The following is a 254,181-nucleotide window of genomic DNA, read 5'->3' on the forward strand; positions in this document are numbered from 1 at the left end:
CAGGCAGATCAATGGCATAATTTGGTTCAGCCCAAGCCCTTTCTATAGAAAACTAATTGTGCTTTGAGCTAAAAACTCCATGGAGATTAATCTGATCTTAAACTTCATTTATAAAAGGTCAGAAACAGCTCAACTTTCTATCCTCACTCTTAAGTAAAATTGTGTAGTGCTTCCTAAAATAAACCATTAATTCACTGTCACCAGAGCATTAAGGTTCACAACATTCTGCAAAACTAGATTTCTCAGGAAAACTTTGGCCTAAGTTCTTCAGCTTCCAAGAGATGGTCTCTTATGACCCAAAAGTTTACTTATCGTCTGCAAGTCCACAGTAAGGAAATCTCTTCCTTCACTTGGTATCCTGCACAGACCCTACAATGCCTTCCTGTTGCCCTTAGCAGGAAAGCGAGACTCCCTAAGAGGACATAGATGGTCCTTCGTGATGTGAACCGTCACTAGAACCACATCCATCTTATTCCATGGTATCACCTGCACCCAGCACAATGCCAGAAGCTTCATAAAGGCAAGAAGACATGGAACCTCTGCACCTCCCAACCCCACTCTCCCTCCAGCTTCTTCGGCTTCCACTGCATATGGGAATTTAAAATATTTGGAAATCCTCAGGAAAAAGTGTGCTTGCTCTAGACAGGAGAAACAGATTTCACTCTGATCTACAGCAGGCTGGGGAAAGTCAGCAAGGCTGATGAGATGTAAAGCATGGAATAAGATGCAGCCACCCCTGGGACTGGCTTCCTCTATGGAAAGGCAGGATGTACAGGGAGCCAGAGAATGGGGCCGGCTTGGGATAAGTTCTAGAGGCCTGGCCCTTCCTTCTGCCTCATATTAAGCCCCTCACCCCTTTACCCCCTGCCCCATCAGCTGGGGCCCCACTCAAACAAACGGTATCAGCCCTAGTGATTTGGTGCCTTCCACCAAACTAGGAAGTGTTTCCAATACCCCAATTTGGGTGCACTTGAGAGAAAAACAATATTGAGGGGGCCCTTACTTTGTGCCAGATAATCTATCACATACATCTCAACCAATCCTCACAGTAACTCTATGTGACAGGTACTGTCACTGGGTTGAACTGGTTTAACCATAACTATTCACCGAATAACCAGAAAGATCTTTATAAAATATAAATAAATGAAATCATAACCACTCCCTAAAACTTTCTAATGGTTTTCCATTACGCTCCAAATAACATGCAAGTTCCCTGAGGTGATGTCCAAGGCCTGTGTGTTCTGGCCCTGCCCACCTGTGTCCTCAGCTCATGCCACCCTCCCCCTTACTCATTGTGCTCCAGTTCACTAGCATTTTATTTGTCAAACTCCCTTCCTAGAGGAAGCTGGAAAGGTAGATCACTGCCATAGCCTTCAGTGTGTACTTTACTCTACAGGGATCAGCAACAGCTGCAACACAAGAGAGTAAGACCTAGAAACAGTAGGTGGTTTGAATATCCCATAAAAATGTACTCATATATTACTTATAAAATTTTTAAAAATGAATTTCCAAAGTTTCATCCTGCTCTTATGGTCAGCTACTGACATTGGCCTACAGGGCCTTAGATGGCATCTGCATGCTGACATCTCCCAATTCTGTTCTAATCCAGGTGACTCTAACAAGCTGCAGACCTAAATACCCAGCAGCAACCCGGAAGCCCTCTCCCCCTGGATCCTCCACACACACTTCACCTCCCCAGTACTCCCTCCCAAGCAGGCACAAATCAAATGCCTGAGACATCCTAGACACTTCCTTAAACCCTACACCTAGTCAGTCATGCTGACTCAATGCTTGAATCGTCACTCCTCTTAATCCCCAAAGCCACATCTTTCATCCAGGCCCTCATTTCTCACTCAAGTTAGGACAAAAACCTAATTGGTCTCCCTGGGCGTTATCTTCCTTCCCCTCCAATTTATCCCCCAAACTATAACCAAAAAAACTTACTAAAATACAAATTGAAATATATCAGCCTTCCAACTAACTCCTCTACCCAAATCCCTAATCACCATATTAAAACCTGCAACTGGTCATCACAGCACTGAAAATAAAATTCCAACAGATTTCAAAGCTATGATCTTCCTCCACTCTAAGCTCCCATATTCTAGTCATGCTAAATGCCTTAAAGTACGCCTCAGAATGTATCCCATTTTCACTCATTTGTCAAAGGTCATCTTTGCTAAATAGCTCCTTCTTCATGAAGACTGAACATGAAAGTCCTCTGTCTTCTATGACACCTACCTAATCATGGCACTTTGATGATTACAGGTGACTAAAAGTCAACTTTTCAGTTAACTACAAGATTCTAAAGGCAAAATGTCTCATTTCTGTATTTCTACTGCCTGACACTAGGGGGACTGAATAAATATTCATACACTTTGTCTTGGAAGGTACTTCAGAATTAATTCTGGTTCTTTCCCCATCCTTTCACTGAATGTCTGTTATGCTCTGTAATCGACGTACTGAGCGGAAGTCCAGCTTCTTGAATACCTCCTGTGATGGGGAAGTCACTTATTAAACATCGACACCAACAAGGCCTCATGCTGGATATTATACACAGAACTCCACTAGAAGGAGCTCACAGCTGAGTCTGTTCCCTGACACCTGACAAGAAGATCAAGCCCCTGCTGTGACTGCAGCTGGAAGCTGCTGACTTCCAGATTGTCACAGGTCTCAGAAACACTTGGCAGAAGGAACACTGGTGAAATGACTGCTAGAATTGGGCACAGGAAGAACAGTCCTATACTCAGCAGAGAGGAGACACACTGGCCTAAGGTTAATGTCCAGGAGTTAACTGGCACCTCGAGTGGACACATTCAACCAAATGGGAAAGCAAAGTCTGCTAAGACTCAATTCCTAACCAGATGAAATTTTATCAATGTTAAGTGTAAATATTTAATCTTTTAGTCTGGGCACAGTGGCTCACGCTTGTAATCCCAACACTTTGGGAGGGTGAAGTGGGCGGATCACCTAAGCTCAGGAATTTGAGATCAGCCTGGCCAACATGGCAAAACTGTCTCTACCAAAAATACAAAAACCAGCCAGGCATGGTAGCCTGCGCCTGTAGCCCCAGCTACTAGAGAGGCTGAGGCTGGAGAATCACTTGAATCCGGGAGGTGGAGGTTACAGTAAGCTGAGATCGCACCACTGCACTCCAGCCTGGGCGGCAAAGTAACACTATGTCTCAAAAAAAAAATTTTTTTTTAATCATTTACAAAATCACTCTTTAAAAACAATAAAGTTGGAACATTTTCAAATAGTTAACACTGCTGGGATTTCCCCAGAATTCTTCAACATCATGTTGTCAAAAAGAAAAAGCCTAATGGCAACATTTTCCTCTAATGCCAGAAGAATCTAAGAGAAAGGAGAAAAAACTTATTTAAATTATTTTATTGAAGGAGATAAGTTACTCAGATATTAACTGGTTGTAGGCAAAGGGAATAAACATGGTGAACTCAGGTTTGCTGGTGAAGGGGAGACAGTACTAAACGCCCTGCCCAACAAATACTCAGAATCCAGGGTTTTCATATTTCTCCATGGTTCCATCTCCCACAGGTCACTTTCCATTCAAAGGATTATGGAGACCAAAGAAGACAGGATTCTTTCAGGTATCAACCCAGAGTCTTTAGGTCTTCTCTCAGCCAAGGCATCGAGTGAAAATACAATTTATTTTTCGGATTCCTCTGGAGGATTAAAAAGTTTCTTTCGCATCGCAATGCCATGCTCCCTGCTCTTGGTCCTGTTTTCTATGTACTGAAAAATAAAAGAACGGGGGGGAGAAAAGAAACAGCAGATTATGTCACTATTTATAGCAGTTTACTATTTAGAAATATTTGCAAAATATAAATGTTCTTTGAGGTTAACAGGGTTTAAATTTTTTAAAGATGTTCTTACTGACAAAATTCTTATCTTTTATTTAACCAAATCTGAGATTGGAAATAGTTACCTTACAGAATATCTCATATCTAACACAATTTCATTCAATACAGTACAGCATCTACATGCTAATAGATGCACAAATGTTTGCTCAATCAATTTCCTCCCCAAATTTGAATTAAATAAGTACTGAAGATGGGCAAATTCTGTCCATGTTCTCCAGGGGCTCACAGTCTAACTAGTCCTCTAACTTCTGCTGAGTACCTCTAGTGGAGAGGCTCACTTCCTTGAGAGGTAGCCTGTCTAACTGTTGGACAATTCTACTCATTCCCAAGTTTTTCATTTTAAACCAAAAGTGCTTCCCTGTAAACTCCTTGAGAGGTAGCCTGTCTAACTGTTGGACAATTCTACTCGTTCCAAAGTTTTTCATTTTAAACCAAAAGTGCTGCCTTGTCAACTACCACCTTTTATTTCTTCTTGTCTGCTATAATTTTCAAACATTTAATTACAGATAACCCACTTACTACCTTTTGCGCTGAACATTGCTAGTTTCCACAACTGCTGCACAGAACACAGCCTCCATCTTTTAATATCTAACCTATAAAATGACTTTTATTTCATAAAGCACTTTAACATTAATGCCCCTTACCAAAAAAAAAAATCACAACCAAAATTGAATACAGTGCTCCAGTCACAATGACAGACATAGACTACAGTGGGCCTACATCTTAGACCAGCTCACATTGTATTTCTTTAGACATTATCAAGAGTAACTAGCTCTTAGCAACCATATTATCCTATTGACTCATATGGAAATACATAGCTCAACTTCCCAAGGTTTCTTCATCACGAACAGTTATCAAACCTGATACTCCTCAAATCCTATGTTTCTTAATCAGCTACATATAAACACAGTTTTCACCTCAAGAGGTTTTCAGCCTAGTATTCTGATCTGGCCAGCAGGTTACAAGTAACAGGAGACACAAAGCCTGGCACTTAGATTTTCTTAAATAGTTAACCTACATTTAAAGCAGAGGACCTTAAAAGTGTTTTTATATGTATATATGTACATGCTTATAATACATACACCAATCCAACACACTTTAAAGGTGAATGAGTGTGTTTTCCCCTGGGCAGAAGGGGAAAAGGGTAAAAGTAAATTCAAACAGAAAAAACTGAAAACATGTGAACAGTTAACATCAGAATCTTTTAGGAGCCAAAGATCTGGAGAGCGAGGCCACAGAAATTAAAGATTAGTGATACCGAGCTCATCAGGGACAAACCCCGCCACCCAAGAGAGAGTAATGAGGGGATTCATGACTTTGAGTTACTTCACTCTTCTGGACCAGTAACTTCAAATATAAGGAGGTGGGCTAGATAATCTTTAAGAAGTTTTCTAGGTCAAAAGTTTTGATTGAAGGATTCTAACATATCTTCTGGAATGGTAGTTTTCAAACTTTTTATTACTTCCTTGTCAAAAGGCTACTTCAGGCCGGGTGCGGTGACTCATGCCTATAATCCCAGCACTTTGGGAGGCCGAGGCGAGCAGATCACCTGAGGTCAGGAGTTAGGGACCAGCCTGGCCAACATGGTGAAACCCCGTCTCTACTGAAAATACAAAAATTAGCACGGCATGGTGGCATGCACCTGTAATTCCAGCTATTCAGGAGGCTGAGGCAGGAGAATCACTTGAATCCAGAAGGAGGAGGTTGCAGTGAGCCGAGATCGCACCACAGCACTCCAGCCTGGGTGACAAGAGTGAGACTTCGTCTCAAAAAAAAAAAAAGGCTACTTTAAATTACACATGAAGCACCAGGTCCCTTCAAAGTCATTCATTTTATCTATCATACATTAAATTTACTCATAAAATTGTTGGGGAAAAAATCAAAAAACGCTATTCTAGAACAAGGAAGGATACCTGCTCTGAGAAAAAGTTTTCATATCTACCTTTAATCACGTCTACTGGATTGCCCCCAGCAATCAGGTTGAGAAGGGTCTTAAGGGAAACTCTTCAGAAGGTAATACTTTGTAGCAGGCCAATAAAATAAGTTACAGAGCAAATTAAAATATAGTCTACATTAAAATATGCTAAGACATCTCCAAAGGAAGTCAAGATGGTCCCTGAATAAAAGGGGAGAAAAGGATGAATATGAAGTTACTCACAAAACTCAATCAAACAATACAGACAGAATGAAAGGCCAATTAACCCCAAACCAAACAAAACAATTAAGAGGGACAAAAGAGAATGCCACAAAAGTACTTAGTGTTTCTTTTCAAGAAGAAGAACAAAAGGCCAGGTGCAGTGGCTCACACTTGTAATCCAAAACTTTGGGAGGCCAAGATGGGAGAACTCCTTGAGCCCAGGAGTCTGAGACCACCCTGGGCAACACAACAAGACTCCATCTCTCTAAAAAAAAAAAAAAAAAAAAAAAAAAAAAAAAAGAATAAAAGGAGTGACACAGCGGAGTCCCAACAAGAAATGGCCATACCCTTTTTCTACTTAAAAGCTTCATGGAGGCTGGGCGCAGTGGCTCACGCCTGTAACCCCAGCACTATGGGAGGCCAAGGCGGGTGGATAACAAGCTCAGAAGATCAAGACCATCCTAGCTAACACGGTGAAGCCCCGTCTCTACTAAAAATACAAAAAATTAGCTGGGCGTGGTGGTGGGCACCTGTAGTCCCAGTTACTCAGGAGGCTGAGGCAGGAGAATGGCGGGAACCCAGGAGGAGGAGCTTGCAGTGGGCTGAGATCGCGCCACTGCACTCCAGCCTGGGTGACAGTGAGACTCTGGCAAAAAAAAAAAAAAAAAAAAGCTTCATGGAATGAAGTAATCAGATGACACATGAAGCAAACAGTAGCAGGAAAGCATCTGAAGCAAGCATTAAGAGTAGAGAAGAAATACATGAGTGCAGACTCAGAGATTAGTGATGGGCAAGCAGACAGGAAAACATCTACAAATTAGAGAATAAACATCTACAAATTAGAGAATAAAGTAACATAACTACACAGAGGACTTAGAAAAGAATTCAAAGAGAAAACATGAGATGTATAGGAAAACAAACTCAGACAAAATAAGAAAAATATCTCCAACGGTCTACCAAAAAGTCACTGACAGATCTCAGGCCAGCTGAGAAGACAATTTCATATGAAGATCTAATTGACAAAGCAGTGGCAAAATTTCTGAACTATACGGGAAAAAAATTTAAAAACATGAAAAAAACCTATGTTATACAGCTGAAAGTATGTAAAAAACAAATAGCCATACTGAATAAAATAATATGAGCTATATTTTTCCATAAGCTATTTATTTATTTATTATTTTATTTTTTTTAAATTTATTTAGAGACAGAGTCTCTCACTCTGTCACCCAGGCTAGAATGCAGTAATGTGATCTGGGCTCACCGCAACCTCCCTCTCCCGGGCTCAAGTTATTCTCCTGCCTCAGCCTCCCGAGTAGCTGGAACTACAGGCGCCTGCCACCATGCCTGGCTAATTTTTTTGTACTTTCAGTACAGCTGGGTTTCACCATGTTGGCTAGGCTGGTCTCAAACTCCTGACCTCAGGTGATCCGCCTGTCTTGGCCTCCCAGAATGCTGGGATTATAGGCGTGGGCCACCACACCCGACCAATATTATTTTTTAGAGATAGGGTCTCACTCTGTCACCCAGACTGAAGCACTGTGGCGACCTAGATAGCTCACTGCAGCCATGAACTCCTGGGCTCAAGTGATCCTCCCGCCTCAGCCTCCCAAGTAGCTGGGATCACAGGTGTGTGCCACCACACTTGGCTAAATTTTAACAGATTTCTTTGAGACAGGGTCTCACTATGTTGCCCAAGGTGGCCTCAAACCTTTCACCTCAAAGGATCCTCCTGCCTCAGTCTCCCGAATAGCTGGGATTACAGATGCCAGCTCACAAGTTTACTATTAAAGAAACATCACCCTAGGTGTATTTTTCATGTAAACTGGCTTTTTCATATAAAGGACAAAAATTTTTAGTAAATCATTTAAAAACACTAATAAGGCTGGGAATGGTGACTCATGTCTGTAGTCCCAGCACTTTGGGAGGCCAAGGTGGGAGGACTGCTTGAGGTTAGCAGTTTGAGACCAGCCTGGCCAAAACAGTGAGACTCTCATCTCTACAAAAAATGTGTAAAACCTTAACCAGGCATGGTGGTACGCACCTGTAGTCCTAGCTACTCAGGAGGCTGAGGTGGGAGGATCACTTGAGTTTGAGGCTTCCGTGAGTTACGATCACCCTACTGCACTCCAGCTTAGGTGACAGAGTGAGACCCTGTCTCAAAAGAAAAAAGAAAAAAAGAAACAAACTATTACTCTTCACTGAGTACTCCAAAAAGTTCTTCCAACAGTAAAGGTGAATGTCACACTTTAAAGGGAATCCAGGAAGGGAAAAACAGCCTAAGCAGAAAACAAAATCAAAAGAAAGATGTTGGACAACTTCAAATATTATATTTAAATCTTTCAATATGATGCAAAAAAAAAAAAGTTCAAAAATAACAAAAATGGTATCTGAAAGGCAAAATTTTAGCCATCATATACTTTTAAAAGTTCTGGACACAAAAAATCTGATGTATGAAACAGAAATTGAATCAAATTTCTTTTCAAAGGTTTAAAATGCACTCTGCTTATTTGGCAGTGCCTGGAAAAAGACAATGAACTGTGTACTGTGGCTATTTGCCCAAGTCCAAGTCGTGCCCTAAAATCAAGTTCAGGAGATGACAGTGTTCCAAAACAAGTCAAATTAGATCCCTGTGGCTTACACAAACCATAACTACAAAGAAATTCAAAATGTTAAAGCTGAAAACAGCCTAATTCTAGCCTCCTCAATTTATATATAGAAATTGAGGCCCTGAGAGTTTTAGTTACCTACCAATCAGCTAATAGGTGACTGATATAAGTCTTTCTGCCGGCCAGAGATACAACTTCCTAAACCATTAAATTCATCCAGATGACCTACAGTAATCATCATAAGGAAGTTGTTTTCCTCATTTGTGTTCATGGCTAAAAAGCTATGTTCTAAAACTGTCCCCAGAAAAGCTTTCATTTCTTCCCCTAAACAGAGGAAGTTCATACATGTAAAGTCAATTTTCTGTTACACTAAAATTTGGGGAAAATTCAATAATGGCAGTAATACACAATATTCAAAAATGTTCTGTTCTATTGTTCAACCATATCCATCCTTTGACACTTTTCTTACCTCATTCTTCAGGCATTTTCTCAACTCCCGATCAACATCATTACAATAACCAAAAAATTTCAGAATGTTGTGCTAAAAGGAAGAAAAGGAGTAAAATATTTCATCCCATAATATGCCAAGGTTTGGGGCACATATAATTTAAATACTGCTACAGAAATGAGTTTACAGTGTCACTTTGTTAATAAACAAGTAATAGTTAAATCACATGTATAAAACACAGTTGGCCCTTGAACAACATGGATTTGAACTGCATGAGTCCACTTATACCTGGATTTTCTTTCAATAAATATATTGAAAACATTTTTGAACATTTGGAACAATTAAAAAAAACCTCACAGATGAACTACCATAGCCTAGAAATATCAAAAAAATTTAACAGAAAGATACGGCATAAATGTGTAAAACATGTAAATACTGGCCGGGCACGGTAGCTCACAACTGTAAATTCCAGCACTTTGGGAGGCCAAGACGGGTGGGTGGATCACGAGGTCAGGCGTCAAGATCAGCCTGGCCAAAATGGTGAAACCTCGTCTCTACTAAAAGTACACAAAAAATTAGCCAGGCGTGGTGGTGGGCGCCTGTAATCTCAGCTACTTGGGAGGCTGAGGCAGGAGAACTGCTTAAACCCAGGAGGCGGAGGATGTAGTGAGTCGAGATCGCGCCCCTGCACTACTCCAGCCTGGGCGACGGAGTGAAACTCTGTCTCAGGAAAAAAAAAAAAAAAAAAAGTGAATACTAGTCTACTTTGTCATTTACTACCATAAAACATATGCAAATTTTAAAAAGATAAAATTTATCAAAACTAACACACACACAGAACATAAATAGCATCATTCAAATTTGAGAGAATTGTAAGCAAACATAAAGATATATCAAATCACAACTACATAAAATTAACTGCGGTATATACTGTACTGCCGTAATAATTCTGAAGTCACCTCCTATTGCTATTACACTGGGCTCAGACACTACAATTATCCACTTATAACACCCTGTGATACCAATAACATACACAGTAAGCAAGTCATGTTTACTGCAATAACCATAAACCTTGAATAACACCATGGGACCCATATGAAGTGCCACTAGTAATGCTGGAAGTGCTCCCAAGAAGCAGAGAAAAGTAATGACATTACAGGAAAAAGTTGAGCTACTTGAAATGTACTGTAGATTGAGGTCTGCAGCTGTGGTTACCTACCATTTCGGACTGACATACATCATCTTGTAAACAGATGATGTAAACTTACAATATCAATAAATACAATACCATACCATAAATGTATTTTCTCTTCCTTATTTTTTCTCTAGCCTACTTTATTGCATGAATACAATATATAATACATATAACATACAAAACATGTGTTAATCAACTATTTATGCTATCAGTAAGGCTTTCAGACAACAGGGAACTCTCAGACAAGTTTTTGGGGAGTCAAAAAGTTATATGTGGACTTTCAACTGCATGGGGGTCAGTGCCCCGAACTTCCAAGCTGTTCAAGGATCAACTATACAAATGAACAAATTATCCTGGTTCTTCTTACAAAGAAGGAATAAATGTTCTGCAAGTAGAAACAAAGATTTAAAGACTTTTTCTTAATGAAAGGGAAGCCTACTTACTAACTCACCAAAACCTCACAAAGACAGTATGAAAGTTTTATCATAACCTAACACCCTTTTCTTAAGGGAAATGTTAAAATCACAGCACAATCCATTCTCTATTACAGGGAGTGGTGTCAAGCTGCAGCATGGCCACACTGCCATGGGCAGAGTAACTTCACTACCAAACACCGTCCTGTAAAAGAGTTATCTAATAAATGCTTAGTGCCAGAGCCCTTTTCTCATTTGCCCCCATTCAAAATGTCACCAAAATACATCAAATAAGTAACATAGCTGCGCGCAGTGGCTCACGCCTATAATCTCAGCACTTTGGGAGGCCAAGGTGGGCGGATCACCTCAGGTCAGGAACTTGAGACCAGCCTGACCGACATGGAGAAATCCCATCTCTACTAAAAATACAAAATTAGCCAGGCATGGTGGCACATGCCTGTAATCCCAACTACTCTGGAGGCTGAGGCAGGAGAACTGCTTGAACCTGGGCGGTGGAGGTTGCGGTGAGCTGAGATCGCACCATTGCACTCCAGCCTGGGCAACAAGAGCGAAACTCCATCTCAAAAAAAAAAAAAGAAAAAGAAAAAAAACCCCACTATCATTAGATGCCCTATAAAGGTCATATAAATAAGCCACTAATTTACAATATAAGGAAATCTGCCTGAAGTTCAGTCTGATTTAAAAAATAAAATAATATCTCCTAGTTGTTTCTAGTCCTATGAGTATTATCGTGGCAAAAAGTATGTGTGCTCTAAAGCAGGTTAAGCTGAAGCCTGAAGTTAAGAACCTGAATTTCAGTAGGAACATAATTAGTGTGTTTGCACTTCACGATTTTCAAGGGTGGGTCAGACAGCATGGTGATCTGTTTTATAACGACAGGTCATAAATGCTGAACTTGGTAGTTGTAATAATAAGCACATCTTTTCCTTTTCGTTCTAATTAAGGCTTTCATGGAAACCAGACAACACATAATTAATAAGCTATGCCTCATGCTATTTCTTTTTTTCCTGCTTCGCCACCATTTTAAACGTACGTTTCAATTCCACACTGAATAAGTGGTCAGTTTTTCCAGAAAGCATTTAACATAGACTAAAGTCTCCTATTTGTTACCTAATGACCTTTCCAGAATAAATTTTTTAATTTAAAAAACTTTTTGTACTTAATTTTTATTTTACTTTTTTCTTTCCTCTATCATTCCCAAAGAATAAATATTTCCTGTGTATTTTCCTGTACTACTACTTCCTTGACAACAAATAAACATGACAATGCATTTTCATGCCTTCAAGTCAAGTAGACTTTTCAAATGTAAGGCAATATTACATAGTTGACATTTATTCATATCATTCCACATATGTACATCTTAATTCAAAAATCCATGACAAAAACTAATTTATATGCTTCCTTTTACCTCAATATTAACTAAGGTAAAATGAGAATTATACTCTTGTGATGTTATATGAAAAATATTAGACCCAAATGCCCCAGAGAAATTGGTAGAAGAAATGCCCACAGGCTACAATTTTCTTATACTTACATGGACTGAGTCTCTAGTGCCTGGTGTCAATTTCTTGAGAACCAAACCAACCGAGTAATTGATTGAATAAGTGAATCAACAGATATCTGCGAACCTTTTACATAAAGAACAATGTCCCAGGTACCAGGGACACAGAAGTGAGCAAGGTGGATCTGCGTCCTACTCTCACACTACATAGTCAGAGGGAAAAAGGCAAATAAGAAGTGATTGCCATAAAGCAGTGGTTCTCAAAGTGCAGTCCAGAGACACCGAGGGGTTCCTGGGACCTTTTCAGGGAAGGTACGAGGTCAAAACTATCTTCTCAATAATACAAAAACATTTGTTTTGTTCATTTTCATCCTCTCACAAGGGTATAGCGGAGTTTTCCCGGGGCTACATGAAGTCTAACATCACAACAGATTGAATGTAGAGGCAGACATGAGAATTCAGGTATATTTTATTAATTCAGACATTTAAAAAATGAAAAGCAATGCAATTCTTTTTGCTTTTTTCTGGTTTGAAAAATAAGATTTTCGTGAAAAATAACTAGGCTAACATGTCATCTTAACATGTAAAATTATAATTTATCATTGTAACTTTAAAATAATTTTTTCTTCATTTCTCAGCCTTCATTTCTAATCCAATAAATATTGTAGATATCACCCACATAAACAATAGCTCCCTAGAATCCTAAATAATGTTAAAAGAGTGCAAAAGAGTCCTGAGACCAAAAAGTGTGAGAACTGCCACGAAGGAGAAAAGCTGTTATGTATGATGCTACTCAAACAGAGTGACTGCACCAGGAGAATCTAGGCCAGGAAAGGGAAAAGGAAACGACCAACTAAGCTGAAGAAAACCTGAAGGATGATAAAACCTGGTTTAGCAAACAGTAAGTGGAGCCAGGAGGAACGCACTAAGCTCAGCAAAGGAAAAATCAAGGCTTGGAAGACAGAAATATCATTCTCCCATATACCTGCAAAAAAAACAAAACAAAACAAAAAAAAAAAAACACAGGAATGAAGGGGAAGGAGCTGTGGGAGAGTGGTGAAGACTAACAGCTACTCAAGGATGAGTTTCATTAAGGACTTGAAACACAAGGCAAGACATTTACAATGCATTGTATAGGCAAAAGGATCTATTAAAAAGGTGACAATGAGCCAGGTGCAGTGGCTCATGCCGGTAATTCCAGCACTTTGGGAGGCCCAGGCGGGCGGATCACCTGAGGTCAGGAGTTTGAGGCCAGCCTGGGCTAACATGGTGAAACCCCATCTCTACTAAAAATACAAAAATTAGCCAGGCATAATGGCCTGGTACCTGTAATCCCAGCTACTCGTGAGGCTGAGGCAGGAGAATCGCTTGAACCGGGGAGACGGAAGTTGTAGTGAGCCACGATCATGCCACTACACTCCAGCCTGGGTGACAGAGAGAAACTCTGCCTCAAAACTAACTAACTAAATAAATAAAATGCAGATTCCTAACAGCTGCAGTGAGCTGAGATTGTACCACTGCACTCCAGCCTGGGCGACAGAGTGAGACTCTGTCTCAAAAGAAAAAAAAAAAGGTAACAATGATTGAACTTATTTTTGAAAGATCACTCTAAATCCAGGGTGGAAAATTGATTTAAACAAAAAAGAAAACAAAACCGCCAGGAGACCAGATAGAAGTCCTTTACAGGTGGCCCCAATAAAAGTGTTGCCATGGACTATGGCAGTGGCACTGGCAAAGGAGAACAATTGTTCAAGAGAGATTCGGCAGAGAACAAACAGCCCTGGTAAGGACTCACAGGAAGAGGTAAGGCAGATGGAGGAATTAAAGATGACACTGGCTTTCAGCCAAGAATGACAGTGGAATTAAAAAGAGATAAGATAAATTTTTATCTGGACATGTTGAGTTTATTGGTGGAACAGTTAAGTCCACTATCTAGCTGAGATAAACCTGGAACTCAGAGAAAATCTGAGCCAGAGATACAGATTTGGGAGTTACTGAAACCAGGAAAGTGAATGATTTTTTGCAGGAAGGTGTAGCCTAGGGTATCCTGAAGAGTAGCCAAAAAAACTTAAGGAAAACCAGGGAAGAGAAAGTTATGGTAGAAGCCTGTGGAAGAGTGTTTTGAGAGGGAATCAAATGCTGCTGGGAGAAAAGTGAGGTAACTACTGAAAACATCCACCAAATTTGCCAGTAGTGCAGTCATTAGTGATCTTGAAAGTTTTGGGACCCTAGTGAGGGTAGAAGCCAACCTGAAAGAAGAAAGCAGTATTCTTTCAATAGCTCTGAAAGGGACGCTAACACAAGATACCAGAAGGCTGGGATTATGGGAAGGAATCTTATGTATTTATTTTCTCACGATGGAAAAAAAGTGGGCATTTCAAAATGCTAATAAGAAGAAGAGAAAAAGGGAAAATACAAAAATTTTTTAATGGTGGAAAAACCCAGTACTTAGTGAGTTTATCTCTGGATGGTTGAACAAAAGGTAATTTTTGTTTGCTTTATACTATCCTACTTTTTTAACACTATCTAAAATGATATGTATTATTTACATATTACTTTTATAAATCAGAAAAAATACATAAGGATTTCCAAGTAGCTTTGACGAAATGAGCTGTTCTAAATTCTGTATTTTACCTTCAGATGGAAAGAATATCTAAGTCTTGCTGACAAATTTAGGCAAAATAGGCCAGTAGATCAGAAGCCACCCACAGACACCTGAAAGCTGTGGAAATAACACTTGCCTGCAAAGATCACAGCAGAACTATAAAAGCACGGAAAGAATGATAAAAGCACAGCAAGGTAGGCTATTTGGAGATAAAACACTCATGCACTTCAAGCAGGTTGCAGAGCACTGCAGCATTCCAGCACAGACAGGGGTATTCAGGAAGACTAATCAACAAAAAAGACTAAAACAGAATTACACAAACTCAGGGCTAGAAGACATCTTAGGTAATATAATTCACTCAATTTATTAATTAAATAACTGGGATCAGGCCAGGCACAGTGGCTCATGCCTGTAATCCCAGCACTTTGGGAGGCCAAGGTAGGAGGACAGCTTGAAGCCAGGAGTTTGAGACCAGCCTGGGCAACACAGGAGAGCCTGTCTCTACGAGGAAAAAAAAAAAAAAATTGAATTAGCCAGGCATGATGGCACACACCTGTACTCCCATCTGCTCAGGAGGATGAGGCAGAAGGATCACTTGAGCCCAGGAGTTCAAGGCTGCTGTGAACTTTGATTGTGCCACCGCACTCGAGCCTGGGTGACGGAGTGAGACATCCTCCCGATAAACTTTTAATTAACTTTTCCCCCCCAGATATAGACCTGCAGAATTATGGTTGTTTTAAGTCACTAGGTGGTGGTGGTGTTGCTGTTGAGAGACATGGTCTCGCTCCGTTGCCCAGGCTGAAGTGCGGGAGTGACATCATAGCTCACTATACACTCAAACTCCTGGGCTCAATTTAACACTTAAAAAGTGCAAGTCTTCAGAAAGATCAGTTAGGTAAAGTATTTCTTGATGACAGCAGATGTCTTTAAAAACATTTGTCAATTTCAAACTTGAAGAAAAGTTCCAAGAACAGTACAAAGAATTTCCAAATAGTAACATTTCACCAAATTTGCTTTATCCTTCTAGCTCTTACATATACACCCGAGCTTTTCTTCTGAACCGAGTAAGTTGCAGATATGATGCACGTTTCCTAAAAAAACAAGGACTTAAATTTAAGTCCCCATACGATTACCAAAATTAGGAAATGAACATTAACACTAGTATCTAATTTATAGACCTTATTCAAATTTCACGAATTTGCCTAATAATATCATTCATGCAAAAGGCAAAAAAAGTTGGGTGGGTTTTTTTTCCTGATCCAGGATTGCCATTGCATTTAGTTGTCACGTCTTTTTAGTCTTTTTTTTTTCCAACTCTTAACAATATTTTTCTTATCTTTAATCTTTATTTGAAACAGCTTGTCTCTTTTTTCTTTCATTACCTTAACATTTTAAAGAGTACAGGCCAGTTATTTTGCAAAATGCTCCCCCATGTGGGTTTGTCTGGTGTTTCTTCACAACTCGATTCAGGTCGTGACTTTTTGGCAGGAATACCCTAGAAGTGATGTTGTGTCTTCAGTGTATCACATCAAGAGGCACGTGGCAATTTGTCCCATTATTGATGTTAACTTTTATTACCTAGGTAAGAAGCTACCTGCCAAGTTTCTACACCGTATTCGTTTTTCCTCTCTAATTATTATGGGGACACACTTTGAGACCATTTAACTATCCAATTATTTCCTCAAACTTTTCACCCACTAGTATGAGGATCTATTAATGATTACTGACTAAATCAATTACTACTACAACAGTTAACAAAAAGTGATTTTCTAATTCTAGCACTCCTCTTATATTTTAGTTGGCATTCTACTGTAAGGGAAACTTTCCCTTCTCATCCCTTTATATATTTATATGAGTTAGGACTCATGGATCCTTATTCAATTGATTATATTATTTTCATTACTTTGATGCTCTGCCCCATTTTTGGCCAGTGGGAATCCCTTCAAGCTGGCCCCTGTCCTTTTAACAGCCCCTATCATTCTTTGATAAATGTCATACTTTCTGGTACAAGATGTTGCAGGTTCTTCTTGTTCTTTCCCAGCCCTAGCCCTACAATCAGTCACTTCTCCAAGGATCCCTGTTTCTGTTTACGGAAGAGTGGTATTTAAAAAACAAAATCTGGGCGTTACGTATGCTCATTGCTACAGGAAAACATACATTGAATATATACATGAAACAAACATAGACACACATATCTATCTATTCTACATCTTATATATATTGAAAACCATGAGTTCACACTGATACCTCTAATTCCAATCCAACATCACAGGATACATCCTAGTCTTTCCACTTCTATATTTATGACAGTAAGAAACCTGTCTCTTTTTGTCTACAATATGTTTACTTATTTGCTCAGTCTTGGAATACACAGAATACATAGAAGCCAGTGTCAGAACTGCCAATCCACACTGCTGCAAAATCCAAACTACTAACAACAGCTCTACTTTGTCTTTAGCCTAGGTTCAAATTACTTGGGTTAGTTCATTTTTTTCTTTAGTGTAATTAGATGACTCATTTCAAGTAAGTTTGTTTGGTTTTGCTTGTATTCCATTTTTGAGTTTTCTTCCCAACTCTGCTCATCCTTTTTTTCATTCCCCCCCTTTTTTTTTGAGTATATGAAACATTAACAAAGTTCAAACAGCATGAATTATACAAAACATATAATTTTTTGTTGTTGTTTTTGAGACACAGTCTCACTCTGTCACCCAGGCTAGCGTCCAGTGACACAGTCTCAGCTCACTGCAACCTCCGTCTCCCAGGTTTAAGTGATTCTCCTGCCTCAGCCTCCTGAGTAGCTGGGATTACAGGGGTCCGCCACCACGCACGGCTAATTTTTTATTTTTGGTAGAGATGAAGTTTTGTGATGTTGGCCAGGCTGGTCTCAAATTCCTGGACTCAAGTGATCTGCCCGCCATGGCCTCCCAAAGTGCTGGGATTACAGGCATGAGCCACTGCCACCGGCCAAAAGATTTTGTAAAAGTGTCACTCCTCCACTCTCTCTACTTTGCTCCTACCCACCTCTCAGAAGGTAATTAATCTCATTAGCTTCTGGTTATCTTGTTTCTTTTTGCACAAATGAAGAGATACAAATATGTTTTGCTATCTTCTCCTCCTTTTTTATACAAACGCTAGGATACTATAAATACTGTTTTGTCCTTTGATTTCTTCACGAAATACATCCTGGAAGTCATTACATGTTGGTTCAAAGAAATTTTTTTTTCTTCTTTTCAGAGGCAGGGTCTTACTCTGTCACCCAGGCTGGAATGCAGTGGCACAATCATGACTTACTGCAGCCTTGACCTCCCAGGCTCAAGTGATCCTCCCACCTCAACCTCAGCCTCCTGAGGAGCTGGGACTACAGGCATGTGTCATCTAGTGACATAATTTTTTAAAATTTTTTCTAGAAACAGGTGTCTTACTATGTTGCCCATGTAGGTCTTGAACTCCTGGGCTCAAGCAATCCTCCCACCTCAGACTCCCAAAGTGCTGGGATTACAGGACTGAGCCACCAAGCCTGGCTTTTTTTTTTTTTAACAGCTGCACTGCCAACTGAAAGACTCTCAGTGGCCAAAGCTGGAACAATTTGAGCAACAAAACAAAGTAGTATTGGATTATAACCCAAGGTAAAAGTAAATATACATGAGTCCATACTGACATAAGTAAATAAATGGGGGAGAACAGGCAACTCTCCAGAACAGAATTCCAGAAGATTATATAGATACTCCACCACCTTGGAGGAACAGGGTAACTTCCCAGTCCTTACGTGTAGGCTGCACACAGTGACTTCCTTCCAAAGAGTTATGAAGAGGGAGAAAAAGAGTAACTTCAAAGCAGAGAAACCTAGCCACGTGCAATAGCTCACATCCGTAATACCAGCACTTTGGGAGGCTAAGGCAGACAGATTGCTTGAGCCCAGGAGTTCAAGACCAGCCTGAGCAACATGGCGAAAACCCGTTCTCTACAAATATACAAATACAAAAAATTATTCGAGCATGGTGACGTGGCCTGTAGTCCCAGCTACTCGGGAGGGTGAGATGAGAGGATCACCTAGGCCCAGGAGGTTGAAGCTGCAGTAAGCCAAAATGACACTACTGCACTCCAGCCTGGAAGACATAGTGGACCCTGTCTCCAAAAAAAAAAAAGGTACAGAAACCTAACACGTATCTCAGCCAGGTGATCAACGTCAACATTAACAATGATAAATTATGTTGTAGTATGCAGCCTTGATGAAAATGTACTTTACCTCTGTAGTCTTCTTCCGAAAACACATGATCCCAATCCAATTATGAGGAAAACAAGACAAATTCAAACAGAGGAGCATTCTACCAAATACCTGGCCATTATGCCTCAAACCTTTTCGGGTCATCAAAAACAAAGAAAATGTCACAGATAACAGGAGCCTGAAGAGTGACAAGAACTAAGTGTAATGTGTATCCTGGACGGAATCCTGTAACAGAGAAAAGACATTAGGTAAACACTAACCTGAAGCAATCTGAGTAAGCATGGACTTTAAATAACGATCATGTATCAATATTGGTTTATTAACTGTAACAAACACCTTATCAATGTAAGATGTTAATAATAAGGGACACTAGATGTGAGGTATATGGGAATTCCCTGCACTGCATTCACAATTTCTCTGTAAATCTAAAACTGTTCTAAAAAAACAAAGTCTATTTAAAAATAAAAATTACAAAACAGCTGTATAGTGCTCCATTGTGTGGATGTACCATAGGTCGTTCAATTACTTTATGTTGGGAAAGTGTGTTCCCAACATTTTCCAAGTGCAAACAACACTGCAGTAAATAACTCTATGCATACATTTTTTCATACTGTTAGAGTTATACTTTTAAGATAAATTCCTAGAAGTGGGACTGATGGATTAAAAAGCAAATATACGGCAGTTTTGCTACAAGGCAGCAAATTCCTCTCTATAAAGATTATAACAATTTGCAGTCCCATCAGAAATGTATGAGGGTATACAGTCTTGCCAACAGAATGCGCTGTCACACTATTTGGCCCCCCTGCAGATAAGTAATGGTATGTTCAGTATATTTAATTTGTATTTCTCTAATTATTGAGGTTGAACATCTTCTCATGTTTAAAGACCATCTTTTTTTTTTTAAATTGTCTCTCATGCTTTTGCTCATTTTTCTCTCTGATTTTTGGCCTCTTATTCCCCTTCCTTTTTTTTTTTTTTTTTTTTTTTGTAAAGACAGGGTCTCACTTTGTCACACAGGCTGATGTGTTGTACTGCAGCCTCAAACAACTGGGTAAGTGATCCTACTACCTCAACCTTCCAAGTAGCTAGGACTACAGGCATGTGCCATGCCCGGCCACTTTTATTTTTATTTTTTGTAGAGACAGGATCTTGCTATGTTGCCCAAGCTGGTCTGGAACTCCACGCCTCAAACGATCCTTTATCAATCTTTGATTTTATTGTCTCTGGAATTCAGGGTCCTTACTTAGGCACACTTTCCCCACACCTAGGTTATATAAGAATTTATCCAGGTTTCTTAGTGTTTGTATCGTTTCATTTTTGACATTTAGATGTCTGCCCCATTAGTTGATTCATATGTATGGTATTCTAACTTTTTCCAAACAGCTATGTAATTGTCCCCATGCTATTTACTTAAAAATCTATTTTCCAGACTTCTGCTTCTAGCCATGAAAGAACAAACTGAATATATAAAACAACTATTTTCAGATATTGGGACAACAGACTACAGGAGTGTGATAACTGAAAGAAAAAAACAAAACAAAGTGAACCCTACATTCACCTAGCTTTCTACCTACAGACAATTTCCAAACCATGTAGCAGAGAACAGAACTCAAGAAGAGAATGGTAGTTTCACCGAGCAGAGGAGGCAAACATCAGAGGAGTTCGGGCAGGCTGGGGCAGCCGGAATTTGTGAGGCAGAGATAAGCAGCAAAAGAACTCCAGAAATCTACATGGAGCTGCCTTGAGTCACTGACTGAGTATTCACTACACATGTGTTGGGTGACTTTCACAATGCCATAATCACTACGAAGAACAATTACAGCAGCTACAAGCTGAAAAACGCAGAGCTCACACAGGGCTGGGAGTCAATGGAGTCCTTATAAGCCAAAGTAGAGATCTCATTGAATATGCAAGTCAATCAGTAAAGAATCCTATTTTAGTAATTGGGCTAAGCTAACTCTAGAGTAAAGGCTATGCCAGCTGTGCCCTAAAAATATGTAAAAACACGAACTGCCTGCTGATACAAAAGATAAAATCCAAGTCATCAACAATGTTCAGCCTCAAAAAACAAAAAACCAGTAAACAAGTTTTTTGTAGAAAATGACAAGCTGATTCTAAAATTAATATGGAAATGAAAGTACTTAGAATAGCCAAAACAACTTTGAAAAAAGAACAAAATTGGAGGATTTATACTATAAGACTGAGACTTACTACAAGGCAACAGTAATTAAGACAGCATGGTACTGGTGTTAAGAAGAGACATATAAATCAGTGAAACAGACTAGAGAGCCCAGAAATAGACCCACTCACATATGGTCAATTGATTTTTGACAAAGGGACCATGGTAAATCAGCAGGGATAGAACAGTCTCTTCAACATATGGTGTTGAGACAACTGGCTACCCACAGGCAAAGAAAATCAACTTCAACTCACACCTCATACTATACACAAAAATTAACTTGAAATCTCAGATAAGAATACACAAATATCAAAAGAAAAAAATGAAATTAACTTGAAACGAATCATAGACCAATGTAAAGCTAATACGATAGAACTAAAAGAAAATACAAGAGTATCTTTGTGACCACAGAATACACAAAGATCCTTAAGACACAAAAAGCACAAACCATGAAAGAAAAAAAAAAAGACTTCATCAAACGTACAAGCTACTCTTTGAAACACATCCTAAAGGAAGTAAAAAAAAAAAAGCCACAGAGAAAATATTCATAATACACTTATCAAAGGATTTGTATCCCAAATGATAAAAAGAATGCTTATAACTCACTCATAAAACAATCCAATTTTAAAATACAGGCAAAAAATTTTATATGAATGGCCAAAGAAGCACATGAAAAGCATGTCAAAATCATTAGTCATCAGGGAAATACAATTTAAAACCAAAAGGAGATACTACTACATATCCACACAATGGCTGAACTTAAAAAGTTTATAATATTATAAATTAGGCACTGGTGATGGACAGTGGTAGGAATGTAGAGTAGTATAAAATGGAAAACAGTTTGGTGGCCTTTTATGAAGGTACATATACACTTACCACATGTCCTAGTCATTCCATTCCTAGGTATTTACCCAAGAGAAATAAAAAGATGTTCACACAAAGACTTGCACATGATGGCTGGGTACGGTGGCTCATGCCTGTAATCCCAGCACTTTGGGGGGCCATGGCAGGCGGATCACCTGAGATCAGGAGTTGGAGACCAGCCTGACCAACATAATGAAACACCGCCTCTACTAAATATACAAAAATGAGCCAGGTGTGGTGACACACACCTGTAATCCCAGCTCCTCAAGAGGCTGAGGCAGGAGAATTGCTTGAACCTGGGAGGCAGAGGTTGCAGTGAGCCAAGATTGGACCCCTGCACTCCAGCCTGGGTGACAGAGCGAGACTCTGTCTCAAAAATAAACGACTTGTGCATGAATGTTCATAGCAGCTTTATCCAAAACAGCACAGCTGCAAACTGTTTATTTGCCTAAATGTCCATTAATAGGTAAATAAACTGTGGCACATCCATACAATGAACTACTACTCAGAAATAAAAATAAATGAACTAATGACATGTGCAACAGCATGTTATGACCCTCAAAAACATATCATGGTGCAAAATATAGGAATATACAATGTAGGCCAGGTGCAGTGGCTCATGCCTGTAATCCCAGCACTTTGGGAGGCCGAGGCGGGAGGATCACCTGAGGTCAGGAGTTTGAGACCAGCCTGCCCAACGTGGTGAAACTCCGTCTCTACTAAAGATAAAAAAAATTAGCCAGGCCTGGTGGCGCACGCCTGTAATCCCAGCTACTAGGCAAACTGAGACAGGAGAAACACTTGAACCTGGGAGGCAGAGGTTGCAGTGAGCCAAGATCGCGCCACTACACTCTAGGTTGGGTGACAGAGTGAGACTCCATCTCAAAAAATAAAAAGAATATACAATGTAGTGTAAATTTCTAACAAATTCTAGAACTGCAAAATTCATCTATATCAACAAAAAGTAGTGCAGTGGTTACCTGGGCAAGAGGTAAGTTAAGGGTTGGGGACTCACTGCAAAGGGGCACAGGAAACTGATAGAAATGTTTCAGATCTTGACTGTGATGGTGGTTGCATGGGTATCTACATATGACAAAACTCATCAAACTGTATACTTAAAATAGATGCATTTCCTTACATGTAAATTACACCTCAATAAAGTTAATTTTTTAAAATCCATCTTTAGTTCCAGTGATTCAAGAAGCCACCTTTATTATAAGAAATCCATTTGAAAGAAAAAAAAAACAACAACGTTTAAATAGATTTCAATTTAAAAACAGTCATGGACCAAAAAGCAATATACAAATATAAACATAAAACAAAGATTACTTAAAAGCAAGGGTTGAAAAACTCTGCCCCTTAATTTGATTAACCATGGAAATAAATATGATGCGATAATATCCTTATTTATGTCTAGTATTACAAAAAGCACAACATAAATCTAAAGGGCTATACTGGCAAAATCCTCAATAACAAGACTGAAATGTTATTCCAGAGTCTCTTTCTCTCCACTGTGCCTCTCTGTTGCCAGACCCTCTCCCCTTTTCTGTCTCTGACTATAACTGACCATATACAAATTGAAATATTCTACTTTAACACAAATAATTAGTTCTTGTTCTTTAAACAGTGAATATTTTATATAGTTTTTACTTTAAAAATCAAAACGTTATGTTTTATTGATGTAGTCTGGCTCATTTGATCTATATGTATAGTGAAATAGCCCAAAAAATATTGTCATCAACAACATTCTTTGAACCAGTAAAAATATCTGACTTCACATTTTATAAGCACTACTTACCACCTTACTTTTGGTCTATAAATTTTACTCATTTAAGTGATACTTTATATTATAATAATTTGATATATCTACAGTTTGTAGACATCATGAGAAAAACTATGCAAAGCTAAAGAAAAAACAAATGCTTCTTGTAACAACGGTGTCATATATCAAACATATAAGGAAAAGCTAAATATTCAACAGCTATAAAAATGTCAGCTTGATTTAATGCATTCCAAATATGGATGGGCTCCTTTTCTATTTTGGTTTTAACCATGTAATTTTACTTCCATTCCACTAACAACTAAACACATCAGATTAAGCCAATCATAAATCTAGTTAATGTCTAATTATATAACACGTTTCTATTACCATTAAACACAGAATGGTAGCCATCAAAGAGCAGATACTTTTAGAATAATTCCATTATAATCAGAAGTGTCAGCGCTGAATATAACTGTTCTAGTGCACTATAATTAGGAAAGAGAAAGCATTTTATTGTAAGAACATGGATTCCAACTGTTACATACCAGTTCAGACGTTCCCTAACAAACTACCATGTCTGATTTTTACTAATCATAAAAGGAGGTAGTTTGTGTAAAAAAAAGAAAAAAATCGCACATATCAACTGCTAATCTTGACTAAACTCAGACTCCTTACTAAGACATTATCGTTTCCTTCTATCAACGGAGATAACATTTTACATCAGTGTGTTATAACTAAGTTTCATTTTGGCTGTACAGTCGTTTTTCTGAACTCTTACATTTTTGTGACATTCCTTAAGCAAGTTAATCAAGACGTTGCATTCTTCAGTGTGCAAGTGTGGAGATAAGTCAGGATGCATCTTTAGGAGATGAGGATGGATCACAGCAGTGCAACCTGTGGATACAAGAGTGTCTTGAATATGCATAAACACATTTGTTACGCCACCTAAAAGTATCTTCATAAGAACCTCTAGTGACCTTTATCAGAGAAGTATGTTAACCATTAACCAGCTGTGTGACCTCAGGCAAATTATTAAACTTGAGACAAGCTTTCTAATTCAATGATTTAAGATATTCAGCAAGTTATGAGTAGTATTTAGAGAACCTACAGGTTCAGGAGAAAAGCAGGAAGCCTCAAGAGACCCAATCCCGGAAATAAGCGCTAAAGCATAAACAGCTTGCTTATATTAATAAGCCTGACTTCAAATATTTTCGCCACATTCTCGAAATTAACAACTCATTTTGTTCAGATGAAATTCTACCAATTAAGAGAACTGATTTATTATTTTAAAATGTATATTATTCTGAGGGTTAAAGGGTCATTAGTCTCATATTAGTGTGAATATAGATTGCTTTTTTCTTAATAGCTGGCTGAAAAAAAAACTAAACAATGAAATGAAACCAGAAGTTGTGAAAAAAAATTTCAAATTTAACAGATATAGCCATAAAACTAATTATTACACTGAAAACATGAAGCTGAAATCCCTGAACTTAAGTTTAATTGAATCATCCACAAGGTGGAAAATTAGCAGCCAAGGTCAAAGGAAAAACATCATGGGCAGCTGTTCTTTTTTTTTCTTTTTTTTGTAGTCAGAGGTCTTGCTATGTTGCCCAGGCTGGTTTCAAACTCCTGTCCTCAAGTGATCCTCAGCCTCCCAAAGTGTTGGGACAGGCATGAGCTACCGTGCCCCACCTGGGCTTAACCTACTCTAACTCAGAAATGATTACCAAAAGAAAGAACCGATTACCTGCTTTAATTTTTTTTAAAGTTCCAAATAGAAAACAGGAACCAACCCATATCCATTAGGATGGCTACTGCTGAAAAAAAAACAGAAAATAACAAATGCTAAAGAGGATGTGGAGAAACTGAAACTCCTGCGCACTGTGGGCGGGCATGTAAACTGGGATAGCCACTGTGGAAACCGGTATAGCAGTTCCTCAAAAAATTAAAAATGAAATTACCATATGATCCAACAATTCCACTTCCGGCTATATTTTCAGAAGAATTAAATGCAGGGTTTTGAAGAGATATTTGAACACCCATGTTCACGGCATATTATTCACAATAATTAAAACATGGAAGCAACCCAAGAGTCCAACAGACAATGGATCAGCACAATGTGGTATATACATACAATGGAATACTATTCAGCCTTAAAATGGAAGGAAATTCTGACATGCTACAACATGGATGAAATGTGAGGACATTCTGAATGAAATAAGCCACTCAAAAAACATATATATAGGGTTCAACATACGCAAATCAATAAATGTGATTCTCCACACAAACAGAATTAAACACAAAAACCATGTGATTATCTCAATAGATGCAAAAAAGCCTTTGATAAAATCCAACATCCCTTCATGATAAAAACCCTCAACAAACGAGGCACTGAAGAACATACCTCAAAATAATAAGAGCCATCTATGACAAACTCACAGCCAACATCATACTGAACAGGCAAAAGATGGAAGCATTTCCCTTGAGGACCGGAACAAGGGAACAGGATGCCCGCTCTCACCACTCCTATTCAACACAGTACTTATTTCCTAGCCAAAGCATCAGTCAAGAGAAATAAAAGGCATCCGAATAAGAAAAGAAGTCAAACTGTCTCTCTTCACTGACGATATGATTCTATACCCAGAAAACCCTAAAGACTCTGCCAAATGACTTGAGTAGTTTCAGGATACAAGATCAACATAGAAAAATCAGTAGCATGTCTATACACTATAAGGTTCAACCTGAAAGCCAAATCAAGAATACAATCCCATTTTCAATTGCCACCAAAAAAATAAAATACCCAGGAATACATCTAACCAAGGAGGTAAAAGATCTCTACAGGAAGAACTACAAAACACTGCTGAAAGAAATCACAGATGACACAAACAAATAGAAAAACATTCCGTGCTCATGGATTGGGAGAATCAATATCATTGAAATGGCCATATTGCCCAAAGCAATCTACAGATTCAACACTACTCCTATCAAACTACCAATGGCATTTTTTCACAGAATTAGAAAAAACTATCCAAAAATTCATATGGAACCAAAAAGGGGCTCAAATAGCCAAAAGAATCCTAAGCAAAAAGAACAAAAACCAAACGTATCACATTACCCTACTTCAGACTATAAGGCTACAATAAGCAAATCAGCAAGCTTCTCCTACAAAAACACACACATGGACCAATGGAACATAACAGCCCAGAAATAAAGCCACACACTTTTGATCTTTGACAAAGTCAACAAAAATAAGCAATGGCAAAAGGACTTCCCATTCAATAAATGGTGCTGGGATAGTTGGCTAGCTATATGCAGAAGAATAAAAGTGGACCCCTACCTTTCATCATATATAAAAATTAACTCTAGATAGATTACAGATTTACACAGAATGCCTCAAACTATAAGAATCCTAGAAGAAAACCCAGGAAACACCATTCTGAACATTCACCTTCGGAAAAGAATTAGGACTAAGTACTCAAATACAATTACAACAAAAACTGAAACTTAATTAAAGATCTCAAAACAGCAAAAGAAACTATGAATAGAATAAAGACAACCTACAGAATAGGACAAAATATTCACAAACTATGCATCCAACAAAGGTCTAATATCCAGAATCTATAAGGAAATTAATTCAACAAGTAAAAAATAAATAATCCCATTAAAAAGTGGGCAAAAGGCTGGGCACGGTGGCTCACACCTGTAATCCCAGCGCTTTGGGAGGCCAAGGCAGGCAGATCACAAGGTCAGGAGTTCGAGACCAGCCTGGCCAATATGGTGAAACCCCATCTCTACTAAAGATGCAAAAATTAGCCAGGCGTGGTGGCGGGCGCCTGTAGTCCCAGCTACTTGAGAGGCTGAGGAAGGAGAATCGCTTGAACCCAGGAGGCGGAGGTTGCAGTGAGCCAAGATGGCGCCACTGCACTCCAGCCTAGGTGACAGAGTGAGACTCCGTCTCGAAAAAACAAAACAAATAAACAAATTTAAAAAAAAAGTGGGCAAAAGACATCAACAGCCACTTCTCAAAAGATATACAAGTGGCCAAAAAACATGAAAAAATGCTCAACATCACTAATCATCAGAGAAATGCAAATCAAAACCACAATGAGATACCACCTCACATCAGTGAGAATGGCTATTACTAAAAAGTCAAAAAAACACAGATGCTGGGGGAGGTTGTGAGAAAAGAGAATGCTTATACACTGTTGTGGGAATGTCAATTAGTTCACCCACTGTGGAAAGCAGTCTGGAGAGTTCTCAAAGAGCTTAAAACAGCTACCACTTGATCCAGCAACCCCATTACTGGGTATATAGCCAAAAGAAAATAAACTGTTTTACAAAAAGAAAAACATGCACTCATATGTTATTTGTAGCTCTATTTACAATAGCAAAGACATGGAATCAACCTAAGTGTCTATCAGTAATGGATTGGATAAAGAAAATATGTACATATACACCATGGAATACTAAACAGCCATAAAAAAGGACGAAATTATGTCCTTTGCAGCAACATGGATGCAGCTGGAAGCCATTATCCTAAGTGAATTAATGCAGCAACAGAAAGCCAAATATGGCATATTCTCACTTATAAGTGGGAGCTAAACACTGGATACTCACAGACATAAAGATGGCAACAAAAGACATTGGGGACTAATAGACGGTAGAAGGAGGGTAAGGGCTGAAAAACCATTAGATACTACGCTCACTTACCTGCATGATGGGATCAACAGTACCCCAAACCTCAGTGTCATCCAATGTACCCATGTAAGAAACCTGCACATTACTTATACCCAAAAACTGAAATAAAATTTGAAATTATATATTTTTTAAAAGGCAAACACTTTAACATTCCACTTATACGAGGCACCTGAAGTAGTCAAAATCAAAGAGACGGAAAGTGGAATGGTGGTTACCAGAGGGAGGTGGAAGGGCAGGAGGAGATGAATGGCGAGTTACTGTTTAACAGGCAGTTTTACAAGATAAAAAGTATTATGGAGATGGACGGTGGTGATGGTTGCACAACATTATTAATGTATCTGATACCATTGAACTGTGCATTTAAATGGTTAAGATGGTAAATTTTATGTTACGTGCATTTCACCATGCGAATTTTATGGTATGTAAATTATACCTCAAGCTGTTAAAAAAAAAACCTGTGACAAATTCAAACTGCCCATCCACTTCCCACTCAACAGAAACAAAAAACTGTCTGAACAAATAATTCCAAAGGATCATAGCATAGCTACTATTTCAATTGCAACTTATAAAAATGCAGTAGGTCCCTGTACTATTCAGTAACTACTAAACACACACACACACACCCCACAGCTGAAGACCACAAATAAAGCCATTGCACCTAGTTAAGTATTCATTTGAAACGAAAAACGAAAATGCAGCCAAGTTTAAATTTTGTTTGCCTGCCACTGACTCCAAGATCCTTCCAATGATATCAATTTTTGCCTTAGAAAAATTAAGTTTCATACAGTTCAGCAATTTAAGTTATCCAATTTCGTACCAATATTCTGCACCTACATTTATGTGAAGTGTTAGTTATCTGGTTTCTGCCTTATTTTTTCCTAAAGAAAACATACACTGGTATAGGCCAGATGCGGTGGCTCACACCTGTAATCCCAGCACTTTCGGAGGCTGAGGCAGGTGGATCACCTGAAGTCAAGAGTTCAAGACCAACCTGGCCAACATGCCGAAACCCCATCTCTACTAAAAATTCAAAAAATTAGCCGGGTGTGTTGGTGGGCGCCTGTAATCCCAGCTACTTGGGAGGCCGAAGCAGGAGAATCACTTGAACCTGGGAGGCAAGGTTGCAGTGAGCCAAGATGGCACCACTGACCTCCAGCTTGGGTAACAGCGCAAGACTCCATCTCAAAAACAACAATAACAGAAAACAGACACTGGTTTAATCACTAGAAAATGTCTCTAACATTTTCTAAATGTATTTGACAAAATATTTTTGCACATTTCTATCAACCGGCACTCAAATGTGTGCCTTTACAATTCAGAAATAAGCTTATGATGTACTGAAATGATTTCTTTAATTGACAAATACCTGAGAAGACACTTGACTGAGATAATATTAATAGATGCAAAGATGTATATAAGCCTAAGTACATAAAATGGTACATATTTTCCTCCCTCTGTAACAAGTTTACCTCAAATACGTATGCTATTGTCAATCAGGGTAGGGTACCAATAAAACGTCTTCCCTTCTAATTCACATTATTTAGTTTTACTTTGAATTGACAAATAATAATTGTATATATTTATAAGGGCCTTCTACTTTCTTAGCCTAGATGACTATGTCAAAGAATAAAATGGTTTAATTTCATTTCCTTTTCCTATTCTTGGTAAGAAGCTACTACTTAACCTAAAGCTCTAAACACTCACCTTATCCCTTATCCAACAGATTCCTTGCTTTCCCCATCACTCCTTTCTTTCTTCTACCACATATTTTTAGCTAGATATGCTCTTCCTCCCCTTGCCCTCTATCTACCCGTCACCTATGCTCCCTTCCATCCACTTTGTGTCACTTGGCTTTGCCTAAATGTTGGTGCATACACAGATGTACTGCTGTATTCTGGGGTGTAATATGTAAGGTACAACTGTAAAAATGGCAATGTTCTCTCAGAACACATGTAATTAAGTGCTGATGTCTTCCAGCACTCACCTTTAAAAGACTATTCTAGTAACACAATTTAACTCAAAATATATTTAACAAACTGAAGAAACGCTAAATACGTATTCCATACTCTTATTTTTAAAATTTCTTCAAAGTCATAAGAAGATATCAACGTTATTAGTTTAGAAAATAATTTGTTGAACACTTGCCAAGTGCTAAGCACAAGTCTTACAATGCAATAACCTTATGAAACGGGTAGCCTTTTAAATTCAGTTGAACCATGAGAAATTGTCTTTTTATAGGTCAAAATATGCACTGCCCACATTTTCATAGAGAAACTAAGCCCCAGGTCACACAGTAGTTAGCTGCAAAGTCACAACCCAACATAATCTCTAACCATGACAGATTTTTAATCCATGTTCAAAATAGGAAAGACAGGCATTCACAGCAGTTTGTGAATGAAATACATTCAGATGGAAAAACTATTTCCCAAAGAGCTTCTGATTGACTACAAGTTCAAAAGGTAGTCATTGTAGGCGCAAGTTCCAAAGCAGCCAACGTTATACTATCCTGTAAGTGTGGAAATAGTGAGTCTGTCAAGACACAAAAAAAGAGAAGAGTATTGTATTTGTCACTAGTCAGCTACTCACAAGTTACATCATTTTGGTTACTAATCTGAGACCTAAGTCTCTCTTCCATAAAATGGAATTTGCTCTTGACCTATATATCTCAGTGATGGCATGAGTTTAAAATAACTTATGTGAGGCCGGAAGCTGTGGCTCACGCCTGTAATCTCAGAACTTTGGCAGGCCGAGGTGGGCAGATCACTTGAGGTCAGGAGTTCGAGACCAGCCTAGCCAACATGGTGAAACCCAGTCTCTACTAAAAATACAAAAATTCGCTGGGCGTGGTGGTGGGGGCCTGTAATCCAGCTACTTGGGAGGCTGAGGCAGGGGAATCGCTTCAGCCCTGGAGGCAGAGGTTGCAGTGAGCTAAGATGGCACCACCTGCACTCTAGCCTGGTCGACAGAGTGAGACTCCATCTCAAAAAATAATAATTATGAACATCAGCAGCATGGTGGAAACGAAAGTGAAAGGAACATAAGACCTCGTTCTTGGATGTTTCCAGTGAAATAGAGAGGGATAAATTCCATTCAAACTGTTATTATTTGAATAGAATAATATTTAATTCCAGTGCAGACCCCAAGCCAGGCTGCTCCTGGGAGAGACCCCAGGGGCTGCCTGGGGAGGAAGGCTTAACTACTCTGACTTCCATCACTTTGTCAGTCTCATCTTTACAATGGCATTTAAGAAAACATCAAAAGGGTAAACTTGTCACGATTCCACCACCTCCCTCCTCAATCCAGCCCCATCCACTGTGTATGCACACAATGATACCAAAACAGTCCACTGAAATTCCTTAAAATTTTCAGCTGTCAAATGTGTTTTGATAGCTAGCTAAGGGGCCCATAAGGGCAATTTTAACTTTTCCTGGGGAGTAAGCTGGGAGGGTAGAAGCGGTAGGCTACTCTTAGTGAAGATATAAAAATTATAGCTTTATTTTACTCACTCCTTCGATCTTTGTCTACTGACTCTGAGGTACAATTTTCCTCAAGAGTAGTCTAAGACAGATTTCAACCACCAGGTGGCACAATTTTAGAAAATAAACCAAGAGCCAGCGCTGTATTAACTCTAGTATAAAGAAAACGGGTAAGCATTCTAATAACTCACTTCAGCAAATCTATAATCACAAGGAAGAACCCTGTATTTTAATGCCAGTTGGCTTTCCTTTAGAAAGATTTTCCTACTGTGCGGCTGCACAGGAAATTTACACTACAGTTGTAATTTCTAATGCCACTGCAAAATAAGCAAAAAACAAGGCCAGAAAAGTCTGTTGTGCAGAGTCTGAAGAAACTGTTCTCCAGAAAAAAAACTGTAAACACTCCGCTTTCTAAAATATATCTTTTTAGGCTAGGCGCGGTGGCTCACGCCTGTAATCCCAGCACTTCGGGAGGCCGAGGCAGGCAGATCACTTGAGGTCAGGACAAGCCTGGCCAACATGGTGAATCCCCGTCTCTACTAAAAATACAAAAATTAGCCAGGCGTGGCCTGTAACCCTAGCTACTCAGGAGGTTGAGGCACGAGAATCACTAGAACTCGGGAGGTAGAGGTTGCAGTGAGCCGAGATCGCGCCACTGCACTCCAGCCTGGGCGACAAAACAAGACGCCGTCTCAAAATAAAACTTAAATATATATATATATATATATATATATAAATAAATAACATAAAACATTTTTAAAGCCTACATTTCGGCCCTGGTATTAAAGAGTTTCTCAGAGAATGCGCCCTCGCAGCTTTCCCTGAATAAACATTACCAGGACTTACAAGGTGCCGAGCACTCTGTCAGAATCATGTGAATTTCAGAGGAAAATACTCGTTCACACATCTCAGGGAACGCACAGGCTCGTGAGGAAGCATTCTTGCAAATGCACATGGTAAATGCCCAAAGGATGTTCGCGGAATGTCAGAAACTGACAACTAGTTCAGGCCTCAACGCAGTTGGAAAAGGATGAAAAAGAAACTCATTTTAAATCAACTAAGCAAGTGCAAAAGCCATACATATAGAGGAGAGGAGATACGAATGGCATCACAACATAATTCCTTTGCCATCGAAAACTTCCATGCCTTTGAGGTTTTAAATGAAGACTTCCAAAACTGATTTACTTAAGACTCTACGTAAAACGCCTGATCTTTAGACGCAAGAAAAGAAAGATGAATGTATTACCTTCCTGGAAAAAAAAAGTATTAAAGGAGAAAAAAGAGCAAAGTGTACTGATGGGGCTCTTAGTGGGTTCTCACATCACAGGGCACTGCAGCTGAGACGTGCTTGAACGGCCCCCGTTTTCTACCCGCAAATTCTCAATTGCTAGATAAACAACAATAACAACACTTTATTGGGCGCTCATCGTGTCAAACCCTGTGTTGAGGGCTCCATTCCTCACGGTCCATTTTACCGGCGAGGAAGCCCCGGCTCCGGGAGGGGAGAAGCGCGCCCAAGGTCACCAGCCAGTGAGTGGCGGGCGGATCCCAACCCCGAGCGACGCCCACGGCCTGTCTCGGCCACCAGCGTGTTCCAGCGAGCGCCCAGCCACCTCGCTCGCAGCCTCCCCAGCGCAGCAGCCCGGCTGTGGGCCTGCGGCAGCCGGATCTTCCTGGTCCCCACCTCCTGGGGCCGACGGGCAGCAGGAAGGGGCTCGGCGGGACGCGCCGTCAGGGACCTGAGGAGGAACAACGGACCGCATTCGGAACGGCCTGGACTCCCGAGACTCACCCGACTCGTGGCCACACCGGGAGAACTGAAGCGGCAGTCGCCGACGGAGACGCCCGACCCGAAGGCCGGCTGCTAGGGAGCAGACAGCTGAACCGCTTGCCAGACGCCGAAACCCAGTGACGCCCTCCACCGCTCCACCGTGCTCCCGGCTCCCCGCCCCCGCCGCCCGCGGGCCCCAAGGCGCATGCGCCGCCTGGCCTGGAGGGGCCCATTTCCGTCCGTCGTGGGGGGAGGCACAGTGAGTCCACTGGGGCACGGCAGCGTCTAAGCCACAAGCCGAGCACACAAGCCAGGTCGTAACGGAGCCTATGTGTAAGTCCACTACTGGTGCAAGGTTGCACACTTCTAAGAAGAGCGGCTTGGGGGGCTCGGCGACCTTCGCTTCAGTCGCTCCCCCGTGCAGTCCCCTGTGCCCAAGACACAGCCTGATGCTTGTGCTCCGGTGGGCGGAGCTTGGAGGCGGCGGGAACTGCAATTGGTGGCTTTGAAGGCGCGGCGAGCGGGAACAGCTCTTGAGGAGTGAGACTGCAGGAGATGTGGGCCGGTAAGAGAGCCCCGGGCGGCACTGGATCGGGCCCCGGAGGGTGTGGGGCCTTGAGGAAGCCAGATCCCAGGCCTCGGGGGTGGCTTTTTCGCAATTGTCGCACGTTGTGAGGCGCAGGATTGGCGCTGGGTCTCGGGCTCGGGGCGAGGAACTACGGTTCGGGCCGAGGTGAGGGGGCGGTGGCGCTGTGCCGGCTGTGTCGTCACCTCGCCCGCGGTGGGGCGGGTGGAGCCTTTCGTAGACTCGCGACTGCGTCAGGGGAGGGCCGTGTGGTCATGTGACCAGGGGCTCCGCTCTACGAGCCTGGGGTTGCTTCCTTTCCCAGAGTTGGGGTTTTGCTTTTCTGTCACCTCGGCTTCCGTCGTTTTTTGTCCGTGTACCCTCTGGCGTTGCTCCTCGCATTGCCTGTTGGAGCGCAGCAGAGGTGTGTGGCTACGGGAACGTTACTTAAATGGATCTTTTCGATCATGCGTTCCACAGATCTTGAGCATCTACTGTATGTCAGGCACTAAAACGCTAGGAAGTATAAAGAAAGTTTTAAAATGGGGCCAGGTGCGGTAGTTTACGCCTGTAATCCCAACACTTTGGGAGACCGAGGTGGGCGGATCACCTTAGGTCAGGAGTTCGAGACCAGCCTGGCCAACATGGTGAAACCCCGTCTCTACTAAAAATATAAAAATTAACCGGACGTGGTATCGGGTGCCTGTAATCCCAGCTATTTGGGAGGCTGAGGCAGGAGAAGCGCGTGAACCCGGGAGGCGGAGGTTGCAGTGACCCGAGATCGCGCCACTGCACTGCACCCTGGGCGACAAAGCGAGACTGTGTCTCAGAAACAACAAAAAAAGGAAAGTTTAAAAATGGTCACGGGGTAAACGTTTACTAAAGGGATTTCCGTCTTAATTGGTGAGACTGAGGGCGCTGTACCAAATTTCTTTAGACTGGCGTTCTGCAAACTTTACCCGGAATTAATCATCTGACGTACTTTTTAAAAGATGCTAAATCTCAAGCCCTCCGTGCGCCCTCCTCACAGTTTAATTTGATAGGGCCCAGGAATCTTCATTTTAACAGGTAGACTCGTCTGTGGGTTTTTTTGTTTGTTTTTTGTTTTTTTGAGACGGAGTCTTGCTTTGTCGCCCATGTTGGAGGGCAGTGGCACGTTCTCGGCTCACTGCAACCTCCTCCTCCCGGATTCAGGCTGTTCTCTTGCCTCAGCCTCCCGAGTAGCTGGGACTAGAGGTGTGCGTCACGACACCCGGCTAATTTTTGTATTTCTAGTAGAGACGGAGTATCACCATGTTGGCCTGGGTGGTCTTGAACGACTGACCTCAAGTGATGCACCACGCCCGGCGCGCTCCCGGCCCCTCGCCCATGTTATTAATGGGAGAGGTGTTGATTTGATGTTTCACTGACTGTTGAACCCCAAACCACCCAGGTTGTCTCCTCAGGCATTCATTCCACAAGTATTTATCAAAGACACATTAGACTGTTCTTGGCCTGATTAGACTTACTGACTATAGTGAGGCCGTTCTGGTCCAGGAGTATAGCTGTGAATAAAAACATCGTCCTGCCCTGGAGCTCAATTTTAGAAACAAAAAAATTTAAAAAGATAATTTCAGATAGTTCTGTAAAGACAATTAGCAGTGGATGGCCTGGTGCAGTGGCTCACGCCTGTAATCCCAGTACTTTGGGAGGCCGAGGCGGGAGGATCACTTGAGATTGGGAGTTCAAGACCAGCCTGACCAACATGGTGAAACCCCATCTTTACTAAAAATAGAAAAATTAGTTGGGTGTCATGGTGCACACCTGTAATCCCAGATACTCGGGAGGCTGAGGCAGGAGAATCATTTCAATCTGGGAGGCAGAGGCTGCAGGAGGCTGCAGTGAGCAGAAATCCCACTACTACACTCTAATGTGGGTGACCCAGCAAGACTCCGTCTAAAAAAAAGGAAAAAAACAATTAGCAGTGGAGAGTGGGGAAGTAACTTTTGGTTGGGTGGTCAGGATAAGTCTGAGGAGAAACCATCTAAGCTAACACCAGAATTGCAAGAAGTCACTGGAAAGAACATGTGCAGGAAGAACCTTCTAGGCAGTCGTAACTGCAGGCACAATGGTCCTTCTCTAGAGAGATTATTTAAGACACTAGTGTAGTTGGAGCTCAGAAAACCAAGGAGAGGGAAGCAGGGGCCACGCAACACGGGGCCTTGTAGACCATGGTGAAGGCTTTAGATGGTCCAGTAACTACACAAAGAAACAAATCCGACTCCTGTTTCATGATCCTGATTCTGTTCCTACGACCTTAATTCAGTTATTTTTCTATTTCTAAATGACTCCTGATCCTTCCTCTTTATCTTTGTCTTACTATCATTTTCAGTATATTGTTAAAATACAGTCAACTGTTTCTTTTCAGAAGTGGACAAGGATAATTTTTCAGTGTTCAACAAATAAGTCACAGCCAGGACTCTTGTAGGAAGATACTTCTTTGTCCCTGGAATTCCCACAGTTGTGAAGGAAACAGATAAGACTGACAGGCTTGTCTTAAACACAGATGCCAAGGTCTGTGTGTGCCTTCCTAGAAGATACACTGTTAAGGGACATTAAAGTATGCAGGTGGTACCCTGCATTGTTTAAAAATCATGTTTGCAGACCACGCGCGGTGGCTCACACCTATAATCCCAGCACTTCGGGAGGCCGAGGAGGGCAGATCACTTGAGGTCAGGAGTTCGAGACCAGCCTGGGCAACGTGGTGAAACCATGTCTCTACTAAAGATACAAAAATTAGCCAGGCGTGGTGGTGCACGCCTGCAGTCCTAGCTACCTGGGAGGCTGAGGCAGGAGAATCACTTGAACCAGGCAGGGGAGGTTGCAGTGAGCCGAGGTTGCACCACTGCACTCCAGCCCGGGCGACAGAGTGAGACTCTATCTCAAATGAAAAAAATAAATAAATATCATGTTTGCTTGCTTTTTTGTTCTGTATTTGAAGAGAGAGAGAGAGATGCTCACTGGTGTCCCCAAATAAAGTAGCAGACGTGAGATCAGCTGTCACCATTGGCTCACAACTTCTGCCAAAGGAAAATGATAAAAGGGCTCAGAATCTTCCTTCCTTATTCCTGCAGCCACTAGGTCATTCTTCTGGAGATTATATCCCTTGCCTATTGATAAGGGAGGCACACCAGATTTGGGGCTCAGGACCTTATAGACAGTTAAGGAATCTCACCCTCAGGCATGGGCAGGAGAAGTGAGGGAGGAAAGAGCTCTTTGTTCACAGGCAGTGCATTAAAGGACTAAGAGACAGCAATCCACTGCACCACTAGCTCTTAGCATGTCCTGTGGACTCACAGATCCAGCTGTTTATTCGGTATCTCCATTTGGACTCTCATCTTTATCTTAATATTAACAGATTCAGAACAGAATTACAGAATTCTTGAGCTTTCTCCTGCCTCTCTCGCAGTCTTGGCCGTCTCAGCTAATAGTAACTTTGTCTTTTAGTTCCCTGGTAAAAACCTTGGTTTCATCTTTGGTTCTTTTCTTGATCTAACACCCCACATGTAATCCCATCTGGAAACCCCGTGAGTTCCCTCTTAAAAGTGTATCCAGAACCTGACCTCTTCCCCTGCCTCACTAACCTCCAACCTCTGCCCTCGCCTCCTTACACTGCGTTCTCAGTACAGTAGCGAGATTGATCCTGGTAGAAAAGCTAAACAAGAGCATGTCCTGCCTGTGCTCAGCACCTTGCAGAGTGAAAACAGCAGTGATCCCCGCAGTGCCTTTCAAGGCCCTCCATGATGACTGACCTCACCTCCTTCTCTATGCCTCCTTCCTGTCTCTGCTGTCCCCTGACTGAAGGCCACCCTTCCCTGTTCCTCGAAGGCCCCAAGCAGGCTCTTGCCTCAGGACTTTTGCACATGCTGTTCCTTCTGCCTGGAAAGCTCTTCCACCACATGACTCCTTCTCCTGCAAGGATTGCCCCCAAGTCATGTTCTCTATGAGGCCTACTCTCTCCAGCACTCCCACGCTCAACTCAGCCTGCCAAAATTATTCCATTTTCTCCGGCACTCCTCACTTTTAACATAGTTTGTGATTTCCCTGTTGTTTCTCTCTCCCCACTAGAATGGATGTGCCATAGTGGAACAGATGTTTGTCTTTTTGGCCAAAGACATATGTATCCCCAGTGCCTAGAAAAGGGCCTGGCATGCACAGATCCTCAGTAAGGGGTTACATGAATCAGTAAATGAATGAATGATTTATATATCATCACCATCAAAACATCAAAATACTCTAGCCATAAAAGGAGAGATAGCACTAATTTTTAAACTCTAAAACATTTAAATATACATTAAGGAGAAAATAATTAAATGCTCATGCTAAAACACTGCAAAATAGCTGAAAAAGTGTAAACATTTAGGTGTTTGACCTACAAATCAAAATCCCAGCTAAATATGATGCTGATGGCCAGGCGCGGTAGCTCACGCCTGTAATCCCAGCACTTTGGCAGGTTGAGGCGGGTGGATTGCTTGAGCCTAAGAGTTCAAGACCACCGTGGACAATCTAGTGAGACCCGGTCTCTATTTTTCATATGTGTATGTGTATGTGTATGTGTAAATAAAGACAGACAAGTATTGTATTTGGTTAATACTTCGTTGTGCTGTTTTTGTTTTGTAAAAGTGCCAAAGAGATGGATGAGACTATTGCTGAGTTCATCAAGAGGACCATCTTGAAAATCCCCATGAATGAACTGACAACAATCCTGAAGGCCTGGGATTTTTTGTCTGAAAATCAACTGCAGACTGTAAATTTCCGGCAGAGAAAGGAATCTGTAGTTCAGCACTTGATCCATCTGTGTGAGGTAACAGTGTTAAAAATGATGAGCCTTGAACAGAGTGCTACCCCCTTGGGTTTTTCTTTCTTCTATTCCTTACTCCAAAAGAGATGTAAGGTAGCTGCTAAACTACTAGTGAAGTGATGAGGGCTATATACAACTGCAGTGGAAAAAAACCTAATTTTTAATTGACCTTTTCATCTTAAAAGAATGCTTACAAATCAATAAGATGGAAAAAGTAAATATAGTAGAATAAACAGTACAAATTAAAATAACGAGCAGTATTTTTCGCAGTATTTTTAAAAACCTATCAAATTATCAAGGATGAAAAGACAACAACACCCAGATGTATTGGCAAACTTGTAAGGAAAGAGACTCTGTCTTTCATGTGTATTTATCTCTTTAATTGCTTATTGTTTTAAAATGTTTTCAGACTATCAGAAAAGTTGCAAATTTAGTTCAAATAATTTTCTTATTCCAATATACCCGTCTCTCCTTCACTTTTATTATTTTTTTTTTTATTTATTTTTGAGACAGAGTCTTGCTCTGTCATCCATGCTGGAGTGCAGTGGCACAAACTCAGCTTACTGCAACCTCTGCCTCCCAGGTTCTAGCGATTCTAGTGCCTCAGCCTGCTGAGTAGCTGGGACTACAGGCACGCACCACCACACTGGCTAATTTTTGTATTTTCAGTAGAGACGAGGTTTTGCCATGTTGGCCAGGTTGGTGTCAAACTCCTGACCTCAGGTGATCTGCTCACTTTGGCCTCCCAAAGTGCTGGGATTACAGGTGTGAGCCACCATGCCTGGCCTCCTTTGCTTTTAAATAAATATACTTTTTGACCTAGCAATTCTACTTACAGAAATTTATGATGAGAAAATAATAAAAAATAGGAGGTATGTATAAATATTGATAAATATTTAGTTATATAAATCAAGATGCATTGTAGCATTGTTTTAAAAACAAAACACGTTCACATAAAGACGTGTGTACTAATGTTCACAGCAACATTATTCATAAAAGCCACAAACTGGAAACAACCCAAATGTCCATCAGCAGGTAAACAGATGAACAGATTGTGATGTTTCCATACAGTGGATATACTCAGCAGTAAAAAGGAATGAAGTATTCATAGATGCTAACATATGGATGGATATCAAAATAATTGTGCTGAGTAAAAGCCAGACCAAAAAAATGAGTACACACTTATGTTAACATTCATATAAACCTCTAGAAAATGCAAACAAATCTGTAATGACAGAAAGCAGATCAGCATTTGCCTTAGGACTAAGGCTTGGGAGGTAGAGACATGGGAACCAAGAAGAGTGGAAGGAAGTGGGCGGTGATAAGAAAGGGACACAAGACTGGACTCAGTGGCTCCTGCCTGGAATCCCAGCACTTTGGAAGGCCAAGGCAGGCAGATCATTTGGGGTTAGGAGACCAGCCTGGCCAACATGGTGAAACCCCTTCCCTACTAAAAATACAAAAATTAGCTAGGCATGGTGGCGCACACCTGTAATCCCAACTCCTTGGGAGGCTGAGGCAGGAGTATCACTTGAAACTGGGAGACAAAGGTTGCAGTGAGCTAAGATTGCGCGTTTGCACTCCTGCTTGGGCAATAGAGCAAGACTCTGTCTCCAACAAAAAAAAGAGACACGAGAAAATCTGGGAGGCAGTGCTGGTGGATATTGTCACTGTCTTGATTGTGGTAGTGGTTTTGTGTGTATATTCATAAGTCAAAATGTATCAAATTGTATACTTTAAAAATATACAGTTTAATGTATGATAATTATACTTCAATAAAGTTAATTTTTAAAAAATCAAAAAGTTAAAAGTGATAAATGAGGAATAAATTGTGAGAGAAGGTTGTGGACTAAGACATGAATCAGAAAGAATGTCCATTGGTTAACAGGAGAAGTGATTGGAGACGGGTTGTCAGTAAAGTACTGAGAATGTGCTAATAGTCTGTTCTAACCAATCCTAAAATGTGTTTTAAATGGGATAGAACCAAACCTATCACCACAGTTACTAAATAATTTGTTTTCTCTTTTAGGAAAAGCATGCAAGTATCAGTGATGCTGCCCAGTTAGACATCATTTGTAAGTTTCAGTGATTTGTATTTATACTTAACCAATCAGTTTTATTAGAGGCAATTTTGTTTCTTTCTTTGTGAGACAGGGTCTCCCTCTGTCGCCCAGGCTGGAGTGCAGTAACGCCATCTCAGCTCACCGCGACCTCTGCCTCCTGGATTCAAGTGATTCTCCAACCTCAGCCTCCTGAGTAGCTGGGACTATAGGAGTGCACCACCATGTATGGCTGATTTTTTGTATTTTTTGCCACAAGGTTTTGCCGTGTTGCCCAGGCTGGTCTCCAGCTCCTGGGCTAAAGTGTTCCTCCTATCAAAGTGCTGGGATTATAGGTGTGAACCGCTGTACTTGTCCCAGAAGCAATTTTGTATATAACGCCTCAGAGTCTAGAGTTGAGGAGACCTTGTTTCAAATCCCAGTATGTCACTCAGCCGTATGTTCTTTGACAAGTTGCATCACCTTTCTGAGCCTCAGACTTCAAGCAGAGATAATAGTACATTATCTACCTCACGGTATTCTTGTTAGGATTAAATGAGGTAGTGCCTGAGAAGCTGTTAGCATGGTAACTGGCACATCAGAAACACAAAGTAAATGTTTGGCTTTGTATTACTCAGGTTGCCAACTTACAACAGCTCAACTTAAAATTTTTCAACTAGTATGAAAGCAGCAGACATTCAACAGAAACCATACTTTGAGTTCCTATACAACCATTCTTTTCTCACTTTCAGTACAGCATTTAGTAAGTTACATGAGGTATGCAACAGTTCATGATAGAAGACTCTGTTGGATGATTTTGCTCAACTGTAGGCTAATGTAAGTGCTCTGAGCACACATAAGGTAGGCTAGGCTAAGCTAAGATATATGAAGGTTAGGTGAATTATTTTCACCTCAAGGTGGATTTATCAGGCATAGCCCCATCATAAGTCAAGAAGCATCTGTATTATTATTAAAGGATTTGAAAATATCTTTCTGAAAATTTGTTCCTATTACAGTGTAGCTTCTCACTTTTCCTCCCTTCCATTTCATTGATTTTTGTCTAGCTTTCCTGTCTGTACTTTTTCAAGATGTCTGTTTTTTTTATCAGAAGGCAGCATAATATAGGGGCTGAGAACACAGGCCCTGGGGCCAGACTTCTTGGGTTCATTTCATGGCTCCGTTACTGCCTCCCTGTGAGCCCTGGAGGAAGTTGGTTAACATCTCTGTGGCATACTGACATCTCTAGTATTATCATTTGACCAATCTGTATAATAGTGATAATATCACATAAGGTTATGGTGAGGATTAAATAAGAGTACATGTTAAATACTTAGAGCCTGGTATTAACTAATTGCAATCATTATGTATTAGCTGTTTTCTGTAAGTGTAACAAAAATTATCTTTATTAATACTTTGCTCCAACTCATGGCATGCTCCAATTCAGCTATTGCTGAATTTGGAGCATCTGCCTCTGATTTAGTTTGTCTCATTTTCAGTGGTTGGATTCTCTCAAGCATAAAAGGTGGATCCACACCATTCCCATTTCTCATACATTGATTCAAAAATTCATTAAGCACCTGGCTGGATGCAGTGGCTCACACCTGTAATCCCAGCACTTTGGGAAACCAAGGCAGGTGGATCACCTGAGGTCAGGAGTTAGAGACCAGCCTGGCCACTATGGTGAAACCCCATCTCTACTAAAAATACAAAAAATTAGCTGGGCATGATGGCAGGTACCTGTAATCTGCTATTCGGGAGGCTGAGGCAGGAGAATCATTTGAACCCAGGAGACAGAGGTTGCAGTGAGCCAAGATCACACCACTGCACTCCAGCCTGGCGACACCGTGAGACTCTGTCTCAAAAAAAAAAAAAAAAAAAAAGGAAAAAAGAAAACCTGGTCTGAAGTCCAGAGGCACAGACAGAGGTCAGTGCAGAGACAGTTTTAAGCCAGAAGGATGAAGGGATATGGTTGAACTTGCTAACTTCCTAGGTCCATTTGTACTCCAAGACACTCCAAGTTTGTAACTCCTGAAAGGTGTTTTCTGTCATATACTTATTCATTCATTCGTTCATCAAACATATACTGAAGCCTGGTGTGGTGGTGTGGGACACTTGGGAGGCTGAGGCAGGAGGATCGCTTGAGCCCGCGAGTTCAAGTCTAGCCCAGTTAACATAGTGAGACCCTGTCTCTTAGAAAAACAAAACAAATATTGAGTGCTTGCTTTATGCCACGCAGTTAAGTTTAGACCTGGGACTACAACAGTGAACAGGTCCCTCATTTCCATCAGAGTCTAACTGGAAAGACAGGCAGTGTACAAATGAACATCTAAATAAATAATGTGGCCGGGCACGATGGCTCACGCCTGTAATCCCAGCACTTTGGGAGGCCAAGGTAGGTGGATCACCCGAGGTCAGGAGTTCAACACTAGCCTGGCCAACATGGTGAAACCTCATGTCTACTAAAAATACAAAAAATTAGCCAGGCATTGTGGCAGGCACGTGTAATTCCAGTACTCGGGAGGCTGAAGCAGGAGAATCGGTTGAACCCGGGAGGCACAGGTTGCAGTGAGCTGAGATTGCACTATTGCACTCCAGCCTGGGCAACAAGGGTGAAACTCCATCTCAAAAAATAATAATAATAAATACACACATACATACATACATACATACATAATGTGACATCAGGTAGTGATGAGTCCTCCGACGGGAACTGGGAACTAACGCAGGGCGTTTGGGGTAAGGTGATCAGGGCAGGGACTACTCTGAGTAGAGAGCAGAATGAGGTGGGGAGTGGGGTGTGTAAGGAGCTAGGAGAAGAGGCTCCAGGCAGAGGAACAGCTGTCTCAAATGTGGGTCCTGTGGGTCACAGCATTCCCTGTCATGCCAGATTAATGTGGCATTCTGTGGAATGGAATAAATGGGCTAACATAGAATAAATACCAAAACTCAACTGTATTATCTAAGTCAGTTGAATTGAGTAATTATGATTTGCTTTATTTATATGAAGTAACTTTAATCCATATAAAGTTTATATTTTGAATACAAATCTGTATAACCCAATTTGTGAATTACTGTTACTTTCCCCAGTTTTAAAGTATAGAAATATCTATAAGCATATTACTTCAAAGTTCTATGATATGCTAGTAATAAAGCTTTCTTCCCTCTCTCAGATATGCAATTTCATCAGCACCAGAAAGTTTGGGATGTTTTTCAGATGATTAAAGGACCAGGTAATATTTTCTGTTTACAATTGAATATTTATATTTGATAGTTTGGCTTGGACTCAGGAAGCAGAGGTTACAGCGAGCTGAGATTGCACCACTGCACTCCAGCCTGAGTAACAGAGCAAGACTCTATATCCAAAAAAAAAAGAATAGCAGTATGTTCCTCATTTCTTTGAAAATGAGGTGATTATTTATTACTCACTTTTGGAAAATGAGAAACATACTTCTTGGTGCCATGTCAGAAGTACTAGCACCATTTGTGTGATTTGATCATTATTACTCTGGAATTATACAAAATGCTTAGTTTCATGGTACTTTACGAATGTATTTACTGAAGACATTGTAGCTCTCTTGATTTTTCTTTATTTTTTTTTCACTTTGGCAGGTGAAGATGTTGACCTTTTTGATATGAAACAATTTAAAAATTCGTTCAAGAAAATTCTTCAGAGAGCATTAAAAAATGTAAGAATAAAATTCATCTTTTACATAAAATTCAATGTCATGACGTCTGTGCACTTAAAATTTGCTACTATCATAGTTTTTTTTTAATTTGTAAGAAATTCAGTTAGTAATAGTTCATACGGTTCTACTCCATATCAGAAACACACTGTAAATATTATGAAAACTTCCCTTTCCTCTCTCCCTTCCATTCAGGGCCTGAGGCTTCTTTTTCCAGAGGAGCTCAGTCCAACAGAGCTCTCTGCAGTGATGGAAATGCTCTGTATTGGCATTGTTCAGTTCAGCCACATGTAGCTGCTGAGCACTTGTGGCTAGTGTGACTGAGCAGCTGAATTTTTTATCTTTTTTTTTTTTCTTTCCTTGAGACAGAGTCTTACTCTGTTGCCCAGGCTGGAGTGCAGTGGCGAGATCTCGGCTCACTGCAACTGCCTCCTGGGTTCAAGCAATTCTTCTGCCTCTGCCTCCCGAGTAGCTGGGACTACAAGCACGCACCACCATGCCCAGCTAATTTTTGTATTTTTAGTAGTGATGGGGTTTCTCCATGTTGACCAGGCTGGACTCGAACTCCTAACCTCAGATGATCTGCCTGCCTCGGCCTCCCAAAGTGCTGGGATTACAGGTGTGAGCCACCGCACCCAGCCTGAATTTTTAATCTTTTTAAACTTTAATGATTTTTTACATTAAATAGCCACATGTAGCTAGTAGTTCCAGTAATAGTCAGTGCAAACCTGAAGCACCCTTGATTTTTCAGATGTTTTTGCTTTTTTAATGTAAAACAAAGAAGCTATTCAGAATAAGACAATCTTCCATTCAAGGCAGTAGAGGCCCACTGAGCATGTGATTGGGGCCAAGCTCTATGATGCTCACTCAGGAAAGTCAGACAGCTGTGTGCCGCCATACCCTGGACTGGGGAGACTTTCTTGTCTCCTGCACTGAGGGAATTTGGAAAAGCTGCTAAAGAATGGGCAGAATTTGCTAGTTCCACTGTAACAACCCACTTTTCCTAGAACAAGATCTCAGAGGGAGGAAACAGAGACGTGGGCAAGCTGAGTGCATCTCACTCAAGTCCCTCCTTTCTAGGCTCAGAGCTTTAAAGGGAAGCTGAATCAGAGGGGAGCTGATAATCCAGGAGCAGCCTATTAAATTCCAGACCAATTGGCAACCATATTTAAAAGTTTGGAAAGGCCTGTATTTTATCCATGAAGTGGATTCAAGGTAGTACCTCTGGTCTCGCCATGTAACATTCTTTTAGAGGAGTTTTTAGCTTCTGAGCTAAATGCATAAGAGCATTATGAATAGTATATTTTCAAGCCCATTATTACATAGAAATCTTCTTTAAGCCCATTATGACATAGAAATCTTCTTTTTCTTCTTCTTTTTCTTTTGTTTTTTTGTTTTTGTTTTTTTTTTTTGGAAACATGGTCTCACTCTGTTGCCCAGGCTGGAATGCACTGACATGATCTCGGCTCACTATAGTCTAGACCTCCCAGGCTCAAGCCATCCTCCCACCTCAGCCTCTTGGGTAGCTGGGGACTATAGGCACATGTCACCGTGCCTGGCTTTTTTTTTTTTTTTCCAGTAGATACTGAGTTTCACTATGTTGTCCAGGTTGGTCTCAAAACTCCTGGGCTCAAGCAATCCTCCTACCTCAGCCTCCCAAAGTGCTAGGATTACAGGCATAAGCCACAACACCCAGCCTAATTACATAGAAATCTTACTGTTAAAGTGTATAGCGTGTGCTAGGTCTGGGTTAGATGCTAAGAAGGCTTCATTATAAAACAAGTATCTCATTTGTAAGGCTGCCTTACCTCATAAACTCTTATGTATGGAGGAACAGTTTTCAGGACAAGCCCAAGAAATTATTGAAAAAACAACCACCTCTACAAAAAAAAACTTTTTAAAAAAAATTAGCCAGGCATGATGGCACGTGCCTGTGGTCTCAGCTACTAGGGAGGCTGAGATGGGATTGCTTGAGCCCAGGAAGTTGAGGCTGCCGTGAGCAGGCTATGATCATGCCACAGCACTCCAGCCTGAGCAACTGAGCAAGACCTAGTCTCAAAAAAAAAAAAAAAAAAAAAGAACTGAAAAGGATTTTTTTTTTTTTTTAAATCACAAAATGTTTTCCCAAAGATTCTCAAAATACTCATGAAAAGCAGAAAAGACTGCCAGGTCTCAACCTGCATACAAGAGTATAGGGACATCATTGTTCACCCCTAAAAAGCACCTGGAGTTGGTGCCACAGTGAAATTTTAATTAGGAAATTAAGCCTTTTTTTTTTTTCTTTAATAAGGTGACAGTCAGCTTCAGAGAAACTGAGGAGAATGCAGTCTGGATTCGAATTGCCTGGGGAACACAGTACACAAAGCCAAACCAGTACAAACCTACCTACGTGGTGTACTACTCCCAGACTCCGTACGCCTTCACGTCCTCCTCCATGCTGAGGCGCAATACACCGCTTCTGGGTCAGGTATGGAAAAAATTATTACAAGCTATAATATTTTATTATCCTATCTCAAAGGTCTATATAGATTTTAACTGTTGAATAAGTATTTGATAGAGAATACTAGGCCAGGTGCAGTGGCATGTACCTGTGGTCCCAGCTACTTGGGAGGCTGAAGTGGGAGGATTGCTCGTGCCCACGAGTCCGAGGCTGCCGTGAGCTGCGATCACAAGACAAAGCAACACCCCACCTCTAAAAAAACAAAAAAAAGATATAGAATACCACATGTAATTCTTGTTCTCCTAAAATAAGAAACAGAGAGTGTTGTTATCTGCAGATGGGAACATGGCATAAGATATTAGATTGGAGCTATATTTTATTGTTTTTTGATCTAGAAATAATGCATACTTAATATAAAAAAATGCAACCGATACAGAAGTCTCTAAAGATAAAGTCTTCAAAGCTTCATACCCCTTTTCCCTATTCCGTTCGTTCAAAATAGCTACTGTCAAAGTTTGCTATTTCCTTTGACAAGACGGTTATTAGAAAAGCCAGGGTAGGCCAGGCGTGGTGCTCACGTCTGTAATCCCAATACTTTGGGAGGCCGAGGCAGGTGGATCACCTGAAGTCAGGAGTTTGAGACCAGCCTGGCCAACATGGTAAAACCCTGTCTCTACTAAAAATACAAAAAAATTAGCCAGGCGTGGTGGTGGGCACCTGTAATCCCAGTTACTTGGGAGGCTGAGGCAGGAGAATTGCTTGAACCCGGGAGGCAGAGGTTGCAGTGAGCCCAGATCGCACCATTGCACTCCAGCCTGGGCAACGAGAAAGAAACTCCGTCTTAAAAAAAAAAAAATTAACATAACATTTCCACGTGGTTACAAATGAATATACCTCATTACTTTTTCATAATTGTATAATTTGCATATTAATGAACATTATTTTCATTTGTAACCATTTCTCCCACATTCCATACACAAGGAGACCTGCTTTCACATAAGATGTAGCCTCTGTTCCGAGCCTGCTTCTCTTTATGGTTCTGCCTTTAATATCACAGGCTTCCTAGCATCTTTCCCCAAAGTTAGTTCTCCCTAAATTGGCCTGGCACTTGCTGCTACCACTATTAGCATTCACAACCTCAGTGGCACCTTCAATTGGTTCCAGAGCTGCCACATCAGCTGGTTGTAGGCGAGCAGCTCCACCATCCTGGCTGCATCATGTCCTGTCACTCCACAGCAGAGTGGGGTCGAGGTGCGGTGTGGAGTACCAAGGACTCCACTGTTGTGACCAGGCGAGCCCTAGGTAGTAAATGACTACTTGCTTGTCATTTAAGTTTTTTGGTGGTTTATTGAAATGGCAAAGACTGCTACTCACTTCTATTTCCTTAAAACACTTCTTTACATTTGGGGTCTCCTGCTCCATGATACATAGTGGTCTTTCATCCACTTATAGCCAGGTGAGTACACCTTGCCACAGGTAGTTTAAACATTACCCCAAAGGCTAATGTTTTTTTTTTTTTTGAGACAGAGTCTCACTCTGTCACCCAGGGTGGGGTGCAGTGGGGCGATCTTGGCTCACTGCACCCTCCACCCCCCAGGTTCAAGCGATTCTCCTGCCTCAGCCTCCCAAGTAGCTGGGACTACAGGCACTCACCACTATGCCTGGCTAATTTATTTTTCTATTTTTAGTGGAGGTGGGGTTTCACCATGTTGCCCAGACTGGTCTCAAACTCCCGACTTCAAGTGATCCACCTGCCTTGGCCTGCCAAAGCGCTGGGATTACAGCCGTGAGCCACTGCGCGGACTAATGTTCATTTCTATTGTGTATCTTAAGGCAAACTTGTCTGTTCTCTAGATCAGGTTAAACATCTTATCCTATCATAGTAATTCTGTTTCAGTCTTCTTTTCCCCTAATGACAGGAAACTCTTATGAGCTGTATTCAATACACACTTATTTCTTCAGTATTTGCCAAAAAGCATACATATCTGCATTTTTGTATGGCAATATCATTATGGTATTAGATGACTGATATTCAAAAACAGTAACATTTTGAGTATTTATTGTTTATTCCAAAGTCTGAACTTGATTTATTAGTAACTCCTAACTTTAAACAGGATCGCTTTTCTAAGAAATGATACAAAAGACTGCATTTATCAGAATATTAATGCCATTAACCACTTTGTTTTTGAAGCTCAGTAACAGGCTATCAGATGTTTTTCTAGACTTCTTTTTACACTTACGGGGAAACTATTCACTAATTGCAGCTCTTACATTTTACTTTGACAAGTATTATAAACACAGAGGCAGTAATCCTAGTAATAGTCTTGCAAATTTTCATTTCAAGGCGCTGACAATTGCTAGCAAACACCATCAGATTGTGAAAATGGACCTGAGAAGTCGGTATCTGGACTCTCTTAAGGCTATTGTTTTTAAACAGTATAATCAGGTGAGCCAATCAGTGACTCTCTTTCAAGGTAAATCTTTATTTTCTCTTTGACACAGGAGTTAGAAGCTACTGGGAAAATCTACCTCCAACAAGAGGAGATCATTTTAGATATTACCGAAGTGAAGAAAGCTTGCAATTAGTGAACATGAAAGGAAAATAAAAATTCCTCACAGTCATCTTTTTATAATTGTATTGTGTTTTATACCACTCATTAGTCACTGGAGTCTGTGTTGTAGATCTCAGCTTCCAAATCACCTGATCACACCAGAATTTGTTTTCTCTTTAGAGAAACTTCACATTATCTTTTGAAGCTAAATATATTATTCTATGAAACAACAGAGAAGTAGAATTAACTTTTTGTCCCATCACTCAAGCAGGTTATACAGGCACTGGAATTAAAGGGAAAAGCAGTGGTTTTTTAAATCCCAAAGTTCATTTGTTAAAATTATTTGAATGTAATGTTCCCCTCTAATGACAAATACAGATCTGTCCTTACAGATGCAGGGGTGTTTTTTCAAACTATGCATGGCAAATGTCTGCATATGTGTTGACACTCCTGTGAGTGGATTGTTAATGCTCTGTGTATATCTTTGAGCCACTAGAGATGTTATACTTCTGTATTTTCATCTGTTCTAAGCAGAAAGAAGTGACAGCTGTCTGCAAGGAGTCCCTCTTTAAGGAAAAACTAACATTAAGAAGTTATATCATGAGGCCAGGCACAGTGGTTCACGCCTATAATCCCAGCACTTTAGGAGGCCAAGGTGGGAGGAATGCTTGAGCCCAGGAGTTTGAGACGAGCCTGGGCAGCATAGGGAGACCACATCTCTACAAAACAAAAAATAAATAATATATATTTTTTAAACTTAGATCATGATTTTCTTCTCTAGCCATCCCCTCCTACCTACTACCCTCTCACCAAAATGATATAACTGTTCTGCTATAATACGACAGTAGTGGCCAGGCACGATGGCTCATGCCTGTAACCCTAGCTCTTTGGGAGGCCAAGAAGGGCAAATCCCTTGAGCCCAGGAGTTCAAGACCATCTTGGGTAATATGGCGAAAACCCGTCTCTACAAAAAATACAACAAATAACCAGGCATGCTGGGCACGGTGGCTCACACCTGTAATCCCAGCACTTTGGGAGGCCGAGGCGGGCGGATCACAAAGTCAGGAGATCGAGACCATCCTTGCTAACACGGCGAAACCTTGTCTCTACTAAAAATACAAAAAAATTAGCCAGGCATGGTGGCGGGTGCCTGTAGTCCCAGCTACTTGGGAGGCTGAGGCAGGAGAATGGCATGAACCCGGGAGGCAGAGCTTGCAGTGAGTGGAGATAGTGCCACTGCACTCCAGCCTGGGCGACAGAGTGAGACTCTGTCTCAAAAAAAAAAGTAGCCAAGTGTGGTGCCGCATGCCTATAGTCCTAGCTACCTGGGAGGCTGAGTTAGGAGGATCTCCAAAGCCCAGGGAGACTGAGGCTGCAGTGAGCCATGATCATGCCCCTCACTCCAGCCTGAGCAACAGACTGAGATATTGTCTAAAAAAAAAAAAAAGACAGTGGCATTCTTATGAAAATCCACATTGTCAAGCACTGAACTATAAAAACAATGGATTCAGTGGATGAAGGTAGGAGAAGGGGTTCAAGAGATTCAGACTTACAGTAGGAAAGTTATTTTTCCAATCTCAGTAAGTTTTTTAGGGTTATGAAGATTGAGCACTGACAACGCTGAAATACCACAGTGCAAATGCTTCCGTAGATTCCCTGGGCTCTGCACTCACCAGATCCATTTCTATGATGAAGCACAGAGCTCCTCAAACAGAACAGTCGAGTTGCAGGCTCAGCAGCCTCCTTGTCAGTGTCCTGCTCAACTCAGCCAACTCAGCCAGGATATGGCTTTGGATCTTTCTGTTGGAAAAAAATAAACATTTGACATACTTTAATATACTAAAAAAAAAATTAATATGTGTACTTCAAGATGTCAAGATTAGTAAAATATTCACTTTTTTTTCCCTAGACCTTTGAAACTCACAACTCTACGACACCTCTACAGGAAAGAAGCCTTGGACTAGATATAAATAGTACGTGTGTGTTAATATGAAACTGAATTTTGGAAATGCATCATTCCCTTATAGATTTCTTTCACTTGGTAAAACGTGTATAGTAGGATCCTAATTTAAAACTTTTATTGTTTTCAGAAAAATTGAAAAGTAAATATCTGTTGAAGGAGGAAAGCTAATCTACCATAGGTCTCCTTTAGAATTTACTAGAATAACAATAAACAACAAAACAATAATTACAAAAACAAAAGTTAGCTAATAGTTGTTGAGCATTTCTTGTGTGCCAGGCACCACACTAAGATGTTTATATGTATTCTTTCCTTAATCTTCACAGTAGTCCTGTGAATAAGCGCAATTCATCAGGAAACTGGGTTTCAGGGAGGTATGGTAACTCTCTAGGCAAAGTCACACAGCTAAGGAGTGGCAAAACCGGGAGTAAAATCCAGGTACGTCTGGATCTGGAGCCCATGCTCTTAATGCGCTGGATAAACTTCTAGAACAATGAGAATCATGACTGTATTGCTACTCACAGATGTCTGAAGTCTCTCACTAGAAAACCCAAGAGAAAAGAGTACAGAACTACTAAAGTAAATTTACAAAAGTGGTGGGGTAAAATAAAAATTCATAAAAAAATGAAAACTTTCCTATCTCTTAGTAGAGATTTGGCAATGAAATGAAACAGTGCCACTGTTATAAACTAAAGACTTTTATGATTTTCCAGTGTCATAAGAACTGCTGTTGATCTCATCTTAGGTAAAGAAATCAGGATATAAAATTGTGTGTATCTTAACGATTCCAGTTTTAAAAATACATAGGTGAGGCTAGGAACAATGTTATGCATCTGTGGTCCCGGCTACTTGGGAGGTTGAGGAGGGAAGATCACGAGCCCAAGAGATCCAGTCCAGACTGGGCAACATAGTGAGACCCTGTCTCTTTTTGTTTTTTGTTGTTGTTTTTTTTTTTTTTTTAAGACAGAGTCTCACTCTATTTCCTAGGCTGGAATGCAGTAGCATGATTTCAGCTCACTGCAACCTCTGCTTCCCAGGTTCAAGCGATTCTCTTTCCTCAGCCTCCCAACTATCTGGGACTACAGGCGCCTGCCACCACACCTGGCTAATTTTTGTATTTTTAGTAGACATGGGATTTCACTATGTTGGCCAGGCTGGTCTGGAACTTCTGACCTCAAGTGATCCTCCCGCCTCAGCCTCCCGAAGTGCTGGGATTACAGGTGTGAGCCACCGTGCCCGGCCGAGACCCCATCTCTTAAAAAAAATACATATATAGGCTGGGTGCCATGGAGATATATATATATATATGTGTGTGTGTATATATATGTGTATATATATATGTATGTGTATATATATGTGTGTGTGTATATATATGTGTGTATATATATGTGTGTATATATGTATATATATGTGTGTATATATATATACACACATATATGCATCTTTATTTTTATTCACTGTAAAAAGAGCTAGGCAAAAATATACTAAAATGCTAACAGTGCTTATCTCTGGGTGGTAGAATTACGATTTTTATTTTCTCTTTTATCAACCTGTACTTCACTACCCTAAGAAACTTCCCTACACTAAGAAATTATTACAGCCAAGAGAAGAAGCAGTAAATATTATTTTAAAATTATACAAACAATTCGAAGGGTTAGGAATGAAAGGAGGATAATTTAAGGATGAAATGTATTCCTAACGGCTGTTTTATTTGAAATCTTCCACCCATAGTGGATTCAAGGATCATTCATGAAAACATAGTAGAAAAAGAGAGAGTCCAACGAATAACTCAAGAAACATTTGGAGATTATCCTCAACCACAACTAGAATTTGCACAATATAAGGTAAGATGTAATAAATATTAAGTACAAGATATCAACATTGTTTAAAAAGAACAAAAACCTTAAGTGGAAAACAAATCTAAGAAACTGTTCCTTTTTCACTTGTCACTTAAATTTCATGTAATAAATTTATGAATTAAATAGACCTCTTTATTGTATTTATAAGTTCCTCTGTTAGCAAAGGAGACCTTTAGAAATTATGAATCTGGGCTGGGTGTGATGGCTCACACTTGTAATCCCAGCACTTTGGGAGGCCGAGGCAGGCGGATCACCTGAGGTCAGGAGTTTGAGACCAGCCTGGCCAACATGGTAAAACCCCATCTCTACTAAAAATACAAAAAATTATCTGGACGTGATGGCACGTGCCTGTAATCCCAGTTACTCAGGAGGCTGAGGCAGGAGAATCGCTTGAATCCAGGAGGCGGAGGTTGCGTGAGCTGAGATCACGCCACTGCACTCCAGCCTGGGCGACAGAGCCAGAGTCCATCTCAAAAAAAAAAAAAAAAGAAAGAAATTATGTATTTGTCTTTTTGTTTCATCTTACATATTAATGCAGTTATGCATAACTGGCAGTAATCTTTATATTTGAGGGGGAAAAAATGTAGATTATGCCATTCTAGCCCATCCACAACCTAGGACGGTATTTGGCGCATAATAGGCGCTCGTAAGTACTTGCTGAATAAAAGAATGAATAGTAAAGTCATTACATAGCCCAGCCGGCATCACATGGAGAAAAGCCAGTAACCTAGGCAGTACCACAAAAGTGGCGTTCAGAAGTGTGCCTTCCAGACATGTGCTGCTGCGCCCCCGGGAAGGCCAGGGCAGGGGGCTACAGGTGTTTAATGCAAACCCATTGCCACGACTAGGAGAATTTGAGGCTTATATTGTGATCACTCTAATTTCAGTCCATGCTCATACTCAAAACACCTTACTGCCCCCAAGCCCTCCAATAAATTTTTTTCTCTTTAGCCTTTCTGTAGCTACAGGCCACATTTTAAATCTGCCATTGATCTGCTCACTTAGGCCCAAAGCGTGTTTGATATGATTTAGTTTTAGTGGGACAAACGGATTGACACCTTTCAAGTTGCATCCCTTAATGGCAGGCTTTAAACTAGTTCCTTTAAACAGTTGATAATCTAGGATAGTGGTTCTCAAAGCGTAGTCTCTGGATTAGTAGTATCAGCATCACTTGGGAAGGGGGAGGACATGCTGATTCTTGACCCCACCCTAGTCCTACTGGACTGGGGGAGGTGGGACCCCGCATTCTGTTTTCACGAGCCCTCCAGCTGATTCTGCACACGCAAGCATGAGAGCCACTGGTCTAGGATGCAGAAAATGTGCTTTCTAAACTTCCCTTTATACACATCTCAGAATGGCACTATTCTGTATGTCAAGGTTACACATTTATTCATAGCTTCTACTAATTTTTTCCTACCTTTTCTAATTCGAAAAATGTCAAATCTGGCCAGGCGCAGTGGCTCACACCTGTAATTCCAGCACTTTGGGAGGCCGAGGTGGGCAGATCACCTGAGGCCAGGAGTTCAAGACCAGTCTGGCCAATATGGTGAAACCCCATCTCTACTAAAAATACAAAAATTAGCCAGGCATGGTGGCACACGCCTGTAGTCCCAGCTACTCAAGAGGCAGAGGCAGGAGAATAGCTTGAACCTGGGAGGCGGAGTTTGCAGTGAGCCGAGGTCGCACCACTGCACTCCAGCCTGGACAACAGAGCAAGACTCTGTCTCAAAAAAAAGGGTCAAATCTTCAGAAAACTTGCAAGAATACTCCAATGAATATCCATGTCTCTTCGCTTCAGTTCACCAGTTGTTAACAGTTTGGTGCGTTCACTTGAACCGTTTGAGTCAGTTGCAGACATTACTCATCCACCACATAGTTTACTGTATTGCCTCTGAATTTTAATGATCACTTTAAGTTAAAAAAAAATTGAAACAGAATTTCATGACTATTTGATGATATCAGATGGTATGGTAATGGTATTGGGGTTCCCCCCCTTTTTTTTTTTTTTGAGATGGAATCTCGCTTTGTCGCCCAGGCTGGAGCGCAGTGGTGTGATCTTGGCTCACTGCAACCTCTGCCTCCCAGGTTCAAGCAATTCTCCTGCCTCAGCCTCCCGAGTAGCTGGGATTACAGGCACCTGCCACCACACCTGGCTTTTTTTTTTTTTTTTTTTTTTGGAGTTTTAGTAGAGACGGGGTTTCATCGTGTTGGCCAGACTGGTCTCAAACTGCTGGCCTCAGGTGATCCACCTGCCTCGGCCTCCCAAGGTGCTGGGATTACAGACGTGAGCCACTGCGCCCAGCCATAAGTTGATAATTATTTTACCTGGGTGATGTGCACATGGGGCTCATACCGTGCTCCTTACTTTTGTATATGTTTAAAATCTTCCATAATTAGAAGTTAAAAAGATATCTCAGTTGGGCACAGTGGCTCACACCTATAATCCCAGCACTTTGGGAGGCTGAGGCAGGCGGATCCCTTGAACCCAGGAGACTGAGACCAGCCTGGGCGACACAGCAAAACCCTGTGTCTACAAAAATTCAAAAATACAAGGTGTGGTGGCATGTGGCTGTGGTCCCAGCTACTTGCACTGAGGCGGGAGAATGGCTTGAGCCAGGGAGGTCGAGGCTGCAATGAGCCATGTTCGTACCACTCCAACTTGGGCAACAAAGTAAGACTCTGTCTCAAAAAAGAAAGAAAGAAAGAAATCTCAGTGTGACTCAAAAAAAATGTGGTATTTTTACATTGAAGTTACAGATTGCAAAAGATAGCACTAATTTTCCATTAAGAATGCAAACTGTAAAGGGCACCTGAGGGTGGAACTGACAGTCAGCATCTCCCATGTGGCAGGCACTGTGCATGCTGGCATTTTGCCTTGGATGTTGTTTGATATACCAGTTGCCCTCTATGTTTTGTTTTGTTTTTTTCTGAGATGCAGTTTCACTCTGTTGCCCAGGCTGGAGTGCAGTGGCACCATCTTGGCTCACTGCAGCCTCCGCTTCCTGGCTTCAAGCAATTCTCATGCCTTGGCCTCCTGGGTAGCTGGAATTACAGGTGCCCACCACCATACCCAGCTAATTATTGTATTTTTAGTTAAGACGGGGTTTCACCATGTTGGCCAGGCTGGTCTCAAACTCCTAACCTCAAGTGATCCACTCGCCTTGGCTTCCCAAAGTGCTGAGATTACAGGCATGAGCCACTTTGCCCGACCTGCCCTCTATGTTTGCAGTTAGCAGATTAAATGGTCCCCACCCCTGTTAATTCCTGTATTTCTTAATGGCAAGAATTAATGAAACGTATCATTATGATTTCATTATATTTTACCATTCGTATTTATACAGTACGTTTAATAGTCATTTGTAAATGTTTGTTGACAGCTTGAAACGAAATTCAAAAGTGGTTTAAATGGGAGCATCTTGGCTGAGAGGGAAGAACCCCTCCGATGCCTAATAAAGTTCTCTAGCCCACATCTTCTGGAAGCATTGAAATCCTTAGCACCAGCGGGTGAGTGGTCAGCTTACTCTATAAGCTAGAAAAATTAACAACATGCCTCCATTCCGTCCTTATAATCTGCTAATTACTTCTGAGCTCACCCATCACCCTAGTCTGCTAGCCCATCCTGCTCTCTCTTGCATCTTCTGCTTCTGTACTTAACAGGGAGGAGGGGCATCTATGATCCACCCTCTAATCTCAGCCATTTTTAAACTGACTCAAATCCATCCTCCTGTGATGACTTTTAATTTTCTTTTTCCCTTTTTTTTTTTTTTTAATTTCAGGTATTGCAGATGCTCCACTTTCTCCACTGCTCACTTGCATACCCAACAAGAGAATGAATTATTTTAAAATTAGAGATAAATAAGGCGTGCGTGGTTTCTTAAGCACAGCTCTTCCTTCTTGATATTGCACATGCACTTCAGTTCATGGCTAGCTGTATAGCTTCCGTCTGTAAACTTGTATTTTCAAGAATCCTTGGTATTGAATTTTTAGAAATGCTCACATAATTGTTGGGACTGATTCATTCCTCCACGATATGCCTCCTCTCTCTGATATCCTGCTAACTGTAGCCGTTGTGGCATTTGAGATGACAGGACATATATATATATGGCCCCACACTTGACCTTGAGTGCCTGAATGCTCTGAAATCAAGCATATGGCACAGCGCTCAAGACTTTTGGGTTTGTGTCCTTTTTTCTATGGCTGTCTCTTCTCAATTCTGGAGAGGTCTGGCTCCAGTGGCTGGTTTCCAGGGATTGATTCTTAAGCTCTGGATCACAGAGAGAAGCAACAAGGAACTATACTCAACTCAAAACTTTTTAGGAGAATCATGAAATTGGTCTATTCAAAGGATGGAGTTGAGTCCATTCTGTTATTGTTGCAAGAGGTTGCATATTTGGTGAGTCAGTTATATAAAATAATGTTCTTATTGTAAATATGATACTTCTCATAATCTATTTTATCATGTGTATAACATTCAAACTGACAAATATTATACTGACTTATGAATAAAGGTGTCAAAAAACTGGCACATCAGTTAATTTTGATCAAAGTACTTCAGTGATCATCACTAAATACCCTATCTTTTAAAAAATTTTTTCCTTTCTAATTTTTTATTTCTTTATTTATTTATTGAGACAGGGTCTCACTGTGTCACCCAAGCTGGAGTGCAGTGGCATGATCATGGCTCACTGCAGCCTGGACCTCCCAGGCTCAAGTGATCCTTCCACCTCAGCCTCCCGAATAGCTGGGATTACAGACGCGCTCCATCCTGCCCAGCTAATTTTTTGTTTGTTTGTTTTTTGTTTTTTGAGACAAGTCTCCTTCTATCGCCCAGGCTGGAGTGCAATGGCACAATCTTGGCTCCCTGCAACCTCTGCCTCCTGGGTTGAAGAGATTCTCCTGCCTCAGCCTCCGAGTAGCTGGGACTACAGGCCTGCACCACCATGCCCAGCTATTTTTAGTAGAGACAGGGTTTCTCCATGTTGCCCAGGCTGATCTCAAACTCCTGGGCTCAAGCAATCTGCCCATTTTAGCCTCCCAAAATGCTGGGATTATAGGAGTGTATTAGTCTGTTCCCATGCTGCTAATAAAGATACCTAAGACTGGGTAATTTACAAAGGAAAGAGGCTTAACTGACGCACATTTCCACGTGGCCAGGGAGGCCTCACAATCATGGTGGAAGGCAAATGAGAAGCAAAGTCATGTCTTACATGGCGGCAGGCAAGAGAGCTTGTGCAGGGAAACTCCCATTTATAAAACCACCAGAGCTCATGAAACTTATTCACTACCATGAGAATAGTATGGGGGAAATCGTTCCCATGACTCAAGTATCTCCACCTGGCCCTGCCCTTGACACATGGGGGTTATTACAATTCAAGGTGACACTTGTGTGGAGACACAGCCAAACCATATCACAGGCATGAGCTACCATGCCTGCCAGCATGTCTTTTTTAAACATTTTAAAATCTATTCTTTATCTTGTTTCAGAGAGGATTTGGAGTTACAGAAACACAATAGACTGGGCATGGTGGCTCACACTTGTAATCCCAGCACTTCGGGAGGTTTCTCCTAGTGTACTCTCACACTTCTGATACCAGATATGTGGGGGGAGGGGGTTTCCCCCACACATTAAGCAAGTGTGAAACATGATATAGAAAAATGACTTCACTCTGGGCCGGGTGTAGTGGCTCACGCCTGTAATCCTAGCACTTTGGGAAGCCGAGGTGGGCAGATCACCCGAGGTCAGGAGTTCGAGACCAGCCTAGCCAACATGGCAAAACCTTGTCTCTACTAAAAATAGAAAAATTAGTTGGGGGTAGTGGCAGCCGCCTGTAATCCCAGCTATTCGAGAGGCTGAGGCAGGAGAACTGGTTGAACCGGGGAGGCAGAGGTTGCAGTGAGCCAAGATCACGCCACTGCACTCTAGCCTGGGTGACAGAGTGAAACTCTGCCTCAAAAAATAAAATAAAGGCCAGGCATGGTGGCTCACGCCTATAATCCCAGCACTTTCAGAGGCCAAGGCAGGTGGGTCACAAGGTCAAGAGTTTGAGACTAGCCTTAGCAACATGGTGAAGGTGAACCCCGACTCTACTAAAAATACAAAAATTAGCTGGGCCTGGTGGTGTGCACCTGTAATCCCAGCTACTTAGGAGGCTGAGGCAGGAGAATCGCTTGAACCCGGGAGACATAGGTTGCAGTGAGCCGAGACTGCACCACTGCACTCCAGCCTAGGTGACAGAGTGAGACTCCATCTTAAAAAATAAATAAATAAAATAAAATAAATGACATCACTCTGGTTCAGAGCTCTAAAATGGAGGGAGGAAGCCATTCTAAAAAGGACTCCCTACATGACCTGCAACTTGAAAAAAAATTAAAAGCTCCAAAAAAAAAAAAACAATACGGGAGCTTATCTTGAACCTTTGAATTGGGCCAAATTGCGATGACCACTGCATCCTGGAAAATTTTATTTCACCAGCACTACAACTCCTCAACAGCACCAACCAATAAACTATGGATTTTTGTACTAAGCCAGTCGCCTCTTTCAAAACAACTTGTCAACTTGTCTAATCACCCTCAGCTTTTTAAAAAAACCCCTCCTCTACCCTCTCTCTTCAGAACACAAGTGGCTTCTAGCTGAATCTGTCTCCCAAATTGCAATTCCTAAGACCTCAATAAAAACACCTTGTCTTGCTGCTTTGCACTGTGGTCTTTTGCCCCTTGGATGACATTAAATGGTGTCAGAATTGAGTGGGACAAAGAAGTGACTGCCTTCTTTGTTCTGGTGCGGCCACGGATTCGAGCACATTTCCTGCAGGAGGAACCCCTGGTGTTCCACACCTCTCCCATGGCCACGGATTCTGTTTATGAGTTGTCTCATTCCTTAACCCCCTACCTTGGTTGAGGTTCTTTATCCAACGTCCTTGGTTGCCAGCTGTCCAGTAGCTGGGATTACAGGCACGTGCCACCATGCCCAGCTAATTTTTGTATTTTTAGTAGAGACAGGGTTTCACCATGTTGGTCAGCCTGGTCTCAAACTCCTGACCTCAAGTGATCCTCCCGCCTCGGCCTCCCAAAGTGCTGGGATTACAGGTGTGAGCCTCAGTGCCCAGCCAAAATTCTATTTAACTTGATTTTTCTCTTCATGGCCAACTCACTGTTTCATTTGTGAAACTACTAGGGAAATTTCAGACTAGGGAATATTGAGGCACAGAAAATGATGGTACTTTGGCATGCTGGATGCTTTTGAAAATGGAAAGGCCTGAGACATACACTTGAGAGCCAAGGTCCCTCCAACCTTGTCTTATTCTTGCCTCAACCAAGGGCAGAGAGGAACTCCCTCTGGAATTTCCTTGTCTGACTAAGAAAGCTTCTTACTAAAAGAAACACAGTTGCCTTCTATTCTGTCCTTCAAATCTCTTTATCTATCAAAAATGAAGACTGAGGAATAGAGCCACATATGGATGGACCTTTTCATAAGGCCTGCCCCTCAGGCTCATTCAGATTCCAAAGAGAATCATTTACAAGTTAATTTCTGTCTCCCTGGTCCATTTACTCTCCCTTATAATAATTTACTGCTCCTCAGAAGAATTACACACGTTCCCCATCTCCTTACTCTCCTATGAAAAATGGTATATAAGCGTCCACACCCCATTGGGGGTTGGGGAATCATCACTCTGATGCCTCCCCTCCCCCACAGGCACGTTAATAAAACTTGTATGTCTTTTCTCCTATTAATCCGTCTTTTATCAGTTGATTTTCAGTGTTTTTTTTTTAGCACTTGTTTGCAGGATCCAAAAGCTGCTCTGCTATTCTGGAAGCCACAGTCAAGGGACCCAGGACCCGAGCAGCTGGCAGAAGGACTTGTACCTTCTGTTTGTCCCATTGTATCCAAGATGTTAAAATCATGATGTCACAACATTTAGACATTTAAATGGTTAATCAAATGTATGTCTCTCCTGATATACAGCTAACTGCTATAGACTAATGCAGGCCTCCTTGTTAAAATGGACCCCTTGTTACTCAAATTTGACCAATCTTGGAAGCTTGGATGTGCACTGACTTGACAACCACTTTTTGTGGGACATAACACTCTAGACACAGGTGCTTCTAGCTCTACGGGGAACAGATAACTAATCTGTGGCCAACCAACCAATGAATAATCAGCTATGCTGCCTCGGATCTTGATCAAAAAAGGAAAATGTGAAAAGTGATACACAAAATGGCATCACTTTGGTTCAGAGCTCTAAAATGGAGTTGGGAAGCCATTCTAAGAAGGACTGCCTGCACAATCTGCAACTTGCAAAACACAAAAACAAAAAATATGCACTTGCCTTGAAGCTTTGAACTGGGCCAAAACTGCAATAACCACTACATCCTGGAAAACTGAATTTCACCAGTGCTACAACTCCTGAACAGCGGCAACCAATCAGCTATGGATTCATGTACTAAGCCAGCCACCTCCACCAATGATAATTCTTTCAAAACAATTTGTGTATTAACCCTCTGCTTTCTTTTAAAAACATCTACTTCTCTCCCTCTTTTCAGAACCCTATTTGGCTTCTAGGTGAATCTGTGTCTCCCAAATTGTAATTTCTAAGACCCCAATCAAAATGCCTTGTTTGGCTGGACGTGGTAACTTGCATCTATAATCCCAGCACTTTCGGAGGCCGAGGCAGGTGGATCACTTGACCCCAAGCTAGCCAACATGGCGAGACCCTGTCTCTTTTGTTTCTTTTTTTTTTTTTTAATTAAAAAAAAAATGCCTCGTCTTACTGCTTTGCAGGGTGGTCTTTCACCTCTTCTTTTTTTTTTTTTTTTTTTTTTTGAGACAGAGTCTTGCTCTGTCACCAGGCTGGAGTACAGTGGTGCGATCTTGGCTCACCACAACCTCCGTCTCCTGGGTTCAAGCGATTCTCCTGCCTCAGCCTCCTGAGTAGCTGGGATTACAGGCGTGCGCACCACACCCGGCTAATTTTTGTATTTTTAGTAGAGATAGGGTTTCACCATGTTGGCCAGGATGGTCTCGATCTCTTGACCTCGTGATCTGCCCTGCCTCGGCCTCCCAAAGTGCTGGGATTACAGGCGTGAGCCACCACGCCTGGCCCTTTCACCTCTTCTTGGTTGACATAAGCAATCAGTTCTACAGCAGATACCAGCTGTGTATGCTCCAGTTCAATTCCAACACTAACTACCTGGCGATATCATCAGACCCCATAGGTTAAGGGCTCAGTCCCACAAAACTGCCACCCACTTCTGAGGCCAGCTGCCAGCCCCAGGTTGTTTCACCTGCGCTTCTGACTAACCAGCTATAAATTGCATTTCCCACAACCCTCTCTTCATGTTCAATTAATTTGCTAGAGCAGCTCACAGAACTCAGGAAGACACATAGACTGACTTCTTACAAGGGATGTTACAAAGGATTCAGATGAAAAGATGCATAGGGCAAGAGCTTCCACGCATGCCCTCTTTGAGTGCGCCTCCCTCCAGGAAACTCCATGCATTCAGCTATCTGGAAGTTCTCCAAACCCATTTCTTTTGGGATTTTATGGAGGCTTCATTACCTAGGAATGATTGATCAGCTTAAGCTTCAGCCCCTGTCTCCTCCCCAGAGGTTGAGGGGGAGGGCTGAAAGTCTCAAGCCTCTAATCCTACCTTGGTCTTTCCAGTGACCAGTCCCATCCTAAAGCTACCTAGGGACTGCGAGTCATCAGTCAACTGATTAGCATACAAAAAAACACCATTTTGCTGATTCCAAGGATTTTAGGAATTGCATGCCAGGACAAAGACCAAATATATACTTCACATTATCACAGTTATCTTGCAAGGCAAAGGGACTTGGCAGTTGGAGAAATTATCCTGGACGATTTGAATGGGCCCAGTGTCATCACAGGGGGCCTCAAGAATAGAAGAATCAGAGGGATCACTACTGAAGAAATCAGAGTGATGTGATGTGACGAAGACTCAACTCACCGTTACTGATTCTGGAGATGGAGGAAGGGTCCGCAAGCCAAGGAATGTAGGCAACCTCTAGAAGCTGGGAAAGGCAAGTGAACAGATTCTCCCCTGGAGCCTTGGGAAGGAATACAGCCCTGCTGACACCTTGATCTTAGCCCAGCAGTCTCATTTCTTTTGACCTCCAGAGCTGGAAGATAATAAATTTTTGTTAGGCAGTAAGTTTGTGGTAATTTATTAATAGCAAGAGAAAACGAATATAGCTGCTAGTATGTAAAAGGTGGAAATTTTCACATAAAACTCTAGCCACACCAAAGATGAGTAGCAGCTGCCCCCTTTTAATAAAGGATGTGTTTCCAATTTCACTGCAGTCCTCACCCCTCCCTTTTGTCTACCCCAGCCTCCTATGTCCATTTACATGAACTACCCAGTCTAAGTTTTGTAATCGTATACTGAACTACAGTGTCTCCCAAACAGTAATCCTAATTTCAGCAGCTAAAATAGAAGCAAGCAAATCCAGCCTTCTTAAAATGATTAACCCTATCTATAATAACAATCCTTTCATTTGTATAGTGTGGTCTAGGTCAAGTTACTTAATTTATATAAGCCTAAATGCCCTTCTCTGCACAAGGTGGGGCAAGTTACAGTACATACCCGCTACAGTCGTTTTGAAGACAAAATGAGACACAGCATGAAAAGTGCATCCACCAGACCCACCTGGTACCCAGTAAGGCCTAGGTAATAAACAACGGCGGAAATTAGTGTACTTCTGCCTCACCTGCCACTAGACATTTGGGTTGTTTCTAATCTTTGGGAAGTAAACGCATTGCTCAACGTATTGCTTTTTCTTTTATGTGACTACTGCCTGAAGTCACTTTCCTAAGAAGAATGGAACGATTAGAGAGGCGGGGCAATACCTTTTACCTGCTGGCAGGTGAAATTTCGCCTCCTGGCGGCGTCACCTGAAGTCCTCTCCCTCCAAGGCGCGCCCTCCGCGGCCGGCAGGGGGCGCCGCGGCCGCCTGGGCCCGCCGGATGCTAACAAGCCTGGCGGCCTCGCCCCCTGCCGGAAGTGGCTGCGGCGGGGGCGGGGCCTGCGAGCTGGGCCCGGCGGCCGTGCGGGAGCCATGGCGGCCTCGGAGGCGGCGGCGGCGGCGGCGGGGTCCGCGGCTCTGGCGGCGAGTGCCCGGGCCGTCCCGGCGGCCACGAGAGGAGCCGCCGCCGCCGCCTCGGGCCCGTGGGTGCCCCCGGGACCCCGACTGAGGGGCAGCCGGCCGCGGCCCGCGGGGGCGACGCAGCAGCCCGCGGTCCCCGCGCCGCCGGCGGGGGAGCTGATCCAGCCGTCGGTGAGCGAGCTGTCCCGGGCCGTGCGGACCAACATCCTGTGCACCGTGCGCGGCTGCGGCAAGATCCTGCCCAACAGCCCCGCGCTCAACATGCACCTAGTCAAGAGCCACCGCCTGCAGGTGAGCCCGACGCGGCCGGCGGCCCGGGGGGCCGGGCCTGGCTCCAACAAAGCGCCCGGCGCCGGCGCGCGAAGCCGGCCTCGGGGGGACGAGCGCCCTGCGCGCTGCCGCTGCCCCACCGGCCTCTGCCCTCCCCGGCCGGAGGCGGCTCTCGAACCCACGCGGCAGGCCCCGCAGGTGCGGCCTCTGGCGGGGAGGAGGAGCTGGGAGCCCCGGGTCCGCCGTACGCGCCAGTTCCCTGGTTCCCTGGCTCCCTGGCCCCGAGTGTCGTGCCGGACGCCGGCCCAGGCTTTTTACACGTTTTTGCCCGTGAGTTCTTAACGGCGTTTTGGCGAGGGACGCATCGTCTCCATTATATTAATGAGAAACAGATTATGCAACCTAGATGATGCGGGGCTTTAAACCGGGGCCTCTGGTTCTGAAGCCCTGTGCTTGCCACCACACCCACAATGCCGCCCTTAGGTCCTGCCCAGTGGACTGTATGTGCCAAAATAACTAGAAGAGAGGGTTTTAAATGTTCTCACCACCAAGAGACAATACGTTTGAGGTCAAGGACATGTTAAATACTCTGACTTGATGACTATGCGATGTATATGTCCATCCATGCTGCACACCGCAGCCCATCAGTAGGAATAATTACTGTGTGTCGATTATGAATAAAAAATGTTTTAAAGGAGCGGTAGCTTTGCCTCTAAACACCATCAGTCAGTTTCACGGTGTTGGTAAGATCAGCTCAGGACTGAGACCTAAGGGAAATTGCCCCTGCGTCTCTTCTTTAAGAGGGGGACACAGTAAATACACCATGACAATAGTCTCAACAACCCTCCACGTTATGCAAAACAGGGCAGTCATTTTCAACCTTGGGACACATCTGTGACAAGCTTATTAAAAATCCAGATGTCCAGCCCCACCCCGGACCTATTAAGTCACAATCTCTCAGTCATTACAATGGCAAGTTTCCTTCCACCACTCTAGGCCAGCAGTGACATAATTCAAAAGCGCAAGTCATTGAAAGCAGTTCTGCGAATATGTAGCTTTTGATGATCAGGAGTAAATTTAGAGTACCCAGAGTATTGCATGTTCTGTCTGCCCATAGTCAGGCTTCTGATAAGAATTTAACAGCAGAAAACTCTGAGGTTGTAGTCTCTAGTAGGACAGATGTGTCGCCAATGAAGAGTGATCTGCTCTTACCACCATCTAAACCGGGATGCGACAACGTTCTCAAATGAAGATCAGGGAGCCAGTCAGGAAATGTACCTGAGGTATGCTGAGGAAGACCCTGCAGGTGGGGCCGAATTGTTGGACTGAAAAGCTCTGGATTTCTTTCAGCACACAAGTGTAACTCTGGAATGGCTTTCAACCTATTGTTTTGTTTTCATACTAAATTTTAACTAAATCCTTTTTTTCCCTGTTGTTTTTGTGTTCGTTTGTTTTTGAGACAGTCTCACTCCATCACCCAGGCTGGAGTGCAATGGCGCCATCTCAGCTCACTGTAACCTCTGCCTCCAGGGTTCAAGCAATTCTCCTGCCTCAGCCTCCCTAGTAGCTGGCATTACAGGCACCTGCCACCACACCCTGCTAATTTTGTTTTGTATTTTTAGTAGAGACAGGTTTCACCATGATGGCCAGCTTGGTCTCGAACTCCTGACCCTCAGGTGATCCACCCACCTCAGCCTCTTAAAGTGCTGGGATTCCAGGTGTGAGCCACCACGACCGACCTAAATCCTTTATTTAATCATAACTTAGGTGGATGAACTATTTCTTAATAGTTTCTATTGTTCCTTTCTGTGGAGTTGCTTTTAGGAGCTCTAGCTCTTTAAAGACCCTGGTAAACATCTGTTGAACATAAAGATACCATTTGCTTTTCAGGACTGGTTAGTATACAGTAGGTTTGTTTCTAATTATGTTGGGTTTTTTGTTTTGTTTTGTTTGAGACAGAGTCTCACTCTGTCGCCCAGGCTGGAGTGGCAGTGGTGCGATCTTGGATCACTGCAACCTCTGCCTTCCAGGTTCAAGCGAGTCTCCTGCCTCAGCCACCCTAGTAGCTGGGATTACAGGTGCATACCACCACGCCCAGCTAATTTTTGTATTTTTAGTAGAGGTGGGGTTTCACCATGTTGGCCAGGCTGGTCTCGAACTCCTGACCTCGAGTGATCCACCCGCCTCAGCCTCCCAAAGGGCTGGGATTACGGGTGTGAGCCACTGTGCCCAGCCAGGGCAAACTTTTTTTTAGCAGGAATTATACCTCACCAGATCCATCATTTTTTTCTTGACAAGCAGACTGACTTTCCTGTCTTGTCCTGGCTTTCTAACCGCAGTGCCCAGTGGCCCCTGAGCAGCTCCTGTCTCGGTGTCTTCCTTTAATGAAGGTTGTCTGTGTGATGCAATAGCCATCTATATGATGGTGCCCAGTATGGAGATCTGTACCCTGTCTGGTTACTACATAGAAGGCTTTTCAGGGTCTTGCTCTGTTACCCAGGTTGCTGTCAGGCTCTTGAGCTCAAGTGATCCTCCTGCTTTAGCCTCCCCAGTAGCTGAGACTATAGGCTCCTGCCACCATGCCCTGCCTCAAACATTGTTCTTTTTGTTTGTTTGTTTGAGACAGTCTCACTCTGTCGCCCAGACTGGAGTGCAGTGGCATGATCTCGGCTCACTGCAACTTCGGCCTCTCGGGTTCAAGCAGTTCTCTTGCCTCAGCCTCCCGAGTAGTTGGGACTACAGGCACGCTCCACCACGCCCGACTAATTTTTGTTTTATTAGTAGAAACAGGGTTTCGCCATGTTGGTCGGGCTGGTCTTGAACTCCTGACCTCAAGTGATCCGCCCGCTTCAGCCTCCCAAAGTACTGGGATTACAAGAGTGAGCCACTGCGCCAGGCCTCAAACATCAATGTTGATACCTGTTTTCAAAGTACTGGAAGAAGGTAGGGGGAAGGACAAGAAACCGGGAGGAAGGCTGGCTGGGAAGCTATCTTAGGTTTTAAGAGCTGTGTTGACCAGACACTCCATCCACTTTCTGCCCTGAGTATCTTATTGGCAGGTTTTCTTATAGTCAGTGGAAATTTTCGGTCTTAGTTACAGCTGCTTGCATAATTTCTTTCATTGTTTATATATTTTCTAGATTATATTTTCTTCCCCTCCCCACTAGTTGCTGTTGGTTCTTATTTTATTCTAATCTTTCTTCCCAAAACACCCCACCCCCAACCAGATCTTCCCTTCTTAACATAAATGATGAGCAACGAGGATGGGTGAGAATGAGGAATTGGATTGCAAGCTGTAGAGTATGTGCCGCCTTCTGGTTTGATGTGGGTGCCTAAGGTATATGGCCATATTCCATATCCTGTAAGGAAATCCAGAAATCTAGCCCAGCCTTGTGTATGGTGGGATTCATGGAGAAATGAAAGCTATGAGGATTCAGGGGCAGGAAGAGCAGAAGTAAATGTACATTTTTTTATTCCTAGAGATTCTTTTGTTCCTTGTGTGTGAAAGCAGTGGAGGGGACAGGCAGGCACTTAAAGAACCTCTTATCAAGCAACATTTATATTGTAAAACATGGCTTACAGGATTTTGTGTTATTTTTAGTCGAGAGGTTTGTTTTTAATGATTTGCCAGAAACTTTTTAAGGAAAGGAAAGGTTCCAAGTTGCTCTATAGACTATATTGTACAAAGATTTCTAATTTTAAATTTAGAATAAGATGACAAAGCAAACCGTTTCCTTCTTGGATGCTTTCTCGGAAGGCAGTCAGGTGGTGCTAGAGTAGCTAGACAGACAGTTTTTCCTAGTTTTTGCTACAGTTCTTACAATCCTTTCTTTTCACCCTCTACTCTTCAACTGTGTCTTACTTTTCCTCTTGTATATTTTCTTTCTGTCTTGTTACTGGATTGTTTCCTCTCACAGGTTCTCTTTTCAGTTATGCGCACAAAAGATACAGTAGAAAAAGTCCAGTGCATTTTATTCTTGAAAGTATATAGAACTTCAGAATAAAAACACCACTTTCTCACTGCACTTCCATTTTATCGTGCCATCACCATTTCTCATCTGAGCCATCCTACCCTTGAGCTTATTCTCTGAGGACAGAAATGGGAAGAAGGCCCCAGAAGCAGTGGGTGGGGGTGGGAGGAGGCTGCTGTGCTGGTGAGTGGTGGGGTGTTGGCTCTCAGAAAACAGGAGCATGGACAGTGTCAGCTTGTTGCCATGACAGTGAGGTTATTAACATCCACTTAGACTGTCTTCAGTGGTCTCTTACCCAGGCATGATAGTTTTGGCTTAGATGGCTACCTGAAGAGATTCAGTATAATGCTACCAGTTTTTATTGAACATTTATTCTGTTCAAAACATTCCCAAAGGCAACAGAAGATACAAATAAATCTCTGCCCATGAAAAGGTGTGGGGGGCATTAGAAGGTGTTCTCTTAGGTGTAATGAAGTAATGAGAGAAGAAAAAGTAGTTTGAAGCTATGGAGTAAGGGACTTTGAGTATCCCAGGCTCAAAAAGTTGGGACTTGAACAGTACGGGGGTGCTGCTGAAAACGTTTGAGGGAGGTAATGACATGATCGAAGCTATACTTGAGAAAGGTGAATCTGATAAAGTATGAGTGAAAAAGAGACTGAAGGTCTAGAAATTAGATTGAGGCTAATGACAAAATCCACATAAATAGGAGGACTTGAACGAAGGGACACTTAGAAGAGGACAGGAGATAGTAAAAGGCATTCAATGATGAGAGCACACACTACAGGGGAGCATGAGGGAGGTTGGAAAGGATAATGAAAGGATTACCAAGCTTCACTGACGATGTGTTTGAAATGAGCAGGAATCTTGTAGTGATCCTAATCCGTGGTTTTCTGGAGCATTTCACAGCCTAGGAACATACAAGGGGGGCATCTCCCTGGAATGTAAATTGACTAAGAGGAATTCAATAATGGTCAAATGAATGCAGGATTTTAGAGTCTTGCTTAGTATTCTCACCACATTTCGTTTAATCTACTCATACTCTTTTTCTCTTACTGCTGACACTAGATGGAAAAACTCTTAATTAAAAGTATTTCACAAAATGTGCTCGTTTTCAGTCATTCCGTTTCCACTCCAGCCTGTTGTGTTGGTTTTTTGAAATAATAATTTAAAGTAATTTTCCTTTTGCAGGATGGCATAGTCAATCCAACAATAAGAAAAGATTTGAAAACTGGACCGAAATTCTACTGCTGTCCAATTGAAGGCTGCCCCAGAGGCCCTGAGAGACCGTTTTCTCAGTTTTCTCTCGTAAAACAGGTACTCTCTACTTCTCTGAGGATGAGATACAGATGCTAAAAACCTATTGTGCATTCTGATTACTTAGCAGACATAACTACAGAATCGAGTAGACAGCTGCTTGTGAGGGGAGATGCCTGCGTGTCTCCCAGTTGGTATAAACCTGAGTATGCTGTCACACAACTGGAGGGAAAAGCGGCACAGTCTGGAGGGAATATGTCTAGAAGTGAGTTAAAATACAGAGAGAGAGAGTAAACCAGTTCAGCAAAGAATGAGAAAATGTTTGCTGGCAGATCTCCTGTGTGAGTCTGCATACCTCCAAGGGCCCAGCGCAAAGGCACAAAGGAACTGTTCTCCCAGGGGAATAAGAACCTGCAGAATCCAGGAAAAGAGTTTTGGAAGCCGCAATCTTAAGAGGAGGGAGGGCCCCAGTGACTGGGACAAGAGGTGATTCAGAACTGGAAGAGATTGGCATCTGAAATGTTCCCCTGAGGGTCTGCTGGAGGGCGTCCTGAGAAGAGCATTGTAAAGACATTTTTTTCTTGCGTGCAGCACTTACAGATCAGAGTGTAAATGCTGGGGACCATAGATGTTTCCAAAACAATCTCCTCACTTTTCACAAAGCAAAAGCAACAAGAAGAGGCATATATATAATTAACTGCGATGTGCCTGCTTTTACATTCTTTTGACTTAGACTGCTGTATTTTATGTTATTTATATTAAAAGTGTAAAATCATTATTAATTTGGGTGTATGATGGTTTCTGAAATGTTTTGACCAGTTGCTGTTTTTCACCTTAGTCCCTTCTCCGTTCTTCCTAGCACTTTATGAAAATGCATGCTGAGAAGAAGCACAAATGTAGTAAGTGCAGCAATTCGTACGGTACAGAATGGGACCTGAAAAGACATGCAGAGGACTGTGGCAAGACCTTCCGGTGCACATGCGGCTGTCCCTACGCCAGTAGAACAGCACTGCAGTCTCACATCTACCGAACTGGGCACGAGATACCTGCAGAACACAGGTGAAGGGAAAGAAATGATGGCACAAAATCAGTAGCTATGGGAAGCATTTCAGATGAAACATCCTGGAGAGCCAGTGGTGTGGGGAGAAAAAAGGAATCTTAGAAAATGTGTGACGTGGAAGAAGGAAGCTTTTGAAAATGGAAGCAGGTCTTGCAAATGACACGTCTGGGCCTGAAATCTTGACCCAATTGTTCCCCCTATTTTTTTCTGCCAGCCCTCTTTGAGAGTCCCTTGTTATTTCCATTTGAAAATCTCAGCTTCCAGAATTTTCTATTAGAGGGAACCAAACTGCCAACAAATAAGTTTTATCATGAAACTGTTCTTCATTTAAAGGTCAAATTTTCATTTAGTGTGATAGCTTCCTGCCTTAGAAATGATAGCACTTGCATTATGTAAGTCTTTTAGCTTCTTTTGGCTTAAAGATCTGAGTTGAGTTCTAGTACTTAGAGCTTAACAAAAAAAAGGTATGTTTCCTCCTTCTCTGTTTGCATGTTTCTGAAAGTTCACCTGCCATAATAGGACCAACTCCCAGAGTTGCGAAAGAATGGATTTATCTTGTCTGGGTTGAATATGACCTCTGCTATAGATGGGGGAAATGGCATTTGTAAGTGAGGATAGAGTGTCGTGGTCGAAGAAAGTTGTATTTTAAGGTTTTCTTTTTGCTCTGTCATTGTTTTCAGGGACCCACCTAGTAAGAAAAGGAAAATGGAAAACTGTGCACAAAACCAGAAGTTATCCAACAAGACCATTGAATCACTGAACAACCAACCAATCCCTAGACCAGACACTCAAGAACTAGAATCTTCAGAAATAAAGCTAGAACCATCTTTTGAAGACTCTTGTGGCTCTAACACTGACAAGCAGACTCTTACAACACCACCGAGATATCCTCAGAAGTTGCTTTTACCAAAGCCCAAAGTGGCTTTGGTTAAACTACCCGTGATGCAGTTTTCTGTCATGCCTGTCTTTGTGCCTACAGCCGACTCCTCAGCCCACCCTGTGGTGTTAGGTGTTGATCAGGGCTCTGCCACAGGGGCTGTGCACTTACTGCCCTTGACAGTAGGAACCCTGATCCTCGGCCTAGATTCAGAGGCTTGCTCTCTTAAGGAGAGCCTACCTCTTTTCAAAATTGCTAATCCTATTGCTGGTGAGCCAGTAAGTACTGGTGTTCAGGTGAACTTTGGTAAAAGTCCATCTAATCCTTTACAAGAACTAGGGAACACGTGTCAAAAGAACAGCATTTCTTCAATCAACGTGCAGACAGATCTGTCTTATGCCTCACAAAACTTTATACCTTCTGCACAGTGGGCCACTGCTGATTCCTCTGTGTCATCTTGTTCTCAAACTGATTTGTCGTTTGATTCTCAAGTGTCTCTTCCCATTAGTGTTCACACTCAGACATTTTTGCCCAGCTCTAAGGTAACTTCATCTATAGCTGCTCAGACTGATGCATTTATGGACACCTGTTTCCAGTCAGGTGGGGTCTCCAGAGAAACTCAAACCAGTGGGATAGAAAGTCCAACGGATGACCATGTACAGATGGACCAAGCTGGAATATGCGGAGACATTTTTGAGAGTGTTCATTCATCATATAATGTTGCTACAGGTAACATTATAAGCAACAGTTTAGTAGCAGAGACAGTAACTCATAGTTTGTTACCTCAGAATGAGCCTAAGACTTTAAATCAAGATATTGAGAAATCTGCACCAATTATAAACTTCAGTGCACAGAATAGTATGCTTCCTTCACAGAACATGACAGATAATCAGACCCAAACCATAGATTTATTAAGTGATTTGGAAAACATCTTGTCAAGTAATCTGCCTGCTCAGACATTGGATCATCGTAGTCTTTTGTCTGACACAAATCCTGGACCTGACACCCAGCTCCCATCTGGCCCAGCCCAGAACCCTGGAATCGATTTTGATATCGAAGAGTTCTTTTCGGCCTCAAATATCCAGACTCAAACTGAAGAGAGTGAACTTAGCACCATGACCACCGAGCCAGTCTTGGAGTCACTGGACATAGAGACTCAAACGGACTTCTTACTCGCAGATACCTCTGCTCAGTCCTATGGGTGTAGGGGAAATTCTAACTTCTTAGGCCTTGAGATGTTTGACACACAGACACAGACAGACTTAAACTTTTTCTTAGACAGTAGCCCTCATCTGCCTCTGGGAAGTATTCTGAAACACTCCAGCTTTTCCACGAGTACTGATTCATCTGACACAGAGACCCAAACTGAAGGAATCTCCACTGCTAAAAATACACCTGCTCTAGAAAGCAAAGTTCAGTTGAACAGTACAGAAACACAGACCATGAGTTCTGGGTTTGAAACCCTGGGGAGCTTGTTCTTCACCAGCAACGAAACTCAGACAGCAATGGATGACTTTCTTCTGGCTGATCTGGCCTGGAACACGATGGAGTCTCAGTTCAGCTCTGTAGAAACCCAGACTTCTGCGGAACCACACACAGTCTCCAACTTCTAAAACTAACGGTGGAGTCCATGTGTGAAATGGCATCTACCATTTCCTCTGGATTAAAACTACGGACTGGGGACAATAGTATTAATTCGATTGAATGTGGCTGATGATGCAGTTGCTTAGCTTCTTTGTGGTTCTTTGCCTTTTGTACTTGTAAACAGAAATTTGTGTATAAATGTGAGTGTATTATAAAGTTTGAGATGTTGATCTAAATTGTTTTTGTGTTGCCTACATTTGCCTTTTCACAGCTAGTCTTTTCATGTTAAAAAAAAAATGTATTTCCTACCTATAAAACCTATGTAGCCATTTAGCTGAAGCCCAGCTCACCAGGTTTAAGGGTACAAACTTCTCAAATCTTCAAAACATCTTAGTCAAAGTGTAATATACTTAAACTGCACCTAAAATATCTTTGGCAGTGCTTGTTAGAAATTCCTGATTCCTGTTACTAATCACTAAAGAAACCGGATGCTGCCACCGTAGGATTTAAGCAGTAGTGCTTCCATGCTCTTAAGACTCCTGCTGCCTGGACCTTCGTCAGCTTTGACACCTCTTTTCTGATTTAAAGACACCAAGGAAAACTACAACTGCCTTTAGCTTTGAAGCAGTTTTCATGTAATCAATGCCACCTCTTCGCTACATGAACTACTATTGATACCAGCATACAAGTGTATAGCACTTCACACACAAGAGGTTTATTGATGTAAAATTATCGGCTAGGGAAACAGCAGCGGGCCAGGTGTGGTGGATTACCCCTGTAATCCCAGCATTTTGGGAGGCCAAAGCAGGACGACCACTTGAGCTCAGTTCAACACCAGCTTGGGCAACATAAGAAGACCGTGTCTCTGGAAATTTTTTTTTTTTTTTTAATTAGCCAGGCACAGTGGCTTGCGCCTGTGATCCCAGCTACTTGGGAGGCTGAGGTGAGAGGATCACTCGAGGAGGTTGGGGCTGCCATGAGCCATGGTCATGGCACTGTACTCTAACCTGGGTAACAGGGCAAGACGCTATCTCAAAAAAAAAAAAAAAAAAAAAAAGGCGCCAGCAACAAGCACGTAGTGTAGTGTTCCTGCTAAATGAGCGTAGGTTATCCAAACCTTGGGAACGGAGTTATGGAAACATGCCTATGACTTCATCTTGGGGTGTGTCCTATGAAGATCCTTTCTGCTCTCCACAGTAGGCCAGAGTTGGGGGCTCTGGAGCTGTTTCGCCAAGTGCATCCACAAGCTGGATCTGAGTTTTCTCACTCTAAAATTAAACAAGAAAAAAAGTGGGAAAAGGGCATCCCCCATTAGGTTTCAATACTTTGCACTTCTACTAAGCTTGATAGGGCAGGAGTGCAATCTACAATTATTTTAAAGTGAATTTCCTTCCATTCACCATTCTTTATCTTTTCTTTGAATAAGAAAAAATATCTAGCAAGGATATTACTTGTGCCTTGAGGCTAGCAATTACAGGATAGATTCATCTAAAATATGGTATTCTGCATTTTGGTTTTTTTTTTAAGTGAATAATACCAGTCTTCAAAGAAAACAAGGTGAAGACCTATTGCTTCAATAATCAAGAATGCTTTCTGTGTTTTGAGGTAGGACCATGATCAAGTATGCTTTGGGGATTTTCTGTATTTAGGAGATCCTGGATTCTTAATTGTTGGCTAAGTTCCAGTCAAGTAGGAATCAGTGCAGCCTGTAAGTTCTCCACATTGACACACACACACACACACACACACACACACACACACACACACACACACACGACATGCTCCTTTCTGTGGCACATGCCTGTATTACTGAAAGCTAAATCCTCAAAACCTAGTAAGGGGACTAATGATTCATTAAAGTAAATTGATGGTTTTGCTACTAATTCCTATCCCATACATTTGACACAAAAGTGTTGGTAATGGATAAATAACATATCCTGGGCAGATGAGCTCAACCTAGTAGGTAAGACTTTGCTTTGGTCACAGTTGCCTATGAGTGTGGGTTTCAAAAGAAACATAAAGCCTTAACTTAGAATTTCATTATGTTTTAGAATCATCACTGCCTTAATATTCAAGCATCTATTTAAGTCCTAATAAAGGAGAAATGCATGTTTATGGCTTTTTTGTAAATATAAATGCAGTGATCTATGGCTTAAAAATTTTGTTTCTGTGACAATGTTTGTAAATCTAGCCAATAGAGTCATTTACAGAAGAAAAATGAGCATGTAATAATACAAGAACTGTTTCCCCCTCTAAACCTGAACCTGAATTATTTGTAAAAACTGAAATTTAATGATTAAAGAGAAGCCAGAATTGTACCCTTTTTTGTGAATTCTTGAACGTACTCATAAATATGACTTATTGTATTGCCTTAAGTTTTCACACTCATTGTCTTTCGAAAGCCATATGATAAAATGATTTTATTTAATCATACCCAGTTATTTTCATTGTTTTTTCTTTTGTTCATGAAAATATGCTAACAATTTTCCTAGAAAAGACACTCCAGGTAATACCAGCCAGATGGCTGACTAGAGGTCCCTAATGCTTGTTGCCCCCACAGAAAAGGACCAAAACAACAAATAGAATACATTTTGACTAGAGTATCTAAAAGAAAATGAGGCCTGGCATGGTGGCTCACGCCTGTAATCCCAGCACTTTGGGAGGCTGAGGCGGGTGGATCACCTGAGGTCAGAAGTTCGAGACTGGCCTGGCCAACATGGTGAAACCCCATCTCTACTAAAAATGCAATAATTAGCTGGGCGTGATGGTGCATGCCTGTAATCCTAGCTACTCAGGAGGCTGAGGCAGGAGAATCGCTTGAACCTGGGAGGCAGAGGTTGCAGTGAGCCAAGCCTGCACCACTGTACTCCACCCTGGGTGGCAAAGTGAGACTCTGTCTCAAAAAAAAGAAAAAAAAAAAATGCTGGAGTATATCAGGGGAGTGGTGGAGAACCTGTGGCACACAGAGACTCAGGACGGCCAGAGAGAGAAGGGAGCGAAATACCCTGCTCTGCCACCCCGTCTCCCCAGTCAGGATGAGCTCAGAACCAAGATGGATTTCTGCCTGGGGGAAAAGGAAGGCAGAAGGTCGCCAACAGGTCCCATTACCACCACAGACACCTGTAGTCTTTTCTGCTGGAGAATCCTGCAGTTCTCTCAAGCCCTGAGCCCAGTTTAGAAAGCATCCTCGAATTCACATGACTGCATTACTGCAGAGAAAAAGCCCACATTGTGACCCAAGCTACTACAGCATGGCACCATTTTCAACCTGGACCCACTGCTCTAGGGGACAGTAACCACTGCATCTCTCCATTCCTGAGGCTCTGCTATCACTACACCACCTCACACACAGCAGTGCAGCATCCTCCAGCTGAGGTGCTACAGCTCCCTACTCCTTGGGAACAAGCTGCCCAAGAGCTGCTCCATCTTAACCATCTTCGCGGCAGCACAGTCCTGAACTCAGCTACTCAGAACCTAGGCCTAGCAGAACAGCCATGACCCTAGCACCCAAGCCCATGCAGTGCCCTGCCTCCAAAGGAACAGGAAGTGTTGCTCAGTGGGGAAGCCAAGCTCAAGCCAGTGGACCAGCCCTGCATCCCCTCAGCATGTAAAAAGCCGATACTCCATCCACAAAGGAGCCATACTCAACCCAGGATGCCAGCCACACAGTCTACTGCAGCCTAGGCCACTGAGGCACTTGTAGGCATTGCTGACATTGATTACAGCTGAAGAACCTGCATGAAGACCACACTACTACTGTACCCATACAGAACCAAAGCCAGTGTGCCTTACTCAACTGATACTTAGGCCCCATCTGCACATTAAAGCCTTTCCCTATGAAAGCCACTCCATAGAACTGGAAAAGGCAGCTGATCCATCAGCTGCAAAGAAATCAACATAGGAACACAAGAAGCATGAAAAAGCAAACAAATATGACACCACCAAAGAAACACGATAATTCTCCAATAACTGACCCCAAAGTTAGATAGAAATTTATGAATTTCTTGAAAAGAAATTCAAAATAATGATCTTGAGGAAGCTCAGCAAGACACAAGAGAATACAGATAAGCAAAATAATTCTTGATCTGAATGAGAAATTCAAGAGAGACAGATATTTTTAAAAAAGAACAGAAATCTGATCTGAAGACTTTAATGAATGAAATAAAAAATACAATTGAGGGCTTCAACAGCAGACTAGATCAAGCAGAAAAAAAAAAAATTCCATTTTTTTTTTGAGACAGAGTCTCCCTCTGTCACCGAGGCTGGAGTGCAGTGGTGCCATCTTGGTGCACTGCAACTTCCACCTCCTGGGTTCAAGCGGTTCTCGTGCCTCAGCCTCCTGAGTATCTTGGATTACAGGTGTTTGCCACCACGCCTGGCTAATTTTTGTATTTTTAGTAGAGAGGAGGGTTCATCATGTTGGCTAGTCTGGTCCTGAACTCCTGACCTCAGGTGATCTGCCTGCCTCAACCTCCCAAAGTGCTGGGATTACAGGTGTGAGCCACCGCACCCAGCCAGAAAATAAAAAGAATTTCTGAATTTGAAGACAGCTCTTTTGAAATAACACATTCAAAGGGAATAAAGAGAGAATGAAAAAGAGTGAAGAAAGCTGACAGGACTTATGGGGACATCATTAAGAGAACAGATACTCACATTATGAGATTTTCGGAGGGAGATGGAGAAAGGCACAGAAAGCTTATTTAATGAAATAATAGCTGAAAACTTCCAAAGTCCTGGAAGAGATATATGGACATCCAGATCCATGGCACTCAAAGAATCCCAAATAGATTCAACCCAAAGAGGTCCTCTCAGAGGCACATTGTAATCAAACTGTAAAAATTCAAAGACACAGAGTTTTAAAAACAGCAAGAGAAAAGCATCAAATCATATATAAGGGAATCTCCATTACACTATCAACAGATTTCTCAGAAGAAACCTTGAAGCCCAGGAAAGAATGGGATGATATAGTCAATGTTCTGAAAGAAAAAAAAACAAAAACAAAAACTGCCACCCAAGAATGTTATACCCTGAATGAAAGTGAAATAAAGTATATTTCAGACAACAAAAGCTGAAGGAATTCATCACCACTAGACTGGCCTTACAAGAAATGCTATGGAAGTACTTCAACCAAAAGCAAAAGGATGATAATTACTTTTATCATTTTGTGTGTCATATGAAAACATATGACAGTATAAAACTCACTGGTAGAGGTAAACTCATAATCAAATTCAGAATACACCATTACTCTAATGGTGGCATATGTCTTTCACATCTCCACTATGAATAACTACAGGTATAATACACTGTTAAGGAATACACAAAATGATGTAAATTAAGACAAAATTTTAAATTGTGGAGGAAGGACAAAAATTTTTTGTGTGAGTATCTGTGCGGGACCAAAGTTGTTATTAGCTTTAAAAAGTCTATTATATCTATAAGATTTTTCATGTAAGTACCTTAGTAACCACAGAAAGAAAAATTACCTCAAATACACAAATGAGAAAGAGAAAGGAGTCAAAGTTTAGCACTGCAGAAAACCACCTAAACAACAAAAGAGGAAGAGAAGAACAAAGGATATATAAACCAGAAAATAATTTTTAAAATAGCAGGAGTAAGTCTTTGCCTATCAATAATAACCTTGGGCCGGGCATGGTGGCTCACACCTCTAATCCCAGCACTTTGGGAGGCCAAGGCGGGTGGATCACAAGGTCAAGAGATCAAGACCATCCTGGCCAACATGGTGAAACCCCGTCTCTACTAAAAATACAAAAATTAGCCAGGCGTGGTGGCACGTGACTGTAATCTCAGCTACTCAGGAGGCTGAGGCAGGAGAATTGCTTGAATCTGGGAGGTGGAGGTTGCAGTGAGCCAGGATTGTGCCACCGCACTCCAGCCTGGCAACAGAGCGAGACTCCTCCTCAAAAAAAAATAAAATAAAATAATATAATAATAACAACCTTGAATGTAAATAGATTAAATTATCCAGTTAAAGATATAGAGTGGCTGAATGGATTTAGAAAATAAAACCTGCAACACCATCCAACTATATGCTGCCTGCAAGAGACTCGCTTAACATTCAAGGTCACACAAAAACTAACGTGGAGGGATGGAGAAAGTTATCCCATGCAAATGGAAACCAAAGGAGAACACGAGTAGCTATACTTATATCAGATAACACAGACTTTAAGTCAAAACTGCAAAAAGAGAGGAAATCATTATATAACAATTAATATAACAATTTTAAATATATATGCAACCAACACCAGAACACCCAAATATATAAAGCAAATATTATTAGATCTATAGGGAGAAATAGACTGTAATACAACAATAATAGGGGATTTCAGCACTTCACCTTTGGTAATGGACCAATCATCCAGAAAATCAACAACAAAACGTTAAACTGCACAATAGACCAATCGGACCTAACAGACATTGACAGAATATTCCTCCAAAACACTGCAGAATACACATTTTTCTCAGTAACCCATGAAACACTTTCCAGGACAGATCACATGTTAGCCCACAAAATAAATCTTAACAAATTTACAATTAAACTCATTTCGAGTTTTTTGTTTCTTTTAACCACAATGGCTATTACTAAAATGTCAAAAAATAACAGATGTTGGCAACTTTGCACAGAAAAGGGAACACTTATACACTGTTATGGGGAATGGAAATTAGTTCAGCCCCTGTGGGAAGCAGTTTGGAGATTTCTCAATGAACTAAAAATAGAATTCAACCTAGCAATCCCATTAGTGGGCCTACCAAAGGAAAACAAATCGTTCTACCAAAAAGACAGATGCACTCATATGTTTATCGCAGCACAATTCACAATAGCAAAGACATGGAATCAACCTAGGTGCCCATCAATGGTGGAATGGATTTCTTTTTTTGTTTTGTTTTGTTTTTGAGATGAGTCTCACTCCATCACCCAGGCTGGAGTGCAGCAATCTCCGCCTCCTGGGTTCAAGTGATTCTCCTGCCTCAACCCCCCAAGTAGCTAGAATTACAGGCGTGTACCACCATGCTTGGCTAATGTTTGTATTTTTAGTAGAGACAGGGTTTCACCATGTTGGCCAGGCTGGTCTTGAACTCCTGACCTCAAATGATCCACCCACCTCGGCTGCCCAAAGGACTGGGATTACAGGCATGAGCCACCGTGCCCAGCCTGTATTTCTAAAATGTGGTACATATACACGATGGAATACTATGCAACCATAAAAAAGAACAAAATCATATCCTTTGCAGCAGCATGGATGCAGCTGGATGCCATTACCCTAAGCAAATTAACACAAAAACGGAAAACCAAATACCGCATGTTCTTATTTGTAAGTGGGAGCTAAACACTGGGTACATGCAGACATAAAGATGAGAACAGACACTGGGAACTCTAAAAGTGGGGAGGTGGGAAGGGGAACAAGGGTTGAAAAACTACCCATTGGGTACTATGTTCACTATATGAGTGATGAGATCAATAGAAGTCCAAACCTCAGCATCACACAATATAACCATGTAACAAACATGCAAATGTAGCCCCCACACCCCAAGTCTAAAATGTTTACTAGACTGTGAGTTCTAAATTAAAAAAAAAAAAAGAAAATTAAAATAAAATAATTTTTAAAAAGAAAGAGAAGGGTTATATCACTTCGGGGGGCTTAGGGACGCAGCCTTTGGGGTACCACACAGTTTTATCTTCCTTGTCTCTCACAATATATCTATGTGTGTTGTCCTCCAAAGCATGTTTAGATGGCATTAATTAGATTTGACAACTAGGAGGGGACAACATATATGCCTTCATACTCTCAACTTTTAAAAGGCTCTAATTTGTTAAATGACATGAATTTTATGTACGTATGCATGTACTTATTTTTGAGATGGAGTCTCACTCTGTCGCCCAGGCTGGAGTGCAGTGGTGCAATCTCAGCTCACTGCAACCTCCACGTTCTGGGTTCAAGCAATTCTCCTGCCTCAGCCTCCCGAGTAGCTGGGACTACAGGCACGCACCACCACGCCCAGCTAATTTTTTGTATTTTTAGTAGAGACGGGGTTTTACCATGTTTGCCAGGCTGGTCTTGAACTCCTGGCCTCAGGTGATCCACCCACGTCGGCCTCCCAAAGTGCTGGGATTACAGATGTGAGCCACTGCGTCTAGCCATGAATTTTAATCTAGTTTGTTTAGCAAGGTGTTAGCCAGTAAAATGTTTTAAGGCCAAGAAGATGACTACATTGTTTTTCAATGTTTAAATCCAAAGGAATTCTCTCAGTTGTTGGAACGGTATTTATTAGCAGATACATTGATATTTTAGTTTACATATCCAGAGACGCAGGCTAGAAAACAAACAGGGACGGCTCTCAGGTTGTCGGTGTTCTTGACGTTCACAGGGGCACTGCATTTAAAAATCAGCTTGCTTGAAAGGAGCAAGGCCCAAGCTATATGAATCAGTAAAAGCAGCACTGGCTATGCCATAGCTGGAACACTATCAATATTCAGTTTCTTCAACAAACTCCAGAAAAAACACTAAATGTTTTATTGCCTTACTAATAACAAAACGAAAACTCATAAATATTAGTAAGACAATTTTATTTATTGCTTTACTAATTAATAACAAAATAAAAACTTTGTTCTAACTCCACGCATTCCAAAATAGTATAGTTTGACCTATCAGAGACCACAGCCATGGCCCCTCCACTAACTTTTCATACTTTACTTGGAAGCAAGTTACTATTACAGAACATTAGGCTGCAAAAAAGAAACAACAAAAAATTTAAACAAGTCATACTCTTTTTAACATCAGTGAAATAGTCCAATGTATCTGAAAATGAAAATAAATTGTTTTGAAATTATCTCCACGGTGACTTTGTTACTTTCAAAAGTACATATATTATATTACCTCTGCATATAACCTCTTTTTGGGGGCCGGGTTGGGGAGACCTAAAAGAGCGAGCCGATGACCATGGCAGGTGTAAATAAGACCTTGCTTCAAACGTGGCATCTTCTTACTGCTTCTGCTTGCAGCGTTTGACTCTCTGCTTTCTGGTGATCCGCCGCTTTTCCATGTCCTGGGTGAAATATTTGCTTTTATGATTACATCTCAACCGTGTTGCTGCTTAGCACTGAATGTGAAACTGATCCCTCTCCTACTTTATCTTCTTTTTCCTGTGCTGTAACGAGAAATTTAATGACTTCAGAAAATGTAGAGCCCATGCTGCAATGAAAATGTGGCAAAAGTCAATGCATCTGAATTATGACAAAAGGATATTCAACCATGAAGACTGCCCTCAATAACTTTTTCCTTGGTAGATGAAACTAGTCTCTAAAAACCAACAAGCAAACAACAACAACAACAACAAAAATAAAAAACTTTTTTCTTTTTAAAACGTGAGCCCACCAAAATTAAGATTTTAATTTTGGGAAGTCAACCAAACTTTGGCAAATTATGCTTTAGGAATTATTTACTCTACATTGTCTTATTTTAGCTCATGGAAATAATTTTAGTTTTGTTATATTTTAGAGTTAATACTATTAATGAATTGCAAGCTGGTATCAATTTTTTTGCAACTTCTTTTTTGGTAACGTGATATATATATATATATATAATATATTATATATATATATATAATATATATATATATATATATATATACACGTTGGCCAGGCTCGACCCGAACTCCTGACCTCAAGCGATCCACCCATCTTGGCGTCCCAAAGTGCTGGGATTACAGGTATGAGCCACTGCACCCGGCCACATGTGATATATCTTATTATTTTTTGAGACAGTGTCTCACTCTACTGCCCAGGCTGCTATGCAGTGGCGTGATCTCGGCTCACTGCAAACTCCACCTCCAGGGTTCAAGCCATTCTTATGCCTCTGCCGCCCGAGTAGCTGGGATTACAGGCACGCACCACCACGCCCCCTAATTTTTCTATTTTTAGTAGAGGCAGGGTTTTGCCATGTTGGCCAGGCTGGTCTCGAACTCCTGACGTCAAGTGATTCACCCACCTCGGGCTCCCAATGTGCTGGGATTACAGGTGTGAGCCACCGTGCCTGGCCAACAGGTCGTATATTTTTAAAGCACTGAAGTCACTATTCTGTTACAAGATATGTGCTTAACTAGTAAGAACTCTTCAGAGTTAAAGTTCTCTAAATCACTACCATAATGCCAAGTATTCCTCTGACATCCTACTTTCCTGAAATTTAGAGAAGTCAGTCATGAGGATTTCGTTGAATAGCCAAAGAAATTAAAATAGACTCATGAATAGTAATAAGGCCAGTGGTATTTATCCCAAATTCCATATCGGATTTATCTTCAGAGGACATGCAGATTGGAACAAATGAAATCACTAACAGTTCTTTCACATTTAGAGGTTTGGTGATCATGGTTATTCTTGGGCAGATAAAAAGGAAAAAAAAATAAAGGCTTAGTGAACTGTCATAACCCTGTGTGGTGCTGAAAATAAAAAACTATATTATATTTTCAAGCTAGCTCTCCTCAAGTTTTAATAAGTGGTAAAACTAGTTGGGCATGGGGGCTCATGCCTGTCATCCCAGCACTTTGGGAGGCCAAGGCAGGCGGATCACTTGAGTCCAAGAGTTCGAGACCAACCTGGGCAACATGGCAAAACCCGTCTCTTCAAAAAAAAAAAAAAAAAATTAGCTGGGCATGGTGGTGTTTGCCTGTACAGCCAGCTACTAGGGAGGCTATGGTAGGAGGATCACTTAAACCCTGGAGGCTAAGGCTGCAGTGAGCTGTGATGTTACCACTGCGCTCCAGCCTGGGTAACAGGTGAAACTCTGCCTCAAAAAATAAAATAAGTAGAGAAACTTTTTTTTTTATTATTGTTTTGAGATGGACTGTCACTCTGTCACCCAAGCTGGAGTGCAGTGTTGCAATCTCAGCTCACTGCAACCTCTGCCTCCCCGGGTTCAAGCGACTCTCCTGCCTAATCCCAAGTAGCTGGGATTATAGGCATGTGCCACCATGCCTAATTTTTGTATTTTTAGTAGAGACGGGGTTTCGCCATGTTGGCCAGGCTGATCTCGAACTCCTGACCTCAAGTGATCCACCCACCTCAGCCTCCCAAAGTCCTGGGATTACAGGCACGAGCCACCATGCCCAGCCAACTGTTTCATTTTAAAAGATACATGGGGAGGAAGATTTGTAGTTTAAGCTAAATGGGAGAGAAAAGCCACTTTCATATATACATATGAAGCACAGATTGCCAGTTCTTGCTAAGGTGTATCCCACAAAGTATTGGCTGCCTCTTCATATTTACGCCTGTTCAGCCCAAGCAGTGAGTGTGGAAAAGTGAGTATTAAACATCAGAGAATTCTGAATAATGGCAGTAAATGTAAATACACTAATTTAACATCTTCGACTTATCTCGAAAACCTTGCCAAACCAGTAATGCACATTCTCCTGAAGATGGGAAGAGAGAATGCCCACAACTCTTCCTGTCACTGACTGAATGGGCCCTCCTGTTACTCTGAGAGACTTTTCTCAGAGAAAAGCAGACTTCGCAGGGTGCGGTGGCTCACACCTGTAATCCTAGCACTTTGGGAGGATGAGATGGGTGGATCACTGGAGGTCAGGAGTTCGAGACCAGCCTAGCCAACCTGGTGAAACCCCATCTTTACTAAAAATACAAAAATTGGCTGGGCATGGTGGCAGCCACCTGTAATCCCAGCTACTCGGGAGGCTGAGGCAGGAGAATCACTTGAACCCGGGAGGGGGAGGTTGCAGTGAGCCAAGATCGCGCCACAGCACTCCAGCCTGGGTAACAGAGCAAGACTCCGTCTCAAAAAAAAAAAAAAAAAAAAGCAGACTTATGGCTGCTTCTTTGCTTCTTTCTAGAAAGGACCTAGGCAGGTGCCACCATGAGACCCTAGAGGACCAGCGCAAAATGGAGACCACATATGCCTTCTGGGATGTGGCAAGCTGGGCGTTCCCCCAGCTCCCTTCACACCTGCACCAAGGCACCTGCTTGATCTATAAGTAAAGCTGTCAGAGAAGCTGCAGCAAAGGCGGTGGGCTCCAGATTACTAATTCCCTAAACCAGTGGTTCTCAGCTAGGGTGATTTTGCCCTAAAGGGGCATTTGGGAAAGTCTGGATACATTTTTGGTTGTCATGTCTGGGGATGGTATTGGCATCTAATATGTCAAGGCCAGGGATGCTGCTACACATCCCACAGTGCACATACAGGCCCATCACAAAGAATGATCCAGCCCCAAATAGTGCCCAGGTTGAAAAGCCCTGTCCTAAAGATAGGCCAGGTGATGGGGTGGCTTTCAGCATTGCTGTAAATACAGCACCCACCTGGGCCATTCAATCCTCTAAGAAGTTATGTATATTGTTTAGAATGTATTGGGGCCGGGCATGGTGGCTCACGCTTGTAATCCCAGCACTTTGGGAGGCCAAGGCGGGCGCATCATTTGAGGTCAGGAGTTTGAGACTAGCCTGGCCTACATGGTGAAACCCTGTCTCTACTAAAAATACAAAAATTAGCTGGGCATGGTGGTGCACACCTGTAATCCCACCTACTCGTGAGTCTGAGGCAGGAGAATTGCTTGAACCCGGGAGGCAGAGTTTGTAGTGAGTTGAGATCATGCCAGCCTGGCCCACAGAGGAAGACTCTGTCTCAAAAAAAAAAAAAGTATGTGTTGGTAGAGAAGGTTAAGTGCCCACAGTCTTAGGTTAAAAAAAAAACTAAAATTTCTTTAGGGTTTTTACTATCATCATCTTTTGAAATGTATAAACTGAAGTTCATTTAGGTGGTTGTTGTTGTTGTTGTTGTTGTTGTTGTTTTCACATTAGAAAGGCCAGGATCCAGAGCAAGACTGATCAAAACCTGAAACAGGCCGGGTGTGGTGGCTCACGGCTCTAAGCGCAGCACTTTGGGAGGCCAAGGCGGGCGGATCATGAGGTCAGGAGATCGAGACCATCCTGGCTAACACGGAGAAACCCCCTCTCTAGTAAAAATGCAAAAATTAGCTGGGCATGGTGGCGCACACCTGCAACCCCAGCTACTCAGGAGGCTGAGGCAGAAGAATCACTTGAACCCGGGAGGCGGAGGTTGCAGTGAGCCAAGATTGTGCCATTGCACTCCAGCTTGGACAAGAAGAGCGAAACTCCATCTCAAACAAAACAAAACAAAACAAAACAAAACCTGAAACAGAAATAACTGTTCACCATTTTGCGTCTCTATAATAATAATGTTTGCAGGCAAGTTAAATGCATTAAAATGACAGAACTAGTGAAATTTCAGACATTACTCGCTCATTTTATAGGCAAAGGCAGAAATGCTCAGTGGCAAAGCTGGGGTACTAAAAAATATACATCCTGATGGTTCTCAGCTCTTAGGAAAAAGGAAGATGGTTCTTATTTTTACTTATTGCAGTGAACACTGGATTTATCCTGAGACTGTGTCCAAGAAAATATACAGATGCTTTTTGATCTAGGAGATTGAACTTGAAAAGTTTTTTCCTGGAACACCTCCGTATGCACAAATTCAGTACAAGAGTCATGCCTTAAGCTGCACAGTGATGGTGTTTAGACTGGTACAGTGGAAATACAGGCAAAACCACATGAGGAAAAAGGCCAGGGAATTAAGATGGATTGGACCCAAGCAAGGAGCAACTTAGTTGACAAGTTGCAAAGTTAAGTTCTGAGAACCCAATAAACAGTAAAGACCCATCATCAAATATCCAAATGCCAGCTTGCAGGCCAAAGGACTTCCATACAATTTTAAACAGTCAGTTATTCATTAGAGGGAAATTATCCAGCTTGTTATATTTGATCCACTCAATACATTCAGGAAAAACACAGATCTCTGTTGGAGTTCAACATACATTACCTGGTCATCTTCACCACATCCTGTATCTGAAAATTGTTCCTATCTTAAAGGAAGAAATGACATTCTTGAGCCCTCCTTCCTGCCTTATGTGATATTTTCCACCTAGTACTTCAAACGTCCCCGACCTGTGAAATATAGTTTGAGCCTTCAGAAACCCAGGCTACAAACCTTAATGCTGTCCTGACCAAACCCAACCCTCTGTTGAACAATTTCTCCTTGGGTTAGAAGAGGAAAATGATCCCTGATTCCCATGCATACATGCAGGATTAAAAGAGATAATGTCTGGGAAGAGGACTTGGATTCTTATTTATTTATTTTTTTGAGACAGAGTCTTGTTCTGTTGCCCAGGCTGGAGTGCAATGGCGTGATCTTGGCTCACTGCAACCTCCGGAAACCCAGTCTCTACTAATAATACAAAAATGAGCTGAGTGTGGTGGTGGGCACCTGTAATACAAGCTACTTGGGAGGCTGGGGCATGAGAATCGCTTGAACCCAGGAGGCGGAGGTTACAGTGAGCCAAGATCATGCCACTGCATTCTAGCCTGGGTGACAGAGCGAGACTCTGTCTCAAAAAAAAAAAAAAAAAAAAAAACCCCTAGGCAAACAGACAAGACATTACAAAGACCACCACTATGGAAGCAGGTATTTACAAATATAGTCATATATTCTGTCTACTCCATCGTTTAGGAGACAGGAAATCCAGAGTTCAAGTCCAACCTACCTTAAGCAAATTCAAACTATGTAATTACAAAGCAGCTTAATGATTACTCATATCACAGAACGGTTCATCAGAACATGTGTCTACACAGCAACATCACTTGGCATTTAAAATATAAATCATTTACAAATGTCATTTAATTTAGATAGAACGGTGGGAATATGAGTTGGGGTAAAATGAGGGTGGAGGAAGGACAGAGGGAGAAAATAACAGCCCCTTTCCAAAAGTGTCTGGGGTTGAGGGTTTCCAAACGTTAGATGCAAAGTAATGCCAGAGGAAGCATGTGGGATGATAATCACAGTGATCTTTTTATTTTTTTCCCAAAAAGTAACCTTTTTTTTTTTTTTTGAGACGGGGTCTCACTCTGTCGCCCAGGCTGGAGTGCAGTGGCGCGATCTCCGCTCACTGCAAGCTCCGCCTCCTGGGTTCACACCATTCTCCTGCCTCAGCCTCCCGAGTAGCTGGGACTACAGAAGCCCGCCACCACGCCCGGCTAATTTTTTGTATTTTTAGTAGAGATAGGGTTTCACCGTGTTAGCCAGGATGGTCTCGATCTCCTGACCTCATGATCCGCCCGCCTCAGCCTCCCAAAGTGCTGGGATTACAGGCGTGAGCCACGGCGCCCGGCCCCAAAAAGTAATTATTCTTTACCTGCTTCCCAGGCTGGATTTTGTAGCACTGTAGCTAAAACTTCCAGACACAGAGATTAGTATAAGGGTACAATCTGAGGATATGGCACCCTGAAAATGCAGGAGATGATAGTGTATATACATGGAAACAATCTGAGGGTGTGACACCCTGGACGCACAGGGTCTCCAATGCCTTGGACGTCCTGGACACAAGCTGGAGTTTTCTTTTCTTTCTTTTGAGGTGGAGTTTCGCTCTTATTGCCCAGGCTGGAGTACAATGGCACGATCTCGGCTCACCACAAACTCTGCCTCCCGGGTTCAAGCGATTCTCCTGCCTCAGCCTCCTGAGTAGCTGGGATTACAGGCATGCGCCACCATGCCTGGCTAATTTTGTATTATTTTAGTAGAGACAGGGTTTCTCCATGTTGGTCAGGCTGGTCTCGAACTCCCAACCTCAGGTGATCCACCTGCCTTGGCCTCCCAAAGTGCTGAGATTAGAGGCGTAAGCCACTGAGCCCGGCCTGGAGTTTTTTATTAAAGCAATTCTTCAGATCTTTGTTGCAACAGCAAATGAGGCAGCACATAGACACCTGCTTCGTTCAAAAAATCAGGAGGCAGTTTGGTCTAAACCAGCCCAGTATACTTAGTTTGAGGCACGGGGATGGGGCAGAAAGGACACCTGCCAGATGGCTCTGGGCTGACGTGGGGCCAGCATGGAGGGAAGGAGGCCCTTTGGATTCCCCACTTTCTGCGTGGCTTCTGCTGGGAGTGGACATGAGGCAGGCAGAGGCTGGGGCTGGCAAGACCAATTGGCATTTTGTGAATGGCTAAGTAGCAGAAGCAGGTAACACATGAATATAGTGTTTTAGAAAATAAATCCCAACAATCCACTGAGGTTCAGTTTTCTTCAGTTGTACTACAAAAAAAAAAAAAAAAATGGAAGAAAAGAAGAGTCAAGACAGACTGACGGGGAGGAGAGAAAGAGAGAGTGGGGGGTGGGTGGGAAATGAGAGAGAAGAAAGAGAAAGGATGGCTGCATCTCAAACGGTGCTTATTCCCAGGGGTTCTACCGCGACCGCTCAGAGGATCCTGTGGGTAGAGACGGGAATGATAACTCTGCTCACTGTGAGAGACGGCAAGAGAGGTCTTGGGAAAACTTTGGTCTCCAGCATTTGGGGCCTGTTTTCCTGCTTGGCCTTTGGGAGAACATGCTTTCGGGTGATCACAGGAGATCTTGGCTCCTTGGCTTTGAATTTGGATTTGTAGTTTTGCACTCCCCGTTTCTGCAGAAGCTGCAAGGCAGCAAGGTAGCGAACGTTGCTGGGGTCTGGAGGGCACGCCAGGTTTTTCTCAGACAGGAGGGACCAATGCAGGCAGCGCTGCTCCGGATCGGTCAGCAGGGATGTCCGGGCCGCTGGGGAAGGGGAGGATGGCGTGTCGTTGACCATAGGGTGTTTAGCCAGCTCACTGGCTCTTTTTTCACCTTTCCCATCTGCTGTTTTCAAGCCATATGCACAAGCCACACACGCATCCTTTTCCACATCCAGCACCTTCTCTTCTGACTGCAAGAAAGAGTTCTTACTCTTCTTACCCAGAACATCCAAAGCATTTGAAAGTGAAGCCTTCAGGGGAGGCAGAACTAGGACGGCCCTGGAAGTCAGGGGGCCTGGGATGGACAGCCCTCTGTGGGCCCCTCCACTGGGATTCCCAAAGGCCTTGCCCCTATTAGTGCCGGGGATGGCCCAGTCTTTGTTGCACCAAATAAACTCCTTGATTTGCAGACTTTTTTTCTCTGCTCGAAAGTAGGTGGGAAAGCAGATGTCGCTAATCGCCCTGGAAGCAGTGCTGGGGCCCTGGGGGGCTGCCTGAGTCTGGGAGGGGCTGCTCTGATCCTTCTCTGGGCCCCCCTCAGTAGGAGGCTTAGTCTGGAGGCTCCAGTGGGAGAGGTTAACACACACCAAGCAGTCGCTGCAGGCACCTTCCCCTACCCTCGCCTTTTTTGGTATCTTCCTCGGCCAGATGCAGGCAGCTGGAGAAGTCCTTCCCCACCCTTGGACCTGCAAATAAAGCGGCATGTTACTCCTCCAGCTGAGGGGCCCAAACTGTCCTTGCTCCAATTTTGGCCACATTCCCATTTTGGCAGTCTTATGTGAAACAATATTCTTATTTTTATTTATTTTTTTACAACCCCTTCCCCCACTAATAATTTTCTTAAAATTCATTCACTTAAAAAAACAAAATCCTTCAAAGTTGCAAAGCATGAAAAAGTGTAATACCTACTTTCACCGCTATAAAGCAATAACAGTATTTGTAATAGTATTTGTTAATCCTAAATACTAGCAAGAGCATTTGTTAATACTAAAACACTAAGCAATAGTATTTGTAAATGGCCACTTTGATGTGCTGACTATATTTCTTTTCAAATGCACATTTAAATTTGAAGCCATTAAAATAAAATGAAAACCGTTCATACTTGTCCCACCAACAAGGATTTTGGGCACCGCCAGTCTCTGCTTCCCATACCTGGGGAACACTGTTGCTTGGAGAGGCTGGAGGGAGACCGAGGAGCAGAGGCAGGTCCTGGAATGCAGAGGAGCCCTGCGTACCCAGGGATACCTACTCCCCATCCACGCCCAGAGTCCTCTGGCTGATCTTGCCACAGAGATCACCATTAAAAAAGGGTTGCCAGTAAAAATATAGGACCACATTTTGGACATACTTATACTGATAAATTAGGTATTTATCTGGTAATCCTATGTTTAATCACTGGATTAGACCAAGTTTTCTCATAGTTTTATGCTTTTTTTTTTTTTAGTTTTCTTATAGTTTTAAATATAGGATTCTATTGTTGATTCTAAGAATTGTTTAAGAGTAAGCCTGCAGACCAGGCGCAGTGGCTCAGGCCTGTAATCCCAGCACTTTGGGAGGCTGAGGTGGGCAGATCACCTAAGGTCAAGAGTTTGACACCAGCCTGGCCAATATGGTGAAACTCCGTCTCTACTAAAAATACAAAAATTAGCTGGGCATGGTGGGCACCTATAATCCCAGCTACTCAGGAGGCTGAGGCAGGAGAATCGCTTGAACTCAGGAGGCAGAGGTTGCAGTGAGCCAAGATCGCGCCACTGCACTCCAGCCTGGGCGACAGAGAGAGACTCCATCTCAGGGGAAAAAAAAAAAAAAAAAAAACCCACAGAGTTCTGAGTAGAGCCATTAGGAAAGAAGCCTCAGTTCTCTCAGGGAGTTCAGCACAGCTGCTAAGGAGCTCAGGGTTCTAGAGTCCAGGAGACCTGGATTCAAGCCCTGCCTTGGCCACTTATTGGCTGGGTGATCTCGAGCATGTTACTTTATCTTCCAAGTGACTCAGTATACTCATCCACAAAGCGAGGCTGGGAAGAAAACTTGCCCCATATGGCTATTGAGAGGTTAGATGAATTAATGTATCCAAAGTACTTAGTACTGTGCTGTCCACATACTAAGTGGCCATAAATACCCACAGTAGGTGCTGCTCTTATCATCAGTAATATTTTACCTCAATTTCAGGGTTTCTACATGTCATTGATTCCACATTTTTTGGTAATATTAACTATTTTTGGAAAAAAGAGGCTTGCACCAAAACACTGATGTGCGAGAGACAGAAAAGCTGTGACTCAGAAAGATACTCACTGCCTCTTCCCATCCAGTTCCAATAATAAACTCTTTGGCTTTTTCATCTTGTTCAAGCGTAATGTCACTGACATCGAGAAGACAATAAACATGATTTTTTTCACTTTTTCCATCTGGACAAGTATAGGTTGGTTCTGTTTCTTCTGTGAACTGAATTTCATTATTTTCAGCATTTTCTAAGTCAGTCTCATTTTTCTGACAGAGATCCATTACTGTGATGCTTGCTTAAAGTTTTTAACATCTTCTTGCTGTTTAAAAACATGAATGGAACTTCGTTTTTAATATTAATTTTTTTTTAAAAAAAGCAATTCAATACTCAGGTGAAATATTTTCAAGACACATTCAGGAATATGGCCGGCCGTGGTGGCTCATGCCTGTAATTCCAGGAATTACTTTGAGAGGCCAGGTCAGGCGGATCACTTGAGGTCAGGAGTTTGTGACCAGTCTGGCCAACATGGTGAAAGCCAGTCTCTACTAAAAATAAGGCGGGCACCTGTAATCCCAGCTACTCAGGAGGCTGAGGCAGTAGAATCACTTGAACCCAGGAGGCAGAGGTTTCAGTGAGCTGAGATTGGCCACTGCACTCCAGCCTGGGTTAGAGAGTGAGATTACATCTCAAAAAAAAAAAGAAAAGAAAGAAAGAAACATTCAGGAATAGACTGAGAACAAATATTACGAAACTATTCACTGCCAACCACTGGCACTATGAAAGATAAGGCAGCCAGGAGTGATGGCTCACACTTGTATTCTCAGCACTTTGGGATGCTGAGGCTGATGGATCACCTGAGGTCAGGAGTTCGAGGCCAGCCTGGCCAACATGGCGAAACCCCATCTCTACCAAAAATACAAAATTAGCTGGGTGTGGTGCTGCGTACCTGTAATCCCAGCTACTTGGGAGGCTGAGGCAGGAGAATCACTTGAATCCGGGAGGTGGAGGTTGCACAGTGAGCCAAGATCACGCTATTGCACTCCAGCCTGAGCAACAGAGCAAGACTCTGTCTTAAAAAAAAAAAAAAAAAAAAAAAGAAGATATGAAGAGACATAGGGAGAAGATGGCCATCTACAAGCCAAAGACAGCAGCCTGGAACAGAGCCTCCTCTCACAACCCTCAGAAGGAACAAACCCTGCCAACACTTTGATTTTGGACTTTGAGAATCCAGACCTATGAGGTAATACATTTCTGTTGTTTAAGCCACTCAGTCTGTCGTACACTGTCATGACGCCCCTAGCAAAGTAAAACAGTAGGTGATGGTGATAACCCTATCTACCATTAATGGATGTTTTTCTGGAAAATGCACTTGGCATTTAGAATCTAGACAAAGGGTCTGCAAAGTTGTAATCCTGATCAGAGCCAAAGAGCTGAACAGTTCCAGTCCTATTTACCGGCTGTGTCCCTTGAGTGATGACTTACTTTTCTGGGTCTGTTTGCTCATCTATAAAAAGGGCAAAAGCGGCTGCATGCGATGGCTCATGCCTGTAATCCCAGTACTTTGGGATGCCGAGCTGGGTGGATCATTTGAGGTTAGGTGTTTGAGACCAGCCTGACCAACATGGTGAAACCCTATCTCTACTAAAAATACAAAAAAGTTAGCCAGGTGTGGTGGTGCACACCTGTAGTCCCGGCTACTCAGGAGGCTGTGGCAGGAGAATTGCTTGAACTTGGGAGGCAGAGGTTGCAGTGAGCCAAGATCGTGCCACTGCACTCCAGCCTGGGCAACAGAGTAAGAATCCGTCTCAAAAAAAAAAAAAAAAAAAAAAAAAGCAAAAGCATGATACCTTCCTACAGATAGGGGTTCCTCCTGTGGACCCCACAGGCTGCAGAAATTAACTAGAATACCTGAGCAGTGACCACCAAAGCTCTGGCTTGAGTGCTGATAAGCACCCAGTGTCTTCTCAAGAAGTTCCTTGCTTGTGATAAGACAGGAGCCACAGGGGACACCCACTCCTTGCTTTCTCTCAGCCAGATGCGACCCATGCCAGAAAACTAGTTTTTTTCATTTTTTGTTTAGGAAGAGATCGGTACTTCTTATGACAAATCTGTTGAATTACCAATTTGGCTTTTTCACATAGGCTTAGTTTTTTTATTTTGTTTTGTTTTGTTTTGTTTTGTTTTTGAGACAGAGTCTCACTCTGTTGCCCATGCTGGAGTGCAGTGGTGCGATCTTAGCTCACTGACAAAATTTACTGGAGTAAATTTTGTAAAATTTTAAGTTGGAAGTTGTACCTCCGCCTCCCAGGTTCAAGCAATTCTCCTGCCTCAGCCTCCTGAGTAGCTGGGATTACGGGCGTGAGTCACCGTGCCTGGCCAACACTACATTTTTATAAGCACTTTACTTATGTAATGAGGGTTCATAAGGAACTGTATTGATTCCTTGTGACTCAAAACTAAGAATCATCCCTGAGTCAATTAACACAGTATTATTAATCAGAAGGTCAGATTACTGCATACCAGATCACCAGATGCACCTTCGGAACACTGGTGTACTTCAGGCAGGATCAACACGCTCCGCTACTAAAAGAGAATATTGGTGGTCTTTTCCTAATTAAAAAGAAATTCAGTTAGTGGATAGGAAAGTTGTATTTTAAGTTTCCCTTCTCTAAACATACTATCAAGTTGTTGTCTGTCTCGCTCCGTCACCCAGGCTGGAGTGCAGTGGTGTGATCTCAACTCACTGCAACCTCTGTCTCCCGGGTTCAAGCAATTCTCCTGCCTCAACCTCCCAGGTAGCTAAGACTACAGGCGCCTGCCACCACGCCTGGCTAATTTTTTTGTAACTGTCAAGTTTTATTACCCATTCTTGTCTTCCAGCTCACGTTAGCAGATGACACACAGAAATGGCCAAGAATCAATAGAAGATCAAAGAAAAGAGTGGATATGTGATTCCTTGCAATTTGTATGCAGTTTTACTTTTATGTTGGAATGCAGACATCTATATTCATATAATATTTTCTGGTAGTAAAATTATGCCTGACTTACACATTTGACGTAAACCAAGAGCTCATGCCATCCCATTTCTTGGCTTCCATTGAACTTTACAACCTGATTCAGTTTGAGAATCACCAGGATAAAGCATACATCAAAGTCCATACAAACGTTTTCCACCACATCAAGAAAACACAAAGATCACAGTGAAGATGTTGCCATGGAGACGCATTTGCAGATGCAACTCTAAAATTGGATTTAGAGTACAAAGCGGGAAAGCTCAAAGATGTAGGCCAGAAGGTATTAAACTCTATTACACAAGCTATTAAAGTGATTAGAACCAACATGTACAAAAGAATTAGTTGACTCTGATCCAAGCCCCCAAAGTGCATGTTTGGATAAACAAGAATAAACCCAAAGAAAAACTGATCAAAGAACTTAAGATATTTGGAAATGAAAGAAAGATGGTGAATGAGAGCCTAAAAAATATAGCCTATGGAAATTTACCATAATCCAGAAAATACCTTTTCTAGTAGCATTTAAAGACAGATACAAAAAGGAAATGATCAGCCAAAGAAATGTAAAGTGGTTTATTTTCTTTTACCAATAATATGATTTGATTCAAAATAATGTGAGGTTGAAGTTAGGGAGGGAATAATGAAACCAAAGTGCCCTTAAGTTCTGTTTGTTGTAGATGGGTATGAGGACATGGGGATTAATTGTACTATTATATTTTTATGTAAGCATGAAATTTCCTGTAATAAAACTTTTAAAGCCATGATGTTATCGGAGAGCTCCAAGAAATGAAATGTGGAATAATGATAGAAGCCAGGGTACGATGAATTTTGACCTTAAGCAAACTGAAATAAATGTTGTTTTTTGTTTGTTTGTTTTGGTTTGTTTGTTTTTTTGTTTTGAGACACTCGCTCTGTTGCCCAGGTTGGAGTACAATGGTGTGATCTCGGCTCACTGCAACCTCCGTCTCCTGGGTTCAAGCGATTCTCCTGCCTCAGCCTCCCGAGTAGCTGGGATTTCACAGGCGTGCGCCACCATGCAGGGCTAATTTTTGTATTTTTAGTAGAAACGGAGTTTTACCATGTTGGCCAGGCTGGTCTTGAACTCCTGACCTCAGGTGATCCATCCATCTCAGCCTCCCAAAGAAATAAATGTATCAATGAACAGATAACATGGTTTGTGTAATTTTAAGTTGCAGTAAAGACCTTGAACAGGGACTTATTGAAAGAAAAAAACACACAGATCTACAAAAAAGATATAACATCAGATAACAAGTTTTATAAAAGTGATTTAGAGGAACTCCAGAAATATTTGTCCAATTATTCTTAAGTCACAGTACACAAGGCCTTCTCATTGAATTTATTGAATGGCCAAAGGAACAGGTGTAAATGCAGAAAAGAATAGACATTACTATTTGGATCTGTGACACTATATTGAGATCATGTAATTTGTTAATGAACTGAGAAGTACAAGACTATCAAATGCTCCTTTGTTATACGTCTGGCAAAGTTAATGTAGCTTTAACACCCTAACCAATCTATAATTTAGAGTACGAAGTGTCTTGCTCCTGAAATGAACAAAGACAACCATTAAGCTACCACAGTCAACAGTAGAGGCATACCAGTCGAATACAGCAAAAGGACATGTTTTCTGTTGTGTGTTGTATAAAAGTTAAAATTGGGAAAGGGGGAGAAATCAGTGTAAACTGAGAACAATGAACGTATCTCCTATTTACAAATAAGTAACACTGCCCAAAGAAAAACCTATGTGGAAAGAGACCACTCGACCAAGAACATAAAGAAATTTCCAAAGGCCTGGTAGCTGAAAAGAAGTGAAGGGATAGCAGAAGAAATGACCATGCCATATGGTACAGAAAGGGCCTTTGTATTTCTTTGTTGTTTTTTTTTTTTTTTTTTTTTGAGATGGGGTCTCACTATATTGACCAGGCTGGTCTCAAACTCCTGGCCTCAAGTGATCCTCTCATTTTGGCTTCCCAAAATGCTGGGATTACAGGCATGTGCCCAGCCTTTCTTTGTAATATATATATATATTTTTTAGACCAAGTCTCGCTCTGTCACCCACGCTGGAGTGCAGTGCCATGATTCCACCTCACTGCAACCTCCGCCTCCTTGGTTCAAGTGATTCTTGTGCCTCAGCCTCCCAAGTAGCTGGGATTCCAGGCGCATGCCACCATGCCCGGCTAATTTTTTTTGTATTTTTAGTAGAGACGGGGTTTCACCATGTTGGCCAAGCTGGTCATGAACTCCTGACCTCAGGTGATCACCCGCCTCGGCCTCCCAAAGTGCTGGAATTATAAACATAAGCCACCGTGCCTGGCCCTTCATATTGTTTTGATAAAGAAGGTAATAACGTGGCTACTTTATTTTAATGAAAATGAGGTTCGAAATGGACTTATAAAAAAAATAGAATTCTGATTTTGTGTTTGCTTATTTTTGGTTTATGTCTTTTTTGCCCCAGATAGCACTCAAGCTGCCAGGCTCTTTTTAAAGAAGGCTGCAGTGGGTACACTTGAGTTAGGAGGAGTACTGTCCATCAGTCTCGACTACCTAGCATTAGTCAAGACAGGCAAGGATAGGCTGCAGTAACAAGCAGCCCTATTTCTTTTCCAGTGGTTAAAAAAACACAGGCTTCTTTCTAACTCATGCTGCAGGTTCATTGTATGATGTCTGGGACTCTGTTCCACATTGTCCTCACTCCTGAACATGAACTGACAGAGGCTGCCTGCGTCGTTGGAAACCACAGCCAACTGTGATGCAGAGTGTGATGGCAAACATAGCTCTTAGATGGTTCTTTCTGGAAGTCACTCATTTGACTTCAGTTCACATGTCATTAGCCTGGAGCAAATCACAGACATTGCGTCACTTTAAGGAGAAGCGGGGCTAATACTTCCTTCTATATCTCCAGGAAGAGTAAGAAGCCAGATTTTGGTGACTGATCATACTGTTTTGGTACCACATTAATCTGGTATCATTAGAGGTGAAATACAAAGAAAATAACCCATATCTACTGTGAATGTCACTACCTAAAATGTGGACATTTATCATCATTGAAAATAGAATCCGGACTCCTTGGACCATTTCCTGGGAATGGGAAGTCCTAGATTTTAGGAAGATAAGACTGGACTTAAAACATTATAATGTTGTTCTTAAAACCTTTTTCACCAGGCGTGGTGGCTCACGCCTGTAATCCCAGCACTTTGGGAGGCCAAGGCGGGTGGATCACGAGGTCAGGAGTTCAATACCAACCTGGTCAAGACGGTGAAACCCCATCTCTACTAAAAATACAAAAAAATTTAGCAGGGCATGGTGGTGGCCGCCTGCAATCCCAGCTATTCAGGGGACTGAGGCAGAGAATTGCTTGAACCCAAGAGGCGGAGCTTGCAGTGAGCCGAGATCACGCCACTGCACTCCAGTCTAGGCGACAGAGTGAGACTCCATCTCAAAAAAAAAAAAAAAACCTTTTTCCTATTTTTGGATTCTAAAGTTTATATGAAAACACAAAGTCCCAAAAATAGATTGAAAGGTTAAAGAAGAAGTTGTAAGAGTGCACTGATGAATACTGGATTATATAAATAGGAATCTAGAGCAGGATTCTTTACATTGACAAGCCACTTTTAGAATTTATTGGGAAAGGCAAAGGAACTAGAATAGCTGAAACATTTTGAAAAGGAAGAATTAAGAGGAGGAATCACACCACCCAGTTTTAAGAATTACCATAAAGCTATAGTAATCAAAACAGTATGGTATTAGTGAATGAAGAGACACATAGGTCAATGCGCCAGAATAAGGAATACAGAAATACACCCCCCCCAAACATGGCCAATAGTTTTTTTTAAACAAAGGCACACAAATAATTAAATACAGAAAGGACTGTCTTTTCAACTAATGGTGTTGCAACAATTAACCGTCTATATGCAAAAACACTTTACAATGGATCATAGATATAAATATAAATCTTAAAACTGGGCAGCTTTTATTTGGGGGTTTCCTGTCTTTTATTTTCACTTATTTATTTATTTTTGAGATGCAGTTTTGCTCTTGTTGCCCATGCTGGAGTGCAATGGCGTGGTCTCAGCTCACTGCAACCTCCACCTCCGAGGTTCAAGCCATTCTCCTACCTCAGCCTCCCGAGTAGCTTTATGATCTTAGAAGTCACTCTATAGTTTCACTTCTATATAATAACTTATAGTCATGTATAGTTTCACTGCTGGACTCAACTGGTTTATCAGCCATTGGGGTCAGCCCACATTCAAGAGGAAGGGGCACAGACTCTTCTTCTGTATGGGAGAATTATCAAATAATTTTCATGTCTTGAACCACCACGCCATGCTTTTCCGACTCCAGAGTCCATGTGTACTTCTTTTCAGTATATGGTGTAGACATACTTGTTCCTGGGAATCCAGTGCCAATCAGACAGCGGCGATATGGTGAGTTATATTTGTTCTGACCTCGTGAGACTCTGTCCAGCCCCACTAAGAATGAAAAGAACATTCCTACCTGGTTCCTGATATGATTGCTCCTTACTAGAGATCAGTGTATTCAGAATGCCAAAGCTCCACTCCCAGTGTCATGGGGAAGCTCCAAGTGGCCCAGTCAAACGTGGCAGGTTATCACTAACCAATAAGAGCGACCAACTATCTGTGATCAAGGCTAAAAAATGCCAGAGAAGAAAATCTAATCGCTGCAGGGGAAGAGAAGTCACTATACTGGAAATGAACACTTCCAAGACAAAGAAACCCTGGTTTCAATTAAGGTACAAATTCTAGGAAAAGAAAAGTTAGTGCAGGCTGCTGCAGTGGCTCACGCCTGTAATCTCAGCACTTTGGGAGGTTGAGGCAGGAGGATCACTTGAGCTCAAGAATTTGACAACAGCCAGGGCAACACAGAGATACCCCATCTCTAGAAAATTTTTTTTAATGGCCAGGCGTGGTGGTGTGTGCCTGTGGTCAGAGCTACTAGGGAGGCTGAGGTGGGGGATCGCGTGGGCCCTGGAGGGAGATCTTGTCTCTAAATCAATAAATAAGTAAATAACCCCAAAAATAAAAAAAAAATTAAAAAGTCAATGCATAACGTAACTGGTACATATACTGAGTCTCTAAGAGAATAACTCATTAGTGGTACCATCTTATAAATGAGAAAAAAAATGCAGGAAGGTGAGGAACGTTCCGGGATCACTGTGAGAGACAGCTACTGCTGCCCAAAGAGCCACTGTCTTTGCCTACTTTGCAGCCTCTGTTGCAGTTGGGTTAGAGACTTGTGACTAGCCTGGTCAACAGACTGTGAGTGGAACTAATGTGTGTCACTTCCTGGGTGAGGCAGTGTAACGTCCTCCTTCAGTTCTCTCTTCTCCTCCCACAATGACCCTGGGGGTCACATGTTGAGTTAGCGGCACCACAGAATGGAAGAAGCCTAGATTTTGACTCACAGCTTTGAGAAATGTCCCCATAAACCCTCATCAGACTATGCATGGATGAGAAAAAACTTAAGGACTCCAGCCATGAGATCTGAGGAACTGCTTGTTGCTACACCAGTCTGTCCTATACAGGTAAGTACAGTTACTGAGATTGTGTCAGAGCTGAGATTACAAGGCCAGGTGGGACTCTGACTCTGAGGGGTTGTTCGTGTAATGATTATACCTGATGCAAAAAAAAAAAAAGAATAAAAAAGAAAAAGGAAACTAGCTATAACATACTTTTTATTATTAATTTTTTTGAGATGGAGTTTCACTCTTGTTACCCAGGCTGGAGTGAAATGGTGCGATCTTAGCTCACTGCAACTTCTGCCTCTGGGTTCAAGCGATTCTCCTGCCTCACCCTCCTAAGTAGCTGGGATTATAGGCATGCGCCATCATGCCAGGCTAATTTTGTATTTTTAGTAGAGATGGAGTTTCTTCATGTTGGTCAGGCTGGTTTCAAATTCCCGACCTCAGGTGATCCGCCAGTCTCAGCCTCCCAAAGTGCTGGGATTATAGGCGTGAGCCACCGTGTCCATCCTAGTTTTTATTTTTTTATTTTTATTTTTATGTTTTTGAGACAGAGTCTCACTCTCTTGCCCAGGCTGGAGTGCAATTGCATGATCTCGGCTCACTGCAACCTCTGACTCCCAGGTTCAAGCAATTCTCAAGCCTCAGTCTCCTGAGTAGCTGGGATTACAGGCGTGCGCCACCATGCCTGGCTAATTTTTGTATTTTTTTGTAGAAACAGGGTTTTGGCCTGTTGGCCAGGCTGGTCTCCAACTCCTGATGTCAAGTGATCCGTCCGCCTCAGCCTCCCAAAGTGCCCGGCCAATTATAACATACTTTAAAAAATAACTGGATGAAGAGTTACATACTAAAGGGAACTAGCTATTTAGTCCTCTAAATTATAGCTACCGTATAGGAAGTCACATGATGCTAGCAGAAAAGGACTAGTTTCAGGTAAAAAAGGAAAATACAGTTGCTGTTTCATAATAGGAAAATATAAAACATAAAGTATTTTACCACTATAGAAGGGAACAGATGTCTGTAGTTATTACACTGTGTAAAGCCAGATTGGTATGTACCATAAATTCAGGATAAAGTGCCTATTAGAGATTGAAAGTCTCAGGAACACAAGCTCCATGTCTTTGGAAGACTAAAAATATGCTTAATTCAAAGATACAACTCTGATTAGAGGCAGAATTAATAGCATATAAGGTTAATTTATGGTCATGGAGAGAAAAATGGGTAAAAATACCTGCTGCAATAAGCTCTTCTAGAATGTTCCTGAAAGATAACATGGTAGGCAGAATTCTACAAATTCTCTCCCCTCAAGATTTCCCACCCTAATCCCTAGGTGAATAGGATGAAATATAACATCCACAAATATATTACGTGGTAAAAGGGACTTTGCAGATGTAATTATGGTTATTAACCAGTTGACCTGAAGATACGATATTATTTTAGATAATCTGGTGGCCCTAATCAAATGACGTAGCCTTCTAAAACAAACTTGTCTTAGCTAGCAGCAGCAGAAGTCAGAGATACAAAGCACAAGAGGAATTCAATGCATTGTTGCTGGCTTTGATGAAGTGGGGGTCACATCCCAAGGAATGTGGATGGCATTTAGGAGCTGAGAAAAGACCCTGGTTTACAATGAGGAATTAAACAGGGATCTCAGTTCTACAACTTCAAGAAACTGAATTCAGCCAACAGTCTGAATGATCTTGGAAGTGGGTTCTTCCAATAAGAGTCTAGACTGGATGACTTAGGAGATCTTAAACAGAAAACAAAGCAACAACAGAAAACTAATACAATAATAATTCAGCTTAAATACTTCTGCTTAAGTACTTTCAATGACTGAGTGCTCATAACTTTACAGGAATTTTTTTTCTTTCCATTGGAAGCTCTAAAGATTTGAATGATCTCAAATTAAGTCATCCGCAAGCCTGCAAATTTTGTTCCTCAGTTCTTGGTATTCTTCTCAAACACAAATCTGAAAACATCTGAAGACAGCTATCATTTTTTCAGATACAAATCTCAAGCTCCTCATCATCTTAAGAATGCAACATTACCTGTCTCTTAAAATGTGGTGCCTGGAACTGAAAGCAATACCTCAAAAGTGGTCTGACTAGAAGTGTCTACTTTGAAATCTGACTCCTTTTGATCTGAAATCTACATCTATTAATTACACAAAGTTGCTATATTTTTTAAAAAGTATAACTCAATCTTTTTTCTTTTTTTTTAGACAGAGTCTCGCTCTGTTGCCAGGCTGGAGTGCAGCGGTATGATCTCAGCTCCCTGCAACCTCTGCCTCTTGGGTTCATGAGATTCTCCTGCCTCAGCCTCCTGAGTAGCTGGGACTACAGATGCGCGCCATCATGCCCAGCTAATTTTTGTATTTTTAGTAGAGACAGGGTTTCACCATGTTGGCTAGGATGGTCTCGATCTCTTGACCTCGTGATCCGCCCGCCTCAGCCTCCCAAAGTGTTGGGATTACAGGCACGAGCCACCACACCCAACCCTATAACTCAATCTTGATTAACACTGAACTTGAGGTGAACTACAACTTCCAGATTTTTTTTTTCACATGAGTGGCTAAAAATTCCTGTCTTCTTTACTCTGTAACCATGCTGTTGATTTTCTTTTCTTTTTTTCTTTTTCTTTATTCTTTTTGTTTTACTTAGATGTAGACTCCAAATGCATCAGATCCTTGTAAAATTTCCCCTTTTGTTTTTGGACCATTTATTAAACCTGATTAGATAGTTCACAACCTAACTCTGACTTCCCACAGTTTGACCATTCCTTCTTGCTTGATGACTCCATTAATTTGATGAGGATGCCTTCTGTATCTCCATCTACATCACGGATAAAGACGTTGAGAAGGATGGGTAAAGGATAATGCCCTCTGGGTATCCCTTTCACTTGGACATTTGCTAATAATTCAACTAGCTGCAAATTCACCTTCATCTTACTCCCTATACAATGACCTGGCCTATGTTTCTAAATCTTTTCTACAGGATTCCAGATCCATCCATTTAGATAGTCTTTTTTTTTTTTTAGAGGAACCTACCAAGAGTTATAGAAGTTGATGTCTCTCTCTCTCTCTCTCTCTCTTTTTTTTAAACACCTATTGCCTAGATCAGGGATAAAGAATACATTCTGGCCAAGCACGGTAGCTTACACCAATAATCCCAGCACTTTTGGAGGCCGAGGCCGGTGGATCACTTGATGTCAGGAGTTCAAGACCAGGCTGGCCAATATGATGAAACCCCATCTTTACTGAAAATACAAAAATTAGCCAGGCATGGTGGCTCACGCCTGTAGTCCCAGCTACTTGGAAGGCAGAGGCAGGAGAATCGCTTGAACCCGAGAGGCAGAGGTTGCAGTAAGCCGAGATTGCACCACTACACTCCAGCTTGGGTAACAGGGTGAGACTGTCTCAAAACAAAACAAAAAAAATTCTGAATTGTCAACTCCAAACTAGTGGCTACCTAGAGTGTTGTATTGAGAAGGATCTTATGACCTGACTATAGCAGGAAAAATTTCTGGGGTTGATTAATTATGTCTGCCAGAAAATAGAGTGTGCCACATGTTTGCCAGTCTGTCTATACAGTCAGATTACAAATATCTTACCGTAGCTTCCTATACCTGGTTGACAGATTCCTAATCCATTAAGGGCAGGGGAATGTTGACGGACCAGGAGAAACCAAGGCCCAGGGTATTAAGTCAAACGCAAGCTGTTTATGTCAAAAGCAGATAGATGGTAATCTCTCAAAACTCCTTATCACCTTGCCCCAACTTCTCATTGGCTCTCCACTGTGCCACACACCCTCATCTCCCTACAAGCTATAGGTTTAAAGGAATCTTAAATTCCAACCAGGGAAAGATGAGTTTCTGGCAGCCTCATTTGGAGTCTGAATGAACGTTCCTGTGGGTCGGGTCCTTAACAACCTATGCTGAATGAAGGAATAATCATTAGAAATATTGTTAGCCATGGCAGAAGTTAAGTTTCTTAATACAGGACCAATCTTCACTTACATGAACCAGTTAAATAGGTCCTGAAGACTGACCTGGGCATCCTGATCATTTGTGACACAGTTTCTACAGGAAAATGAGTTGGGAGTCGCATTTAGAAACACACTGGAAGGAGCTGAACCTTTGTCTGAAAGTTAAGCACCCGCGCCACCCAACTTGCACAATTTGTTCATATTTCCAAGAGTATAAATTTTATCCTCCTTGTTAATTATATGTGCCTTCTGCTTATTATATGCCTACAGGTCACAGGAACCTCAAGTATTTCACAGAATGATGCCAAGGAGCGCAGTTTCTACACCATCCCTCCCGATCAGACTACATCTATTCCAATCTCAGTCTCAAACTCTTCCCCTTTTTCAACTCACATTAATGAATTCACTAAGTACCTAGCACTGAGAATAAAAAGTTAAAGCAGCATCCGTCTTCTCTGCTCTCACACAGCTTACAGTCCACAGCAAAGCTTAAGTCATCAAACACACGCGCTCCACCTGCCACCCCTAAAGCCCAGGAGCATCACGCTCGGCTCCACCTCTTCATCTAGCCCCGCCCCTTCCTGCCGGCCACACCCCTTTCCCTATCAGGCTCCTCCCTTTATGCCATAAGTCTTTTTTCCTCATCTAGCTCTTCCCCTTCCTCCGCCAGTTCCTACCGTGCCACAAAGACGCCTGCCCTTCTTTCAAACTATCCCATTCAGAAAAGCGTTCTGGATTGTCCCTTCGAATTCCTCCCCGTCCTCCGTCTACCCGCCCTTAAAGGGTTCCGCTCCCAACGGATCCTCCCCAGACCCCGCCCGCTCTGGGGAAGCCCCGGCACATAGTGCCTCTGCCTTTCGCTCCCCACGTCAGAGGGTCGCTTCCTTTCGAACGAGGCAGGGACTCTCGCTCTGTCGCCTTTGGAGTGGTTCCGGGCCTTGCCCCAGGGGTGGAGAAATGGCCGCTCACACCTACCTGTTGGGCCGAGCGTATGGAAGGCCCCGAGACAGCTAGTCCCGGCCTACTGGCAATGGCTACTCAGGTCGCTGCCGGCCGGGCCGTTGCCTTGGGTTACGACCACGCTGGGGGCGGGACCGTGGCGGAAGTGACGTAGCCCAACAAAGCCTAGCACTGGCGGGGCGGTTCGTGGCATCTCCTATCCGCTCCGGGCGCTGCCGCCGGAAGGGCCAGCGACGGAGGGTCTCAGATGGCGGGGCTGGAGGCCCACCTGGGCTCTCGGGCTGGCGAGTCCCGTTGGGGAGCCCTTGTGCCTGCTAGGATATTTAGCAGATGCCAGGCGGCCAGAAACGTCCTCACTTTTCTCCCTCGGCCCTCTGGGGAACCGCCGTGAGCGTTTCCCACGGACACAAACTTAACAGGCCCAGAACGTCCAGGGAGGACGCGTTGTGAACCTCAAAGAGCCCACTTACGTGACCGACAGCACCAGGCCGACGGGCACTCGCTGAACTGCTGGCCCGGAGCAGCACAGCTCTTAAGTGGGCAGTGGCATCTTTTATACAAATAAAGTAAGGTGGCCCCACGTCCCTAAAACAACAGCTTGCTGAAGAGAGATCGCAAAGCATCCCCCACTCCAGCTCGGGTCTGACTCCAAAGCCCTTCTGCTTTAGAAAGTGTGACTATTTCTGCTGTAGAAAACCGGTATCTAGGCCGGGCGCGGTGGCTCACGCCTGTAATCCCAGCACTTGGGAGGCCGAGGTGGGTGTATCACCTGAGATCAGGAGTTCGAAACTAGCCTGGACAACATGGAGAAACCGTGTCTCTACTAAAAATACAAAAATTCGCCGGGTGTGGTGGCGGGCGCCTGTAATCTCAGCTATTTGGGAAACTGAGGCAGGAGACTGGCTCAAACCCGGGTGGCGAAGGTTGCAGTGAGCTGTGATGGCACCACTGCACTCCAGCCTGGAGAGCAAAACTCAAGTCTCAAAAAAAAATTTGGTATCTAAGTTCTCTAGCACTGTGATTGCTCCAATGAGACGGATTCAGCTATAATTCTATTCCAACTTTTTTCATACGTGTAAGCTTAGGTACCTTGTTCACATAAATAGGAAGATGCAAATAAAAGGGGTTTTATTGTATCTCAAGCTAGTAAGTATTAACCAAAAACATTTAAATGTTTTATCAGTTGACAATTTGTTTTGGTCTTCCTTCAGATCTATTGAAAACAGCTGGGCACCGTGGCTCACACCTGGAATCCCAGCTGAGGCAGGAGACTCCCTTGAGCCCAGGAATTGAAGGGTGCAGTAAGCTATGATTGTGTCACTGCACTCCAGCCTGGGAAACAGTGCAAGACCTTGCATATTAGAAAAAAGTTTCTGGCAAGTATACCAAAAGTCTTAACTAAGATTTGCTAAATGAATATTAATTAAATAACCTAACGGCAAGTACATGGGGAAGTTGGAGGATCTAGAACCTGACTTCCTTCACACCAACTATTCCTGCATTTAGCAGGTAAAAGCCTGATAGCATGATTGAGTGGAAACATGAAGGGACAAGGGTTTGGCTAGTTATGTTTATAAAAAGTCAACATAGGAATTGAGTCAAGATACCAGAAACTCTACGTATAGTAAGATCCCAATTTGCAAAACCGGAGAATGGAAGCGTACAGAACTGTACCTTCTCCTCAATTTTGCTGTGAATGTAAACTTCCTCTAACACATAAAATGTATTTTAAAGAAAAAAAGCCAGGAGTGGTGGCTTGCGTCTGTAATACCAGTTACTCACAGGAGAGGCTAAGGCAGGAGAATCACTTGAGACCAGCTTGGGAAGTGTCACAAGACCCCATATCTATTTTTTAAAATTAAAGGGGGATGGGTGGGTGCGGTGGCTCACACCTGTAATCCCAGCACTTTGGGAGGCTGAGGCGGGTCGATCACTTGAGGTCAGAAGTTCAAGACCAGCCCAGCCAACATGGCGAAACCCCATTTCAAAACCCTAATACAAAAATTAGCCGGGTGTGGTGATGGACGCCTGTAATCCCAGCTACTCAGGAGGCTGAGGTGGGAGAATCACCTGAACCCGTGAGGTGGAGGTTGCAGTGAGCGAAGATCGCACCATTGCACTCCAGCCTGGGCGGCAGGAAAGGCCTGTTGCAGGGAAGAAAGAGGAATTTAATCCTGGTGTAAAGAAAGGCACCTCTTTAAGTATGGGAAGGAAGGTGTGATTTGGTCTGAAAGAACACAGTAAAAAAGACACGCTTGTAGTTAGCATAATTTTTTAAACTGTGCTCTTTTTAGTAGCCCAGAAAAACTATAGAAATTGGAAAAATTCAGCAGCTGGGCGCGGTAGCACACGCCTGTAATCCCAGCACTTTGGGAGGCCGAGGCGGATGGATCACAGGGTCAGGAAATCGCGACCATCCTGGCTAACTCAGTGAAACGCCGTCTCTACTAAAAATGCAAAAAATTAGCCGGGCGAGGTGGCAGGCGCCTGTAGTCCCAGCTACTCGGGAGGCTGAGGCAGGAGAATGGCGTGAACCCGGGAGGCGGAGCTTGCAGTGAGCCGAGATCGCGCCACTGCACACCAGCCTGGGCGACAGAGCCAGACTCCATCTCAAAAAAAAAAGAAAAGAAAAGAAAAAGAAAAAAAAAATTGAAAAAATTCAGAAATTCTGATTTGCTGAGGAACTGATCTGAATGGCCAGCCTCATTTTCATAGTAGTATGCCCATGCAGAGCTCCGTAGTGGTTTATTAAAACCCAAAGCTGGCCAGGCGCGGTGGCTCACACCTGTAATCCCAGCACTTTGGGAGGCCGAGGCGGGTGGATCATCTGAGGTCAGGAGTTTGAGACCAGCCTGGCCAACATGGCGAAACCCCATCTTTACTAAAAATACAAAAATTAGCTGGGCATGGTCGTGGTCCGGGTGCCTGTATTCCCAGCTACCCTGGAGGCTGAGGCAGGAGAATTGCCTGAACCCGGGAGGTGGAGGGCCTGGGCAAAAGAGCGAGACTCCGTCTCAAACAAAACAAAAAACAAAACAAAACCTAAAGCTAACGACTAAACTACCCGGGAGGTGATAGCAGAAAAAAAATTTAACACTTGCAGGGTAACCTATTCAGTTTCTCAAGTTTTAGTTACTAGACAGCTTTCTTCAAATCTTCTATTAATCTGCTCTACTAATGCCAAAACCATTCAAAAGGAATATGAGGTCATGAAAATTAAATTCCCTGGATTCAGTCAATTTGGAGGGCCATTCAAAGCCTGTATTTTTGGCAGCACTGTGACATCAATGACAGTGGATCTGGCTCTGTGTTCTAAATAGTGGAAGAGCAAGTTGCCAAATGTTCTGCTCTTTGAAAAAAAGAGGGGTTGTTACAGAGCAAGTATGTGTGTCTTTGGCAGGAAAAGGGAAAAATAAAAAACTGCCCACCTTCTTCAGAGACTATAACCACTCATGGACTTTCATACTCTAGAATGGCCACTTTTGCTTCCCACCTTTATTTAGAACATTCAACCTCCCCCTCTTCCCTGAGATTCCCATTTAAATTTTTTTTTTTTTTTTTTTTTTTTTTTTGAGACGGAGTCTCGCTCTGTCGCCCAGGCTGGAGTGCAGTGGCGTCATCTTGGCTCACTGCAGGCTCCGCATGCGGGGTTCACGCCATTCTTCTGTCTCAGCCTCCCAAGTACCTGGGACTACAGGCGCCCGCGACCATGCCCGGCTAATTTTTTTGTATTTTGAGTAAAGACGGGGTTTCACCGTGTTAGCCAGGATGGTCTCGATCTCCTGACCTCGTGATCCGCCTGCCTCGGCCTCCCAAAGTGCTGGGATTACAAGCGTGAGGCACCGTGCCCGGCCCCATTTAAATATCTTTATAGTAAAATTTGCTAAGGGACTGATTAAGAGTAGACCAGGAAATATGAAAATCATTACCACGACCACCCAACTGTTTAACAAATTTCTTATCCTATCACCTTTCATACCTGTGAAATGATGGTAGTAATCAATGTGTCTAGAGAACTTTCAAAACTAAAGGGTAAATCTATGTAATTATTACTCATCCCCATCTATTTTCAAAGCAGACAGATCAATTAACCTGACTGACAGTTACACAATATAGACAATCATCCAGGATACCTTGGATACTTTTTTTTTTTTGAGACACGTTCTCACTGTCACCCAGGCTGGAGTACAGTGGTGTGATCTTGGTTCACTGCAGCCTTGACCTCCCAGACTCAAAGTGATTCTACCTGCCTCCCAAATAGCTGGGACCACAGGCACATGCCACCATGCCAGGCTAATTTTTATATTTGTGTAGAGACGGGGTTTCACCATGTTGCCCAGGCTGGTCTCAAACTCCTGGGCTCAAGAGATCTAGCCACCTTAGCCTCCCAAAGTGGTAGGATTACAGGTGTGGGCCACCACGCCTGGCCAATACTTAAGATTTAAGGGTACAAAGATATAGTTCAGCAGTGATATGGCTACTGGCAGAGGCTTGGAATGAACAGTTTCTTCAGCTGAGGAGCAGGAAAGATTTGTATGTTATTTACCTACCTACTTTCGCCAAGTCCTTATATTTGCTGTTTATTCACCACCAGAAGGTGGTACTATATGAATACTTCTCTTTTCCTCTAGTAACTGAGAAAATGATACAGGAGTTTATCTCCTCTTGCTCTGTGTGTGTATGTATATATATATTTGCATGTGCATATAGACCCCCCACCCCAATATTATCAGCATATTACAGTTGGTTAGCGTATGCTGTATATTAGGTACTTGGAAATAACTTTTGGCACTCTAAATATGCTTAAGCTGCAAAGAATACTATCAGAGTCCATTATGTGAGCTCATAAAGCTTCAATCTTTGTCCACTTTTATTCCTATGACTTAAGTGGAAACCTGAACGTGGTTTAACTTAAAAACACCATGTGCTATGCTGATCAAAACTTCCACCTTCCTCTGTCTTTCCTCTTCTTTCTTCAGACCTCGCATGATAGAAAATCAAAGTTGGTGATTTATTTTTTATTATGTTAAAGGTGACAGATCTTGGCTTAAGAAAAACCAGATTTGTGACTAAAGAAAACATTTTCTTGGAGCTTTTCATTGTTCTGGCTTAAATTTCCTTTTAAAAAGTAACTTTCCATAAGTTAAAGTTAGCAATTTCACAAATACTAGCAGAGTCACTAAATGAAATATTAACATCAAAACAAACATGATTAACGAAGAAGTATTTTATTATTTTGCTGCAAAGCTGTTGCTTCACTGTATAAAAATAGCACCAGCAAATGCAGTGTATCGCAAAATTAAGATAGTGGTGTTCCTCATCTGACACTGTACAAGCAACAAAACCTCTTCACTTCCAGTTATTTCCAATGGAAAGATCATTAAGTATTTCATCCCAAATCCAGGTATGGATACATGCAAGTTACAATATATAAGGCTTAAGAATAACAATGTTATCTTTGAATTATGTAATTTTTATAACTAGTTTTTACCATGGATAATTTCATGAATTCTGAACACTAGAGCCTAGTCTAAAAATTATAGGATATTGTGAAAAAGACGCATATTATATTTATCTATAATCATTAGAAAGTTAAAGGGCATTTTCTTTCATTAGCAGTGTTAATAGTAGTTTTTTTTTCCCCCATCAGTAATACTAAAAGTTGCTATTCTAAGTCTTGTATCCACCACTAATTTAAGACAACTCTGGTGGCTTGCGTTATTTCATACTAGTTTACTTAGGAGTTCCATTTTCACTCCTCAATAGATTTTATGTATTTCTCATACGCTTCTTCACTCATAAGTTCATCTAGTTCTGAAGGGTTACTCAGTGTCATCTTGATCAGCCAACCTGCAACCAAAAGACAACCTTATATTCACATTAACTTTTTAAAAAGTCAAATTCATCCAAAACGTAAAATAAATTTCTGAGCGCCTCAATCTTGTATTCTTTACAAAAACCATACATTATTTGTTCATAGAACTTTAAATTTTAGCCTTAAGAATTAAAATACTTGTATATAACAAATGAAAATAATTATGGCTAGAATAGATTCCACCATAATAAATTAAGAACTCTTAGGTTGTAATAAGCATCAGAAAATGACATTTAAATCTTTAAGGGCTGGGCACGGTGGCTCATGCCTGTAATCCCAGCACTTTGGGAAGCGAAGGCAGGCAAATCACTTGAGGCTGGGAGCTCTAGACCAGCCTGGCCAACATAGTGGAAGCCCATCTCTACCAAAACCACAAAAATTAACTGGGCGTGGTGGCGGTTGCCCGCAATCCCAGCTACTGGGAAGCTGAGGCAGAAGAAGTGCTTGAACCCGTGAAGGGGAGGTTGCAGTGCGCCGAGATCACGCCACTGCACTCCAGCCTGGGCGACAGAGGGAGACTCTGTCTCAAAAAAATAATAAAAATAAGTCCTTAAATATATGATCCAAATACACAAGACCAGGTATGTCTTTAACAAATGGAACACTAACTACTGAGGTTAACGGGATTAGAAAGCAGTAGTAATTAGAAGGGCTACGTGACAGACAAAAGAGAACTACAACCTAATCCTAGCTTTGCCATTTATCAGCCATGAGACCCTGACAGATAAATCCTTTGGAGCCTCTATTCATCTACAAAATAGAGAAAATTGCTGTTAGCTTACCTGATTAGATTATAAGGATGAAAATGTGAGAAAACCAAAAATTAATGCAAAATATATATTTTTTTACCTCCCATATCACACAATATGAGTGGCTGCTTTATGTCTGAAAAAGTAAATACTTTGCAGATGTTTACACCAAAACCAAAGAATCTACAACTGATATCAAAAACCTGCAAAATAAGGTAATGCTTTTATCATCAGAGGTTTTTTTTCTTTTTTTGAGAAGGTCTCGCTCTGTCACTCAGGCTGGAGTGGAGTGGTGCGATCTTGGCTCACTATAGACTGCAGCCTTGACCTCCCAAGGTTCAAGCAATTCTCCCACCTCAGCCTCCCTAGTAACTGAGACTACAAGCACATTCCACCACAGCCAGCTAATTTTTGTATTTCTATAGAGACAGAGTTTCACCATGTTGCCCAGGCTGGTCTCCAACTCCTGGACTAAAGCAATCCACCCACCTTGGCCTCCCAAAGTGCTGGGATCACAGGCGCAAGCCACTGCTCCTAGCCAGAAATCTTAAACATAATTTTATGTATTCAACTAACCTGTTTTTCTTTTAAAGCAGAACATCTCTATTTAGTACCAAGAAGTAGAAAAAGATGAAGTCACAATCAGCTAAACTTGCTTTAAATTCTAGATAAAATATTTACTGTAGTAGTAATTCTTTGAGAAATTTCTAGCAACAGCTTACCATCTTCATAACAAGATTTGTTTACAAGTCCTGGATTTTCTGCAAGAGCTTCATTAATTTCAGTTACTTCTCCTGATAAAGGAGAATAGAGTTCACTAGCAGCTTTCACACTTTCCAAAGCACCAAACTCATCTAAGTGGAAAAAAAATTAAAGAAAACATGAAATGTTAAAAGTCAGTTACTTGAAAACATAAAATATGAAAAAGTAGATTCCTGTCATATAGCTATGATTTTAAAATTCCAAATTTCTTTTTTTTTTTTTGAGATGGAGTCTCGCTCTGTTGCCCAGGCTGGAGTGCAGTGGCGCAATCTCACCTCACTGCAAGCTCCACCTAACAAGGGTTCACGCCATTCTCCTGCCTCAGCCTCCCGAGTAGCTGGGACTACAGGCGCCCGCCCGCCACCACGCCCGTCTAATTTTTTGTATTTGTAGTAGAGACGGGGTTTCACCGTGTTAGCTAGGATGGTCTCAATCTCCTGATGTCGTGATCCGCCCGCCTCAGCCTCCCAAAGTGCTGGGATTATAACCGTGAGCCACCGTGCCTGGCCTAAATTTCTTTAATTAAAAATAAAACCATAAGTTTTGTCAGGCTATAATAACCACGAGAAGGGTATATATTGTCTCAATAAAGTGGACCTATCTGTGTGTCCTGGACACAGTGAATAACAAATGGTGATGTGCCTGAATGCCAGATGTGTGTAGGTTCAGTAAAACTCCATGTTCTTGCAACTTAGCTGTGGCTCAGAAAAAAACAAAACGAAAACTTTAGAATGTTCCAGTGACAGTGAAGTACCTTGTATCAGATAACAATTATAAGCTCTGGGCCGGGCGTGGTGGCTCATGCCTGTAATTCCAGCACTTTGGAAGACCAAGGCAGGAAGATCACCTGAGGTCAGTAGTTTGAAACCAGCCTAGCCAACATGGTCTCTACTAAAATACAAAAAAATTAGCCGGGTGTGGTCGTGGGCGCCTATAATCCCAGCTACTTGGGAGACTGAGGCAGGAGAATCGCTTGAACCCGGGAGGTGGAGGTTGCAGTGAGCCGAGACCATGCCATTGCACTCCAGCCTTGGTGACAGCGTGAGACTCCGTCTCAGAAACAAAAAAACACAATTATAAACTCTGAACTACTGGCCAGGAACGGTGGCTCACGTCTGTAATCCCAACACTTTGGGAAGCCAAGGCAGGTAGATCACTTGAGGTCAGGAGTTCAAGACCAGCCTGGCCAACATGGTGAAACCCCGCCTCTACCAAAAACTCAAAATAAATAAATTAATTAATTTAAAAAATTAGCCTGGTGTGGTGGTGCATGCCTGTAGTCCCGGCTACTTTGGTGGCTGTAAAAGGAGAATTGCTTGAACCTAGGGGGCGGAGGTTGCAGTGAGCCAATATCACGCCATCGCATTCCAGCCTGGCCAACAGAGCAAGACTCCGTCTCAAAAAAATAAGAAGAAGAAAAAAAAAGAACAATTTTAAAAAGGCTGAAAAGTTAACAGTCCTAGGGACCCTATAGGACAATATCAAGTGATATGACGAACACGTCTCAAATCAGAGAAGGAAAAAGGAATGAAGTGGGAAGAGAAAGAAATCATGACTAAAATAAGAAGTCTCCAAATTTAATCGAAAAAAAATTCAATCTACAGATTCAAGAAGCTTGGTAAATCCCAAAAGCAGCCAAACGTAACACACACTGTGTGATTCCTTTCATATAAAGAATAGGCAAAATAAACCTATGGTGTAGAAACGAGAGAAGAGGTCATCTATTTGACTGGGAAGGTTTTGTACACTTCTGGTCCATGCATTTCACTGTATGTAGATTTTACATCAAGTTAAAAAACTACCTTTAGCAGAATGTCTTAAAAGGGTATTCATTAGTTTAAGGATATTATCTAACATATCGATATTAATAGACTTTCTTTCTCTTTTTTTTTTTTTAAAATGGAGTCTTGCTCTGTTGCCCAGGCTGGAGTACAGTGATGGGATCTCGGCTCACTGCAACCTCCGCCTCCCAAGTTCCAGCAATTCTCCTGTCTCAGCCTCTGAGTAGCAATTACTTTTGCACCAACCTAATACTTGGGTCAAAAGCACTCTAACTGGCTGGGCACGGTGGCTCACACTTGTAATCTCAGCATTTTGGGAGGCCAAGGCGGGGGGATCACTTGAGGTCAGGAGTTCGAGACCAGCCTGGCCAACATGGGGAAACTCTGTCTCTACAATACAAAAATTAGCTGGGCGTGGTGGCACGTGCCTGAGACACAAGAATCGCTTGAACTCAGGAGGCAGAGGTTACAGTGGGCCGAGATGGTGCCACTGCACTCCAGCCTGGGTGACAAAGCAAGACTGTCTCAAAAAAAAAAAAAAAAAAAAAGCACTCCAATTAATCCAGGGTACAAACAAATTACTATTCAATGTAAACAAAATTCATGGCATGGATCATTCTAAGATCCTAAGAACACTTACCTTGTTTGTTCAATTTTGTCCCAACTTCAGGCAGACTACAGTAAACAACATCTCCCAACGCTTCCTAAATAAAACAAGACAAAACCAAAAATCTCTAAGAAGTTATAACTAAACCCTCCAGTAAACAGAACAAGCCAAACACTGAATCCCCTATAATGAAGATTTAGTATATATTTTATACTGGAGGGGCTATATTCTTGAGTTTTCCTTAAAATCCTTTAAACATGTAAAAACTACTCTCAGTCAGGTGTGGTAGTTCACGCCTGTAATCCCAGCACTTTGAAAGGCCCAAAGTGGGTGTTATCACATGAGGTCAGAAGTTCGAGACCAGCCTGGTTGACATGGTGAAACCCAGTCTCTAATAAAAATACAAAAATTAGCTGGGTGTGGTGGCAGGCACTTGCAATCCCAGCTACTCAGGAGGCTGAGGCAGGAGAATCACTTAAATCTGGGAGGCAGAGGTTGCAGTGAGTTGAGATTGCACCTGTATACTCCAGCCTTGGCGACAGAGCAAGACTCCATGTCAAGAATAAAAATAAATGGCTGGGTGCGGTGGCTCATGCCTGTAATCCCAGCTCTTAGGGAGGCAGAGGTGGGAGGATAGCTTGAGCCCAGGAGTTTGAGACCTGCCTTGGCAATATAGCAAGACCCTGTTCTCCAAAACTAAGTAAAATAAAATGATTTTTAAAAACTATTCTCAACTCAGGAGCTGCAAGAGACCAGCCGCCAGCCAGATCTGGCTCACAGGCTTTAGCAACCTAACACAAGCCTCCTGCCCCACACAAGACTGCTAGCTCTTTGTTTTATTTGGTTTTGAGACAGAGTTTCTCTCTTGTTGCCCAGGCTGGAGTGCAGTGGCCTGATCTCGGCTCACTGCAACCTCCGCCTCCCAGGTTCAAGCAATTCTCCTGCCTCAGCCTCCCAAGTAGCTGGGATTACAGGTGCCCACCACCATGCCTGGTTAATTTTTTAAATTTTTTTGCTAGAGATGCAGTTTCACCATGTTGGCCAGCTGGTCTTGAACTTTTGACCTCAGATAATCGACTTGCCTCGGCCTTCCAAAGTGCTAGGATTACAGGTGTGAGCCACTGCGCCCAGCAAACACTGCTAGCTCTTCTGGGCATGAACATATTTGGTGTTCTTCCACCTCCGTAGTTTTATGTACACCATTGCCCCCAAAGCATTTGCTGGAATCCTGCTCACTGATTCTACAAATCACAGTCCTCACACCTTGTACTCCCTGAAGTCCTTGACTCCAGAAAGAAGTGGTCTCTCCATCAGGTCAGTGAATTACAACCCCACCGTTCCGATGCCATCATGTAATGTTTGCAAGTCATTCTCATGTAGGTAATTCCCCTCACAAATAAACTCTAGGAGGTAAGGACGACATCTTACACAACATCTCAAAAACTATCCAACACTGGGCCTCATAGTAGGTATACAGAGATGCCAAGGAAGATATAATTGTCAGTGATTATCAACACACAAGAATCTTACATGTCTGAGGAATTTTGTACAGTCACGTGCCACCTAATGGCGTTTTGGTCAACAACAGACCACATACATGACAGTGGTCCCATGAAATTATAATATAGTTAGTATCACTTGTCCAAAATGCTTGGGAGCAGAAGTGTTTTGGATTTCAGATTTTGGGATACTCGCATTATACTTAATACATGAGCACTCCTCAGCCAAGATTCTGGAATCCAAAACGCTCCAATGAGCATTTTCTTTAAGAGTCACGTTGGTGCTCAAAAAGTTTCAGATTTTTGGAGTATTTCAGGGATTAGAGATGCTCAACCTATGCCATATTTTTACTGCACCTTTTCTGTGTTTTGATAGGCAATTGTGTTACGATTGCCTACAGTATTCAGTACAGTAACATGCTGTACAGGTTTGTAGCCCAGGAGCAAAGGCTGTACCATACAGCCAAGGTGTGTAATAGGCTGTACCATCTAGGTGTGTGTAAGGGCACCCTAGGAGGCTCACGCAAGGACGCAATCCCCGAGGAGGCAGTTATCAGAACATAGCTCCATCATTAAGTGACACATGACTACATTCCCATCAGTTAACATCCCCCCTTCCCCACCTCACCCAATACATACATCCAGTTGAAAATCACTGAACACGCTAGTATTTGGCTTCTCATTTTCTCTTAAACAGTATCGCCATACGGAATTGAGGGGAATTTACAGAAAAAAGATGGGCTAAATAAAAGCTTTCCCTTTGTGTCATCTGTGCCTATTGAGGTTTTCTTTCTTCCCGTCCTCCTGGTCACGTGTGTATCACTGGACCCACAAAATGCTGGTAACACCCTGCTCTTCTTTTTCCTCTTTCCTTAATTGCCCAGTACAAAACACACACATTTCCTTCTTGAATAGGACATGTTTCCTACTTTCAGTGTTAAGCTTGCAACATCTCTTAAAACACCACATAATGCCCTAACTAAATTATGTTTTACTTAATTCAACTCTGGTTGGTTTTCTTACTTTCTTTCTTTTTTTTTTTTTTTGGAGATGGAGTCTCACTCTGTCACCCAGGCTAGAGTGCAGTGGTGCAATCTCGGCTCACTGCAACTTCTGCCTCCCAGGTTCAAGTGATTCTTCTGTCTCAGCCTCCTGACGAGCTGGGATTACAGGTGTGCACCACCAAGACCAGCTAATTTTTGTATTTTGCAGTGACATGATCATGGTTCACTGCAGCCTCAACCTCCTGGGCTCCAGCGATCCTCCTGCCTTAGCCTCCTGAGTAGCTGGGACCACAGGCATGAGCAACCATGCCGGGCTAATTTTTTTTTTTTTAACTTTTGGTAGAGACGGGGTCTCACTATGTTGACCAGGCTGGTCTTGAACTCCTGGCCTCAAGCAATCCTCCTGCCTCAGCCTCCCAAAGTGTTGGGATTACAGGCATGAGCCACCTCACGCAGCCTAAACACTTTTAAAAAGGTAGAGATAAAGCAAATCATGCAAGAGCACACTGGGACAAATATTTCAATATAATCCAATACCTGTGCAAAATTGCTGATTCCCACTGTTCCAATGCCATTTTCTGTTGTTACCCATTCGTGTTTCTCTGTGAATTTACGCACTAAAACAGAAGACCAACATTTCAGAAAAGCAGTAGCATTACTTCTTAAGAAGCACTTTTCATTACCATTGCTTTCAAAAGACTTTCCCAGAATTTCTGTTTGACCTGTTGACACTACCTTTAAATAGTGCATGGCTCAGGAAAGAATGAAGATCATGTATAGAGATGACGCATTTAAACAGCAGTACCATTTAAGCAAAGATGGCTTGATCTGAACACCTTGTGCATCTTTTGGAGATTGGATTATCTGCTTTAACATTACTTAGCCTAAATCACAAAAGAAAATTTTGGAGCATATTTCAAATGTATACTTAACTATTACTGGTCTGTCTTGCAGAAAAAAAATCTGTGCCTCTGAAGACAGATTTGGGGTGATGAGGTTTAGGGAGGCAGCATAAAGATGGCTCATATAAGAAATGATTTAACCTAAAAAAAAAAAAATAACAGTAATAATTAGGTGCCTCTTTAGGCAGAGTTGACCTAAGAGAGCTTCAGTGCAGCTTGGGTTACAAAGTAAAATTTTACAGGAATGAAACTGACCTCCTGGAACAACTATAATTTGACTCAGTTCTTAAAATTCTACTTTAATCAAATTCAAGCCTAACCTTGAAGATAGTACTACCGTCGCTTAAAGAAGAAAATTAAGATCACAAGTCAACAGTCTTCTCAGAGCTAAGCCATGGGTTGGTGGAGAGTCAAGCTCTGCTCACCACTCACTGGACAGGTTCAGCCCTTGATTTACTGAGCACTTCTCTAAAGATACGGTCAAACGATTCAGGGAATCCTGAAAGAAGGACCAGCCAATGTTCAAGAGTAAAAAGAGTTATTTAGGATATAAAGTTAAAAGTACTTGCCTTAGAGAATAATATTTTTTAAAAAGCATATGCTATATTAAATATAGTTCATATTCTGACACCAAGTATTTTTCTAAAAACAATGCAACGTAAGTTCATAGGAAAATGGTTAACTCAAATACTGTTTTAAAGAGGCCTCACTGGCTCATTTTACCCCTTACCCAAAGGATAGTAGTACTTAAAACAGCATTCAATTGCTTTGGTTACAGCTCTGATACGCAGCACAACGTAAGTAGAGTGTATAATTATTATTTTTATTTTTTATTTTTGTAGAGATGGGGGGTCTACGTTGTCCAGACTGGTCTCAAACTCCTGAGCTCAAGTGATCCTCCCACCTCAACCTCTCACAGTGCTGGGATAATAGTGTGTGAGCCACCGTGCCTAGCCAAGTATATAATTCAATATTGCTTTCTTTTCCCCTTAATTATGAAACTTTCTAAAGTTCATACCCCTTCAGTGGAAGAAGTCAAAAAATGTGTCACTAAGAAATTTATTTTGCTTCATTCCACTTCAAAGAACTGAATGTTTCAGGTCACTCTGACGTTCAGGTAAGAAAGTTTAAGATGTGTACACTGTGTTTTGACTGAAAGACTCTCCCTGCCACCTTTACTGACTACTTCCGGTCTAGATTTAGAAGTCCGTTCCTGCCCGAAGGCTTGTCTAACCAAGTCTAGGTTCCTGGGCCAGCCAACATGCTCTTACGGCACCCTGTACCACTATCCCCCAGCACACATATGGTGCTGAACATGCTAGAGTTCATCTGTCAGTCTCCCCAGAAGTAGGCTGTGTACCCACCAAGAAACAGCAAGGTTTATCTTATTTTCATTTGTTTTCCCAATTTTAAATACAGTGCTTGCCACATAGCAAGCACTCAAAAGCTGAAAGAATGAAATAATTTTTTTTTCCTTAAATTATCATGTCGCAGGCCAGGCACAGTGACTCATGCGTGTAATCCCAGCACTTTGGGAGGCCGAGGCGGGTGGATCACCTGAGGTCCGGGGTTTGAGACTAGCCTGGCCAGCATAGTGAAACCACGTCTCTACTAAAAAAATACAAAAATTAGCCAGATGTGGTGGCACACTCCTGTAATCCCAGCGACTTGGGAAGCTGAGGCATGAGAATTGCTTGAACCCAGGAGGCAGAGGTTGCAGTGAGCTGAGATCACGCCACTGCACTCCAACCTGAGCAACAGAGCAAGACCCGGTCTCAAAAAAAAAAAAAATCCCTGGGTGTGGTGGCTCATGCCTTAATCCCAACACTTTGGGAGAAAAATATATATATTTTTCCCCTTAAATTGTCATGTTGCAGGCCGGGCACAGTGGCTCATGCCTGTAATCCCAGCACTTTGGGAGGCCAAGGCGGGCGGATCACCTGATGTAAGGAGTTCAAGACCAGCCTGGCCATCATGGTGAAACCAAGTCCCTACTAAAAATACAAAAATTAGCCGGGTGTAGTGGTGCACGCCTATAATCCTAGCTACTTGGGAGGCTGAGGCAGGAGAATCACTTGAACCTGGGAGGCGGAGGTTGCAGTGAGCCGAGATTGCACCATTGCCTGGGCGACTAGCGAAACTTCATCTCAAAAAAAAAAAAAAAAAGTTGCAGAATGACATGATTTTTTAAAGTTTATTAAGAGGATTCTGAGGAAAATAGATAGTATATAGTTATTTGTCTTTAACACTTAATTCTCTCACTCTGCTACAAATCGCCGGTTATATGCCAATTATGAGCAGTTTGAAGCTAAAACACCTTTTCAAAGTAAGCGCTGGACAACTATAAATACCACCTGAGACTACCTTCTTTGACCTTGCCATCTTGCCTACCTGTGAAGATAATTTTAGGAGTAAGGCTGCTGTGACACTCATTTTAGCAACCGAGCAATTACTAATTGTAATTAGTACAATTCTCCTTAACAAGGAGCAGTTAGTGTCTCAAACATTTGGGTGTAAAGAAAATTGTTGGCCCCAAGTTTAGAGGGAGACGGCAACATTACAGGTAATGTTACCCCTCAGTCCTGGCCAACAGCAGTGGCTCTCGCCTGTAATCCCAGCACTTTGGGAGGCCGAGGCAGGCAGATCACCTGAGATCAGGAGTTCAAGACCAACCTGGCCAACATGGTGAAACCCCGTCTCTATTAAAATACAAAAAATTGGCTGGGTATGGTGGCGGGCACCTGTAATCCCAGCTACTCGGGAGGCTGAGGCAGGAGAATCACTTGAACCTGGGTGGCAGAGGTTGCAGTGATTCAAAGACCTAAGTCTTTATTTTACCAAGCATGCTGTTTAGGCTAAAGGCAATGATTAGTAAAATTCTCCTTTAACCCTTGGCCCGACAGGAAGAAGTGGATAGATTAGGTAAATAATTACTTTCTTTTTTTGAGACAGAGTCTCACTCTGTCGCCCAAGTTGGAGTGTAGTGGTGCAATCTAGGCTCACTGCAACCTCCGCCTCCCGGGTTCAAGTGATTCGGCCTCATCTTCCCAAGTAGCTGGGATTACAAGCACATGCCACCACGCCCGGCTAATTTTTTGTATTTTTGGTAGAGACAGGGTTTCACCATGTTGGCCAGGCTGGTCTTGAACTCCTGACCTCAGGTGATCCGCCCGCCTTAGCCTCCCAAAGTACTGGGATTAAAGGCATGAGCCACCACGCCTGGACAATAATTACTTTCTAACTGGGCCTTGAAAAAGGTGGTTTTTGGCCTCGGAAAATTAGGAGTTGTGAGCAATTTATGAAAATTTTGCATTTTCCTTTTTCAATGTCACTAGTCAGATAAAATATTTTATATTAGTATTAGTCAATTTTTATTCTCTTTTTTTTTTTTTGAGATGGAGTTGTGCTCTTGTCGTCCAGCTACTCGGCAGGCTGAGGCAGGAGAACTGCTTGAATCCGGGAGGTGGAGGTTGCAGTGAGCCAAGATCCTGCCACTGGATGCCAGCCGGGGCAACACAGCGAGACTCCATCTCAAAAAAGAAGAAGAAAAAAAAAGGAACGAAAACCACAGACTTGAAATTAAATTCTTATCTGAGAAATGCTTTACCTTTGTATTCAAATTAGTGATGTACGGATCCCTATCAGAAACAGAGCGGACAGACTATTAGCAAGAGAGCGTAAGTAAATCTTTATGCTACAAATTTTGGAATAAATTTATCAACCATTCCAGCTCCAAACAGGTTTCTAAAACAATGAACTAATGAGACAAGAGCCATCACTGATCTACGCAATCGAAACAGAGGAGCAGTCAGTGTCTCAAACATTTGGGCGTAAAGAAAATTGTTGGCCTGGCGCGGTGACGCACGACTGTAATCCTAGCACTTTGGGAGGCCGAGGCGGGTGGATCACTTGAGGTCAGGAGTTTGAGACCGGCCTAACGTGGCGAAACCCTGTCTCTACTAAAAATACAAAACTCAGCTGGAGGTGGTGACGTGCGCCAGTGAACCCAGCTACTCGGGAGGCTGAGGCAAGAGAATCTGGGAGGTGGAGCTTGCAGTGAGCCGAGATCGCGCCGCTGCACTCCAGCCTGGGCGACGGAGCCAGGCTCCGTCTCAATAAAAAGAAAAAAAAAAAAAAGAAAATTGTTTTTCCCCTGCAATAATTGTGCTGAAGTAGCACAAATGGCCGAAACATTCATGGGCAGGTCTCCCAGTTATTCCAAGACAGTTTGAGTTAGGGCTCATTTCAGCAAGCACACACATCAATGATCCAACACAAACTTTAGCAGAACTTCTGTGGAATCCAGAAGACTTTATCTTACTTGTTTTGGGGAAATAGCTGAATCTTCAAAGTTATGATTGTTTTATCTAGTAAAAAAATCTAGATCTGGTGCCTTTTTTTTTTTTTTTTTTTTTTTTTGAGGTGGAGTTTTGCTCTGTCGCCCAGGCTGGAGTGCAGTGGCGCGATCTCGGCTCACTGCAACCTCCGCCTCCCAGGATCAAGCGATTCTCCTGCCTCAGCCTCCCGAGTAGCTGGGATTACATGCGCATGCCGCCACGCCGGGCTAATTTTTTGTACTTTTAGTAGAGATTGGATTTCACCGTGTTAGCCAGGATAGTCTCGATCTCCTGACCTCGTGATCCGCCCTCCTCGGCCTCCCAAAGTGCTGAGATTACCGGCATGAGCCAACGCGCACTGCCTGGTGCTTTAATTTTAATAAGCGCTTCTGTTTTAATTTTACTTCGTAGTACTCAGTAACGGTCCATTTAGTAAACTAAAGGCCTCCCCATTTGGGGTCTCAACGATGCACGCAGATGGGAGATAAACTTAAGGCCACCGAGACGCTTAAGCGACACGTGCCTGGCTTCTGCAGCAAGCGGCCGACCTGCCCGCCGGACCCGCCGGGCCACCCCCGCCTCGGTGTCCCGCAGGCCTCCCCTCCTGGCTGCATGCAATCCCTAGGGCAAAGGCTGCTCGCGGGTCCTCCCGCTACTTAAGGGGGAGAAGCGGCCGCAGAGCCAGGGATCCCAACAGAAGTAAGAAGGGGGCAGGGTCCGCGCTCGCTCCGCCCCGGTGGCTCAGGAGCGGTGCCCCGGCGTCCTCCGAGTCCCGCTGGGCCCGGGACAAGCAGCCCAGGCGGGGAGGGAGCAGCCGCCCACGTGCCCGCCGCGCTTACCCGAGAGCAGAGCGGGTCCAGTGCGCAGCGTACGGACGGCGCCCACCCCCAGCTGCCAGGGCCTCGGCGGGCAGGGCGAGGCGGGTGACTGGACCGCGCGCAGGGTGCAGAGCAGGGCCCGCACGCTCCGCACCACTCGCAGCGCCATGTTCGCAGGGGTGCGGGGGTCGCAGCGCTACGCCTCGGCCACCCGCGCCGGGAGGCGGGGCGGGGAGGGGCAGTTCGCGGCCGGCGGGAGCCGGCTGGATGGAGGCGCGGAGGCGGTGCCGCGGGGGCGGGACAGAGCCTGACTGGGCAGAGCGTGGAGGGCGGAGACTCCCAGGCGAGGGGGCGAGGCAGGGTCTGATTGGCCAGCACGCGGAGACTGGGGACTCCAGGGCCTGGTGCGACCTCGGATACGGCGACGCGAAAAAGGGGCGTGGGCATGGGGAAGAACCTGAGGCCCGGAAGAGGCAGCACCGAGAGGCGGAGACTAGCGCGGCGGGCCTGGGTATGATTGGGCTGCCCGGAGGAGGGGGGCGGGGCCTAGCCCCAGACTGGGTTCCTTTCCACATGTGGATCTCTTTCACTGGCTCAGTCATAAATTTTCAAAGGTGGTTTCAGCACCTCACGAAGGAATTCAAGAACAAGTCGGAAAATCGTGAAAGTACAGAGATTTACTGCAAAGTACACACTGAAGAAAGGGCGGACTCAAAAGAGGGCCACACAATGGGGCTTGGGGTTTCCATCTTTATGGGTTTCTTTGAGAAATGGAATATGCACAAAGGTTTCTGGAATAAGGTGGAGACTTCTCAGAACTGTGGTGCCACCCATTTTTACACCAAATATGGGTGTTCCCGGAATTGTCGTGGTGCCGGTGGGTGTGTGACTTAGTATGTTAATGAGTCCCGGGTGAAGCCACACCACGTTGGGTCCAGTTGGTTTTAGCCAGCTTGACCCACACCCTGGTTTTTCAGGGTCTTAGCCCATAGCTTGTGCAGCTATTTCAACAGTTGCCTTTTGTGAGACAGAACTGCAGCCTGGAAGTTTCTATTCTCCTTCAACTGCTCTGTATCGTTCCTGTCTCAAAGACTCCCAGGGACCCCAAACAGGACCGGCAGAATCCAGAAGCTTACTTAAAAAGGAATAAAGACTTGTCCAAGGGTCAGAAGTGGCTTCTTGGTGGAGACTGGACCCAAGCCAGTCACTAATGCAGAAATATTCAAAACGCAGAGAGCTGAGGCCCAGTGTGCACAATTCCTTGTTTCATCGGCCAGCGGTGTGACCAAGGCCTTCCGAGAAAAGCCGAAGTCATCATCCCAATCCAAGAAGTCAGAAAAAAATTAGGTTCTGGGAAAAACCTCACCTTTAACACAGATTTTATGGAGTGGCCATGAGTCAGCAAAGAAATACTGTTCTGAAAAACACCTTAAGCTACACACACACCTTTAGTACTGTTACCAGAAAGGGCTCCCAATCCAGACCCCAAGAGAGGGTTTTTGGACCTCATGCAAGAAAGAATTCGGGGCGAGTCTATAAAGTGAAAGCACGTTTACTAGAGAAGTAAAGAAAAAAAAGAATGGCTTCCTCGTAGACAGAGCAGCAGTATGGCTTCTCGACTGAGTGTACTTATAGTTATTTCTTGATTATATGCTAAACAAGGGGTGGATCATTCAAGAGTTCTCCAGAAAAGGGGCAGGGATTTCCTAGAACTAAGGTTTCCTCCGCTTTTTGGACTATAGGGTAACTTCTCTGGACGTTGCCATGGCATTTGTAAACTGTCATGACGCTGGTGGGAGTTTTTTTTTTTTAACATGCTAATGCATTATAATTAGCGTATAATGAGCAGTGAGACCTACCAGAGGTCGCCATCTTGGTTTTGGTGAGTTTTGGCCGGCTTCTTTACAGCATCCTATTCTATCAGCAGGGCCTTTGTGACCTGTATCTTGTGCCAACCCTAGCTCATCCTGTGACTAAGTGAGGCAGGTGAATCACTTGAGGTCGGGAGTTCGAGACCAACCTGGCCAACATGGAGAAACCCCGTCTCTACTACAAATCCAAAATTTAGCCAGGCATGGTGGCAGGTGCCTGTAATCCCAGCTACTCAGGAGGCTGAGGCACGAGAATCACTTGAGCCTGGGAGGCAGAGGTTGCAGTGAGCCGAGATCACGCCACTGCACTCCAGCCTGGGTGACAGAGGGAGACTCTGCTTCAGAAAAAAATAGAAATAAAAAGAATGCCTAACCTCCTGGGAATGCAGCCCACCAAGTCTCAGCCTCATTTCACCCAGCCCATATTCAAAATGGAGTTGTTCTTGTTCAAACACCTGAAACAGTACCATAGGGTGCACACCATGGAGTGTGTGTGTGTTTGGGGAGCCCATACGTTGTTGCACTGAGCTTCTGCCCTACTATGAACTTAGGGTTGCCACCACATCTGTGCAGTGGCTTGCAAGGGCCGTCATGCCCACTTTCTTTTGAGCAAATCATTCGCATCTATTGAGCCTTTGCTATGTGCCTGGCACTATGCACACATCTTTTTAATCCTCTCCAAACCTCTTTCTGGCAGGTGTTACACTCATTTCATAGATGAGGCTCAGAGGTTAAGGCGCTTCCGAGGAGTGGGATCGGGGAGGCGTTTTTGTGGCTTAAGTAGCTCCTAGGTGGCAGTAGTAGACCTTGGCCTCTACACTGATTGGAAAGCAACTGTTCTTTTTTTCTTTTTTTTTTTTTTTGAGACGCAGTCTAGCTCTGTCGCCCAAGCTGGAGTGCAGTGGCGTGATCTTGGCTCACTGCAACCTCTGCCTCCCGGGTTCAAGCAATTCTCCTGCTTCAGCCTCCCGAGTGGCTGGGACTACAGGACCACGTGCCACCACGCCCGGCTAATTTTTGTATTTTTAGTAGAGATGGGGTTTCACTATGTTGGCCAAGTTGGTCTCGAACTCCTGACCTCGTAATCCGCCAACCTCGGCCTTCCAAAGTGCTGGGATTACAGGCATGAACCACCGAGCCTGGCTAGCAATTGCTCTTAAGCTCTGCTCCGCTTGCCTTCGTTTGGGATGCTGACTGGATCATGCTGGTCTACCCTGCACTACAGATCTTGGCTACCTTCTCTAATGTCAAGATTTTGTTTTCTGTTGTTGTTTCATTACAAGACAGTGCAGCATCATGCCACTTACACCCTAACATATTTATTCTCAGCTTCACTAACTCATGCGATGGGAAGAAAAAGATCACACATCAACATCAACATATGGGCTAAAAAAAGGCCCATCCACCAAAAAATATGACATGTGCTTTTCTTTTGGTGAAAAGCATTGAAGACAGTCAAAATTTTTTTTCTTTTTCTACCTAGTAATCTTTGTAACCTCCTGGTTTGAGATTTTAAAGGTCATCTCATTGCCCATTGAGTATAAGCTCTGGAAAATTCCAGGTGGTCATTTCTTCCAGGTGTTTTGAGAGGGGCCCATTCATCTCTTTGAGCTGATAGACATATTTTCCTCTTATAACAATACAGTAGACTGGGTGCAGTGGCTCATGCCTGTAATCCCAGCACTGTGGGAGGCCTAGGTAGGCAGATCACTTGAGGCCAGGAGTTCAAGACCAGCCTGGCCAACGTGGTGAAACCCCGTCTCTACAAAAAATACAAAAATTACCCAGGCATGCTCTTGTGTGCCTGTAGTCCCAGATACTGGGAAGCCTGAGACACAAGAATCATTTGATCCTGGAAGGCAGAGGTTTCAGTGAGCTGAAATCATGCCACTGCATTCCAGCCTGGGCAACAGAGCAAGACCCTGTCTCAAACAAACAAACAAACAAAAAAACTTTTATAAACCAGTATTCCCCATATTTATTTGACCCAGAAACATTTTTGGAGGAATGACACCTGTTCTGGTTTGAATTGTGGCTCCTAAAGAGATATGTCAAAGTCCTAAGTCCCAGTTCTTCAAATGTGACCATATTGGGAAACAGGATCCCTGCAGATGTATTATAATTAGTTCAGATGAGGTCACCCTGGACTAGGGTGGGCCCCTAATTCAATATGGCTGCTGTCCTGAGAAAAGGAGAAGGAACACAGGCTCCCAGCAAGCTTCTTCCCATCTGGGAGTGACGCATCTAGAAGCCGAGGGACACCAAGGCTCGCTGGCCAACACCTAAAGCTGGAAGAGGCAAGAAGGATTCTTCCCTAGAGCCCTCAGAGGGAGCATGGCACTGCCAACATCTTTTTTCTTTCTTTTCTTTTTTTTTTTTTTGTGAGACGGAGTCATGCTCTGTCACCCGGGCTGGAGTACAGTGGCACCACCTAGGCTCACTGCAACCTCCGCCTCCCGGGTTCAAGGGATTCTCCTGCCTCAGCCTCCTGAGTAGCTGGGACTACAGGCGCCCGCCACCACACCTGGTTAATTTTTGTATTTTTAGTAGAGACACGGTTTCACCCTGTTGGCCAGGGTGGTCTCGAACTCCTGGCCTCAAGTGATCCGCACGCCTCGGCCTCCCAAAGTGCTGGGATTAGAGGCGTGAGCCACCATGCCCGGCCACTGCCAACATCTTGATTGCACACTTCCAGGCTCCAGAGCTGGGACAGAATGCATTTCTGTTGTTTTAAGCCACTTGGTTTGTGATACATTGTTCTGGGAAACTAATACAGCATCCATTAGCATCTCTCAGACAGTTTGAGAAGCCCTGAACTAGAATCATTCAAAAGCAACCCCCAACGGACTAAAAAGACGAAATAATTAGTCTGTGCAGGAAATTGTTTTTTCCAAACTCCATGTAATATTTGTTTTATTTATAATAAGAGGAAATACATTTGAACAAAGAAGCTCTCATAGTATTGGCAATTTTACATATATCTCTGTTATTCTAATTTTTTTTACTTGCTGGGCTTGGTAATTCTTCAATGGACACGAAAGCTATGACCTAGAGAGACTATAGAGTTGCTGGTAAGCGTAGGTCCGAGGCCCTGGGCGTCCCCACTGGTAGATGGTGGTGTGTGGACGAACAGCTTAGACCTTGGGCAAAGCTTGTGCTGGTTGAGAGTGGCGAGTCTGGGACAGGGACCCAGGCTGCTCCCTGCTGCTTCCAGGCTCCTTTCTCTTACACTTAATGCCCAGGAAACTGAGTATTTTCATCAGCAGCAAATCTACGATCTCCCCTTCCTCTGACAGCTGCAAGAGAAAGAACCAGGCAATGCACATAGAACCATCTTCTTTGGGGGCTTTTCTTTCTAAGGGGAAATCACAGTTTTTATTTTTATTTATTTTATTTTATTTTATTGTTTGAGATGGAGTCTCGCTCTGTCGCCCAGGCTGGAGTGCAGTCGCACAATCTTGGCTCACTGCAACTTCCGCCTCCCGAGTTCAAGCGATTCTCCTGCCTCAGCCTCCCGAGTAGCTGGGATTACAGGCACCCGCCACCATGCTCAGCTAATTTTTGTATTTTTAATAGATAGAGAGTTTTAGCATGTTGGCCAGGCAGGTATCAAACTCCTGGCATCTAGTGATCCACCTGCCTCGGCCTCCCAAAGTGCTGGGATGATTACAGGCTTGAGCCATCGCATCATCCCTGGCCGAAATCACAGTTTTACTGTCCAGTTTGGTCTCAACCTAGGTTACTTCACTGTTGAGAGCTGTTTTAGGGCAGAAAGGCCTCCCTCTGGGAATGCCAAGGGTGTGTGCTCCATCCTTTATCCTCAGCGGGCTCCCTCCACCTCTCTGATGAGGATGACTGAGTTTTCACTGCCACATTTCAAATTCCCAAGCCAGCGCAGAGTAAGCCTCGGCTGGGCAGCTGAGCCTGAAGTTAAAAGCACATGGGCCCCCTTCTGAGATGAGTGTCTCCCCTTTTCCTCTAGGTCAGAGTGTTGGTGGTGGCTCCTTCTTTCGTTCTTTTTTTTTTTTTTTGAGACAGAGTCTAGCTCTGTCACCAAGGCTGGAGTGCAGTGGCTCAATCTCGGCTCACTGCAGCCTCCGTCTCCTAGATTCCAGCTATTCTCCTGCCTCAGCCTCCCGAGTAGCTGGGATTATAGGCACGCACCACCACGCCCAGCTAATTTTTGTATCTTTGGTAGAGACAGGGTTTCACCATGTTGGCGGGGCTGGTCTCGAACTCCTGACCTCAGGTGATTCACCCACCTCGGCCTCCCAAAGTGCTAGGATTAGAGGCGTGAGCCTCTGGGCCTGGCCTTGTAGTTCTTTATTATTATTCCTTCTGCTTGCTCTGTTTACCTCCTGGCCTAGCCTGGTATGGGAGGAAGTTCTGGGAATGAAAAACTAAATAGATGTTTCTCTCTGGCTTTCCCACACTTCTCAACCATATACACATATTTAAGAGTGACTTAAAGCAAAGAAAGAACAACTTCTAGGAAACAGGAATGGCAGACTATAGGTACCAACGAGGCACGTTCAGTAAACTCGTCAGAAAATGCTCTCTACCACCCCAACAGAGGCTGTTAAGAACTTATGTACAGGCTGAGCACAGGGGCTTATTATATTTATAATCCCAGGATTTTGGGAGGCCAAGGTGAGACGATTGCTTGATCCTAGGAGTTCGAGTCCATCCTGGACAACATAGTGAGACCCCATCTCTAGAGATAATTTTTAAAATCACAGCTGGAAGTGGTGGCTCACACCTGTAATCCCAGCACTTTGGGAGGCCAAGGTAGGCAGATCACCTGAGGTCAGGAGTTTGAGACCAGCCTGACCAACATGGTGAAACCCCATCTCTACTATAAATACAAAATTAGCTGGGTATGGTGGGCACATGCCTGTAATCCCAGCTACTTGGGAGGCTGAAGCAGGAGAATTGCATGAACTCAGGTGGCAGAGGTTGCAGTGAGCCGAGATCATGCCATTGCACTCCAGCCTGGCAACAAGAGCAAAACTCCATCACAAAAAAAAAAAAAGAAGAGTGTTTAAAAATCAGGCCAGGTGTGATGGTTCACACCTATAATTCCAGCAATGTGGGAGGCTGAGGCAGGCAGGTCACTTGAGCCCAGAAATTTGAGACCAGCCCGGCCAAAATGGGGAAACCTCATCTCTACCAAAAATACAAAAAAATTAGCCAGGTGTGGTGCAGTCCCAGCTACTGGGTCTAAGGTGGGAGGATGGCTCCAGCCCAGGAGGCCGAGGCTCCAGTGAGCCGAGATTGCACCACTGCACTCCAGCCTGGATGACAGAGCAAGCCCCTTTCTCAAAAGCAAGCAAGCAAACAAACAAACAGAAGAATTTATGTGCAAAGGTCCTGCACATTGCTGCTGGGGATCTAAAATGGTACAGCTGCTTCAGAAAACAGTGTGGCAGGTCTTCAAACAATTAAACAGTTACTGTGTAAACCAGAAATTTCACTTCCAGGTATATGCCCAAGAGAAGCGAAAACACATGTCTATATGAAATTCTGCCCACAGAATGGTCATAGCAGCATTGTTTGTTAAAGCCAAAATACAGAAACAACCCAAATACCCATCAGCTGGGGAACGGATAAGCACATCGTTGTTTTACCCACACAGTGAAATATGACTCAGCCGTAAAAAGGAATGACGTGGATACATGCTACTACATGGATGAATCTTGAAGACATGATGCTAAATGAAATAAGCCAGACACAAAAGACCACATGTTGTCCGAGCTTATTTATATGAATATGAATTTCCAGAATAGGCAAATGCAAAGAAATAGAATATAGATTAGTGGTTGCCAGGGGCTGGAGGCATGGATATGGGAGGTGATTATTAATAGGTAGAGGGCTTCTTTGTGGTATTGAAAATGTTCTGAGCCCAGGCACGGTGGCTCACATCTGTAATCCCAGCACTTTGGGAGGCCGAGGCTGGCAGATCACCTGAGATCAGGAGTTTGAGACCACCCTGGCCAACATGGTAAAACCCATCCCTACTAAAAATACAAAAATTAGCTGGCTGTGGTGGTGGGCACCTGTAATCCCAGCTACTCAGGATGCTGAGGCAAAAGAATCACTTGAACTTGGGAGGCGGAGGTTGCAGTGAGCCAAGATCACGCCACTGCACTCCAGCCTGGGTGAGAGATCAAGACTCTAGCTCAAAACAAAACAAAACAAAAAACAAAACAAACAAAAAACAGAAAAGAAAAGAAAAAATGAAAAAGAAAATGTTCTAGGGCTGGGTGTGGTGCCTCACACCTGTAATCCTAGCACTTCGGGAAGCCAAGGTGGGTGGATTGCTTGAGCCTAGGAGTTTGAGAACAACCTGGGCCACATAGCAAAACCCCGTCTCTATTTAAAAAAAAAAAGAAGGCCGGTTGTGGTGGCTAATACCTGTAATCCCAACACTTTGGAAAACCGAGGTGGGCAAATGACAAGGTCAGAAGTTCGAGACCAGCCTGGCTAACATGGTGAAACCCCGCTTCTACTAAAAATACAAAAAATTAGCCAGGCATGGTGGCGTGCTCCTGTAGTCCCAGCTGCTTAAGAGGCTGAGGCAGAAGAATCACTTAAACCTGGGAGGTGGAGGTTGTAGTGAGCCGAGATCTGCCACTGCACTCCAGCCTGGGTGATGGAGTGAGACGCTCTCAAAAAAAAAAGAAAGAAAGAAAATATTCTGGAATTAGTGACGATGTTTGCACAACTCTGTGAATATACTAAAAAACGTTTAATTGTGTGATTTAAAATGGTTAATTTTATGGCACATGAAATATATCTTCATTGTTAAAAAATAATTTATTTACAATGGACAAGTTCAATCTTCTGATAGAAGGAACCCACTCGGAGAAAGTAACTTTAATTAAAGGTGGCTACTTAATTGCATCTCCAAATTAAGGTACAGTTGGAGTACCTGGGCATCAGACCTAGCAACGCTCTCTGCTTCCTTGCTAAAATGAAAACATTTCCCCAACACTACAAAATTGTTTTTAAAATATCAAATCTTTTTGCAGAACAAAGGCATTGTGGTATAATATGAACCATATTTGATCTTTGACCTCGGTTCCCATCACAGAGCTCCTGAAACCCTTAGAATTTACTAATAATAGGAGTGTCTTTTTTTTTTTTTTTTTTTTTTTAGACAGAGTTTTGCTTTTGTTGCCCAGGCTGCAGTGCAATGGCGCGATCTTGGCTCACTGCAACCTCCGCCTCCTGCATTCAAGCGATTCTCCTGCCTCAGCCTCCCAAGTAGCTGAGATTACAGGCATGTGGCACCATGCCCAGCTAATTTTTTTGTATTTTTAGTAGAGACGGGGTTTCTCCATGTTGGTCAGGCTGGTCTCGAACTCCCAACCTCAGGTGATCCGCCCGCCTCGGCCTCCCAAAGTGCTGGGATTACAGGCGTGAGCCACCGCGCCCGGCAATAATAGGAGTGTCTTTTGCTATTCATGATGAGCCCCCTTTCATCACATCTGAGTTTTTGCTAATGAGTGACTTAGGGCAGGCCCCTAGATAGCTTCAGGATGAGGCAGGTCACCAGAAAATCCTCGGATGGTCAAGTCTCTGATAAAAAAAAAAAAAAAAAGCCATAATGTTTACATATAACCCACACACATTCGCCTGTATACTTTAAGTCATCATCTATAAGTACCTTTTTTTTTTCTTTTTTTTTGAGATGGAGTTTCCGCTCTTGTTGCCCAGGCTGGAGTGCAATGGCACGATCTCAGCTCACCGCAACCTCCGCCTCCCAGGTTGAAGCAATTCTCCTGCCTCAGCCTCCCGAGTAGCTGAGATTACAGGCATGCACCACTACGCCGGGCTAATTTTGTATTTTTAGTAGAGACGGGGTTTCTCCATGTTGAGGCTGGTCTCGAACTCCTGACCTCAGGTGATCAGCCCGCCTCAGCCTCCCAAAGTGCTGGGATTACAGGCTTGAGCCGCCGCACCTGGCCTATAAGTACCATTAAGTACTTATAATACTTAACACAATGTAAATGCTATATAAATAGTTGTTATACAGGTTGAGTATCCCTCATCCGAAATGCTTGGGATGACAAGTGTTTTGTGTTTCAGATTTTTTCAGATTTTGGAGAATGAATAATGAGGTATCTTGGGAATGGGACCCAAGACTAAACAGGAAATTTATTTATATTTATATACACCTTATACACATAGCCTGGAGGTAATTTCATACAATGTGTGTTTTTAATTTTTATTTATGTTTTAGAGATAGCATCTTGCTCTGTCGTGCAGGCTAGAGAGCAGTGGTGCAATCATGGCTTACTGCATCCTGGGCTCAAGCTATCCTCCCAAGTAGCCAGAAGAAGAGGCACATGCCACCAGGCCCAGCTAATTTTTGTATTTTTTGCACAGATAGGGTCTTTCTATATTGCCCAGGCTGGTCTTTAACTCCTGGCCTCAAGTGATTCTCCTGTTTCAGCTTCCCAAAGTGCTGGGATTGCAGGCGTGAGCCACTAGGCCCAGCCCAGTATATATTTTTTTATTTTAAAATTTTATTAAAAATATGAAACACTTCGTGAATTTGCACAACCTCCTTGCATAGGGGTCATGCTGATCTTCTCTGTATCATTCCGATTTTAGCATATGTGCTGCTGAAGTGAACACTGGCTCAGTATTTTCAATAATTTTGTACATGAAACAAAGTTTGTATTAAGTAGTTATGTGCGGAATTTTCCATGTGCACCTCAGGTGAGCATGCAAACAATTTTGGATTTTGGAGCATTCTGGATTTCTGATTTTTGGATTAGGGATGCCCAGTCGGTATAAGATACCCAGTTGGTGTCTGCTGGATAATTGCTTGGTGTGTGGAGAAAATCTCCACACATTTGGTCACAGAAGTGTTCTGTGTTAAGTGAGAGTTTAGTAGAAATAAAAATTTGTATTTCCTTTCCAAACACAGATCCGGGACACACGTTACAAGTGTACCAGAGACCATTTAGCAACAGAAGAGGGGCAGCATTCTTAGCATTCTTGAATCCTGTGGGCAATAATTTCCTGGTTTCCAGGAAAAATAACTCTTTACAATGATCCTTCAACATGATGGAGTATGTCGCCTTTATGAAATCTTTTGCAATTTAGAAAAACAACAATACCAAATTGCTGCTCTTGTATAGAAATGGAAAAATTCAAAGAAGAGTGTCTTAAGGGTTTCTTTGTTAGACGTGCAGATTTTTCTTTTTTTTCTTTTGAGACAGGATCTTGCTTTGTCACCCAGGCTGGAGTGCAGTGGCATGATCACAGCTCACTGCAGGCTTCGTCTCCTGGTCTCAGGTGATCCTCCCACCTCAGCCTCCTGTGTAGCTAGGACTACAGGTGTGTGCCACCACACCCGGCTTAGGCATACAGATTGAAAGAATCTTTCAACTGGGACAGGAAGGGTGAGCTGCATAATACGTCACCCTTCACACAGTCATACCTCCAGAAGGGCAGGAAAAGAAAACAAAACAAAAACCATACATCCAAGTCAGACAGATCCAGGTTGAAATCCCACCTTTCCTACTTTCTAGCTCTGTGGTTCTAGGTAAATGATTTCATGTCTGTGAGCGTTGGTTCCCTTCTCTGTACGTTGTGAATAATTATACCTACTTCAGGGAGCTGTTTTGAGGATTAAATAAAATGTGCGAAGCCTTCAGCACAACTTCGGTTGTGAAGAGAGCGCTGTGTGGGTGGTGCTGGTGGCTGTTATTAACCTGCAGTCTGTGTGCTCATATCCCTCTTCCTGCAGGCAGCCCAGCACGCTGACTCTTCCATGGGTGGGAGGTCGATCACGAGTGCCTAGCTTGTTGCCCTCCGAGCCATGACGACGTGGGTTGAGGTTTTGGAGTGTAGTATGGGTTTTCAACCTTGGCTGTTCATTAACCTGAAAATTACCCAAAGAGATGGCTGGGCGTGGTAGCTCATGTCTGTAACCCCAGCACTTTGGGAGGCCAAGATTGGTGGATCACCTGAGGTCAGGAGTTCAAGACCAGCCTGACCAACATGGTGAAACCCCGTCTCTACTAAATACAAAAAATTAGCCAGGTGTGGTGGTGCATGCCTGTAATCCCAGCTACTTGGGAGGCTGAGGCAGGAGAATCGCTTGAACCCAGGAGGTGGAGGTTACAGTGAGCCAAGATTGTGCCATTGCACTCCAGCCTGGGCAACAAGAGCAAAAACTCTGTCTCAAGAAAAAAAAAAGTTACCCAAAGTGATTTCAAACATACCAAGGGCTGGCTCATTTTCCCAGAGATTCTGCTGGTGTTGGTCTCTGTTGGTATTAGTCTCTGTTGGTGTTGGTCTCTGTTGGTGTTGGTCTCTGTTGGTGTTGGTCTCTGTTGGTATTGGTCTCTGGCTGGGCAGCCGTTGTTTCCAAAAGGCCCCAGGTGATTCTAAGATGCACTCAGGGTGCAGGTCACTGGTGTCGCGAACAGAGTCTCACATAGGGAATCAGGAGACCCAGCTCTGGTCCCAGCCCTGCCCCTCACTTGCTTGTGATTTTGGGGAATTAATGTCCTCTGTCTATGCCTCAGTTACCCCTCCTGTTAAATGAGGGCTCTGAGCTACAATGATCTCTCAAGTTCCCTAAAGTCTAACACCGCTCCAGCCTCTTCATAGTTCAATGACTGATGAGGAACAGGCCAAAGCGACTCACCTGATAGTATTTTTGCTCCTCACTGAAGGCCACCAGAATGACAGAGATAAACAGGTTCAGCACCACAAATGTCATAAAAACGATGCAGGACCCAATGAGGAAGGAGCCAAGCACTGGGCTATAGTCCAGGACCTGTCAGAAAGAAAGCCAGGGTCATCCAGTGTCCTAGGTCCCAGTAGCCACTTCCCCTACTGGGAACCCTCAGAGGAAAAATGGTCCTCAGAGTTAGGCAGAGCCTAGAGCCTGGAAGGTCCCCTCTTCCCGGGGCTGAGAGAGCTGGGCAAGGAGAGAACGGGCAGCCCCTCACTTTCCACGACTGCCACCTCCAAAGACGGCTGCCCTTTCTGCCCAGGGTAGGGGGTGTTTCCTTTGGGAGACCCCTGTACAGCCCTCCCCTGAGTAGCCAGCACCCAATGTTCCTCTGTGAGCAGGGGTCCCCCAAGGGCAAGCTGTGGGCTCTAGCAGGGGTGTCCACCTAGAGGAGGGGGAACACTTCTCTTTGTCCAGACTTGCCCGGTGCTTGCCAGGCCATGGGCCCAAGGGATGGCACGGGGTGGGGTGGACAGGGAGTGCTTTTTCTAATCTTCCTAGAGGCTCAGTATAGATGGCAGCACCCGTGCCCTCACCCGGTTACCTCCTCGTAGTTGAAGATTCCCAGCTGAAGGCTGATCATCGTCTCCGCCGCATCAAAGAGGGTTTTGTAGGAACGGAGTTTCCAACCAAATATTAAGTTCGACTATCATGGAAAGAATTCTCATGAACAGGGAAGGAGGCTGCCAAGGCCCAAACAGCCTGCTGTTTCACAGTGAGGTGGGTGGTCTGTGTCAGCCACTGCCCTGGCCGGGCTGGTCAAGCTACTGTACCTACAGGGGTGTGCAAGTAGGTGTGTGTACACAACAGGTTTTTGTTTGTTTTTTTGCGAGATGGAGTCTTGCTCTGTCACCCAGGCTGGAGTACAATGGTTCGATCTGGGCTCACTGCAGCCTCCGCCTCCTGGGTTCAAGCGATTCTCCTCCCTCAGCCTCACAAGTAGCTGGGACTACAGGCACACACCACCACGTCTGGCTAATTTTTCTATTTTTCGTAGAGACAGGGTTTCACCATGTTGGTCAGGCTGGCCTCGAACTCCGGATCTCAGGTGATCCACCCACCTTGGCCTCCCAAGTGATAGGATTATGGGCGTGAGCCACCGCACCCGGTCCACAACTGGTTCTATGTGGCAAGCATGTGTTCCTCTCTGTGGGTCTGTGCATGCGAGGCCACAAGTGTGTCTGTGTGAGAGTGTACACGTGTATTCCTGTGGGCATCAATATCTGCACATATGCACTTTTGTGTATGTACGTGTATATATGTGTATGTGTGTATCTATGTGTAGTGTATTTGTGTGCACATGCATGTGTATATATGTGTATGTGTGTGTATCCATGTGTAGTGTTTATGTGTGTGCATATGTGTGTGTGTATTTGTATGTGTGTACGTGTATGCACGTGCATGTGTGCATGTGTGTAGGTGTGCATGTGTGTGCATCCATGTGCATGTGTGTGTCAAGTTTCTGGAAGTGCTGCCTGGATGACCTTGTCCAGGACCTTTATTGTGTCCATGGCCTGTTGATGATGCCTATCTTTGTGCCCACCAGGATGAGGGAGTGCCCAGGGTGCCTCTGGGGCTCAGGCAGCCACCTGCTAAGCCACCGCAGTGTTCCCCAGATGCGGTGCAAATACCTGACAATGAGTCTGGGCACTCTGCGACTCCAAACTCTTCGCTCTGGGGAACTGGGATGAATGGATGATGGGCTTCTGCCTGGGTGAGGCCCTCCCCTCACTGCATTTTCCCTCACCACAACCCCTCACTCTCAAAACTTTCCCAAGGCTGCGGTGTCAGAGGGAGGCCCAGCAGCCCCTGGCTCTGTCTCTGAGTTGATGACTTTTGGTCCCATGGGACACTGCAATGTCCCTGCAGCCCAGACACTGCATGGAGGGCTGAAGAAATCCACATTAGGATTTAGACGGGACCTTTCACCAAAATCAGACTCCAACTTTCCAGAACACACCCCCATCACTCCCTCAGTGCACCCCACCTGTTTCCAGGGGTGGGAAAGGAAGATCGGGGGGGGCTAGGGATGGAAGGGGTCAAGCCTGAGGTGACAGGGAGGCAGAGTGGGGTGAGGGTTGGGGTGGAGTGGGGACTAGGATGCGATGGGCTCGTGGATAGGATGATTAGGGAGGAGAGGAAGGCAAGAGACTGGATGGAGCCAGGGTGAGAATGGGGAAGGCCCTGGGGTAGGGAGTGGGCCAGGGTTGTGCTAAAGGCCAGAGATGAACGGAAGGCCAGGGCTCGCATGGGAACATGGTGGGCAGTAGGGGGTGTATTTAGAAGGACATCAGGATGTGGTGGGGGCCAGGATGTAAGAGGGGCTTTGTTTCTCACGTGATCATAAAAAAGAATTGAAAATTTAATGTTTTTGGCTGGGCGCGGTGGCTCACGCCTGTAATCCCAGCGCTTTGGGCGGCCAAGGTAGGCAGATTACCTGAGGTCAGGAGTTTGAGACCAACATGATGAAACACTGTTTTTACCAAAAATACAAAAATTGGCCGGGTGTCGTGGCACATGCCTGTAGTCCCAGCTAGTCAGGAGGCTGAAACAGGAGAATCGCTTGAACCTGGGAGGCAGAGGTTGCAGTGAGCCGAGATTGTGACACTGCACTCCAGCCTGGGCAACAGAGTGAGACTCTGTATCCAAAAAAAAAAAAAAAAAAAAAGCCACGCACGGTCGCTCATGCCTGTAATCCCAGTACTTTGGGAGGCCGAGGTGGGTGGATCACCTGAAGTCAGGAGATCGAGACCAGCCTGACCAACATGGTGAAACCCTGTCTCTACTACAAATACAAAATTAGCCAGTCATGGTGGTGTGCACCAGCAATCCCAGCTACTCAGGAGAATGAGGCAAGAGAATCGCTTGAACCTGGGAGGTGAAGGTTGCAGTGAGCCTAGATCGTGCCACTGCACTCCAACCTGGGCAGCAGAACAAGACTCCCTCTCAACAACAAAAAAGAAAATTTAATGTTTTCATTTATGTTTTTCTACACAGGGCCATGCTTGTCAATGTGCTCTTAAAGTGCTGAGTGAAGTGGCATTGGCCCTCCCAAGCTCATGAGTCATGTCTTGGACAACAAGCACTGGCATGGCCTGTGGATGTATCTACCTTCACATCCCCACCTCTGCCCCAACTCAAGGACGTGGTGGCCCCATCCATCCCCCAGCACAGCAGCAGTGCTCTGTGTGTGTCTAGGAGTTAGCCCTGTGCCTTCTGACCAGTTGGGAAGCCAGGATAACTGGCACATCCAGGAGGGGTCTAGAGGCAGAAAGGAATTCTTCCCAAACCTGGACCCCTTCAGCACTAGAGCCTATGCCTCCTCACCCTATCCACCTGAGCTCTCCAGCCTTTGCCATTTGAGATGACTGGTGCATGAGCTCACAGCAAAGAGACCCTGTACTTACAAGAGCCACCACCTTCCTTGGGTTCCCAGGGTCTCCCTAACCCTAACTGTCCACTTTCCCACCACCAATTAGCCTTGGTTTCTGCAGAGACCCGCCCCGAACTTTTCCCAAAGCAGATACTTACCGCGATGGAGTAAGCCAGGAGCATGGTAAGGATGACAATGATAAAGCCTGAAATGTTGCCCCAGGCACGGCGTAGGGCTGCCGTAATCATGTTCATTTTGGGATTCAACCTGAGCAGATGCCAAAGCTTCACTGTGGACAGGAGTACCAGGAAGGCAATGATGTAGCCAAGGGCAGCATCGGCTGCTGCTGTCTCACTGAAGCTGATGCCTCTGTGGGACCAAAATGCAAAGGCTGGGTCTCAGAGACCTTGAGCAGTTCAGCCAGAACTCATCTGGGTGCAAGATTGGATTTATCGGCATTTTGGGATGTGGGATTAGTTCTATCATCATCTCATAGGCCATCAGGTCCAGAAACAGGTCTGGGAAAGAGAGCCATCCCAGTTCCCCCAGGTAGGTGGTGATGATGATGATGAGGAGGAGGAGGAGGAGGATGCTGGGAATTGTGGTGTGAGAGTGATAATGACAATGACAGTAATGATGATGGTGATGATGCTGAAGATGATGGTGATGGTGACAAAGATGATAATGGTAGTTGGACTTCATGGTGTGCACTGGTAATCCTAGCTACTCAAGAGGCTGAGGCGGGAGGATCACTTGAGTTCAGGGGTTTGAAGCTGTAGTGAGCTATGATCGTCATCAGTGAGACGGCAGCAGACCAATCACCATGTGGTTTTCTCTGGGATGTTGGACTCAAGACATTTTTTTTTCCTGATCTGTTTTTAAAAGTTTTATAGTCCAGGCGTGGTGGCTCACACCTGTAATCCCAGCACTTTGGGAGGCCAAGGCAGGCAGATCACCTGAGGTCAGGAGTTCGAGACCAGCCTGGCCAACATGGCGAATCCCTGTCTCTAGCAAAAATATAAAAATTGGCCAGGTGTGGTGGCGCATGCCTGTAATCCCAGCTACTTAGGAGGCTGAGGCAAGAGAATCTCTTGAACCCAGGAGGCAGAGGTTGCAGTGAGCTGACATCATGACACTGCACTCTAGCCTGGGTGACAAGAGCAAAACTCTGTCTCAAAAATAAAAAATAAATAAAAATAAATAAGTTTTATGAAGCCATATGGTATTTCTTGTTAACTGAAAAACTTTGCAGCCACAAAAAGGAACAAAACCACGTCCTCTGCAGTGGCACGGATGCGGCCGGAGGCCATCATCCTAAGCAAATTAACACAGGAACAGAAAATCAAATACTGCGTGTTCTCACTTGTAAGTGGGAGCTAAACATTAGCTAGTTATGGACATAAAGATGGAAACAACAGACACTGGGGACTGCAAGACTGGAGAGAGGCAGGCAAGGGTTGAGAAACTATCTACTGGGTACTGTGCTTACTACATGGGTATCGAGGTCATTCGCACCCCAAACCTCAGCATCACGCAATATACTCATGTAACAAACCTGCACATGTACCCCCTGAACCTAAATAAAATTGGAGGCCAGGCACAGTGGCTCATGCCTGCAATCTCAGCACATTGGGAGGCTGAGGCGGGAGGATCACTTGAGGCCAGGAGTTCGAGATCAGCATGGGGAACAATGTGAGACTCCTGTCTCTATAAAAAAATAATAAAAATTGAAATTGCTTAAAAAAGAAAAACTTGTGAGGCCTCCCTTCTAGCTATTCTACAGAAGAAGCCTTTTCAAACAGGTTCAAGGTGACACTACCTTCCCGAAGCTCTGTGATCTGGAGAGCTTTCCCCGTGCTCTCCTCCAAGGTTGGACCCATTCAGGGCAGCTCTCTACAGGGCCACACCGAGGGACACAAAGCACAGACTGGGTTTGCCACCTTGGGTACTGGCCAGGCCTCAGTGAGAACCATCCTTTTACCCAAATCTCCTGCCTTCCAGAATCTTCCTTCCCTTTGAGCAGACTGGAGTTGCTGGTACAAACGGTTGCTTCCGCCTTTGACTCCAGCAGCTCCTTTCTCCTGTCTCTCTTAAAAGACCTAATGCTGGCTGGGCACGGTGGCTTGCACTTGTAATCCCAGCACTTCTGGAGGCCAAGGCCAGTGGATCACCTGAGGTCTGGAGTTCGCAACCAGCCTGGCCAACATGGTGAAACCCCATCTCTACTAAAAATACAAAAAATTAGCCAGGCGTGGTGGCAGGCGCCTGTAGTCTCAGCTACTCGGGAGGCTAAGGCAGGAGAATCCCTTAAATCCGGGAGGCAGAGGTTGCAGTGAGCTGAGATCGCGCCATTACACTCCAGCCTGGGCAACAACAGCGAAACTCTGTCTCAAAACAAACAAAAAGAAGACCTAACACCGTCTCACGCCATTTAATTGCTTATGTATGTGGAAAAAATAACAATACATAAGCCCTCTTTTATTTTTATTTTATTTTTTTCTTGAGATGGAGTCTGGCTCTGTCACCCAGGCTGGAGTGCAGTGGCACAATCTTGGCTTACTGCAACATCCTCCTCCTGGGTACAAGCGATTCTCCTGCCTCAAACTCCTGAGTAAATGGGACTGTAGGCACACTTCACCATGCCCAGCTAATTTTTGTATTTTTAGCAGAGACGGGGTTTCATCATGTTGGCCAGGCTGGTCTTGAACTCCTGACCTTGTGATCCACCCACCTCAGCCTGCCAAAGTGCTGGGATTATAGGTATAAGCCACCGCACCCAGCCTGGCTTCAGTATTTTTACTGTCTCCTTGGAGTTATTCTCATATGTAGCCAAGGTTGAGACCCATGCTTTAATACGGCTAACTGCCTTCATAAAGAAGGGCTGGCTGGGCATGGAGGCTCATGCCTGTAATCCCATCGCTTTGGGAAGCCAAGGCAGGAGGAATGCTTGAGCCCAGGAGTTCAAAACCAACTTGGGCAACAGAGCAAGACCTCATCTCTACAGATAATTTAAAAATTACCTGAGCGGCCGGGCGCGGTGGCTCATGGCTGTAATCCCAGCACTTTGGGAGGCCAAGGTGGGAAGATCACAAGGTCAGGAGTTCGAGACCAGCCTGGCCAACATGGTGAAACCCCATCTCTACTAAAAATACAAAAATTAGCTGTGCGTAGTGGCATGCACCTGCAATCCAGCTACACAGGAGACTGAGGGAGGAGAATCGCTTCAACCTGGGAGGCGGAGGTTGTGGTGACCCAAGATGGTGCCACTGCACTCCAGCCTGGGCGACAGAGTGAGACTCCGTCTCAAAAAAAAAGAAAATTACCTGAGCATGGTAGCGTGAGCCTGTGGTCCCAGCTACACAGGAGGCTGAGGTGAGAGGATCGCATGAGCCCTGCAGATCAAGGCTATCGTGAGCTGTGATCACGCCATTGCACTCCAGCCTGGGTGACAGAGCAAGACCCCGTCTCAAAACATAAATAAAAGAGGCCATAAGCCCTCTTTTATTAGGCATGAGCCACCATGCCCAGCCCGAAGCCTTCAATACTTAAAAGTGAAAAGCGGGCTAGAGAGGAAAGACGGAGGGTCTGGTGACACTATTGAATCCACATGTTGCCAGAGAAAAGGAGCAGGTAAGGGAATAGTCAATGATGTATTTGTCTCATGCTCAGTTAAGTGGGCACTTCACATAAGCTAAGGTGAACATGGAGCTGCTACCTGCAGAGATCAACCTTTTAGCTGTAACTCTCTCTTCAGGAACAAAACGAAAGGCAGTTTCTTGCATGACTCAATTTTCAGCTTAATTTTTCTTTTTCCTTTTGGCAGAGTGGATTGGGGTCCCAAGATTTTATTTTCCTTTCATGCAGCTTAACCTCTCCAAGCCTCATTACATGTGATTTCCTCATTTGTAAAAAAAAGGATGATGAGGCTGCACGCGGTGGCTCACGCCTGTAATCCCAGCACTTTGGGAAGTCAAGCGGGGGTGGATCATGAAGTCAGGAGTTCGAGATCAGCCTGGCCAACATGGTGAAACCCCATCTCTATTAAAAATACAAAAATTAACCGGGTATGGTGGTGTGTACTTGTAATCCCAGCTACTGGGGAGGCTGAGGCAGGAGAATGACTTGAACCCAGGAGGGAGAGGTTGCAGTGAGCTGAGATCATGCAAGAGTCCGTCTCAAAAAACAAAACAAAAAAAGGGATGGTGATAATATCATCTCTTAGAGGTCTCAGGAGGATTCAGGTGTAGGTGAGATGAGACACTGCTTGTAATGTGGTGTTTTTATGAAAGTGTATGACATTTAGCAATAACTCAATACATGTTAGCTATATCTATAAAACGAGTGAGTCAAGAAACCCAATGATTCCAAGCAACGGAGGGGACCCTGGAGCCACACAAGCTAGGCTTAAATTACTTGTCTGCCACATTTTAGCTGTGTGGCCTTGGGGAAGTCACGTGACCTCTCTGAGCCTCAATGTCTTTGTCTGTTTTTTTGAGACCCAGTCTCCCTCTGTCACCCAGGCTGGAGGGCAGTGGCACAATCTCGGCTCACTGCAACTTTTGCTTCCCGGGTTCTAGCGATTCTCCCGCCTCCTGAGTAGCTGGGACTACAGGCGCCCAAGTAGCTGGGACTGCAGGTGCATGCCATCACGCCCAGCTAATTTTTGTATTTTTAGTAGGGATGTGGTTTTACCATATTGGCCAGGCTGGTCTCGAACTCCTGACCTCAAATGATCCACCCGCCTTGGCCTCCCAAAGTGTTGGGATTACAGGCGTGAGCCACCGTGTCCAGCAATTTTTCCATTTTTAGTAGAGTTAGGGTTTCACTGCATTGGCCAGGCTGGTCTCAATCTCCTAACCTCAAGTGATCTGCCCACCTTGGCCTCCCTAAGTGCTGAGATTACAGGCATGAGCCACCACACCCTGCCCTCAATGTCTTTGTCAAATGGGGCGATGATAACACTGACCTTCATCAATTCTGATGATGATTCCCTAGGTGAAAACATCCTGCCTACCACATAGTGGACACTTAGTGTATGGTAGCAGAGGTGAGCTTACTGGAGCCATAATACTTGCAAAGAGCCTCCCCTTTGCAAGGTTTTGGAGAGCCTAAGCAGGATGCCCCATGGTCCTATGTTTTGGGAACATTTGCACAAGATGTTCTATTTTGTCTGAGTCCTCTCCAATCGTACTCACTTGTGGCTGGCCCCACACCTGAATCTAGGTGGCAGCTAGAGTTATGTCTACTAGGAGTGCCCCTTTATCCCCTGAGGGTTCACAGCATTCTAAAACCTCCTTCTGACCCCTGGGCCTCAAACGGAGCTGTAGGAAGAGGGGCCAGTGTGGGGAGCTGGGGGGCTGAGGAGACAGCCACTGACTCCTCCCTGTGGTTCCGGCAGCGCTGGAGGTCCCTTTCGGCCAGGACAGCCCTCTTCACAAACACCGCCAGGGCGCTCCAGCTGGCCAGGATGATGGCCAGCTCCAGAAGATTCCACTTGCTGCAGAAATAGCCCCACGTCTGCTTCCTCATGCGCTTGCCCTGGAAAAGGAGCGTGAAGTTGCGGCCGTGACTGCCCCCGCCCCACAGGGCTGCTCCCTCCCCATCCCGGAGGGCCCTCTGGCAGGAGGCTTCCCCAGCTCTGGCCCCCATGCACAGAGTGCCCGGGCCTCTCCCCAGCCTTGTGCACAGACCCACTGACGAGGGATAATAGGGCCTGGAGGCAGGGAACCTAAGAACTAAATCAAATGGAAACACTTCAGCTATGACAGGAAATATCCTCTTCATTCACATAGGGTGTACCCCGAGTAAATGACTTTGTAACTTCACTTTAACCTCTTCGTTTACATAGGACATACACCGATTAACCAATGGAAACCTCTAGAAGGTATTTAAACCCCAGGAAATTCTTTTTTTTTTTTTTTTTTTGAGATGGAGTCTCCCTCTGTTGCTCAGGCTGGAGTGCAGCGGGCCCCATCTCAGCTCAATGCAACCTCCGCCTCCCGGGTTCAAGCAATTCTTCTGCTTCAGCTTCCTGAGTAGCTGGGATTACAGACGTCTGCCACCACACCCAGCTAATTTTTGTATTTTTAGTAGAGAAGGGGTTTCATTTTGTTGGCCAGGCTAGTCTCAAACTCCTGACCTCAGGTGATCTGCCCGCCTCTGCTTCCCAAAGTGCTGGGATTACAAGTGCGAGCCACCGAACCCAGCTGGCTGTAGTTTGCAACATGGAAAGAGTTCATCCTTCTGGAGATGGACGGTAGTGGCACTTGCACAATGATATGAGTGGACCTAATGCCACTAAACACTTAAAAGTGGTTAAAATGGTAAATTTTATGTTACGTATATTTCCCACAATTAAAAATAAATAATTTAGGCTGGGCACGGTGGCTCACGCCTGTAATCCCAGCACTTTGAGAGGCTGTGGCTGGCGGATCACAAGGTCAAGAGATCCAGACCATCCTGGCCAACATGGCGAAACCCTGTCTCTATTAAAAATATAAAAATTAGCTGGGCGTGGTGGCGGGTGCTTGCAGTCCCAGCTACTCAGGAGGCTGAGGCGGGAGAATTGCTTGAACCCTGGAGGCGGAGGTTAAAGTGAGCCAAGTTCGCGCCATTGCCCTCCAACTTGGTGACAGAGAAAGAATCTGTCTCAAAAATAAATAAATAAATAATAAAATAAATAAATAAATAATTTTTAAAATTGCTGAGCGTGGCGACTCATACCTCTACAACACTTTGGGAGGCTGAGGCGTGACAATCACTTGAGCCCAGGAGTTAGAGAACAGCCTGGGCAAAATCACAAAAATGGGCTGGGCATGGTGGCTCACGCCTGTAATCTCAGTACTTTGGGAGGCCAAGGCAGACAAATCACTTGAGGTCAGGAGCTCGAGACCAGCCTGGCCAACATGGTGAAAACCCTGTCTGTACTACAAATATAAAAATAAGCCGGAAATCTCTTAAACCCAGGAGGCGGAGGATGCAGTGAGCACAGAAGTCACCACTGTACTCCAGCCTGGGCAACAGAGCAAGACTCCGTCTCAAAAAAAAAAAAGAAAAAGACAAAGCCTCATCTCTACAAAAAGTACAAAAATTAGCTGGATGTGGTGACACATGCCTATAGTCTCAGCTACTCGGGAGGCTGAGGTAGGAGGATCACTCGACCCCGGGGAGGTTGAGGCTGCAGTAATCTGGGACTGTACTCCAGCACTCCAGCCAGGGCAACAGAGCCAGACCCTCTCTCTACATAGATAGACAAATAGATAGTTAGGTAGTTTTCTTTCTTTTCTGCCCTTGTGGAGAGGTTTTCTGGATAGGCAGGAGACTTAGTTTTAATTAAACTTCCCCAACAGGTGTCACAAGTTCATAAGAACGATCCTGCATGTGTTCTTCATCTTCCTCCCCATCTTTTCCCTTTCACTCAAGAGAATCTTCTATTTTTGTACCAGTTTCCCCTCCTGCCCATTCTTTTTTCCTCTTCTTTCTTCCTTTCTTTCCTTTCCTTCCTTTCCTTCCTTCCTTCCTTTTCTTTCTTTCTTTTTTTCGCCAGGGACAGAGTTTCGCTCTTGTTGCCTAGTCCTGGAGTGCAGTGGTGCAATCTCAGCTCACTGCAACCTCTGCCTCCAGTTCAAGCGATTCTCCTGCCTCAGCCTCCCGAGTAGCTGTAATTACAGGCATGCGCCACCACACCTGGCTAATTTTATATTTTTAGTAGAGATGGGTTTTCACCATGTTGGCCAGGCTAGTCTTGAACTCCTGATCTCATGATCCACCTGCCTTGGCCTCCCAAAGTGCTGGGATTACAGGCGTGAGCCACTGCGCCCAGCAATTTTTTTCTTTTTTTTTTTTTTTTTTTGGAGACAGAGTCTTGCTCTGTCATCCAGGCTGGAGTGCTGTGGCAGGATCTCAGCTCACTGCAACCTCTGCCTCCCAGGTTCAAGTGATTCTATTGCATCAGTCTCCCAAGTAGCTGGGACTACAGGCACCTGCCACCATGCCCGGCTAATTTTTGTATTTTTAGTAGAGATGAGGTTTTGCAATGTTGGCCAGGCTGGTCTCCAACTCCTGACCTCAAGTGATCTGCCCGTCTTGGCCTCCCAAAATGCTGGGATTATAGGCTTGAGCCACTGTGCCCCTCCTACCCACTCTTAAGAAGGAAGGACTTCCATTTGGCTGGTGGCAGGCTAAGTTCACTTTTACAACAAAGGGATGGAGAGTGGGGAGATTTTTAAAACTGCCCAAGCAGCATTTTGAGAGAGATTTGTAGGTTTTGGAGAGCAGCTTTCTGAAGCAGCTGCAGGCAGAGTGTGGAGGCGGTTGGAGGAGGGCAGTGAACCGTGGAGGTGGGTGGTGAACAGATCTGCTGTGAGGTTCTTGGACAGGTGCATGGATTGAAGTTGCTGTCTGATGACTGTTGGCCATTGGGCTTGAACTGGTGATGCTCAAGACCAGGTGAGTGCGCTGCTTCATGAGGCTGATGCTGTGGATAGGGGTCGAGTGTGACGGTCAGGGGTCAGACTCCCTGTGTTCAAATTCTGACCTTGGATAAATGACTTAAAGTCTCTGGACTTTAGTTTCCTACTCTGAATTAGAGCCCATAGGACCTTTCTCCTGTTGTTGAAAGAGAAAACACATATGTTCTTAGCACAATGCCTGCTATGCAGTAAGCACTCAAAAATATCATCCTTGCTTTAAACAGGGTGTTGGAGAAGACGATGGAGGGCCAAGATGCCCCCTTTCGGGAATCTGGTTTGCATTTTTGTCAGGAGGAGGGGAGTAGCTTCCGGTGTGTTCTCATGATCGTCCAGCCTTTAGCGTCATCAACATCTGCACGTTTGGATGCAACATGGCAATAAAGGTGGCAAAGGGGATGTTGCCTAACTCCCAGTGACTGTGGGTGGGAACAAAAGATGCTAAGAGGCCCCACAATCTAAGTTCAGAGGACTTCCACACCCAGCTGTAGGGTCACTTCCCCGTACCATCGCCCTACCCTGGCTCTTTGGAAGGTCTCAGTTCAGTAGAAACAGGACCCATGCTCCTCTCCCTTCCCCACCCATGAAGGACCCCACTTTGAGTTCTCAATTCCTGAGGAGTACCAACCTTGGGTGCTTCCCATGCCCTGATCTAGCAGCCTAGATCAGCCCTAGGACCAATGGAAGGACCAAAGGTTGCTCCCAGCAAACACCTAAGGCAAAGCCCTTTCCCGGCCGGGTGCGGTGGCTCACGCCTGTAATCCCAGCACTTTGGGAGGCTGAGGCAGGCGGTTCACGAGGTCAGGAGTTCGAGACAATCCTGGCCAACATGGTGAAACCCCATCTCTACTAAACACACAAAAATTAGCAAGGCTTGGTGGTGCATGCCTGTAGTCCCAGCTACTCAAGATGCTGAGGCAGGAGAATCATTTGAACCCAGGAGGTGGAGGCTGCAGTGAGCCGAGATTACACCACTGTATTCCAGCCTGGTGACAGAGTGAGACTCCATCTCAAAAAAAAAAGGAAAAAATCCCTTTCCCATCCCACTTACAAGGAAGAGGAGAGGTGTTGGTGAGGCACCAGGCACCCCTGCACCCCAAACCCTGCTCATGAGCTATGAGCATGCCCCTTACCTGCACCACCATGTAGTAGAGGAGGAAGAGGAAGTAGATGAGCTCTGCCGCTACCACGAAGGGGTGCCAGCCGTCGGTGAAGGGGTACAGGCGAAGGCTCTGCAGGGCCGGGTGCGTAAAGAAGGTGCCTGGGGAGCAAAGTGCGTTCTGCTCACTCTGGGTGACCTGGTTGCTCAGAGCCATGGCTTCTGACAGGAGCCATCAGGTCAGATGACTCAAGCTCAACCCCCTGAGGGCTGGCTGGGGCCAAGGAAAAGCCAAAGTTATTTCAGACCCGAAGGACTGAACGTGGACACGTGGTAGACACCGAAGACAGCGGATGCAACAGAAGGGGCGGAGGGGCTGCAGTGGAAGGTTCTCCCCTCCCCTCGGCATTTGATGTTGGCCTTTTGGGCACAGATACCTCCAGATAAAGCACATCCACCCATATAATGACAATTGACTCCCACTTGGCTCATTTAAAGCCATTTTGGGCCGGGCCCATGGGCTCACGCCTCTAATTCCAGCACTTTGGGAGGCTGAGGTGGGCAGATCATAAGGTCCGGAGATTGAGCCCATCCTGGCTAACATGGTAAAACCCCGTCTCTACTAAAAATACAAAAAGTTAGCCAGGCGTGGTGGCGGGCACCTGTAGTCCCAGCTACTCGGGAGGCTGAGGCAGGAGAATTGCTTGAACCCAGGAGGCAGAGGTTGCAGTGAGCCGAGATCACACCATTGCACTCCAGCCTGGGTGACAGAGAAGGACTGTGTCTCAAAAAAAAAAAAAAAAAAAAAAAAGATACACAGGTAAACCCAAAAAGGATTCAGAAGAAACTATCAGCAATGCAGAAGGACAATGGAAATTGAAAGCCCTTCAGTTTTCACGGTTCTGAATTTTGTTTTTAAAACACAAACATATATTCCTTTTTTTTTTTTTTGAGATGGAGTCTTGCTCTTGTTGCCCAGGCTGGAGTGCAATGGCACAATCTCGGCTTACTGCAACCTCCACCTCCTGGGTTCAAGCGATTCTCCTGCCTCAGCCTCCTGAGTAGCTGGGATTACAGATGCCCGCCACCACGCCCAGCTAATTTTTGTATGTTTAGTAGAGACGGGGTTTCGCCATGTTGGCCAGGCTAGTCTTGAACTCCTGACCTGGTGATTTGCACCCCCCCACCCCGCCAATGGCCTCCCAAAGTGCTGGGATTACAGGTGTGAGCCACCACTCCCGGCCTATATTACTTTTATAATTAAAAACATAATCTAATATTTTCTAAAAGTTTGGTATTCACTGGAGAGGAGGTTGGCTTTTAGGTAAATTGACCATCAGCTGAATAGACTATAGATTGGTTTTTAGAAGACTGTGATCAGCATTTTAAAGGGGGAAGGAGGCATGAGGAAGAATAAATAGAATAGAACACAAAATATGAGAGCCCATCACATGTAGTTTTTTGTTTTTTAAATTTTATAGAGACCAGGTCTCACCATGATGCCCAGGCTGGTCTTGGACTCCTGGGCTCAAGGAGTCCTCCCACCTTGACCTCCCAAAGTGCTGGGATCATGGGGGCGAACCACCACGCCTGGCCTCATGGAGTTAAAGTACATGTTATTTGTGAACATTTCATCTTGGTTGCATGTGTGCTGGATTATGTTGTAAAACGTACTTTGTGCTGTGCACTGATGTATGGTAAAATATTATATTAGGTGATATGATCTGTTACGTCACATTCTCCCTCGCCGTCACTGCCAGGTCACCACCCCCAACCCCAGCAGACAGGGAAGCTCGGGATTAGGCAATGGATAAGCTGCCTTTGGACTCTGAATAGGCTGTTTTACGATAACTTGGGCGACTAGGCCAGAAAGATGGGAAGAATTAGGGTGGAGGGCCCTAATGCTTTGCCTTCGGGGGCCCAGGGACTCATGGCTGCAAGGATAACCAAGACCCACACCTAGATTCACTAAATAAGTATTTGCTCTGGAGCTCTGGCCCCGGGGTGGCTGCACCCAGGTAGGTCAGGAGCCCCAGCCCAGGGGAAGGAGTATATGTCTTCTGGAGCCCTGCAGAGGGTTCCCAGGCGAGGCTGCCCACCCAGAGCGCTGGTCTCTAGCGTCAGCGTGACAATGCAGAACAGGTTGACGTTGGCGTTGTAGACAGTGAACTCCACAAACACAGCTCTGGTCAAGGCGTCCAGCCAGGTGTTGTCAAAGAGATAGCGGAGAATTCTGCAGGAAAGAGTGGCATTGGGGCATTGCTATCCTGCAGGGGCTCCATGTCCCGGCAGCCCCTTGACTGAGGCCAGTACTTCCTGTCTCAACTTCTCCCTCTGTTTCTGCTCTGCTCCCTGGGCCACCAGGCCAACAGAGCTGCTGCTGGGAGTGGTCACATTTTGTAGCCCACGCTGTGATATGGTGGCACTCCTCATCTCCTGGCCATCAGAGCAGAGATTCTCAAAGTGTAGTGCCCACACCAGCAGCATCAGCATCACCTGGGAGCTTGTTGGAAATACAGATTTTCAGGCCCGCCCTACACCTGCTGAGTCAGACACTCTCAGGGGAGCCCAGAATGCGTGTTTTGATGAGCCCGCCAGGATTTGGATTTTTTTTTTTTTTTTTTTTTTTTGAGACGGAGTCTTGAACTGTCGCCCAGACTGGAGTGCAGTGGTGCGATCTCGGCTCACTGTAAGCTCTGCCTCCTGGGTTCACGCCATTCTCCTGCCTCAGCCTCCCGAGTAGCTGGGACTACAGGTGCCTGCCACGGCACCCGGCTAATTTTTTGTATTTTTAGTAGAGGCGGGGTTTCACCGTGTTAGCCAGGATAGTCTCGATCTCCTGACTTCGTGATCCGCCCGCCTCGGCCTCCCAAAGTGCTGGGATTACAGGCGTGAGCCACCGCGCCCAGCCTTGGATGCTTTTTACGGTTTGAGAGCCATGGTGTTAGAAGAATCATAGTCCGGGTGCGGTGGCTCACATCTGTAATCCCAGCAGTTTGGGAGGCTGAGGCAGGTGGATCACCTGAGGTCAGGAGTTTGAAACCAGCCTGGCCAACATGGTGAAACCCCGTCTCCACTAAAAATACAAAAATACAAAAATTAGCCAGGCGTGACCGGGTGCGGTGGCTCACGCCTGTAATCTCAGCACTTTGGGAGGCTGAGGTGGGTGGATTATCTGAGGTCCGGACATCGAGACCAGCCTGAACAACATGGTGAAATTCCGTCTCTACTAAAAATACAAAAATTCGCTGGGCATGGTGGCGCATGCCTGTAATCCCAGCTTCTCAGGAGGCTGAGATGGGAATTGTTTGAACCAGGTTGGCAGAGGTTACAGTGAGCCGATATCATGCCACTGCACCTCAACCTGGGTGACAGAGCGAGACTCTGTCTCAAAAAAAAAAAAAAGAAAAAAAAAATTAGCTGTAGTGGTGTATGCCTGTAATCCCAGCTACTCAGGAGGCTGAGGCATGAAAATTGCTTGAGGCTGAGACAGGAGAATCATTTGAATCCAGGAGGCAGAGGTTGCCATGAGTCAAGATCATGCCACTACACTCCAGCCTGGGTGATAGTGTGAGACTGTCTCAAAAGAAGAAAAAAGGGCCGGGCATGGTGGCTCACACCTGTAATCTCATCACTTTGGGAGGCTGAGGCAGGCAGATCACCTGAGGTCAGGAGTTTGAGATCAACCTGGCTAACATGGTGAAACACTGTCTCTACTAAAAATACAAAAAATTTAGCCAGGCGTGGTGGCACACGCCTGTATTCTCAGCTACTCAGGAGGCTGGGGCAGGAGAATTGCTTGAACCTGGGAGGTGGAGGTTGCAGTGAGCTGAGATCACATCAATGCACTCCAGCCCGGGCAACAGAGCAAGACTCTGTCTCCGAAAAAAAAAAAAAAAAAAAGAAATAAAGAAAAAGAAAAAAAGGAGGCTGGGCTGATGGCTAATGCTTGTAATCCCAGCACTTTGGCATGCTGAGGTGGACGGATCACCTGAGGTCAGGAGTTCAAGACCAGCCTGGCCAACATGGTGAAACTCCACCTCTACTAAAAATACAAAAATTAGCTGGGTGTGGTGGCGTGCACCTGTAATTCCAGCTACTCAGGAGGTTGAGGCAGGAGAATCACTTGAGCCCAGAAGCAGAGGTGGCAGTGAGCTGAGATCACGCCATTGCACTCCAGCCTGGGCAACAAGAGCAAGACTCTGTCTCAAAAATAAATAAATAAATAAATAAACAAACAAACAAATAAATAAATAAATAAATAAATAAATAAAAAAGAATCATATAAAACATCAGGGGTTAGGCAAGCAGCTCCCATGAGCTCCCGGAGATCTGTCAGCCTGGTGTGGTGGAAAGAGCACATGCCCTGAAGGTGGTGGAGGGACCTGGGTTCAAATCTTGGCTGCCTCCTGGACAAGCTAATAACTTCTCCAGGCCTTGGTTTCCTCATCTGCCATGGTGTGGTTTTTTGTTGGTTTTTTGTGTTTATGAGACAGGGTATTGCTCTGTTGCTCAGAATGGGGTGCAATGGCAATCATCTCTCACTGCAGCCTCCACCTCCCAGGCTCATGTGATCCTCCCACCTCAGCCTCCCAAGCTGCTGGGACCACAGGTGCGTACCCCCATGCCCAGGTAATTTGTTATCTTTTTAAGAGGCAGAATCTCAGTATGTTGTCCAGGCTGGTCTCAAATTCCTGGGCTCGAGCAATCCCCCTGTGTCAGCCTCCCAAAGTGCTGGAATTATAGGTGTGAGCCACTGTGCCCGGCTCTACAACGGTGTTAACACCAGTGCCTTCAGATCATTTAGAGAACATGGAGGGATGTGTGTGCATGTGTGTGTGTGTGTTGTGTGTGTGTAGTAATGATAGTTGTTATTACTTCCAGTAATAATGATGGGCCTGTAATATGCTGTGTCCCCAGTGGGTCTGCATCCTGCTTGGTACATAGCAGCAGAGAGAGAACATCTTTTTTTTTTTTTTTTCGAGACAGAGTTTCGCTCTTGTTGCCCAGGCTGGAGTGCAATGGCGCAACCTCGGTTCACTGCAACCTCTGCCTCCCGTATTCAAGCGATTCTCCTGCCTCAGCCTCCTGAGTAGCTGGGATTACAGGCACCCGCCACTAATTTTTTGTATTTTTAGTAGAGATGGGGTTTCTCCATGTTGGCCATACTGGTCTCGAACTCCTGACCTCAGGTGCTCCTTCTGCCTTGGCCTCTCAGAGAGCTGAGATTACAGGCATGATCACTGCACCCAGCCACCAGAGAGAGAATATCTGCAGTCATTCCAATTAGCAGGAAAAATGCCTCTTATTCTGAAATAGACTATTCCTGGCCTTTCCTTAACCCCAGGAGACCCTGTTTGTAGACAGAGTACAGGCTGCACCATCATAAACCACCTTGGTGCAATGATCATACAAGGGAGGAAACTGAGGTTCACACGGGTCTGCTAATTTGCTTGGGCTACACAGCTAAAAGGAGCAGTGCCAGGGTATCAAATCTAGGTCTCTTGTCTCAAGGGCATGTTGAGTCAGTCTTCACGGACCCTGAGCATCCCTGCACGTTCTTACTGGGTATTCTAGGAATGCAAGGCCGTGGCTGTGCTTTAGCCAAGTCACTTCTTAGGGCTGTATTTGCAGTGTGCAGCCTTGTGGGATGAGGTGATGCCTTCCTTTGGACAAAGAGTAGGCTTCTTTCTGCTGTTGTAAAAGCATCAAATGCCCCCAGGCTCTGTATTGCAGGCACATGCAGGCATCTTTCATGGCCCTTTGTGGGCAACTGACTCAGACCAGTGTAATGTTCTGCTATGACTTTTGCCGTAACAAAATCCTTTGTCTCTGACCCAGGAATATTGCGTATTCTGCCAGCATCCATGAAACAGTTAACAGGCTAGCTTCTTGGCTTACAAGTAGGGTAAAACCTCAGATTTTGCGTAATTCTTGACAGATCCTTAACTAATTCCCTCTTGCCTAAGGGTGGACTGCTTTGAGTGGTAGTGAGCTCCCCATCTCTGGCCTGGCTCTAGCAGAAGCAACCAGGCTGTGAATGCTAGAGAGAGACTTTCCTTCCAATTCTGAGATGGCTTAGTTCCCAGGGACCTGAAAACACAACCTGCATGATTCTGCATCCTACAAGCCCTCCCACAAGGACCTGAATGAACTTGGCTCAGCCCTGTTTGGAAGACTACATTCCCCAAGCAGATGTGGACTCTAGCAAAAGACTTTACTCAGCTACAAATGAATCAAGTCAACCTTACCTTGACGTGCTTTGGCGATCAGTCCCCAAGGGGACCACGTAGCCTCCTCCCCGGTACACAGTGAGTTTGCCCCAGATGGGATACCCTTGACGTTGGTCCTGGCTCTGGTACTGCCAAGCCTGGGGAAAGCTACTGCCATTACTGAGGGCGGTGGCATTCCAGCCTTCCCCATAGTCTGCCAGGTCTTCAGCATCCAGGGAATATGGTGCACGGCATCCGTTGAGAGACGCCTGCAGCTGCTGGGCAAGAGGGCAAGAGCTTTCCCGGACCCTCACTTGACGAATCTGGGCACTGCCAACCAGCTTGGAGTTCCCATCAGTGATAAAGCCTAAAAAGAAAAACAAGGTGGGTAAATCTAGCAATCAAAATAATCTTAACACATTCCAAGCTCCCTGGCCTGAGGCTAATGTGAAATTCAGCATACCCATTATAGAGACAGCCCAGAGAAGTTTATCACCAACTATAGGCTACATTTATCCAAATAACCTCACCATCTCTCCTACTGGAATCTACTGTGCTTCCGCACAACTTCTCTTAGGGAATGGAACCTGCCACCCCGTCATCCACCTGGACGTGCCTGTGCCCTTTCTCCTCAATCCTCCATCCCACTGGTCACCACATCCTATCCATCCTACTTTTTCCATGTCTTATGTGCCCATCCCCTTCTCTCCATCACCACTGTCCCTGGTCCCTGCACCAGCCCTCATCCTGTGTCCTCAGCATCCTAACTTGCCACCTCCTCCACCTCTTTTTTTTTTTTGAGACAGAGTTTTGCTCTTGTTGCCTAGGCTAGAGTGCAATGGCATGATCTTGGCTCACTGCAACCTTTGCCTCCTGATTCAAGCAACTGTCCTGCCTCCGCCTCCTGAGTAGCTGGGATTACAGGCACATGCCACCATGCCCAGCTAATTTTTTGTATTTTTATTAGAGATAGGGTTTCTCCATGTTGGCCAGGCTGGTCTCGGACTCCTGACCTTGGGTGATCCACTCACCTCGGCCTCCCAAAGTGCTGGGACTACAGGTGTGAGCCACCGCACCTGGCCAACTTGCCCACCCTTTACTCCAACTTCCACATGCTTCCAGAGTGATCCTTCTATACCACAGATTTATGCCATAGCCTCATGTAGAAATTCAATGGCACCTCATTTCCTCAAGGATGAGATACACGCTCCTGAGATCCTTCATGATCTGGCCTGTTCATCTCTCCTGCTTTGCTTCTCACTGATCCTTAACTCACATCCTACACGAGAGTCACACTCAACACACTGTGGTTCCAAGAACACGCATCCCATGGCAAGAGGCTGGGCTTTTCTCGTGTTGTTCATTCTGCCTGGTGCACTGTTTTTGCCTAGCTGGTTCAAGCTCTGTTATCACTCACTTAGGAGGTTCTCCACTCTGCATCGGGGGAAGGGAAGGTGGAGAGTCCCCCCTTGGGCACACCCAGACTTCTGAGTCCCTCCTTCATAGCATCTGGTCCTGTGGTTATTGATTGGTTTTCTCTCTTCCTTCCTCCCTTCCTTCCTCCCTTCCTTCCTTCCCTCCTTCCTTCCTCTCTCTTTCTTTCCTTCCTTCCTTCCTTCCCTCCCTTCCTTCCTCCCTTCCTTCCCTTCCTTCCTTCCCTTCCCTCCCTCCTTCCCTCCTTCCTTCCTTCCTTCCTTCTCTCTCTCTCTTTCTTTCTTGACAGTTTCACTCTTGTCACCCAGGCTGGAGTGCAAGGGCACAATCTCGACTCACTACAATCTCCGCTTCTCAGGTTCAAGCGATTCTCCTGCCTCAGCCTCCTGAGTAGCTGGGACTACAGGCACGTGCAAACACACTCAGCTAATTTTGTATTTTTAGTAGAGATGGGATTTCACCACGTTAGCCAGGCTGGTCTCAAACTCCTGACCTCACGTGATCCACCTGTCTTGGCCTCCCAAAGTGCTGGGATTACAGCTGCGAGCCACCACGCCTGGGGTTTTACTGGTTTTCTTTTCTTTTCCCTCCCTCCCTCCCTCCCTCCCTTCCTTCCTTCCTCTCTCTCTCTCTCTTTCTTTCTTTCATGGAGTCTCACTTCTTCACCCAGGCTGGAGTGCAATGGCATGATCTTAGCTCACCGCAACCTCTGCCTCCCAGGTTCAAGCAATTCTCCTGCCCCAGCCTCCCAAGTAGCTGTGTTTACAGGCACGTGACAACACACCTAGCTAATTTTTGTAGTTTTAGTAGAGACGGGGTTTCACCAGGTTGGCCAGGCTGGTCTCAAACTCCTGACCTCAAGTGATCTGCCCGCCTCGGCCTCCCAAAGTGCTGGGATTATAGGCGTAAGCCACTGCACCTGGCCTCTTTTTTTTTTTTTTTTTTAAGACAGAGTCTTGCTCTGTCTCTCAGGCTGGAGTGCAGTGGTACAATTTTGGCTCACTGCAGGCTCTGCCTCCTGGGCTTAAGCAATCCTCCCATCTCAGCCTCCTGAGTTGCAGGGACTATAGGCATGAGGCATCACATCCAGCTAATTTTTGTATTTTTCAAAGAGGCAGGGTCTTGCCATGTTGCCAGCCTGGTCTCGAATTCCTGGCCTCAAGCAATCCTCCCGCCTCAGCCTCCCAAAGTACTAGGATTACAGGTGTAAGCCACCACACTTGGCCTGGTTTTCTTATGAGGCTGATGCTGACAGTGCCCCACGTCTGTTCCTAGCCAGGAGAAGGCACAAGGAGGCTGACACAGCCCCAGGGCTGCAGGACTTACCTGGGGGGTGACCATACAGGTTGCTCACGAGGGTGGTGTTGGCTCACTCGAAGAACTCTCGGAAGCCGAGCACACCTGAAAAGCCCCTGGTGAAGCTGTGCTGGAGGTGTCTGTTGAGGTGGTAGGCGCTGGGGTCCCTCTGCCCATAGGCTACCAGCAGTAGCATCCACAGGAAGCCCAAGTATGCTGGGGAGGGAGGCACAGTCCCTGGTCAGGCAGGATCCACGACTCCCACCCAGTCCAAGTCAGGAAATGGAAAGGCCTCCTAGACCAGCCCCTTGCCCCTGTGGTGACAATGGAACCAATCTTTATAGAGGCGGCGGAGAGGAGTAAAGTCACAGACCATGGGATCTCCTGCCTGGGTCCAAATCCCAGCTCTGCCACATCTCATCCAGGCGCCCTTCACAGGTGAGTCTATCTTTCCATGCCTCTCTCTCCCCATCTATGAAATGGGAATAACCATTCTGTGATGAGGGGATCAGTTAATATTAGAAAGTACTGGCCGAGAGTGGTCGCTTATGCCTGTAATCCCAGCACTTTGGATCACTTGAGGCCAGGAGTTCAAGACCAGCCTGGCCAACGTAGTGAAACCCTGTTTCTACTAAAAATACAAAAATGAGCCGGGCATTGTGATGCATGCCTGTAATCCCAGCTACTCAGGAGGCTGAGGCAGAAGAATCACTTGAACCTGGGAGACGGATGTTGCAGTGAGCTGAGATCATGCCACAGCACTTCAGCCTGGGTGACAGAACAAGACTCCATCTCACAAAAAAAAAAAAAAAAAAAATTAGAAATCACATAAAACAGTGTCTGCAGGCCGGGCATGGTGGCTCACACCTGTAATACCAGCACTTTGGGAGGCCAAGACGGGTAGATCGCCTGAGGTCAGAAGTTCGTGACCAGCCTGGCCAACATGGTGAAACCCCGCCTCTACTAAAAATGCAAAAATTAGCCGGGTATGGTGGTGCACGCCTGTAGTCCCAGCTACCTGGGAGGCTGAGGCAGGAGAATTGCTCGAACCCAGGAGGCAGAGGTTGCAGTGAGCTGAGATCGTGCCACTGCACTCCAGCCTGGGTGACAGAGCGAGACTCCATCTCACAAAAAAACATAGAAAAACAAAAAACAAAAAAAGAGTGTCTGCTACATTAAGCATTTCTTAAATAGAATTTTTAAAAATGGGGCATTTGCCACGTTGCATGGCTGAGGGTACGGTGGTGAAGACAAACACGTTCCTGCCCTCATGGTGCTCACCTGTCTCGTTGGAGACAGGTGAGTGTGACGTAGAGGATCCTTTAGGTGCAGATATTTAGTGTGGGAGGGTGGACATCACAATAACATGAGGGATCAGGTTCTTAGTGAACCAGAACCTCTGGTTCCTGGGCCTGGGAATCTGCATTCCAAGACGCTCCCCTCTCCCTGCAACCACCTCAGAAGACTTGAACGGACGCCAATGAGTAGGACACTTTGGGGGCATGCACTACATGCTCTCTCCAAGGTCCACAGTGGGACTGAATCCCAGTGGCCCACCTAAAACCCACCTGTCAGGTACCCTCTGTTGGCTTCCTTCCCTCTCTGCTGCCCTTTCTCCTCCAACCAGTGCTTTCCAGGACTACCTCCCAAATCAGCTACTTGCACCCAAATCTGCTCTGGGAAATCCAGACTCAGAGGCTCCCTGAGGTGTGAAGGCTTTTGACCAGTTGGGCCGGGGAAGCCACGCTGCAGACACAGTGTTTAGGCTGAGATTTAAAGAATACGAGGAATTAGGCCAGGCCCAGTGGCTCACGCATGTAATCCCAGCACTTTAGGAGGCCAAGGAGGGCAGATCACTTGAGGTCAGGAGTTCAAGATCTGCCTGACCATCATGGCAAAACCCTGTCTCTACCAAAAAAACAAAAATTATCTGGGCATGGTGGTGTGCGTTTCTGGTCCCAGCTGCTCCGGAGGCTGAGGCAGGAGAATCGCTTGAACCCAGGAGGCGGAGGTTGCAGTGAGCCGGGATTGTGCCACTGCACTCCAGTCTGAATGACAGAGTAAAATTGTATCTTAAAAAATAAAATAAAAAATTTAAAAATCTTAGGCCAGGCGTGGTGGCTTATGCCTGTAATCCCAGCACTTTGGGAGGCGGAGGCGAGTGGATCACCTGAGGTCGGGAGTTTGAGACCAGCCTGACCAACATGGAGAAATCCCATCTCTACCAAAAAAAATACAAAATTAGCTGGGCATGGTGGCGCATGCCTGTACTCCCAGCTACTTGGGAGGCTGAGGAAGGAGAATTGCCTGAACCCGGGAGGCGGAGGTTGCATTGAGGTGAGATCGTGCCATTGCACTCCAGCTCAGGCAACAAGAGCAAAACTCTGTCTCAAAAAAAAAAAAAAAAATTAAAAATCTTTAAAAAGGCCGAGCATGGTGGCTCATGCCTGTAATTCCAGCATTTTGGGAGGTCAAAGCAGGCAGATCACCTGAGGCCAGGAGTTCGAGACCAGCCTGGCCAACATGGTAAAACCCTGTCTCTATTAAAAATACAAAATTTAGCCGGGTATCGTGGTGCACGCTTGTAATCCCAGCTGCTCAGGAGGCTGAGGCGAGAGAACGGCTTGAACCCCGGAGGCAGAGGTTGCAGTGAGCCGAGATCGTGCCACTGCACTCCAGCCTAGGTGACCGAGTGAGACTCTGTTTCCAAAAAAAAAATAAACAAATAAATAAATAAGAATAAGAGGAATTAGGCAGAAGAAAAGCTGGGGAGGAGGAGTGAGCAGACTCCAGGCCGATGAGATGGAACTGCCTGGGCAGAAGCCTGGGGTGGGGACAGGGTGCAGGTCGCAGGTGCTATAGAAGCCAATGTGAGGACAACGTGGGTCATGGGAGCCGGGAGCGGGCACTTGAAGCGGGTAGAGCCACAGGAGCCGGTTTGAGTTTTGTCGTAAGGGTCATGAGAGGCGACCGAAGGATTTTAAGTGTAGGGGAGAAGCTGGAGTGTGCTGATACCCAGAGAAACTGAGGCCCAAAAGACAAGCGGGACTTATCAAAAATAGCACCGTAAGGGTGTCTGTCTGTTTCAGGCTGTGCTGAGAGCCAGCGAGTGGGAAGGATGCCTACCCAGGATTTCTCTGATGAGGGCAAATACTTTCTGTTCCTTGAGGTGGGTGGTTTTCATCTTCTCAATGGCAGTGGTGAGAGGTGGCTGGTAGACATCCCTGCTGCTGTTTTTTCGTGCTCGGAACAAGGCATAGGGGTCTGTGGAGGGAAGGACACCAGGACAGCCCCCAGGTGGGCAGAGGAGGACAGGCTCTGCATTTGCAACCATAGGCCCCTCTCTCACCTGCTGCAATGGGCTCTGCGTTCCTCTTCCTTGGGAGTCGTTTCCCAACTCTACCCTCCACACCTCTGTCCATGTTCTCCCAGGGCCTAGAGTCCCACGCCTCCTCCATCTGGAGGACTCTCCATAGGGAAAGCACAGAGGTGTCTTCCCCTCCCTGAAATCTTTCTGGCCCCTGCACTGCCTTCCCCGACACTCCAAAACTGATGGATTCGAGGATGAGGGTGACAAATATCTCAAAGTCCTCTCATGTCTGTTACCTAGTATCTTCATTTTTTAAAATTTAGCTTTAATTTTAATTTTTTTTTTTTGAGACACATTTTCACTCTGTTGCCCAGGCTGGAGTGCAGTGGTACAATCTCGGGTCACTGCAACCTCCACCTCCCGGGTTCAAGCAATTCTCCTGCCCCAGCCTCCCGAGTAGCTGGGATTACAGGTACGTGCCATCATGCCTGGCTAATTTTTGTATTTTTAGTAGAGACAGGGTTTCGGCATGTTTGCCACTCTGGTCTCGAACTCCTGATCTCAAGTGATCTGCCTGCCTCGGCCTCCCAAAGTGCTGTGATTACAGGCATGAGTCATCGTGTCCAGCCTCATCAATTTAAATTAAATTTTTAAATTTTTATTTATTTTTCATTTTAAGGCCAGGCATGGCGGCTCAAGCCTGTAATCCCAGCACTTCGGGAGGCTGAGGCAGGCGGATCGCCTGAGGTCAGGAGTTCGAGACCATCCTGACCAACATGGTGAAACCCCATCTCTACTAAAAATACAAAAATTAGCCATACGTGGTGGTGCACGCCTGTAATCCCAGCTACTCAGGAGGCTGAGACAGGAGAATCACTTGAACCCAGGAGGTGGAGGTTGCAGGTGAGAGAAGAGAGACGGATCCTCTCATACTGCTTTATATTGTTTTATACTCAGAAAAGGAAAGAGAAGCGAAACTAAAGGCAGGTAGCCCGGCGCCTAAGAACTAGACCCGAAACCAAGGAACCAGACCCGAAACCAGGCCTGGGCCTGCCTGACCTAAGCCTGGTAGTTAAAGATCGACCCCTGACCTAACCGGTTATGTTATCTATAGATTCCAGACCTTATATGGAAAGGCATTGTAAAAATCCCTGTCCTGTTCTGTTTCGTTCTGATTACCGGTGCATGCAGCCCCCAGTCACGTACCCCGTTTGCTCAATCGATCAGGACCCTCTCACGCGGACCCCCTTAGAGTTGTGAGCCCTTAAAAGGGACAGGAATTGCTTACTTGGGGAGCACGGCTTTTGAGACAGGAGTCTTGCCGATGCTCCCGGCCGAATGAACCCCTTCCTTCTTTAACTCAGTGTCTGAGGAGTTTTGTCTGCGGCTCGTCCTGCTACACAGGGAGCCGAGACCATACCACTGCACTCCAGCCTGGGTGACAGAGCCAGGCTCTGTCTCAAAAAAAAAATTTTTTTAACAAAAAAAATTTAAAAAATAAAAATAAAATGTTTTTCATTTTACTTGTTTTGTAGAGATGCAGTCTTGCTGTGTTGCCCAGGCTGGAGTACAGAGGTGCAATCACAGCTCACTGAAGCCTTGACCTCCTCGGGCTCAGGCAGTCCTCCCACATCAGCCTCTCGAGTAGCTGGGTTTGCATGCATGCACCACCATGCCCGGCTATTTTTTTGTATTTTTGGTAGAGAAGGGATTTCCCCATGTTGCCCAGGCTAGTCTCAAACTCCTGAATTCAAGTAATCTGCCCACCTCAGTCTCCCAAAGTGCTGGGACTACAGGCATGAGCCACTGGGCCTCCTGTTCTTTCAAAACCGTCTGCGCACGGTGGCTCACGCCTGTCATCTTAGCACTTTAGGAGGCCAAGGCGGGCGGATCACTTGAGGTCAGAAGTTTGAGACCAGCCTGACCAACATGGCAAAACCCCGTCTTTACTAAAAATACAAAAAATAGCCGGGCGTGGTGGTGGGTGCCTGTAATCCCAGCTACTTGGGAGGCTGAGGCAGGAAAATCGCTTGAACCCGGGAAGTGGAGGTTGTAGTGAGCCGAGATCACGTCACTGCACTCCAGCCTGAGCAACAGAGCAAGACTCCATCTCTCTCTCACACACACACACAAATCATAAAACAGATCATCATTCTCATATGTAAAGCCCTTCCACATCCCAGCCTTGCCCCAGCTCCTATAAGACCCTGACAACCTGTTGCCCACCCCCTCTACCCTTATCTCTAACCATTCTCCCCCACCCCCAACTCACCATGCTCCAGACACACTGTCAATGGTTGCTATAAAATGGCTGCAATAAAACGACACCACTGTCCCACCTCGCGGCCTTTGCAGGTGCTGAGTGTGCAGTCCTTCCCTTCCCCCGTTCTCAGCAGAGAGGTTAGGCACCACCGCAGCAGAGAGGCCTGCCCTCTCTTGATCTTCCCCACCCCTATTTCTTACCATAATTCACACTTATATGTCTCCTTGTGCATTTACCTGGTTGATGCCATCTCCCCAGATGGGCTGTTCATTCCAAAGGCAGCAACCTGTACCCTGCAGTCGGTGCTGTGTTGGCAGGGACTGGGGTTGGAAGTGGGGATTGACTTTAAATGGGCAACAAAGAACCTTTTGGGGTGATGAAGCTCTTCTAAATGTGAATTGCAGTGATGGTTACATAACCCTATACATTTACTGAAATCAACAAATTGTGCACTTACAATGGGTGAATTTTATGTAAATTATATTCCCAAGCCATCACAAGGCCTGGCCTGCAGCCAGTGCTCCCTGAGGACTTGCCAAAGGGGTGACTGAATGAATATTTAATGGTCTGGAGCCTAGCATCTCTGTGGAGAATTGAGAAGATTTTAATGGACCTCTCAGATCTGCAAATCTAAAACGCTGTCCTGGAATGGAAGAATACAGGCCCTGAAGAGGTAGCCGCACTGCACTGTGAGGCCCGTGCATGGCATTTGGTTTGTTTGTTTCTATTTTATTTTCCCTGAAAGGCAAGACCATTGCCTCAATGATTCCACATTGATTCAGTTTTATTTGCATGTTTGTTTTGTCATTACTGTCACCACCCTTGGGAATTTTGGTTGGGAAGTGAGAAGTCAGGCTGGGAGGATGGGGACTGGCCAGTGGCCTCCTAGAGCAGGGGTGAGTGTGGCCGTATTCCAACAAACCTCTATTTACAAAAACAGGCAGCAGGAGACATGTGGCCCCCCAGCTGTAGTTTGCAGAGCTTTGTCCTAAAATTCTAATTTGCGGCCACTTTTTGTAGCCTCGTGTAAACTGATTCTTGTTTTAGTTTCTGTTCTAAAGCCCAGGGCCCTGAGTCTCGGAGAAGAAAGCTGCTTGCTTGGAATTACACAGAGAAGGACCGCCCATGTGGACAGCTATGTCCCTGAGGCAACTCTTCTAGCTGGCAGGTCATACTTGGGTGTCATGGAGAAATGCCAGGGAACGAACAAACACAGATACTCAGGAGACAATGGAGTCACTTTTTTCCTGGCTCTTTTGGGGATGGCTCACAAACTGGGGGTGAAAAGCTGATGAGGAACAAAGGTCTGGGGAGCTGGCCCAAGGCCCAGGACCCCGGACAGGCTGCACTCTGCAGGGCTCACTGAGCCTCATCAGGGCCACAGCTGGCCAGACCCTGCCTCCAGCCACCGAGGCACATTACCTGGGCCCAACAGATGTCCTGGCAGCAGGGCCACAGTATCCTCCTCATCGTCCACTCTCTTCAAGACCAGTGCAAAGAAAGCAGCGAATCCCAGCACCTGAAAAATACCCACAGAGGTCCTCGAACCCACTCTGGTAACTCTCAACCCCTCATCTGCGAGCGCGTGGGGCTTGGGGCCACGTTTGTATGTTGGGGAGGGCCCTGTGTTTTGGGGGAATGCAGCTCCCTTCTGCAGAGATGGGAGGTGGTCATGAAGCTGGACCGCAAGGCCTTGGCTCGCAGACCAGACGGGGAACTGGCCAGTCCTAGAACTCCCCTGAGCCTTCCCACCTACTACCGCTCACCTGTCTGAGGGGTCTCTGATCTCTCTGCAAGGAGAATTGCTCTCCCCCCAGGCTTTCAGCACAGGGATCCTGCCCCACCCTGCTCCTTCCCTTTCCTCCAGTATTAAGTAATGTGCTCAGGTGCAGGGTCTTAGCTGCAAGGCCTCAGCCACGTGATCTCTGCGCCTGCTGCGCACAAACACACGAGGATCCTGTGGTTCACTTGGGGAGCAGAAAGGCTCAAGACGCAGCCCTGTTCTTAGTATCCTGCGAGCCTAGTGTTGAAGGGAGGTGTTGGATGTTTTTTGAGTCTTATGGTAAAGGCTGTTCAGGGAAGAATGGGGGACGAGAGGGGATTTGGCAAAGTCCCATAGGTGTAAAGATGAGCTTTGTTTTTTTTGAGATGGAGTCTTGCTCTATTGCCCCAGCAGGAATGCAATGGCATGATCTAGGCTCACTGCAACCTCCGCCTTCTGGGTTTAAGTGATTCTCCTGCCTTAGCCTCCCTAGTAGCTGGGATTATAGGCACCCAACACCACGCTCGACTAATTTTGTAATTTCTTTCTCTCTTTTTTTTTGAGATGGAGTTTTGCTCTTGTTGCCCAGGCTGGAGTGCAATGGTGCAATCTCGGCTCACTGCAACCTCTGCCTCCCGGGTTCAAGTGATTCTCCTGCTTCAGCCTCCTGAGTAGCTGGGATTAGCTGCGATTACAGGCATGCACCACCACACCTGGCTAACTTTGTATTTTTAGTAGAGACAGGGTTTCTCCATGTTGGTTAGGCTGGTCTTGAACTCCTGACCTCAAGTGATCCACATACCTCAGCCTCCCAAAGTGCTGGGATTACAGGCGTGAGCCACCGCGCCCAACCAAGATTTGCTTTAAATATCTCCTCCTTTCTGTGGCTTCCCCTACACCCCAACCCAGTATCTCTTACCCCTAGGGGTTCCCCAGGGATTGCCCACTGCCCGACTCCTTCCAAGGGAAACTATGCACCTTGCCTCCTCTGCTCTATGCCTGGATTTAGGATTTCTTTCTTTCTTTATTTTTTTCTTTCCACCATCCCAGGTTGACAGATCACCAGGAGCTGGTCTCATGGGAGCTGCCTGACCAAGGATTTTTTTTTTTTTTGAGACAGGGTCTTGCTCTGTCGCCCAGGCTGGAGTTCAGTGGCACAGTCGCAACTCACTGCAGCCTCAAACTCCTGGACTCAAGCGATCCTACCACCTCAACCTCCCAAAATACTAGGATTACCGGCATTGAGCCACCATGCCGAGCCAGAATTTCTTTGACTCTTAACATGTTCTTTTGCGTAATTTTACATCTCAGGAATAGGAGTGTAGCTTCTAACTCAGGCACACATATAATGACTTGGTGTTTTTTCCAAAGGGAAAATTCCTTTAAATTGCTGTCTTTTCCCTTGCAAGCAGACTCAGAAAAAAAAAAAATGAATAACAAGCTACATAAATTGTTGTCTTGTCTCAAGATCAAATGGATGTTAACAATGAGGAAATAGGGTCTTATTTATACATATATATGTATACCCTAGGGCAAGGGTAACCTCGGGTGATATGATAGGGCTATTTTTCCTGCCCTGGGCCTGCCCAGAGGGGGTGCTCCAGGTCCATTTCTTGAATAAATAAATAAAGGAATGAAAGCCCAGGGACTAGACTGCTGGCGGTAGGGAAGGGATGGGTGGAGGGGAGGAGGGCGGGTGCCTGAGGCAGGGTCCTGACCTTCAGGGGCTGGGTGACGAACACGCTCTCCACGAAGGAGACAGCCATGGAGATGAGCCACCTGAGGGAGCTGGCCCTCCCGTAGTGCAGGCCGTAGAGCATGGTGAAGAAGGCCGCCACGCCACTGGTGGCCGCTACCAGGAGCCAGCCCACCAGGACGCACCACCAGGGCAGGCCTTGTGGGGGTTTGTTCACCCAAAGAGCGCTGCAAAGGAGGTGGACAGACATAGTTAGGGTGGCCACACCCCCAGGCAATCTCAAGGTCAAACCCCACTCTACTCTGATCAGCATGACCTTGGCCAAGCTCCTGGACCTCTCAGATCCTCTGTTTCCTTCTCTGTAATCTATACCTATCTCAAAGGTCTATGCCATAGTCTGTGGAGTAAAAGCAGTTACACTTTTTCAGTGCTTAGTAGGGGCAAGTCCCCGCACTAAATGCTACACACAGATTTGCTCTGTTATTGCTCAGGGCAAGCCTAGAAGGCAGATACCATAGAATTTTGTTTTAAGTTTTCTCGGCCGGGCGCAGTGACTCATGCTGGTAATCCCAGTACTTTGGGAGGCCAAGGAGGGTGGACCACAAGGTCAGGAGTTCGAGACCAGCCTGGCCAACATGGCGAAACCCCGTCTTTACTAAAAATACAAAAATTAGCCGGGCGTGGTGGCGGGCACCTGTAATCCCAGCTACTTGGGAGGCTGAGGCAGGAGAATTGCTTGAACCCAGTAGGTGGAGGTTGCAGTGAGCCGAGATCGTGCCATTGCACTCCAGCCTGGGCAACAAGAGCAAGACTCTGTCTCAAAAAAAAGAAAGAAAATTCTCATCATACAAAAATTAGTAAGCACAGTGAACACCCAGGTGTTTATCAGCTGGCAACCACTATCACCCCTTGTCACACTTATTTCATCTGCCCCCCAGCCCTGTTTTGTTTTTGTTTTTGGCTGGAAAATTTCAACATAAATTCCAGACATAATACAAAATAATTCCTAGTCACTTCAGAAAGCATCTCAAAAGTGGCCATTTTTGCCAGGCGTGGTGGCTCACGCCTGTAATCCCAGCACTTTGGGAGGCTGAGGCAGGTGGATCACTTGAGGTCAGGAGTTCGAGACCAGCCTGGCCAACGTGGTGAAACCCCATCTCTACCACGAATACAAAATTTAGCTGGGTGTGGTGGTGGGCGCCTGTAATCTCAGCTATTCGGGTAGGCTGAGGCAGGAGACTCACTTGAACCCGGGAGGCAGAGGTTGCAGTGAGCCGAGATCACGCCACTGCATTCCATCCTGGGTGACAGAGCAAGACTCTGTTTCAAAAAAAAAAAAAAGGCAATTTTCTTACTGAATTACAATGCTGTTTTCACACAACAAAATTAACAGTAATTTTTAAATGTCATCTAGTAACCTGTCTATATTCAAAGTTCACTGGTTATCTTAAAAAATGCATTTTGTTTTAAGTTTGAATCAAGAGATAGGCATCATCATTCCCATTTTACAGATCAGGAAACTAAGCCTGAGAAGTTGAGGAGCCGGGCCAAGAGTGAAGTGCACAGATGGGAAACAGCCCACAGGAACACTGTTGTGAGTGTAACGTGCGGTACAAAGGGCCCTGAATGCCTTCCAGCAAAAAGACCTGTTCAAACCTGGCCTCCCTGAATGTGTGCAGGAATCCTGCATTGTTTCTGCCCGGCGAGGTCTGGGTGGACATCCTTCCAAGATTGTTCAGAATGCCCTTTCCAGAGGGCCCCAGGCTGGGGCAGCCAGGCACCCACTCAGCGCTGAGGGAAGTGGATTACCTGGCATTGCAGGGGCCCAGGTGCCCGGCTGTACCCCCAGGCCGCCCTTCAGGGTCTGCAGCTGCCTGAGGGCCCGGGCATGGCTGTGGGGCTGAGGGAAGCCTCGGGGCCCCACCAGCCGCAGCTTTTGCTCCACGTGTTCCAGCTGAAGGTACAGACACTGCCTGTAGGCGCTGTCCTTCCAGGGGCCACTCCGTGCCGCCTTGGGCTTGGGACACTGTGATTTCTCTGGAGGACAAAGGAGAAAGCGATCAGCTTGTGCTGAGTCACAGAGCAAACCAGCTGCAATACAAACAACAGCCAGGTGGGGCAGCATGTGCAGGTGGTCCCAGCTACTCGGGAGACTGAGGCAGGAGGATCGCTGGAGCCCAGGAGGGCAAGGCTGCAGTGAGCTATGATGGCGCCACTTCACTCCAGCCAGGGCAACAAAGCCAGATCCTGTCTCCAAACAAAACAAACAAACCTCCCCCCACAAAACACAACAGTAATAGTACCAGCTTCTGAGTATGAAATGCTTGCTATGTGCCAAGCCCTGAGAAATCTGAGGTTCAAAGAGACGGAGTAAGGTTTTAGGGTCACACAGCCAGTTAGGATTCGATGTTTCTCTTTTAGATTTTTATCAGAGTCATTCTTCAAATTTCCCTACACATCAAGAGAACAGAGGAGAATCCCATACTCATCACTCCAGCTACAACAATGACCAACATTTGGCCAATCTTGTCTCATCTCTTTTCTTCTCCTGGAGCTTTTTTTTTTTTTTTTTTTTTTTTTTTTGCAGTGAAGTCTCACTCTGTCTCCCCAGCTGGAGTGCAGTGGTGTTATCTCAGCTCACTGCAACCTCCACTTCCTGGGTTCTAGAAGCAGTTCTCTTCCCTCAGCCTCCTGAGTAGCTGGGACTACAGGCGCACGCCACCACGCCCAGCTAATTTTTGTATTTTTAGTAGAGAGATGGGGTTTCACCATGTTGGCCAGGTTCTAAACTCCCGACCTCAGGTGATCCGCCCGCCCCGGCCTCCCAAAAGTGCTGGGATTACAGGCGTGAGACACAGTGCCCGCCCTCACCCCCCTGACTCCCCCACCTCCTGGGCCAAGAGTATTTTAAAGCAAATACTTTAATATGGTAAGACTTGAATTTAAACCCTGTTTTGTCTAGTGCCAAATATAGTGTAATCCTGTCCCTTTTTTTTTTTTTTTTTTTTTTTTTGTTGAGACGGAGTTTTGCTCTTGTCGTCCAGGCTGGAGTGCAGTGGCGCAATCTCAGCTCACTACAACCTCCGCCTCCCAGGTTCCAGCGATTCTCCTGCCTCAGCCTCCTGAGTAACTGGGATTACAGGCACCCGCCACCATGCCCAGCTAATTTTTTTTTTTGTATTTTTAGTAGAGACGGATTTTTACCATGTTGGCCAGGCTGGTCTTGAACTCCTGACCTCAGGGGATCGGCCAGCCTCAGTCTCCCAAAGTGCTGGGATCACAGGCATGAGCCATCACGCCTGGCCAATATAGTGTAATCCTTAATCTTGTGTTTTTAGCTTTTTAAAAAATTATGAAACGTCTCAAACATAAACTTAGAGCAAACGATGAGATGAAGCCACACAGCGACACAGCGTCAAAATGATCAAAATGACGGAGCAAGACTCCGTCTCAAAAAAAAAAAAAAAAAAAGAAGAAATGCAGTTATAATCTTGTATCTTCCCTTCACCTACAGGACAAGCTTCTCTAACTGTACTTTGCATCTCCAAGGCAGAACACTATCCCACCTGGAGGTTGCCTTGAGGGACAGCAGTCCATCTGCAACCCAAAGAACGCCTCCGACGAAACTGTCTCTCATCTTGAGAGTTTCAGCCACTTTTACAGGCTAGCCCTGCCCAGGAAGGTGCCAGCTGGACCTCCTGGTAGATAATTCTAATTCACTGAAGTGCGTTACGCCGACCCCCACTGGCTTGCTTCCTCTCCTCCCTGCCATTCATGCCAAGTCTCCTTTTAAAATCCCTGCTTTCTGCCTCAGAGGTGTAGTGATATCCTTAAGTCAGGAAGCCTGTACTTCTTCCCCTAAGCTAGCTTTGGAATAAAAAGTTACTTCTCTCTCTCTCTCCACCCACCGACCTCAATCTCTTTTTGAGACAGGGTCTAACTCCGTCCCACAGGCTGGAGTACAGTGGCGTGATCTTGGCTCACTGCAACCTCTGCCTCCTGGGCTCAAGTGATCTTCTCACCTCAGCTTCCCAAGTAGCTGGGGCTACAGGCACATGCCACCATGCCCAGCTAAAAAAGTCACTTTTTTTTTTTTTTTTTGAGACAGAGTCTCACTCTGTCGCCCAGGCTGGAGTGCAGTGGTGCGATCTCAGCTCACTGCAAGCGCCGCCTCCCAGGTTCACGCCATTCTCCTGGGACAGCCTCCCTAGTAGCTGGGTCTACAGGCACCCGCCACCACACCGGGGTAATTTTTTGTATTTTTAGTAGAGACGGGGATTCACCGTGTTAGTCAGGATGGTCTTGATCTCCTGACCTCGTGATCCGCCCGCCTTGGACTCCCAAAGTGCTGGGATTACAGGCGTGAGCCACCGCGCCCGGTCAAGAGTCACTTTTTAAATACCAGATCTCACTCTGATTAATTGGACTCTGCAAATGGCAAGCAACTAAACCTGCATTTTGGTTACAGCCAGGTATACGCATCTCCAGCCCTGACTCAGATAAGGTTAGGGTGTTGGGTAAATGGCTATGGTGAGGTCAACTCCTACCTTCCTCTGACTCACAGCCTCCTCCCTCACCCTCCTGACTGGGCTCCCTCACTGAAGCCTCAGCTGAAGATTCCAAGTCAACACTTTATTTTGCAAGGCTTCTGCTAATGTTTCTCAAAGATAACATCACTGCCAATCATAACACCACTTACTGTATACCTGCTTTGTGTCAGGCTGGGATCTAAATACTTTACATGTCTTACAATCTTATTCAGCCCTCACAATAAGCCAACGAGCTTGGTGGATCAATACCCCTATTTTATATTTTTTTTACTTTGAGACACGGTCTCACCCTGTCACCCAGGCTGGAATGCAGTGGTGCAACCTTGGCTCACCGCAACCTCTGCCTCCCAGGCTCAGGCAGTCCTCCTATCTCAGCCTCTCAAGTAGCTAGAATTACAGGTATGTGCCACCACGCCCAGCTAATTTTTAACACCTCCCTTTTTTTTTTTTTTTTGAGACAGGAGTCTTGCTCTGTCACCCAGGTTGGAGTGCAGTGGTGCAATCTCAGATCACTGCAACCTCCACCTCCCAGGTTCAAGTGATTCTCCTGCCTCACCTCCCAGGTTCAAGTGACTCTCCTGCCTCAGCCTCCCGAGTAGCTGGGACTACAGGCGTGTGCCACCACACGCAGCTAATTTTTTTATTTTTAGTAGAGATGGGGTTTTGTCATGTTGACCAGGCTGGTCTTGAACTCCTGACCCCAGGTGATCTGCCCACCTCGGCCTCCCAAAGTGTTGGGATTACAAGCGTGAGCCACCACGCCCAGCCAACACCTCTATTTTCTAAGGGAAGAAATGAAGTCTCAGAGAGGTTGAGCAACTTGTTTAAAGTTGCACTGCTGCTACTGCAGCTGGGAGATCCCAAGGTTCTGGCCGACTCCAGAGTTCATGTTCTTAAGGTCCAGTGTGTCCAGCTGTGAATGCTAAAACTCCCAAACTCAAAGTCAAGGATCTAGTGGAAGCAGGGATGACCTCCATAAGCAGCCCAAACCCAGCTCTCTGGGGCAAATTCTTTTTTTTTTTTTCTTTTTTTTTTTTGAGATGGAGTCTTGCTCTGTCACCCAGGCTGGGGTGGAGTGATGTGATCTCAGCTCACTGCTGACTACACCTCCCAGGTTTAAGCGATTCTCTGCCTCAGCCTCTTGAGTAGCTGGGACTACAGGGGCAAGTAACTCTATCAGGGGTGGGGCCAAGAATTATGAATTCAAATTGCTTATTCTATAAACCATACTTTCCTGTTCTAAACAAGGTTTAGATAGTGGCCACCCTTGTGTATTAAAAATGGTAGCATTCTAAACCCACATAACTGTCCACCATGTTCCACAGAATATTTCCGTCACTGTAGAAAGTTCTATTGGATGGCACTGCTCTAAATGGGAAGATGGACAGGAAAGGGGCATGAAGGGAACCAGGAGACTAGTTGAAACCGGAATAATATGCCATACATACATTTGTTTAATGAAAACAAAACACTGTTACTGGGTTCTAGCTGGATATTGTTGCAAAAACCTCTGAATTTGAGATCTTTTATCTCTGTCAAACAGATTAAGGAATGTTAGAGAGGCATTAAAGACAGTCGCACCAAACTGAGACTTTCTCCCTTTTTTTTAGAGCTAGGGTCTTGCTCTGTCACCCAAGCTGGGGTGCAGTGGCACCTGTAACCTCAAACCAGTTTGCTGTAACCTCAAACTCAAAAAAAAGACTCAAGGGATCCTCCCACCTCAGCCTTCCAAATAGCTGGGACTACAGGTGCCCACTGAGAAGGAGTCTTGCTCTGTTGCCCAGGCTGGAGTGCAGTGGTGCGATCTCGGCTCACTGCAACCTCCACCTCCCGGGTTCAAGTGATTCTCCTGCCTCAGCCTCCCAAGTAACTGGGATTACAGATGTGCACCACCACGCCCAGCTAATTTTTGTATTTTTAGTAGAGATGAGGTTTCACCATGTTGGTCAGGCTGGTCTCGAACTCCTGACCTCAAGTGATCTGCCCACCTTGGTCTCCCAAAGTGCTGGGAATACAGGCATGAGCCACCGTGCTTGGCTAACACCTGGTTAATTTTTAAACTCTTTGTACAGACAGGGTCTCCCTATGTTGCCAACGCCGGTCTCGAACTCCTGGCCTCAAGCAATCCTCCCGCCTCAGCCTCTTAAAGTGCTGGGATTAGAGGCGTGAGCCAGTGCTCCCAGCCATTTGCTTAATTAGGAGGATTGAAAACGAATAGAGAAAGGAATAACTTTTCCAGTCTGCAATTCCATGTTCTTTAATGGTTTTTGCTGCCCTGACCGTGATCTTGCTTCCTGCCCCACATATTCAGGCACGGATCGAGTTCAGCTTTGCACCCCAGCACTCTACAGAAGAAGGCACCGAGGCATTGAGAATGGAGGTCACCTGTCCACGGTCACACAGCCGGCTAGTGGCAGAGCCAGGACCCAGACATGGTTCTTCCTAGTGGAGATGAGACAAAAGACAGATGGACGGCTCCCACCTCACGGAGTTTACATTCCAGGAAGGATGGTGCAGGCTTTAAACAATTTTCACCTGATTCATTACTTGGCCACAAACAGGTTGAATGCAAGAAGCTTAGGGAGTTGGCTGGGCACGGTGGCTCACGCCTGTAATCCCAGCACTTTGGGAGGCCGAGGCAGGTGGATCACGAGGTCAGGAGATTGAGACCATCCTGGCTAACACGGTGAAACCCCGTCTCTACTAAAAATACAAAAAATTAGCCGGGCGTGGTGGCAGGTGCCTGTAGTCCCAGCTATTCGGGAGGCTGAGGCAGGAGAATGGCATGAACCTGGGAGGCAGAGCTTGCAGTGAGCTGACATTGTGCCATTGCACTCCAGCCTGGGCGACACAGCGAGACTCCATCTCAAAAAAAAAAAAAAAAAAAAAAAACTTAGGGAGCTAAAGAGCGTGTGGTCAGAGGCCCTAGTGTAGGTTAGAGGCTTGGGTTGCTCCCCTGAAGAAGGAATGCTTAAGCCAAAACTAAAATTTCAGTAGGTATTGGCCTGGCGAAGAGAGAAGAAAGAACATTCTAGACTAAAGGACTAGCCTGTGTGAAGGCTGTTAGTGGGAAGGCAGCTTGGCATTGTAGGGACAGTAGGTGCCTGAGGTATACAGAGGGAGGGGATGGCCGGTGGTTCAAGCAGAGGCTGGTGAGGGAGACCTCTTGGTCCCCTAGTGATGCTGATGTACCCCTTTGCTGTGTCTCCACCCGGCCCCAAAATGCGGCTTCTCTTGGCACAGACATGTCCAGGGCTTACCTTTCATTTCTGATGACCCCAAAGTGAGTGTTACAGGGTCCTCTCTCTTTTTGGCTTCCTCCCAGAACACCTGCCCTGATGTGTTCTGTGGACAAATGACATCTTCCACCAAGGCGAGGAGACTGTTGATGTCCATCAAGTTCACTGAGTCCCAGCCCAAGGCGGGGGATGGCACCTTGAGAGCTTTGAAGAGGGAGCTGACGATTCTTGACACATCCTGGTGGGGAAAGGGGCCATAAGCCAAGGTGAGGGGTGCAGCACAGGGGTCAAGAGCACACGCCCTGGGCCTGGCAACCTGTGTAGGGACCCCTGCTCTGCCCACTGAGATGTGATAGTGACCTCCCTGAGCTTCCATTTGTCAGCTCTTGAATCCCTCTTCTAGGGTTTGAACTCATTCCAGGCTGTACTCCTCAAAGCGTGGCACACAGGAGGTGCTCAATGAAAGCTTACTGAATGCATCAACGCAGAGCGGGGAGTCTCGTCCATGGGCTTCTAGCCTGGGAGTCTACCATGAAGGCATAATTCTTTGCACATAGTAGATACTCAAAAAGTATGTGGGTGTATGCGTGTGTGCACATGTGCATGTGTATGTACGTGTCTGTGTGTCTCTCTGTGTATGTGTGTGCATGTATGCATATGTGCACCTGTGTGTTTGTGTGTGCATGTGTGTACAGATGCATGGGTGCATGCATGTTGCATGTGTATGTGTGCCTTCAGTTGATGAATTTTGGCACCTCATGCTGCCAGGCAACACAGGGCTGCTGGGCCTCAAGCCCCAGGCCTCACCCCCACTTCTGCTTAGGCTACGGCACCCCCCAGGCTAGCTGAGGTTGAGGACCTGCCTTGGTCACTGCCTCAGGTGTCAGAAGGCCGTCCTCCACGGGCTGTGGGGAGGGAGTCAGGTTGGGGGACCCCCGGTCCCATTTCCCAGTGTTCTTCTCCTTCGCGACCCGGGGACGAGTGTTCCGAAAGATCTGAACAATCAGGAGGTTGATGGGGAACATGAGGATGGAGCTCTCCAGGCCAATCATCACCTCCTGCCAGGTGAATTCAATTTTACCTGGGGAAAGGGAAGGAAGGGATCAAAGGGAGAGGCCACCGCCCGGAGCTCAGTCCCGTCTGCCCCTTGTGGAAGGTGGCTATGCAGTGAAGGGTTAACCCTGCCCAACGCCTGGGAGGTCACCGCTCAGCCCTTGGAAGTTCCCGACTGCCAAGAATGTCTTTGTTTCCCTGGGGTCTTGGGTCACACCGGATGGTCTGGGCTAATGATGAGATTTAGGTGGGGGCCTAGACCATATGATGTCAGCTTGACCTCTAGAGGGGCTGGAGGCGAAGGGCAGCCAAGTGGGTGTCAGCCATGCCTATATGTTGGAGCCCCAGTAAAAGCTCCGAATAGTGGCTGGGCATGGTGGCTCATGCCTGTAATCCCAGCACTTTGGAAGGTCAAGGTGGGTGGATTACCTGAGGTCAGGAGTTGGAGACCAGCTTGGCCAACATGGTGAAACCCCTTCTCTACTAAAAATACAAAAATTAGCTGGGCATAGTGGCGGGTGCCTGTAATTCCAGCTACTCGGGAGGCTGAGGCAGGAGAATTGCTTGAATCCGGGAGGCAGAGGTTGCAGTAAGCCGAGATCGTACCACTGCATTTCAGCTTGGATGAAAAGAGCAAAACTCTGTCTCAAAAAAAAAAAAAAAAAAAATTGTGAATTGCAAGGCTGGAGTGAGTCCCCCTGGTTGGCAATACTCCATGTGCACTGTCACACATCGTCAGGAGAAGTCAGCACCATCCACAACTCCACTGGGAGAGGATGCTGGAAGCTATGTGCCTGGTCTCTTCTGGCCCCTGCTCCATGTGTCTCTTCCCTTTGCTGGTTTTAATCTGTATCCTTTCTGTGTTTTTTGTTCTTTTGGTTTTTTTTTTTTTTTTTTTTGAGATGGAATTTTGCATGTTTTTACCCAGGCTGGAGTGCAATGGTGAGATCTCAGGTCACTGCAATCTCTGCCTCCTGGGTTTAAGTGATTTTCCCGCCCCAGCCTCCTGAATAGATGGAACGACAGGTGTGTACCACCACACCCGGCTAATTTTGTATTTTTAGTAGAGATGGGTTTTCACCATGTTAGCCAGGCTTGTCTCAAATTCCTGACCTCAGGTGATCCACCTGCCTTCGCCTCCCAGAGTGCTGGGATTACAGGCGTGAGCCACTGCGCCAGCTGTATCCTTTCACTGCAGTAAACCATAACTATGAGTACAATGGGTTCTGTAAGTCCTGCTAGTGGATCACTGAACTGGAGGGCGGTCTTGGGGACTCTGGAATGGCAGTGGCATTGCTGGAGCAGTGAAGGCTCAGGTCCACCAGCCACTAGCCCTGACCTCCTTGACACTGGGAATTACCCAAGTCCATCTTTTGCTCAGCTGGGTCCTTGGGGACCCCCCAGAACATGATGCTGGTCAGCATGGTGCACAGCAGCAGGGAGAAGCAGCAGGACACCCTCTGGACGCGGGTGAAGCTGCTGCGAGCGCAGCGGCTGAAGATCGAATACCAGATGTGTCCATCCTGGAAGCCCGCGGAAGTCTTCATGAAAAACAGGTGGCTGCAGGCAGGCAGGGAGAGAGGGACAGGCATTTAGGGAGACAGGAATGGGGGAAACTGGTCTCTGTGGGTCGTTCTTGGGATGAGAAGCAGGAAGAGAGGCAGAGATTTGTTTCTAAGATTGTTCACACTTTTTTTTTTTTTTTTTTTCAGATAGTGTCTTGTGTCTTGCTCTGTCACCCAGGCTGGAGTGCAATGGCATGATCTTGGCTCACTGCAACCTCTGCCTCCCAGATTCAAGCAATTATCCTGCCTCAGACTCCCAGGTAGCTGGGATTACAGGTGCCCACAACCATGCCTGGCTAATTTTTTGTATTTTTAGTAGAGACATGGTTTCACCACATTGGCCAGGCTGGTTTCACACTCCTGATCTCAAGTGATCTGGCCGCCTTGGCCTCCCAAAGCGCTGGGATTACAGGTGTGAGCCACTGCGCCTGGCCACATTTTTTTTTCGGATGGAGTCTTGCTCTGTTGCCAGGCAGGAGTGCAGTGGCATGATCTTGGCTCACTGCAACCTCTGCCTCTGGGGTTCAAGTGATTCTCCTGCCTCAGCCTCCCAAGTATCTGGGACTACAGGCGTGAGCTATTTTTTTTTTTTTTGTATTTTTAGTAAAGATGGGGTATCACCATGTTGGCCAGGATGGTCTCGATTTCTTGACCCCTTGATCCACCCGCCTCAGCCTCCCAAAGTGCTGGTATTACAGGCATGAGCCACCGTGCCCGGCTCCCCCCACAGTTTTGTTTTTTTTTAATAGAAGAAACACAGCATCATAGCAGCATCACTTAGAGTTAGCAATGAAGGCTCTGGAAGTTAAATTAGAATTATAGACGGCCCTCTTCCCAGCTGTGTGACCTCGAGCAAGTTACTTTGTTCTTTGTACCTTAGATGACTTGTCTGTAAATTGGGGCAAGTAATAATAACAGAACCTACCTCACTGGATTGTTGAAAGGAATAAAAGTGATGATTTCGTAAAGCATTTGGGGCAGTAGCTGGCATATAGGTCAATATTCAATCAGTGTCAGCATTGTTATTTTTGCTGTAATTTTAATATAATAATATAGCTAAAATACTATTAGTTTTGTTACAGTTAGATCATTGGAGTACAGTGGTTAAAAATCCCAGGCATGACGGAGTGCAGTGGCTCATTCCTGTAATCCCAGGACTTTAGCAGGGCAAGGAGAGAGGGTTGCTTGTGGTCAGGAGTTCAAGACCAGCCTGGCCAATGTGGTGAAACCCCGTCTCTAATAAAAGTACAAAAATTAGCCAGGCATGGTAGCATGCACCTGTAATCTCAGCTATTTGAGTGGCTGAAGCAGGAGAATTGCTTGAACTCAGGAGGCAGAGGTCACAGTGAGCCAATATCGTGCCACCATACTCCAACCTGGGTGACAGAGACTCTGTTCAAAAAAAAAAAAAAAAAAAAAAAAAATCCCAGGCATGGCCAAGCACAGTGGCTCACACCTGTAACCCCAAAACTTTGGGAGGCTGATACGGAGGATCCCTTGAGCCCAGGAGTTTGAGACCAGTCTGGGCAATATGGTGAAACCCCAACTCTACAAAAACAGTTGGACATGGTGGTGTATGTCTATAGTTTCAGCTACTCAGGAGGCTGAGGTAGGAGGATCTCTTGAGAAGGTCGAGACCATCCTAGGCAACATAGAAAGATTCGTCTCTACTTAAAAAAAAAAAAAAAGAAAAAGAAAGTGAGGCATCGTGGTGCGTGCCTGCAGTCCCAGCTGCTCAAGAGGCTGAGGTGAGAGGATTGCTTGACCCAGGGGGGTCGAGGTTGCAGTGAGCTGTGATCGTGCCACTGCACTCCAGCCTGGGTGGCGGAACAAGACCTTATCTTAAAAATAAAGAAAACAAAAATAAAGTACCTGAATTGTTTTCTGTCCTGCTCCGTGGCCACAGGAAACACCTTGTTGAGGACACAATCTCCAACATTGACGGATAGCCAGGAGTTGCACAGGAAATACCACTTCCGGTCCATCGCCAGGTCATAGACCAGCACCCGGCTGACATACCTGGAGAAGGGACCCAGAGTTTTGAGGATAAGGTGGAGCAGGGGAGGAGGCTTCACTGGACATCACCAAGGTAACAGCTTTGCAAACATGAACCCAAAGAACAAGAGCTCCTCAGAAAAAGAAACCAAATTTTTCTTTGTTCTTGGTGCCTTAATTAAAATTGGCATCACATAAGGAGGTCAGCTACTGTAGAGAGCCACCTCTGGGAAGCTGCCATGTTTCCACAAAGATGCTGCAAAAGGATGCATTCGGAGACCATTAACCTGTACACATGGCACCAAGCTCAGGGCCAGCGTCCAGGCATGAGCAAGTAAAGCCAAATTGTCTAAAGTGTGCATGTTCAGGCAGGTGCAGGCTGGGGTACGCAGAACATGGTCCTCTCTTGCGTTTCTTTCTTTCTTTTTTTAAATTTTAGACAGAATCTTGCTCTGTCACCCAGGCTGGAGTGCGATGGAGTGATCTTGGCTCACTGTAACTTCCGCCTCCCAGGTTCAAGCGATTCTCCTGCCTCAGCCTCCCGAGTAGCTGGGATTACAGGCATGCACCACCACACCCGGCTAATTTTGTATTTTTAGTAGAGACAGGGTTTCTCCATGTTGGTCAGGCTGGTGTCGAACTCCTGACCTCAGGTGATCCACCCACCTCGGCCTCCCAAAGTGCTGGGATTACAGGCATGAGCCACCGCGCCCGGCCTCCTCTCTTGCATTTCTAACCAAAGAATCACCATCTATCTTGGGCTGAGGACTTCGTGGGTATCTTCTAACCTGATTTAGGTCTTTGAGGTATGGGGAAGAATTGAAATTATCTTGCCTATCCTGTGATGTCAGATCGAGCAGCAGTTTTCCCTGTTGCTATATAGCCAACAAGAACAGCAATGATGGCTGGGTGTAGTGGCTCACGTCTGTAATCCCAGCACTTTGGGAGGCCAAGGTGGGCAGATCACTTGAGGTCAGGAGTTTGAAACCAGCCTGGCCAACATGGTAAAACCTCATCTCTACTAAAAATACAAATAAATAAATAAATAAATAAATAAGCTGGGCATGGTGGCGTATGCCTGTAATACCAGCTACTCAAGAGGCCGAGGCAGGAGAATCACTTAAACCCAGGAAGCAGAGGTTGCGGTGAGCCGAGATTGGGCCATCACTCCAGCCTGCGTGACAGAGTGAGACTCTGTCTCAAAAAAAAAAAAAAGAAAAGAAAAGTAGTGATAGCAATAGCCGCTCTTCACTGAGAATTTACTACATAGCGGGGGCTATGCTAAGATGCTCTTGACATGCATTTTCTCATTTCAGGAAGGGCAGCCCTGTAGGAATGCAAAAGCCACCTATGTCAAGGTCACAGGCTTTTCTGGGGCAGCTGACATCCAGTGATGCGGTACCCACAGGGATCAAGACCTGGGTATTTCAACCCAACTTGGGACAGCTCCAGAGCTCCCCAATGGTGGACCGCACTGTTGCTGGGCTGCATCACAGCTTGACTTTTCTGCCATCCTGCCTCCTTCCCTCCCTTCCCAGGTGCTGGTCCCAGTGCCCTGTAATAAACACCGTGCATATGCAACTCCATCTGAGAGCCTGCTTCCCGGGAGCAACCTACAGCGGCCACACTTAAAATATTAACGCTTAATCCCATAGGTGAATTAAAGTGCTATTGTTTTTCTAAAGCCGCCAGCTACTGATGGGTGGTCATACTGGACACCACTCATCTGGGTCACTCATTTTGGCCTCAGAATGCAGAGAACCTTGCTCCAAACTTGCCAGCTGTGTGACCTTGGGCAAGTCATAGGTTGATGCTGCAAAAGGGCCAAGGGTGGGGCTAGCACTGAAGATGGGGCTAGCTGTAGCTTCCAGTCCTTTTCCTAGCTACCGATCCAGTTTGTGTGGACCATGAACCAGTGGGCTTTTCTGACCCTCAGTTTCCTCATCTGTGAAACAGAGATCATTCTATGTGTCTTGCGGAGGCTTGCGAAGATCAGGAAGGAGGCAAATGTACAGTGCCCAGCCCTGGGCCTGTCACTCTGTAGATTCTCAAGGTTTGTCTGCCCCCAACTCACCACGATGGCCGGTCCCCTGAGTTGTCATGCCACAGCCGGAGGCTCCGCAGTTCTCCCAGGGGGAACAGGGTGGAGAGGAGGAAGGCATCCACTGCTCCTCGCTCAAAAACCAGAGTGTCGGGATCAGCCAGGTGGTGGGGCTCACTCTCTCCATCCAGGCCATACAGGGTGACAGTCACCTGAAATCCAGAGACCAGAAGTGGCCAACTCCACAGTGGCATAGCAGGGCTGGGTGGGATGTGCTGATTAATCAGTGGATCTTGCATAGGCAGGTACCTTTGAGGACGTGGCTGCCCCTCGTCGGTGTCCTGTGTAGACTGTCACCAGGTAGTGGTATTGAGCAAAGGGATCATTGTCTTCCAGCACTGTGACCTTCACCTGAAGAGAAGGACAGCATTAGGAAGGCCTTGCTCAGTGGGTTCCTGCATCACCTACCAGCCAAGAAGGAGCTGATGATTTGTGATAATCATGAATTGGGCAAAGCAAAATTACATGTGCCATTTATTCATCCCCTCGGGTGAGAACTGTTCTTTATAAAAGCAGGGTTTCAAGTGCAAAACACTGGGAAAATAAAAAAACACAAAGTACATTTTTTTCTTCTTCCTTTTTTTTTTTTGTTTTCAGACAGGGTCTCGCTCTGCTGCCTAGGCTCAAGTACAGTGCCGTGATCTTAGCTCACTGCCATCTCTGCCTCCCGGGTTCAAGTGATTCTCCTGCCTCAGCCTCCAGAGTAGCTGGGACTACAGGCGTGTGCCACCATGCCTGGCTAATTTTTGTATTTTTAGTAAGAGACGAGGTTTCACCATGTTGGTCAGGCTGGTCTCAAACTCCTGACCTCAAGTGATCTGCCCACCTCGGCCTCCCAAAGTGCTGGGATTAGAGGCGTGAGCCACCACGCCCGGCCCCAAAGTACATTCTTTATGAGATATGACCCCCATGTAGTCAAATTGGAAATGAACTTGATAAGCTGAGAACATTGAATGTTTGACCTGGTGAACCATACATACTGTGTACATGTATAATTTCTCATAACATTTGGAACCAGGTGGTGTTTCTGAGGGAATTTAAAAGAAATGAAACGTTAAGATAGTTTAGCGACAAATGAACTCATGGAGATAGGAAGTAGAATGATGGTCAGCAGAGGCTGGGAAAGGTAGTGGGGGCGGGAATGGTGGGGAAGACAAGGTGGTTAATGGGTACAAAATTAGAAAGAATGAGTAAAATGTAGGCCGGGCGCGGTGGCTTACACCTGTAATCCCAGCACTTTGGGAGGCCAAGGCGGGTGGATCCCTTGAGGTTAGGAGTTACAGACCAGCCTGACCAATGTGGTGAAACCCTGTCTCTACTAAAAACACAAAAATTAGCTGGGCGTGGTGGCTGGCACCTGCAATCCTAGCTACTCGGGAGGCTGAGGCAGGAGAATTGCTTGAACCCAGGAGGTGGAAGTTGCGTGAGCTGAGATCACGTCACTGCACTCTAGCCTGTGTGACAGAGCAAGACTCCATGTCAAAAAAAAAAAAAAAAAAGAATGAATAAGATGAATAAGATCTAGTATTTTATACCACAACAGGGTGACTACAGTCAATAATAATTGTACATTTAAAAATAATTAAAAGAGTATAATCGGATTGTTTGTGACACAAAGGATAAATGCTCGAGGAGATGGATACCCCAATTATCCCAATGTGATTATTACACCCTGCATGCCTGTATCAAAATGTCCCATATACCTCATATGTATATATACCTACCAAGTGCCCATAAGAATTAACAAAAATTTTTAAAGAGTTTGGCAAAAAGAAAAGAAAAAGAAATTAGCCAGAGTTGGCCAGAGGCTATAGTCGACTCTGAATGCGCTGCCCAGATCCCCCTCCCACGGAGGGTTCGTTGCCTCAGTTAATGGGGTAAAAAATGCAACACCTACCTCTGTTGAGATTGTGCCCCCTTGGGGCAGCCAGCACCCAATGACCAATAGGCGGAGTGTCTGGGTGTGGTCAAGACCTGGGCATCTCAACCCGACTTGGGACAGCTCTGGTGCTCCCCAGGGTCTGGGCCGGGCTGTCACTGGGCTACATCACAGCTCAGCTTCTCTCTCTGCGCATGCTGCCTCCTTCCCTCCCTTCCCAGGTGCAGGTCCCAGGCCCCCTTAATAAACACCCTGCACACTCTGCATGCTCAACTTTGCATCGGAGTCTGCTTCCTGGGAACCAACCTACAGCAGAGGCACTTCAAGTATTAATGCTTAATCTCTTGGGTGAATCAAAGACAGCAGTATCAACGCTGAAACATTATCTTATTAAATTTAACCCACATGAAATCCTGAGTGATGTTGCTTCGGGGGAAGGGGTAGGAACGGATAGAGTTTCACAGCTCTGTGACAATGCAACCTTGCATTCATTCATTACCTCTTCTTCAGATAGCCATAAATATTGGCTGAAGGCCTACTATGTATGTGTCAGGCATACTGCATACATTGGAAAACAATTTTTTTTTTTGAGATGAAGTCTTGTTCTGTTGTCCAGGCTGGAGTGCAGTGGCATAATCTTAGCTCACTGCAACCTCCACCTCCCAGGTTCAAGTGATTCTCCTGCTTCAGCCTCCTGAGTAGCTGGGATTACAGGTGCATGCCACCACGCCCGACTAATTTTTGTATTTTTAGTAGAGATGGGGTTTCACCATGTTGGCCAGGCTGGTCAACTCCTGACCGCAGGTGATCCGTCCACCTTGGCCTTCCAAAGTGCTGGGATTACAGGCGTGAGCCACCGCGCCCGGTTGGAAAAAATCTTAAGTAGACAAATACCCTCTTCTCGTGAAGCCTAATATTATTTGAAAACAATGGAGTTTTCTCCAGGACGGTGTACACAGCGCCAATGGTTCTCAGCCTCACCTTGGCCTGATCCTGAGCGTCCTTCCTCCTCGCCCAGATCACCACCAGCACGTAGACCACACACAGGCAGCCCATGGTGGTCACGACCACAGGGTTGTCCTCAAAGGTGGCAAAGAGCTCAGCAGTCTGGTGGATGTCGATGGCATTGGGCATCACCAGGAACGTGCTTCCGAAGAAAGTGAGGTGGTTGCAGAGGCAGTGTGTCTGGTAGGGGCTGGTCCGAGGCCCCACCTACAACCCACAAAGGGGCTGTCAGTGGAGACGCTCGGGAAGCTCAACCCCGGCTCGCTCGAGCCCAGGGGAGGAGAACGGTGTTCGGTTTGAAGGGTGCACACTCTGCTGGGGTGTGCGGTGGGAAGACCGCTGGTAGACCAGCTTCAAAAGCCCCTTTTGATCTTTTTTTTTTTTTTTTTTTTTTTGAGATAGAGTCTCACCTGTTGCCAGGCTGGAGTGTAGTGGCGAGATCTCGGATCAATGCAATCTCCACCTCCCGGGTTCAAGCAATTCTCCTGCCTCAGCCTCCCGAGTAGCTGGGACTACAGGCACGCACCACCACACCCAGCTATTTTTTTTTGTATTTTTAGTGGAGACGGGGTTTCACCATCTTGGCCAGGATGGTCTCAATCTGCTGACCTCGTGATCCGCCCGCCTCAACCTCCTAAAGTGCTGGGATTACAGGAGTGAGCCACCGTGTTTGGCCAATATTTTTTATTTAATTAAAATATGGAGATAATATTATTTATATTTTTGTGTCCATCATTCTCAGTGGACAACTGTGTATATGTTGCCAGTCTGCTTTCCTTTTTTTTTCTTTTTCTTCTTCTGAGACGGGATCTCACTCTGTCGGCCAGGCTGGAGTGCAGTGACACAATCTTGGCTCACTGCTGCAACCTCTGCCTCCTGGGTTGAAGCAATTCTCATGCCTCTGTCCCCCAAGAAGCTGAGATTACAGGCATGCGCCACCACACCCGGTTAATTTGGGTATTTTCAGTAGAGACGGGGTTTCGCCATGTTGGCCAGGCAGGTCTCAAACAGGCTGATCTCAAGTGATCTGCTTGCATCAGCCTCCTAAAGTGCTGGGATTGCAGGCGTGTACCACAGTGTGATTCGCGTCTGCAATCTGAGCTTCTTGGGAGGCTGAAGCACAAGAATTGCTTGAACCCCAGAGGCAGAGGTTGTAGTGAGCTGAGATCATGCCACTGTACTCCAGCATGGGCGACAGAGACCCTGTCTCAAAAAAATACATATATATGGCAAGTAAATTTGAGATCTCCTTTGTCCCTCTTCCCCTATAGGCAACCAGGATCACAAATTTGGCATTCACCCCCGTGGTGCACCTGGTGCTCATTCACAGGACAAATATTTGTGGGGTGCTAATTCTACATCCAGCAACAGGCTAGGTGCTGAGAGGACACTGGTGTGACTAACTCATCCCAGTTTGCCAGGGCCTTTCCTGCTTTTCAAACAGAAAGTCCTGAGTCCCAGGAGCTCCTTCAGTCCTGGGCAACCCGAGACAGTTGGTCAGCTTATGCTGAAAAGCAAAATAACCTGGGGGAACCACAGGAAGAAAAAGAGAAGGACACAGGTTTGAGTCCTAAGCTGGCATTTTGGCACAAAGAAGGTGTGATGGCACTTACACAGGTGGTGCCTTGTGGTGCAGGACAACATGGCCGGGCAGGAAGGGGACCGGAGTGAACCAGGGCAGGGGCTGCCATCTGTGCCTGTGCTTCACAACCACATGGCCACCCCCAATCCCTCGCGAGCTCACAGTCACCCCCTAGGGCCATCTGGTGGGTAAAGAAGATGGTTTGTTTGAGACAGAGTCTTGCTCTGTCGCCCAGGCTGGAGTGCAGTGGCATCATCTCGGCTCACCGCAACCTCCACCTCCCAGGTTCAAGCAATTCTCCTGCCTCAGCCTCCTGAGTAGCTGGGACTACAGGTGCCCACCACCACACCCGGTTAATTTTTGTATCTTTAGTAGAAATGGGGTTTCACCATGTTGGCCAGGCTGCTCTTGAACTCCTGACCTCAAGTGATCCACCTGCCTCAGCCTCCCAAAGTGCTGGGATTACAGGCTTGAGCCACCGTGCCTGGCCCTACATGTAAGATTTGGGACAAGTCAGTTGAGTTTCCTGAGCCTTTGTTTTGTCCCCTGTAAAATGAGAGTCACAGCTGTCTTGGAGATGATTGTGCAGATTTGATGAGCCGATGTAAGCAAAGCATGGAGCTCTGCACCTGGCACAGAACTAAGGGCTGAGCTATGAGTTCATTCTCTTGGAAATGACACCCTGGCCTCCTAGAGGCAGAAGGCCTTCCTGAGTCATTCGTCGCCTGGGTCAATGACCATTTGTTCTCAGTGATGAACAAAGCACATTGTTCCTGTCGCTCTGGGGGCTCCCAGTGCATGGAGGGAGACAGACGTCATTTAAATGATCTCATGCGTAGAGGTGAAATGACCCCTCTGCTTAGCGCTATGGATGAGGAGCACTGGGGTTGGATGCTCTGGATGTGTGTGCTCTGGGGGTTCACAATAGGAAATCTGACTTAGGGAGTTAAGAACAGTTTTCTCGAGGAAGCAATGTTTAGGCTGAAGCGAGGATGAGGCGGGTATCCTAGGCACCAGGAACAGCAAAGACCCCATGGAGAGGCTCAAGATGCTGTGCCAGAGGCACCAAAAGGGAACCCTACATGAGCTGGGCACAGCCCACCAAGCTGCCTCATCTCCTTCACTTCGCTCTCCTTACCTGGCACCCTGAGTCGTCCCAAGTCTCCTGGACCTCATCCCAGAGCACACAGTGAGACAGGAAGGTGGTGATGCCAACTGTGAGGTCCCTGCCGGGGGCTGGCTCCAAGTCAGACTCAGGGACCACAGTCAAATAGTAGACCCCTTCTCCAAAACGCAGGTCCTGTGGGCTCAGGATCCACGTGGGCAGCTCATCTGTAGGAAAGGGGGTTCCAGGTCAGCCTGAAGCCTCCTTGAGATGGGCGTTAAGATCATAGGAGAGGGTGACTGAGGCCACTTGGCAGGGAAGCAGACCCTGCCGGTTTTCCCCCACCCCTGATGTCCTAGGAGCACTCTCTCCTCCTGAGACCAGGAGCATAGAAGAAGGGGCACTCCCCAGTCAGGGTGCACAGCTGACTCAGACAGACAAGGGCTCAAACACAGATTCTGCTCCTTATTGGCTGTATGAGCTCAGACCAGTTCTTTTTCCTTAACCTCTTTGTTCTTATCTGGAAAGTAGAGTTTTTTTTTTTTTTGAGACAGAGTCTCGCTTTGTCATCCAGGGTGGAGTGCAGTGGTGTGATCTCAGCTCACTGCAACCTCTGCCTCCTGGGTTCAAGCTATTCTTGTGCCTCAGCCTCCTGAGTACCTGGGATTACAGGTGTGCACCACCTCGCCCAGCTACTTTTTGTATTTTCAGTAGATATGGGGTTTCGCCATGTTGGCCAGGCTGGTCTTGAACTCCTGACCTCAAGTGATCTTCCCGGCTTGGCCTCCCAAAATGCTAGGATTACAGGCGTGAGCCACCACACTTGGCTGAAAGTGGAAATTTCAATAGTTCCCCCTGCCAAGGGTTGTCATGAGGATTGCAATGAGGTCAGTCCTATATGAGCTTGTAAACTTCTTCGGGGCATATAGTAAGTGCTCACCTAATGTTGGCAAATAGTAACACCAATAAAAAATAAGCCACTGAATGTGTGGGGTGGTTTTTTTCTTTGCTTTTCTTCCTATGGCTTCTGATTTCCAAGTGAAGCTGATCATACCCCAGGCAGCAGCTCAGGAAATGGTCACAGGCCTACCTGGAGCCACCATTGGTACGAGGCGAGTTTGGGCATCGTAACTGCTCTTGTTGGGGTGGTAGCCATAGCCCAGGCTAAGCGTGAGTGCAATGTCCGGTCTCCAGTGCAGCTGGATCCCCAAGGTTGCCTCCCCTGAAGTCACGTTCACCCACAAAGCTTCAGGACTGGTCAGGTTCAACACGGTCGGCTGGCTGTGTCTTTGTGAATGCCGGGGCAGCAGGATCTGTGATCAGAAATAATCCTATTGAAGGTGTGCCAGGAAGGCAATGCCAGCCCGTGGGCATCAGGACTGCTGTGTAGAGCTGTGTGGCCTGAGCACCTGGGAACAGAAATCCAGGCCGGGCTTTGCTCATTGTATTAGTTTCCTAAGGCTTCTATCACAAATGACCACTGTGGGAAGCTTAAGACAATATACAGTTGTTATCTTTTAGTTCTAAAGGCTGGAAGTGCAAAATCAGTTTCCCAGGGCTAGGGGAGAACATACTTCCCTGCCTTTTTCAGCTTCTGGTGGCCGCCTGCATTCCTTGGCTCATGGCCCCTTCCTCGCATTACTCCAGCCTCTTGCTTCTGGCATCAAGTCACCTTTTTGTCTTCTGGAGTCACCTCCCTTTCTGCCTCCCTTTTATAAGGACCCCTGGGAAGACGCGGAGCCCACCAGATAACCCAGGATAATCTCCCCAGCTCAAGATGGGCAAGACTCAAGCACATCTGCAAAATCCCTTTTGCAGTTTTGTTGGGTTTTTGTTTTTAGACAGGGCCTGGGTCTGTTACCCAGGCTGGAGTGCAATGGCATGACCAAAGGTCACTATAACCTTGAAGTCTCGGGCTCATGTGATCCTCCCACTTTAGCCTCCCAAAGTGATGGGATTACAGGTGTGAGCTACCACACCTGACCTCCCTTTTGCATTTAAGGTGACATATTCACAGGCTCCAGGGATGAGAACACAGACATCACTAAAATTGTTATTGAATTAGGCATTGATGAGAAAATTGTAGAAGACTAGAATAGAATCATTAAAATTTTGAAAAAATGAATTTAGATTGCACCATGGTATGTTTACGTTTTTCTTTAAAGAAAATCTAACTGGACATTTTATTTTTTATTTATTTTTTTGAGATGGAGTCTTGCTCTGTTGCCCAGGCTGGAGTGCAACGGTGCGATCATGGCTCACTGCAAACTCTGCCTCCCAAGTTCAAGTGATTCTCCAGCCTCAGCCTTCTGAGTAGCTGGGACTACAGGTGCCCGCCATCACGCCCAGCCAGTTTTGTGTTTTTAGTAGAGACGGAGTTTTACTGAACACAAATGAGCAAATGCACGAGAAAGTGCTATGCAAACTGTTTTACTGTTGGCCAGGCTGGTCTCAAACTCCTGATCTCAGGTGATCGACTCGCCTTAGCCTCCCAAAGTGTTGGGATTGCAGGTGTAAGCCCTTGTGCCCAGCCTAACTGGACATTTTAGAGGCTATGTAGTGGGAATGGTTTATGTAACAAAGATAACTAAAATTCCAAACAATAGATTTATATAACCAGGAAAACTCTGGTTATATACCCAAGGATTGGTGAATGAACATGCATTTGTAGTTTTAAGTTAAGTACAATGATTAAGCTAGGGTAAGGACCTTTTTTTGTTTGCTGTTCTTTTGTTTTTTGTTTTTGAGATGGATTCTCACTCTGTCGACAGGCTGGAGTGCAGTGGCACGATCTTGGCTCACTGTAATCTCTGCCTCCCGGGTTCCGGCCATTCTCCTGCCTTAGCCTCCCAAGTAGCTGGGATTACAGGCCCGCACCACCACACTCAGCTAATTTTTGTATTTTTTTTAGTATAGACAGGGTTTCGCCACGGTGGCCGGGATGGTCTTGATCTCCTGACCTTGTGATCCACTCGCCTCAGCCTCCCAAAGTGCTGGGATTACAGGCATGCGCCAGTGCGCCCAGCCTGTTGCTGTTATTTTTAAAACTAATCTTGGTTCACTGCAGCCTCGACCTCCTGGGCTTAAGCAATCCTTCTGCCTCAGCCTCCTGAGTAGCTAGGACCACAGGTGCATGCCATCACACCTGACTAATTTTTGTATTTTTTGTACAGATGGTGTTGCACATTGTTGCCGAGGCTGGTCTTGAACTCCTGGTCTCTAGTGATCCTCCCACCTTGATCTCTCAAAGTGCTGGGACTACCAGTCCCAAAGTGTGAACTACCAGGACCAGCTGGTAAGGATCATTTTGGAAAATTCTCTTCTTTAACCATTTTAAAAAAAAATTAATTGGCCAACTTTCAATTTCAACCAAGTTGAAAAAGAAGACAGAGGCTAGGCGTGGTGGCTCACGCCTGTAATCCCAGCACTCTGGGAGGCCGAGGCAGGTGGATCACCTGAAGTCGAGAGTTCAAGACCAGCCTGACCAACATGGTGAAACCCCATCTCTAATAAAAATACAAAAAATTAGCCGGGCATGGTGGCGCATGCTTGTAATCCAGCTACTCGGGAGGCTGAGGCAGGAGAATCACTCGAACCCAGGAGACAGAGGTTGCAGTGAGCCGAGATCTCGCCATCACACTCTAATCTGGGCAACAAGAGCAAAACTCCATCTCAAAAAAAAAAAAAAAAATACAGAAATGTGGCCAGGTGCAGTGGCTCACGCCTATAATCCTGGCACTTTGGGAGGCCGAGGTGGGAGGACTGCTTGAGCCCAGGAGTTTAAGACCAGCCTGGGCAATATAGTGAGAACTTGTTGCTACCAAAACTTAAAAAAAAAAAAATCAACTGGGTGTGGTGGCTTGCACCTGTTGCCCCAGCTACTTGGGAGGCTAAGGTGGGAGGATCGCTTGAGCCCGGGAGGCAGAAGTTGCAGTGAGCTGAGATCATGCCACTGAACTCCAGCCTGGGCCCACCTGACTTTTGACGACACCCCAAACTTCTACCTCGATATTCTCCGACAGATTCTTCACAGGTATGAGTTGACCACTAGGGCTGGTCACACGGAGGCCACCGACAGTCCCGCTGACATCAAAGTGGCTTCGGGCTGGAAAGGGGCTCTTTGGGAAACTCATCATCTGAAACCAAGAGCAAGGAGTGTTGGCCAAGGCCCCTGAGAAGCCGGAGGGTGAAAGACAAGGTCCTAAGACTCAAGGAGAAGTAGCCCTGGCGTGTGGGGCGGGTGGGGCCTGCCTTCCGCTGCTGCTGCTTCCCCCAGCATGTGTCCAGCCTCAGGGCTGAGGCCGCAGAGAACCTGCCGTAGAGGACCCATATCAGACTTGCTTTGGCTGAGCAATGACTGGAATGTAAAACCATCCAAGCCTTTTTTTTTTTTTTTTTTTTTTGACACAGTCTCGCTCTGTCACTCAGGCTGGAGTGTAATGGCACAATCTCGGCTCACTGCAACCTCTGCCTTCCGGGTTCAAGCCATTCCCCTGCCTCAGCCTCCTGAGTAGCTGGGATTACAGGTGTGCACCACCATGCCCGGCTAATTTTGTATTTTTAGTAGAAATAGGGTTTCACCATGTTGGCCAGGCTGGTCTCGAACTCCTGGCCTCGGGTGATCTGCTGTCCTCAGCCTCCCCATCCAAGTCTTTCTTCCCCAAAAGCCAGTAAGTCTTTAAGAGAAAGATGTTTGCTTTCACTAGAGCTCAGGGAGTACACAGTCAGACGTGCTTTAATTTGCGGATGGAAGAGAGCCTGGGTTGGCCATTTCCAACTTATGACACTAAGCTGGAAGAGCTTTATTTCCAGTGACTACCTGAATCAAGGCTGTTGGAGAAATTTTGTAGCACAGTGGAAAGAGGGTAAATCTGGGAGCCCAGAGGTGTGGGTCTGAAGGCCGGCAGAGCCACTTACTTGTGCCTTTGGGAAAATCATTGAACCTCACTGGTACAGCGGGCATCATCATACTAAACACAAATGAGCAAATGCACGTGAAAGTGCTCTGCAAACTGTAAAGGCTGTCCCCAAGGACGCTACTACTGTTATTACCTTTATATCCACAGGCTCCTGGCCGTCCTCCAGAGAGCCGAGGGAGGAGGCAGCGGGCAGCGTGAAGGTTGCAGAGTCTGCGGCATCAGTGCGCAGGGAGGAGCCTTGCCAACTCCAGGGTTGTATTCTGGCCACAAGGTGAGAACAGAGGTGGCAGGGGAGGGAGGAGAAAGTCAGTGTTCGAGGGAGACCCCACACCTCCTGCACTACTGGGAGCCCAGCTTCACCATCAGAGTGGGGGTGTGTTTTGATCCCCATAGGTGGTTCAGCATGTTTGTTTCAGCAGAAGCAGCACAAGAGGCAGCTAGACTGGAGGCTCCATGAGGGTGGGGCTTTGCCAGCCTGGTTTACTGCTGTACCCCCAATGTCTACAGCAGCGCCTGGCATATAACAGGTAGTCCATCAGTATTTTCGTTGAATGAATAAATGAGCTTGGATGCAGGTTTTTCTCCAGGGTTATCTCCCCTTCCTACCTGGACCTCTGACGTCATGTCTTAACCCCGCCCCATCTTTTCTGGTCTTTGACCTTGCCCCTTTCTGATCTTGTTGGGGACCCCACTTCAGATAGTTCCTCTAATCAGGATACTGCTTTGGGAAACTGTCTGTGAGATCTAAGAGGGAAACCCTGGCAGGAGGAACTGAGGCTTGGGGCAGAGGGTCCCAGTGTTGCCAGCAGCATTGTCCAGCTCCTGCTTGTCATGTGGAGGAATGGAAGGTGTGGAGCATCCCAGGTATGGCATCAGTGCTCACTGAGAGATGAGCCCTCTGTGTGTGTGTGTGTGTGTGTGCGTGTGTGTGCGCCAAAAGTAAGTGGATCTTGAGTCCCTGCAGGCCCAAGGAGCAGTGGCTGGCCAGACACATGCACAGCATGGTTAACAGCAGGCTAGTCCTATTCATTCAGCGCCCTTGCCTGCACAGCTGCCATGTGATCGTCTCTCAGGACTCCTTCAGGTGGATCTAACACTGGGCTTGGCACTCCATGCCTCCCTTCCTGTGCTGTGCAAACACTCAACATGGTGACAAGGGGGCTTTCTGTCAGTGGGAAGCCTTTCCCAGCTCTAGGTCCCATCACTTCTCTAGCTCCAAGGCTGGTCTCCTGAGCTCTGCCTAGCACAAGGTTTTCGAGTGCTGGTATGGAATGAACCAGGTTAGGGGATGAGCTTTCTTGGGGACCCGTAACGCAGCTGGTTTGTACCTGTTTGTGTACACAGAGACGGAGGGGGTGGCCAGCATGGCTGGAAGGCCCCCTGGCAGTTTTCCCAGCAGGAGGGCGGTCTGCACATGCTCCACGACTCCAAGCAGCCTCGGCACTGTGGCAATCTGGAAAAGGAGGCAGGAAGATGTTGCTATGGACCTGCTGCCATACACCATCTTTGGTTACTGTCACCAGGCCAATGTGGGACCTTCAGGAGGGATCGGGAGAGTACAGAGAGGAGGGAGTAAGACTGCCTCGGAGGTGGCCCAAGAACAGTACTAATAAAGCTTCCAGACTGGCTTCTGTGAGCCCATTCCATCCTCACAGTAACTTGGTGTGGCAGGGGCTTCACTAGCCCCACTGGACAGATGGGGGATGGAGGCACAGAGAGGGTAGGAGGCTGTGGGAGTCACAAATTGATAAGGGGAAGAGCCAGGACTCACGGCAAAGCATATGGCTACAGAGCCTGTGTGCTGGGCTGTCAGACAATGCGGCTGTCTGGGCTGCTGACATCTGCCAGCATCCTAAGGCTTGTTCCAGGGGAAATGGACAGCTGAGAGCGAGGCCATTTCACCAGGTCACCTGGGCTTCGAATCTGCTCCCCACCCATCCCAACCCCCAGATGAGACGCATCCTGACACCACGGCTGGTGCGGGGACCCAGGAAGGGCTGGATGTTTGCACATAATTCCTGTTGGGGCACAGATCGTGTGGGTGTGAGTGTGTGTGTGTGAGTGTATATGTGCACGTGCGCACACACGTGAACACACAGTGTGAGGGTGACGTCACTGCATGTGAATGTCAGTGTTTGAGCGTGTGTATATGTGAGCGAATGTGAGTGTGGTCCTGAGCGTGTGTGTGGGTAGTGTTTGAGTGTGTGAGTGTGCATAGGTGACTTCATGATTATGGAGTGTGCAACCATATGTGAGGGTCTGTGAGTATGTGAGTGTATGTGACTGCATGGCCCTGTGTGAAGATGCGTGTGTGTAAATGTGCATCTGTGTGCAAAAGTGTGTGCTTGAGGCCGTGTGAGTATGAGGGCCTCTCAGTGTGTGTGTGAGCTTGCACATGAGTGTGAGTGTGGCCATGTGTTTTTGTGTGTGTTTGTGGAGACTGAGTGTGTCTGAGCATGTGCGTGTGTGCATCCACGCATCTTTGCGTGTTGTGTGTCTTTCAGTTCTTCCTCAATAGAGGTGATGGCCCCATGTGATAAAGAACCGTGCAAAAGCAAGAAATGGGTTTTGTGGCTCTGTCATGATGCCATCTAGGAGGCTATGTCCCCACCAGGATGCTGGGGCCACGTGAGACAGTGCTACACCTATTCTTACTCTGGGCAGCTGCCTCTCTTCTGTGTTCTTGGTAAAATGAGCCACAAGTTTACCCAGACCTGCTAGTGGGTCCATATGATCTCTCCAGTTGGCAGCTTATTTGGGCGAGGCAGAGTGCCTTGATTTACACATAAGGAAATGAGGCTTAGGTAAGCTCTGTAACTTGCCCAGGTCACAAGCCTCCTAAGCGACAGAGGCAGGATTCAAACTCAGACCGTCTCATTCCAGAGCCTGTGATTTGCCCACCACTCCACACTGCCTCCCGGAAGCCCTGCTCTCTGGAAATTTTCTTTTTTCTTTTCTTTTTTTTTTTTTTTGAGAAGGAGTTTCACTCTTGTTGCCCAGGCTGGAGTGCAATGGCGCGATCTCGGCTCACTGCAACCTCCACCTCCCAGGTTCAAGCAATTCTCCTGCCTCAGCCTCCCGAGTAGCTGGGATTACAGGCACCAGCCATCACGCCCGGCTAATTTTGTATTTTTAGTAGAGATGGGGTTTCTCCATGTTGAGGCTGGTCTTGAACTCCTGACCTCAGGTGATCCTCCTGCCTCGGCCTCCCCAAGTGCTGGGATTACAGGCTTGAGCCACCGCGCCCGGCATGCTCTCTGGAAATTTTCTTCCACCTCCCAGGGCAACACCTTAACCTCTGTGCCTCAGTTTCCTCATCTGCAAGATGGGGGGGAAAAGTTCCACCTAGAAAAGCTGATGTGACTAAGCATTCAGTGTGTGTGAGGTCTGCATCTGGCCTGGACACCCACCTGGCTGCTGCTGGCCTCCGCAGGCTCTTCTGGTCTGTTGCTCAGGGAAGCTTCCAGCACACTGCCCACAGCCTGAAACAGGTCCCTGGTGGCTGCCTGGCGCCTCTGGTCCTCAGGGCAGGCCTTGGCACTCACTGTCAACAGGGCCTCACTGGCATGCTGTAGAGCCAAGCTGGCCTCCCACTGGGTTCACCCAAATAAGGAAAAGCGGTGTGAGCCTCTGCTTAAGATAGACCATTCCTGTGTCATTCAAGGGACAAGGGAAGCAAGGAGGGGAACAAGCCAGGAAAGAGCTGGGTTAGACCTGGCACACAAGCTCCCTGTATCTCCGGCTTGAGACCAGGTCCTCCCACCGTACAGTACTCTGAGATCCTCCAGGAGAGTAGCCTGGTCTGCCTCTGAATCCTTCCCAGAACGCCCTGCACAGTGCCCAGCACATAGCAGGTTTTCAGGAACATTCAATGACTAGGGGACGGATGGATGGATGGATGGATGGATGGATGGAAGGATAAATGAAGGGTGGATAGGCAGTTGGATAAATGGATGTATGGATGACAGGTGGATGGGTGGAAAATGGATGGATGGAGGATGAATGAATGAATGGGTGGATGGAGGATGAATGGGTGATGAATGGATGGATGGATGGGTGGGTGGATGGATGGTAGATGGATGGATGGGTGGATGGTGGGTGGATGGATGAATGGTGGGGGGGTGGATGGATGGAGAATGAAGGATGGATAAGTGGGTGGATGGATGGATGACAGGTGGATGGATGAATGGGTGGAAGATGAATGGATGGAGGATGGATGAATGATGGATGAATAGATGGGTGGATGGTAGATGAATGAATAGGTGGATGGTTGCGTGGGTGGGTGGGTGGGTGGATTCAGTACATATTCAAATTTTGTAGTTTTATATGTATTTTTGAAATTATTTGTCTAATGTCTGGCTGTCTCAGTAGTCTGAAAGGACCATAATGGCAGATGCCATGTCTACATGATTTGCTGCTGAATTCTCAATGCGTTGCATGTTACCTGGCACATACTTGACATTCAGGAAGCATTTGTTAAATGAATGATGAAATTAATGCATGCATGAATGGATAGAAGGATAGAGTGGAGGATGTGTACAGGTCCATGTATATACAGTGTATATGCATGTAAATAGATGGATTAGCAAATGGATGTGTAAATGGGAAGTGTCATATCAAGAATTAGCCCCAGAATCAAGACCAGCCTTGCTGGCTTCAGGCTGGAAGATTTTAGGGGCACAACCTCCTACCAGAGTAGGTGGGGCAAAGCCAGGACGGATCTCTTCTCTTCTGTTTTTTTGTTTGTTTTTGAGACAGATCCTTACTGTTGTCCAGGCTGGAGTGCAGTAGCACAAGCATGGCTTGCTGTAACCTCGAACTCCTGGGCTCAAGTGTCCCTTATGCCTCAGCCTCCTGAGTAGCTGGGACTACAGGTATAAGCCAGTATTTAGGTGTTATTTTTTTTTTTTTTTTTTTTTTTTTTTGTAAAGATGTGGTTTCCCTATGTTTCACAGACTGGGCTTGAACTCTAGGGATCAAGTGATCCTACTGCCTCAGGCTCCTGAAGTGCTGGGATTACAGGCATGAGCCACTGTGCTGGCCCACTTTCCCTGTTTTTAGGGCTTCTTTTTATTGTTATTTTTTTTCATAGGGTTTGATCTGTCTGCCATGCTGGAGTGTAGTGGCACAATCATGGCTCACTGCAGCCACGACCTTCTGGGCTCAATTGATCCTCCCACCTCAATCTCCCAAGTAGCTAGGACTACAGGTGTGTATCATGATGCCCAACCAATTTTGTTTCGCTTTGTTTTTGTTTGTTTGTTTGTTTTTTGAGATGGAGTCTCTATCACCCAGGCTGGAGTGCAGTGGCACGATCTCGGCTCACTGCAACCCCCACCTCCTGGGTTGAAGCAATTCTCCTGCCTCAGCCTCCCGAGTAGCTGGGACTACAGGCACACACCACCACGCCCAGCTAATGTTTGTATTTTTAGTAGAATTGGGGTTTCACTATGTTGGCCAGGCTGGTCTCAAACTCCTGACCTCAGGCAGTCCACCTGCCTCGGCCTCCCAAAGTGCTGGGATTACAGGCATGAGCCACTGTGCCAGGCCTTTGTTTTGTTTTTGAAGGGATGAGGTCTCACTATGTTGCCCAGGCTGGTCTCAAACTCCTGGCCTCAAGCGATCCTCCTGCCTCTGCCTCCCAAAATACTGGGATTACAGACATCAGCCACCGCGCCTTGCCCATGGCTTCTTTTTTAACCCTTGGCTGTCAGAACCCTGGGAACACGGTGTTTTAATTTGAGTTCTCCAAGAAGCAGATCCCAGAGCAAGAATTTGAGAGCAAGTCATTTATTTGGACATGATCCCAAGAAACACTTGTGGGGAGTAGGGGGTGTGAGACAGGGAAGGGTGGAAGCCAGTACAGGAGTGTGATCAAGCCCATTACCTGGGATTCACTCCTGCTTGGGATTATCCATCAAGATGGGTGAGGTAGCTGGGGTGTTTATACGCCAGCTTCATTAGTCACTGAACACTGCATGAATTCACAGCCATATGGGCAGGTAGAGTAGGCTCTGAGGATCAGAGAAGACCCCCAGAAGGATAAGGAAGCACAGGAGCTGGCAGCCGGATGTCAGGCTGGCATGTACTGAAGTGGAGAACATGGGCAGTCAGTAGCAGTGTCTGGACTCACATTTGGCCACCCAAATATTAATGAGATTCAGTTACTCCCTCAACTTGCTCACCAGCAGATGCAGGAGTGAGAGTCTGGGCAAACAGGCCCTCTCACCCAGCATGAGATACATGGGCTGCAGGAGGGGCACCTTCCCATGAATGACCCATGCAGGACCCCTGGAAAGAAGACGGCAGAGGTCTTGGCAGCCCCAAAATAGCCCTGTGACCAAGGGACCCCTTCAACCTATGCTGATCACCCACCTGCTGTGAAGGAGCGTGTCCCATGTTAGCCTCCGTAGATGGGAGCTACTCACCTGGGCCGAGGGTGTGAGTTCCTTACTCCGGCAGGTCACCTCTCTCAGCACCTCGGCCAGCTCCTGCACCCTCTGCACGTCCTCCAAGCCGGTGGTGACTGCAGACAGTGATCCCAGCACATGCTCTCTGACCTTGGCACGGGGGAGAGAGGCAGGGAGAGGAAATGTAATTCCATGGCTCCATGAAGTAGTGTCAGGAAGATGCAGGGCCAGGAGTGACCAGGGTTATTAGGGGGTTCTTTTTCTTTTCTTTTCTTTTCTTTTTTTTTTTTGAGTCAGAGTCTCGCTCTGTCACCCAGGCTGGAGTACAGTGGCATGATCTCGACTCATTGCAATCTCTGCCTCCTGGGTTCGGGCCTCAGCCTCCTGAGTAGCTGGGATTACAGGTGCGCACCACCATCACCAGCTAATTTTTTGTATTTTTAGTAGAAACAGGGTTTTGCCATGTTGGCCAGGCTGGTCTTGAACTTCTGACCTCAAGTGATCCACCTGCCTCAGCCTTCCAAAGTGCAGGTATTACAGGTGTGAGCCACCGCACCTGGCCTCACTGGTGGTTTCTAAAGCCCTGCAGACCTCTGTCTGCCTTGTATGATGTGTGATTAGGCAGATAACAGCCCCCTGAAGATGCCCACATTCACATCCCTGAAACCTGTGAATATGTTACTGAATGTGGCAAAAGGCACTTTGACTAAGTCATTTTGGAGAAGCAATTAAGTTAAAAATTCTGAGATGGAGAGATTATCCGAACAGGTGGGACCAACGTCATCATACGACCCTTCTAAGAGGGAGGTAGGAACGTTAATCAGAACAGGAGATGGGTGATGGAGGCAGGGGTAGGGGGAAGAGAAAGAGAGGGAAAGAGGATGAGGTAAGGGTGGGGAGAGAGAGGGAGAGGAGAGGACTTTGGAGATGCTGCGTGGCTGGCTTTGAAGAGAGGAGTCAAGGAGCGCAGGCGGCCTCTAGAACCCGGAAAAGGCAAGGAATGGCTTCTCCCCTGGAGCCTCCAGGTTTGCAGCTCTGCCAACACCTTAATTTTGGCCCAGTGGACCCCATTTTAAACTTCTGGCCTCCAGAACTATAAAGTGAATAAATGCGTGTTGCGTTAAGCCACGATCTTTGTGGTCATTTGTAACAGCAGCCCTACCAAACATATATAGGATGTCTCAAGCTTTCTCCAAATCTTCAAATTGAATCTGTAGAATTTGGCACTATTTGAAAATAAATTGTGTCTCAGCGTGGCACCTGTGACCAGAATGGCATGAAATTCAGAAACTGGATGACTGTTGGTCTGGCATGGATGGGAGGTCTCACCGGAGGCTTGGGGTCCCTGTGTGCCTTTGCAGCAGTGGGGACAAGGACCCCCCTACCCAGCCCTCCACTCCTGTCTTGGGCCAGGCCACGGGCTTCAGGGTCAAGTGCTTTCTACACTACAAAGCACTAATGAGGGGCTGGTGAGGGGCTTTGGTAGGAGCAGAGAAAAACTAAGAACATCATTTCAGCACTGCCCAGTAGAACTGTCATTTGTAACTTTATTTAATTTTAATAATGACTTAGATTTAAGCAGCAGCCACTTTTGATGGGGCAGAGACACCGTGGCCTGTTGCTCACACCTGGCTCAGCCTGACAGGCTTTCCCGAAGCTTCCAAGTATGAGTGCATCTGCCATCCATTCCAGGGACAGCCAGGCCTCCATCCCGGCTGTGTCTTGGGTTGAGGAAAGAATAGGTCAGTGTGGCAGGAGACTCTTTGCAGAATATTCCAGAAGGGAAACTCAGATAATGGGTAATCTCACATTTGCTTCTGCAGGCCCTAACCCCATCGTTTGTCACCTACCCTGGGTAAAGATGTCACCGGCTCTGGACCCTCCGGCAAATGGACTCACCCAGCAGGAGCCCAGCAGGGGACGAGATGGCAGGAGGAGAGAGAGCTGGGAGGGGTCATTCTCCTGATGCCCCCGGCCAGGTCACCGGGGGCTGGCCGCCTCATTCTTCAAAAGCCACAGCTCCTACCAGAGAGTCCCTCTGTGGGCAGCCGCCCCCTGGATCCTGCTCACGGCAGGCCGGGCCCCTGGGGTCCTCCACGCTGTCTAGTTTGTTCCCTAAGCGCTGCACACACCTGTCTCAACAGAGCCCTTGTTAACATCTTCTCAGCTGCCCAGTGAGAGTTTGACATCTGTCTTGTGCCAGGCCCCGGGCATTTCATGGGGAGACCTTGGGTTAGGCCGTGTGGTCTGTGTGCTTGGGGACCACAGGATGTCCAGGGGACGCTTCCCATTGGTACTTCTCGGAGTGAATGTGACCAAGAATGAGAGCTGTGCGTGTGTGAAAGTGTGTGAGTGTGTATGTATGTGTGTGTATGTGTGAAAGCATAATTGTGTGTGGGAGTGTGTGTGTGTGAGAGCGTGTCAGTGTATGTGTGTGAGCATGTGTGTGAGTTTGTGTGTGCATGTGTATGTGTGTATATGTGAGTGTGTGTGTGTGAGCATCTGTCAGTGTGTGTATGTGTGTGAGTATGAGTCATATGAGTGAGTGTGTGAGCATGTATGTATATGTGTATAAGTGTGTGAGTATGTGTGTGGGAGTATGTGAATGTGTTTGTGAGTGTGTGTGTGTGAACATGTTTGAGTGTGTGTGTGTGTGCATAAGAGTGCGTGTGAAAGTGTGTATGTATGTGTGAGAGCTAATGTGTATGTATGTGGCAGGGGGTCTGGGGTAAGAGGGCTGGAGGTGGAGGGGGAACCCCTAAACTGGGTTTGAACCCAGGCTTCACCACTTACCAGACACAGGGACCCAGGCAGGCACCTCTGATTCTCTTACCCTCTGTTTCCTCAGCTGTAACATAGATGGAGGCCTCACCATTTACCTCCCAGGGTTGTAGTGGGGATTACAGATTCATGAAGCCCTAATTCAGGGCCTGGCAGCTCATAGCAGGTGCTTGATACATGTTAGTTTCTCTCGGTAAGCGACCACAATGACAATCCGGCTTCCTGTATTAAGTACCTACCAGGCCTCTAGCACCACACTCAGTACCTTCCTGCAAACCTTTCAGGGAGCCAAGAGAAGTCTTTCTTCTCTTCTCCGTGCCCACAGGGGTGTGTGTGTGGGTGTGTGCATGCACACACACGAACACAAACTCATGTGGCACACGCTGGGAGTGGACACAATCATACGTTCTGCAATAGTTTATCATACTAGGTTGTAACACATGGAACGGCCATTTTTGTAGATTAAAACTGATTGAATGTTGGCAGTCTTATCTAGTTTTTTAGTTGCAGTGATCGTAATTCTTATTTAACTCTTACTACAATTGTATGACGAGACTAGTATTCTTCTATATGGGGAAACTGAGGCTTAGAGAGGTTTGGTCCCTGGCCTGTGACAATGCGAATGGTAAGTGACAAAGCCGGGACGCCATCTGTGGTCCAACTCCAAACCGCTACCCATGTGACCGAGGACAGTCCCCTTTCTGCTCTGGGGCTCTGCCTGCTCATCTGAAACATGAAAGGCAGGGGGTGATGTGTTCTAAACTCCCCCCATCCCAGAGGCCTGTGCCTCCATGAGGGCCAGCCGAGAAAGCAGGTTACCAAGGAAGAAGGCATTTTCTTCACTTTATGTCACTCACCCAAAAGACCAGAGAGGGAGGTGGTGTCAGCCGCTTGGGAGACACCACAGGTTTCTCCCCTGATCCATGAACCTTGATCCACAGCCCAAATGGCCGCACGCAGACCCTGGGGCCCCAGAGGAAGGGAATGAAAGGAGCCCCCCAGCTTCCCACGGGTACCTTCTGTCTGACGTCTATGCTCAGTGACTGTCCTGAGCCCTGGCTTTCATGCTCTTGGTTCGGCACGGAGGACACAGCCTTGGCCAGCTGGAGGAGCTGCTCGGGGCCACCCTCGCCTTGCAGAGCTGTGGGGATTTTCTCTGACACGGCAGCCTGGAATGCTACATCCTCAACACATGTGTCTCCGAGTGCCACCTGTTAGGAAATCAGAAATATGCTCAGAACCTGCTAGGAAGAAACTGGCCTCTGAAGTCAGGGGTCTTCATGTGGGGTCAGAGAGGCTTGGATGCCTTTGGCCTGGCCTGTGGGCTCTCGAGCACTTCCTGAGGCTGGAGGGCACCCAGACCTGTTCGCACCAGGCAGCTGACAGCCACCCAAACCAAGCCTTGGTCGGCTCCAGCCTGGCGCAAGTCATTGCTCTACCACTGGCCGCCCTCCTCTCTTGGTCTCAACCTCTTCCACCTCCACCTGGCCTCTGACGCTTGAAATCTTCTTGGGATCTTATCCAGGCTCTTCCTTGAGTCCTTGTTGGCTAATCTTGGTCCTACTTCTTCTGAGCTCTCTGAAGGTGCTGGCCTAACTCATGCCAGAGTCATTCTCCAACCCCCCTCACCCACCCACCAGCTCCCAGGACCCTCCCCCTATTCTGGCCACTAAATCATAACATCTACAAAGGTAGAGACCATGTCTGTTGTGTCCCTGGCTGTACCCCCAGGACGTGGCCCAGGGTAGATGCTCTGTAAATATTTGTGGAAGGAATGGATGAATCACTGACTTATCTGGCTATGCCCCTGGCTATCTTCCATCCGGCCATCCTTTTAGTGAGGTTCATATGGGTGGAGAATTTTTCTCAGTAAAGAAACAGTGGCCACTGCCACCACCCACCTTAACCATGGCCTGGGTCTGCTGTGTGTCCCCTGCACGATTGGTGGCAGAAATAACTACTGTCAGCACAAAATCATTGTTCTCCTTTCCAAGTGGCAGGTACACTGATGGGAGGGCAGGTTCAGGGCCACAGTGTAGGCAGGAACCTGGCAAAACCAGAAATTGACCGATGAGGGGGCATCGCTAAGCCCCAGGTAGACTGCAACCCACTCAGGTAGAGGCTGGCGACAGGGACACAAAAGCCACAGCTCTTGAAGGCATGGTAGGCTCTCGGGATTCCACACTTTCAAGTATGAGACAGTCACATATGCTGATTCACTGTCTTCTCTAAGCAACTGCAGGTTGCTGTAACTTTGGAAAAATTTTACTAAAATCCATAAAAAATTGCAGGAAAAACATCCCATTTACAGTTTTTTTAAAAAAAAGTCAAGGTGGTAAACCAAATTATAAGAGGAAGAAAAAGAAGGAGGAGGAGGAGGAGGAGCAACAATGACAACTTAAAAATTAGCTCAGGGGCGAGGAGTTCAAGACCAGCCTGGGCAAATTAGGAAGACGTTGTTTCTACAAAAAAAAAGTAAAAATTAGGTCTCGAACTCCTGACCTCAGGTGATCCACCCACCTTAGCCTCCCAAAGTTCCTGGGATTACTGACATGAGCCACCACGCCCTGCCTGGGACTCGTTTTTATGTAGCCACACTTTCCTGCCTCCGTGCTCACTTGGATGATGGGGGAGAGGTACTAAAGAGGAATAGCCTATTGGAATTAGGGCAGCTGTCCTGGCCTTTCCCTCTGGCGGGACGCAGTTTGAAATAACATCCACTTACCTTGCTTGAACTTTTTCCTTTCAGACTCAGCCCCATTCACAGCCCTCTTAATGGCGATGCATTTCCACATCTATTAGACAGGGAGCTCGTGAAAACTACACTCCCTTAGGTATTACAATAGCTGACGTGCACTTTCCCTAATCAAGGTGTAGTGTTTATGCCGTTGTGATGTTTGATGCTGGATTTGGGGGACCATCCTGGCAACACTCCTGGTGCCTGACTTTGGAGGAAATTTACAATCTGATTAGAGCATTTTCAGAGCACAGAATGCCAAAGCCCTCCTGGGCGTGTGGCTTACATCTGTAATCCCAGCACTTTGGGAGGCCGAGGCAGGCAGATCACCTGAGGTCAGGAGTTTGAGACTAGCCTGGCTAACATAGTGAAACCCCATCTCTACTAAAAATACAAAAATTAGCCGGGTGTGGTGGCGGGCACCTGTAATCTCAGCTACTCGGGAAGCTGAGGCAAGAGAATCGCTTGAATCCGGGAGGCTGAGGTTGCAGTGGGCCGAGATCGTGCCACCGCACTCCAGACTCGGCAACAAGGCAAAACTCTGTCTCAAAAAAAAAAAAAAAAAAAAAAAAAAGAAGAAGCCAAAGCCCACTGGGTGGAGATCAGGGCTCAGATGAGCCCTCCAAGGACCAATCACTCCCCAAATGGAAGAATAAATGCAATGTGAGTGGCTCCCTCATCTCTCCTGCTAATGCCCTGTGGCTGTCCTGGGGTGTGAGTGGTTAGGGTGACAGCAGGGAGACTGTGTACGGTTTTATGCATTGTGGATGGGGTCTTCCATGTTTGTCACCTGTACACCTTTGCAAAAATGTTCTTTCAGCTCAGCTAGTCCTGCAATTATCACCCATTCCCTGGGGCTGCTTGCAAAGCAGCGTCAATGAAATTGTTGAAGATTCGGTTAACCAGACCCATCTCTGTCTTCCTGAATAGCTCCAGGCTTCTGGGAGTCCCAGCTACTACAAGTGTGTGTGTGTGTGTGTGTGTGTTTGTGTGTGTGTGTGTGGTGAGCAGGGGTTGGGGGATGGTGTCTTGGTGTGGCCCCACATGGTCATACTTTTGGGTATCCTCATTCATTTCACTCCATCAGTGTCCCCCATGCCAGGGCAATGGATTTTGGCTTCCATTTGTGGAAGAGCTAATGATGAGACCTTCTTCTCATGTCTCTGTGGAGTGATGGCTGAGTCAGTGTCTTGGGGCTAGGGGTTGAGGTTTAGGGGAGCCCTCATCCTGCCAACCTCTCTCGCACACGGAACATATTCTTTGCAGCTCCCAGAGAGAACAGGCCCCTGTTCTGCAAGAAGATGAGCCCAGGAGCTAAGGGAAGAGCAGAGTCTTCAGCCGGTACCTGATTCCAGACAGAAGCAGAACTCCAGGGGTCCCAGGGCTGTGGAGGCGTTGCAGAAGATGGCAAAGCTCGTCAGAACGGTGCCCTCCTCTGGGGCAATAGTGCAGGCAGGCACCTCAGGGGGAGGCAGAGTGCTGATCACATAGGTGTCCTCCCCATAGGCGTGCCTGGTCAGTGCTGGGAGTAAAGACAGATCATGTTCAGGGGGCCACGTGGGGCCCACAAACTCCATCCTGCTGTTAGATTGCCCCCTGAGCTCGTTAAACACAAAGATTCTTGGGCTCTACTTCAAACCCAGAACCTCAGATGTCTCTGGATCTGGGAAGAGCCCAGAAACGTACATATCTAACAATTAAACAATGAAACCCCAAAACAACTCTCCCTGATGCAAGGGATCCCAGGGCCTCACTTTGAGAAACTGGGCAGAGGTAGGGGAAGATAATCAGACAGACCTGAGCTTGAATTTTAGTTCTGCCATTTGTTAACCAAGTGACCTCAGACTTGACCTTTTCTTTTCCAATTTTGTTTTCCTAATTTTTTTTCTGTTTAGAGATAGGGTCTTGCACTGTCACCTAGGCTAGAGTCCAGTGGTGCAATCATAGCTTACTGTAGCCTTGAACTCCTACGCTTAAGTGATTCCACTGCCTTGGCCTCTCGAGTCAGCTAGAACCACAGGAGTACACCATTACGGCTGGCTAATTTTCTAATTTTTGTAGAGACAGGGTCTCGCTCTGTTGCCAGGGCTGGTCTGGAACTCCTGGCCTCAAGGGATCCTCCCGCCTCAGCCTCCCAAAGTGCTGGGATTACAGGCATGAGCCACTGGACCCGGGCTGAGAACTTGACCTTTTCCAGAGTCAGTTCCTCATCTGTAGAATGCGGCTGATGATAATAGCTTCCCCACAGAGATCTCGTGAGCTGGGAGTATGCTGGGAAAATGCTCAAGATCACAGAGCCAGGAAAGACCAAAACCAGGATCCGGAAACAGGCTGAGCCCACCCCGAAGCCCACACTCTTCCCAGGCCCCGAGATCACTGTTAAGAGCCACGAGTGGACCTGCAGTCACATCCCACATCACCTGGAGTAGCCACCTACGTTTTCAGAGAGCACATGCCTGGAAGAGCTGGGCATAAAGAGAATTTGAGCCCATAAAAACTCATTCCTTGGCCTAGACCTAATTCGAAAAGTTTGGGGTGGACCCAAGAGTGTGCATGTTTAACTAATTCCTTGTTTATCCTGATGTGCATGGTCTGTGGGCCACTTCGGGAAATATGGAAGCAAAGCAATCCTTCCTAAAAAGAATCATCACCTCCATTGTTGGTGTGTTTGAGAATCTATGTTTCTCACACAGGGCTTGTTTTAAACGAGAAGCCCTGAACAATCCTGGCAGGGTGTACAGGTTGCACGACCCCAGAATGACCTGCTTGTAACACTGGGGTTATGTCATTCATCCTGCAAAATAACCATTCTGAGGCAGGCATTTCAATTATCCCAGTTTACATGTCAGGAAACTGAGGCATAGAGAGGCGAAATCCTCTGCCTAGAGTCTCCCACGTAGAAAGTGGCAGTGGAGCGATTTACACCAGAGCCTGCGCTGTGGCCTCTGCACTAAGCTGATGCCCTGACTGGGTGTGGTGACTCACAGCTGCCATCCCAGCACTTTAGGAGGCTGAGACAGGAGGATCGTTTGGCTCCAGGAGTTCAGGACCAGACTGGGCAACATAGTGAGATCCCATCTCTCTATTTCAATATTTAAAAGAAAAATAAACTGACGCCCAATATCTGAGTGTTTCTGGGTTTATCTGGGTTCCCTGAGAGGAGATAAAAGGGAGGTTTCGCACCTGTGGCTCTGATTCGGATGACCTCTCCCCAGGACTGCAGAAACGAGCTGTTCAGCAGCAACGTGGAGGTGTTGCTCTGGAGGAGGGTTAAGGACCTTGGCCAAAATCCTCTGAGTCTGCAGGCATCCGGGAGGGGCTCGGCCTGAAAGAGAGGATGGCCCAGGGCTGCTGACGCTACAGCCAGGCCACAGGACAGCAGCAGGACAGTGGCTTCTGGGTGCTAGGCAGCCTTTCAGATTTATTACTGATGAACGGAGGACAGGCAGCCACAGCTCCCCAAGAAGTCACCCGGAATATACACTTTCCAGCCTCAATGCGGTGTCTGTCTTAGATTGGGCTCCCCAGAAGCAGAGCCTGAGATGGGGATTTGTGTGCAGGTTACTTATTTGTTTATTTTTGAGCCAGGCACAGTGGCTCACACCTCTAATCCCAGCACTTTGGAAGGCTGAGGTGGGCGGATCATCTGAGCTAGGAGTTCAAGACCAGCCTGGCCAACATGGTGAAACTCTATCTCTACTAAAAGTATGAAAATCAGCCGGGCATGGTGTTACGTGCCTGTAATCCTGGCTACTTGGGAGGCTGAGGCAGGAGAATTGCTTAAAACCCAGGAGGCAGAGGTTGCAGTGAGCTGAGATTGTGTCACTGTACTCCAGCCTGGGTGACAGAGTGAGACTCTGTCTCAAAAAACAAAACAAACAAAAAAAAAATCAAAAAGAAAATATTTTTGAGATGGAGTCTCACTCTGCTTCCCAGGCTAGAGTGCAGTGTATGATCTCTGTGCACTGCAACCTCTGCCTCCCAGGTTCAAGTGATTCTCCTGCCTCGGCCTCCCAAGTAGATAGAATTATAGACACGCATCACCATACCCCGCTAATGTTTTTGTATTTTTAGCAGAGATGGGGTTTCACCATGTTGGCCAGGCTGGTCTCAAACCCCTGACCTCAGGTGATCTGCCTGCCTTGGCCTCCCAAAGTGTTGGGATTATGGGCATGAGCCACCATATCCAGCCTTGTGTGCAGCTTATTTATTGAAGGAGGATTCACAGGGAAAAGCAGTGGAGAGAGAGAAACTGCAGAGAACAAAACAAGGCAAAAAACAGTTACTGGAAGCATCCAGCCTCAGCCTGGTCACACGGAGAGCCCTGAAGTGTAAGTTGCACAACTGAAATCACCCTACCTGGGGACAGAGAAGCTGGGCTATTAGACCCTCCACCCATCAGTCGTTGGCCAATGGTCAGTCCACAAAAGCTGGAGTTAGGATCGTCCGCCTGGGAAGCAGGACTTTTGCTGAGATGCCAAGAGCACCCGCTGCAAAGTTTCTCCAGAGCTTATGCTCCTTTGTGCCCATCTGCCCTGCTGTCAATTCCCTGATTTTCTCCCCAGCCCAATACCCTGAGTCCCACACCACAGGCTCTGAATGGAATTGACCCAACCCTGACCCAGTACTGGGCATGCGACACGGGTGTGCTGAAAGCGCAAGGGAGATTTCCATTCTTGAGTGGTTGTCACTGTGCTCACCTGCTCTGTTGGGGTGTTGTCCAAATACCAGCTGAACATAGCCACTGGAGAGTCCTCCTCCATGGTGACCCTGAGCAGAATGTCTTCGCTGGCATTAACTGGCCTGCAGTTCCTCTCACAGCTGAAAGGCAGACAGAGGACAGAGTGAGGAAGCTCCCCCAGGCATTGCTATCATCTGGATGTTTGTCCCCTGAAACCTCATGTTGAAATATGATCCCCAATGTTGGAGGCGGGGCTTCATGGGAGGTGTTTGCGTCATGGGGGCAGATTCCTCATGAATGGATGAATGCCTCCCTTGGGAGCGGAGCGAGTTCTTGCTCTATTAGTCACCCCCGGAGCTGGTTGTTAAAAAGATGGCCGGGCGCGGTGGCTCACGTCTGTAATCCCAGCACTTTGAGAGGCCCAGGCAGGCAGATCATCTGAGGTTAGGAGTTTGAGACCAGACTGGCCAACACGGTGAAACCCTGTCTCTACTAAAAATACAAAAATTAGCTGGGCATGGTGGCAGGTGCCTGTAGTCCCAGCTACTCAGGGGTCTGAGGCAGGAGAATCACTTGAACCAGGGAGATAGAGGTTGCACTGAGCCAAGATCACAGCACTGCACTCCAACCTGGCAACCTGGGTGACAGAGTGATACTCCATCTCCCAAAAAAAAAAAAAAAAAAAAAAAAAAAAAAAAAGAGCCTGGCACCTCCCTCCCTTCTCTGCACACACCAGGTCCCCTTCATCTTTCACTGTAAGTGGAAGCAGCCTGAGGCCCTTATCACATACAGATGTCCAGTCTTGGATTTTCCAACCATAAGAATCATGAGCCAAATAAATCTCTTTTCTTCTTTCTTTTCTTTTTTTTTTTTTGAGACAGAGTCTGGATCTGTTGCCCAGGCTGGAGTGCAGTGGCGCGATCTTGGCTCACTGCAACCTCTGCCTCCCAGATTCAAGCAATTCTGCCTCAGCCTCCTGAATAGCTGAGATTACAGACATGCACCACCATACCCACCTAATTTGTATTTTCAGTAGAGACAGCATTTTGCTATGTTGGCCTGGCTGGTCTCGAACTCTTGGCCTCAAGTGATCCACCTGCCTCAACCTCCCAAAGTGCTGGGATTACAGGCATGAGCCACTGCGCCCGGCCAACCATTTTTCTTTATAAAGTACCTAGCCTCAGATATTCCTTTATAACAATGCAAAATGGACTCAGACAGGCATCGTGACCACTGGCCTGGTCTTTTTTCCAGTCCTTCTCAAGTCCTTTGAGAGGGTAGGAAATGGCCCTTTTTCAAATTAAAGATGGAATAAAAGCCGCCCCTGCCCCAACCAACACTGGGACATAGCCTCGGTTGTGAAGATGGACTGAGTCATGGCCTGACTGAATTCCCATGTCATTCACTGCACAGCGTAATGATACGGAAGGTGAATGAGGCTGAGACAGGACCTGGGTTCTAATCCTGTCCTTGTCACTTATGAATGGTCACCTTGTGTGCATCACTTAAACTTTTTTTTTGAGACTGAGTCTCACTCTATCGCCCAGGCTAGAGCGCAGTGGCGCGATCTCGGCTCACTACAACCTCCACGTCCTGGTTCAAGAGATTCTCCTGCCTCAGCCTCCCGAGTAGCTGGGATGACAGGTGCTCACCACCATGCCCAGCTAACGTTTGTATTTTTTTAGTAGAGACAGGGTTTCACTATGTTGGCCAGGCTGGTCTCAAACTCCTGACCTCAGGTGATCCGCCCGCCTCGGCCTCCCAAAGCGCTGGGATTACAGGTATGAGCCACCATGCCCAGCCCAATCACTTAAACTCTCTAAGCCTCAGTTTCCTCACCTGCAAAATGAGGGGATAGCCTAGATAATTTCTGTGATTCTTTTTATTTAGTTCAGATAATAGTAAACTAATGCTGTGGTTCAACAGCACGCCCGCCATGCACACATTACTTCCATTGTCTCTAGCTTGTCAAATGCTCACAATAGCCCTATGAGTGACATATTAGCATCCCCACATCACAGGTGAGGAAACCAGGCCCCGAGAGCTTCTGTGATTTGTCCTAAGTGATGTAACTTCTAAGTGGGCAGATAGAATGTGAACCATCGTGTCTGGATCCAAACTCTTGGCCTTCTCTATAATGTCTCTGTGAAGGCCAAAGCAACTCCATTTCGGATGCTAATCTGCCACGTTGACTACTGATTAACCCCAATTCCAAGAATGCATCTAAGATTTCTATTCTCTCTACAGTTCTTTGTGTAAGAGCATGTACTTACTGTGAGTGCTGCCCTTAAAGAGATTCACATAGTATTCTTACCTTTCCCTATGACTGTCCTACACATTCCTTTCCTATGGTATATAAGCCCTGGTTCTGGGGGGTAATGGCGCTGGCTTTCACCATCTTGTCTTGCAGCTGCCCTAGACATCATGGTTCCTGTTCACAAGTCTCAATTAAATGTTTCTTTCTGAGAAACTAAATTTGTCAGCTTCTTTCTCTGGCCTCTCTGCTTCCTCGAACTTTGGGAGAAGGTTTGCATAGACCTGTCCTCCACAGGACAGTCCCCCAGTTTCCCCTTTGGTCTGAACTTGACGATAGCTCTTGAACTTCCTACTTCTCTCCTCATGTCTGTCCTAGTCCAAGTGTGCGGGACGTTCTCTATCTGCCTCTCCAATCCAGTCTCCTCCCACTTGCGGCTCTGACCTGGGAGACTGAGCTCTATACACTGCATCACCCAAGCTGCCACACCCTCCAGCTTCTAACTGGGTCCAGCCAATGGGAACCATTGATAGAGGATTGGAGGGTGAGAGGAGAGAGTTTGGGGAATTTATTCACGGCTTTCCCTGCTCTTTTCCCTGATGGGCTGCAGGTGGGAGAGGCTGTGCTTCTCCAACCAAGGCCACAGCTCCCTATGTATGTAGTGCTGCCTAATCTTACCTCTGCATTCCTGGGGGTGATAATGGCTTCCCTTGGTTGTAGTCCTGCCTTGTCGCCCCTGGTTCATTGCATTATACCTGCCCTCACCTGTAAATGGTCCCTTCATCAGCTCTCTTCCATTCATTCCTGGTTTGGCTGAGCCATCAGCTTCCTGCAGGGACTGGCTGATAGTCCAAGCAACCTTGACCTCCTACCTTGACTCCTGCAAGAGTCTGGGCAATCTCCCTGGGTCTTCTCTTGCCCTCTTCCAAGTCATTCTCTACTGAGCCACCAGAGCATATTGAAGTAACATGCTTAGAACTCTTGGATGCTTGGCTTGGCGTGGTGGCTCATTCCTGTAATCCCAGCAATTTGGGAGGCCGAGGCAGGTGGGTCACCTGAGGTGAGGAGTTTGAGACTAGCCTATCCAACATGGTGAAACCCTGCCTCTACAAAAAATACAAAAATTAGCTGCACGTGGTGGCATGCGTGCCTGTAATCCCAGATACTCAGGAGTCTGAGGCACGAGAAATGTTTGAACCTGGGAGGCGGAGGCTGCAGTGAGCTGCGATGGTGCCACTGCACTCCAGCCTGGGTGACAGAGTGAGACTCCATTTCAAAAAAATAAAAATAAAAATAAAGAACTCTTGGGTGGTTTCTCTGTATCACTCTTAGGAAAAAGGCTAAAATCTTGATATGATCGGCAAGGCCCCACTTGAGCCAGGCCCTGCCTACACTACCAGCTCCTTCCCACCCTTCTCTTCTCCATCCTCAGGACATTGGCCTCTTTCGCTCCCTGATGATTCTCTGCTCCCTCCCTTTGCCTGCTCTGTTCCTGCTCCAGCTGCCCCTTCCCTGCCCTGTGAATTTCTCCTGAACACCTCTGCTGAGCTGCAGTTCCTGAGAGAAGTCTCTCTAACCCCTAGTCAGGACAGTTTTCATAGAAGTGCGCTCTCTCCCTTCTTCATTCGTGTCCAGAAGTGCTGATCACCAGGTGGTAGTAACCCCTATGACAACAGAGACCACCACAGCAAGCCTTGCCCCAAGGCAGCCCCAGCCTCAGTGGGTCCTCAGTAAGTGTTGGCTGAACGAATGAATCAGGACCCTGGAGGAACTGCCCACGTGCCCCACCTGACTCGAGGCCTGAGTTCCCAGGGCGCAGACACGTAGAGGCACTGCTCTGCCCTGTTCTCCAGCTCTTGGCCTCTCAGAACAGCCAGGTGCAGGGTGACAGCAGAGTCAGGCGGCGGCAGGCAGGATGCTGGAACCACCAGCTCCCTCTGGTCTGTGCGAAGCAGCTGCCTCTCAACACAGCTGCTCCACAGAGCCCAGCAAGACCCTGAGAGAAATGGACAGACACTGTTATCCATCAGGAGCCCTGAACGCGGCACACACTGCTAGCTTCTGGTTTTGAAAGGGGTCATGAATAATAACATCAGCTCTAAATAGACATTTTAATTTTTTAATGCCACTTTTATTATTTATTTATTTTGAGATGGAGTTTCCCCCCTTATTGCCAAGGCCGGAGTGCAATGGCGCCATCTTGCCTCACTGCAACCTCCGCCTCCTGGGTTCAAATGATTCTCCTGCCTCAGCCTCCAGAGTAGCTAGGATTACAGGCATGCACCACCACACCTGGCTAATTTTTGTATTTTTAGTGGAGATGGGGTTTCAACACATTGGTCAGGCTGGTCTCAAACTTCCGACCTCAGGTGACCCACCCGCCTCGGCTTTCCAAAATGCTGGGATTACAGGCCTGAGCCACCATGCCTGGCCAAAATGTCACCTTTAATGCAGGTTGCAGAAATGGTGCTGTGGAAGGATGCTTTTGGGAAAAAAACCATGCTTCACCCAAACTCTGAGCAAATCTGCAGGAAGTGGTTGGCTTGTGTTGCACTGGTGCTTAGGAAGGTGTGTAGCAGGAGAGGGGCCAGGAGGATCTGTGGCCCTGGGAGAAGGTCCAGGGCAGCTTCTTATCCCGGTATATTTGTCATTCCATGTGGATGAGGCTGTCCACAGCGCCAAGTCCCTGTGGGCTACTACGGCGGCCTGGGAGGCTGTACTGCCATCTGGGAGGCTGCTGTGTCACCTCCTGCTTTATGTTACCAGCTTCCTAAGTTTCTGTATCCTCTGCCCTTCAACTCTATTGACAGATGTTTACTCATCAATACCTCACTTCCCACCATCTCCAATGTGGTGACAGGCATATAGCAGGAGAGAGGCCAGGAAGATCTAAAGCCCCAGGAGAATATTGCCAAGATTCCTGGGACTATTCCAAGAATTCTAAGACTCCCTAGATCTACAGCCCTGGGAGAATAGTACCAAGATATGTTCCCTGAACATATTTCCAAAATATGTTCAGGGTTCAGGCTCATCAGCTCGGTCGCCTGAACTCTGGACTTGCATACTCTGTATTCAGATAAGGAGAATGAATATTCAGAGGGATGTCATTACCACGTAACAATTAACATCAAAAGCCTTAAAATGTTGCATGACTTTTGACCCAGTTATTCCATTTCTACAAATTTATTTATGAAAGTAACCACAGTTGTAAATAGAGATTGAACTGTATAAGAGCAAACAATGTGAAACAATCTAAATGTCCAAAAAGAGGGTAAAGAAATGATCACACATCAGCCAGGCACTGCGGCTCACGCCTGTAATCCCAGCACTTTGGGAGGCCGAGGCAGGTGGATCACCTGAGGTCAGGAGTTCGAGACCAGCCTGGCCAACATAGTGAAACCTTATCTCTACTAAAAGTACAACAATTAGTTGGGCATGGTGGCGCGTGTCTATAATTCCAGCTACTCGGGACCTGAGGCAGGAGAATCGCTTGAACCTGGGAGGTGGAGGTTGCAGTTAGCCGAGATTGCGCCACTGCACTCCAACCTGGGTGACAGAGCGAGACTCCGTCTCAAAAAAAAAAAAAAAAAAAATCACACATCAACATTATGGTCTATTGTGCAGCTATTAAGAAAATCAATATAGAGACGATACCACGACATTATAATATGCAAATATGCAGGTTATATTGTTCAATGAAAAAAGGGTAAAGAAAACAGTATGAATAACATTTCTTTCTTTTTTTTTTTTTTTTGAGACGGAGTCTTACTCTATCGCCCAGGCTGGAGTGTAGTGGCACAATCTCAGCTCACTGCAACCTCTACCTCCAACGTTCAAGCGATTCTCCTGCCTCAGCCTTTTGAGTAGCTGGGATTACAGGCACCCGCCACCATACCTGGCTAATTTTTATATTTTTAGTAGAGACGGGGTTTCACCACATTGGCCAGGCTGGTCTCGAACTCCCGTCCTCAAGTGATCCTCCCACCTCAACCTCCCAAAGTGCTGGGGTTACAGGCGTGAGCCACCGTGCCTGGCCCATTTATTTTATTTCTAAAAGCTAAAAGAATGTGTATGTAGCTAGGCTATATTCCTGTAAAAAGGAGGATACCATTTCTACAATATGAGCGCTAGTGCTGCCATCTTGGTTTGTTGGAAAATGCCTGACTCACTTCCCCCTTCTAGATTCTCTCCCTAGGGATATACCAAAGGGCTGGGGAAAGGGGAGGAGTCCATACCAGAGAGGAGGAGCACTTTATCACTTTTGTTTGGAATTGTCAGCATGTGGACCAGCTTTTCAGGTTTCAATATTGTTTTAAAATTCTCTAGATCCCCTTGCTGCCTGCATTCAGGGCCACCCTTGGTCTGTCACTGCTTTCTCCCACCTTCTATTTTTTTTTTTTTTTTTTTTTGAGATGCAGTCTTGCTCTGTTGCCCAGGCCAGAGTGCAATGGCACAATCTCAGCTCACTGCAACCTCCACCTCCCAGGTGCAAACAATTCTCCTGCCTCAGCTTCCTGAGCAGCTGGAATTACAGGTGTGCGCCACCATGCCTGGCTAATTTTTGTATTTTTAGCAGAGACGGGGTTTTGCCAAGTTGACCAGGCTGGTCTCAAACTCCTGACCTCCAGTGATCCACCTGCCTCGGCCTCCCAAAGTGCTGGGATTACAGGTGTGAGCCACCACGCCCGGCCCCACCTCCTATTTCCATGGAATTTGCAAGCTCTGGCATATACAAGTTATACAAAATGTAGGCCATAGGGAAAGCTGGTATGAAGATTAAGAAAAAGAACAGCAAAATCTGACCACTGCTCACCACTTCTTAGTGAAACAGGACAATTCAAGAACTCTATCATTGGCCAGGCGCGCTGGCTCACACCTGTAATCCCAGCACTTTGAGAGGCCAAGGCGGGTGTATCGCTTGAGGTCAGGAGTTCGAGACTAACCTGGCCAACATAGTGAAACCCCGTCTCTACTAAAAATACAAAAATTAGCTGGGCGTGGTGGCAGGCACCTGTAATCCCAGCTACTTGGGAGGCTGAGGCAGGAGAATGGCTTGAACCCAGGAAGTTGAGGTTGCAGTGAGCCAAGATCACACCGTTGCACACCAGCCTGGGCAACAAGAGTGAAACTCCATCTCAAAAAAAAAAAAAAAAGAACTCTATTGTCACCTACCACATGACCATTGGAAGCGTAACTCCTTGTCATTGTCTAGCCAGTCCAGGGTCACTGTCGTGAAAGGATCCACATATGGACCAGGTTGGATATACACCTCCATATCGCCTTTATCTTTCTGCAAAAAAAAGCAGCCAGCTGGTGAGACTCCAACTACAGTTAGCTCAGGCTCACTGTGGGGTGCTGTTGGCATTCCCCTTTCACCCCAGAGCAGTCTGCACCAAGAGCAGCTGCAGTGTAAGGCGTGGGGTGGAGACAAACCCTGGCCAATCTCCCTGGCTTCCTTCCCCTCATGGGGCGTGGAGTCGGTTGCTCAGGATCCCTGGGCAAGTCACGTTATTCTGAGCATTGGCTCGGGGTACACGGGGTGTTCCTGGAGTAAGTTCTGGTGGGACTTGTTAAACAGCTTGGGCTGTGGAGCTTCTTGCTCAAGCCCCGAAGTCCTGACCTGAAATAACACAGGGCTCCAGGGGAACTCAAGCCCCAGTGGCCTCCCGTGGCCTGAGAATAAAATCCAAATTTCTTGCCTTGGCAACTAAGGCTCCGCGTGATCTGGCCTCTGTCCACGTGCCCATAATCTCCTACATCCCTCCCTCCAACAGGCTCCAGCCACGCTGGCTTCAGGCCATCGCCTGCCTCTCAGATCTGCCCACTCAGAAAGCTCTTGTTCTGCTTTCAGGCATGCCTGGCTGGCTTATCTTCATGTGTCCGCTTACATGTCACCTCTGGAGAGGCCATGTCTGACCACATCAGCCAGACCACCCTGTTCGTTGCTATCGTTGCACTCTATTGGTTCTTATTAGATACTTATCACAATTCCTAGTTCTATGATAATTTGTTTGTTGGAATTTTTTTTTGAGACAGAGTCTTACTCTGTTACCCAGGCTGGAGTGCAGTGGCACAGCCATGGCTCACTGCAGCCTCAACCTCTCAGGCCCAAACTATCCTCCCACCTCAGCCTCCCAAGTAGCTGGGACCATAGGCATGTACCTTAATGCCTGGCTAATTTTTAATTTTGTTCTTTTTTTTTGAGATGAGGGTCTCACTTTCTTCCTCGAACTCCTGGGCTCACGTGATCCTCCCACCTTGGCCTCCCAAAGTGCTGGGATTACAGGCGTGAGCCACTGTACCGGGCCGATATGTTCGTTAGTATCACTCAGTAAGCTTCCTGAAGGCGGAGACCATATGTGCTTACTCACTATTGCATTCCCAGCCCCTGATACCGAGCCTTGAATGTTGTAGATGCACAGTAAGTCTTTGTTGTAGAATAAGTGCACGCACGAACAACGTCAACAGCAAGGAGCTGAACTCAGTCTTGTTATAAAAACTGAAGAGCTTGGTCTGTTTTCTTTTCTTCCTGCTTTCTAATATAAGCATTAAAAGCGATAAATTTCTCTCTGAGCACTGCTTTAGCTGCATTCCACAAATTTGCATAGGTTGTATTGTCATTATCATGCAGTTAGAAATTTTTTCTAATTTCCCTTGTGATTTCTTCTTGACCTATTGATTTTTTTACAAGTGTGCTGTTTAATTGCCAAGATATCTAACAGATATCTACATATCCTAGATAGCTCATTATAGATTTACAACATAACTCTGTTGTGATTAGACAACTTGCTTTGTTTGAATTCAGTCATTTTGGGCCTCTTCTCAAATGGAAGAAGCCTCAGGGATTCCTAGTGCTCTGGCTATTAGTACCAAAAAACCAAAACTCAAAACTAAAACAGAGCGCTTGGACATCTTTTCCTTGTGAGGTTAAATGTTTTTTAAAGACAATACTCACACTCTTTCCTTCAGCATTCATCCCAGATGGTTCTTGGAGACCGGAAGGGGCTGTGAACACAGTGGGAATGGGTATCAAGCTTTGGATGGAAACCTTACAAAAGGCTGTCAAAATATAGAGTCAGAGAGTCATGTGGAAAATGCCACCAGGGGCATCAGCCTGTCTTTGAAAATGGTTTAAGGGAACATAGCAAACGTTCAGGTCCTAGGGAAATGGATTAAAAGTGAGCCATCTTGTCCACCACTGGACTAAAGACACCCCTTTGGTAGTTGAGAAAGAGGCAGCTGCCAGTGCAGATAAAACACAAGATTTAGAGTCAGATGCAGCTATGCACCGCTAATGTGTGTTTTTGTTTTGTTTTGTTTGTTGTTTTTGTTTTTTGAGACACAGTCTTGCTCTGTCTCTCAGGCCGGAGTGCAGTGGGGCAATCTTGGCTCAATGCAACCTCTGTCTCCCAGTTCAAGCGCTTCTCCTGCCTCAGCCTCCTGAGTAGCTGGCATTACAGGCGCCCACCACCACACCCAGATAATTTTTTGTATTTTTAGTAGAGATGGCATTTCACCATGTTGGCCAGGCTGGTCTTAAACTCTTGACCTCAGGTGATCCGCCCATCTCAACCTCCCAAAGTGTAGGGATTAGAGGCATGACCCACTGCACCCAGCCTGCACTGCTAATGTTTAATTACCAGCAAAGGAGGTGGGAGTGAGGAGCCCTGATTTGTAGCGTTTGTCAATTTCCATGGTATAAATGTTCCCACCAATCTATAAGCCTGATGCTACTGAATATAGAGTGAGGAGAGATCGGCATGCTCACCGCTGGCAAGTGGGTGGAGTTGGCACCACACACTAAGCTGTTGTCAGATCCTCTTACTGGCCTCCCATTGGCTATGTGAACTGGGCTGGTGAGTTATCCTCTCTGAGTCTTGGTTTCCTCATTTGTAAAAATGGCTGGAGTCCATCCCCATTTCTCAGGGCTCCAGGAAGACTGAATGTGGTGCTGTTTATAGAATTGCTTTGTAAACTATACATCTAGAAAGAATCATTCTGGCTAACACAGTGAAACCCCATCTCTACTAAAAATACAAAAAAATTAGCTGGGCTTGGTGGTGGGCGCCTGCAGTCCCAGCTAATCGGGAGGCTGAGGCAGGAGGATCGCTTGAACCTGGGAGGTGGAGCTTGCAGTGAGCCAAGATGGCGCCACTGCACTCCAGCCTGAACGTCAGAGCAAGACCCTGTCTCAAAAAAAAAAAAAAAAAAGAAAGAAAGAAAGAATGCTAGTGGGTCAAGTTTAAACACTGGAAAAACATACAATCAATTGATGTCTCTGAAAATACATATATTTTTGAGATGGAGTCTAGCTCTGTTGCCCAGCCTGTAGTGCAGTGGCGTGATCTCGGTTCACTGCAATCTGCCCCTCCCGGGTTCAAGCGATTCTCCTGCCTCAGCCTGCTGAGTGGCTGGGATTATAGGTGTGCACCACCACACCCAGCTAATTTTTGTATTTTTAGTAGAGACAGGGTTTCACCATGTTGGCCAGGCTGGTCTCGAACCTCTGACCTCCAGTGATCCACCCGCTTCGACCTCCCAAAGTGCTGGGATTACAGGCGTGAGCCACTGTGCCTGGCCTACTGAAAATATTGAAATATTAATGATTAATATCTAATTAAAGTGTAGTGATTAAAATAGGAACTTAGAGTTATTTCATGTGATTCACTAAGGCCCTGGATATATTAAGGTCTGAGTACCACTGATCTTTAAAAAATTCTCTCCCAGTGAATTCTCATTCACACAACTATAATTCCAAAGGCATGTAAAACTATACAAATCAAGGCTAAGATGCCAGAGAAAGGGTACTTTCTTAACCTTAAGAAGGAAGGCAGTCCAATCACCCTGAATGAAAAAATTAGGAGAAATATTTGCTGCCTTTGATCCTGCATGAATCAGCCATGTGACTTCTGCAAAGTCAATTAAAATTTCTGGGTCTCAAATCCCACATCTGGCTGTCGAATTTCCAGGCATCTATGACCCCCTCCCTTGGTAGCAGCATCTATGGATGATATTTTCCCTAAGAACCATCCCTCCCCAACTCTCAGGCCTTGGTTTGGGTGAAGCTGACCCTACATTGTACTCCAGCGTGGGCGTGAGACCCTGACCTGCCAAACTGACTGCTGCTTCCCCTGGTCTCAGCAGCTGGTCCAGGAGAAACCATGAACTGAGCTTCAGCCAGCAAGAGGCAGCCTCAGGACTTCTACTAGAAATATCCATCAAGATGTACTCTTTCTCCTCTGGGGTTAAGGATCAAAGCCTGGGGCCATCTTGCTACTGCCGGGAAGAGAGAATCCAAAAGAAGTCAACACAGAACCAGAGGAGGAAAGAGGCAGGTTTCTGAAGACACTGTCTGAGCGACGCATCCAGCTGTGTTTAAGAACAGGTCTACTCCCTGGACTTTTCATTTTCATTTTCTTTTTTTCTTTTTTTTTTGGTGGGGGGGTGGGGACACCATCTCACTTTGTCACCCAGGCTGGAGTGCAGTGGCATGATCTTGGCTAAATGCAACCTCTGCCTCCCAGATTGAAGCAATTCTCCTGGCCTCAGCCTCCCCAGTAGCTGGGATTACAGGTGTGTGCCACCACGCCCAGCTAATTATTGTATTTTTAGTAGAGACAGGCTTTCGCCATGTTGGCCAGGCTGGTCTCAAACTCCTGACCTCAAGTGATCCACCACCTCGGCCTCCCAAAGTGCTGGGATTGTAGGCATGAGCCATGGTGCCCAGCTGGCTTTTCATTTTCTGAGCTGATAAAATTTCCTTTTGACCCAAGCCAGTTTGAGCTTCGTTTTGGTCCCTTGCTACTTGAATTGTCCTAGCAAACACATTCAAGTGAACCCTACCTCTGTGATGGCTACTGTCAGCTAGTTCCCCAACAGCCATTACCCCAGCCTTCCTCCTGGCAGCCAGAATCCACCTTCTCCCACAGAAACTGAAAATGCTGGGTATCTGCTTTTCCAGTGCACTTTATAGCAGCGGACATGACCCTACTTTGGTCATGGTATCTGAGGTGATGATTGCTTAGAGTGAGTGGGAAAGATTTTTCCCCTAATAAAAAGAGGTGCACAGGAGGAAACCCCTGTTCCCGCTGCTGGTACGCTGCGTTGACATGTAATATCCGGAACTGCAGCAGTCACTTTGATACCTTGAGCAACAAGCCTAAGGCAGCCCCAAAGCTCTAAGGATGGCAGATGAGAAAGATAGACTGAGCCTGGTTTCTCGCTGGCATCACTGAGCCACCGAACCAACCCTGGAAGTGCTTTCCTCCTAACTTCTTATGTGAGACAAGAAAGCCCTGAATCTGAAGCTACTTAGGTTGGACCTTCTGTTACTTGCAGCTTAAAGCATCATAATGAATGCAAACTCTTGTTTTAGAATTCTGTGTCAGTGGTTGACCGGGCGCGGTGGTTCACGCCTGTAATCCCAGCACTTTGGGAGGCTGAGATGGGCGGATCACGAGGTCAGGAGATCGAGACCATCCTGGCTAACATGGTGAAACCCGGTCTCTACTAAAAATACAAAAAAATTAGCTAGGCGTAGTAGTGGGCACCTGTAGTCCCAGCAACTCAGGAGGCTGAGGCAGGAGAATGGTGTAAACCCAGGAGGCAGAGCTTGCAGCGAGCCGAGATCATGCCACTGCACTCCAGCCTGGGTGACAGAGCGAGACTCAATCTCAAAAAAAAAAAAAAAAAAAAAAGAATTCTGTGTCAGTGGTGAAATGTTTTACTGTAAACATCATTGCCTCCTTAGAATAACTGGAGAATTCTAACCATCTGTAGAACAAGATACATATTCAGAGCCGTGTTTGGAAATGCCCCTCACTGGAGCCCAAGCAGGTGCAATGCTCTGGACTCTTGGTAAAAGGTCTTATGCTCCCTTGCAGAAACACCTTGCCTGTGATAGTGATGTTCCCGATTTCCAAACTCAGGTTGGAGAAGGCATTTCTCACCAGCATGGTGACCAGAAAGGTGCCTGCAATACAAAGGACCCAGAGTCACAGCCATTGTCATGAATTTGACCAAGAAAACTCTCCCAGCTTGCTTCTCTAGTCCACTGATGCCTCCAACGAAATCTTTCACCTCTGAGCATTTAATGAATCCCTGCTGTATGTCAGGCATGGTGCAAGGCTCTGGGGACACAGAGATGAAGGAGCTTGGTTCTTGTCCTCAAGGGCCTTATCATGTAGTAGACACATAGGACAGTGAACGCCAAACCACGGGAGGAATCGGCATGGGGCACCGTGGGCATTGGGTGGGGCCGCTTCAACCTCAGGACAGAAAGAAATGGTTCACAGGATAGAGCCAGGGCTGGAGCTAAATTCCAAAGGAGAAGTAGGTTCTCCATAGATAAGACTGCAGATTCCCAAGAGGGAGACACATAGCAGGATTGTCAGAAGCGTGGAGACAGTGGAAAAGGATATTTTATTTTATTTTATTTTACTTTACTTTATTTTATTTTTGAGACAGGATCTTACTCTGTCATCCAGACTAGAGTGCAGTGGCACGATCTCAGCTCACCACAACCTCCACCTCCCAGGCTCAAGCAATTCTCCTGCCTCAGCCTCCCGAGTACCTGAGATTACAGGCTCATGTCACCACGCCAGGCTAATTTTTGTACTTTTAGTAGAGACAGGGTTTCACCGTGTTGGCCAGGCTTGGAGAAGGATTTGTAAGATTTATTTAGATACATGTGTGTCCCATCCCTTCTCCCTCATGGGGAAGGGGCTGTGGGTAGGGGCTACCTTCTGTCTTCTCAAGCCCAGAGAGAAGTGCTTGAGAGAGGAGCCTTCCTTGGAAAGCCTGGTATGTGTCTGTTTGGGGTCCGCATGGACAGGCTTCATACTCATGCCCTTGAAGGAACTGTCTGTGACGGGAAGACGTGCGGGTGGGAAGGGGACGGGAGGAAGGGGCTGCATTTCTGCGTCTGGGAAATAATTGCATTTGGCTGGGAGTCGGCCAAGACATGGGTCAGAATGTTCTGTGGACCAGATGTGTGCCTTGGGGAGACGGATGCTGACGAGGGGAGGGAGAATGAGGAGAGTCCAACAGAGAGGGGAGGTGGCCAGGGAGAAGCAGCCAGGGCGTGTGGCCAGCTAAAGGGGAGGCATCCCCCACCACCCCAGGAACAAAGGCCTGTAAGGCCCAGCTGGGGGACCCAAGAACCCAGAGAAGCTCCTACAAGAAAGAGGCAGCTTGAAACATCTGCTAGCCCTCAAGAGCCAGGCCAGCTAGGACTTGGCCAGCACCACCAAGTGCAAATGTCCCTGCCCTGTCCCGTTCCCTTTCCATCCTTCCACTCCCGCCACCCCTGGAGTCATCCAAATCTGTTGGCCTTAGGGGCAGGAACAGTCTGTTAATCATCTAATAGTGAGCAAAAGTCACAAAGCACATGGATATTTTATCAGAGAGGGATCATCTTCCCCTGTGGAGTGACCTTTATAGCAGCGACTTTCATGGCAGGAGTAATTTTTTGGGGTGACAAAGCAAAATCTGCATCTGGCTTATAACCCATGCGTGGTGTGATTTTCCAGCTGCAGCAGCCTCTAGACTTTCCCTCTTCCAAGCTGGACCCTTGGTATCTGGCAAAGCCCGGGTGGTTTTCTTCTCAAACCTATTGTCCCTTCTGCTATCTGGTTTGTGGAGTTGCTTGCAGAGGGCGCGGTAACCCCACACCTGCACAGTATCACCCATTTTCTAACGCACTTCTGAGATCCAGGGGGAGCTACGGACAGGTCCTGGATGGGCTGGAGACTCTGCCATTCTCATCACATTTCTGCCTGCTGATCTCATCCGGGCCCTCAAGAACTCTCTGTTCCTTACAGATTAAATGCAAATGGGCGCTGTGGCCACCTCCCCTGGCTGGTGCCTGCCAGTCTGTCCTCCCGTCAGCATCATTGCAAATACTTCTGAGATAGACCAGAGATGGGACTTGGAGCCCTGCCCTGCCTCATCGAGGACTCTACTACAAGCTGGTTGGGGAGGGTGGCCCATGGCAGGCACAGACTCCAGTCAGATCATCCAGACGTTGCACCACAAATCTTGCTCAAGGTGCCATGCCCACTGAGTGCAGACCTTGAGGAAACGAAAACAAACAGCTCCCACCTTAAATCTTACTCAAGGGAGTTAACCCTATAGCCCGCACACACGAAGACCAGAAAAATGACCATCTTTACCCTTTGCCTCATTATAATACTAAAAATCATGCCCGAGGGTGGAGCTTTAACATGCTAATGAGACATACCACACATCAAGAAGCATGTGACCAGACTGCACAGGCGCTGAACATTCCCCACCTCCACATGCTTAAACATCGCTCTTTTCCCATCCTACCTCCTTTCAGAATGCCGGGCGTGGTGGCTCATGCTTATAAACCCAGCACTTTGGGAGGTCGAGGTGGGCAGATCATATGAGGTCAGGAGTTCAAGACCAGCCTGGCCAACATGGTTAAACCCCGTTTCCACTAAAAATAAAATAGTCAGGCATGGTGGTACATGCCTGTAGTCTCAGTGACTCAGGAGGCTGAGGCAGGAGAATCTCTTGAACCAGGGAGGTGAAGGTTGCAGTGAGCTGAGATCGCGCCACTGCACTGCACCCTGGGTGACAGAGTGGGACTCCATCTCAAAAAAAAACAAAAAAAAACAAAAAAAACAAACAAAAAAACAGGCCGGGCACGAGGGCTCACGCCTGTAATGCCAGCACTTCGGGAGGCCAAGGTGGGTGGATCACCTGAGGTTGGGAGTTCAAGAGCAGCCTGGCCAACATGGTGAAACCCCTCTCTATTAAAAATACCAAAAAAATTCTCCGGGCGTGGTGGCGCATGTCTGTAATCCCAGCTGCTTGGGAGGCTGAGGCACGAGAATTGCTTGAACCCAAGAGGCAAAGGTTGCAGTGAGTCAAGATCACGCCACTGACTGCACTCCAGCCTAGAAGACAGAGCAAGACTCCACCTCAAAAAAAAAAAAAAAAAAAAAGAACGCCTTCTGGACTTTTTGGGGAGTCAGCCCCTGAACCTCCACTCCAGTGCTGCTTTCTTTATGTTTGAACATAAGCCTCTAATAAAAGCCTCATCCAGGAAAGTTTGAGTACATCAGAGCCTAAGACCCCATGGTCGGCAACACTTCCACTCTCCATCCCCGTCTCTGCCATTCTTGGTTTTTACCTCTTTCCCGCTGGGGCATCACCTGCAGTTCCCCAAACCACACTCTTCTCTAGAGATGTTTGAAGAAATCTGAATATGCCCGGTCTCTTACAGGGGCCCTAAATGGGGGTGATTTTGCCCCCCAGGGGACATTTGGCAATGTCTGACATTTTTATCATCATGACTTGGGGTGCTGGTGCTACTAGCATCTAGTGAATAAAAGCCAGGGATGCTGCTAAAACTCCTTCAGTACCAGCCCCCAACTGTAACGAGGAATGATCCAGCTCCAAATGTCAGAAGTGCCGAAGCGGAGAGCTGATAACTCAATGATGGCAGATTACATCTGGCTGTTCCTTATCTTATGACCCAGGCAGGATGCTGTGAACCAAATCTATGTCCCGGACACACTGGAAAACTGGCTGGCAGGACCCTGGGCACCAAGTCACAAAGGGAAGAAGAGGGGCATCAGAAGGGGAGCCACTAACCCCATGTACCTTCAACTGGAACAACCAGGCGGTAAATCCCAAATGGCTCTCCAAAGCTCACTTGCTCGTGGGAGAAGGTTGCATTGAGTCCAGCCACCTCAAAGGTCAGCTCTTCCGGGGTGCCCTGAGCCAATGAGATGTTGATCAATAGGTCCTGTCCAAGCTCCAAATGGTCAGAAGCCCAGGAGGCCTGCAGCCCTGACAGCAGCTCCACCAAGTGGACTGTGATGTTCCTGGAGATTGTAGAGGTGTTGGTGTTGCCGGTGGCTTGGATCTCCAGGCGGTGCCTCCCAGGGCCCATCAGTTTCTGGGTTTCTCTGTCCAGGGTCATCAGATTGTACGGTAGCGAGCCCTTTTGGGTGGTGGACTCGGCCAGGGTTATGTCACCCAAAAGCACAGTGTAAGTCACTCCTGTTCCTAAGTGGGGTAAGAAAAATTTAAGAATGTTGGTAACAACCATGCGGTTGATAATACTATGGCAGCTCAGACTCAGTCTCTGAAGCCTGATTCTGGATACAAACTTGGATACAGATACAGACATAAAGAATTATGTAAGGATACGCCCCCTTCTCAAATATTAATGGTGGTTATCCCTGAGTATTAGGTTAATGACTGATTTCGTCTTTCTTTTGAGACAGAGTCTGGCGCTGTCGCCCAGGCTGGAGTGCAGTGGTGCGATCTCAGCTCACTGCAACCTCTGCCTCCCTGGTTCAAGTGATTCTCCTGCCTCAGCCTCTGGAGTAGCTGGGATTACAGGCGCCTGCTACCACACCCAGCTAATTTTTTGTATTTTTAGTAGAGACGGGGTTTCACCGTGTTAGCCAGGATGGTCTCGAACTCCTGACCTTGGATTTGCCCGCCTCAGCCTCCCAAAGTGCTGGGATGACAGGCGTAAGCCACCGCGCCCGGCCGTGATTTTGTCATCTGGGGGTCCGCTCTGTTCATTTGCATATTCTAACTTATTTATACTATGCATGTCTTACCCGAGAACCTAAATATTTGTAATTAAAAAATTACCACATTTAGTTGCCAGGGATGTCCTGGTCGGGGGAGGAGGAGGAGGACTACAAGGGAGCATTTCTTAAGGGTGGGGGCTGATTTTTATGCATGAGAATTAGCTTTGGGTCTTGTTTTAAGCAGGAGCAAGTAAAGCTATTCCTTCAACCTACACTGGTGACCGCCCAGAACCCTGCAAACTAACATGAGAACTCAGCCCGTTCACGGGAAGATGGGGGCTCCCTTGCAGGTTGCAGATGGTTGTTCTTACTGGATGATAAATATTGCGGTTGACTCTTAAAATCTGACTTAAATCAACAAATTAGGATTCTTTCCGATAAAAACCAAGCTAGCATAGTTCTTGTCTGGATGATGATGATGATGATAACTACGATATAAGCCCCACGAGAATGGGAACCCTGACTTTCATATTTACTGCTGCCTCGCCCACACCCGGCAGAGTAGTAGGCACTCAATTATATTAGTAGGATGAGTAAATAAATGAAGGATTATTTTGTTTCCTCAGGGGAACATATGAGCCCTCTTCATCCAACAAGCATGCAAGACCAGAAGGGGTTTCCTGAGGGCTGTGTTAAAGCCCCATTATGGCTTCCACAGCTATTGCTATGAGAGGGATCCAGGTGGGATGTGAGGTCAAACCAAGCCATCTGCTCATTGCACTAGCTCTGTGCTGCCCTGTTTACATCAACAGGCCTCTATTCTAATCTCAAACTGGTCCTGGGCTTCAGGAAAAACGCTGCCCTGGGTGAGGATGAGTCTTAGCCAGGAGGGTCTCTATTGAGAGAAAGGATGATAATTTAAAATATTTAACAACCAGCACAGCATGGGCGCCAACCAATTAGAATGGATGCTCTGATAAATCAGAATAGACACTGCGACCAACAAATAGATACCATGACCAATCAGAATAGACGCTGTGACCAATCAGAATGGACACCCTGACCCATCAAAATAGACATGACAACCAATCAGAGCAGTCTCTGTGACCAATTAGAAAACACAGGCTGGGCGCGGTGGCTCATGCCTGTAATCCCAGCACTTTGGGAGGCCGAGGCGGGTGGATCATGAGGTCAGGAGTTCAAGACCAGCCTGGCCAATATGGTGAAACCCTGTCTCTACTAAAAATACAAAAATTAGCTGGGTGTGGTGGTGGGCGCCTGTAATCCCAGCTACTTGGGAGGCTGAGGCAGGAGAATCGCTTGAATCCAGGAGGCGGAGGTTGCACTGAGCTAAGATCATGCCATTGCACTCCATCCTGGGACACAGCGAGACTCCATCTCAAAAAAAAAAAAAAAAGAAAACACACTGTGGCCAGGCACAGTGGCTCATGCCTGTAATCCCAACATTTTGGGAGGCCGAGGTGGGCAGGTTACCTGATGTCAGGAGTTCGAGACCAGCCTGGCCAACATGGCGAAATCCCATCCCTACTAAAATAGAAAAAAATAAAAAATTAACCTGGCATGGTGGCACGCGCCTGTAGTCCCAGCTACCCGGGAGGCTGAGGCATGAGAATCACTGGAACCCGGGTGGTGGAAGTTGCAGTGAGCTGAGATCACACCACTGCACTCCAGCCTGGATGACAGAGCAAGACTCTGTCTCAAAAAAAAAAGAATAGACACTGTGACCGATCAGAATGGACATGACAATCAATCAGAGCAGTCTCTGTGACCAATCAGAAAATACACTGTGACCAATGAGAATGGCCCCAGCCATAACAGTTGGCACAGCTATACCAGTGGGTGCAGCTGAATACTGGCCTTGGCCAGGGGCAACTTGATCGTGCCAAGCTAGTCGATGCTGGCTGTACTGAGATGGGCTCAGGCCCAGTTGGTAGCAGTCCCAGTGCCACCTCATCCTAGTTAAATTCCCAAAAGGAAGTGACTCGGAAGTTCGGTTCTACAGGGAAGCAAAGAAGGGCCTTTGGAAGGCTAGGAGCACTCACTACCTTACTAGCCTTCTGACTCTGGGCAAATGTTTTAACCTTTCTGTGTCTTCATTTCTTCAACTGTAACATGAAGATAATACTAGTATGTAATGAGTACGCAAGTTTATGCAAAGCACTTAGAACAGTGCCTGGCACACACTAGGTGCTAAATAAATGAATAAATGATAGTTTAAAAATGAACTCGGTCAGGTGTGGTGGCTCACACCTATAATCCCAGCACTTTGGGAGGCCAAGCTGGGTGGATCATCTGAGGTCAGGAGTTTGAGACCAGCCTGACCAACATGGTGAAACCCTGTCTCTACTAAATACAAAAAATTAGCCAGGTGTGGTGGTGCATGCTTGTAATCCCAGCTACTTGGGAGGCTGAGGCAGGGGAATCACTTGAACCCAGGCGGTATAGGTTGCAGTGAGCTGAGATTGTGCCATTGCACTCCACCTGGGCAACAAGAGCAAAACTCCATCTCAAAAAAAAAAGAACTCAGTAGGTGATCCTTGTTACTATTTATTTACTTTTTTTTGAAACAGGGTCTCACTCTGTTGTCCTGGCTGGCATGCAGTGGCATGATCTCAGCTCACTGCAGCCTCGACCTCCCGGGTTCAAGCCATACTCCCACCTCAGCCACCCAAGTAGCTGCAACTACACGCATGTGCAACCATACCTGACTAATTTTTGTACTTTTTGTAGAAATGGGGTCTCACCCTGTTGCCCAGGCTTGTCCCGAACTTCTGGGCTCAAGCAATGTGCCCGCCTCAGCCTCCCAAAGTGTTGGAATTGCAGGCTCAAGCCACTGCACCCAGCCCACTATTTATTAAGGTCTGGGAGTTGGATAGATTTGGAGGAAATCAGTGATTTTATAGCTTGCCTTGATGTGCCCAATTCTGCAGACTCACCTCCATCAAGCTCCACCTGAATCCACAGAGGATCCCCAAAGACAGCCTGGCAGAGAGGGCTGGCTCCTGACTGGGACAGGCAGGAGCATGCAGTCACACTGAGCGTCTCCATCTTGTCTCGCACGGTCACCTGCCTCTGAGCTGTCACATGCCACTCACTGGTTGTGCATTCAGCAAACACGGTGAATTCCCCAGGAGATGTGAACTGGTGGGTCACATTGCTGGACACATTGCCGGCCACAGTCAGGGACATGACCAGTGTTGGGGAAACACAAAGACACACATTTACACATGCACTGACAGGGTTTGGATCTGCGCTCCTGCCCAAATCTCATGTTGAATTATAATCCCCAATGTTGGAGGTGGGACATGGTGGAAGGTGATTGGCTCATAGGGGCGTTTTCTCGTGAATGGCTTGGCACCATCGCCCTGATGCTGTTCTCTTGGTAGTGAGTGGGTTCTCACAAGATCTGGTTGTTTAAAAGTGTATGGCTGGCCAGGCTTGGTGGCTCATGTCTGTAATTCCAGCACTTCGGGAGGCTGAGGCGGGCAGATCGCTTGAGGTCAGGAGATAGAGACCAGCCTGGCCAACATGGCGAAACCCCATCTCTACTAAAAACACAAAAGTTAGCTGGGCATGGTGGTGCACACCTGTAATCCCAGGTACTAGGGAGGCTGAGGCAGGAGGATCGCTTGAACCCAGAAGGCGGAGGTTGCAGTGAGCTGAGATCGCACCACTGCATTCCAGGCTGGGCGACAGAGTAAGAGCCTGTCTCAAAAAAAAAAAAAGAAAAGAAAAAAAATCCAGCGAGTACTAGTAACACTAGCAATAATAGTAACAACTTAGACTATGTCGTTCCTGGCCTGAAAACCCTCCTATTATCCTCTGTAGTGGGTGCTACAGGGAATCCCCCAGATTCCACCCTTCAAGCCTGAGGCATGCATTCCCCCAGTACACCTGTGAGCTGTGGCTGAGGGCTTACAGCTGAATCCATGTCCAGGAGTCCCTTTTAGCCAAAGGGAGCTGCCTCGCTCAAACCTACCTCCCCTCCCATGGACATCTGCACCCCACGAGTGCTCAATGCCGGGGTATAATGGTCTGGCTCTCTGGCCTCAACTGGAAGCAACTCTGAGGGCCATCTCTGCTCAGAGGTTTCTGCAGGATCGGCAGGGTCTCTGTGGGCCCTGCATCCCAGTTCAACTCTCCTCTTGCCCCATCTTACTACTCCCTTCCCATGCTCCACAACAGAGTCTGTTTCCTGGTTCCTGTGAGACAAAGTAGCAAACTCAAGGAGATAGGTGTGCTCATTTCTGTTAGCCAGCATAATCACAGGAAACCCCTGACTGCAGTGACAGGCAGCCCTCCAGAACACTTTGAAGACAAAACAGAATAGAGTGCTCGGCTTCCAAGTCTCTAGCCTGAGTCACTATATCCCTAAAAAGATAAATGACTGGTCCTTTTCTTACATATAAGATAATGTCTGGCTGGGTGCAGTGACTCACGCCTGTAATCCCAGCACTTTGGGAGGCCGAGGTGGGCGGATCACGAGGTCAGGAGATTGAGACCATCCTGGCTAACACGGTGAAACCCCGTCTCTACTAAAAATACAAAAAAAAAAATTTAGCCAGGCGTGGTGGCGGGCGCCTGTAGTCCCAACTACTTGGGAGGCTGAGGCAGGAGAATGGCGTGAACCCGGGAGGAGGAGCTTGCAGTGGGCCGAGATCGCGCCACTGCACTCCAGCCTGGGTGACAGAGCAAGACTCCGTCTTAAAGAAAAAAAAAAAAAAAGATAACGTCTGAGATGGCTGGTGATTATGCTTCTGCAATCTACAACAAGATTTTTTTTTTTTTTTTTTTTTTTTGAGACAGAGTCTTTCTCTGTTGCTCAGGCTGGAGAGCAGTAGCAGGATCTCCGCTCACTGAAACCTCCGCCTGCCAGGTTCAAGCGATTCTCCTCCATCAGCCTCCTGTGGAGGAGAATACAGGCATGCACCACCACGTCCAGCTAATTTTTTTTTTTTTTTTTTTTTTTAGTAGAGATGGAGTTTCACCATGTTGACCGGGCTGGTCTTGAGCTTCTGACCCCAAGCGATCTGCCCACCTTGGCCTCCCAAAGTGCTGGGATTACAGGCATGAGCCACCGAAGCCGGCCAACAAGATATACTTTAGTCATCTAGAGGCAGATGCACTCTTGCACCCAAACTTTGATGTGATTTTACGTGGACTGAACCTCCACAACCCCTATAGAAGCTGTGAGCTGAAACACTTTTTGGAGCAGTCTGGCAGAACCTCTTTGAAAGACTTCTCCCAGGCTGTAGTTCTCAGTCTATGGTCCTGAACAAAACTAACTTTAATTATTTAAAAAGCTTGATTTTTCTTTAGTTGACAGACCCCACCTACGTTAGACTGGCTAGCATCAACAGCTCTTCAGGACCAGGCTCCTGCTGAGTTTTTCAGCATCTTTCATTCTTCCACAGAGTCCTGAACTCCAGGCATGGCGAGGTCCTTGCAGTTATTTGAATACGCCACATGCTTTCGGGTCCATGCTACTCTCTTTTCTCTAGATCCATTGCTCTTGCCTTATAATTCTGTTTCCCCGAGAGAGGACTTTAGCTCTAGGTCACTCTAAGGCTCGTGTTGTTTTGTGGATTATTGGTTTCAGACAAGTCTCTGCACTCCCAACATCAGCTGTGCGCAGAAGCAGCCGATTAACGGAAGAACAATGTCAATCCCTAGATTTGCCAGAAGGTGGCGCTTAGCTAACCAACGCTGGATTCACACAGATTTCACCAAAAGCAAATTGTTCTGTAAGGCCCGTAATACAATTTCAGAAATGTGGAAAATTTTCCATGACAAACACAGAAAAAAAAAAAGGCCCTCCATGCAAATGAATATAAGGCAAGGTAAAAAGGAGCTTCTAACAGAGAAGTCTTCTGACTTCTATGCAATGCAATTCTTCCCAGGAGCTCGTATTATTTATCTACAATGGATACGAAGGGTTTGATTTAAAAATCTCACCTCTTAGACTAATGAGGAGTTAAGAAAAAGTAGGAGGCTGCACCAACACACAAGAGAAAAGCACCGTGATATTTACACAAAAAAATGTGGCTTCTGTACATTCAAAAATCAAAATTCATGCTATTTTCCCTATCATAACCTGAGTTCTGTGGCTGCTAGTATTGATAAGAAGGCATCAGAAGGGCATTTCCCAGTGTTTATAAAAATGATTTTTAAAAGGTGGGTGGTGACCAGGCACAATGGCTCACGCCTATAATCCCAGCACTTTGAAAAGCCGAGGTGGGCAGATCATCTGAGGTCAGGAGTTCAAGACCAGCCTGGACAACATGGCAAAACACCATCTCTACTAAAAATACAAAAATTAGCTGGGCGTGGTGGAGCATGCCTGTAGTCCCAGCTACTCGGGAGACTGAGGCAGGAGAATCACTTGAACCTGGGATACGGAGGTTGCGGTGAGCCGAGATCATGCCACTGCACTCCAGCCTGGGTGACAGAGCAAGACTCCACCAACCCTCCACTCCCCCCCAAAAAAAGGTGGGTGGGTAGTTTCAAGGTCCAACTAATCTTTAATGTAAAGGAAGATGGACTATTTGGGTGGGGCAATGGTGGAGGAGGTGCCACCATCTATTTCCTTTGAAAGAGAAAAAAATGTCAGTGATCGTTGCTTAGAGCTAATGCCCAGAGAGACTGCAAATGTCAAACAGTGCTCACTGTGTCTTAGATTTTAATCGCACAAAAACTTCCAGAGAGTAATACAACAAACACCCTTGGATTCGCCATCCAGACTTAACAAACATTAACATTTGGTCCCATTTGCTTCTGTTCTAAACCACTGTTTATCACTGAAAAGTCCTGTGTAGCTGCAGGTCATAGCGGGGCGACATTTAGGCAATTTTGACTTATGCCAAACTCAAGTTCTGCAAGATTTGGGGGCTGAAAGATTGTGTAACTTACAATCTGTCGTTTTCTTTATAAACTCATAGCAGTCAGGAAGAAACCCACAGAACAGTGGCATAGGTATTTGTATCACCCAGATATTTGCCCCCAAAGCATCACTGCATATAGTTTCTCATTTGACACCACGAAACATTCAAGGCAGCCGCGAACATAAATGTGACAGGGGGCCGTGTGCTGTGGTTCATGCCTGTACTACCAGCACTTTGGGAGGCTGAGGGGGTAGATCACCTGGGGTTAGAGGTTCGACACCAACCTAGCCAACATGGTGAAACCCCGTCCCTACTAAAAATACAAATATTAGCCAGGCATGGCGGCACGTGCTTGTAGTTCTAGCTACTTGGGAGGCTGAGGCAGGAGAATCGCTTGAACCCAGGAGATGGAGGTTGCAGTGAGCCGAGATCGAGCCACTGCTCTCCAGCCTGGGCGATGGAGAAAGACCCTGTCTCAAAAAAAAAAAAAAAAAAAAAAAGAAAGAAAGAAAAGAAAAGAAAACCTATGAGGTAGAGTGTTTGCAAAAGTAACAGCAACAGTTCCTCCCATCCCATATGGGAGCACCTCGCAGTGTGGCTCCACGCTCCTTCTATCAGTAGGTGGGGTCTACTCCTCCACCTCCTGAATCTGGTCTTGGCCATGGAACTTGCTTTGGCCAACGGTATCTTAGAAAATGTAACACAAGCAGAGATTTGAAAAAATGTTTGCGCATCAGGCTCTGCTCCTAGGAACACTGTGTGAATGAGCCTAGGCTAACCGGTTGGGTGATGAGCAGCATAGGCTTCTAGCTGACATCCAGCTGACCACTAGGCATGTGAGTGAGTGAGGTCTTCCAGGACAGCCCACCCCAGCCAACTCCACTCAGACAAGAAAAGCCGCCCAGCTCTCCAAAGAACCGTAAGAAATGGTAACTATTGTTTTAAGCCACCAAGTTTTGGGTTGGTTTGTTATGTGGCAAAAAAAACTGATGATACAATCTGGCTCAAGGCTCAGAGATTTCTCTTACCTCGGCGGGTTGTAGGGATCAAAAGTGTGGCTGTCTCCTGTACTAATTATACAGGACAGGTTTCCTATGTAGGGTGAGAGGAGCCACGTCAGGAAGATGGTGACATTGTCAAAGATGAAACTCTCACTGGACACCATCAGCTGCAGGGCCGTGGATTAAAACATAAAATGCAGCATGCACTTGTGAAGCAAAATTGCACAATTCTGTTTATAACCGACTCTCTTCTGGCTACCTGTCCAGTATTTTTATGTGGGTCTTTTTTTTTTTTTTTCTCACAGGGTCTTGCTCTTTCACCCAGGCTGGAGTACAGTGGTGCGATCATGGCTCACTGCAGCCTCGATCTTTCCAGGCTCAGGTGATCTTCCCACCTCAGTAGAGACTGAGCAGCTGGGACTACATGTATGTGTTACCACACCCACTAATATTTATTTATATTTTTTGAGACAGGGTTTCACTCTGTCACCCAGGCTGGAGGGCAATAGCATGATCTCTGCTCACTGCAACCTCTGCCTGCTAGGTTCAAGTGATTCTCCCACCTCAGCCTCCCAAGTAGCTGGGACTACAGGTGCATGCCACTACAGCTAGCTAATTTTTGTATTTTTTGGTAGAGACAGGGTTTCATCATGTTGGCCACTGGTCTCGAACTACTGACTTCAAGTGATCTACTCCCCTCAGCCTCCCAAAGTCCTGGGATTACAGGCATGAGCCACCACACCCAGCCTAATTTTTATATTTTTTGTAGAGATGGGGTTTCTCCATGTTGCCCAGGCTTGTCTCCAACTCGTGGGCTCAGACTATCCTCCTGCCTCCCAAAGTGCGGGATTACAGGCGTGAGCCACCGCGCCCAGCCAAGGGGAGCAACTTTGAATGAGGGAGTCTCTTAGCACACAGAGATCAGCCCATGTGGGTGGCTGCAGTCTCTGTTTTCAAGGGAAGCTGGACATGCCATGAAATCAGAGGGAAATTTCTATTCTCAAGCAAGTTGAGGACTCACCTTCCCGGCACTGGTACTGCACCCACAGGTAACTGCCCTGAGTCGGACACAGGTTTCCAAAGTAGGTTTCATCTGCTGCCACCTGGCATGCCTGTAGCCCCTGGCACTGGCCTGGGAAGCACGCACATCCCAGCAGAAGCAGGAATGGTGTACAAGACAAAAGCGGATACATTCAACAGAGCTGTACAGAGATGAATGGCCTCTCACCCACTCATTCATTTACCCACCATCTGCCCAACAAATAGCTTTTGATATCTCCTGAAGACCAGGCACTGGGCTAGGTACTCAGGGGAGGGAGAAGTAGGATTTCTGTCCTCAAGTAGTTCAGGGTCTCAAACTTCAGCTTGCACCAGATCCTCCTGTGGGTCTTGTGAAGATACCATATTCCAGACCCCACCCTCAGCGATTCTGATTCAGTAGGTACGGAGTGCAAATGGAGAATATGCATTTCTAACCAGTTCCTATGGGATGCTGATCATGACATTGCTGACCCAGGGACCCCACTTCAAGAACCACTGGTCCAGCAGCATCTAGACAGATGGCCCAAAATAGAAATCTACACCCAGAGAACCGGCAGAGGGGGCAAGATTAGGAATCCTGCGTCTATCAGGGTACCACATGCCCACAGAAGGGAGGGGCAGGGACAGCCCATTCCAGAAGCTTCAGGGTCATCCAGCACCTCTCCCTCCTGCCCAGCGAGATGTGTTAGATGCCCGCAAGGAAGGCTGGGAGAAAGAAACAGGTCCAGAACACCCACCTGTGCTTCTCCCAGTTACCTGCTAGGTCCCACTTCTTCTGGGCAGTTGGCCCTGGGCCCACAGAGCCACCCTCACCCTGCCCTGCTTGTATCACAGAGAACTACATTTTCCATACTCCCTTGGCCACTGGCTCCCAGGTAGGCTTGGCCAATGGCCGGCAGTGGTGAAAGACTGGAGGGTGGTGTATTCATTTCCAATCACTGTTGTAACAACTTACCACTAACTTAACGACTTAAATCAACATAGATTTGGCTGGGAGTGGTGGCTCACACCTATAATCACAGCACTTTGGGAGGCAGAGGTGGGCGGATTACCTGAGGTCAGGAGCTCGAGACCAGCCTGGCCAACATGGCAAAACCCTGTCTCTACTAAAAATACAAAAATTAGCTGGGTGTGGTGGCACATGCCTGTAATCCCAGCTACTCAGGAGGCTGAGGCAGGAGAATAGCTTGAGCCTGGGAGGTGAAGCTTGCAGTGAGCAGAGATCGCGCCATTGCACCCCATCCTGGGTTACAGAATGAGATCCTGTCTCAAAACAAACAAAACAAACAGAAACGCAGATTTTTGTCCAGGTATGGTGGCTCATGCCTGTAATCCCAGCAATTTGGGAGGCTAAGTCAGGTGGATCACTTGAGGTCAGAAGTCCAAGGCCAGCCTGGCCAACATGATGAAACTCCATCTCTACCAAAAATACAAAAATTAGCTGGGTGTGGTGGCACGCGCCTGTAGTCCCAGCTACTTAGGAGGGTGAGGCAGGAGAATCACTTGAACCAGGGAGGTGGAGGTTGCAGTGAGCTGAGATTGCACCACTGCACTCCAGCCAGGGCAACAGAGTGAGACTTTGTCTCAAAAATAAAATAAATAAAAATAAAACAGCACAGATTTTTTAAATCTCACAATTCTGTATGGTGGTCAGAAGTCTGGGTGGGCTCAGCTGGCCTCTGCTCATATCACAGGGCTGACACCAAGGTGTCAGGACTGTGTTTCTTTTCTTTTTTTTCTTTCCTTTTTTTTTTTTTTTTGAGATGGAGTTTTGCTCTTGTTGCCCAGGCTGGAGTGTAGTGGTGCGATCTCGGCTCACCGCAATCTCTGCCTCCCAGGTTCAAGCGATTCTCCTGCCTCAGCCTACTGAGTAGCTGGGATTACAGGCATGTGCCACCACAACCAGCTCATTTTGTATTTTTAGTAGAGAAGGGGTTTCTCCATGTTGGTCCGCCTGGTCTTGAACTCCCAACCTCAGGTGATCCACCTGCCTCGGCCTCCCAAAGTACTGGGTTTACAGGTGTGAGTCACTGCCCCTGGCCATTTTTTTTTTTTTTTTTTTTTTGATACGGAGTCTCGCCATGTCACCCAGGCTGGAGTGCAGTGGTGCCATCTTGGCTCACTGCAACCTCTGCCTCTCAGATTCAAGCAATTCTCCTGCCTCAGCCTCCTGAATAGCTGGGGCTCCAGATGTACACCACCATACCTGGCTAATTTTTGTATTTTTAGTAGAGACGGGGTTTCACCATGTTGGACAGGCTGGTCTCGAACTCCTGACCTCAGATGATCCACCCACCTCAGCCTCCCAAAGGGCTGGGATTACAGGTGTGAGCCACCGTACCCAGCCTCTTGCTTTTTTTAAGCATCTCTTCTCCCTTGCCACAGCAGTTCCCCCAATGGAAGCTCCAATTAACTGGCAGCTGTCAGCATTTAACTAGACTCAGACCCTAACCCCCAGGATTCTGATTCAGTAAGTATGGGGTGCAGCTGGAGAATGTGCATGTCTAACAAGCTCCCAGGGGATGCCGATCCCGATACTGCTGGCCCAGAGCATGCAGCAATTTCAACCCCATTTGCAGAGTGCTTACAAGGTGCTACACTCTTCCCCCAGGTTCTCCTGACCCTCACAGGAGCCCCATGAAACTTAGATTCTGCAACTTGCCTGGATCACCCAGGCAGCAGGGGCTGAGCTGGGATTTGAACCCCAACCTGCCGCCCTTTTGCCATGAACCCTGCTGCCCACATCCCAGGGGGTTCTGCCCCATCCTTGGACTTGGTCTAAGCAGTTTGCTTAGACAAACTGGGGGTGGCAGCAAGGCTCACCTTCCAGCTCACAAATGAAACCACAAAAAATATTCAACATCCCCTTGTAATGGATAAACTGCCTCAAGATGCAGAGGCCACGTCCCTGCTGAGGTTTTTTTCTAATACTGTTGTTACCCAGCGAGACCATCCTGGGCTCTCTCTCCACCATCACGGTTCATACTGCAGTCCACACCTGAGCCTGCCACTTCATGTCCTCACCACCTTGTCCCCCAGTCTTTCTCCTGGCTGGATCCTGCACTTCCTTCACAGCCAGGCTCCTGATGCCGCCCCCGTAAAGCTTTCCTGAGCCCCACCTCCACCCCATGATCTGGGGGGCCCCTCTGATCAAACGGGAACACAAGCCACCACCTTGTGTTTTGTTTTAATCTGTTCTCAGATTAAATAGACTCAAAGAGAGGTCTAATTCCAGAACCTGAGGACAGAGTTTTTTCTATGACTCTTCGTAGCCACATATAATCCACTTAAAAAAAAAAAGTAAACTAAATCTGATCTAATTCCAGGATTTAACACGCCTTGCAGACAAACTTTAAAATCCCTTCAGGTCCCCAGATGCCTTGAGGCTCAGAATGTGGCCCAAAGACATTTGGGATCCTAAGTGGCATCACTTGGGAGTGAGTTGGAAATCAAGTCGGAGGTTTTTAAAAATTTTTGGTTCACTGCAACATCTCCAGGACATAGAAAAGTCCCTGGCACATAGTAGGTACAAAATAAGTTTTGCATGACTAAATAGATAGTGTTTGCGCTTCTGGGTTGCAGCATTTATCACAGCATTAGTTAATTGCCTGTATATCACTGTCTCCCCACTGCGCCGCGAGCTCTTTGAAAAACAGAGTTTGGGCCAGGTGCGGTGGCTCATGCCGGTAATTCCAGCACTTTGAGAGGCCAAGGTGGGTGGATCACTGGAGGCCAGGAGGTACAGACTAGCCCGGGCAACATGGTGAAACCCTTTCTCTACAATACAAAAATTAGCTGGGTGTGAGGGTGCTCGCCTCTAATTCCAGCTACTTGATTGGCTGAGGCAGGAGAATCGCTTGAGCCCGGGAGGCGGAGGTTGCAGTGAGCCACGACTGTGCCACCGCACTCCAGCTTGGGCAACAGAGCAAGACTCCGTCTCAAAAAAAAAAAAAAAAAAAAGCACCACCAAAAAAAACCAAGTGTTTATTGGCTAACTGAATGAATGAGGGACCAGGGTGCTTAGATACAGACCCCGCGGGATCCTCTCTGCGCTCCTCCTCCGACTCCCACAACAGGGCGCAGGGCTCCCCTCTAACGTGCTCTCTGAGCTGTGGGTGCCACATTTCAGGAACTTGCAGCTGAGCCTTTGAGGAAACAGCCCACCAAGCCCCAGCAGTGCCTTGGTGAGGGAGGTACATCCATTCTCCCGTCCGGGGCCCTTTCTCCTTGCAGGGGCCACAGCCTCAAGAACGCCGGAGTAAGAAGAGTCAGTGAAAACCAGCCAGCTGATTTTAGCATTTCCTTTCCCCATGCCTGCTCCAAAAGGCAGGAGGACAGAGGAGCCATTCTCAGTTCCCCAAGGCAGGAGGAAGTTCTGGGAGTATTGGCGTCCCTCCCTGAATCTTCAAAGGGTCTTTGGGCAGAAGCAGAGGTTCAGAGGAGAGTGCCAAGAGGCACAACTGGGGAGGCTGGCTCCCAGGACCTGAGGCTTGCAGCCTGGCCACACTGGGCTGTGTCCTCACTTAGCCAAGAAGCAGCAGACCACTTGCCTTCCTGGACCCTCCAGCGGGGACCGTGGTGACTGCAGCAGAAAGAAGAGGGTTCCCCGGATGTCCTGGACCAGGAAAGTCTCCGAGGAGTTTTTACCTCCCAGCAGGGTGCAAGAAACCCCCATAATCCCGGAAATTCAAACCTAGTCACTGGGCAAGCGCAACTCAGAAGTAGATTTAATCTGATTTAGAAAAACAAAGCCCTAGAGTAACTCTCCCACGTGAACAAGATACCATCTATCAGGAGCTTGGCTTCGGCGTTATTCACAGTCACAGAGATTAAGAACCAACCTTTCTCAACAGGAGAAGAGACAAATGACGGCACAGTTACACAACAGATGAAACAAATAAACCAGCACAACATGTATCAAGATGGATAATACATCTCAAAAACAAGATGTTGAGCAAAACACAAGAACCAAAATGAAAAGAAAAACGCATTCTATAGAACGACACACAATATGATACCATTTACATAAACATTAAAACCCTGCAAATATGATACCATTTATATAAACATTAAAACCCTGCAAATATGATACCATTTATATAAACATTAAAACCCTGCAAAGTGGCCAGGCACAGTGGCTCACACTTGTAATCCCAGGAAGGCCAAGGTGGGCGGATCACCTGAGGTCAGGAGTTCGAGACCAGCCTGGCAAACATGGTGAAACCCCGTCTCTACTAAAAATATAAAAAATTAACCGGGTGTGGTGGCGCACGCCTGTAGTCCCCGCTACTTGGGAGGCTGAGGCACAAGAATCGCTTGAACCCAGGAGGCAGAGGTTGTGGTGAGAAGAAATTGTGCCACTGCATTCCAGCCTGGGTGACAGACTGAGACTCCGTCTCAAAAACAATAAAAAATAAATTTTTAAAAAAGCCCTGCAAAAGCAACAGTCTGTAGTGTTTAGGAATACGTGCCTAGAAGGTGAAAATAAAGCAGGCGCAGTGGCTCATGCCCGTAATCCCAGCATTTGGGGAGGCCGAGGCAGGCGGATTGCCTAAGCTCAGGAGTTCGAGATCAGCCTGGTCAACATGGTGAAACCCTGTCTCTACTAAGAATACAAAAATTAGCCGGGAGTGGTGGCACCTGCTGTAATCCCAGCTACTCGGGAGGCTGAGGCATTAGAATCGCTTGAACCCAGGAAGCAGAGATTGCAGTGAGCTAAGATCGGGCCACTGCACTCTAGCCTGGGCAAGAGAGAGACTGTCTCAAAAGAAAGAAAGAGAGAGAGAGAGAGAAAGAAAGAAAATAGAGAAGCATGAAGCATGCATGCAATTAAGAAACACTGAGTTCGTAAAGGGAACAGGACTGTGGAGGGATCCACAGGAGTCTCCTAGTGTTGTATTCATTTTTCTTTTTCCTTTTTCTTTTCTTTTTTTCTTTTTTGAGACAGAGTCTTGTTCCATCGCCCAGGCTGGAATGCGATGACCTGATTTTGGCTCACTGCAACTTCCACCTCCAGGGCTCAAGCGATTCTCCTGCCTCAGCCTCCCAAATACCTGGGATTACAGGCGTGTGCCACCAGCCCGGCTAATTTTTGTATTTTTAGTAGAGATGGGGTTTCACCATGTTGGCCAGGCTGGTCTGGAACTCCTGACCTCAGGTGATCCACCCGTCTCGGCATCCCAAGTGCTGAGATTACAGGCATGAGCCACCACGCCCGACTGTATTGATTTTTCTAACGAGGGAATCTTAAGCAAATGAGGCATGGTGTTCAGATCTGATGAAGGTGGGTAGTAGATCTGTGGGAGTTCATTACAGTATTTTCTATTCTTGTGTATACGTTTGGAGTATTTCAAAAATTTAAAAATTAAGTTAAAAAAGTGATGTTTCCTGCATCCAGCAGGGGTCGAGGCACGCCATGCCCACCAGATCCATGGCTGGGTTTGATGTCTGGGAGGGTGGACCACAGCCCCCTACTTCCCTGCTCCGTGCCATGGGCAGGGACTGGCCAGTTTTCCCCCATGTTGGAGGCCCATGGTCAGAGATGAAGATTATCAGAGGCTTCCGGAACCCTTTGCTGAGCACAGAATACCAGCAACTGCCCTCTGCTGGCCGCCAGAGCTGCAGAGCCCTTGGGCCCTACCTGCCACCTCATCCTTGACGTTGGCCCAGCTGCATCCCTGCTCCAGATCTGAAGGACGCCCGGCATCCTGGGTGCAGAAATGGGGGTTCTGGCGCCCGTAGACGGCATCCTGGACCTGGATGACCTGCCCCGAGCCACAGTGCATGGTGGCATTGAGTCCCTCGCAGGCCAGGCTCTGGCCAACCCCTGAGGCAAAGTGAAGGCAAGACATTAGGGGGACTCATGGTTACAGACAAGTGAGTGCCAGTTCACGGGAAAAGGAGGGTCCCAGGGGTTGGACTGAGATGCAAGAACCCGATAGGAGCCGCTTGGCAGGGGTGAGAAATAGAATATGATTGTCGGCAGCATTGTGCTGAGCAAGGTTCCCTGGGATCAGATCCAGCCCAGCCACACACTGCTGCTGTGTGACCATCAGCAAGTTAGTTAGCTTCTCTGTGCCCCCACTGTAATACTAAACCTCATGCAGGCAGGGCTCCGTGGCTCACCCCTGTAATCTCAGCACTTTGGGAGGCCGAGACGGGCAGACCACTTGAGGTCAGGAGTTCGAGACCAGCCTGGCCAACATGGTGAAACCCCGTCTCTATTAAAAAAAATACAAAAATTATCTGGGGATGATGGCTCGCACCTGTAATCCCAGCTACTCGGGAGGTTGAGACAGAAGAATCACTTGAACCTGGGAAGCGGAGGTTGCAGTGAGCCAAGATCACACCACTGCACTCCAGCCTCGGTGACAGAGCAAGACTCCATCTCAGAAAAAAAAAAAAAAAAAAAGACAGACAGCGGGAAAGACAGAAACAGAGATGAGACAGGTGGGCAGGCAGGAAGGTGGGCAGGTGGATGGGGACAGGGCAGGGATGAGTGACGGAGCATCACGTGGGCAGAGAGAGATGCATAGAGACAGGGAGAGAAAGCTGCAGACAGAGGTAAGGTCAGAAAAACACACACAGGTCAGCTCTTCAGCAGGGACATGGGGACAGACACCGGCAGGCCCTGAAGAGCGAGAGGGAGACAGAGAGACCACAGAGGCAGGAAGAGAGTCAGAGACCAAGGGAGAGAAACAGAAAGAGTTAGAGAAAAAGAGAAGGGGAAGAAAGACCCAGAGAAAACTGAGACAGGGGAGGCGGCAAGAGAAAGAGAGGGTCAGAGAGATGGAGGCAGGAACAGGAGGGAGAGGCGAGCCTGGAGAGAGGCCCGCAGGCAGGCAGGGAGACAGGGTGGGAGATGGGAACTCAGGGGCATGGGCCACTCACGGAACTCGCACACGAAGGCGAAGGTCTGGGCGCAGTCCGAGGCCACCCACTCAGAGGAAGGGCCTCTCCCGATGTGGCCGTAGGTGTCAGGGGCAGCGGTGGCCTGCCCTCCATGCCAGTTGCTGTAGGTCACATTGGAGGTGTCCAACCAAGTCCCCGGCCCTGGAAGGGCAACACGACCACCAGGACTCAGCAACTGTCTTCAAACTCCATTTATACAAATGCAGGGCTCACGCCTGCTCTGCCGCTGGTGGGCAGCAGGTCAGCAATTAATGTTGATGGGATGGAGACCTCTCTCTCCAGGACCAATAAAGTTCTCTTCCTCACTGTCATCTTCAAACACTCAATGTAAGAACTGGAACAGCAAATTGGAGAGCTTGCAAAAGGTGCTTTGATTAAATAAATGAGGCTGCCAGTTCTGTCTAACCACAATCAATAATTTATTTATTTTGAGATGGGGTCTTGCTCTGTCACCCAGTTTGGAGTGCAGTGGTGCCATTTCAGCTCGCTACAAGCTCCACCTCCCAGGCTCAAGTGATCCTCCCAACTTAGCCTCCTGAGTAGCTGAGACCACAGGTGCAAGCCACTGTGGCTGGCTGATTTTTTTGTGTTTCTGGTAGAGACAGGGATTTTGTCATGTTGCCCAGGCTGGCCTCCAACTCCTGAGCTCAAACTCCACCCGCCTCAGTCTCCCAAAGTTCTGGGATTACAGGCATGAGCCACCACACCTGGCCCTGAGCACAGTCTAAGGAAGAGCCAGGGGCCAGGCCCAGTGGTTCATGCTTGTGATCCTAACATTCTGGAGGTGGGAGGATCACTTGCACCCAGGAGTTTAAGACCAGCCTGGGCAATCTAGAGAGACCTTGTCTCTATTAAAAAAAAAAAAAAAAAAAAAAAAATTTAGTCAGGCATGCTGCCTGTGGTCCCAGCTACTCGGGAGGCTGAGTTGGGAGGATTGCTTGAGCTGAGGTTGGGGCTACAGTGAGCCATGATCGTGCCCCTATATTCTGGCCTGGAAGACAGAGCAAGACCCTGTCTCAAATTAATAATAATAATAATAATAATAATAAAAGTCCAGAAGTGGGCCAAGGGAAGTTTTAACATATCATCTTCTTCATAAGCTGTGTCCCTTGCCAAGTACACCTGGGCAGTGCTGAGTTAAAACATAAGCAGTTATTGTTACTTTGGGCCTCTTCAGACCCTTGAAAATACTGATGTAACTCTTTAAGAGGAGTGTGTGTGTGTTTGTGTGTGTGTGTGTGTGTGTGTGTGTGTAAAACAGAACCATGTTGAGGACACCAGAGAGCTAGAAAACACTAAATATAAAAATTTACTATGGGTTGGGCATGGTGGCTCACGCCTGGAATCCCAGCACTTTGGGAGGCCAAGGTGGATGGATCGCTTGAGGCCAGGAGTTCAAGACCAGACTGGCCAACATGGTGAAACTCTGTCTGTATTAGAATTACAAAAATTAGCCATAATTCCAGCTACTAGGGAGGCCGAGGCAGGGGAATCGCTTGAACCCGGGAGGCAGAGGTTGCAATGAGCCAAGATGGTGCCGCCACTGCCCTCCAGCCTGGGAGACAGAGTGAGATTGTCTCAAAAAACAAAAATTTATTATGGGTACTCAGAAACATAATTATTAATTTATTGAAAGAGACGCATGCAAATGAAATGGTTTTAAAAAATCCAAAGGGTCTAAAATGAAAATATCTTCCCTCTCCAAGCTATGGGCTTCTCCATCATTGTTATGTTTCTCATAAATGATTCCAGGATGAATTGAATTGTATCCACACATCAGCATCTATGAGTGCCTGAAATCTATTTACATAAATGTCATGTGATTGCACACAGTATCTGGCCCTTGCTTCTTAAATGACATTAAATATTGGAGGTTGTTGCCTATCGGCCTAGTTAGAACTACCTCATTTTCTGCAACAGCCACACAGTATCCCTGGAGAGGTGTTAATAGGCACACCTCCTCTAGCTGGATGTGAGTGGATGTTCAATACACAGAAATCGGCAATTGTTGCATCTACATCTCAAGAAACCATTCAGGAGACATTGCCTGCAGGGGCGTCTTAAGAATTCAAATTCCCTTGGCTGTGGGTTTTCTTAAATGATCTTCCCAGTAGCTCATTTATTAAAACACTTCCATCCACGCTGGTGTTGTTCTGTGGCTGTTCGGCACAGGCCGTGTCTCATTTCTCAAACCCAGTAACTTCTACAGGGGCAAAGAGAACCTCTGGGTACCAAGGTGCCCAGTAGGAAAGTCAGGCTTAGCATTGCTCTGACTGGTAGAGACCCCACTGTGCACCACCAGCTGTGTCATGTTGAGCATGTCTTTTCTCTCTAGACTTCATTTTCCTCCTCTGTGAAAGGACAGTAGCCACGCTTACCTCATGGGATCCGTGTGAGGCTTAAATGCAAATGTTTTCTTGTCCATTCTCTCTCTCTCTCTCTCTTTTTTTTTTTTGAGACAGTGTCTCTCTGTGTTGCCCAGGCTGGAGTGCAATGGCACAATCTTGGCTCACTAGAACCTCTGTCTCCTGGGTTGAAGGGATTCTCCTGCCTCAGCCTCCTGAGTAGCTGGGATTACAGGTGCATGCTACCATGACAAGCTAATTTTTCTATGTTTAGTAGAGATGAGGTTTCACCATGTTGGCCAGTCTGATCTCGAACTCCTGACCTTGAGTGATCCACCTGCCTCGGCCTCCCAAAGTGCTTGGATTACAAGCGTGACCCATCACGCCCAGCCTCCTTGTCCATTCTCAATTGTGTCTAGGCACTGAGAAAACAAAAATGGCCAGGGTATGGTTCTTTCCTCGAAGGGCTTGTAGTCTAGGAGGGAGACAGACAACTAAGCTGTTTAAGCCACACCAAAAGCACTGCCTTGGAAGTGTGAACAGGGCCCTGCAGGCTCCTAGAGAACGACTCACCTGACTGCACTGGGTAGGGGAAGGAGCCTTCAGGGAATAAAGGAGGACTAAGACTTTCAGGACCATTAAAATTAGACTGTGAATGGAACTATGCTAAGCACTTGGTCTGCTTTAATCTCAGAGCAAGTGGGGGAAAGACAAGTGGGACACTTAAAAAAATAGCTTAGTCATTATTTTCTGAGACTCAGTTTTCTCATCTGTAAAATGGGGACATAAGGCTGGGCGCAGTGGCTCCCACCTGTAATCCCAGCACTTTGGGAGGCCAAGGCAGGCGGATCACAAGGTCAGGAGATCGAGGCCATCTTGGCTAACACGGTGAAACCCCGTCTCTATTAAAAATACAAAAAATTAGCCCAGCATAGTGGCATCTGCCTGTAATCCCAGCTACTTGGGAGGCTGAGGCAGAAGAATCACTTGAACCAGGGAGGCGGAGGTTGCAGTGAGCCGCGATCTTGCCACTGCACTCCAGCCTGGGCAACAGAGAGAGACTCTGTCTCAAAAATAAATAAATAAATAAATAAATAAATAAATAAATAAATAAATAATGGGGACATAATTTTTCTCGTTGTTATTGTAAGAATTCAACATGATAGTGACAACGAAGCACTCAGGATAGTGCCTGGCACTATCCTAGCAAGAATCAAAGCAGTCAGAGTATTACTATTAGGAACAGGCAAAGAAGTGAACATTTCTAGAGGGTCAGAATTTGATGTGCCAGATTCTGTGCTAGGCATTAGACGTGAATTATTTTATTTAATCCACAACACAACCAAAGGGAAGGGTATCCATACCATGAGAATTAGGTCGTGTTAATTTGTTCCATGTTTCTTTGGGTGAGAAGTGATGGCAAGAATTGCAAGCACAAGTTTCTCATAAAACAGCGATCACGGCACCTACCCTCCGTGGTTCCATTCCGTGCCAAGTTCCACATGAGTCCAATCCACCATTCCCTGTCCTGGGAGACGTGCTTCTGCAGAAACCACTGGGTGCCTTCGTCCTGAATGAAGACCAAATGGCCTCCTTGCCCCTCGCACCAGCTCTGGGCATCACGGAAGGTGCGTCCGAGTGGCACAAATTCATAGCAAGCATCTCTGAAGGCCACCTGGCTGTTAGAGCAAAAGCTGCCTTCCTCTGGCTTAGCAGTGGTGGCCCTAAGCCTCAGAGCAAGCACCAGGAGTACCAAGCCCACTGCACTCATGCTTGAACCACTGCTGGGGCCTCTGGATGGAGCTCGCTCTTGGGACTTTCATATGCGGGTGCCCTCACATCCACCCGTCATCCATCTTCCCTTCTGTCTTTGCATCACATAATGGCAGCTACCTTTTGTTGAAGAAACAAAAGGCTCAGCTTGACAGTGTCTGCGTTTTTGCGTCACCCAGCTCTTTGTTCCACGCCTGCTCCAAAGCCTATTAATTTGTCAAATGGTCTTCTCGGGAAAGATAAAGTTGCTATATCACCTGTCTGCTTATCTTTCAGTCAACTGTTAGCGGTGGATAAAAAGTCCTTGCTATTGGTTTTATGTCATTACCCTGAGGGCTGTATGTTTCGTGCAAAGCCATCAGCATGTGGGAAGTGTGTGATAAAAGAAAAATGGGAGGAAGGTTGGAGAATGGCAGGGAGGCAGGAAGACGGTAAAGAAACCAAGTTGCTTTTATATCTAAGCCCATTGTGCCGAGCGGCAGCTGTGCCCAAATGATACCCATTCTCTCCCCAGCATGGCTGAAATCCTAATGGATATTTGGTCCTCTCTCTGATTCACCACGTTATTCATCACGCATACCTGCTGGAGAATAAAAATCCCCTAAAAAATTTATTGAATGTCATAAGCTCAGAACTGACCATCCTTATCCACTACTTACACCTTCCTGTGGGTTTCCATGGTCCATGGATCAAGTTCAAATTTCCTAGCTTTGTATACAAGGCTTTGTATGGTCTGGCCTCCGAGAGTATTTCCAAACACATCCTCCCAAATGTGGAGAAACAGGCTGTCTCTCTGCTTGCTGGTGGTAAATTGGTACAACCTCTATTGTGGGCAATGTGATAATATCTATAAACATTTTAAAAGCACAAACTCTATAATGTAGCAATTACACGTCTAGGAATTACACCAACAGGTGAATTCATACATGTGTGAAATGCCATATGAATAAGGTTATTCTTGGCAGAATTTGTTAAGAAGGAAAAATTGGAAACAACCTAAATGTCCATTGATAGGAAACGGGTTCACAAAACATGGTCTATCATATATAACCACTTTCAAAATGAACAAATTCTTCCTCTGCAAATTTGGAAGGATCCCTAAGGTTTTTGTTTTTTATTTGTTTGTTTTGAGACACAGAGTCTCGCTCTGTCGCCCAGGCTGGAGTACAGTGGCGCAATCTCAGCTCACTGCAGCCTCCACCTCCTGGGTTCAAGCAATTCTCGCGTCTCAGCCTCCCGGGTAGCTGGGACTACAGGCAGGCACCACCACGCCCTGCTAATTTTTTGTATTTTAGTAGAGATGGGGTTTCACCAAGTTGCCCAGGATGGCCTTGAACTCCTGAACTAAGGCAATCCACCCACCTCGGCCTCCCAAAGTGCTAGGATTACAGATGTGAGCCAATGTACCTGGTGAGATTTTTGTTAATATTAAAAGCTAAGTATGAGATATTGTATATAATTCAATCCCATTTGCATAAAAACATATCTAAATATTTATTTGTATGTGTATAATATAGCTCATAAGAAACATACAAGAGGCCGGGCGCGTTGGCTCACGCCTGTGATCCCAGCACTTCGGGAGGCCGAGGTGGGTGGATCGCTTGAACTCAGGAGTTCAAAACCAGCTTGGCCAACATGGTGAAACCTGGTCTCTACTCAAAACAGAAAAAAATTAGCCGGACATGGTGGTGCATGCCTGTAATGCCAGCTACTTGGGAAGCTGAGGCAGGAGAATTGTTTGAACCTGGGAGGCGGAGGTTGCAGTGAGCTGAGATCACACCATTGCACTCCAGCCTGGGCAACAAGAGTGAAACTCCGTCTCAAAAAAACAAAAACAAAAACAAAACAACAACAACAAAACACATACAAGAGCTGGACAAGATGACTCACACCTATAATCCCAACATTTTGGGAGGCCAAGGCGGGCAGATCACCCTGAGGTCAGGAGTTTGAGACCAGCTTGGCCAACATGGCAAAACCCCATCTCTACTAAAAATACAAAAAATTAACCAGGCGTGGTTGCATGTGCCTGTGATCCCAGCTACTTGGGAGGCAGAGGCAGGAGAATCACTTGAACCTGGGAGGCGGAGGTTGCAGTAAGCCGAGATCACGCCACTGCACTCCAACCTGGGCGACAGAATGAGACTCTGTCTCAAAAAAAAAAAAAAAAAAAAAAAAATCAAAGCCCAGAGTTGGATGATGTGGTCTGCATAAGAAATTAGTAATCTGAGGTTACAGAGGGAGACTTGCAATGTGGTGAGACCCTGGAGTGTTCAGAAAAGATGTCAGGTATATAATTCCTCCAGCCAGAGACATTAGAGAATGCAGTTGTCTAATATTTGGCTTTAAGCCGTTAACTTGCTCTGACATAAGTCACTCTTTCTTTCTCCCCATTGCCCCTCCTCTATCATGTGGCAACCTCTAATCTTTTTTTTTTTTTTTTTTTTTTGAGGCGGAGTTGTGCTCTGTCATCCAGGCTGGAGTGCAGTGGCTCGATCTCGGTTCACTGCAACCTCCACCTCCTGGGTTCAAGTGATTCTCGAGACTCAGCCTCCTGAGTAGCTGAGATTACAGGCACGTGCCACCACGCCCAGCTGATTTTTGTATCTCTAATCTATTTTCTGACTCTATGGATTTGCCTATTCTGGATGTTTCACCTAAATAGAGTCATACAATACGTGGACTTTTGTGTTTGGCTACTTTCACTTAGCATCATGTTTTCAAGGTTCATCCACGTTGTAGCATGTACTTCACTCCTTTTTATGGCTGAATTATATCCCATCCTATGGATAAACCACATTTTATCTATCATCGGTTGATAGACATTTGGGTTGTTTTACTGTGTGAATTTCTTAGGGAAGGGACATCTCTTAATCTCTGTCTACCCCATGTCTGGCTCATAATAAGACTCAAGGAATATTTGCCAGCCTGGCCCCATCTCCCAGTTCCCTGGAGATTACCCTGTTGCCTCTGTCATTTTCCTAAAAACCACTGCAATCCTTCTGGAGTGACCCTGCCAGACAGAGAATGGGGAAGGGCTAGAGCCCAGGATGGGATGCAGGATCGTTGCTGACTCAGGCTAGGACACAGGCTGAGCAGAACAGGCCTGTTATCTCTAGAGGTCAACCTTCTAATAACTTTCCTTCGAAAACTCTGTGGAAAGTCACACGCAGTGATAATGTAAAGGGTAAAGGCTTAATTTATGTCCCTAATGGAACTTGCTTGGGGACATTTGATAACAAATGCAAATCTGCAGGCTAAATTCCATGTTCACATTCTTTACATTCTGATAAATTGCAGACTCCTGGGCACAGTGTTCTTCTTGTTGACATCAGCTCCCAATGTCCCTTAACCTCTGTGTGCATGAAGCTCCACTGAAAGTAGTCAGGACATGGCTGGACCCTGTGAGCATTATTTCCAGTGATCTGATCCAGCTGTCTGAGCCTCCAAGTGGGATCAGCAACATGAAAACAGAAAGACAGCAAGTTCGGTTTAAATAAGGCATTGAGGCCAGGCACAGAGGCTCACGCCTGTAATCCCAGCACTTTGGGAGGCTGAGACAGGTGGATCATCTGAGGTCAGGAGTTCGAGACTCAGCCTGACCAACGTAAAGAAACCCCATCTCTGCTAAAAATACAAAATTAGCCAGGCATGGTGGCAGATGTCTGAAATCCCAGCTACTGGGGAGGCTGAGGCAGAATTGCTTGAACCAGGGAAGCAGAGGTTGGGGTGAGCCAAGATCGCACCATTGCACTCCAGCCTGGGCAACAAGAGCGAAACTCCATCTCAAAAGATAAAAAATAAAAATAAGGCATTGAGTCCATAAAAAGAACCGTAAAGATAGTTATGCCCTGTTATTCCAGTTATTCCAGTCTGGGGAATATTCCCATCTTACTTTGAGTCCCCCAGAAGCCAACTGAGACCAAGATTAAGAGCAAGGAGTCTATTTGCTTTTTGTTTTCGGGTTTTGTTTTTTTTTTGAGACAGTCTCACTCTGTCACCCAGGCTGGATTGCAGTGTCGCCGTCTCGGCTCATTACAGCCTCCGTCTCCCGGGTTCAAGCAGTTATCCTACCTCAACCTCCTGAGTAGCTGGAATTACAGGCACACGCCATCACATCCGGCTAATTTTTGTATTTTTAGTAGAGATGGAGTTTCACCATGTTAGCCAGGCTGGTCTTGAACTCCTGGCCTCAAATGATCCGCCCTCCTCGGTCTCCCAAAGTGCTGGGATTACAGGTGTGAGCCATCGCACCTGGCCTCAAGGAGTCTATTTGGGGGGGAATCTAGGAAGCCCTGGCAGGGGAAGAGGAGTATATTTCTCTATAGGAATTGGCGGCTTTATCAGTCATATTTAATCTTGGTTCTCCTTTAGATCGTAAAGAGGACATAGCAGAAGAATTCCCATGGTCCCATTACCCTAACACATTTTCATTTCTTCAGGGTTCCTTCATACACCTTGTTCCCTTGAAGACAGGTGTTTTCCCAGGCACTACTGTAGTGTCTGTGATTAGTTCATAAGCATTTCCTGCTTAGCATTAGACAGGAAGGCTTTTCCATGTTGCTAATGGGCTTTGAAATTGACATGGTGGTGGCAGAGCCTCCTTTTACTAAATGGACATTGCTAAATCATTCCCATATTGCTGGACAGGTCATGTGGATTTTAGTCATCTGTTTCTCATTTGTTTGGCTTTGCTATTCTAGTCAACACAACTTTGAACATCTTCTTGCATGCATGCTTTAGCCTGGGCTGAGTTATCTCTTGAGGATTGTAGCAGACACTGTCAGTGCTCACCCTAACCCACACACCTGCCATGCAGACATCTGTGGCTCTGCCTCCCTCTGCATATGTGCGACAGGATGGAAGTGACTGGAAGTTAGCACCTCTCAGGAGAGACTCTCAAACTTGACTGAGCAGAATTGGTGAATCAATACCCTGACTCCTGAAGATAACTCTGAGGCGTGTTCCCATCGGCTCCAGGAGATCCCCAGCCAGACTGAGTTTCAGTTGCTCATGATGGTGATAGGCTTGAGAATGTACTGTTAACATCTTCTCTCCTCCCTTATCTTAGGTCCCCATTCCCCTGCTGTTATTTCCTAGGTTCAAATCTTAGCCTTCTCCAGAGAAACAGAATCAATAGGAGATAGACAGATCAATAGACACAGATAGATAGATAGATGCATAGATACGTAGACACATAGACAGATGAATAGATAGATGGATATTATAATAATAAAAAAAGAAAATCAATAAATAAAGCAAAAAAAAAAAAACCAGGGCCAGGCACGGTGGCTCACACGTGTAATCCCAGCACTTTGGGAGGCCGAGGCAGGTGGATCACCCGAGGTCAGGAGTTTGGAACCAGCCTGACCAAAATGGTAAAACCCCATATCTACAAAAATACAAAAATTAGCAGGGCATGGTGGTGTGTGCCTGTAATCCCATTACTCAGGAGGCTGAGGTAGAAAAATTGCTTGAACCTGGGAGGCGGAGGTTTTAGTGAGCCAAAGGTTTCAGCGAGGCAAGGTTGCATCATTAGACTCCAGCCTGGGCGACGAGAGCAAAAACTGTCTAAAAAAAAAAAAAAAAAAAAGGAACCAAATAGGCCAGACACAGTGGCTCATTCCTGATGCCTGTAATGCCAGCACTTTGGGAGGCCGAGTCAGGTGGATCACTTGAGACCAGGAGTTCAAGACCATCCTGGTCTACATAGCGAAATCCCTTCTCTACAAAAAATACAAAAATTAGTTGGGTGTGGTTGCACGCCCCTGTAATCCCAGCCACGTGGGAGAATGAGGCAGGAGAATCATTATGATCATGGAAGCTAAGAAGTCCATAATCTGCTGTCTGCAA

General features: G+C 45.9%; 9 protein-coding genes and 1 non-coding gene across 25 annotated transcripts; 2 read left to right on the plus strand and 8 right to left on the minus strand.

Moving 5' to 3' along the window:
• Positions 1 to 3,372: 3,372 nt before the first annotated feature.
• CMC2 (C-X9-C motif containing 2) lies at positions 3,373 to 33,932 on the minus strand. Of its 4 annotated transcripts, XM_008974368.4 has the most exons (5): positions 33,801 to 33,932; positions 24,613 to 24,728; positions 9,091 to 9,162; positions 8,057 to 8,166; positions 3,712 to 3,750 (listed from the first exon to the last, which is right to left on the minus strand). In XM_008974368.4, the coding sequence occupies exons 2-4, from the start codon at positions 24,691 to 24,693 to the stop codon at positions 8,095 to 8,097; spliced, it is 225 nt and encodes a 74-aa protein (XP_008972616.1). In that variant the 5' UTR covers positions 24,694 to 24,728; positions 33,801 to 33,932; the 3' UTR covers positions 3,712 to 3,750; positions 8,057 to 8,094. The 4 variants fall into 4 exon arrangements, with proteins under 4 accessions (XP_003820947.1, XP_054956097.1, XP_024781583.1 ...); XM_003820899.6 differs by lacking the exon at positions 8,057 to 8,166 and having other exon boundaries at positions 3,373 to 3,750; XM_055100122.2 differs by lacking the exons at positions 8,057 to 8,166; positions 33,801 to 33,932 and adding an exon at positions 19,051 to 19,254 and having other exon boundaries at positions 3,373 to 3,750; positions 24,613 to 24,731.
• Positions 33,933 to 34,204: 272 nt separating this feature from the next.
• Positions 34,205 to 60,408, plus strand: CENPN (centromere protein N). Of its 4 annotated transcripts, none has more exons than XM_003820895.5 (11): positions 34,205 to 34,344; positions 39,007 to 39,187; positions 41,214 to 41,259; positions 44,394 to 44,453; positions 44,833 to 44,909; positions 47,197 to 47,373; positions 49,691 to 49,792; positions 51,808 to 51,871; positions 53,590 to 53,702; positions 57,095 to 57,221; positions 57,494 to 60,408. In XM_003820895.5, exons 2-11 carry the CDS (start codon positions 39,017 to 39,019, stop codon positions 57,574 to 57,576), a joined length of 1,020 nt encoding a protein of 339 aa, XP_003820943.4. In that variant the 5' UTR covers positions 34,205 to 34,344; positions 39,007 to 39,016; the 3' UTR covers positions 57,577 to 60,408. The 4 variants fall into 4 exon arrangements, with proteins under 4 accessions (XP_003820943.4, XP_003820944.4, XP_008972619.4 ...); XM_008974369.4 differs by lacking the exon at positions 34,205 to 34,344 and adding an exon at positions 34,351 to 34,512; XM_003820896.5 differs by lacking the exon at positions 49,691 to 49,792.
• A 4,344-nt stretch (positions 60,409 to 64,752) lies between these two features.
• Positions 64,753 to 74,091, plus strand: ATMIN (ATM interactor). Its single transcript, XM_034940780.4, has 4 exons — positions 64,753 to 65,130; positions 70,269 to 70,394; positions 71,194 to 71,393; positions 72,075 to 74,091. Exons 1-4 carry the CDS (start codon positions 64,792 to 64,794, stop codon positions 73,882 to 73,884), a joined length of 2,475 nt encoding a protein of 824 aa, XP_034796671.3. The 5' UTR covers positions 64,753 to 64,791; the 3' UTR covers positions 73,885 to 74,091.
• Positions 74,092 to 82,122: 8,031 nt separating this feature from the next.
• C18H16orf46 (chromosome 18 C16orf46 homolog) lies at positions 82,123 to 106,249 on the minus strand. Of its 6 annotated transcripts, none has more exons than XR_008954926.2 (6): positions 106,120 to 106,247; positions 95,171 to 95,260; positions 93,597 to 93,716; positions 92,722 to 92,969; positions 89,081 to 91,115; positions 82,123 to 83,020 (listed from the first exon to the last, which is right to left on the minus strand). XR_008954926.2 is itself a non-coding variant. In XM_057300032.2 (6 exons), the coding sequence occupies exons 4-6, from the start codon at positions 92,929 to 92,931 to the stop codon at positions 82,997 to 82,999; spliced, it is 1,167 nt and encodes a 388-aa protein (XP_057156015.1). In that variant the 5' UTR covers positions 92,932 to 92,969; positions 93,597 to 93,720; positions 95,171 to 95,260; positions 106,120 to 106,249; the 3' UTR covers positions 82,123 to 82,996. The 6 variants fall into 6 exon arrangements, 1 of the variants encoding a protein (XP_057156015.1); XR_008954925.2 differs by having other exon boundaries at positions 93,597 to 93,720; XR_010110297.1 differs by lacking the exon at positions 106,120 to 106,247 and adding an exon at positions 105,822 to 105,899.
• A 5,067-nt stretch (positions 106,250 to 111,316) lies between these two features.
• On the minus strand, positions 111,317 to 124,755 carry GCSH (glycine cleavage system protein H). 3 transcript variants are annotated; one of them, XM_057300033.2, is made up of 5 exons: positions 124,460 to 124,755; positions 118,919 to 118,998; positions 115,912 to 115,975; positions 113,451 to 113,582; positions 111,317 to 111,954 (listed from the first exon to the last, which is right to left on the minus strand). In XM_057300033.2, exons 1-5 carry the CDS (start codon positions 124,605 to 124,607, stop codon positions 111,857 to 111,859), a joined length of 522 nt encoding a protein of 173 aa, XP_057156016.1. In that variant the 5' UTR covers positions 124,608 to 124,755; the 3' UTR covers positions 111,317 to 111,856. The 3 variants fall into 3 exon arrangements, with proteins under 3 accessions (XP_057156016.1, XP_063453848.1, XP_063453849.1); XM_063597778.1 differs by having other exon boundaries at positions 111,317 to 111,972; positions 124,460 to 124,738; XM_063597779.1 differs by lacking the exon at positions 111,317 to 111,954 and adding an exon at positions 111,994 to 113,331 and having other exon boundaries at positions 124,460 to 124,740.
• A 3,382-nt stretch (positions 124,756 to 128,137) lies between these two features.
• LOC134728409 (polycystin-1-like protein 2) lies at positions 128,138 to 157,584 on the minus strand. The gene is made up of 10 exons (XM_063598093.1): positions 157,497 to 157,584; positions 156,260 to 156,587; positions 152,322 to 152,511; positions 152,108 to 152,270; positions 150,043 to 150,170; positions 145,819 to 145,979; positions 140,600 to 140,810; positions 137,613 to 137,714; positions 136,979 to 137,110; positions 128,138 to 129,605 (listed from the first exon to the last, which is right to left on the minus strand). The coding sequence occupies exons 1-10, from the start codon at positions 157,582 to 157,584 to the stop codon at positions 129,444 to 129,446; spliced, it is 1,665 nt and encodes a 554-aa protein (XP_063454163.1). The 3' UTR covers positions 128,138 to 129,443.
• Positions 134,846 to 134,952, minus strand: LOC112437510 (U6 spliceosomal RNA). Its single transcript, XR_003026107.1, has one exon. It is a non-coding gene; the product is annotated as a U6 spliceosomal RNA (small nuclear RNA).
• A 730-nt stretch (positions 157,585 to 158,314) lies between the features above and the next one.
• Positions 158,315 to 197,413, minus strand: LOC100988147 (polycystin-1-like protein 2). The gene is given in 19 exon segments (XM_063598094.1): positions 158,315 to 159,166; positions 162,077 to 162,214; positions 165,946 to 166,042; positions 168,004 to 168,213; positions 169,795 to 170,018; positions 175,792 to 176,008; positions 176,634 to 176,851; positions 178,184 to 178,383; positions 180,261 to 180,407; positions 182,458 to 182,636; positions 182,734 to 182,835; positions 185,345 to 185,575; positions 188,089 to 188,282; positions 189,146 to 189,368; positions 192,060 to 192,191; positions 193,108 to 193,381; positions 194,303 to 194,427; positions 196,385 to 196,567; positions 197,357 to 197,413. Coding segments are annotated over 19 exon segments (3,429 nt in total). The 3' UTR covers positions 158,315 to 158,888.
• On the minus strand, positions 196,907 to 210,609 carry LOC134729315 (polycystin-1-like protein 2). 3 transcript variants are annotated; one of them, XM_063597782.1, is made up of 7 exons: positions 209,603 to 210,609; positions 208,086 to 208,227; positions 206,248 to 206,424; positions 204,067 to 204,212; positions 203,182 to 203,376; positions 199,403 to 199,534; positions 196,907 to 198,988 (listed from the first exon to the last, which is right to left on the minus strand). In XM_063597782.1, exons 1-7 carry the CDS (start codon positions 209,663 to 209,665, stop codon positions 198,959 to 198,961), a joined length of 885 nt encoding a protein of 294 aa, XP_063453852.1. In that variant the 5' UTR covers positions 209,666 to 210,609; the 3' UTR covers positions 196,907 to 198,958. The 3 variants fall into 3 exon arrangements, with proteins under 3 accessions (XP_063453852.1, XP_063453851.1, XP_063453850.1); XM_063597781.1 differs by having other exon boundaries at positions 196,907 to 199,265; XM_063597780.1 differs by having other exon boundaries at positions 196,907 to 199,534.
• A 13,757-nt stretch (positions 210,610 to 224,366) lies between these two features.
• On the minus strand, positions 224,367 to 230,565 carry LOC134729385 (uncharacterized). Its single transcript, XM_063598096.1, has 3 exons — positions 230,313 to 230,565; positions 227,661 to 227,725; positions 224,367 to 226,979 (listed from the first exon to the last, which is right to left on the minus strand). Exons 1-3 carry the CDS (start codon positions 230,563 to 230,565, stop codon positions 226,455 to 226,457), a joined length of 843 nt encoding a protein of 280 aa, XP_063454166.1. The 3' UTR covers positions 224,367 to 226,454.
• Between the last annotated feature and the right edge of the window lie 23,616 nt (positions 230,566 to 254,181).

Source organism: Pan paniscus, chromosome 18 (assembly GCF_029289425.2).
Source record: "Pan paniscus chromosome 18, NHGRI_mPanPan1-v2.0_pri, whole genome shotgun sequence".
In the NCBI taxonomy this organism is placed as follows: domain Eukaryota; kingdom Metazoa; phylum Chordata; class Mammalia; order Primates; family Hominidae; genus Pan; species Pan paniscus.

What these genes read in the sequence shown, in the direction of transcription:
- CMC2 (XM_024925815.3), bottom strand. Translation starts at nt 24,795, where the DNA reads ATGAAGATACTTTTAGGTGGCGTAACAAATGTGTTTATGCATATTCAA. An exon ending in TTAAGGAATGTCACAAAAAT is followed by an intron (nt 9,163 to 24,612) that starts GTAAGAGTTCAG and finishes TCTTCCTTTTAG; the next exon opens with CACAACATTCTGAAATTTTT. An exon ending in GAAAATGCCTGAAGAATGAG is followed by an intron (nt 3,751 to 9,090) that starts GTAAGAAAAGTG and finishes TTTATTTTTCAG; the next exon opens with TACATAGAAAACAGGACCAA.
- LOC134728409 (XM_063598093.1), bottom strand. Translation starts at nt 157,584, where the DNA reads ATGAACAACACGAGAAAAGCCCAGCCTCTTGCCATGGGATGCGTGTTC. An exon ending in TCTACTACATGGTGGTGCAG is followed by an intron (nt 145,980 to 150,042) that starts GTAAGGGGCATG and finishes CTCCTTTTCCAG; the next exon opens with GGCAAGCGCATGAGGAAGCA. An exon ending in AGGAGCAAAAATACTATCAG is followed by an intron (nt 129,606 to 136,978) that starts GTGAGTCGCTTT and finishes TTTCTCTTGCAG; the next exon opens with CTGTCAGAGGAAGGGGAGAT.
- ATMIN (XM_034940780.4), top strand. Translation starts at nt 64,792, where the DNA reads ATGGCGGCCTCGGAGGCGGCGGCGGCGGCGGCGGGGTCCGCGGCTCTG. An exon ending in AGTTTTCTCTCGTAAAACAG is followed by an intron (nt 70,395 to 71,193) that starts GTACTCTCTACT and finishes CGTTCTTCCTAG; the next exon opens with CACTTTATGAAAATGCATGC. An exon ending in GAGATACCTGCAGAACACAG is followed by an intron (nt 71,394 to 72,074) that starts GTGAAGGGAAAG and finishes CATTGTTTTCAG; the next exon opens with GGACCCACCTAGTAAGAAAA.
- LOC134729315 (XM_063597780.1), bottom strand. Translation starts at nt 209,665, where the DNA reads ATGGAGGAGGACTCTCCAGTGGCTATGTTCAGCTGGTATTTGGACAAC. An exon ending in ACAACACCCCAACAGAGCAG is followed by an intron (nt 208,228 to 209,602) that starts GTGAGCACAGTG and finishes CCTCTCTTTCAG; the next exon opens with GCCGAGCCCCTCCCGGATGC. An exon ending in GCATAGACGTCAGACAGAAG is followed by an intron (nt 199,535 to 203,181) that starts GTACCCGTGGGA and finishes CCCCGTGCCAAG; the next exon opens with GTCAGAGAGCATGTGCTGGG.
- CENPN (XM_003820895.5), top strand. Translation starts at nt 39,017, where the DNA reads ATGGATGAGACTATTGCTGAGTTCATCAAGAGGACCATCTTGAAAATC. An exon ending in ACTTGATCCATCTGTGTGAG is followed by an intron (nt 39,188 to 41,213) that starts GTAACAGTGTTA and finishes TTTCTCTTTTAG; the next exon opens with GAAAAGCATGCAAGTATCAG. An exon ending in GAAATCCTTAGCACCAGCGG is followed by an intron (nt 57,222 to 57,493) that starts GTGAGTGGTCAG and finishes TTTTAATTTCAG; the next exon opens with GTATTGCAGATGCTCCACTT.
- C18H16orf46 (XM_057300032.2), bottom strand. Translation starts at nt 92,931, where the DNA reads ATGGATCTCTGTCAGAAAAATGAGACTGACTTAGAAAATGCTGAAAAT. An exon ending in GAACTGGATGGGAAGAGGCA is followed by an intron (nt 91,116 to 92,721) that starts GTGAGTATCTTT and finishes CTTTATTTGCAG; the next exon opens with GTCCAAGGGTGGGGAAGGAC. An exon ending in CTCTCTTGCCGTCTCTCACA is followed by an intron (nt 83,021 to 90,182) that starts GTGAGCAGAGTT and finishes TTCTCGTTACAG; the next exon opens with CACAGGAAAAAGAAGATAAA.
- GCSH (XM_063597778.1), bottom strand. Translation starts at nt 124,607, where the DNA reads ATGGCGCTGCGAGTGGTGCGGAGCGTGCGGGCCCTGCTCTGCACCCTG. An exon ending in TGGACCCGCTCTGCTCTCGG is followed by an intron (nt 118,999 to 124,459) that starts GTAAGCGCGGCG and finishes CTTCTGTTTTAG; the next exon opens with TGCGTAAATTCACAGAGAAA. An exon ending in GACAAAATTGAACAAACAAG is followed by an intron (nt 113,583 to 115,911) that starts GTAAGTGTTCTT and finishes TTTTCCACTTAG; the next exon opens with ATGAGTTTGGTGCTTTGGAA.
- LOC134729385 (XM_063598096.1), bottom strand. Translation starts at nt 230,565, where the DNA reads ATGTCCCTGACTGTGGCCGGCAATGTGTCCAGCAATGTGACCCACCAG. An exon ending in TCAGGTGGAGCTTGATGGAG is followed by an intron (nt 227,726 to 230,312) that starts GTGAGTCTGCAG and finishes TTTATCATCCAG; the next exon opens with TAAGAACAACCATCTGCAAC. An exon ending in TGAACGGGCTGAGTTCTCAT is followed by an intron (nt 226,980 to 227,660) that starts GTTAGTTTGCAG and finishes TCTGTATCCAAG; the next exon opens with TTTGTATCCAGAATCAGGCT.